Raw genomic sequence first — 285,767 nt, 5'->3', positions numbered from 1 at the left:
GCTGCACAGAAAAACCTTGTCTCAAAAAACAAAAAGACATTCTTAGGATATATGTGCTGCTCATTGGTAGAATGTTTGCCAAGCATTGTGCAAGGTCCTGGCTTTGATCCCCATCACTGGTTGGGGGGGGGGGGGTGTCAACAAAGTAAAATAATAAATACAATACAAAAAATATTTGAATATTATAATTGGACATTTCCAACCCCAACCCCCTGTTCCCAAATACCCAGCAGCTGCTTCCCAAATTACTGTACAGAGGCTTATATTAATTATAAATGTTCAGCCAGTAGCTCAGGCTTATTACTAATTAGCTCTCACACTTAAATTAACTCCACAATTCTTTTTTTTTTTTTTTTTTTTTTTGGGGGTTTTTCGAGACAGGGTTTCTCTGTGTAGCTTTGCGCCTTTCCTGGAACTCACTTGGTAGCCCAGGCTGGCCTTGAACTCACAGAGATCTGCCTGCCTCTGCCTCCCAAGTGCTGAGATTAAAGGCGTGTGCCACCACTGCCCAGCCATAATTCTTGTATATGTTTAGACATGTGGCTTGGTACCTTTTCTCAGTATGGCATTCTCATCTTGCTTTTCTGTGTTTGCCAGGGACTCTCTGACTCTGCCTTTACTCTTCCCAAAATTCTCCTAGTCTGGCTCTGCTGCTCAATCTCTCCCTGCCCAGCTATCAGCCAATCAGCTTTTTATTAGCAAATGAGAGTAATACATATTCATAGTGTAGAAAAGGATTGTTCCACAGCAGAAAATCACATATGTATTTGATAAAGGATTAATATCCAAAATATATAAAGAACTAATTAAGGGGCTGGAGAGATGGCTCAGCTCTTCCAGAGGGCCTGAGTTCAATTCCCAGCAACCCTATGATGCTGCACAACCATCCATAAGTGGGATCGGATGCCCTCTTCTGGAATAAAGGCATACATACATACATACATAAAATAAATAAATAAACCTTTTTTAAAAAACTAATTAAAAATAACGAACCAAAAGCTATGCAACCCAGTTCAAAAGGGGGGGGGGGCAAAGAAGACTAGAGGTGTTATCCAACAGCAGAGCACTTGCCTAGCTTGTGCCAAGCTCTGGGTTTTAATTTTCAGCTCCACAAAAAAAACAAAACTACAACAACAACAAAAGATACATAACCATGAAAAATGGGTGAAGAGCTGAATGAAGATGTTTCCAAAGACGATACATGGATGGCCAATAAGCTCATGAAAAGATGCACAGCGTCACTAGGCCCCAGGGAACTGTGACGAAGCGCCACCTTGAACACTTCAAAACGTTATCAACGAGTCCACTTGAGGCCCTGAAGACGGGAACCCTGCAGCAGCTATGGAAAGCAGCGTAGCCGTGCCGCAAAACCCAACACAAAACAAAAACAATGCATGACCCAGGAATTCTACTTCTGGATGTACGTTCAAGCTAGCGGAGGAAGATGCTGTAGAAATGTCTGTGCACCTGGGTAAATATCAGCATCATTCACAAGGGGGGGGGGGGGGGAAACGAAGCAAACGCAAGTGTCCATCAACAATAAAAATAAGATGGTAAATACTACTTGTGTATCTTACCACGAATTTTTTAGATGGAAGGAAAATAAAAGTAGGACAGCTAAATTAACTAGTGCCAGTAGAGGACGTCACAATGTATTCTTAACTAGAAAAAGCTTCCAATATTATTAAAAAGGGGGCGTGCAGTGCAAATCAGCAGCGGAAGCCGGAGGAAAAGCTTCTGCAGGTAAGGGTAGCTTCCAGACCCAGAACCCTTCGGTTCCCGGAATTCCTTCCGTCACCGGATGGCAGAGGGGTTTAACAGGGTGACTTCTACCACCCCTTTCCTGACAGTGTGCCCATTTGCTAACAGAAGAGCTTTTTCGCCAAGAATTGTGTGTTTGTCATATCCCACAGTGACCAGAAGGGGGCGCAGCGACTCAATAATTAGGTAGAAATCACAGCCCGGTGGCATAAGCCGCGAGAGGAAGATGATGCCTGATGCCGGAGCTGGCTAAGTTTGTCCCACAGCTCCCCGTTCCAATCGGTTTCTTAATCAGTTAGCTGGCATCTGTCAAAATAGAATTAAAGCCTTCTGAAAGAGGGGGGTATTTTATAGGTCACAAATGAACTGGCTTGTTCTCTTCCGGTAAATGCCCACTGGCACCCTGGCTTTGCGTGATACAGGAGTGAACTCGAACACATTTTTTTTTCCTGCCCACAGGGAGCTTCCGGGCTGGTAGCATACAGAGGGAGGATCCTGAGACTATCAGAGAGGGAGGAAAGCCGGGGGCGGCTGGTTTATAGGGACTAGCCTGGACCGCCTCGCTAAGGAAGTGAACTTTGGGCTTGAGGACTGAGGGATACCTAGGGGTTGGGCTGGGAGAACAGTTGGCGTTCCTGGCAGGGGAACAGAATGTGCAAAGTTCACACGGCAGGGAGGAGCAGGATGCACTCAAGGAACGGAAAGATAGGCAGGATGTGAGCCAGAGGCGGCCAAGAGGAAACAGAACGCAACAGGCTCCAGAGTCAGGGGTCAGACGGACAGGCTCCGACCTGGGGAGGCGACCTCTCCGGGCCTCAAATCACTGTATTTGACTCTGTTTACCGGGAGTCCCGCTCCCAGTGACTGATGTGGATGCATTTCCCAGAGTCTGCTAAGTTTTCATCTCCCTGGCAGCCTGTCCATTCTCTACTCCTTCCCTCCCTGGGTCACCTTGCTTTCCACTCACCTGAATCCTCTTCTCTTGATTCCACCTGTTGAAGCTTCACATACTCTTAGCACTGAGACAAAGGTTAGCTTGACTCCAGTGCAGAGATGACCCACAAATTTATGAAGCATTCTGTGTTTATTAAAGATTTGTTTTAAGTTATATGTGTGTGCTTATATGTCCAGATAGCTTCCCACCCTGAAAAAAACAAAACAAAACAAAACAAAAAAACAAAAAACGAAAAACAAACCAGACAAGCTAGAAATTGGAAGCCATTTCCAAGCACATGCTGTGCCAAGTGCCTGCTTTATAAAAAAAAAAAAAAAAATTCGGCAGATCCTCAAAACAATTGTATTAGAGCCAGGCATGATATCACAGATCTGTATTCCCAGCATGCCAGAGGCAGGAGGATCACCACAAATTCAAAGCCCGCCTGATCTTCACTGTGTTACCTTATCTCAAAAACAAAACAAAAAGCATTGGAAATGTAGTTCAAACCTTGGCATAGTGGCACAAGTCTTGAATCCCAGGACTGGTAAGCAGAAACAGGCGGATCTTTACGAGGCCAGGGCTACGCAGAGAAACCCTGTCTCGAGAAGAAGAAAAAGGAACTCTAGCTCAATAGTAGACTGCTTCCCTTGAATGTGTGAGGCCATAAATTCAATTCCTACTGTCACAAACCAAAGAAGGAAAGAAAGAGACATATCAACAAAACCCCTGTATTCTATAGCTGCTAGCAATTACAATTTTATAATTGAGGGAATGAGAACTCTTCTCAAACGTAAAAGGGTTTAGACGGTGGGTATCGGTGCATGCCTTTAAACCCAGCACTTGGGAGGCAGAGGTAGGCGGATCTTTGTGAGTTCGAGGCCAGCCTGGTCTCCAAAGCGAGTTCCAGGGAAGGCACACAGCTACACAGAGAACCCCTGTCTCGAAAAAAAAAAAAAAAAATGCTGCTCTACTGAGAACATTTTAAAATATCTCCTTTTTACAAAAGCAGTATGTGCTCACAAGAAACAAAGAAAAAAACAGTCCTAAAGTGCAGACAAGCAGAGTTCCACCTCCCCAGGCACAACCAGTATCTGCTCCCTCATGACTTTGCAAGCTGGGTTGGTTTTTGTTTGGTTTGGTTTGGTTTTTGTTTTTTATTTGCATTTGTATGTGTGCGCGTGTGCGTGCGCGTGCGTGCGTGTGTGTGTGTGTGTGTGTGTGTGTGTGTGTGTGTTTTGGATGGTTCCCACAGAGCTGCTGTGGGGCCTGCTCACCAGGGCCTACCCTGTCTGTCACTAGCAATTGGAAGGAGGTTTCTCATTTCCTCTGTGCTCCCAAACAGCAGCTCCAAAGATGAGTGTGCTTAGCTTCAAACTGTGTTCGGGATCCCCAAAGAATAGTTTACATCATGGGAGACCCCAGGGCCACACAAGACACCTGGTGTGGTACAGGGGACGGGAGCAGTCAAGTGTGGGGTCCGTATTGAGATTCCCAACGCACTGAGATTGCAACACTCTAACACTGTACGATTTTGCAACCCGCTTCCTTCTTCAAAAAGAATGAAAGAAAGAACGACCATTTGTGTAGCCCGGTCAGTACTTTTCCACACGTGGAGCTGAAGGGAATTGAGATGAGTGTAGCTCCCACATCCCTCCTTCCCCCTCCTCTCCCATAATCGCTGGCAATCAGTCCCAGGATGTCTTCAGTTAGGGCTTGAGATTGCAGCTCCAAGGAGCTGTGCAGGCAGGTTCTTCGCTTACTAGGCCCAAGAGTCCATGTCCTGGGCCAAGATGTCCCTGGGCCATTCCCACACACAAGCAACAACAAAAGTTTGCCAAGGCCCACCCAGAACACGCCCTCAGATGCTGAAGCCCCCCCCCCCCTGGAAAGAGGGCAGGAGAAGCTACAGGCCCTGGCATCCAGCCCCACTGGGTCCACACCCTCAGCATAGCCGTGGGGAAGAACCCTTCCTAGAATGAAGAGGTGAACACCTCACATCTCGTGAGGCCAGATCATTCCTGGTTGCTTCACGAGTGATAGATGTTCGTGGCCCAGCCCCAGCCTCTCCCCTGCAAGCTGGCAAGCTGGTGTCATTCTGAACCCATGAAATCTGTCTTTCTTCAAACTTCGAGGATTTTTGGAACCCCGTTCTACTCTACAGTGCCCCCCTCTCATTCCTAATAATAAGAACTCCTGCCTTTAAGCTCCTTTTGTACCAGGCAGTTTCTAACCCTACGGCAGCAGTCTCTGGAAGCAGAGGTAATTATGCCCACCGCATACAGGAGAAATCTAAAAGTCCAGGACATGAAGAGATCTGCTCAAGTCAACTGCAGACAGACAGGAGTCAGTCTAGACCTGAGGGACCCCCAAAAGGAGGGTGTTGACGGGATACCAGAAAGCTGGGGACCTCACTCATAGTCACACTCTCTACTTGCCTGGTTCATTTATAAACGGCAACTCGGCTCACATACTTGCACTGGGAGCTGGGCACGTGTTTATGTAGAAGAAATCCGGGACAGCAGTGAAAACCGCCGGCAACGCAGTCTTGACTTGAGGCTTGCTCTAGAGCCTGCGCTGTCTCTCCAGGACCCCTCTCTTTGTTCTTCCTCCTTTCCTGGTTACCCTCCTCCTTCTCCTCCTCTTCATTCTTCTGAATCTATTGCAAACTTCCAACTTCCTCATCTCACTCCGGGTGGTGGTGTTTCTCTTGTGAAACTATGTATTGTGCAAGGCCACCTTTGATTAGATCACCCCCTACACCCCACCACCACCAAGAGCTAAGAGTTCTAGAAGGCTTATCTGTGCAAAGGTCCAGAGTGTGTCTGTAGAAATGACCAGTTAGTAAGCAAGGACTCACTGAAAGCCATATTTGTCTCTAGTCCTACGGAGGGCCCTATGGGGGGGGGGGTGTCTACAAACACCAAAGACAACATGTGACCCCCACCTCCAAAGAAATAGTGAAGAAGCCAGCATATAGGCTCCACGTGGGTGGTACATACCCCTACTCCCTGCACTCAGGAGACTGATGCAGGAGGATCGGGGGTTTAAAACCAGTGTGGACTACATAGCCAGACTCGGTCTCCAAAAAGAAAAAAAAAAAGAAAGAATGAATTAAAAGGATGAAAAAAGAAACGGGGGCTGGCCCAATGGATCAACAGCTAGAGGTAGATGCTGCACAAGCCTGATGACCTGAATTCCATCCCCAGAGCCTTCATAGAGATGGAAGGAGAGAACCAACTCCACAAAGCTGCCCTTTGACCTCCACATGCACACCATAGCACATCGAGCCACACACACAGACACACACGCACACATCATGCACGTGTACGCCATAACAGCAAATTCAGGTTTTCTAAAGGAGAAGGGGTGACAACCCATAATTACATGGTGTCCCTCTGAGTGCAGCTACGTTTCAAAAGGCTCATGAGTGAGCAGAGTCTGGAAACTTATTTCGAAGATGGGACTTGAAATAAAGTTGGGAAGGGAAGCGGGGTAGGTTTGGAAAAGCAGTCCTGGCAAGACAATTACAAAAATGTTTCCCTACAGCCACACGGAACAAGTCTTCAGAAATAATCCAGAGAGAAAACAGCTAGACTGGTTAGGTATTTTATTTGGGTTTTGGTTTCATCTGCCAGGTTGGCTCTTCCCATCAGAGTGGGTGCAATACATGGCTCAGCAGGTAAAGGCGCTTGCTGCCAAGCGCGACAACCTGAGGTTGACCCCAGAACTGACTCCAGAACTCACGGGGCGGGGGCGCAAGGAGAGAAACATGTTTGTCCCCTGGCCTCCTCACAACAACCTCCTGGGACCTGGGACCTGGAGGAGGGCACACTTGGCTCCCACAACCACCAGGTGGCAGAGCGGAGGCTCCAGCTCCAGGTACAGTCAGTGGGAAGACGATGGGTCCCAGACCACTCCCCAAATCAGCTGGTGAGAGGGTGGGGAGGAGACGCCAGTCTTCTCGGCGTGAGCGGTCTTCAAAGTCAGCCTGCCGAGAGGAATCTGGGTGCAGCTGAAAGGGGATTTTGAAAGGCACCTCCCTGCAGCCAGACCCCTAAGAACCAAGAAACCTTCCACGCAGCAGGATGGATCGATAGGGTTGGTCCTGCAGCCTATTCACCAGCTGCAGCCCCAGCACTCTGCCTATGGCTTCGGTATGAATAGGAAATACAGGCGAGTCTAAGGCAGGTTTCCGCACAGCGGATTGCAGTTCGAACCCTTCTCCAGACAAAGATCCCACCGTGGTAAAGAGAAATGCTCGTGGGTTTCAGGAGAAAACGCCTCATGACAACCGTCGCAGTCTGTTGTTGAGCTGTGACAGTGGGCATCCTTAGGTACCCTAAATGTAATGTTTGGCCTAATTGTACATCAGCTAAGACAAGTAATAGGGTCCTACAGTCACCTAAGCTCAGGTTGGGACATACCTCAACACCCATTAATGAGAGGGAAGAACACAGTTTAAAGCCAGGGAACCGACCTTTATGTTTCTAGCTATCTGTTCAAGCTTGATTAGGTGAACCAACTTCTATGAGCTTTAGTGTCCCTGTCTACGAAATAAGTTTAATCTCTGAAGTCCCTTCCAGCTTTGAAATTCTGGAAAACACCCACTCCTATGGCCAGAAGGTCTGGGAGGCGTAGGCGACCAGGGCAGGGCAGGGCAGGGCAGGGGGTGTGTCGGCGTTGGGGGGAGATAGGTCTCCTGAAGAATTAGCCCTACACAACCTCGTTAATTGCCACGGAGCACCCAGCCGTAGCCACTGCGGCACTGCCCGCCCCACCCCCGCCTCCACGGCCCTGCCGCACACACCCACGGCTCTTCAGAGACTTCTGGAATCTCGATGGATTCCTTTACATCCGCATGTTTATTGCCCTTTACATCCGCAAATCGCTTTACATCAGCAGCCCTGCCGCGCGACTATTAATCATCTCAATATTCCCTCCGCCTGTAAAAGGAATTGCGGGGTCCGGACTTATGAAGAAGGTGAAACCTGCCTGGAATCCATTCAGTTATCAGTCACTAGAGTAAATTAAGCGTCTAATATGAGCAAGTCCCAGGAGACACACAGATGATACAACTAGTGCAGGCATTAAAAACTGCAGGGGTCTCCGAGAACTTCACCCACTTTGCAATTATGTCACCAGGAGGGCGGGGGGTCGGTTAGAAGGTGATGGAAGACCTCGCCAGCTCGCTGACGGGGCTGCAAAAACGGACGGCCCCGGCCCCGAGCCAGAAGAAAGTGGCCTTCCCAAGGTCACTTAGGTTCCAAGGGAAAACACACCGACCCCAGAACGTCCGCCTTAGAGCTTTCCACTGCACCACGGACGAGACTCTGAGATCCAAGTGTATCAAAGAGAGCGAGGGTTAGACCACGACTGCTTCCAGGATTTCCGGGCACAGAAGGAGAAAATCGTGATCCCGGATCACCCACCCGAAACAGATGAGCCAGGCCCTAAGCTTCGACTGCAGCCTCCACGAGCAGAGCCCGGGGGGGGAGGCTGACGACCCGAGGCCCCGCCCGCCTCCGCCGGGTCCGGGTCGGAGGAGGGGTGCGCATCCCAGGGCACCGCGGGCCCGCGCGGGGGCGGAGCCGGGCAGAGGGCGGGGCGCCGCGGGAGTCCGGCTCCCAGCCCTTCCCCACCCGCCGCGCCTTTCCGAATATGGGCAGAGCGGAAGCGGCGGGCAGACGTCACGGCGCCGGGTGGGAGCCGCTGACGGGAGGCTCTGACGGCGCCTACGTGTCACCGTGGAAACCAAACAGTAAATAGAGGACTGGCGGGCTCCTGGCGCTGCCTGCCGGAGCGAGCTGACCTGGAGCAAAGGGCCGGAAGCTGGGAAGGGCTAGGAGACACCTTGGCCTTGGCAGAGCAGGGCGCCGGCGGCAGGAGGGTGCGGAGAGGGAGGGTGTAGGGACGCCGAGACCCGCGGGAGGTGCCTGGGATGCCCGCAGAGAGGAGCCCTCCCACTGCTGTCCCGCGTTTCATCGGCCTGCAAGGTTATTGCAGATTTGGTTTTTCCTTACCAGCCACTGAGCACCCAGGCCTTGGGGACACTCGGCCTGGGGCTCAGATTCCAGCGCTGCCACTCCAGGTGGATGATAAAGTGCAGGCCACAGTCTTTCTGTGCCCTAGACGGTCATTATCTATAAAGTAAGCGTAATATCAAGACCTATCTTAGAGGGTACGTGTGACTGTTTAGTGTATTTGTAAGTCTCGCGTGCCCCATATTGACCTGGACTTCACTGTGTAGCTGTGAAATGACCTTGAACTTCTGGTCTTTTTGCCTTCACTTCCAAAAAAAGGTGAGAAAGCAGGTACGAGCCCGGGTACCCTGTTCACACCATTCTGGGGCTCAAACCCAGAGCTTCTTTCATGCTAGGCAAGCACTCTAGCAACTAAAGCACAACCCCAGCCCTGTGAATATTTTAAATAAACATTTCTTTAGTATTTTTATTTATGTGTAGTGCACACGTGTACAGGTGTGCCGGGTGGATGTGTGTGCTGAGAACCAGATTCAGGTCCTCGGCAAGAGTGCTCTCTTCACCGCTGAGCCATCTCTCCAGTCCCACCCCCCTTTTAAAAAGAAAAAAAAAAAGTTACATAGTGTTTAGAGCAGTGTTTAGCAAACACACTGTGAGCCCACATTAGTGCTGGCTGCCTTGTCCCTCAGAAGCAAGAGGGAAGCTTAACTGTGCCACCACCACATCATACAGCCGGGGTGGAGTTTTCCTGATTGTCCTTTAGTTTCAAAGCAAACAATATTAAAGACATCTTCCATTTGAAAGTGCACACTAAGAAGATAACATCTAATAAAACTATTAAATGTGTTCACTACAATGAACATTTGCCAATAGCATGACAAAATATGACAATATTACATGCACTGCTCTACAGTGACCCTTTCTCAAAAAAAAAAAAAAAAATCGGTTTAAGGGGCCAGCAAGATAGCTCAGCTGGTGAAGCTCTTGCAGAGCAAGCCTGGTGACTTGAGTTTAATCCCTGGAAGCCAGGTGGAGATGGAAGGAGAGAACTGACTCCCAAAAGTTGCCTTCTGACCTCCACACCCACCTTGACACAAGTGCACACCCATACACAAACAAATGGACAAACCGGAGGTCTCCCTGCCTCAGCCCCCAGGGTGCATTTATTTATTTGTCCTGTGTGTATGTGAAGGTTGGAGGACAATGTGTAGAGCTGCTTCTGTCTTTCCCTTGTGTGGGTCCTTGGGATTGAACTCAGGTTGTCAGGCTTGGCAGCAAGCACTCTACTTGCTGAGTCCCTTTCCAGCCAGTTCCACCCCTGAGATCTAATCTCAGAAGAGTAGATCGTATAACTAGAGTCAAATCCTAATGGTCTAATAATGTGGTTAAGCAGTTTGGGCTTTCGGAGTCACCAAGTGTATATTCAAATCTCTGACTTGCTACTTTCCAGTTGTGGCCCTTGGCCAATGTGCTGACTGTTTCCTGGATCACATTCCACACCTGTGAAATGAAGAGACTAACATCTGTCTCACTGGACTGTTCTGTTGTGAGGATCAAATGAGACACCCATTTGACGAGAGAATGATTCTGTGCCTATCAAGTACCAGTTGCTAAAGGCACACTGATTAGCAGAGCCAACAGGGTCTCTGGCCTAGAACTGCGCCTGTACAAAGCAGAGCCTGGCACATAACAGGCTCATGTGAAACTTTACCCCAGGGCCACAGGTTCGATGCCAACTCTGTGCTCTGAATAAACCCCATCAACTCATTTTCTGTTCGGTTATTGTGACTACCTCCATCTCCCCCTGGATGGATCCTACAGGCATTGCAAACCTAGTGTGTTCCACATGCAACTTAACTTTCATGTCCCATGGTTCTTTCTATGCACAGAAAGTCACTGGGGGAACCATAAGCCTACTCGTGTGTCAAGCTTGGTAAACCTAGAACTGAACTTAGATCCCTCCTGCTCCCTCACCACCCACACCCACTCCATCACCAAGCCTAGGCAGTCCTTCCTCTTAATTACCATTTGTGCCCTCTTCATTCCCTCCCCACTTCTTTCACTAAGCCTTCAAACAACTGAACTAACTAAATACCAGGCTCATAGTAATATGGCCACAGTTATCTCTTCTTGACCCACCTTTAGCCTCCTCCACGCTGAGGCTGCGATATTGATATAAATGGTAGATCCCCACCCTCCCTCCACTGAGCTCCAACCCATGCATTTTATAGCTTTAGCCTAGCAAAACCAAATTCATTGTCTTATGAGTCTGTGTCTTTGAAGTGGTTCAATACCTTGAATATCTCTAACTCATCCACCTCCGAAGCCCAACTCAGAGGCCACCTAGAAACTCTCCCTAGTACAGTACCTCACTCCTTTCGTCCTTACATCCCTCAAACCTGATATTTCTGGTGTTACCGTGTGTTATAATGTATGTGTTTATATGTCTTTCACCCTTACTGAGTTACAAAATCTTTGAAAATGCAACTGTGTCTTGCTCACTTCTGAATCCAATGCAAGATATCCAGTAGGCACCCAGAACCTTGTTATTCTATGAAATAAAGCCCCTATTTGTTTCTCCGACCAACTGCCATCTCCTGAAAATCATAAAAACAACCAACCCTTCTATCATATTTCTGCGTGCCTCGGAGCTGTAATGAGCCCTCTCTACATGCCAGTTTGCTTTGCTGAATGCTCATAACAGCCTCAATAGACAGGCACAATTACATCTCCATTTTGCCGCTGGGGAAACTGAGTGCAGAGTGCTTAATTTGCCTAAGATCAAGGAGCCAGGATGCAGAACTAAGTCTATATTCTGGAACACTTTACCATATTGGATACAGTTCCTCAGTTCCAGATTAACTTATCACATTGTCCTGATAAATTTACCTGTGATGCTAGTCATATGATTGGGTAAAAAGCTCCCAAATAGATCATGGCTTTTTTGGAACTGATCGTAATTGCTCCTCAAAATAAACATGGCAACCAGAGTCCAGGCCATTTACACTCAGGATAAAGGTGCTGCTTTCCCAGGCCTTTGAAACTGGACGGTTTCCACCCAGACTTGCTAATGTTTGTTTATCTTGCAGTGCCGGGAAGCCAACCCAGGGCCTCACACAAGCTCGCAAGGCCTGTACCACTACATCCTGAGCCTCTGGGCTTGTTTCTAGAACGAAATGTTTCTAACGTAACCAACAATTAGACACCTGTGAGTCCCCCAGGCTTCTAATCAGCTGCTTTAATCAAACCCATGCACCAGGGGTGAAAGTTAGAAAGGGCTTATGAAGCAGAACTGGTAACCAGACCAGCAAGCCTCCTCAGGACAATAACCAGAACCTTTCTGCTCTGTCTTCTCCAGTAACAGGACAGTGCTTTTTGGACAAAGAAAAGGTAGTTTAGCTTAGTCCATAAGTGGGTATGTGGAACCATGAAAATGGATTGTGTCGCAACTAAGCTGGTTTAGATTTCTGTTGATTTTTCCTGTGTGCAAAGACAATGGGACTCCATCCAACTGGCCCCTTCCAGAGACAGAAGTCATTCACCAGCATCTAGTGCATCTTATCCACCTGTTTCTTGTCAGGTCTGGACCTTTTCTTGGCTAATGATAGTGCTATTGATAACGGGAATGGCTAACTCTTACTCTCCCATGCTAATGCAGACTAAATTATAGGTTGCATCCTCCAGCACACCAAATGAACTCAAATGGGCTTGTAGCACACTCTGAAAGTTTTATACCAAAGTGACACATTTTGGTTTTTCTTTAAGGAGGATTGGATTGGTTTGTCTCCATTCAGCAGGTGACGTGTTTGTTAAAACAAACGAAGAGGGGTTGGGGATATAGCTCAGTGGTGGAGCATTTGCCTAGCAAGCGCAAGGCCCTGGGTTCGATCCTCAGCTCTAGAAAAAAAAAAAGAAAGAGAGAGAGGGGGGGGGGAGAAGAAACAAAAGACCAGACAGGGTCTTACTCTGCAGCCCAGGCTGGCCTGGCCATGTAGCTGTGCTATGCTCCTGCTTCAGCCTCTCCAGTGCTGGAGTTAGAAATGAGAACCTCCATTCTTAAAGCAAGTTTTTTAATGAGTGTGGGTGGACAAATGTCGGGGTCAGGGGACAACTTAGTGGTATTGCTTCTCTCCTACCTTTATTTGGGTTCCAGGGTGGAACTTGGGTCACCAGGCTCTTTTATCCGCTAAGCCATCTGGGCAGTGTGCAATTTATTGTTGCTTAAATTTTATTTACTCTACTTTTGATTCCTTCCAATTTTTTGTTTGGTTTTTTTTTTTTTTTTTTCATTTCTTTAAGGAAATTTTTTATTTCCTCTTTAAGGGAGTTTTTCATTTCCTCCTTAAGGGCCTCTACCATCTTCTTAAAGTCATTTTTAGGACTGATTTCTTCTGTTTCTTCTGCCTTGGTATGTTCAGGTCTTGCAGGTGTAGAGTCACTAGGTTGTGATGGTGTCATATAGGTCCTCACGTTGTTGCCTGTGTTTTTGCACTGGCGTCTACTCATCTCTTCCTCTGTTCAGTGCAGGCAGTGTCTGTATCTGAAGGTGCCTCTCTTGTTCTAATTGTTAGTCTTGGTCCACTAGGAGTTCTTGGTTAAATTGGTGCTGTTGGCTCTGTCTCTTCGGGAGCAGCTTAGTCCAATCAGTGTTAGTGGGTTCTGTCTCAGGGAGCGGTTGTTCCCAGTTGGTGCAGGATTTGCTTATGGTTTCAGTGGTTGTTAGGTTTATAGGAGTTGTTTTTTTGGGGTGGTGTTTTGTTTGTTTGTTTGTTTTGTGGGTTTTTTGTTTTGTTTTGTTTGTTTTTTGTTTTTGTTGTTGTTGTTGTTGTTGTTGTTGTTGTTTTGGTGGGGGAGCAGGGGAGGGTAGCTGCCTGGTCCCTGGGACTACAATGGGTAGGGCCTAGGGGCTAGAGATCTGATCTGCCGGTGTGGAGATGGGGGCTTACCTGTTCCCAGTCGGTGTAGTGTAGGCTTATGATTCTGGTGATCTGGTTTGGTGGCTGGGTGGCACCTTCTTTTGTGTTCTCAGATCACATTTTGCTCATTTGTCAACTCCTCAACTGATCTTGTTTCCTCAGACTGCAGGATTCTGAATCCTCTCCCAAATGGATCTCAGCTGAGCAGGTTGTTTAGTAGGGTAATCCCGCCAACACCTCCAAGTTGTTGAGTTTCGCAGGTTCGGCAGCTGGGCCCTGGGTTGGCCTCAGACTGGGTGTTTTTATCTGTTCTGGTCTCAGAGATGGCTCCTTCCCCCAGGTGCTGGGGTTAAAGGCATCCCTGCTCCAGGTTCTTATTCTCCTTGTTTTCACTAACTCCTCAGCGTGCAATAGCTCAGTTTCTGGTCTTTATTACGACCACGTTTCTGCCACCGCTCCTCTCCCTGCCTCTGCCGCCTCCTTTTAATGTGTGTGTGTGTGTGTGTGTGTGTGTGTGTGTGTGTGTGTGTGTATGCTCATATGTATATATGAGTGCTAGTGCCCACCAAAACCAGAGGTGTTGGATCCCCCCTGGAGCAGGAGTTATAGGCAGCTGTGAGCCACCCATTGTGGCTTCTGGGAATTGAACCTGGGTCCTCTGGAAGAGAAGCAAGTGCTAACAGCTGAGCTTTCTCTCCAGCCTGGGAATTTGTATTTAATAATGGGACATGCTCTTCTACTCTGGAAGAAGTCTATAAAGTTAATCTTCACTCCTAAGTTCCAACAATACTCCGACATTTTATAATGTTCATCTGCGTTCATTCATCTATTTTCATTCATCCACTAACCCTAAGAGACACTGGGGCCATGGCTGTGATCAAGATACAAAAGACCCCTGCTCTCATGGGAGTTCAGTAGCAAGAGGCGAGGCATTATTTTTTCAAGTAGAAGAAAACTTAGACTGGATGTTGCAGCTAAGGAAAACTGCCGTGGAAACCCACGTCAGGATGGTGAGAAAGTCACGTGGACAGAGTATGTGTAGAAGACAGCCTAGACAGAATGGTCAAGGAAGGCATCTAGAAGGAGACTTGCTTTGAGCTGAGCCCTGAATGTCAATAAGTATCCAATCTGGGCAAAGAGAGCTAGGTAGAGGCCCAGCAGCACCAAAAATACCCTGTTGAAAGAATGAGTGTGTCCTAGATGTGTCCAGAATGGAAAGAAGTGCCATGAGCTGTGTGTTCATAGGGTATGGGGACTGAGAGGAGCTGAAGACGTGTCAAGGGTCAGCTCATTGTTGTTAATAGCAAACTCAGCACCATTTAAAGAGCCTGCTACTCAGCAGTCAGATGTCACCCCATCCCTTACCCTTTGAAGAATTGCTGGCGAGGAATCTTGTACCTGGTTTAAAGGTTGCTTTTGCTTCTGTTTCTTTTAGAGATTCAGAGACATTGAAACTTCAGATCACTTCATTAGACTTTTCCTTAATTAAACATAGCAAGACTGATTTATTTTCACTCACATATGGGAATTGCTGTTGATAAAAAAGAACTGTTATTAGGACAAAAAGTGTTCCCCTTTAATTTTGATAATTGCATGAGATGTAGGGGTATGCAAAGACTGTGTGGAGCCTGGTGTCTAATATTCTACAAAGATGAATATTTTTCTTCTACCATCTAAAATTAATTTCAGTCAGCACACGGTTGCAAATTCACTTTGCCAAAATGGCAGAAGGAATCTAGGGAGGCAATGAAGGAATTCCAGAAATGAAGGATAGAAGTGGGGTGTGTGTTTGCAGCCAAATTTAAAGATGTAACACTCCTATTGCCTAACATCCCGGAGGGGGTAAAGGGACGCAGGACTGGAGCAGAAGTCACAGAGCATGCACAGACTACCTTTCTGGTTGTGGAAAGAATGTAGGATTTGCTCATTCACCCACTGAGCAAAACGTATGTGCACCCTGTACTATAACCCTGAACTAGGTCTTAGAATCCATTGGTAGGTCACACTAGACATGGTCCCCAAAAGGAAATGCCCCCTTTCTGTTGTGTGCACAGGTCTGTATCAATGTTAGTGGTGATGGAGACGTGCAGGTGGCTAGTTCATTGAAATCAGCTTGAGACCACATCTTCTGAGCAGTCATGGAAGTGTTTCCCAAAAGAGAACTGGTGTTCTCAGTCTCAATCATCCTCAGGAGTTATTGAGGAAGGATTTGGAAGGAGTGTTTCACTAAACAGGGAAGGCATTCCTTTCTTCCCTCTAGACCATGGAAGTAGCTGGCAGGGAGCTTGGAAGGTGACAGTCTTATGGGGGGGGGGGGATTCCATGAACTCTGAGAAGCCTTTTAGAGATAGTGTCTTCCTAGAGTTTCAGTGCTCTCCTGAGGACGGGGTGTGGCCTGGGCTGTGGTGAACTGGAGGAACCTTTGTGTCGAGGCTGTCAAAAGAAAAGTGATGCTCTTCTTCCATAGCCAGTTTGGGGCTGCCAGGACCATTAGAAAGGCCCCCAGGGCGAGCTACTTTCCTATGCTGCCCTTCCCTATCTGGGAAATCTCTCTCAGGTTATTATCACCACACATTTAAAGAAGTTCACTGGGTCTTTATAAGCCTTACATTAATTCTCAAGTTAGAGATCACATTTAAAGTGTATTTTCCCTTTAAGCAGCAATAATGAACCTAAACCATTTTTTTTACATTACATTTTGTTTATATAGGATCTCACAGTGTAACCCAGCACTCAAGGTGAGCCTTTCACCACCTCAGCTCTGGGATTATTGGTGTACCAACAAGGCCACTCTCAATTCAAGACTGCCCAAAGCAGTGTGCAAATGGTGTGTGCTGTAAGGAATATTCTAGAGAGACTTGAGTTGCTTTGGTGTGTTGATTTTGCGGTAAGAACAGCTCGAGCAAGTGTAGTGAGATCGTCATTTGAAAAGAAAACGTAACTTGACAGAGAGAGAGGCCCACCATGACCACTAAGTGATTTTCATTCACCCATGAGCCTGAAGCTCCCCTCCCACCCAGCCCAGGGAGCAGAGGGTGGGGCTCAGTCTCCTTTCCTGGTGGTTTGTGCGCAGCATCACCAGAGGCTTCCCAGATAAAGGTCAAGTTCTTCTCTGAGACGATAAACCGATTCGGAGTCCACTGACTTCTCCCTCCTGAGCTGTTATGTAACCTTTACTCACAGAATGACCAGCCATTATTTGTGCTGTTCGAGATCTTTGAATTGTCAGCTCCTCCCCCCCAACTGTAATCTGAATTATACATGGTGTTAAAGTAACTCCAGAAATTAGAATTTATGTTTCACTGTGCCAGAGGACAATACCCTCCCCTCTTTTCCTTCTAAGAATAAAAAAGTTGGGCTTGGGGATTTAGCTGAGTGGTGGAGCGCTTGCCTAGCAAGTGCAAGGCCCTGGGTTCGATCCTCAGCTCCACATACAAAAAAAAAAAAAAAGAATAAAAAAGTTAAAAAAAAAAAAGTTGGACTAACTGAACGTATGTTAGAAAGAGGAACTCAAGCCAAGTATGATGGTGCCCACCTGGATTCCAAGCACTTGGAAGATATAAACAGAAAGATCAGGAGTTCGGGGCCAGCTTTACCTATGTAGCAAGCCTGAGGTCAGGCTAGACTACATTAGACCTATCTCAAAAAACAAACAAACAATTGAAAAATTGTTGTTGTTGTTGTTGTTGTTGTTAACCAAGGGAAAACTTTTTTTTGGTTTTTCATGACAGGGTTTCTATGTGTAGCCCCGGCTGTGCTGGAACTCACAGAGATCTACCTGCCTCTGCCTCCCAAGGCAGTATTAAAGCCAAGTATTAAGAGGCAGTTCAAGAGGGCTGGAGAGGTGGTAGAAGCCCTGGGATCAGGTTCCCAGCACCAGCATGAAGGCTAAAACAATTGTCTCTTAACTCCAGTTCCAAGGAATCCAGCGCCCTCTTCTGGTCCCTGTGGGCACTGTATGCATATGGTACACAGACATACATGCCAGCAAAACACTAACACATAAAATAAAAATAAATACACCTTTAAAAAAAAGAGAGAGAGGCAGAGGCAGCTCAGGGCTGGCAAGATTGGCTCCATGGGTAAAGATGCTTGTCACCATGCCTGAAAACCTGAGTTCAATCCCCAGAACCCATAGCTTCTGGAAGTTGTCCTGTGACCTCCAGTGCCATGGTACATGAAACCCTTCCACACACAAATAAATAAACATAATTTTAAAGCTTAATTTTTAAAAAGAGGCAGGTCAGCCTAATAGACTGGACAAGAGTGGAAGCGGCGGCTGGGTTTCCAGAGTGGAAGGTCATTTGTTTTAACCGTTCTTCACCTCACCTGCTTTTTAGCTAAGAGGCAATCTCCATGTGATTTTTGTAGGAATAAAAAGCTAAACTTGCTGGTTGTCTGTAATAACCAGCAGTGACAAGCCTGACTGAGGCAAGAAGATTATTGTGAGTTCCAAGCCACCCTGGGCTACCTAGCAAGATCCTATTTCAAACAATGCATACATAAATAAATAAATTAATTAAAATAGTTTTTTTTTATCGAACTGGGCTCTGTTCAAAGGATGCCTTTCCCATGGAAACTGCTAAGTGTAAGATGAGCACAAAGATTTAAGAATGCTCCCTCCAAAAGGCAGAAAAGAGAAGCAGGAAGGCATGTCCTTGCTCAAGCTGTTACACGCAGCTTTGGGCCCCCAGGGCAGGTAGGTAGAAAACCTTAGCAATGCAATATGAACACACATATCTGTGAAATATCCCCAACTAGCGTTTCCCTCTGTGTGATAAGGGAACAGACAGAGGTGTGTCTCCCTCCAAGACCTACCCATCTTGACAAACTGGTTCCCACGAATGCCTTCTGGAAACCACACATAACTCTTAGGACAAAAAGTGCAACAAGGTGGTCGCATTCAACTTAAATGCTTTTATTGACAATGTCTTGGAACAATAAGCAAACAATGCTTAAAATTTTCATTCATATTCACTTTCCACATGTCGAAAGACCTCAGGGTAGAAAAAAATAAAATAAAAATATAAATATCTGAGAATCCATCTTAATAAATAAATTGAAAACACAATAAAACGTTTTCATGGAAAACTGTTAATGTCAGAACATTCAGATCACCTCAACAATGCATGATCAGTAACATCACGATGAACATTGACGTTGACGAGAAACTACAGTACATGGATATAGCTATTTCATTCTATCTACTGGAAAATAAAGTTCTATTCTTTTTCTTAGTTTAATATTGGTCATTTCTAATTGGAACACGCTATTGCCAGGAACACAGTAGGTATTGTTAAAATCAGCTGCACTAGTTACAATCCGAAAATGTCCAGCACCAGGTTAATTCCAATAATGAACCCAACAGATTAGTTAATGCTATGAGAAGACTAAGGAGAAAGAGAACAGAGACACAGACCCAGGCCTGGCTCACATGCTACTAACTACCAGCTCTCAGGTGTCACTAGGAACGATACACTCCATGCGGTTTTTTGTGGTTTGTTTTGTTTTTTGTTTTTTGTTTTTGCTACATCTCCGGAAGAGGTGAGGACTTGAGTCCAGATGTGGATGCTTTCAAGTCCATGAGGCCCACAGCCTGGTGTGTTTCACGCACAGATAAGGTCCTCCCTAGGTCTACGGGAACCCTCGAGGGAAGACGAGTTTCTCCTCTCTGAAATGCACCAGCTCAGGCAGTGGCACTTGTGAATGCCGGCTGCCTCCCCTTCCCTGACTGCTCACAGGGCCAGCAGTGTAGGTGAGCTGAGGGAGTCAGAGGAGGGCTCATTGCTGCTGCTGCCCTTTCGGTGGGCAGCTGCACAGCTGGGGAAGGAGTCGGCCTCAGGGTAGGTGAAGACAAAGGAAGACGTGTAAGTAGTGCAGCTGGGAGTACAGGTGACCACCGGGGTGCACAGGGGCTCCAGCTCCGTGACCATGGGCCCCATCCCCAGGGAGCTGCTGTGCAAGGGTTCCCAGTCTGCGGCATAGAAGGAACCGGACAGGTCCATGTCTGGCACAGATCGGGCGGTCTCAGAGACACTGGGCCTGGAGGAAGCTGGGAACAAGAAGTCATCAAAAGGCTCAGCCTTCAGCTCCATATTGCTGATGCTCTTGACTGGCTCCAACGACGACTTGGGCGGCTCAGGGTCATTGAGAAGAGGCAGCGAGAAGGCCTCCTCAGACTCTGGGGTGGCAGCCTCAGGCAGACCCCCAGTCAAATCCAGGGAAGCCACAGACATCTCTTCTGGGAAGCCCAGGTCATCGGGGATCTTGCAGGCGGGGCGGTGGGCTGCCAAAATGAACTCCAGTTTTTCCTTCTCCTTCAGCAGATTGGCAATCTCAGTCTGCAGCGCAGACTTCTCGTCTTCAAGTTGGTCTGTCTCCTGCACAGGGAGGGAGAGATGAAGGAAAGCATAAGACACAGTCTTGCTCAAGGACCTTGATCCCTTAGTCCCAGCCTCCAACTTGGAAGTTGCAGAAGTCCAGCAGCTCTACCTACCGCTTGGAGAGTATCGGTCAGCTCCCTCCTCCGATTCCGACATTTGGCTGCGGCCATTTTATTCCTCTCTCTTCGGATTCTCCGTTTCTCTTCCTCTTCCGGAGATAACTAGAATAACAATTAAAAGAAGACCAACGTTCATTAAGATTGTCTGGCGTCACCTCCATGCAGCTACCCCAGTGAAACTGACTCGTACAGCACTCTTGGGGAAGCACTTTTTCTAACCTGCAGTTGGCAGGCTGAGTGTGATTTTGCCTATAAAGTAAGATCTTTAGCAAAGGAACAAAGGAGCGCCCGGGCTCAAGAACGACGTGGGAAGTTGTCTGGGAAACTGTCTAGAGTACTTATTGGGGCCAACCATCAGAATCTGACAAGGAAGGGAAGGGGCTTGGAGCCCTGGCTCCAGGTCCGGAAGTGCAGTCAGTTGCATCAGGGTTTACCCTCTCTATTTTGTCCTGACACACACACACTCCGCGACCCCCCCTCGTGACCCCCCCCCCCACACGCGCAACCCCAGGTCCAGAATCGCTGCTCACCTGCTCAACTTTGCCTCTTCTGCCAATGCTCTGCGCTCTGCCGCCTGACATGGTCTTCACCAATCCCGCCCTGGGGGAGTAAGCCCCAGTCGACGGGGTGGGGACTCCGTAGGGATGGGGAGCTCTGGTCTGCGATGGGGCCACGGAGGAGACCAGGGTGGGTTGCACCAGCCACTGCAGGTCTGGGCTGGTGGAGATGGCTGTCACCGTGGGGATAAAGTTGGCACTGGAAACGGACAGATCTGCGCAGAAGTCCTGAAACAAAACAAAAAGAGGAAAGTGGAGGTGAGCGAGTAGGTTCCAGATACAGGTGGAGCTAAAATAGCCTTCGTGTCGCATGCAGCAGGGAGAGGGAAGGAGAAGCATTCGGGTCACAGACTGCTTGTGTCTTCCTGTATGTATCTCATCCGAGATAAAAGCTCTCCCAGTTTCCTCCCATGAATTCTGCAGCGCAGCTTTTCTCCTCCATCCTACTGCTGCGTTCCCGTTATCCCTTCAGCATCACCCGCTTGAAAGGGGGTTTGTTATAAATATCCCTGACGTCTGCGCTGACGCAGGCGCCGCTCCGGAGTCTCCAGAATGAACTCGCTTTTTATCAATGAAACTGCCTTACACACCCGCCCGCAGCACCCTCCTCCCTCCTCCCTGCTCCAGGCTGCCCCGGGAGGGGGTATTGCCACTGTTTGCCGCCTCTCAGGCTCTAGTTAGCCGAGTCTTAGCTCCGAGACTCTTTGGCCCCGGCTGATCTCAGAGACAAGTCACCAAGGGAAGAGCGCAGGCCAGTCAAAATAAACCCGCCGCGCGGGAAGGGGGCACTAAGTCGTACTATGACAAGCGTGCATGCGCTCAGACAAGTCCTGGATCCCCAGGCTAGGGCTGCACTGACCTCCCCAGTTTCCCTCTGGAGCCCCAAAAGAGAGAGCCCCCCTCCAACTGACATCCCTGAGTGTCCCACCCGGGTGCCCCCCTCTTCCGCGACCCTCAGCGCGGACTTGGCGGCTGCAGGAACGCAAACTCACCTGTGCGTTGACAGGGGAGCCCATGCTGGAGAAGGAGTCGGCTGGGGAATGGTAGTAGGAAAGGTTGTCCCCGGCCGGGGAGGCGCTGCTGCAGCGGGAAGATGACGCCTCGTAGTCGGCGTTGAAACCGGAGAACATCATGGTCGAGGTTTAGGGAAATCCCGGCGAGGGGTCCGGGGGTTGACACTGGTGCGAGCTGCCGAGCAGAGCTGGGTGGGAGCGCGGTCACTGCTCGTTCGCCGCGCCGCCGGCTCTCTCCAGTCTTCTCGGTTGCTAGCTGCAGTCGCGGTTGGAGTAGTAGGCGCCTCCGCCGGTGCCCTTATAAAAGCGCTGTGAATGAACTTAATACGTCACTGGGCGGAACTGAGGCGAAGGAGGGGCGGAACTGAGGCGAAGGAGGGGAGACGCGCGCCCCAAGGCCCTCGGCGGCCGCCCTGTCGTCAGCTCCGCGCCCCAGGTCGCCGGCCCCCGTCTCGGCATGGCATGTTCACCTAGGGGTGTTCACAATAGGGGTCTTAGGGGGTCTCCTGGACTCCCCGCGTGTAGGATTTCGGGGACAGTGCCCCGCCCCCCCAGGACTACAGGGGCGGGCCGTGGAAACCTGCTGACGCAGATGTCCTAATATGGACATCCTGTGTAAAGAGGGAGGGATTGACGGGAACTGCTCGCAGGCTGCAGCCAACTCCGAGGGTGCAGCGCGGAGGGGGGAGCCGGGGCCGCGGCCGGGGGAGGGGAGGCGGGAAAGGCAGGGAAGGCGAGCGAACATTCTCACCTGATTCCATGTGGACCCTGTTCCCAGGGTCAGGGCATGAGACGGGGGGGGGGGGGGGGGGGGTCGCCTCCTTTCCCTTATCCAGAATCTGGTATTAGGAGAAACAGGGACGCAGTCCTAAAGACTTAAAGCCTCTGCTCCTAAAGGAAAGCTTGCCCACCGCAAATCAGTGTGTGTGTGTGTGGGGGGGGGGGGTATCAATTTCTCAGCCCCTCGCTCCAGCCCCTGGCCTAGGACTGAGGTTGGAAGCAGCAAGTAAAGGATTCTAAATAAGTGTACAATAGCCTACTTCGCCTATGATACTGAGTTCCATTCATTCATTCATTCATGCATTCGTGTTTTTAAAGGAAGAAAGCACCCCCATCCCCCGGCCCTTAGCCACTCTGAGCTATCTGGGTGATTGTCAGTCCCCTTAGCCACCCTGAGCTATCTGGGTGATTGTCAGTCCCCGGAGACACTAGCGGGTAAACATTATGCAAAATCTCCCCATAAAGATGCCTGAAGGGGTCGTTTGCTTGGTTTTGAGCTGGGGCTAGAGGGAGGGGGTGGGGGCGGTTGTCAGTGGGCAGGGGGCTGCTCCGAATTACAAAGTGAGGTGAGCTCTGGGAGAGAACGCAAGTCGGTGCTGGGAAGGCGCGGGGTGGGGGGGGGGGGGCTGAATCCAAGCATGAAACCTCGCTTACAGGGAGCCGGCAGCGGGTGATTTTCCAGTTGGGACTTGGCGGGGGAGGGGGACCCGAGGAGACTGGAAGCACCGTGCCCAACTGTGCGTAGGGGAGATTTGGGCATCTGGGATCTGAGCACCGCTCTGAGTCTTGGAAGATGGAACTTGGGGGCAGGGGAGGGGGCAGGTGCTTCAGTGTGGAACACACCCCTACATGCCCTCAGCCTCCCGTCCTTCTGCAAAGGACAAGCCGGGTTAGACTGACTGGGCTCGTCCCCAGAGCGCCGGTCACCCCTGGGGTAGGAAACCGCAGGTCCTCAGGTCCTCGCAGAACTCAAGTGTCCATTGCTCTCCATTCTATGGGTTCCGGGGGGTCGAGCCCACCGGTGGGCGTTCCAAGAAAGGCTAGCGAGGAGTAGGGCCGCGGATGGATCTTTAGGGGCGCAAGGGGCGCAGAACCGCAAACCTGCTTCGGGCTGCCGCACCCGGGAGCTAGGCGATCTTGCTATAGATAGTAACAGCGAAGCGGCTGTTTACAGCAACACAGCGCCGCCGGGGCCGTCTCCAGGCGACGCGGCGCGGCCGGGTGCACGGTCCGCCCATCGAGGCCACCCGCCCTCCCTGCTCCCCAAGGGCCGCGGCCTTTCTGGCCGGGCTGCGGCCGCTCCCGCCGCCTGACATCACCCTCGGGTCCGGGGGCTGATCCCGGCTGGCTCCTGGCTGTGCGCTAGACTCCATTCTTAGAGATCCAAAACCCGGCGGGCGCGGGGAGGGCAGGGAGGCGGGGATTCGTGGAAATAGGCCACTTGCTATTTTTGCATTCCCTGTCACAGGCAGAGGTGAAAACAGGATTTCATCATTGTATGTCATTGGTTTATGTTGGTGGGAATTTAGGCACCTATTTTTTTTCTCACTCGAAAGAGGGGGGAGGGGAAAGAGAACAACGCGATACACAAACACGGGCTTCTTGTAGCTGCTCAATCCTGAAGTGATTCGGAATTCTAACGTCTGTCATGTGCTTCCACTATCCTTTACTATGAAAGAGAGAGGCAGGTAAAGAGAGGCAGTAGGACACACACACACACACACACACACACACACACACACACAGAGGGATTATGCAAACATCTTTCTCTTATTAGTTTCGACAAAGTAGGTCAAGCTTTGAATTCCTGGGTCTGGCTGGCCTTGCCTTCCACTCATAACTGCATCTCGGGGGCTCTCCGAGAAAACCTAGAGGGATTTGATTTACTTCCTCTTCAGGTTTGCAGTAGCTTGGGCCAACACCTCAAGGATATGTCAAGATTTTATATCCAGGATTTATTTCCTACATCACTTACTCCTCCTTTGGCAATTAAAAAAAAAAGTCTTTGAGTTAGCCTTCCTCCTTCGAATAGCTTAGCTCCCCCCCCCCCCCACCATTATGGCCAGAGTGTTGGACACCTAATACATCTGACCTCTGAAAAGGACAAGCTAGGGACTGGAGAGATGGCTCCACGGTTAAGAGCACTGGCTGTTTTTTCAGAGGCCCTGGGTTCAATTCCAAAGCCCTCTTCTGGTCTCCCTGGGCATCAGGCACATATGTTGCACATACATACATGCAGACAAAATGCTTACACATAATTTTAAAGGACATACCATCTATTAATATCTGCTCTCATTCTTTTAACAAAGACTACTGAGGGACTGGGGTAGAGGATGAAGCTAACTGTAATAAATGGGGTGAACCAGGCCTGGCGTGGTGGCACAAGCCTTTAATCCCAGCACTCAGGAGGCAGAGGTAGGAAGATCTCTGAGTTCGAGGCCAGCCTGGTCTGCAGAGTGCATTCCAGGAAAGCCAGGGCTACACAAAGAAACTTTGTCTTAAAAAAAAACCTATGTGTGTGTGTGTGTGTGTGTGTGTGTTTTTATATATACACATATGCTGATATATGTGTGTGTGTGTGTGTGTGTGTGTGTGTGTGTGTATATATATATATATATATATATATATATATATATATATATATACTGATAAATGGGGTGGACCTAGCCTTCCTTCATACAGACCAAGGCTCCCAGTGAAAACACGTAAGTCAATAGAATATTATAGGGCTGCAGTAAGCAGCTTGACTGCCTGGTGTACACAAGACCCTGAGTTTAATCCCATCATCGCAAAACCCAAAAGCAAGCAGAAAAAGGAATCCTGCTAGGTGTGTTGGCACAGGTGTTTACAGCAGCATCATGGTAGCCAGAACATAGAAACAGCTGTGTCCATCAACAGAGAAACCAATTTTTAAAATATAGTATATGTACATGTACAGAGAAATAGTGCTTTCACTTTTTTTTTTTTTTTTTTTTTAAACTGAGGATCGAACCCAGGGCCTTGCGCTTGCTAAGCAAGCGCTCTACCAGTGAGCTAAATCCCCAACCCCGTCACTCTTTTAAAAAGTAGAGGAAATCTGTCGTTTGCAATAGTATGGAGGAACCTGCAGGGCATCATGCCAGGTGAGGTAAACTAGACACCAAGAGACAAATACCACATGATCTCACTTACATTTGAAATCTCAGAGTGTGAAACTCTTGGAAGTAGAAAGAAGAAAACAGGTTATCAGGAGCTGGAAGGACAGGGAAAGTTGGCCAAGAAGTACAAAGATACAGGAAGAATAGGTTGTGGTTTTCTATGAAATAGATCACACACACACACACACACACACACACACACACACACACACACACACATTTTCGTGTTTTGAGACAGGGCCTCAAAGCTGGCTGAAATTCACTATGTAGCTGAGGATGACCTTGAACTCCTGACCTCCTGCCTTCACCTCCTAAGGGCCAGGATTACACAGGTGCATGCCACTAAACCTGGCTAATAACATATATTTCAAAATATCTATAAAAACAAGAGAGGATTTTTAGATGCTTTTATCCACAAAGGAATTATAAACGTTTGAGGAGATAGACATACTAGTTACTCTGGTTCAAGCGTTACAAAACATATACATGTATTAAAATATCCCCCACAAATCTATACAATGACCTGCCAATTAAAAATAAAGTTTTTTTTTAAAAAAGTGGAGCTCACACATTGTAGCCTAAAAATAAAGACAACACATTGTAGCTTAAAAATAAAGACAACTCGGTGCCTGCATGTGAACTTATCCTTGCCATTTGCAAAGGTCAGAGCATCTTTGAGACAAGTGTGTGCTCCAGAGCTCCCAGTGCTGTCTCCCAGTAGGGCAGGGATTGTGAGCTCTGGACAAGTCTGAGCAGGAAGCACCAGAACCTTGGCAGTGAATGATTATCTGTGTGCTGTGTTCCTCTCTCTGGAAATCAAAAGCCAAAAGGCTACCGAATCTCTGGTCTGGTTTTAACCCAAAGTAAAAACGAATTCAAAGAGGGGATTGCAGCCCCTGCCTGTCATCCTAGCCCTCAGCATGCCGAGGAAGGAGGATGGCTTTGAGTCTGGGCTACACCAGGAGATCCAGGCCACCCTTGGATACAAAATGAGACTGGCCTTGTCTTGTAAAAACAAACAACCAAACCCAAAAGAGGAGCTGGGGAGCCAGGATGGTAGCACATGCCTGCCAGACTTGTAGTTTAGGCGGTAAATGTAGGAGGTTCAGAAATTCAGGCTCATCCTTGGCTCTGCAGGGAATTTGGCGCTATCTTATTTGGGGCTATCTTGAGCTAAAGGAAAAGATGAAAGAAAGGAAGGAAGAGAGGGAGGAGGAAAGGAGGAAGGAAGGAAAACTCTGTTTTGTTTTTTCTCAGCAGATGTTTCTTAGGCCATGCAGGCCTTTCTGATTTTGCTCTGTTGCGTGGTGGGACAGTAGAGAAACCTGACCAGCGTCAAGACATTCGGTAACTTTTTGAAGTTGGGTGTGCATGGTTTGGCCTGTGTTATTGCAACATTAAGTGAAAGGCTGCTGTCTGCGCCGCCTACGTACGTAAGTGCTGCCGCACATGCCCCATCCCCAGCATGCAGAAGTAGTTATTTATTTAGGGAAGTGTGGTCTAGTGGTGAACGGTTGTGGTCAGAGCACGAGACTAGTAGTCAGGAAGAGGTACACACCAGAATCAACTCTTTTGGGGACCTAGGAAAGCTATTTCTTAGACTTCTTTGGCCATTTTTCTGTATTTATTTTTCTCCTTTTTTTGAGACAAGGCTACACAGTAAGTTCGAGGCCGGATTGGATTACATGAGACCCTGCCTCAAAAAGCCAAATTGGGGAGGGGGAAGGACCAGACTGTCATTCTTGGGTAAAAATAGTTAAAAACCGGGAGAGGAGAGAGAGAATAAATAGCATGTGCGAGCTATCTTCGGCTGATGCAGATTATGTGTAACATGCCAAGGGTTCATGGTGGGAGAAAGATCAGAGAGTCAGACTCAGCCCGCCACACCACCCTGTGAGAAGGGCTACAGTGCTCATACATAGACACCACATTGTCCCCAATGACAAGAACTCTTCAAAGAACTCTGAATGTGTTCGTTCTGAATGTCTGGCTCCAACAAGAAGGGTCTCGCAATCCCTGCAAGACTCACATGCATGTGAGCCCAGCGTGGGGTCTCAGGGATCAAGGCCACTGGTGGGATGCCTCTGCTTGTGAACAAAGCCCTTGTCCTTATTTAGAAGAGCACAGGCACAGCTTTGCCACCAGTACCACCCCCACGCACCCGCCACCACTGGCACCCGCCACCACTGAGACTAATTACTGCGAGTGATTTAGCCTCTTTGGGAAGAATTCTGTTTTCATTCTGAACAAGCCTTGGCTTTCTGACAAGAGATGATGCTTCAGTGGGAACCTCATCCTGCTGCTAATGGGAGCACTTAAGCAAGGCTGTGTAAGCCCAGAACACCATCCATCTGGAGCCGAGGAAACAGAACCTAGGGTGCCGAAGCCTAAGCCTGCTGCATCTTTCACCAGCACGCCCGTCTGTCTGCCGTGCTGAGCCTCGCTTCGGAAACAAGAACACACTATCAGACAACAAGGGAGGTCTTCTTCAGGCTCTCAGCTGCTCGAGTGTCCTGAGCTGACCTTCTGTGGCTCTGGTGAGCTTAGCTCCTGGGATTCCAAAGGAACCTCACATAATACGTCACTAAAACTATAGGACAGCAGCACACCCCGAGAAACCCTCAACTTCTGGGCTCCCATCCAATGAGAAAATCTCACCATCAACCGAGGGCAGGGCCGAGGGTGGCTAGAAAGGGCTGGCACATGACGCGCTTCAAGGCGTTGAGACATCGTACCCATCGTCTTACTTAACCGGACCTGTAAGAAGCATTGATTATTGTCATGCCAAAGAAATCCTCCTTTCCCAACTTGGAAAAATCCAAACCGGTATAAGGAATACAGAGTGAGGCTGCCCCCTGTCACGTGCATCAGAGTTTCAGCTTAGATGTGGGAGCTTTCTTTCTGTCTTGGTGTTTGGTTCTGTCTTGTGAGAAAAGTTCCAGCTGCAGTTGACTGTCGGCTGGGGTCCGATCTTCCTTTCCAGTCCTCTTACCTGCAGGGTTCGCCTTAGAGCATAGCTGGTGAAATTCCGAAAGTGACTCACCTGAGAATTTCACCTCCGAGGCAGGGGGCCTCACTTGCCTAGCATGCAGAAGGTCATGGGTTCAAGACCTAACACCAGAACACATTTTTACCTGTTGACTCTGGGCTACCCTGGATTGTGAAGTCACCAGTTAAGACAAGGGCAGATGAAGACAGATCAGTCCCTGGCAGTTTTTACTTCCTCATTTCAGGGTTCCGAATTAAATCAGGACTCCAAACAGATCCGCTTTGTGACACCCACCCTGCTTAAAAGTCCTTTTTTTTTTTTTTTTTTAATCAAACATACAAGCAAAATGACACACTCCCTTCTGGTGTGTCTCTACATCCCCTTGGTCCAGCCCTTTGCCTAGCCTTCTGCCCTCAGCGTGGACCACTTGCCCTGTGTCCCCTCCAGCCACGACGCTGCGTTTTTCTCTTCCCTGGATGTGCCCAGTTGGGTCTGTTGCTGGACCATCATGCTCCTTGTTTTCTCTGGCCCCCCAGACACTGACCCGTGACTCTTGCTTGTGGCAAATGTCACCTTCTCCAGAAAACCTACCATGCCCCTCCCCCGATGTGCAGGCTTCTGGCCTTCAGTCGCCTTCTGTCAGGTCCCTGGGTTTCCCTTTTACTGAGCACTCATCACTGCGATGCTGATACTGTCTGTTTGTCCATGCACTTTTTCATTGTCTTCCCCCAACTAGACCCTAAGCCCCTCAAGACTGGGGAGCTTATCTGATTTAGTGAGTACCGATCTTTACTGGGTACCTACTTTTCTGACATGAGCAAGCATTCAGTAAATGCTTGTGGAATGAACGTATGTTAAACAGAAGGCTTGTGAGCCTGGTAGCTAAGAAAACAGCATGGATTTCCTTATTTGAATAAGAAATTGCTGTTTGTTTGTTTGTTTTTTGATTGCTTGTTTTGAGACAGGGTTTCTCTGTGTAGCTTTGCACCTTTCCTGGATTTCGATCTGTAGGCCAGGCTGGCCTTGAACTCACAGAGATCTGCCTGCCTCTGCCTCCTGAGTGCTGGGATTAAAGGCATGCGCCACCATCGCCCGGCGCTGGTTAGCATTTTCATGATCAGTGTAATTCAAAGACTTTTCAACCCATGGTGTGCAGCTGTTCTGAGGACCATACAGACCCATTTTCCCGGCTCGCTCTATGTCTCTAGCACCTAGAACACTGGAAGGAAGATCTGAGGTACCTTAATTTTAAATCTATAACCACTCCACGCACAAATGATCAGCAAGACCTAGCATATATGAGAAACAAACGCACATACACACACGCACGCACGCACGCACTTTACAATACCCCGGAATCATGCCGGGACATTGAGTTCCACAGAGGAAGGAGGAGAGTTGCTTCCCCAGTACCAGAAACAACACCTCACAAACAGGATAAGGAATGTATGTAGGTTTCTTGCTTCTTGAATAGCCTTCATCTCTGCTCCAGCTACTGGCTTCTGGAACAATCTGGCTGTGACTGAACACACGGGGTGGGGGGTGGGGGGGTGGGGGCAGTGTACACTGACTTGCTTGAACTGCACAGAACAGAGTGCCTGGCTACCCCATACACAGGATGGCCGAGGGGCTCAGATGCAGCGCTTCTGTTAGCCTCGGGGGGCAGGCCTGATCTCTGCCCTGTCTGTAAATACTCCTTGTGCTCCAGCCTGGTTCACACGCATGCGCATGAAGGCATGGCCCTTCTAGCCCTCTGTGCAGACTCCTCGGTGGCTCGGACTAAGTCCTGGGTTCCTGGCCCAGGCTTACTCTGTATGTGGGTTAACAGTCTCTGCTTTTGCCTGGACTCTGCCTGCTGCAAATTGCAAATGTGTGTGCTTTCGACTAGTCCTTTGGCATCCAAGTCAAGTTCATTTGAACTCAGAGCTTCGGCTAGCAGATGTTTGTCTGAATTTGGAACTTGGAAAAGAGAGAAACAAGGGGTTATGAAATAGTCTGGAGAAATAGAAAAAAAATAACAACAACAACAAAAAAAAACCCCTCAGATTTCACCTCATAGTTTCATTGAAACAGCTCACCAAATGGCAACTCGAAGCCATGGGAGCTAGTAATTCTCACAGTTCCAAGGCATTTCTTGGAACAATTCCTTGGTCTCTTCCTCCTCTTCCTCCTCCCACCCCCCTCTTCCTGTTTGGTTCTGCTTTCTGTTTTTTAAAGGCAGAGCCTCACCACATCTCCCTGGTTAGCCTCTTCTCACTCATGTAGCCTGAGAAAGTCTTGAACTCCTGGAAATCCTCCTGCCTCAGCTCTCTGAGTGCTGGAACTATAGGCATGTGCCACGGCTCCTGGCTGTTCCTAACCCATTTATGACCCATACAGTAAAGCAGCCATATGAAGAGAGTGGAGAGTTCCACATTGAGTGTCTTAGTCTGTGTGTTTAGATAAGAGCAGCTCTGAGGTGTTTATACCATACATCTAGTTTGAGGTTAATTTAATTGTGTTTTTATCAGATGACTCTATTTTGCTTCCTATTTCTCAATGGTTTCAGAATTCCCTTCAGGGAAGAAAGGGGTTTTCACACACTTCAGCACACCATTTCCTTGTGTAAGTCAGAAAGCACTGAGATAGGGCCTCTGCAGGCTGTCCTTCCTTAATTAAAAATGTGCAGAATCTAGTATCCTGTTCTTTACATTCACTCAACACCTTTGGTGAGCACCTACTATGTGCAGATCACTGGAATCCATAGTAAATAGGCAAGCTTCCTAAGACAAGGCTTATTGTCTGGTAATGAATGAACAAGAAAACAAACAAAAATATCAGATAAAAGTAACGGCTAAGGTGCTGGTGTGATGGGTAAAGGTGCTTGTCACTCAAGTCGGCCAACCTGAGTTTGATTTCTGGGACCTACATGGTGGAAGAGAACCAGCTCCTCTCTCTCTCTCTCTCTCTCTCTCTCTCTCTCTCTCTCTCTCACACACACACACACACACACACACACACACACACACACACACACACGAGGGAGACCACGGGAACTAGCCACCAGGTACGGTGCGGTGGTGCGTACATGCAATGCCAGCGCTCAGGATACTGAAGCAGAAGGATTGCTGTGAATTTGAGGTCAGCCGCGGGCCTTAGAAAGATTCTGCCAAAAGAAAGAAAAAAAAAAAATAGAGGGAAACAAGCAGGGAGGGAGACAGATCTGCTGGCCCTTTCGCCCCCACCCTTACCAAGCTGTGAAGGGTTATCCCCACCCCTACTGTCGGGGTGAATGACTCTCCCTTTCCTAGACCTTAAATGCCAACTTTTGGATCAGTGCTACCAAATTTGGAAAATTCCCAGCTCCTTCCTCGCTTCATTTCCTCCCTAGCTACCCAAACAGGATATAGACAGTTCTATTTCCTTCTCATGCAACTTCGAGCCCTCCAGAACCTTCTAATAGATGCCACCACGCTCCTAAGGTGGTCAGGAGATCCTTCTCCGTAGCTGAGAGTGTCTCCAAAACAAGGAAGTCGGTCAGTCACTCCACCTCAGGCTTTGAGGTCTCCCAGGACCCTTTTTACAGGAATGTGAAAACAGGCACATTCCATTTCGCCCTTTGTTGGAAAGCTATTGACAACAGACAGAGTTCAGCTTAGAATCTGAGCTGTAAAATAGCAGAACATCGAGCAAATCAAGTTTTCTCACCCAGGACACCACTCCCCTGAACGCTTACCCAAGGTTTGGTTGAGTGTGTTGGGGGCGGGGTGGGGAAGGGGTTGGGGGTGAGAGGGTGGCATGCGCGTGGGGGGAGGTTCTTGGGAAATCGTTGCAAAAGCATCTGTTTCTTGAATCCTTTGTTGTTTTGACAGCACTGGAGGCTTTTCCACAAGCCACTATCGAATCCACCCATCTTCAGTTCCTGTAAATATTATGTCTGCACTGAACTATGTGAACTATTTCATAGCTGGAATATGAGCCTGACTAGGGAAGCTCGCTAATGGAAACGACCTTAGCAAAGCACTAAAAGCGAAATGAGAGAAAATTCAGTAGCAGAGGGTGAGGGGATGCGTGCCGAGGGAAGAGGGTAGCTCAGGCCTCCGATGGATTATACAAACCACACTTCATTATTTAAATCCAGCCGCAAATGTAGGCTGACACATTCCTGGGGGCATCCGGGTGACTTCCATTACAGCAAGGACAAGAAGTCGCTCAGTTCCCAGAGAGGTCATTTCTATCATAGTTAGTACTGATGGTTCCAGGCAGTGGAGACCCAGGGAAGCAGAGGCAGCCTCTGCCTGCTGCCAGCGAGTCCTGAGAAATGGGAAGGTGAGGCCAGGCAGCTGCTTCTGTGCAGGGAGCTGAGGCCTGAATGTAAAGAGCAGCCCTTGTCTTTGTGAGGAGAGTTGGGAAACGGCCTGAAGAATGAATGTACGTCACTAGTGTTGTGCATACATCTCTTCCCCACCCCTTACTCTTAAATCAGTTCATCCCACTCCTTGTCTAGATCTCAAACTTAAAATGTTGTCTTCACATGTACTCCATTAGTGCCCAAGCTGAGTAAGGAACCTCTTAAAATTCCTCATTCTATCCGAGGTTTTCTACTGACTGCACTTACACACCATTTCTAATAACACTTACTTATGAAGTGATCAGCCTAAAATCTAAAACATGAACTCCATGAAGAGATCTTTGTAGAGGTTAGGTAGTTCTTTTTTCTTTTCTTTTTTCTTTTTCTTTGTCATACCAGCAATTGAATCCAGGGCCTTGTACAGGCTGGGCAAGTGCTCTACCCAGCCTTGTTTTGACTTTTTATCTTGAGACAAGGTCTCATTAAGTTGCCCAGATTAGCCTTGAAATCACTTTGTAGCCTAAGATGAATTTGGAGTCCTCCTGCCTCAGCCTCCCAAGTAGATGAGATCATAGGTTTGAACAAGCAGGCCTAGCTGATGATTGTTTTTGTTTACTGAGGCCAGGTTCCAGTGGCTTTTAACTGTTGGGTACATGTGTTTGGTGTCTACTGCCCAAGTCCAGAAAAGCAGACACTTCATTTACGTTTTACTCATCACAGACTCTCTAGAGCCTAATACAGCAGCTACCACATAACAGCTACTCAGAAATACTTTTTCGGGGGTGGGAGAGATGGCGCAATATTTAAGAGTACTTGCAGCTTCTTCACAGTATATAAGTTTGGCTCCCAACATCACATTGGCTGGCTCATATCAGCCTGTAACCCCAGCTCCAGGGGATTCAACACTCTCTTCTGGCCTCCTTGGGCACCTATATACACATGACGCACACACAGCTACATAAATACAAATTTTAGAAACCTTTTGAATCAGTGGAAATACTATTAACAGCTTGTACTCACTGAGTGCTTGCTCTAGAATGACAGTGAGATACATCGCTGAGGTCATTTAGTTCTTACTCAGTTCCCTGGTGGGCTTTCTTCATGTGCTGTTTGGGCTGCTGAATAAGTTCAATTATTTTGTCTGTTGAGACAAAATCGATGTGAAATCTAGTACGGCTCAAACTCAAGCATCCTGCCTCAGCCTCCAGAGTCCTGGCAACAAAGACATATAACATCATCCTTGACTTAGGGTCAACCTTTTATTTATTTATTTATTTATTTTAAATACTGATGTTACCATTGCCAAACCCACAGGGGATAATTGGTTTAAATATCCTCCCTTTCTCTCCAACATAGTGGAAGAAGTACCCTGGTGACCTCAGTGGATTTTGTTTCCCTAGGTACCTACCAGGGAGTGTCTGATAAGAGAAACTCAGGCTCGTGGCCCTTAATTATATTTATATTACAGAGCGCCAAATTACAGCTTCATCTTCTATATACACTTAACAACACTTATAATAACACATATTTATAATTATACGTGTATATTTACAAAGAAATTAGTCTAATATAAAAAAAAATGAAGCTCCTCCAAGAGATGTTTATAGAGTTTAGTTTGCTTGTTTGTTTTAGGGTACCTGGGATTGAATCCAGAGCCTCTTGCATGCTAGACTAGACAAGCACTCCACTGAGTTACATCTATCCTCGTACATGCATGCGTGCATGCGTGCATGCATGCCTGTGTGTGTGTGTGTGTGTGTGTGTGTGTGTGTGTGTGTGTGTGCATAGGGGGGACTTGGGAGGCATTTTTTCTGGTTTCAATGAGTTCATATGTAATCACAGAACATGTAAACACTTCCACTTCTAAGAAAGAAAACTAGCAGCAAGGAAAGCGGGCTGGGCTTTCTCAAGGTGCTGGCTAGACCTGCTCTGCCGGTATCTGTGCTCTGAGACACTGGGCAGAAGACAGGCTTGTTCCCGACTCCGGGAACTCTGCCAGCCCCTGTTATTCAGCTCTATCAGATCTGGCTGGACCACGAAGGGTGCAATCAGCAGTTTTATCTCCTGGGGTGAGACCCTTAGTGTTTAGGTAGGGGGACACAGCCCAAGCAAGGACTGGACTCAGCAAAAGCAAATCAGTCTGCCCCCAAAGTGGAAATAATTCCAACGTTGTGTTCCTGTGTCATGTGACAAAACTTTTCATGGGGAGATGCAACACACATCTACTCACCCCAACTAGGGAACTCACAACAGATCATAAGTACGGAGACCACCAAAGTCCAACTTGTTGAACCAATGAATCTTATTGGGGTTACTTAGGAGTATGGGTGAAGGGTTCCTTATAGGGGCAAGAATGACTCAAAGATAGCTGGATCACTTAAAACCCACCCCAGCATGTGACAGCTCACAAAAGCTGGGAAACATGGAGCACACTGTACAGCCTGCAGGCACCTCAGAAGGTTGGAGGGTGTCCTTTGCAAGTGACTCTGGTCTTAGTATCTCCCAGGCAGCTCAGTTGGTTTCTGTTTCTTCCAGGTCTGGTCTCAGAGTCTTCATGGCAGCTCATCTTGTCTATGAGTCTTCTTGAACCTTCTCTCCCAGTAATCTCAGAGGGACTCTCGCCTCTATTTCTTACTCAGGCAGGGAGGGGTCTGGTGAATCTGGTCAGTTTCAGGGACTTCCTGAAGCTCTTTTGAGTTGTTAACCTTCCTGCTTAAGGAGCTTCTCTGCAGGACAGGATGGAAGTTTCAATGTAGGAGGAAACTATATCCTCATACTGAAAAACCATCCCAAAAGGATTAGTGACTCTCTTTTATTGGTATTCGGAAGATGCTAGCCCAAGACATGGATTGGTTTTGTTTTTGAGATAGAATCTCTGTAGCCCAGGCTGGGCTCCAACTTACAGAGATCCAATTGTCTCACCTTCCTAGTGCTGAGATTAAAGGCACACCCCTCAAAGAAGCTTGGGTTATTTGTTTATTTTGGGAGGAGGGGGCAAGGTCTCACTCTATGGCCCAGAGTCCCCTGGAATTCACGGCAGTCCCTTAGCCTCCCAGTTCTGGGACTCCAGGTGTGCACCACCTTGCAAGCCCATCCACAATTCTTGAGTTAAAATGTTCACTTCTCTTTGTCTGCTTCCCACCATTGTAAGCCTGCGGACGCCAAAGTGGAACCGTCGGGAGAAAGACAGGAAAAGTGCAGACAAAGTGGAGTGGTCACCCAGCTGCAGACTATTTGACTTTGAAGAGCTGTTGTTTAACATTAGGTTCTGACCTGATTGGTTTCGTTTTTGAGACAGGGGCTCATGTATCCAAGAAGGGCCTCAAACTCACCATGTAACTGAGGATGACCTTGAATTTCTGATCTTACTGCCTTCATCTCTTGAATGCTGGGATTATAGGTGTGCACCACCACACCCAGTTTATGCACTATTGGGGACAGAACCCATGCTCCCCAAGCATTCTACCAACTGAGTTACATGCCCAGACCCTGGCCTTGAACTCTTACAAAATATTATTAAACTTGAAAATCATTCTGCTTTCTAGTTTCAACAACCTCTGTAAGAATTACTAGTGTGGCCGGGCGGTGGTGGCACACACCTTTAAACCCAGCACTCCGGAGGCAGAGGTAGGCGGATCTCTGTGAGTTCAAGGCCAGCCTGGTCTCCAAAGCGAGTTCCAGGAAAGGAGCAAAGCTACACAGAGAAACCCTGTCTCGAAAAACAAAACAAAACAAAAAAAAAAAAAAAATTACTAGTGTGAACTCATATCAGGTCTGAGGGGCTGACTGCAACATGTCCACTTTTATATCTGAGAAAAGACCAACGTGAGAAACATGAGCAGAGGGGTCACCTTCTACCCTGTCCCCCCGAATGTGAAAGAGGTTCAGGATGCACGTAAGTTTTAGGTGAAGCAGGTCACTCTTCATACACAGCCTGGCTTTGGACAGAGCCTTTGCCCTGGAAATCTGGTGGGTAGAGGCTCGTCCACTCAGCACTGGGACAGAGAGGTGTTGGGGGAGAGTGCCCGATCATAAGAAACAGCAGTTGGTATATCCACAGTGCCCACACAAGAATCATCCTATCCATTTAGCCCTCTTCAGTCAAAGCAAACACAGGGAGTGTCCAGGTCCCAAGTTACAGACCAGGAAATACACTGGGAAATTAATTGCCCTGTGGTTTAAAAAGTCAGCAACATGGAAGGTCATCATGGTCCTTTCGTTGAATTGGATAAGAAAAAAGAAAGAAAGAAGGGAGGGAGGGAGGGAGGAAGGAAAGACAGAAAGAAAGGAAGGAAGGAAGGAAGGAAGAAAGAAAGAAAGAAAGAAAGAAAGAAAGAAAGAAAGAAAGAAAGAGAAAGAGAAAGAGAAGGAGAAAAAATCAGCTGGGGGTTAGAGAGATGGCTCAGTAGTTAAGAGTGAGGGGACCCCAGTGCAGGGGTTCCCCAGTTCGACCTCTGCAGTCACCTGTACCCATCTGTACATACCCACACACAGACACACAACACAAGGTAAAAAAAAAATTTTTTTTAAAGTGGTGTAACCAAAATACAGGGTAGGAAGAGAGTCTCTCTCTCTCTCTCTCTCTCTCTCTCTCTCTCTCTCTCTCTCTGTGTGTGTGTGTGTGTGTGTGTGTGTGTGTTCCTCATAATATCACTAAACTGTGATCAGTTTAGGATTTCCAGAAGTGAAGACTCTTTGAGCCACATACCATGGCCTGGTTTGGGTGCAACCGAACGGGAACTAAAACGTGGACACTTTATTGTAATGGATGGATGACCTTGGACAGGGTCATAAACCTGGTTCTTATGCTAGAGTGAAATCCATCCCGGCACTTAGAGACTCTGCCCTACCCCTCTCTTTCTCATCCAACACTGAGAATGCCCTGTCGCCACGTCCATCTCTTCAGGGCATCTTCAGCGTGCAATATAAACAGCACCCCTTTACTCCTCTTTGGTATAACCCAGATATGTTGTCTCTTAGAAACCAAGACACTCTGTGTTCCTGGAAATGTAGAAAGAAACAATAGCATTAGAAAGCAATGTATGATGGTCCAGGGATGATCTTATATCAGACTTTCAAATACCCGCTGGCAATGTCAAGTCGGAAGGGAGACTTGCTGGTACTTTAATACATTTCCTGGGTAAACAGCAAAAGCCTGCAGTTCCTGACTTAATGAATGAAGTTCCTTATGATAAAGAGTTGTGCCCTTTGGTCCTATTTGCATTAAGCAAGCTCCTAATTTCATTTAATTTCACTCACATCTCTGAAGGGAATTATAGGCTGTGAGGCAGGCCAAGAAGAGGGCAAAGGAAATTAGCAAAGATATTCAGCAGCGCAGATAAGAGAGAAAGGAGGTAGTGGGCTAAGATTAAAGTAGGAAGGCACTGGTCCTTTTCTTATCAACCCAAGACGAGGACAGCCATTTTAGTTTCTGGTTTTTAACTTGAGGTTTGTGTCAGTCTCTCTCCCTGGGGTTTGAAAGCATGTTATCAGGTCATCGAAGCATTGTATGAAACATCTCAGGCTTGTGTGTGCATGAGTTGGTGAAGGTGTATTCTATTTGACTCTGGAACTAAAGATTTCAAGGCATTCTTTTCAGCCGGACTTGACTGAAAGCCCTGAGGAGAGATTGTTATCTCTAGACAGATGCTAACTTGGTTTCACTGACAGGAGTCCAGGGTAAGGTTAAAACTGTTTCTGGGGCTGGAAATGTGTGGCTCTGGTAGAGAGCTTACCTAGCACGTGCAAGGCCCTGGGCCTTGGCTTCATTCCTCAAAGACGGAGGCAGGCCGAAAAGTTTCAGTAGATATTATTTATGCCTTGGAATGTTAACTCCACCAGTATGGTAGTACTATTTATCAAAAAAAAAAAAAAAAGTATGGCATTTTAATATGTAAAAAGTGACTCCGTGTACCTCTTCCTTCAGTTTGGTTTTAGTTCATTTGGAGGAATCAAGTGTAACATAATCCCCCCATTACCCCCCTCCCCATCCCTGTCGCTTCTGGCTTCAACCGGACCGAGAGAAAATAATCATAGTCCTTAACCAGAAGTACCCACCCAAGGTCATTTGGGATTCTTTGATGTACGCTGGCTACAAGAAATCTGGGCATCTCTTGGTGGGAATGTGGATAAATGATGTCATTGCACAGAATTAGGACCAGACGGGGGAATGGAGCCAGATCCTGCAGGGGGTAGCACCGAATCCAGGAACTGGGTATGAAAGGCCCCTCGACCGCTCTTGAGAGCGTGAAAAGCGTTAACTGGGAAGCCAATCCATTTCTGGGACTTGGCTGAAAAGGAAATGGCATTGCTGAGCGGCGAGGCCGGCGGGCGGGCGGGGAGCCGACGTTCTGACAGTAAAATACTGAGCCGTAGCAGACGCTGGGCACGCGGAGCAAGACGCCCACGAGCGATTTGGTGACTATGGAGCAATGTTGTCTGTGGGGCTGTAATCACTAGGAGCGAAGCTGCACGTTGAGCACGTTTTCTCCTGGATCTCATCCTTGGCGACAGATCCAGACCGCAGCCTCCAAGATCTGTTACAGAAATAAACAGCTGGGAGACAACAACCAAAACAGCAACACGGCCGAGCGGGCGGGAGCCGAAGCTCCACCCCACAAGCCTCGGGCCAATCAGAAGCCTGTTGCCGGGGTCCTGTGTTGGGCCGCCTGACGTTCCCATGGAGACCGAAGAACATTACACACTAAACACTGGCGGCGTTGACGTCTATGCATTATATCCATGGAGACCACAGAGCAAACGTCATCCCTCCCTCCTCTCCGCCTCCCCGCCCTCCCTCTGCGCGAGGGAGCGTCGCCGTCACGTGTTGCCAGCCCGGCGGCAGGCCTGGTGGGAGGGGCCTGTTGCCATGACTTCAGAGGCTGCTGTTGTTGTTTGGAGCTGTAATTAGAAAGTGCTGAGGAGGCAGTGGAGCCAGAACAGATTCTGGAACAGCGTCTACCGCCCCCGGGCCAGCGAGGGTTCCCCAGCCCTGGGAAAGCCAAGACACCCCCTAGGCTGTCCCAGCACGCCTCAGCCTCAGGTCCTGAGCCAAGATTTGTCTATGAGCCTGCGACTCCAGACTGAGGCCAAACCTAGATCACTCCCTCCACCCTCAGTGGGCCATAATTTTGTCTGGGTGACCTTCTTAACCACTTCTCCTCAGACAGTAGACCACAGACCAGCCACTAACCAAACTACCTTGCCCAGGAGACTGGACTCAGATCGCACTGTTGGAGTCAACCCCAGAGCCAAGGAAAAATCAGAAGAGGAAAGGTTTAAATTTCGTCTTTTAGGCAGCAGAAAGGCAAAAAGCCGAAAGAACTCGAGGCGTTCATTCCACAGAACTTTGGGGAAGGCTTGAGGGAACGGATGCCTAAATGACCCCACTCAAAGAGGAGGCGGGGGGGGGGGACTCAGAAGTCCCTGAGGACTGTGATTTGCAAACACGAGAAAGTCCTGAAACACTAAGGTCAACAACTGAAGTTTAGTTCTGTCTTAATTCTTTTTCCCCCCATGTTATACTTCATTGGACATTTTATTTTTTTTTAAATATTTTTATTTTATAATTAACTTAATTTCACATAACAGCCACGGATTCCCCAGGCCCCCTCCACTGTCTTAATTCTTAAGACAAGGCAGCCAAACATGAGGAATGTTTGTGTGCTGCCTCTTTCTCTTTTTTTTCCCCTTTTGGCCGGGCTCTGGAAACAGTTACAGGGAGGTTGGAGCAACAAAGAAACAAAGAAAAGAAAACGAAACAAACAACAACAACAAAAAAAAAAAAAAAAAAAAACCAAAACAGAGCAAGGGGTTGAGACGACCACCCTACATAGAATGTGAGTTCTGGGTGATAAGACACAGCTGAAAGGCTCAGGATTCCAAATAATCACCATCTGGATTTAAAGTTGTGCCTGGTGGGAGTGTGGGAGCCAAAAGAGAGATTACTCCGTGGAATGGAAACAATCATTGTAGGGCATGGGGTGCATTCCTGTAATCGCAGCACACAAGGACTGTAGCCGGAGCATTTCCAGTTCATAGGAGCCCTGACAATATAGCGAGACTCCAACGCAACAAAAAAATTTGAGCCATTGGGTGAGCGAGCGCCGTTTAGTGAGTCTGCGGTACAGGCAGAGACATCTAGGAGGAGTTCCTGGAGATGAATGGTATTTGGGATTGGCCTGGTAGCCTTCCATTCCTTCTCCAACACAGTTCCCACCCCATTTTCCAGCACTGACCAATCAGCACCTCAGGGTTTCCTAGACGTTTTACCACCTGTCTGTCCGCAAAGGGTATCCCCTTGCTCCATCCTCCGACCCACTCGCTACTCACTTCCTTGGCACCCTTCTCTAAACAGCTTTCTTCTCTCCTTCTGACGCTATTGCCCCTCTTCAGGTCTCTACTCACCACCAGCACTCTCTGAACTCTAGTCCTATCTGTCCATCTCCATCAACTAAAAACCAAAAACCAAAAACAAAACTTTGCTTTAATAGGCCATGGCAGCAGTTTGGAACTCCTGCCCGGTTCCAAACAGAGAAGGACTATGTCGAGTGGAACAAACCTATCTTTGCACTTAAAACCCCTTGATAATAGTTACGATATAGCCACGTGGGTACTGTTTATTATAGGACCCCAGGCAAGGCAGCAACTGCCCATTCTGCCAATTTTTTAGAGACACAATAGTCTTTTCTCCTTCATCTGGTCAACCGGTGATCAGGCTAGATCTCCTTGGGCATCATTTACCACTTTCTCTCCAATACTCCACCAGGAACATAAGGCAGAGGCAAGACAGACCCTCAGGTTCAGGTCTGTGGAAAGGCCTGCCTTGTCGGTAGATTAGACTGAGTCAATTCTGGGCTTGGAAATGAAGTGTTTGTGCTTTATTTCAGGTGGGAGAGAGCTGATGAGACTCCCCCGCAGGTGACAAAATAACCCATCTTGCCACCTACAACGAAATGGAGAAGCAATCCTTATTATCAGCCCCAGAAACTCATGGCTCAGTTAGAATGACATTTTCCTCTGCTGAATGATTTTCTCTCCAAAGCTCTCTTCTAATTCTTCATGCCAATCAAGGACGGAGCAAATCCCTGACAGAAAGTGAGGAGGGGGGAAGAAAGGAAGGATGCCACTATACCTACTGTTTTTCATGTGATAGAACAGTATACTCTCCTGTTGTCTCTTTTATCCTTCTAACATCCCTGAGAAGTAGACTCTGCTGTCCCCTTTGACAGCTGAAGAAACTGAGGTTCAGGTAGTTAACCAACATGCCAAGGATGAAGTGACTACAAAGCATCGGGCTCCCCAGCCAAATGTTCCTTTTCAGACCTTTTGCCCATCCTCCGTCCTCACCATGAGGTGGAAGACCACGAAAACTTCCTTCTGGATCATTCTATATGAGTGCCTTTCCACAGAGAAGCTCTAATCACTTCCCCAAAGTTACTAAAATGAAATGACTGGTCGAGAGCCCGAGAGGTGGGGTGAGGGGTTTGTAGGGGTGGGGGTGGGGGGTGTTGAAGATGTTTGTGTGAGATTTGCTAGCCTATCTGGAAAAGCTGCTGACATCAGGAAGTAAGCAGGGGGCTCCATCTCTGCCTCTTAGGGACTAACCTACATTTCCTCCTTGGCTCCGGATCCAAGAAGGCAAAGAGAGACATGCCCCAGAGCACACAGCAGAAAGGTTTGGGCGGTTGGAGGAGTCTGACCTGCTTTGGGCTAGGGAGGGCACTACTTGAGTTCAGGGTTACCTGGAGCATTCTACGCTCATTTATCTGAAGCCGTCATTTAGGACGGGCGCCTCCTTCTTCTCCCCATGCCTGACCCTGCCAAGAAGCACGTCCACCACGAATGCCTCCCAACCTCAAATGCCTTTAGGATGTGAAAGCTTTTGAAGAGTTCTCTCCCAACAAGCTGTGTTTGTCAAGTGGGTCTGGTGCAAAGGGCATTTCCAAGCGATCCAGGGCTTGGGGGAATGGGAGCCCCTTCTCCCTCACTGCTTTGGCAAGCCGCTCCTTGAGGAAGGCATGTAGGTGGCAATAAGTACAGACAAGCTGCAGGGTTTCTTGCTGGGCAGGAATGCCCAAGGGCCCCACCTTCTTCGGCCCTCCGAGCGCTGCTCACGTCTGGACCTGCGAAGGGGGTGCCCGTGCCAGGGAGTGGGTTGTCCGGTGTCTGGCTCCAACAACCGGTTTATTGTGATGATTCTATTTGTGTTCCCCGGTGTTCTGTTTGACTTGGCAGCGGGGGAGGGAGAGGGCAGCAGGTTCACTAGTTTGTACTGGGTGGTTTCTGCAGCCACACCCAGGCATTGAAGCAGGTCCAGGCGCTAGTGCTGGGGATGCCTTTCCTGGGGGCCCTCCTGTGCAAAGGCAAGGTGTGGAAAGGACTTCCTTTTTCTAGGCAGCTAGGCGTGTCTGGCATTTCACCTATTCCTGTATTACTAACATCACCCAGATTCAGGTCAAAGGGCAGGCCTGCCAGATTCCCGACACTGCAAGATCCGGGATTAGGGGATGGGTAGTCAAATCTATTTGGGCTAGTTTATCCTATTTTATTACCTAGGGGCACCTTAGTTCTTGCTTCAAAAATAACAAAAAAAACAAAAAAAAAAAAAAAAAAAAAAAGCCAGGGCGGTGGTGCTGCATGCCTGTAATCCCAGCACTCAGGAGGCAGAGGCAGGTGGATCTCTGTGAGTTCGAGCCCAGCCTGGTCTCCAAAGTGAGTTCCAGGAAAGGTACAAAGCTACACAGAGAAACCCTGTCTCAAAAAAGAAAGAAAGAAAAGAAATAAAGCAAAAAAACTGACATCTGACATTTGTGCTCTGTTTTGGGAGACTGCTGTCCCCAAGAGTGAAATATGGGCTTAATATATATATTTTTTAAGATTTACTTTTTTATTTTATGTGTATAAGTGTTTTTGTCTTTGTGTATGTCCATGTGAGGATTCCAGATTCACCGGAACTGGCGTTACAGAGAGTTATGAGCTGCCATGTGGGTGCTGGGAATTGAACCTTGGTTCTCTGGAAGAGCAGCCAGTGCTCTTAACTGCTGAGCCATCTCTCCAGCCCTGGCATATATTCTTTTCAGACGATGTAATAACACTCACAGAGAGCAATCTTCAAGGTCAATCAGACTGAAGGTTTAACCTCCTTATTTATTGGAGGCCCTATCCAGAATGGAGATCTCTGGCTTAGCGAGGGAAACAACAGCTCATGTTTATTATACAACTGTATTTCAGGTACTGTTCTTTTGTTTGTTGCTGTTGTTTGTGTGTGCGCACACTTTGGATTTTAGATAGGAGGTTTCTAGACCAGGACGGCCTCTAACTCCCTGTGTAGCCAAAGATGTTGACATCTTGATGCTCCTGTCTCTGTCTCCCAAATGCGTCTTCCAGACTCGGACCACTATACCAAACTAACCAGTCAGGATTCTAAACATTTTTATAAAAACTCATTGGCATCCCAAAACAACCTAAAGAGGTGAGTATTTGAATACTGTTGTCCTGTTCATGGTCACATTGTACAGATGAGAAATGGAGACAGAGAAGTCAAGGGAATGGCCGGCCATACATTGTGAGGTCTCTATGGGACCACAGGAGCCTTGGACAGAAGGTGTCAGTCCTAGGATCCACGGCTCAATTGTTGGTGTTCCTGCAGGGCCATGTTATGCGAGGATAGATACACAGACATACCCATTATGTCCCCACTCTGTACCCACAATTCATTTCTCAGGCTTCTTGGTCAATTGTGGAAGCTTCTTGCTGTGAGCCCTGGGTTAACCTTTCTGGAATTCAAGGATTTCCCAGCTGAAGATGATAGTTATGGTCACCAGGTAGACAAAAAGGACCTTCAGAAGGGCACCGGCTTAAATGAGCTGTTCACCCGGGTCAGGCCAGAACAAAGCCAAGACAATGACGCTCAGGCCTGTCATGGATGAGCATCCTGCCCAAGAGGTGGGTGTGTAACTCTCAGGGGCTCCTTGACACGCCAGGGACTGGCAGAGCCAGGTTGGTGGTGCCTGGTGTAACCCAGCATGTTGAGCTGTCTAGGTTGCTGAGAGCCCTTCCCTGAAGAAAGTGCCCTGACTTAGACAGCTAGGTGATGAAACCATTTCCTTTCCAAGAGCAGTCTGGCAGGGCTACAGCCTTTGTTCCTGAGGCCACTCCTACCCGGATGTGATAATATGTGTTGTGGGCTTGAGACAGTTAGAATCTCCTCAAAGAGAGACAAGAGGTAGATGATTATGTCATCTACATTAATTGAGTTGAAGTCCTTAAGGTGGCTGATGTAGATTCTTAATAATTAATTAAACTTAATTCTTAAATAATCTATGTGGTGTGTTTGATTATAATTCCTTTTACTGGTGATGACATAGAGACAGAGAATTTAACCTTCAAGATCAGCACAAGCAAGGCTGAGGTCCAAACTCCCTTTGACTTGCCGGAGTGTGCTCAACTTCCTTCAGAGTTAGGGAAGATGATGTGGGACCGAGGGAGAATCTGCCAACATTTCCATACCAACTTAAGGATTCAAGGCCTTCAAGTTCGGTTACCTGGAGATCCTTGGGACCCAAACTCCCAATGGTCACTTTAGAAGTTCCTGGGTTACAGAGAAGGCTCCAGCAACTCCGCAGTCTGCTACAAGTCTCAGAATGGACCCAACAGAACGAAAAAGGACCCCACAGGGCCCCAAGCCCAGGGGTTGGTCTCATCTACAATTAAAGTGAGTCTTCCTACATTAATCAAGATAGTCTTCCACAGATTCTTGCTTTAGTGTGAGTCTAGACTCTATCGAGTTGACAACGCTAACCATTATGCCACAGTACCTTCTTTTTAAGATGAATAGGTATATAGTGAGTTGGGGGCTCAAATACTCCACCAGAGGTCAGGCATCAGTACTGTGGTGGTGGCTTGTTCCATCTTTGGTTCTTTCTGGATTATGTGAAAATGGGTTTTCACATACTAGGCTAGTGTTTATAGTCACTATTCCATATCCTGCCTTTATCTCTTGAGTTAGCCCTTTCCAAAGAGACCTAGCAACAAGTGCTCTTAGAATCGGACAGTGGACTCATCCCATTAGGTGTGTGGGGGGGGGTATGGGGGGTCTTGGGGAGTTCCTCAAGGCCAGTTCTCCCGATAATTTGAATTTGTAACAGCTCCTGAGAAATCATGTCAACACCTCAGGATAGATTCTTTCTGTTGGGCACAGAGGTTAGGTTGGAAGTCATAAGACCGAAAATAAGTATTGGGCAACAGCGTGGTAGGGGATAACAGGCACAAGATAAATAACCTTTTAAAAGTCCACATGCCTTGGCTGGCTTCCCCCAGCGATCCTCACCTCCTTTTCTTAGTCTGCCATCTCAGCCTGAGCACATCTTCGTAGATTTAACATCCACGGCTTGTCGCAGAAGGGCAATTCAAATCCACATGCCTACTAAATCTGAGTTGATGATGAGCCAGCCTAGGATAGAAAAGTGAGCGGCTTTGTGGACGAGTTCCTGCCACCAAGGAGAGTCAAGGTGAAAGGCTGTTTTATCTCAAATCTGAACAGAGGAATAGATTTCCTGTGAAGTCTGATGAGAAAAAAAAAATGTGGTTTGACTCTGTCGCATGAAGTAATTTACAGTGGGTCCTGCCCTGTCGGAGAACTTCAAAGACCAAAGCAGCATATTTGTGGTTTGCCTGTGTTATCCGACTCTGGGGCTGACACATGCTGCTTTTAGTTCAGGGCTGTAGTTTCCAGTCCTCTGGGCTCTTACGTTATGGTTTCAGTGCAGCCGCACACATCTCTCCACTGATCTGGTGGAACAGCAGCTACTTACTTCAGGGATACCCCCATAAACAGACCACAGTCCTGGCAGTAGCTGCCAAGGAGGAGAGAGCCAGCTTTGTATCATTTTGTTGATCCCGCCCACTCCGCAGGTTGGGAAACTAAGGCTGAGTACAAGTGAAATAAGTGACCCAGGTCACCCCACTAGGAAGGCGCAGAGCTCGGCTTCTCACGTGGTTGCTGCAGCCAAGGGCTGCTGCCAAAGTTTGCTTTACTGCACATACCGCCTTCATTTTACATTGTCTTTCTGCTGTGATTGGCCCCTTTCCTGCTGGATGCCTACCTCAGATACTATCCCTGCCCATCCCTTACACACACACACACACACACACACACACACACACACACACACACCCTTCATTGTTTTTCTGTTCCAACTATTCCAGCTAGATCAGTCAGTCTATCACCCTTCTGAAAAAAGAGATTATTTTTTAAGGCAAGGTCTCAAGTGCCCTTAGGCCGACCTCAGTCTTACCAGGTAACTTAGGATGGCCTTGAATTCCCAATCCTCTTGCCCCATCTCCAAAATGCAGGGGCTACAGTCACACGCCACCATGCCTGGTAAAGCCACTCTGAATTTAGTCTAGACCTTGGTCCTATTACTAGGCAGCATCTTATACTGTGTTCAAATGCTTTGCCATCTAGAATTCCTTCCTTCCTAACTAAACAAGCTCTAGGAGTCAAGGGCAGCTCCTCAACCCTCTTTGTATCCCCCACTAGCCTCAGCCTAAAGTTATGCACACTGTAGGTGTTCATTAAGAGTCTGCATAGGGCAAGAGAGATAGCTCAGCCTTCTGCACTTGCAGAGGACTCAGGTTCTGTTCCCAGAACTCATATAGAGCAGCTCACCACCAGCTGTAATTCCAGCTCCAGGGGATCAGACCCCTCTTTGGCCTCCAAGGGCTCTGCATGCATGTAGTGCATACATGAGTACTCAGGTGCATACAAGTGCACATAAAGTAAGTACATAAACAAACTTAAAAAGAACCTGGATAGGGGGCTGGAGAGATGGCTCAGTGGTTAAGAGCACAGGCTGTTCTTCCAAAGGACCCAAGTTCAATTCCCAGCCCCCATGTGGTAGCTCACAACTATCTGTAAATCCAGTTTCGGGGGATCTGACACCCTCACACAGACATATATGCAGACAAAACATCAATGCACATAATATAAGAGGGAAAAAAAAAGAACCTGGATAAATGAAACTCCAGACAAATATGGACTCCAGACAAACATGGACTCTACCCAGGTGGTTTTCAGCAAACAGGGTTCATCCTGAGCACAGGTGTCCTCACTTGTAACCTATTTTTTTTTTTTCAAGACAGAGTTTCTCTTCATGGCCCTGGCTGTCCTGGAACTATGTAGACCAGACTGACCTCCAGCTCAGAGATCCTCCTGCCTCTGCCTCCCGAGTGCTGGGAATGAAGTCTTGAGTCACCATCCTCTGCTAAAAATCTCATTTTTGCCTTTTTTAAAAAAAACCTTAAGTGCATTGATGTTTTGCCTGAATATATGTCTGTGTGAGGGTGTCGGATCACCTGGAGGTGGAGTTATAGAGAGTGGTAAGCTGCCATGTGGGTGCTGGGAATTGAATCCAGGTCCTCTGGAAGAACAGCCAATGCTCTTAACATACACACACACACACACACTTTAAAAGAATTCTTTTCTTTCTGAGACAGTTTTTCTGAGTAGCCCTGGCTGTAACCTTTTTTTGTAATGCCCCCCTCCCCCCAACAAACAGATGACCAACAACAAAAATCCAGTGAGTGAAGAAAAGAATGAAAATCCACCTCCATTCTTTGAGAGTGGGTTGGTGCTCTAGGGTGCTCTCTGTTGTTCTGATCAAACACTCTAACAGAAAGCAACTTGTCAACGAAAAGGTTTATTTCATCTAACACTTCCAGTCCATCACTGAGGGAACTCCAGGCGGGAACCTGGAGGCAAGAACCAAAGAGAAATAGTGCTTACTGGTTGAATCATACACAGCTGGCTTCATTATACAGCCCAGGAGCACACGCACAGGAAAATGGTATTGCCCACAGTGAGCTGGACCCCCTTGCACCAGGTAACAATCAAGATAGTCCCCCACAGATATAGCCACAAGCCAATCTGATCTAGCCGGTTGCTCAATTGAGGCTCTCCTGTCAAGGACTGTACACTGTGTCAAGCTGATAGTTAAAGCTAAGAGGACAGTTGGGCAAATTATCAAAGCACCTCCATGCCCCTTGTTCCCTCACGTATAAAGCAGAAGTGCCACGTGGAGTGCCGGGCAGTGGTGACGCACGCCTTTAATCCCAGCACTCGGGAGACAGAGCCAGTTCGAGGCCAGGCTGGTCTACAGAGCAAGTTCCCGGACAGGCATCAAAACTACACAGAGAAACCCTGTCTCAAAAAACAAAACAAAACAAAACACAAAAAAACAAAAAGAAAAAAGAAATGAGCGGCATGGAGGGATTGTGCTAGAATTCTAGACAGTCCCTGCAACAGGACCCCTACTGCAACTACCGTTGTCCCCCTTAGCACGTTACAGAGAGATGGACACAAGTCTGGTGGGCGTAGGGTGGAACATTGCTGCTGCCCAAGCTGGTGAAAACAGAGACAGGCAACCCTGTGGCCCTCGGGTCTTCCGTGGACTGCTATTTGCTGGGTTTCGGGTTTTGTTTTGTGTTTGCTTGTGGCCAGCTCGGAACCCCGTGGTGTCTTCCTATGGAACTCTAAGTACAGTTGCTGCGGGGGCCTGCTTTTCCTTTCTTTATTAAGAAAAGGAAACAGGAAATTGAATGTAAAAACCCTCCGACGGTTAGAGTCACACCGAAGTTGTGAATTGAACCACACCCCCGCCAGGAAATGAAAGCAGGGTTCTCCCCATAATGTTCCTTGCCTTTCATGGCCCACTCAATGTTTTTCAGATTTGAAAGAGATAGTGGAGATTAAAGAACTGAACTTTGGGCAGGGGGCTATCACCGGGGCAATTGTTGACTGAGCACAGACTTAGTTCTCTATAAAAGGAGAAGGGCTTTTCCTTTGCGCTATGTCAATATAGTTCTTTCAGATGTCACCTACTGGAGGGAAGGGGTACACAGCAGATTCGGACTCATTGACGTGTGTGTTTGTTTTGGCTCGTGGAGTGTGGTGGGTTTTTTTTTTGTTGTTGTTGTTTGTTTGTTTGTTTGTTTGAGACAGGGTTTCTCTGTGTAGTTTTGCACCTTTCCTGGAACTCGCTTTGTAGACCAGGTTGGCCTTGAACTCACAGAGATCCACCTGCCTCTGCCTCCCGAGTGCTAGGATTACAGGTGTGCGCCACCACCGCCCAGCTCGTGGAGTGTGTTTTAAAATCCTTTGGTGTTTTAAAAAACAGAGATTGTATGCAGATGCATGCAAACACTTGGAGTCTGGATTCGTGGATGTTGGGAGGGAAAAACAGCTGCCTAGCAGTCATGCATGCCGGCTTGGTGCAGGAATCTAACTGTATTCCTTTGTGTTACCTGCCTGAACTCAAGGCTATTTGAGATTTAAGGCTTTTATCTTTTGTAAGTGGAAGGCAGACACAAAGCTGCCACTCCCCAGGACATAGGTAGGGAGAGGCCCTTGACACCCCGAGTCTGTGTACTCCATCCTTCATTTTGACTTCAACTCTGAGTCCTCAGTGATTTCCTGATTCCAAGTCATTAGCCTGCTAACCTAAAGACAACTGTGTGTGCATTTTCCCAGCCTGGGCATAAGGGAAACCATGTTATTTCCTTTGTTTTTGCTTTAAATTATATTTATTTATTCATTTTGTGTGTGTGTGTGTGTGTGTGTGTGTGTGTGTGTGTGTGTGTGTGTGTATGTGTGTGTGATGCATGTGAAGGTCAAAGGACAACTTGTAGGAGTTTGTTCTCTCCTCCCACCGTGTGGGTTTGGGTATTAAACCCAAATGTCAGGCTTGGTAACAGTGACAGGCATCTTTACTTGCTGAGCCATATTGCTGGCCCTTGTTTGGTTATTTCATTTTAGTTTATGTGTATGAGTATTCAGCCTATATGTGTATACACACACACACACACACACACACACACACACACACACACACATGAATACAAACCACATGTGTGGTTGATGTCCACAGATATTAGAAGAGGGCTTTGAATCCCCTGGAAGTGGGGTTACAGTCCATTGTAAGCCTTCAGGTGGGTGGTGAGAATTGAACTCGGGTCCTCTGCAAGAACAAGCGCTCTCAACCACTGAGCCATCTCTCCAGAGGCTCACTTGGTTATGTTGATAAAAGTCTTCCTATGTAGCCCAGGCTGACCTCGAACTCTCCGTCCCCCTAGGTGCTAGTACTAAGAGTACTTGCCAGCGTGTCTGGCTGTATTGGACCTCATGTTTGGCACCTAAAACATTCATGCTTCCTTTGCAACTGGACCCCCGTTCTCCTTCAGGGAATCACCCATTTTCTCCTTAGTCTCGGCATTCCGTCGAAGTGACTCTATGGGTCACCTCCTCAGTAGATGTCAGTTTTCCAACTGTAGTGATTGGTCTCGATGTGGTCACATGACCCTGGGGTAATCACTGGTACCATGGAAATGAGTGCTGAGCGAGGAGCTGGTGCTGTCCTTCCTCTAGTCTTGAACCTGGAGCACAGAGCCCGAGGGCTGCAGGCAGTCACTAACAGGAGGATGCTGAGAATCGGGAGACCTGCTGAGAGATAAGGAGAGACAGGTGCTGCCTGGATCCGCTTGATGCAGCCTGGTGCGACGCAGGCTTCCCTGGACTATTCAGTTCCACGGGGTGCTTCTTAGAGAAACTGACCCTCTTCGGATCTCCTACCTGAAGTCATCCCATGCAACAAACCTAGATGGGAGCAGATGGACGGGATACACTTATGTGCCTCCCAGATGACCTATGTAATTTCAACCAAGGCCTCCGAAGAGCCCAAAGACAGGTGTGGTGTTTTTTTCTTCCTTTTCTAATTATAAAATTCATTCCTATTTTAATTGCAATAATTAAAAAAAATCAAATCATACAAATAAAAAAGGGGAAGTCCTCCCCTCTCTCCCCACTCTCTAAAGGTAATAAAGTAACCATGGCTACTAATAATATTGTTTTCAAAAATTACCACTTCTGGAAAAAGAAAAACTTGCCACTTGCAGAAGGCTTACTGTGTCCCAACACCATCCTGAGCACCTGTCTGTGTCAGCTCACTTAGGCTTTGCTAGGGCCTGCACTGAGTAGTCATGATCTATACAGAAAGGATGTATGGTACAGAAAGAGTCAAACTGCAGTACTAACAGTTATTAAAATAGTCTGACTTCAGAGCCCAGAATCCAAGTCACTGAGTGACGGTGAATGGTTAGGTGTTTAGCCATAGATGCACACTTGTAGATAGTCAACTAAACCACTGTGTTACACATTCTCTTCACAGATATCTCTCATCTGACCAGCATCTTTGACATCACTCCATATCACTTTCTAGATAAGACCGTCAAGCTCTTGCTGGGTGAAGTGGTACCTGCCTGTAGTCAGATATGCAGAAGGTGAAGGTGGGAAGACCAGGAGTTCTTGGGCTAGCCTTAGCTACATAGCAAGTCTGAGGTTGGTCTGGGCTACATGAGACCCTCTCTTAGTACTTCTTCTCCATCCCACCCACTGAAAAACAAAAACAAACAAACAAAAAATAACTTCAAACTCTTGTCTGAGAAACATTTGTAGATACGGGTGACTTACAGGAATGACAACCCACTCACCTGGTGACCAAGCCACCCCCAGACTTCTAGAAAACGATAGTGATCCTCAGAGGATGCATAGACAATGGATGACATCAGCGTTAGGGTATCGCTCAGCTTTCAGCCCATGGGTCATTGGCTGAGGGTGTCCACCTATCATCTTTCCTGATACATAGGGGAGGCACTATGTATCAGGCCAATTTTTATTTCCAGAGCTTAGTATGGCTTCCCTGGCTCAGACTAGGTGTTCCAGAACATTCACTGAGGGAGCACATAAAGGGAGTGCTTGTTGGATGCTTCAGGGTGGGGCCTCTAGGAGTGAAACTCACCCTGAGTGCTGTGTGGAGATGCTGGGGAGCCTTGAGGATGACACAGCTGACCTGGATTCATAAGCGTTCACTCTCAGTGACGTCATGCCGACGTCCATAGAGGATTTCCACACAGCTGCCCTCACTCTGCCACAGTGAGGTAGATCCCACATCGTGCATACCAACAGCTAGTTTGTTTTGTTTTGTTTGTTTGTTTGTTTGTTTTTCAAGACAGGGTTTCTGTGTGTAGTTTTGGAGCCTGTCTTGGATCTCGCTCTGTAGACCAGGCTGGCCTCAAACTCACAGAGATCTGCCTGGCTCTGCCTCCCGAGTGCTGGGATTAAAGGCATGCGACACTGCCTCCCTGAAGTTTTTGTTTGTTTGTTTGTTTTTTGGGTGTTTTTTGTTTTGTTTTGGTTTTGGTTTGGTTTTTTTAGGCATGTTGACTACTGCAAAGGCATTATAGAGTGGTAGTTGTTAATTTGGGATCTGAAGTCAGACTGCCTTCGTTCAAATCTTGGCTTTGCCATTCACTAACTCTGTGGCCTTAGGCATGCTGTTTAACCTCACAGTGGCTTCATTTGCCCGCCAGTAAAATGGGTATACTTGCCCAGCAAAGGGAAGCCGTGAGGTTTTGTCTGAAATGATGGGTATAGAACATTCAAAAGAATAGTTAACATGCCAGCAGATATCCTTACTGTAAAGAGCCAAATTAGTTGTTTTCTTCCTTCCTTCCTTCCTTCCCTCCCTCCCTCCCTTCCTTCCTTCCTTCCTTCCTTCCTTCCTTCCTTTCTTTCTTTCTTTTTTCCTGAGACAGGGTCTCTCTATATAGCCTTGGCTATCCTGGAAAGGACCAGATAGCAAGATGTGGTAGTTTACACCTTTAATCCCAGCACTCCAGAAGCAGAGGCAAACAGATTTTGTGAGTTTGAGCCAGCCTAGTCTACATAGCAGATTCTGGGCCAGCTGAGTCTACATAGTAAGACCCCGTCTTTAAAAAAAAAACAAAACAAAACAAAAAAATTTGGCTTTGTGCTCCTCCCTGTTCCAGAGACAGCCACATCTTTTCGTACAGTGCCAGCCACCAGCCATGTTCCTGAGGCACGATGGTGAAGGTCGGAGTGAACAGATTTGGCGGAATGGACTCCTGGTTGGTTACCAGGGCTGCCTTCTAGTCTGGCAAAGTGTACATTGTTGCCATCAATGACCCCTTCATTGACTTCAACTACATGGTCTACATGTTCTAGTATGACTCCACCCACGGCAAGTTCAACAGCACAGTCAAGGCTGAGAACAGGAAGCTTGTCATCAATGGGAAGGCCATCACGATCTTCCAGGATCGAGATCCCGCCAACATCAAGTGGGGTGAGGCTGGTGCCGAGTACGTTGTGGAGTCCACTGGTGTCTTCATCACCATGGAGAAGGCTGGGGCCCACTTGAAGGGTGGGGCCTAAAGGGTCATCAAGTCCACCCCTTCTGCTGATGCCCCCATGTTTGTGATGGGTGTGAACCATGAGAAGTACGACAACTCACTCAAGATTGTCAGCAATGCTTCCTGCACCACCAACTGCTTAGAACCCCTGGCCAAGGTCATCCATGACAACTTTGGCATTGTGGAAGGACTCATGTCCATAGACCATGCCATCACTGCCACCCAGAAGACTGTGGATGGCCCCTCTGGGAAGCTGTGGCATGATGGCCATGGGGCTGCCCAGAACATCATCCCTGTATCCACTGGTGCTGCCAAGGCTGTGGGCAAGGTCATTCCAGAGCTGAATGGACAACTCATGGGCATGGCTTTTGGTGTTCCTACCCCCAGTGTGTCCGTCGTGGATCTGACATGCTGCCTGGACAAAGTTTCCAAGTGTGATGACATCAAGAAGGTGGTGAAGCAGGCATCAGCCCACTAAAGGGCATCCTGGACTATGCTGAGGACCAGGTTGTCTCCTGCGACTTTAACAGCGACCCCCCCACACACACACACACACCACACTCTTCTGCCTTCGATGCTGGGGCTGGCATTGCTCTCAATGACAACTTTGTGAAGCTCATTTCCTGGTACGACAATGAATATGGCTACAGTAACAGGGTGGTGGACCTCGTGGTCTCCATGGCCTCCAAAGAGGAAGAAGCCCGCCCTGGACTACCCACCCCAGCAAGGACAGAGCAGGAGAGAGAGAGACCCTTGGTGACTGAGCAGTTCCTGTCCCAATGCAGCCCCCGACACTGAGCATCTCCCCCAGTCCCATCCCAGATCCCCAGAGTATCAGGAGGGGCTTGGGGAGCCCTACTCTCTTGAAAACCATCAATAAAGTTCACTGCATGCCCCCAAAAGATCAGATTACCCATTGTGCAAGTACATACCTTAAAAATCCCAGAACTCAGAGGAGTTCAAAGCCAGTGTTGGATATATAGCAAGTTCAAAGCCAGCAACTTGAGACCCTGCCCCTGGAAAACAGAGTGAACACATAAATCTAAAAAAAAATTCATGAAATGACAACATATGATCCTGTACTGGCTTTCATCTGCCGTGTCCTACAAAATCAGTACACTGCTGGGTTTTGAAATAGCACAGCACACAGGTTGAGCACAGAATGTATTGTTTTAACTTGCTCTCACAGTTGCTCTGGACAGAGTTCCAATTCATTATTAGTTTCTTGGCAGTTGATGTGCATGCCTTTCTGGGTGATGGTAACACTGTCTAACACACATAATCCTTTAATACCCTCCTGCTGTGTGTCCCCAGTCCTCTCTCTGCCTTGTGGTCCATGTCATCTGAGGGATAGTCTCTTTCCCCTAAGTGGCCCGGTGTCAGCGTCATCCCATTCAAGCAGAGCTGTCCCAGCCACTGCAGCCGTGGTAGCATCATTGACTAGGATAACACACCTCTTCCGCCTTCTCTCCCGAAGGCTCTCAATCACACAGGCTGTTCTCTTTCCCTCTCTGTTGAGGCAAGATGCCTGTCAAGATTCATATGCCTAAAAAGGAACTGTTTAAATTTTTGAAAATTTCCCCCAAATGCCAATTATATGCCTACCCTTCTCATAGCCAGTTTCCTTCTAGGTACTGTCACTGTGACTCCATTATCTGAGTGCAAGAGCAAAGGATTCGGGATAATATTTATGTGCATGCACACACATACACAAATAGGTGAAAAGCCATCCCCAAATTATTTCCAGGGCTGTTTCAGAGGTGAAATTAAATGGCCTAAATTAAATAGTGCATTTAAACCTGACTTGTAGTTGGGGGCTTCCTCTGGTCTTTTCTCAATTTTTTTTTTTTTTTTTAAATCAGAAGTACATGTCAGCTGCCCCTAGAATTGCTGAGATCCCTGACCCCGGGTTTGGGGCAATTGGGCCAGGGATTGCGTGCTCCACACTTTCTTCTGTGCCTCAGTCCCTGAGGCCAACCTCACTAGGGTGTGACCTGGGCAGAGATGGCAGCCAGTGAGTGGAGATATGACGTTCTCACCACCCCCACCTACCCACATAATGGGGTTTAAACCCAGAACTTCACTCATGCTAGGCAAGTTCTACCACTGAGTTTCATCCCTACCCCCCCCCCCAATACACCTTTACTTTTTATTTTGAGACAAGACAGTCTTGCTAAGCCACTCAGGTGGGCCTTATGTTCGCAATGCTCCTGCTTCAGCTCCCTGAGTGATCCCTAGGATCACAGACATGTATCACCAGGTTCCACTGGCTGTAAGTTCTGATGGTCATGGTAGAGTCACGGCTGGTTTGGCAGATCCTTGGCAAGACTGAAGTGTGGCATGGCAGGGGTGGGGCGGGGGGTGTCTGGGTCTGGCATTCTCTGGGAAGGACACTATGGTCCATGTGCAAGTTGTGTACTCTACTTCCATAAATGGGTTGGCATGGGGTCCAGAAAAGGCAGATACTGGCTGGTGTAAGTATCTTACACCATCCTACTCAGCATCTCAGCAGCAATGGGTCAGATCTGTTGTGTCCTTCTGTTTAGGTTTTGGAGGCAGATAACTCAGGACGACTACTCCTGTTCTTAGTCAGATTCTTCAGGACTTGGCCTTTCCTCTTCAGCCACACTGACATTGCCCACAAGCTCCACCTCCAACCCCTGTGACATGGAGGAAGCTGTAGTGTCGAAATGTGGCTTCTGCCCCAATGCGGTCACTCATTCAACAGATACTTGCTGGGCAGCCTGAGTGCTGGGCCACGGACATGGTTCCTGTCTTTAGATGCCCGTGGTCTAGGTGGGCTCAGAGTCCATGGTCTAGGTGAGCTCAGAGTGGTTAAGCACTGGAGCAAAGGTGAACAGATATGCCAGGGGAGAGACCCCCTGATCCAGGGCAGGAGGAGTCAAAACAACTTGTTTGAGTCAATGTCTGGAGGAAAAAAATAGGAATTTTCCAGGGAAAAAAATTAGAACTCATACCTTAGTCCTAATATCTTGGAGGCTGAGTCAGAGAATGACAAGTTTGAGGCTAGCCTAGGCTACATGTTGCACAAACACAATTAACAACAACAGGAAGAACATTGCAGATAGAAAAGTCCATAAAAATGCACAGAAGACAAGAGAGCTGAGAACATTCAGCTTTAGATGGCAAGAAGAGGCATGGAGAAAGGAGGTAATTCTACAGAGAAGAGTTGGAAGGTGGACACACAAATTAAGCCAGAGCCAGGTATGGTGCATGCATGCTTTAATCCCGGCACTCAGGAGGCAAAGGCAGGTAGAGCTCTGTGAGTTTGAAACCAGCCTTGCCTACATAGCATTTCCAGGTCAGCCAGGGATACATAGAGTGAAACTTTGTCTCAAAAACAAACAAACAAACAAACAAACAAACAAAACCAGAAACAAACAAATAAAACAACAAAAAACAAAACCCAAAACTTAAACCAGAGACTTAGGCTGCAAGCCTCAGAGGGCCATGTCTGACTGTCAATCAATAAGCTCAGGCCTTCTCCTGGGAAAGAAATGGAATATTAAGGAGACCACTTCGGTGAAACAACTAGACCTATGTTTTAGAAATGATATTCTGACCCAGCAATCAAGAAGATGAGGCAGAGACAGGGAAGGAGGGAGGAAGGGAGGGAGGGAGGGAGAGACAGAGAGAGAGATACACACACACACAGAGACAGAGAGACCGAGACTGACAAACTGGCAGGGGCCCTGGGGTAGACCCAAAGGCATCAAGTAGACCACCGAGGAACCAGGATGGTGAGCTGCTGCCTCCCAGCCTGGAAGAAGGAGGCGGGGAGGGTACAGGTGTCAAAATCCCATCCAATTCCATTAATAATAAGCCACACCATGATTCATCTGGACCTTCCCCATCCCTGGCTTCATTTCCCCACCCGGCCCCTTCATACCCTGTCTTTGCTTGGCGTTTCTCTTTCCTCTTTCTCTTAGCGGCTCCCTTCACTAGACTTCTCTAAGGGCCCCGTCTCCTCTCTGTCCTCTGTAGCGAACTGCCAGGCTCCCCTGGCTTTCTTTGTGGAAAGTTTCAGGTTTTTCATTCCAAAAAACCCCAGAAGTGCTTTGGCCAGCAGGAGCGGACGATCGGCTCTTTTAAAAGGCAGCTGAGAAACAGTGCACCTACCGGTCAAGTTACAGCTTATAGGAAGGAACCCAATGGCCACCACTGCTGCAAATGACGGGAACCAGATCAACTGCAGGAGCCCTGGCAGGGCCTCCCGGTCTGGCAGTTCCCACAGCCAAGGTTCAGACCTGCTAAGTCTGCATCCCCCCAGGCAATACCTTATGGGTTCCATCTTATCACCCAGAATGTACCGATGGGGATTATATATGGGAAACATGTGGCTCACTGAGAACAGGACGTCTCCCCACCCTGCTAGAAAGGAGGAGCAGGGACAGATGCCCGGGGCATAAACTCCTTGAGCCTGTCACTCCTGTTCTGTGTGAATGACACACACTTTGAGAGACCCAGTACTTTCAAGGGTGTTCTAGTAAGAGTCTGTTGTACGTTCATCTATCAAAATGTATGTATCTAAAAAGAAAAGATCCAATCTCGGAGAAAGTCCAAAGACAAATCATATGTGGAATATGATTAAATCAAGCCAGTGGGGATCTTTAACAAGGTGGTCATGTTATATTCCCTGCAGTGTAAGGGGTGTTTTGACCTATAAGGAAAAACTGCCCAGATAAGATTGTCTTCATGGGTGCGAGCAATGCCATCTTCTGTCACGGCCCATCTCTAAACAGGACGATCACGTTTGCTCACGCAGCAGCTGCTGCTGCTAATGTCAGATAAAGATTCCTGACATTCCAAAGCAGAACCATTTGTGTATAATTCACGAACCCCTTAGGTTCCTTTAAAATGAAAAGAGTTACCAAAATAGAAATTGTTCTTATCACCATGCCAACAGCAGATCCACAACATCGGCTCACAAACTCTCTGTCCTAAAGCTCAAAGCACAGACCCTCACGTTTCTTCATCATAACAAGCTTCCTTCACTTACAATGCCCTCACCCAATAGTATATGCAAGCTGGCAGGAACACACACACACACACACACACACACACACACACACACACACACTCCTCAGCACACACCTCCCTTCTCATTCCCCAAGAACCGTGTGTGTGTGTGTGTGTGTGTGTGTGTGTGTGTGTGTGTGTGTGAATGTCTGAACTGATGACATATTGTGACAGAATGCACATAGAGTGAGGCTCAGCCTCAAAGCAATGCAGGTCACGGCAATAGGCTTTATATAACCCAGAGCTGCAGAGAGACCCAAAATAGCATCTTTCCTGCTGCTCAGTTAGTCTCCTCCATCAGCCAGGGATAAAATTAGAGCAGGCACTGACGTGCACCTGCGTGTGCAGAGGGACTCCAGGGAGACAGAACAGACTCAACATTCTGCCGTCAGCCACACAGGCTGCCAGATTTTTCAGACCCCAATCTGTCACCAGACGGAGCGTGTGTGTGTGTGTGTGTGTGTGTGTGTGTGTGTATGTGTGTGTGTGTGTGTGTTTCCATCAGTGTAAATGCATACCATGTAGAAGCCTGCTCTGAGGACAGCTTGTTAAAGGACTGACCTAGGAACCTGTGGCAAGGAGTTTTTGCAAAAGATGTTTTAGGCTAATTGGAAGGAAGTCAGTTCCCACGCCAGTCCCAAGTCTACTTTGCAGGTCCTTTTCACTGACCGCCCCCCCCACACACACATACACACACTACTTCTCTCTGAGCCAGGTAGGGTGAAGACTGGCCCCTTTGAAACCTCATTCTGCCAAACAGATACGCAAAGGCAAAGTACGACTGTGTTTTGTTTTGTTTTCAGCTGGACCAAACACTTGCAATCTGGAGGCTAAGAGACTGTGCCAAGAAGAAGTGGAGGGAGAGACGCGGCTGGGAGATGCAGCCTGACTGCTCTGTAGGCTTTGCAGCTTTGACCTTGTCTGGAAGCCGTAAACACTGCTCACAGGTGTGATGGGCAGAAATGCTGTCCAGCTCCAGCAGTGACTTTTGTGCCGCTTGAGAAAAGGCAGCACAGAGCCTTTGTGCTAAAAAACAAATATGAGGTTTGTTACTTCCATCACTGAGTACCGGGTATCACCTCCAGGGAGGGCACGTGGCTGACCCCAGAGACCAGGAAAACAGTATGGACTACACAGGATGAGTTGGGGGTTTCTTATTCGTTGTTGTTTGGCTCTGTCTTGGCTGCTGGGGTTTGAAGCACAGGCTTGGTACAGGGGAAGCGTGTGCCATTTCCCCCCCCATTTATAGTCTCTGAAAGTCTACTATTATGCATGTATTTGGGGGAGCTTTCTGGCTTTGGGCCTCTTTTAAACATATTTAACTATTGAACATGATTTATTGATCTATGCCCATAACCACAATAAATTATGGGCATATTTCTGTGGATTCCAAGGACTGTTTAATATCAACTTTCAAAATCAAAACAATATACATATCATCAATGATATATACTTTTTTTTTTTTTTTTTTTTTTTGAGACAAGGTTTCTGTTTGTAGTTCTGGCTGTCACAGAACTCAGTCTGTAGACCAGGCTGGCTTTGAACTCAGAGAACTGCCTGCCTCCTGAGTGCTGGGATTAAAGGCCTGTGCCACCACACCTGGTGGTCACTTTTTATTTTTTTGAGGTGGTAGACTTACTACATATATGAGCTGATATCCATGATCCTCCTTCCTCTGACTCTGCAGTGCTGATCAGATTACAGGTGTGTACCACTACATCCAGCTTGATCAACTTTTACATAAGAATTCCTTTTAATAATTATTTACAGTGTGTGTGTGTGTGTGTGTGTGTGTGTGTGTGTGTGTGTGTGTGTGTGTGTGTGTGTAGGTCAGAGGTCAACTGTGGGAGTTGATTCTTTTCTTACACCATGTGGGATCTGGGAATCAAACTTAGATCATCAGGCTTGGTGGAGGTGCCTATCTATAGCCCAGATTTCCCTGTTGTGGTTTTTGTTTGTTTGTTTTTGTTTTTTGGAGACAGGGTTTCTCTATGTAACAGCTCTGACTGTCCTGGAACTGTCTTTATAGACCAGGCTGGCCTCAAACTCACAGAGATCTGCCTGCCTCTTCCTCCCAAGTGCTGGGAATAAAGGCATGAGCCATCACTATCCAGCTCAGATTTCCCATTTTAAATTAGTAATTTAGCAGTAAAAATGATCTGATTAAGCTACATAGTGACTTTCAGGCCTGGGATATAGAATTCGATCACAACCATCTGTAACTCCAGTTCCAGGGGTTCAAATGCCCTTTGGCCCCACAGGGCATCAGGCACACACATAGTACACATATATACATGTAGGCAAATACTCTTACACAGTGGTTCTCAACCTTTCTCCTGCTTGACCCCTTAATACAGTTAGTTCCTCATGTTGTGGTGACCCCCAACCATAAAATTATTCTTGTTGCTACTCCATAACTGTAATTTTGCTGCTGTTTATGAATCGTAATGTAAATATCTGATAGGCAGGGTATCTGATGTGTGACCCCTGTGAAAGGGTCATTTGAGACACACACCCCAACCCCCGGGGTCGCAACTCACAGATTGAGAACCACTACTCTTACACATGAAATAAAAACAAACTTTAAAAATATTTTTAAAATTTTATTCTATGTTGTGCATCAAAAAGCTGACTTCTCTCGACAGGTGTCTTCCCTCCCAGTCCTAGGGAATAGGACTCTCAGGTGGCCCCCGAGATCTCTGCCTCTGGTGAACACATTTAATCTCTTCCCCTTGAGCATAGTTTAATCGGGAACCACACTCTGGATTATGGCAAGGGAGCTTTGGTGATATAATGAAGGCCCCTAATCAGCTGATTTGGTGTTAATTGAAGAGGAGGTTATCTGGATCTCAGCTAATTAGGTGAGGCACTGGGACTCTTCTTGAAGTAGGAACGAATTTCCTGGTGGCCTTGAGGAAGTCAGCCCCCCAAACTGTGAGGGGGCACATAGAGCAGCTACAGCACAAGGACTCAGAGGGCAACTCTAGGTGCTAAGTGTGGTCCCTATTGACACCTAACAAAACAAGGACCCAGCCACGCAGGGCAGTGCACATGGGTAACTCTGCAGTGGGGAAGCTGAGTCAGAAGAATCGTGAGTGGAAGCCAGCCTGAGTTGCAGGGTGAGGTCCTGTTTCAACAATCAAAACAAACAAGCAAAACCCCCACAGAATCCAGGAGTATTGGTGCATGCCCGTAATCCTAACATTCGGAACTGAAGGCTGGAGAATTAGATGTTCAGTGTCATCTAGACCAGTCTAGCTATATGAGACTCTGTCTCAGGAAAAAAAAAAAAAAGGCCAACTGAACAAATGAATGAATAAATAAAATAAACCGGGGACCTGATGATTGATCTGGAAGAAACTGAATTCGCCCAAATGTTATATGAGCCTGGAAGAGAGCCCCAAACTCCAGACATGAATGCAGCCCACAGGCACTTAGTGAGACCCCTAGCATGGACTCCTGGCACATAGAAGAAACTAAGAGTATTATTGTTCTCTTAAGTGGCTAAACTAGACTGCTTGGTTCTACAGTAACAGAAAAGTAAAACCAGCTTTCCCCACCCCCCCCCCCCCCTGGCCCCGGTTAACCATCCTCCGGACCATAACTTACCTCTTTTCAGCTGGCCACGAGCCCCACCCTCTCACAGCCCACAGCTGCTGAATATATCATGCATCCTTCATCTCTTTTGAAAAACCTCGGCTCCCATCTTCTCCTCCAATCCTCCCCACTCCGACCCTGACTGCCTTTCCTTGGCAGCCTAGGGAATTTAAATTATTCTTCAGGTGCTGGAGGAACATGGTTCCTCAGTGGTTAAAGCCATAACTTACCTCTGGACCACAGGAGCTTATGGGTCCCACAACCCTCCTTATGCTGTGTCATCTGCACACTTGTGGCCCATGCACTGTCTCCCCTTCCTAACTTCTTCTTCTCCTCCTCCTCCTCCTCCTCCTCCTCCTCCTCCTTCTTCTGGAGCTGAGGATCGAACCCCAGGCCTTTCGCTTGCTAGGCAAGCGCTCTACCACTGAGCTAAATCCCCAACCCCTCCCCTTCCTAACTTCTGTCCCCACAACCGGTGACTGGAAACTCCTGGGTAGCGAGGAACGACGCTGAATTAATGTGGAACGATGCTGAATTAATGTCGCTTAAATCCACAGCTTCTTTTATCTCCATCCTTTTAAGTATTTTAAGAAGTAATGTTTTTACTTGGAGGGGGGGGCGGTACCTAGAATTAAACCTAGGGCCTCAAGTTTGTTAGGGCCACCAAACTGCATCCCCATCTGGTCCAATTACCACGTAATACACTCCACAGTAGCCCCTAAAACGAGATGTCATTTCAGGTCTCTCCCCGCCCCTTCAAGAATGTTCGTATGTAGCACAGACTGGCCTGTCCTTGAGCCTTCTGTCCTGACTCAACCTCCTGAGTATGAGGATTATAAGCCTGCATCACCACAACTGACTTGGACACTAACTGCCTTTCCTTTCATGTTGCGGAATACCAGATCATCCACGAGAACAGGTTGAAAAGCAAGTGTGCTAACACACATCCTTAATCAGTGTGGGTGGCTGGGAAGTCTGGGCTTCCATATCCAGGCCCAAACACTTGACAAAACATTCTCTGTCAGAGGACTTGAGCATGTCCCCAAAGCATATCTGTCCGACTGTTAGGGAGCAGCCTCTGTGTCTCTTGTGGCGGCATCAGTTTCGTTATTGGTAAGCTATTCCCTCGAAGACATCGCACTAGGTGATATGTGTGTCCTCACTTTTGATTGGGTGATGTGGTCACTGCAGCTATGTGTGACACTAGACAACAGGAACAAGAGGTCTACTTGCCAGCTACCCAGGCCACTCCTGGCTATGTGTAAGCGTTCATTCATGCAGACACACACACACACATACACACACACACACACACACACACACACACACACACACATACATATGCGCGCGTGCGCGCGCCTCTGCCTTCTTTGTTGGCTCCATTGATAGTATAAAATAGTTGGAACAGGGACAGGACTCTATTCATCTCTGTGTAAAAAAGTTTATGGAGCAGAAGGTTCTGAATGGGACCCCAGGAATGCCCAAGGCCCACGTTGCCTTTGCTACCATTTTGTACCTCTCTGGTCAATCTTCTCTTTAGCTTTGTCAAGAGGAGGAGGGACTAAGGATGTAGCTCAGTCAGTAGAGTACTTGTCTAGCCTGTACAAGGTCCTGAGTTCAAACTCCAGTTGCATACATTCCTATGGTGACCACTGAGTTCTCCTAGCCTGAAAATGTACGAGTCCATTTTCTATTGTTCTAGCAGACCCCCCGAGACTGAGTCATTTACAAAGGAAAGAAGTTTACGTGGTTCTCGATCCTGGAGGCTAGGAAGGCCAAGACCTCAACTTGGCAACTTCTGGAGAGGGACAATCACTACTTTCGTTTGTGGCGGGAAAGCAAGAGGGCATACAGACACTTGCAGAAGTATAAAGCAAGGGGCACTAGCTCTACTTCTAGCAACCTCCCATGAAAAATACACTCATTCCTCTAACGACCTAGTCACTTCTCGGAAGCCCTGCCTTGGACTCCAGCATAGTAGCAATCGACCAAAAATACGAAAATGACAAATTGTTGTTTTTTTTGGTTGTTGTTGATTTATTTGGTTTTTTGTTCTTGTATTTGTTTTGAGATAGGATTTCTCCATGTAGCCTGGTTGTCCTGAAACTCACTCTGTAGACCAGGCTGGCCTCGAACTCACAGAGATCCATCTGCCTCTGCCTCCTGAGTGCTGGGAGCAATGGGATCAAAGGCATGTGCCACCACCACCCAGCTCATTTGTGGTTTTTTATTTATTTTTATTTACTTGTTTGTTTGTTTGTTTGTTCAGTTTTGAGGCAAGGTCTCATGTTGCCCAAGCTGAGCTCAAACTCACTATGCGTCTGAGGATGGCTTTGAACCCCTGACCCTCCTGCCTCTCTATTCCAAGATGCTAAGATTACAGTTGTACATCGTGGTTGCTCTCTCAGCATGAGTTTTGGAGGGTACAAACCTTATACAAAGCACAACAAAAGACTACACCCAGACTCCGGTCAGCTGAGGCTCCGCTATCACTGAGGGCCCAGGAGTTCTTTTTATTCAGTTGATAGGGAGTAAAAATGGGAGAAAATGATGCTAGAGAGATGGCTTCATGGTTAAGAGTACTAGCTGCTCTTCCAGAGGACCCAGGTTCAATTCCCAGCACCCACATGACAGCTCACTCCAGTTCCAGGGGATCCAGTACCCTTACACAGACATACATGCAGACAAAACACCAATGCACATAAATAAATAAATAATGTTTTTTTAAAATGAGAGTAAGTAAGAGCTGTGTCTGTAGCTCAGTGGAAAGTACTTGCATAGGCAAGGCCCTCAGAATAATCCCCAACACCACACCAGACAAGCATGATCTCATTGCCCCATCATCCAGAGATTATGCTTTACATTCCTCCAGCTGTGTACAGACGTATAATCCCAAGACTCAAGAGCCTGAGGCAGGAGGATCACTGCCTCTGGCTCAGGGCCAGCATGGACTATGTAGTGAGCTCCTGTCCAAGAAAACCAAAGAGAGAGCATGATGAGTACCTCCCTGCCAGGCAGTGACACACATCATTTTCACTGACACCCCCTTGGTAAAAGCTATTTATAAATCCCCACCAGAATGCAAGGGACAGGAAGTATAGTCTGTGGTGAGGCCTCTAGTGACATGGCCCATCATGGAAGGGTCTGGGTTTTGAGTGGGCAGCACTCTGTCCAAGCAGAGGTACCTAGCAGGCTCTCTGGCTGGTGCTAGTTCTCATTAGGAGTGGAAAGGAAATGGTATGTTTTTTCCCCAGCAATAGAAGTAGTCAAAACTCCATAGCAACTGGCAGACATTTAGATCAGCCACAGGGGAAAAAGAGAGGTGGGGGACCTTGTCGGCTGTCACAACTGGAAGTTCAGATGGCCTCAAGAATAATTGGATCCGGCACCCAGCATGAGTGCCAGGTCTCTCTCTTTCTCTGTCTTTGCAGGGCCCAGGCTCTCTCCTGCTGCGGATTTTCTCCACATAACAGGGAAGATGGTTGACAGCTATCCTGAGTTGCCATGTTCCAATGCCATGCTGTTCTAACAACTAAAGTTCCTCCTCCTTCAGCTCCGAGTTGAAATTCTTTTTAATAAATTTTTGTCATTAGCACGTATGTGTGAGTATGTTACACATAGTATGTGTGTAGAGGTCAGAGGACAACATTTTAGAGTTGGCTCTCTCCTTCTGCTTTCATATATGTTCCAGCAAGCACCCTTGTCCTCTGCACCATCTCACTGAGGCTAGCACCGAGTTTTAAAAACCACCTGACAGGGATCATACACCTACCCAGGATCGAGGAAGCAGATGAAGTGTGAGTTCCTTCCCTTTCCCCCTCACACTGAAGGGCAGGCCAGATAAAACATTAGACACCTGGCACATGATGCAGACATTCCCTGACAACCCAGTCACTGCCCAGCCCAGAACCCAGTCCTCACTGCTGGTCCTAAGAACAAGCTCTGATACTGGTAACAGTCACTGTGCATGATCTTAGTTACAGCTGCAGTTTCTAGGAAAGTGTGGTAGCCACCTTCAGTCACTGTTACAAAATAGCTGAGATGACCCTTACAGAAGGGAAGGTCCATTTGAGGTCACAGTCTCCCTGAGGGTTCAGTCCATGTCACTCGGCTCCGCGTAGCACAGGCTGGCCTATGCTGAGGTGGAATGGATAAGTGATATGACAAAGCAAAGCAGCTCACCTCACAGCATCCAGAAGCTCTGAGAGCCAGCCAACCAGGAGCTGGGACAAGACAGATCCTTCAAAGTCACACTCCACACCTCTGGGCATTTCTACTACTTTCCAATAACAGCTTTGGCTAGGGAGCAAGCCTCCAACACATGACTCTGACCATTCCAGATCCAAACTGTAACAAAGACTTAGTAAGACCTTCATGACTTCCTGAGGCCTCACCAGAACTGAGCAAGGCCTATTGATAAGAAAAAATTCCACCAAATGGGTATCAGTTCCATAATGAAATATCATGAGGAAATCATGGTTTTCAGGCAGGAGTTTACTTCAAATCCAGCCAGCAAATAGTTATTAAGCACCTATGATGTGTCCAGTTGGTAGTCAGGTGTTACACCTGCAACAATGGCTAAATTCAAGATCTCTGTAAATTCAGACTTACAGACTTTCCATATAAAGAAACATAGTCAAGCAGGGTGGGGGTGGTGCCTTTAATCCCAGCACTCGGGAGGCAGAGGCAGGCGGATCTCTGTGAGTTCGAGGCCAGCCTGGTCTACAGAGCAGTTTCCAGGACAGGCTCCAAAGCTACACAGAGAAACCCTGTCTGGGGGCGGGCGTGGGGGAGGAGGGGACAGGAGAGAAAGAAAGAACATAGTCTCAGGCTGGAGAGATGGCTCAGTGGTTTAGAGCTCTGGCTGCTCTTCCAGAGGACCTGGGTTCAATTCCCAGCAACCACAGGGCAGCTCAAGACTGTTGCTCCAGGGGTTTTCCTACACCCTCACACAGACACACATGCAGGCAAAACACCGATGCACACGAAACAAAGATACATAGATTATTTTTTAAAGAAAAAAGAAGAGAAACATAGTTGCAGCTAGATACCAAGACCAGGCATTTAAAGTAGTGTGATGACAGGCATGATTGCCCACATCTATAACTCCAGACTCAGGAGGCAGAGACAAAAGTACTTACAGAAAGTTCCAGGCCATCCTGGACTATCTGTTTGCAAAAAAAAAAAAAAAAAAAAAAAGTACAAAAATAAATGAATAAATAAATGAATTTGTTCTATATAAGAGGAGAGGAAATCTGAGATATTATGCTTCATCTCATTACGTGACACCCAGCACCATCTTAGTACTGCGGAATCCCCACCAACAAGAAGGTTGTTTTACTCACTGTTCTGTTGAACAGACACCATGACCAAGGTAGCCTTTATAAGAGATTTAGCTGGGGGCTGGCTTACAGTTTCAGAGGCTTAGTTATAATCATGGCAGGGAGCATGATGATATACAGACAGGCGCTGGAACAGTATCTGAGACCTTTACATCCTGAACTGTAGGCAGAGTAGGGGGAAACTGGACCTGGCATGGGCTTTTGAAACCTCAAAGCCCGCCCTGAGTGACACACTTCCTCCAACAAGGCCACACCCCCTAAATCTTCTAATCCTTTCAAATAGTTCCACTCCCTGGTGACTGAGCATCAAGTGTATGAGCCACAGGAGCCATTCTTAAAAAACAAAGGCCCTAGGCCAAGCGGTGGTGGCACACACCTTTAATCCCAGCACTCGGGAGGCAGAGGCAGGGGGATCTCTGTGAGTTCGAGGCCAGCCTGTTCTACAGTGTGAGTTCCAGGAAAGGAGCAAAACTACACAGAGAAACCCTGTGTCGAAAAAAAGGGGGGTGGGAGAGGGCTGTTACCAGATCCGGCTGCTCTATCTTACATCTCCAGAAGTGTGACCTGAGTAACCCTTTATTCTTTGCAAATTAGTCTGTAGTATTTAATTATAGCAACAAAAAACAGACCAAGGCAGGAAGAATGAGAGGAATCTCTGGCATGCCTAAGAAAGGATGATAGGAATCAGCAGCTTATGGTAGCCAGGACATCTTAGAAGTCTTGACCAAGTACTTCTCGAGCGTAGGTACCAATGGTGTGAGACCTTACTGGGTGTACTGTAGGCCCTAGCAACCCTCTAACATTTTCAATTGCTACTCAGGCTCTATTAGAGAATTTTTTCCATCAACGCTTATCTCCAGTATTTTTTCTTAAGTAACAGCAATTGTTTCATACTTACAGAAACTTGCTTTACATTTACAAATGACACTGTGCAAAGCAAGGAAATTTGTACAGTCTAGCTTCTGGTGTTTTACATAAGCTGTTTGGTTCATTTTAGTTTCTTGAGATGGTCACCCCATGTAGCTCAGCTTTAACACCTTCCCACCTCTGCCTCCTGAATGCCGGGATCACCGGCATGTCCAGCAGTAAAGTTTTTATTTGGGAATTTTATTTACAGAAGAGTTGGAAAGATCATAGAGAGTTCCCAAATACCCTTCCCCCAAATTCTGCTAATGTTAGCATTTTTACATCATCATGCTACTGTTTCTGTCAAAACAAAGAAACTAACACATTACCATTCACTCATTAATTTACTCTGATTTCACTTGTTCATCTCCTAAAGGCGTGTGTGTGTGTGTGTGTGTGTGTGTGTGTGTGTGTGTGTGCATCTAATACCACCTTCCTTCTATTTATGGCCTTTTTTTTTTTTTTTTTTTTTGTATTTTGAGACAGGGTTTCTCTGTATAGTTTTGGTGCCTGTCCTGGAACTCACTCTGTAGCCCAGGCTGGCCTGGAACTCACAGAGATCCGCCTGGCTCTGCCTCCTGAGTGCTGGGATTACAGGCGTGCGCCACCGCTGCCTGGCGTATTTATGGCTTTTTATTTTTAAAGATGAGCAATCACCAGGCATGGGTCAGCTCGGCTTTTCTCCTCCCTGTCAGTGTTCTAGACATTTCACGGTTCATTAGCACTCCCTCTAGAGTGTGAGCAAAGAAAGGAAACCATTTTAAAATGCAAATGAGCCAAATGTTGTCATGTATTCATTTGCAGCAGACAGCTCGGTTGCTAATAAGGCCAAGGTTATTGGTTTTGAAAGAGGCAGCAGCTTAGCAATGTCAAGGGAAAATTTTGTCCCGAGGCCATTATTTGCACCTCCAATTCTGTACAGATTCTGTGCAAACCTTTTGGCACAGTGAGATGATAGTAAAGCATCATCTTCCCTGTTACCTGGCTACTCAGGGTGTGGGTTGATAGGAATGAACAATACGAGCCTGAAAATGTAGACTTTCAGGACCTGGCCTGGCTGGAAGCTGGACTTTAGCAAGAGTCTCAGATGTTTAAGAATGACAGCTAAGATGTTTATCATCTTGACTGAGAACCAGCCCTCAGTAGAGACTAGTGACATTTCAAAAGTCAAAATTAATTAATTAATTAATTAGTTAGTTAGTTAGTTAACTAATTACTTGTAATTAATTAGTTGTAACTGGGGTTGTAACTCAGAGATAAAGGGATAGAAAGCTTGCCTAGCATACTCAAGCCCCCAGATTCTAACCTCAACACCTCCTTCCTCTTCCCATCCAAAAACAGATTTAAAAACAGAAATTCTACCTAGAACCGCCATAGGACGTGCGACAAAACATCGACAATTGTCTCAGTCAAACTGTTGATGTTGTGACAAATGCCTGAAAACAGAGCTTCAGGGACAAAGGGTTCATTTTGACTCACTGTCGGGAGGTCTCAGTCCCCCAGAGTAGAGGGAATCAGAATAGAGTACAGTGGAATCGAGGGTCCCACATCATGACAGCCCTGAAGCCTTTGAGGGGGTGGGAAGGAAAGACAGAGCTCACCCAGGACAGGAAACAGCCTCCTGAAATGTGTCCAAAACTTCCCAAGATAGTTCTACCTACTGGGGACCAATGCTTTAGTTTGTAAGCCTTCGTGGGGACATTTCATGTCCAAACCAAAACAACAATGATCTCAAGGACAATTGTGATGATGGGATACCACTGGGAAACAAAAAGAGTGCTAATCTTTTTTTTTTTTTTTAAGATTTATTTCATTTTTAATTTTGTGTGTGTGTGTGTGTGTGTGTGTGTGTGTGTGTGTGTGTGTGTGTACATGAGCACATGAATGCAGGTCCCACAGAGGTCAAAGAGGAAGTCAGATTCCATAGACCTTGAGTTGCAGGCAGTTGTGAGTTACCCAACATGGGGGGCTGAACACCAAACTCAAGTCTTTCAGAAGTGCAGTTGGTGCTCTTAACCACTGAACCATCTCTCCAGCCCCAGAGAGGCTGATCTTGACCCTAGGCCTTCTACAGAATGGCATATTTGGGCTGAAGAATAGTAAGACTTAATCAGCCGAAAGAAAAATGGTTTATGGGATGAGGATAGAGAAATACAAGTACAACACCGAGGGACAGGGTTCTACATCCTGGCATCTGCACAGACTCCAATACAGCCACAGCATCAAGGACCAACCCTGAAGGGTTTGAGGAGGGCTGTGTGCAGCCCTCTGTCTGCCAGCTTCAACATATATCACTGAGTAACAAGTAGAAGCTGGGTACTATGCTAGGTGTTGGAGACATGGGAAATAAATATCATAGTTCACTAGAGATGTGACTCCAGTCTAGGTCTCTTAGATACTGTAATTTTTTATTTTTTATTTTTATTTATTTATTTTTGGTTTTTTGATACAAGGTTTCTCTGTGCAGCTTTGCGCCTTTCCTAGAACTTGCTCTGTAGACCAGGCTGGCCTCGAACTCACAGAGATCCGCCTGGCTCTGCCTCCCGAGTGCTGGGTTTAAAGGCGTGCGCCACCACCGCCTGGCTAGATACTGTAATTTTCCAAAGAACAGGAGGGAAGAGGCCATTGTGGGTGTCTCAGACACTGGACACAGAGCTACGGGATTGAGCATTTGCCCTGCTGGGTTTGAGTTTTGCTTTGATTCAGTTGCCCCTTAGTTTTCTGCTCTCTGCTTTTGAAGACTTATATTTATATTTTTAATTATGTGTATTTATGTGTAAGTATGCACATGTGAGTGCAAGTACCCTCAGAGGCCAGAAGAAGTAGTTGGATCCTCTGGAGCTGGAGTCACACACAGCTCTGAGTGTGAACCATCAGACATGTGCTTGGAACCGAACTCAGGTCCTCTGCAAAAGCAGTTTGTGGTCTTCATCACTGAACCATCCCTCCACTCCACTCCCTAGTCTACAATTTTGAAATCAGACTGTTTATTTACCACTATATGTCAGAACGGTGTAACTTGTTCTCTTTATTTTTATCCCTGAGGGGGAGTTTGGGACGTGCATGTGTGTGTGTGTGTGTGTGTACATGCTGTGCATGGACATATGTACCCAGGCATGTGTATACATATATGTGCTTGTGGAGGTCAGAGATCAACCCTGAAAATTGTTCCTCAGAAGCTCTCCGGGTCAGTTTTTGTTGTTGTTGTTTTGTCTATTATTATTGTATATATGTACATGGTGTGTGTGTGTGTGTGTGTGTGTGTGTGTGTGTGTGTGTGTACATGCTGTGCATGGACATATGTACCCAGGCATGTGTATACATATATGTGCTTGTGGAGGTCAGAGATCAACCCTGAAAATTGTTCCTCAGAAGCTCTCCGGGTCAGTTTTTGTTGTTGTTGTTTTGTCTATTATTATTGTATATATGTACATGGTGTGTGTGTATGGGTGTGTGTGTGTGTGTGTGTGTGTGTGTGTACATGGTGTGCATGGACATATGTACCCAGGCATGTGTATACATATATGTGCTTGTGGAGGTCAGAGATCAACCCTGAAAATTGTTCCTCAGAAGCTCTCCAGGTCAGTTTTTGTTGTTGTTGTTTTGTCTATTATTATTGTATATATGTACATGGTGTGTGTGTGTGTGTGTGTGTGTGTGTGTGTGTGCGCGCGCGCGCGCATATGTGGAGGAGAACAGCTTTTGGGGGTTAGTCCTCTCCTTCCACCTTTATGTGGAGTCTAGGGATTAAACTCAGGTTGCCAGGTTTGCCCAGCAAGTACCTCTTTAACCACTGAGCCACTTCACTGGTCTTCCTTCTTGTTTTTGAGAGAGGATCTCTCATTTGCCTGGAGCTTTCTGATTAGGCTAGGCTGGCCAGCCAGCAATCTGTTTATTGCTGCCTTCCCAGTTCAGAGATTATGTTCTTCTGCCATCCATTCCCACCATGTCATACCATCTCCACAGAAGCCCAAAGCCACATAACCAACCAACCATAGATTGAAACTATGCTTGTGAGAATAAGCTTTTCCCCCTAATATCTCTAGTGTTTTGTCACTGTGTTGGAAAGGTAACATGAGAGGTCAGATAGGGTCAATCTAATGTGCCAAATGTCGAGGGATTATGAAAGGGGGTCCCAGCTATAGCATTCCATAATAAAGGGGCACACAAGGCAGAAAGTGCTGCTGAGGTCCACACTGGACAGGTCATAGGAGGCATGAGTAGCCAAGCACGGTAATGCAGGACTGCAATCCCAGCACTTGAGAGGTTGAAGCATGAGGACTGCCTTGAGCTAGAGGCCAGCTTGGGTTGTATAGCAAGATCCTGTCAAAGAACTAAAACCAAAACCAAGGCCATTACTTCAGTAGCACTCTCCTGTAGTTGGAATTTTCTTTGGGCTGCCAACCAACTCCAAAATAAAGACACAGAGACGTTTTGTTTTTGTTTTTTTGCCAGAACTGAGGACCGAACCCAGGGCTTTGCACTTGCTAGGCAAGCGCTCTACCACTGAGCTAAATCCCCAACCCTCAGTTTTTTATTAGACCAATCAGGTACCTTAGCAGGCAAGGTAAAACAGCAACACATCTTTATATAATTAAACAAATGCAACACATCTTTGCATAGTTAAACAAATATTCCCCAACATAAACAAATGCAACACATCTTTGCATCGTTAAACAAATATTCTGTAATATTCATTTACTCAGTTTGAGAAAGGCAGGTCAGTTTGTACTACCAAGATCACTCTTACTGACTTTGCTTGTGTGTTGGCAAGTATGTAACTTCAGATTATTCAGATTATTAATTCTCTCTCTCTCTCTCTCTCTCTCTCTCTCTCTCTCTCTCTCTCTCTCACACACACACACACACACACACACACACACACACACACACACAGCAGTAGTGTTCCAGTGTGCTGTTTCCATATTCACGTGTGTTAGGTAGAGATGTGGCTGAGGAGGTAGAGGTGAGACTTGCTTCATCGTCACCATCCTACTAACACCTAGGTTTTCTTAGGCTAATTTCTCCAAAATGTAATGCACAGACCTAGTGGCACATAAGAGGATTGTAGGTAATACACAATGTCAATAAATATATATATTAATTTTAATGTGAACTGGAAAAATTAGATCTGATTTCATGAAATGGTAACTTCATGAATATTTTTGTTTATAGCAAGGCTAGAAGGGGTAGTGGTTACTATGGCAAAGCAGAGTAATTAATTTAATGAAAATACAAAATAAATAACAGATGGATAGCACACAGATTTGGCAAAAATCATGAGGATGATATTCAAATGACTAAATATTAGAAACCTTTTCTTAGTTACCAATTCTGAGCTCCCTTGTTGTAGGAATGGGGAGGGGCAAGCTGAGATCACATGATACATCTACGTCTACACCAGATCTCCATGTCCAGAGACACCATCCTTCTGAACTCCTGCCATTAATGGAAAGCGAACAGTGTTGTAACATCCTAGAGAGAACACCCAGAACCTGTGGCTTGTCATGTGTCAAGACTCAGAGGAGCTCATTGACAGGACCAAGCTGTGGAGGGAGAGGAGATGTTGAAGAATGGACCTGGGTCTGAGAACAGCATGTCTTCAGCACACAGCTATCGACTCAGAAATACCAGACGTAGGTGTGTTTGCTGTGGAGGCTTAGCCAGAGCGAGAGGAAGGGTGTGACCTGGGATCATTGTCCTCAAAGGAAGAGCTGACAATGCCATCTCCCTGGAGCCCCCGTTTAAGAGCCACAAGTCCCAGACACACTTAACAAAATAAATGGAGGGCTTGGAGCCATTGAGCCTCTCTGTCCTTGGTTTTGTCCTAAAGACTTCGGAAGAGATCCTGCAGATAGCTGACTCTAATATAATAGTACAAATTGCAAGTACTCAAAAGCCATGCCTTGATAATACTTAATTGCAACAGCAAGAGATAAGATGAGAGACTGGACTAAAGGACATCTAGAAAAAAAATGTCTAATTGGTCAGTGACTCCCAAGGGCCAATTTACAGACAGATGTCCAGCTAACTACAGAATACTCTCCACTATGCCGCCTGACTCAGGAGATATATATATCATTTTTAATCATTAAAATTAGTAATTCCAGGCCAGGTATGAGTCCATAGTCTCCACTACTCAGGTGGCTGAGACAGCAGGATTGCTGGGGGAACAGCGGCATAACACCATGAGAGTCCTTCTCAGAACAAGGTAACATTTCTAACATAACTACCATAACATTGGTGGGCAACACCCAGAAAGTATTCTAGTTCAGGATGGGGAGGAGTTTCTGGGGTTCACCTTTTGTAACAGCTGCTCAAATGTCCAATCAAGTTTGCAAACTCCAGGTGGAGCCTTGAGCCCTGGTCTCTAGCAGCCTTCTACATACATACTCCGTCAGCTCAGCCTTGTCCGTTCCTCGGCGAGTGTCAGCGCTAACAGCGGCTCAGCTTCGCTCCCTCCTTCCCTCTCGCTCCTGTTTTTGAGTCATATGTCTGTTGCTCAGGAACTCACCGCAGAGTACAAGCTGGACTCAAACTTCTGGTAATTCTCCTGCCTCCGCTTCCTGAGGTGCTTACTACCACATTCATCAAGTTTCTCTTTGAACACTACAGCCAAATCAGTGATGCTAACGGACAAGGAAATCACGTAGTGAAACCAAAACCAGATCGGAGAGATGACTCAGCAGGAAAAGATACCTACCGCCAACCCTGAGGACCAGAGTTCAATTCCCAGGACCTACAGGTTGCCCTATGACTTCCATACGCGCACGCACACACACTGCACGCATGCATGCACGCATATACACAGGCTGAATAAATATGCCTACACTGTTGCAATCAACCAAGTAGGACAAGTAGCATCACCTCTACTCTCAGAAATGACCGGTACCTAGTAGTGCATACGTTTCTTTCAATGTGGCCTGCATCTGTTCTTTGGAAAACTACCTTTCTTCTCCTAATCTACAGATTCCTAGAGGCCAGTCCATCCCAGACCCTATGGGACATGCATATGGCCCAACATGAGTTGGTCAGACTCTTGCCTGGGAATAGGATTTTAGCAAGGATTTAGAAATGGGGGTGGGTACTAGTAATTCCAAGCCGGGTTTGGTGGCTCTTGACAATACAGACTCTCCAGATTGTCCTCACATGGTATTTAATGGCTTTGCCTGGACTAAGAACTAATTTGAGCCCATGTATAACAGTCTCCTGCAAGATGGCTAGTGAATGGCTTGGCTTTTATAGGTAAATAAGAAGTCTAACTTATCTCTGTAAGTGCCCACACTATGTGGATTGATATAATTTGAAAGTTTAAGATAGGAGGCCTAAACTAATGAGTGCACTGCCTGTTTGTTTTAGAGGCAGGATCTCATGTCTTATGTAGCCAAGGCTGGCCCCAAATTCTTGATTCTCATCTCCACCTCCCGACTGCTGGGATTACAGGTCTATGTCAGCTAGCCAGCTGACTCTTCTGAAAACTACGGGCTCTAACTAGTACAGGTCCCCACTGAAGCCAGACTCCTCTGGGTTACACAGTTTGATATTCAGAAAAGGTTAGTAGTGTCCTCGGGACATCTGTTTGTTTGTTTGTTTGTTTGTTTGTTTGTTTGTTTTTCGAGACAGGGTTTCTCTGTGTAGCTTTGCGCCTGTCCTAGTACTCACTCTGTAGCCCAGGCTGGCCTCGAACTCACAAAGATCCGCCGGCCTCTGCCTCCCGAGTGCTGGGGTTAAAGGCGTGTGCCACCACCGCCCGACTAGGACATCTTGATAACTCAGGAAGTCTTCCTCATAGCTAAGACATTCTGAAACTTTAAGTTAGCATTCTATCTTCAGGTATACATTTTATTTTAAAAAGCAACACAAACTCAACAGTGTATAAATAAAATGAAGACAGTCTTGATTCTAGACTGAGCTGATGGTGAGATTATTAGAAAATGTCTCTCTTTGGCCTCCCCGTCCCGCTACCAATGTTATTAGCTCCAGCTGCCCACCTGGCCACTGCTTTCTAGGGCCACCTTCCCCAGAGCTTTCTCTTTTGTTCCCCAACAATGAAGGAAGATAATGAGTAACAAGACTACCCTGCAGTCTGAAAACCTTGGCTTCATAGCCTGCTCTAGCCTTGTTAATAGCTTACCTTCAGGCAAGTCATTTCTTCTCTCTAAGACTAGGTTTCTTTATCTAGACAAAACGGACAATAAAGCCAGATCCCACCCCTAAGGCCCTGATCCTGTAAAGGCTTGGATCCTTGGAACTTTCTTCACGGTGCCCAGTGGGTTATTGTAAGGACTGAATGCACTAAAAGCCATGGAATAGTACGCAGCACCAAGGTGAAGTTCAGTGTAAGTCTTTTCTCCTTCTCCTTCAATGCCCTCTTGCTGTGGATATCGCTCTGTGTAAATAAAGTTCTGATTGGCCAGTGGCCAGGCAGGAAGTATAGGCGGGACAAGAGAGTAGAGAATTCTGGGAAGTAGAAGACTGGAGAGAGACACCGCCAGCCGCCGCCATGAAAAGCAACATGTAAAGACACTGGTAAGCCACAAGCCATGTGGCAAAGTATAGACTAACAAAAATGGGTTAATTTAAGAGAAAAGAAGTAGATAACAAGCAGCCTGCCATGGCCATACAGTTTCTAAACAATGTAAGTTTCTGTGTGCTTTCTTGGTTGGGTCTGAGCGACTGTGGGACTGGCGGGTAAGAGAGATTTGTCCTGACTGGGCCAGGCAGGAAAACTCTAACTACAAATGGCGCCCAACGTGGGGCAAGAATTTCCACCTAAAACCTGAAAAAAAAGATTCTAAAACAGAGCTAAAAAGAACTTCCTAGTTGTCTCTCTCAAGTTAGCGGCAGCCTGCCGGTTTGAGCTACTGTGGCAGGTTTCTGGCGTGTGTGTCTGACCTGCAGTGTGGCAGAAATGAGGAGTCTACAAGTGACACTTTACCCTGCTGTGTGGTGGATTTAGCCTTTGCTAGTTAAAAAAAAAAATAAGTTTCTGGGCTATGCACTGCTTTGATAGAACTGCTTCTGATAGTTGATGGTATACATGGCTCCAGACCCAGAGCTGGCAGTAAACTGTACCACCGCCATGTTGGGAAGCTGAGGTGGGCAGAGCCAGCAGCCACAGCAACACTTCAGTCTTACAAAGATGGATATTACACAGAGAATCTGGTTTGTCTTGTCTTTGGGGTTTTTAACTACAAAAAACTATTTGATCATAAAAGCTGTTGAGTTAAACAAATATGTAAATTTTAAAGGTACCTTGACTTCAAAATTTGGATATCAGGATATGTTGCTTTGGAAAAGAGTCTCTGCTTTTGTTTCCACAGAAAGCCAGAGGCTGTGGATTTGTTCCAGATTAAGATACATCAGGTTTGATCAGCCAAGACCACCTGAAAGGTCTCCGATGACACAATGGCCCAGATGATCCGACATCCAAAATGGTTTCAAGGCAACTGGCTCAGAGGTTCACCCTAATAGACTACTCCATAATCCTAAAATTTTCTTTGTGTCCCCATAAGATACAGCGCCCCCCTCCAGCAGGAAGTAGTAAGAAAAACTACGCCCACATTCCCAAAATTATCAAGCTGGCTTTGGAGATGGAATTGGCTCACTCCTTCTCTAAACCCAAACATATTGCTAAAAGAAAAGGTTAAGAGATACTTGTGTCCCAAATCAAAAGAGCCCTCTGGTGTGGGACAAAAAAAAACCCAATATTTTTCTTTAAAGCAGGTTGATTATAAATGCGATCTCTTTCTAAAGAAGAAAAGGGGATATGATATAGATATAATAGAATGAAAGGGTAGATTAAGGAAGGAACTTACTTCTAAAGAGCAACAACTTGTTTAAAATGTTTTACATTGGTATAGATTTTAGTCTATTGATACAAACTTAAAGTTAATTGTGTTATACTGTGTGTATATTTCTACTCTTGTTTAAGGTATTATGTTTGTACAGCTCATTTAAAATTATAATGGATAATTAAAAATAGATTAATAATTAGTCATCTATGATAATCATACTTGTAGCCATGTTAGTTAAGTCTTCTAGGTATACACAGAGGTATTTCAGATAGATAGGTAATCTTCAAATACTTCAAAGACCTACAGAATATGGCATTTAAAATACTTTTAAAATTTAGACTTTCTGGACAGTGAGACATGTCTGCTCCTGGCAGCACCGTTTTACTTTAGAGAGGAGGATGGGCATTAAAGACACTTCATATGGAGTTTATCTTCACCTTGGCAAAAATAGCCATTTGGGCAAGAAACTGTTCTTGCCTGGACTGCTTGACCGACTGGACATGCAGGAGCCATAGAAAGGTGACCACTAAACTTTGCTTGACAGAATGGTCCTTCAGGTTCCTGCTTCACAGAGAAAACTGCCAGACATTCTACAGGACACTAAAAAAAGTGACCAAGAGACTCTAGCCCTGTGGGCTGAAGACAAATGCCCCAACTTTACAAAGGAATATTAGTTGACTGTCCAGGCTGCCAGCTGTCTCTGTCTACCCTGCAAGACTCCCGAAAAGTTGCTTGCATCCTTCTCCCGGTTCTCAGGTAATATTATATCCTTCTGAGGTCTTTGATGTGGTTAAAGGCTAGATAGTTACAATTTCCTCAGTTATGATAAAAGATAAGTTAGATATAAAACCTTAGACTCATAAATATAAGATAGATAGGATATCTTCTTTAATATTATAACTGTAATTCTTGCTTGATAATTGTTTTGTTATATGTAATTGTACTATGTAAAAGTTAAAACCTTCCTTAAAAAAAAAAAAGAAAAGGGGAAGTGCTGTGGATATCGCTCTGTGTGGCGGCCAGGCAGGAAGTATAGGCGGGACAAGAGAGAAGAGAATTCTGGGAAGTAGAAGACTGGAGAGAGACACCGCCAGCCGCCGCCATGAAAAGCAACATGTAAAGACACTGGTAAGCCACAAGCCATGTGGCAAAGTATAGACTAACAAAAATGGGTTAATTTAAGATAGAAAAGGTAGATAACAAGAAGCCTGCCACAGCCATACAGTTTCTAAACAATGTAAGTTTCTGTGTGCTTTCTTGGTTGGGACTGGCGGGTAAGAGAGATTTGTCCTGACTGGCCCAGGCAGGACAACTCTAACTACACCCTCTTCCCTAGTACCTTTGTCCATTCCCACTCCAGATCTCACACCATGTGCAAGTGTACGCATGTGTCTGTGGACACAAGAACACAGACTCTTCCACAGCAACGTTTTCTGTTTTCTTATTTGCTCATTTGTCTGGCCAGTAGTTACAGAGAACCCTTTTGTGCCAGGCACTATGACAATGTTCCCTGTTCTCGTGGACTTACTCTCTTAGAAGGGGGCATTTTCAGCGACGACACAAGGAAAGCCAGGGAAGATGTAGAGAATGAGTGTCAGGTGGACCCACTAGGTGAGAGAAAGTTTCTCTGAAAAGGCTGCCTCTGTGGTCTGGAGAAAGATGAGGAGCCATACTCAGCCCAAACTGGGAAGGAGTGGGAGTCTCTGCACAGTCCTAGGCAAGGCTTAGGCAAGTGCTCTCCCACTCACTGAGCTGCATACCCAGCTGTAGGGCAAAGTTCAGGATCAGAGTCTGGGGAAGGGGTGTTGAGTGCCGTGTTGGGCCCGGAAGGTAGCAAGATGCCCCCGAAAAGCCCAAGAAGCAGGCTGGAGAGATGTGATGAAGGCAGTTTTCAAACAGAACATCAACTAGAGCAGAAGAGACACGAGGCGCTAAAAGCAAAGGCCGCAGAGAAGGTCCTTCAGACCCCAGGTGGACCCAAGAAATGTGGCAAAAAGCAAGCTGTTCCTTACACCAGAGATGCTAATGGCCCTTGGTTCTATTCCTGTTTAAACATCTGGATTCTCTGCCACGGCTTCTTTAGCACCTACGTAGTGAAGCGTCGTCTTGAAGTCTGTTGTACGTTATGCTCGATTTTTATTTGAGGAAGAACCAAAGCCGTGGGGCAAGAGCAGCTCGGTGTGAGGACCCCAAAGTTCCCCATGTAAAGAAGAGTGCAGGTGAGAGGGGATGAGAAAGGAAAGGTCAGACTCCACAGCCTGTAGCCCACGGTGAAGAGATTGGAATGTGGCACCCCGAGGAAGGGATGGGATGCAGTTTCTATATAAGGACATCACTCAGGTTTCTATGGTTTAAATAGGTCAGGCTGGAAGCAAGACTGTGTGGCTTCACACACACACACACACACACACACACACACACACACACACATACACACACACGTAATAAAAATAGTTTCAAGATTCGGCTTCTCAACACTGTCGCCTTAGGGGCCTTACGTTTCCAGCACACACTCCTTCCTCAGGAAGGAGCATCATTCAGAGGAACAGGTAGGCCTACGTCACCTGCCTCAGAATCAACCGTCTTCATCCTTGGCTACACAGTGCAGCTACCCTGGACACTGCTGACAAAATGCCACAGATCCACAGCCTCTACAGACCAGCCCAACCTCATCAATGGAAGCCTTGTTGTTTCTGTACATTACATTCAGAGTGGGCAATGTCTAGTAATCTATTGAAAGCCCTGGCCCTTGGACCTCCCAAGCCAGTTAAACTAGTTACCTTCCTGAACAGTCAGCTCTGGGAGGTCAGCGAGCCCCTCATTCTTCTCTATCGAAGTCACCTGTCGCTCCACCCCATCCCCACATTTACCATCACCAAAGGAAAAGGAGTGATGGAGGGAACCCGGATCTAAGCATCCCGGGCAGGGAAAGAAGGATTCTTGGCCTCCCTCACTTCTCCGAATATTGGTGTAACAGGTTTTTGTGCCCAGAGCCACTGAGTAGAGCCTTCCAAAAGCCGTGACAGTGAACTGGAATGCTGTCTATCTACCCACCAAGTCCACTTGCATTTACCAGAGAAACTTAGAATTTTAAGCATAGATAGCTTCATTCCAATTTAACCATAGGTTGGCGGGGAAGGAGCTAGACACTAAATAGAGTTAATTCTGTATTTCTCAGGCAGTCCTAGAAGTTCAAGAGGGAAGAAGAGAACTCCATCTCTGTGTTGTGTGGTGCAATTAATAGTCTTTACAAATTCTAAGAAATGTAGCCTCATTTGGACAATAAGAAACTGAGGGTCAAGAGGATTAAAGGACAAACATTCTGGAAGTAACCAACCACTTTCTGATTGGATTTAAGGTCCACTCCATGAGATGGAGCCCAACACTGCTAAAATGGCCAAGAATCTGAGACTAGATAGGTACTCAACCTAGGGGAAAACCTAATTCTATTATTCTGCTAAAGGAACATAGTGATAAAAGGATTCCTAATGACATTCTGCTCCACACACAGAACAGAGCATCACACAGCCCTCACCAAAGGAGCTGCTTCTTGTGGTAGATGGACATTGACACAGAGACCCACAGTTGGACAACGCACAGAGCATGATACTTTGAAGCAGTCCCTGTCCTAAATGGGGTGTTGCTGTGGATGTCTTTCTGTATGCTGTGCATGTGTTGCTCTGATTGGTTGATAAATAAAGCTGTTTGGCCTATAGCAAGGCAGGCAGGAAATCCAAACAGATAGGCAGGAAGAGAAAGGAGAGGCAAGGCAGATGCTGCTAGCCCCCGCCAGGAGAAGCAAGATGTAAAAGTACCGGTAAGCCACGAGCCAGGTATAGATTTATAGACGTGGGTTAATTTAAGATCTAAGAGCTAGCTAGCAAGAGGCCTGCCATGGCCATAATTTGAAAATAATATAAGCCTCTGTGTGTTTATTTGGGTCTGAGTGGCTGTGGGACCGGGCAGACATAGCAAAACTTCCAACTACAGTGTTTCTTCATCAAACCCCTCTTCCCATAACTCAGGGATCTATTTAGAAGAGGAGGCAGCAAAGTCATGAGAGCCAGAGGTGGCAATGACCCTAAGGAAAAATTGTCTTCCAGACACGACAGGGCTGATACACATATGAATTCACAGAAATTTGCAGTATGCATGAGACCTGCATGTGTTAAACCAGACATAATCTCAACCCTGGGAAGAGGAAGTGGATATAAAGTTCCCTAACCAAGAAGCTATTTGCAATTGAGGCCTACTGGGTATGGAAAAAAACAGTTTTTTCCAATGGAGTATCACTGGGTATATGAACCACACTCCAGAGCAGGCCTCATTTCCAGAGTAGTTGGCCAGCTCAAAACAGACTCCATGTTTCTTGTGTGCTTTGTGTTTCGTTGTGGCATTTTTGTGTCTTATTTTTTGTTTGTTTTGAGTTTCCTCTTTCTATCTTTCTTTCTTCCTTCCTTCTTTCCTTCCTTCCTTCCTTCCTTCATTCATTCCTTCCTTCCTTCCTTCCTTTTCTTTTTTCTGAGACAAGAGAGAGAAAAACATAAATTTGGATGGGTAGGGAGGTAGGGAGGATCTGGAAGGAGTAAGGGGACGGGATGGGGGGGGGATATGATCAAAATAGATTGTATGAAAAAATTTAATAATAAAAAATTTTTTAAAGATAAAATAACTTCACCAAGACCACAGGGCTAGCCTGTCCTGAGGGCCTGATGAGAATCAAGGTAGGGCACACACCAGTGCTAATGCTCATGGCCATACCTTGTGCCTTTTTGGTGTCCTTCTCTAGAATATTCCTCCCATAGAGGGATAGTTAGCATCCTTTCCCATGTGAGGTCAAAGGGCAGCTGGCATAGCTCCAATTCCTGTCTCTCCTTGTCCATCACTTAGTGCCCCCCTCCTGCCTCTTCTCCCCATGGTACTGAGGCTTGAAACCTGGAGCAACTTAAGTGCTCTACCACTACATCACATCCACAGCCATCTCTCATACTTTAAAAAAGTTTTTACTGGCATATATTAATTACACATAACAGCAGGTTTACTTACCAAGTTTTTATGCATGTACATATTTTGATCGTATTCACACACACAATGTGACCTCTCTCGTTCCCGATAACACTCTTCCCATGTAATTCCTCTTTTGTCTTCGTATCTGTTTTCTTGGTGGTGTCTTGAGTATTGTTTTGTTTTGTTTGTTTGTTGGTGATTAGCGAGCTTCATTAGGGTCGTTTACAGAATCATGGGCAGAACCCTACCTAGGGTTGTTTATAGCTTAGCCAGAACCCTAACTAGGGTAGCTGCATAGTAAATTTTTACAGATGTGTGGCCAAACACACACACACACACACACACACACACACACACACACACACACACACCTGCCACCTCCACCAAGAACTTTATAAAAATTCCCAAGGAGGACTGTGTAACAAGCTTTCTTGTTGGACTACCTTTGGACTGTCAGCCTGCAAATAATGACTTAGAGACTTATCATTAATTATAAAAGCTTGGCCTTACCTTAGGCTTTTCCCCAACTAGCTGTTATAACTTAATTAATCCGTATTTTTTTTAAATCTATGTTCTGCCACATGGCTCGGTTACCTCTTCCTAGTACAACACATATGACTTGCTCCGAGTCTGCTGGTGAAATCATGAGCCTAGATTCCTCTTCCCAGTTTCTTTTTCTCTGCCCGGAAGTCCCGCCTATTCTCTCCTGCCTAACTATTGGCCATTTAGCTCTTTATTAAGCCAATCAGAAGGTGCCTTAGGCAGAGACACATCTTTATAGTGTAAACAAATATTCCGCAACAGAGGTGGGCACTCATGAGCTCCTTCCTCTTACTTTTTATTTCAGGATAAGGTCTCACTGACAAGGACAAGTTCAAGCTGAACTTGAGCTTTCTCTGGAGCCCAGGCAGGACTTGAACTTGTGTCCCTGCTGCCTCAGCTTGCAGAGAAACTGGGATTACAGAACTGTGCCAGCGGGCTTAACCATCCAGACTTTGCTAGCCTCATCTCTCCTCTTCCTTCCCATGCTCCCTGTAAATCCAGGCCGGAGAATTAAGGAAGACTCAAACATGGATGCTTAGAGGTTGGCATCTTGGTTACTTATTGTCCCGGGGAGATGGACGGGGAAAAAAAAAATTGTTTTCGCTTTGTGTTTTGAGTGTTGATGATTGCTTTGCCTGGGGTGCTGTGATTTTGCATGCTGACTCCTCAACAGGGAGAAAATTCCCAGCTACTCCAGGCCTGCAGTGATCTCTCCTTGATACCCACAGAATTAGCATTGACCGGAGAAACAGTCTTATCCTGAAACGCTTTCTTGTCAAGTACAGCTACATTTCAGCTAATCACGCCACCACCCGTTCACACCCAGTTAACTAAGGGAGAATTATGTTTTATTGCCTCACTCGTGGTCTCCACCTTACTCCAAACACAGACAAACACATTGCTTTTTAACACATTCTTATTGACTGCCTGGTTGGCTGACCCTGCAGCAGGTGGAAGCCTCTTGGTTTATATCTAAATGGTGGCACCAGTTCTTGGCTCCTGGAGCCAGTGTTCCTATCTTGGGTGCCCTACCACACCCTCCACGCACCTTATCTTTGTTAATTCTCATCAACAAACGTACACAGTCTTATTCCCATGCACAGCTAAGGAAATTCCGGATATGAAAGGGTAACCAGCACTAATATAAGAAAGTGAGCAAGGAGCAGAAACAAGATTAGGGGGAAGGACCTCAGGAGGACCACCTCAAAGCATCCAACACACATCCACATCGTGCTTCCTCTCTACCTGAATGAGACGCCTCAGGGCATAGACCAAGTTTGGTCTCTTTATAGGCCTAGCCAGAACCCTACCTAGAGCAGTTACACAGTAAATGTTTGTTCAGTAAATTGTCAAAGGAAGTTTGCCCTGATTACTGATTGGGTGAGAACGAGGTCCTGGAGAAAAAGGACGTATTTGCACAGAGATAAGGCCTGTGTGCCTGGTTGTAAGCCCTATGCCCTGAGCCAGTGAGAAAAGGTGAGTGGTGAGCAACAGAGGGGGCCTGTGTGAGAAACTGTATCCTGACTGGGAGGAAGGACAGAGCAGAGGTGGTCAAGAGACCTTGGATGTAGCAGATGACCGGCAGTTTGGCTACTGTTGGCATCTAGGGCTGTGGGTTCTTCCCATCAGAGGAGCTACAGAGAGGGAAGACGAAGAGACAGCTTCCCACAGGCCACGAGTGTACCGGGGGTATGGGAGAGACTGGCAAGAATGCTGGTGTAAGGGGCCTCTGGACAGAGATGTTGAGGGTGGACATTGAATCTGGAGGATCCTGAAGGTACACGGAGGACCTGAAGGAGTGTCTCAGGAAAACGGAGAAGCATGCTCAGCTTCAACACCTCAGAAAAGAGGACTTTTTTGTAGTTAGAGTTTTCCTGCCTGGCCCAGTCAGGACAAATCTCTCTTACCCGCCAGTCCCACAGCCGCTCAGACCCAACCAAGAAAGTACACAGAAACTTACATTGTTTAGAAACTGTATGGCCGTGGCAGGCTTCTTGTTATCTACTTCTTCTATCTTAAATTAACCCATTTTTGTTAGTCTATACTTTGCCACATGGCTTGTGGCTTACCGGTGTCTTTACATGTTGCTTTTCATGGTGGCGGCTGGCGGTGTCTCCCCCCAGCCTTCTACTAGTTAGATATAAAACCTTAGACTCACAAATATAAGATAGATAGGATATCTTCTTTAATATTGTAAATGTAATTCTTGCTTGATAATTATTTTGTTATATGTAATTGTACTATGTAAAAGTTAAAACCTTCCTTAAAAAAAATAGAAAAGGGGAAGTGCTGTGGATATCACTCTGTGTAAATAAAATTCTGATTGGCCAGTGGCCAGGCAGGAAGTATAGGCAGGACAAGAGAGAAGAGAATTCTGGGAAGTAGAAGGCTGTGGGGAGACACCGCCAGCCGCCACCATGAAAAGCAACATGTAAAGACACCGGTAAGCCACAAGCCATGTGGCAAAGTATAGACTAACAAAAATGGGTTAATTTAAGATAGAAGAAACAGATAACAAGAAGCCTGCCACAGCCATACAGTTTGTAAATCATATAAGTCTCTGTGTGCTTTCTTGGTTGGGTCTGAGCGACTGTGGGACTGGCGGGTAAGAGAGATTTGTCCTGACTGGGCCAGGCAGGAAAACTCTAACTATACTTTTCACCTGGAGAGAGCAGCCAAGAGGGTGATGGAAAAGCATGGCATGGGGGAAGCAAAGGAGAGGAACTGTTGTTAGAAAACAGTGTGGCAGTGTGAGGTGTAGGAAGCAGAGCTGGCTGGGCCAGAAGGAGGAGGCAAAGAAAGCCTTTGGGGTGACAGAGAAGAAGAGGGAAGTGCCGGAGGTGGGACCCAAACAGATACTTTTCTCACGTCCAGGTCCCCTGGCTGTAGACTTTGAGCAGGGTGTTCAACCCATCTGTTCTAGTTCCTGTTCATTTTCTGTTGGTGTGATAAACCCCATGACAAAAAGCAAATTCAGGGAAGAAAAGGGTTTATTTCAGCTTACAGTGTGCAGTCCATCCAGAAGACAGGAACTCAAGGTTGGAGCTTCAAGCAGAAGCCACAAAGGATGGCTACTTACTGGCTTGCTCCCAGGCTCAAGGCCAGCTGCCTTTCAGGCCCTCCTGCCCGGGGATGACACTTCCCACAGTGGGATGGATCCTCCTACATCAATTAGCAATGTAGAGAAACGCCCCACAGATTTGCCCGCAGGCCAGTTTGATGGAGACAATTCTTTCCAGGTATATCAAGTTGACAACCAAGATTAGCCATCTCACGTCTGACCCTTCCTTTCCTTATCCATTAGGTGAAATGTAAGCATGAAATGAGTCATTACTAAGACTCTATCAGCTATCAAAATTGAAGATGGCCAAGCCCATTACCTAAGATGAGATAGTATTTGCACAGAACAAAATGCATCTTCCTATATAATTTAGATCTTCCTTAGATTAGTTATGCTACTTGATAGAATACAATGTTTCATAAATACTTGTTATACTGCATTAGAGAATGACCAGGAAAAAGGACAGATGCACTTGCTCTTGTATTTACACATTGACTTACCATCCGTGGTTGACTGAGTTCGCAGGTATGGAACCGAGAGTATGCAGGGCCAGCAGTACAGCATGTAGCCAGCCCAGCGTGTGGAAAGAAAAAGGTGGTATCAACATTAACCACCACTGATGGCAGAAAGGTCAGAGTGAGCTCCTGGGAGGGATGGGGCTAGGAATACAGTGAGAAAATCAGCCACCTCCAACCTCTCCTGTTTCATGACAGCTTAAAATTTGGGGGCCTGTACCATGAGCCAGATGCTCTTCTAAGCCATTTCAATGTTTTATTTCATTTATTTCTCAGCACAGCCTTGGGAGGTGGGTAGTCCAGTTATCCCTGTTACATGAGGGAGAAAATAGAGTGAATTCAGGAAAGCTAAAGTCACACTGCAGGTGCACGACAGGATAGACTTAGCAGGCAGCAGACTTCCGGTATTCTTACTCTCTGGCCCTCATACTTAAACCCTGCCTCCCATCAGCTGAATCCAAGTTAAAATGTTAGGGATATAGAAAGGATGGGTGGCAGAGGGTCAGGTGGCCCCTCAAATCCTTCAGAATCTCCCAGAAAGATATCTCAGCAATCAAGAGCACAAATTTTTTAAAAAAAAAATTTAACAAGGTTTTATTAAAACCCTGTACCCCACTTTTCTAGGCATGATCCCAGAAAGCCTGATTTGTTGGTAGCAGTGACAGTGGGGGCTGACAGAATGGACAGAAATTAATATTCTTTTTTCTTAGCTATCTCCATAAGTAAAATCATTATTAGGGATTTCCTTTTTTTCAAATTTATTTATTTATTATGCATATAGTGTTCTGCCTGCGTGTATGTCTGCAGGCCAGAAGAGGGCACCAGATCATATTACAGATGTTTGTGAGCCACCATGTGGTTGCTGGGAATTGAACTCAGGACCTCTGGAAGAATAGGCTAACCTCTGAGCCATCTCCCCAGATCCCTGTTAGGGATTTGGTGTGTGTGTGTGTGTGTGTGTGTGTGTGTGTGTGTGTGTGTGTGTGTACATGTGTATACCTGTATGGAGGTCAGAGGACAATTCCTGGGGGTCAGTTCTTCCCTGTCTCCTATGGAATCCTGGGATTGAATTCAGGTCTCTGGCCTGAGTGTGGGCCCCTCTGCCTGCTAACCCACCTTGCTGACCCTCCTTAGGTAGTCTAGTGCAGGCGATGCAGACATGAGGAGAGAGGAAAGCATGACAGAAGAGGAGAGACAGAAGGCCTAGTGGAGGAGGTGAGTGCTGTGGCCAGAGGCAACACCCCCGGCACCTGGACTTTAGAGACAGGTAGAATTTTGTACACCCCCCCCTTCTCTATTTGGAGGGTGTGTGGAGTTAATTGTGTTCATTGTGGAGGTGCTGGTTTCTAGAGTCTGTGAAGATGGCCTTATTGGAAATAAAGGTATTTGGAGATGTGAACAGTGCAGAATCTTGGGACCACTCTGGATTATCTGTTGAGTCCTAAATCAGTGACACATGTCCTCAATACACAAAGAACAGGTACAAAGGGAAGAGAAAGGCTCCGTGAAGTTTGAATCAGAGATCAGAGTGATGGAGCCATGGGCCAAGAACTGTCTGGAGCCACCAGAAGAAGGAAGAGGCTGGAAGTAGTCTCCCTTCGGTCCTCAGAGGGAGAGCATCCCACTCACTCCGAGAGGATGCATTTCTAGTATTTTAAGTCATACACTTTGCAGCTATTTGTTAAGACTGGCCTAGAAAACCAGGACAGAGGCTTGCGTCCTGGGTACACGTTTCTCTATAGAGGTCACTGAAGTTAGACTGAGCACTGGAAGTCACTGCCTGCAGGCAGATGGGACTCCGGGTCCCAAAGGAGGGTGACAAAACACAGTGTGGTAGTGCCTAGGCAGGTCTGTTATTGCTCTTCTCTTGGGATGCAGAGACTTGTTTTGCTTTGGATATTATTTTATTTTATATTACACATACTCATCTATTTTATTATTAAGATGATTATAACAAAACAGCAAACATTTATGGACTGATTGATTGATTGGGCATTAAATGGGTGATTGAAGTTTTTTTTTTTTCTCTTTTGGAGGCAAGGATTTACACAGTAGCTCAGGTTGGCTTTGAGCTCTTTATGTGTCCCAGGCTGACCCTGAACTCCTGCCTCAGCTTCCTGAATGCTAGGACTACAGGTTTATTAAGCCAGCACTCCTGGTTTAGAAACAGATTTGTTAGACGTCCAAAGCTTGCTCCTACCTCCAGCTTCACAAGTTACAAAGAAGGAAGTCAACACCACCTAGAACACATAAATATATCAGTCCAAAGTCTCTGGCTGAGTGGAAGAGCTATGGCCAGTCCGAACCACTAAGGCCCCATTTTGGATGACACTGTGATGTTACTTTAGTTTCGCTCCAAAGGAGGTCACCACCCCCAATGACTTTTTTTTTTTTTTTTGGTCTCTGACTAATATGTAGGCAGTAGCTTTTGACCTCTACCCTAGAGACTTGAATGATTTCTTCCCTCTCTCTAACTGGGGGCTTCTGCTTTAGGGATGAGAACTGTATCAGCTTCAAAAGCTGTCATTCAAAAGCAGAAGCTGGCCATCTGTAGAACAGACAACGCTGGCTGTGGTTCACGAAGCTTCATAAAGCATGTCTTCACAGAGATTATTAATACTTCCTTTGCCCACGTGCCACGGTGACTTTCTGCAAGCTGGGAGAAAAAGGTTTCCTTGGGGGGCCGTGGAGAACGCTTCCTCCTGCCTTGAAGGCCTGCTTCCCACTCCTTGCTCTTCACAAGCACTTAAGCTGGGGGCAAGTGGCCTGCAGCAGCGGGAAATGAACCTTGGCCTCAAGCTCCTATTGCAGACACTCTCCTTTCCAGAGGACAGATTTTGCATTGCATTCTAGGTGAAAGGGTGGCAGGGCTTCGTTGGGAGAAACAGGATATAAACCAAATGGAAATACTGAGAGAGGCATGGAGATTTTAGGGATGAAAACAGAAACAGGCCAGGGTTAGTTAGCTAGTCGGATTTATTTTCGATCCTGGATACAAACTGGATCGTGGCAATTTGGGCTTTTTGAGTCCTGATGCTCAAGGTTGTACCCTCTACCAGTCGCATCCAAAAGTCTGGGAGTGGAAGCCAGGCATCAACCTCCATCTGTCTGTCTGTCTGTCTGTCTGTCATCTATCTATCTTCCCACCTGCCTTAATATACTAGAGATTGAACCTCGGGCCTGCGGCATGTGTTATGCAAGCACTCTATCGATGAGATGTACTCTACCTCTTTTTCCACTTTTTATTTTGAGAAAGAGTCTCAAAATAAGTCCAAACGACTCTGTAGCCCAGGCAAAACTTGAAATTATATATATTTTCCCCTTTGGGGTCTTGTGATATAGTTAAGGCTAGCTTCAAATTTACAGAAGTCCCCCTACAGCCGCTGCCTAAGATCTGGGATTACAGATGTGTATCAATCTGCCTGGCAGACCCCATTACCCCTTTGATCCTCCTGTTTCAGACTCTCAGTAGCTGCAATTTAGGCCTATCCCAATAGGGCCTTTTTCCCCCCCAATTACTAAGTACTAGTATTATTATGGTGTGTGTGTGTGTGTAAGTCAGAAGACAACAGGAACTAATTTTCTCCTTCTACCATGTGGGTGGGTCCCAGGGATCGAACTTAGGTTGGCAGCCTTGGCAGCAGGCACCTTTACCCACTGAGCCATCTCACTGGCTCTGGCTGGGGTTTTTCAGACAAGGTATCAATTTGTAGCTCAGGTTAGCTTCAAACTTGCAATCTTCTTGTTTCTGCCCCTCCTGTGCTGGAATGGAAGTAGTACACCCTCCCCCCACCCCAACCCCTGCCTGCACTAGCACCCAGTTGTTTTCCAGATGATTCCAGTGTGCAACAAACGGGGTTAGGGTATGACGAAAACATGCCCATACACTCTGTTTTTGTTCTTTAGAGTTAGGTTTTAGGCTGCCCGGGTGGTTCTGGTATGCAGAGGCCAGACTAATAGATAACAGACTGGACAACAGTGCTACAGACATCATCAAGGTTCCTGACACTGTTTTTCTTTTCAACCTGTGTGGTTCTTGTTTCTCATGGGACTGAGCTTCCATTCAAAATGAGTCTTAGCAGGCTTCAAGATAGTTCAAAGCCAGGTGAGGTAGTACACCCCTGCGATGCCAGCACTCAGGGGGCTGTGGCAGGAGAACCGACAAAAATCCAAGTCCATCCGTGGCTACGTGGCAGGGTAGTTCACTGAGTAAAAGAACTTGTCCTCTGACCTCCACACACACACCATGGTGTGTGCCCGCACAATGTGTTGTTTTGTGTTTCGGGACAGGGTTTCTCTGTGTAGCCCTGGCTGTCCTGGAACTTGCTCTGTCGACCAGGCTGGCCTCGAACTCACTGAGATCCCCCTGCCTCTGCCTCCTCAGTGCTGGGACTAAAGGCATGGGTCACAACACCCAGCGAAGAAAACGTAACTTTTAAAGTCAAATAAATGATGAATACTTCACCAGTTACAGCCGACACCAGATGCTGACTACTCATCAGCCGGGAAAGGAAAATGCATCGGAGGAAATCCCCGACTTCCTTGGAGCCAGGAATGAAGGCCTGTTATCAGTGTGGTTTTCCACTCCAGGCCACCAAGTCTTCTGGTCCCAGGGCTTCCAGCAGTCATCTAGGGTCATCTGGGGATCTACACATATGCCCGCTTCAGGCCTGGCTGTGTCCAGGTGGAGAGAGTTGCTGATGTTGGGAGCAGATACCCTTTGACTCTGTCTGAATTCTCCTTGGAGGCCTTTGGGGAACTCCGGGCTACTTCTCAAGGCAATTTTCCCATTTCTCTTTCTCAGTATTTTTATTATTCCTTCTCTGTAGCACGAGTGGCTGTCCACACAAGTAAAGGGGGCCTCTGCAGTTCTCACCTTAGGCTGCTCATCCTACTTCCTTGTCCCCTAGAACTCAGTCTTGACAATTCTCTCTTTTGTCCCTAGTTACTTTACTTGTGTTGGCCCAGTGAACTCCTTTTTACCTCAGGCCCAACACAGGATTTCTCCTCCCCGGTTTCCAGGACTCCAGATCTCTATGTGGCTCTAGGAACAGTGTCCATAGCAAACAGAGCTTATGAGGGAGGGAGGGAGGGAGAGAGGGAGGGAGGGAGGGAGGGAGGGAGACAGAGAAAGAAAGGGAAGGAGGGAAGACCCTTCTAGATTCATGCTTTCAACTCACAGGATTGTTTTCTGAAACTTGTGTTTTGAGGCATATTTTGCATCTTTTTCTTAAATCATCTCTAAAATTCTTCTGAATTAAGAAACTGGCATCCAATAATCATATTTGTGAAGGATGGTGTGATATTTTCACACACAGTACAATCTATAGTGATTATATAAGCACACTCACCATATCCACTGATTTGTGTTGTTTTCGGAGTTAAATCTAGATGTCTTATAACCTCACTTCACAGATACAACTTTGGTCTTGGTTGAGCGGTGGTGGCGCACACTTTAAATTCCAGCACTTGGAGGCAGAGGCAAGTGGATCTCCAAGTTCGAGGCCAGCCTGCTCTACAGAGCTATGCAGAGAAACCCTGTCTTGAAAAAAACAAACAAAAACAAAAACAAAAAAACAAAAAAAGAAACCAAACTTTGATCTTGGCCATAAGTCATGTATGGGTTGTAGCACACAGTGGGTCCTGATTTTTAAGTGTTCTACAGTCAACATTGAGGAAGGGCACTGATCACCATGGATAGCTGGTGAGGGCTTACTTAGCAAATGTGAGGAACTGGCTTCAACTCCTAGCACCACAAGAATGAAATTTATTACCATAGACATCTGAAGAGGAATATTAATCTAGTGTTTTTTTTTTTTTTCAAGCAAAATGAATTAAAGGGAGATGCTGTAAGTCTAAATAAACTATTAACATCATCATGGATGTTCTGGAAGACTTTAAATTTACATGTGAACCATAAACGTTGTATTGGGAACGTTAGTTTGGGCAGGGCAAGACTACCCATGAGTACAAAACTTCTCAGCAGACTGGGAACTAAGTACGGAATATAGAGTTTTCTCTGGTGTGGTGACAGTCCTATCTGAAAACTGGCCACTTCTATTCTCAGCTCGAACACTGACTCACTGTATGGTTTCAGACAAGCCACCTCACAGCTTTGGACCTCAGCTTCTCCATATGAAAAATGGTCATTAAAATACTGCTAGATAGAGGAACTAGCGTTTATTGAGCAACTGTTCTCTGCCCACCATGTCCTGGGCACTCTGTAGTATGCAGTAGCAGTTCATTCATTCACAAGGCAAATATTTGTTGAACACTTATCTACGGGAGACTATGCCTGGCCTCAGAAATCTAGCAGGCCCCTAACAAAACCCTTGCTCTTCTGGAGTTTAAACACCAGAGAAGTGGGAGTGAACACACATGAAGAGAAACACACAAGTGAGTGACAACTTCTGAGCATGCAGGTAATGAAACAAGATAGCGCGCCAGTGGGTAAACTAAGGGAGGGTTACATGTAAGGGGGGGCCCTCCGGGAGGTGGGGTAGGAACTGAGACCTAAAGATTGAGGGCACTGCAGAGTCCAGAGTCTCCAAGACCCGAGGAGGAAAACTGCGGGGAGGCCTCCGTGTTGGAGGAGAAGCTGTGTGCAAGGCTGGATGACTACAGAGGCTGACCAAGAGGCTGCAGTAGCCTTGTGAGCTGTGATAAACTGCGGAGCTTCGATTCTAGTTTGCCTGGTTTACTTTTTTTTTTTTTTTTTTTAATCTCTTTGGGGGCTGGAGATGGCTCAGCAGTTAAGAACACTGGCTGTTCTTCCACAAGACTCTGCTTTGAAACCCAGACCCCACAAAGTGGCTCACAACTGTCTGTAACTCCAGTTTCAGGAGATCTGATGCCCTCTTCTGTCCTCTATGGGCACCAGGCACACACGTGGTGCACAGCCATACATGCAGGCAGGCAAAATACACAGAGCAAATAATTAAAACTTGGAAAAATTCCTTGGAGTGTAGTAATGAATATGGCTGGAGGTCAAGAAGAATGGAAGGTGATAACGGTAAGGAGGATGTTGCTAGGTGAGAAAAGCAAAATACTTCTCATAAAGATCAGATAGTAACTATTTCAGGTTTAGGGGTCGCAGAAGTTCTTGGTCAAACATTCTGTTCTTCCTCCTCCTTTTTTTTTTTTTTTAATAACCCTCTAAAAATGTAAGAGAGAGAGAGAGAAAGAAAAAGAAAAAAGAAAAAAAAAAACAACCACATTCTTAGCTCTTAGGCAATACAGGTCCTCTGCCTGATTGGATCTGCGTATCTGAGCAGTAGTTTGCAGCCTCTGGCTCAGAGAGGAGAAACCGATTCTTATCGAGTGAGGACACAGAACAGACAGGATTTGCTGATGAACGGCCTGTGTACCAGAGACCGGGCAAAAGAGGAAGCAGAGATGGTTTCAGGCACTGGGTGGAAGGTGGTGCTATTCACCGGGGAGATGAGGAAGAAGCAGATTTGAGAGGCAAAGGAGAGGGGAAACCAGGGATTACTCATCGTGGGGGAGCTCTTGGGGCAGGCGCTGGATGTAGATTCTGCAGCAGAGGGCAGAGGGCAGAGGGCAGAGGGCAGAGGGCAGAGGGCAGATCCATGGCTGGAAGTTCTCAGTCTGCAGATGCATTTAAAGTCATGGGATTGAATGACATCACCTAGAGAGTACCAGATTGGAGGGCTCCGTCCTTAAGAAGACCCACTGATGGGCTCCTTGGGATTGGTCTCCACGTCAGAGAATAGGATACATGGCAGATACTGCCACACTGCTTTCCCAAGGGGCCGTTTGTGTCTTCACAGGAATGAGCTGGTGTCACCTGTGTAAACACACATTGTGTGTAGGACTTTACCCATGAATGGAAAGGGATGTGGGAGCCGAGGACCCTTAGAGATTGGTGCCCACAAAACTCAAGCCACACTGAAACGTCAGCTGGTTGAAGTGGGTAGCCTTCGAGGCCCAAACTACAGAACCACCCAGCAAACTTATGACAGTGCCTTTTTTCCCCTCCTCAAATATAATCCTGCCTGGCCTGGAACTTAACCATGTAGACCAAGCTGGCCTCAAAGTCACAGAGATCCACCTGCCTCTGCCTCCCCAGTGCTTGGAGTAAAGGCATGCGCCGCCGTGCCCGGCCCCCAAGTGCCAATTTTTAATAAGGGCTTCCGACTCACTGTCTGAGCAAGGTGTGTTTTAAGTACGCTCCTTTTTACACAAAAGAAAAGTTGAAAACCCTATGGCTGAGGAATAGACTAGATGTTTCTTTTTTTCTTTTTCTTTTTTTGGTTTTTCAAGACTGGATTTCTCTGTGTAGCTTTGCTCCTTTCCTGGATCTCGCTCGGTAGACCATGCTGGCCTCGAATTCACAAAGATCCGCCTGGCTCTGCCTCCCAAGCGCTAGGATTAAAGGTGTGCGCCACCACTGCCTAGCAGACTAGATGTTTCTTAACCCCCAAAGGCGTCTGTGGCTAAGGGATTTTAGGTTATCTGGCTGGGTATGTTTCAGGCTGGCAGACATGACAGGCCAGGACTGCTAGTCAGGAAGAAGCATTACTCTATTGTGGCACCGTTTCTGGTCCATCACCAGTTCCAAATGAGGCCCTTCCCTCATGCAGATGGCAGATGATACCTTCTTCAATACAGTGCAGAGTTTCTAACTATTGTTCCCTAGAGTTCTGTCTCCAAAGCACAGGGGCAAGATTTTGTTATTGTCGTTACTCTGTGTCCTTCTGTGAGCTCATTTTCTAATAAGGAGGGAGTAGCCAGGTGTGGTAGAACAGGCCTGCAATTCCACCACTTAGAAAGCTCAAGTGGGATTGAGAGTTCACCATCTGGGCTATATATGGAGACCCTGCCCCCCAAAAAAACAAAACAAAACAAAACAAAAAAACAAAATCAAAAGGATTTCCTAATGGTGGTGAAACTGAAGTCAGGATTACAGTTTAGAGACATCATATAGTCAACACATTTGTGTGAAATAGCCAAAGAACCAAGGAGGGAATTTGCTGTTACGCCCTCTGCCAGAAGCCAACAACCAGTCTTGTCTTGCCTTCATGGGGCCAGTGTTTACTCTGCCTGAGTGGCCAGCACTACTTTGGTTAAGAAGAAAAAGCCGGGTTGAGGATTTAGCTCAGTGGTAGAGCACTTGCCTAGCAAACGCAAGGCCCTGGGTTCGATCCTCAGCTTAAAAAAAAAAAAAGAAGAAGAAGAGAGAGCCATGAACAAACTGAACAAACTAGACAAAAATTCTTGCCCTTACAAAAAGGATACTGTGCTAGGGAGGCAGACATGCAAATACAGTGAGTGAGGGAAATGGAGGCTGCATTAATGGTGAGAGCTAATGGGGGAATCAATGATAGAAGGCAGAGACAGAAAGTGTTGGGGGCTGGGAATAAGTGAGATTACAGGACAAGAAAGGGTTCAAGAGCTGTGTGTGACACAGGAAGTAATTCAACTTTTCAGCCCCCGTTTCTCCAAACTGCAGACTATTATAGTGTTTTCCTGAGAAGGCTCTGATCCTTGTAACATGTTTTGCTTTTTGCTTTTTGTTTTTTTTCCCCTGACACAGGGTCTTCACGTGGCCATCTGACTGTCCTGGAATTTAACAGGCAGACCAGGCTAGTCTTGAACCCTCAAAGATCTGCCTGCCTCTGGGAGTGTTGGGATCAAAGGTGCTCATCTCCACAACTGGTCCTTTGTTACTTTTAAGCTATGGGACTGTGTTGTTGTTTTCCATCTATCCATCCATCCATCCATCCATCCATCCATGTGGAAGGATAGAAGTCAAAGAACAACTTTTGAGGGTTGGTTTTCTCCTTCTACCATGTGGGTCCCAGGAATCCTACTCGGGTTTTCAAGCTGGGCAACAGGTGTCACGTTAACCTGCAGCTCTCTCACTGGGCCCTGGGATTCTGAAGATTGACAGTCTAAATTTAGGCTATCCTGAACTATCTATCAACTAGGTCCTTTTGGAATTTTATGCCCAGGCATTGTTCACTTATAGCAAGATGCTAAGCCAGTTTGACCAGAAATTCCCCTTACTCCAGATATTCCCTTAGGAGTTGAGATGGACTTCTCTCCCCTCCCATACAATCTCACTAAAGCACTGTGATGTACATCTGGCTCCACAATGTCCTTGAATAAAGCATTACCGTTCTCCAAGGTAAGCGTCACCAACACTTTTTCAAATGCTACCCGAGTTTCTTATAATCTCATATCCTCAGTTTCCTTATCTGAAAACTGAAAATGTTTGCCTAAATTATTTTACAGAGTTTTGGAAAATATCAGATGAGATCATGAAGATATGTGAAAACAGGCTGTGTCTGGTGGTGAATTCCTGCACGTAGAGGGCAGATAGGAGAACCACTGCAAGTTCCAGGCCAGCCTGGGTCAAATGATCCTGTCTCAAAAGAAAAAATAAAGATATGTAAAAATGTATAGTCTATTATGTAAAAGTTAAGATGAGTTCAAGGCCAGCCTGGTCTACAGAGCGAGTTCCAGAACAGTCACCAAAGCTACACAGAGAAACCCTGTCTTGAAAAACAAAAACAAAAAAGTCAAAACAAAACAACAACAACAAAAAAGAGTAAAGAAAGCATGCACAGGTATTTTTCAGGCTGCAAATCTTGTGCTAATGGTTAGAAGACCCCTAGGACTTGAGTGAACAATGAATTAGAGTAACTGTTCATGTTGGTTCCCCTGCATTGGCAGGGAAAAGGCCTATGCAAATTATCAGGATGTACTCAGTAGACAGTCTTATCTGAGATCAGGGATAAAACAATCAAACTTTCAAATGTTCCTAAGTGGACACCTCATAAAATATTATATGGCATTTGCCAGATCTTTAAATGTTTAACAACTCTATTATGTTTGTGTTTGTTTTGTTTTCAGACTTCTGTTCCGGGAAAAGACTAGGTAGACAGAAAGGAGTTATTAAAAAGAAGGAGGAGGAGGAGGAGGAGGAGGAGGAGGAGGAGGAGGAAAGGAAGGAAGGAGAGAGAGAGAAAGAAAGAAAGAAAGAAAGGAAGGAAGAAAGGAAGGAAAGAAAGAGAACCACCATTGAAATCACTAAGGGCAGACAGTTCATCTTCTGGCTATTTTTTCTAATGTTCAAGAAACATTAATTAAAGTGGGTAATGGTTACACACATAGGCTACTGTGTATTCTTAGGTGTTGAAGGATCTGTTTTTTGAGACATTGTACCCCAGGCTAGCTTGAAACTCACTGTATGTTCAAGCTGGCCTCAATTTTAAGTCCATCCTCCTTCCTCAGCCTCCCAAACTCTGGGATTACAAGTATGTTATACTCAGTGTGGCTCTTGGTATATTTTTCAGCTCTAAATATTTGATTGTAGTATAAAGATGTTAAACTTTTGGGGTTTTTTGTTTTTTTTTTTTTCAAGGCAGGATCTCACTATGTAGCTTTGGCTGTTCTGGAACACACTATGTAGAACAGGCTGGCCTTAAAACTCATGGAGATATGCCTGCATCTACCGCCCAGTCCTGGGATTAAAGATGAGTACACTATGCCAAGCATTAAATATTTTTTTTAATTGACAAACAGTAAGTACATAGTAATTATTGGTTAAGGAACACTTTGCTTGTTTCATCACTGTTCATTCATTCATTCATTATTTATTCATTCATTCATTCATTCATTTATTTGAGACAAGGCTTCTCTGAGAAATAGCCCTGGCTGACCTGGAACTTGATCTGTAGACCAGGCTGGCCTTGAACTCACAGAGATCTGCGGGCCTCTGACTCTGAGTGCTGGGGTTAAAGGTGTGAGCCACCACCGCCCGGCTGTTTCATCACTGGTTTAAATTAAGACTGCTAGGTCTGTTGAGTATATCAGGATGTACATCAACAAACACATTATACATGCCTAGTGCAGTGTCTAGCACACAGTAGGTAGCGAATGAATGAATGATTCCTATGTGAATCAGCTTACTACGAACGAGCCACTTGGATGTACAGAAGATGCTTTGGAAACGTGCAGTTTCCTCTCTTGACAATGCTCATCTGGTAAGTAATATTTTATGCTCGTCTCTGACTGGACCAAGACATAAATTTAAATGTTTGGTTAGAGTATAGCTTATCACAGCAGACTACTGATGTTTCTCAAATAAATAAGACGTACATTGTGAGTACCAAAGGTACACCAGGGCGGATACTAGGTTAGAGGCAGTCACTGGATACCTGTTAATTCACATCCCCTGTTGCTCTCTATCTCTACACAGTCTTCTCTGAGTTAGTGGCCCACACTCACTAGAAGCCAAATTTAAACAACTTCCCTTTGTATTTCTCCTCTTCAGTACTTCACTGTCCCAGATCTCGTGTGTGTTCCCAGATCTCTCTCTCGTGTGTGTGTGTGTGTGTGTGTGTGTGTGTGTGTGTGTGTGTGTGTGTGTGTGTGTGTGTGTGTGTGTGTGTGTGTGTGTGTGTGTGTGTGTGTGTGTGTGTGTGTGTGTGCAGCCGGTGGGCGGGCCCAGGGAAAAGGCCTTGTGGCCGTTCCTTATTGGGGGCTGGTTGCCATGGTGTCACCGACTTTAAAGTTCGCATGAACCACTTCCGGGACGATAAACTTGAATTACTTCCAGGGCTGCCCATACTTACTATGGCTCACTCAGCGGTCTTTCGGTTCCGCAGAAAATAAATCTTGTAAGGAAAAAAAAACCAACACCCTGGAAACTCTTCTCTAGCCCCTTCAGCCCGTGGTTATGGCATACTACCGTATCTTGCCTCGATTTTAAAAACGTATTTATCACACAGTCTTCCTCGGTTTAGCCCATCTCCAAAATGGCACCGGCGGCCTCGCTAGGTCAGAGGCGAGTCACGTGGGCGCCCCCGGTTCCGGCGCGCTAGAGGCCCCGGGTGGTGAACGAGGCTCCGGCACCATGTCTGGTTTGTCTGGCCCACTCTCCCGGCCTGGCCCTCGCCCGTCTGCGCTGCTCTTTCTCTTCCTGCTGGGCCCCAGCACGGTCCTCGCCATCTCCTTCCATCTGCCCGTGAACTCTCGCAAGTGTCTCCGCGAGGAGATCCACAAGGACCTGCTGGTGACGGGCGCCTACGAGATCACCGACCAGTCTGGGGGCGCCGGCGGCCTGCGCACCCACCTTAAGGTGCGGCCCGGGGCGGCGCGGGGGCGGGCGCCGCGAGATGGCCGGCCTGGTCCGGGGGAGGCCGAGGTCCGGGGAGGCCGGCCGGCGGGCGGGCGGGCGGAGGCCGGGGGTTGGCTTGGTCTCCCCCACCCCCGTGAGCGGTGAGGACGTGCGGTGGGGACCGCCCCTTCACCCCGCGCGCTGGGGTTCGCGGGGCGGGGCTGCGCGCCAGAAGTCTGGGCCCTTGGCAGGGCTGCGAGGCGTTGGCGGCCCCGGAGTCCCGGGAGCTCGGACTGTTTCGTCAGGGTCCTGTCTCTGCGAGGGCTCGGCGATCTTGAGCAATCACGTGGTTTTCCTGAGACATCCTGTAGAGGATCGGTGGGGACTGACATCATAAGACACCTCAAACACCTACAGGGTAGTGGAGACAATAAGATTGACTGTGACTAATAACAGTTTGTGATTTATTAAGTATCTGCCGTGTCATTTCCTGTGCCTCGTAAAGGTGGTACACTTAGTTCAGACACCACCCTATGGAGCAGATGGGTACCGTTGGCCTTACTGTAGGAACAAGGGTTCCAAATGGAACTGGCCCATTAGGTGTATTTAGACAGAATGGTGCTGCAGTCTTCCTTGGCTTTTCATTTGTAATTTCTGGGATTTATTAGAGTCTGTTATTGGACACAAGATGGTCATCGTCGCTAGTGGTTTCCCTTCCCTACAAGGGTCAGCTGGTGGATGGTGACAGTTTACATGAGGCCATTTGGTCCCAGTTTTCAGTGGCGTTCTGCTTGGCCAGGTTTGTGAGTTGTTAATAGTCAAGAGTCGATTGTGTTCTGAGTAACTGTATCCATTCATAATAAACACTGGTAATTTTTTGTTTCTTTTTAACAGAGTGAAAATTTCACATTCTTAAGCTAAATAGAAGAAACAATTTACTTTTTTTTTTTTTTTTAGATTTATTTTACTTTATACATGAGTGTTCTACCTACATGTATGTATGTGTACCCTGTGGGTGCCTAGGGCTGGTGGAGGGCATCAGATTTCCTAAAACTGGAGTTATAGGCGGTTGTAAGCCACCACATGGATGCTAGGAGCCCAGCCTGGGTCTTCTGAAAGAGTAACAAGCGATCTAAACCTCTGAGCCATCTCTCCAGCCTGAAACAGTTTGCTTTTAACTAGCTTCGGATATACTGTTTATACTTAAGGTGTTGGACCACAGTGGTGGATGATGAAACATCCTTTATTTGAGAGAGAGAGAGAGACTATTTTCAGGGCTGTTGTTTGGTGACCCAGCACTTATTATCCTCTTTAAATATTGAACTGTCTACCCAAGAAAGTGGTGATGGTACATTTTAAAGACGTAGATCCAATGTTTGGGGTTTAGTAGCTTCTGGCTCTTCATAGTAGAAGTAGTCCCCAGAAAGTCCCCTCAAAGACTTGGATGGAGCAGTCAGAGAGGTCTTGCAAGCTCTGTGGTGTTGCTGTTTCCTGGAGTCCTGTGCTTGAAAGCCATTCAGTGGCTCACTGTTGCTTGTCTTCAGATAATTTACATTTGCCATCGTGCTCTGTAGTGCTCCTCACAAGACCTGTCTTGAAGCCTCATATATTGTTAGTTCCCAGTTTGGGTTCTAACTGGGCCTTTCTGGACAGAGCTCATCGTAACTACTGTTTGCCCTCTGTCTCCCTTAGTAGGCCAGCAGTAGTGTCCTAAGGGTGGACTTGTTTTCCTGTTTGTATTTTCTGGAGTGTTAAGTGTGTTGCCTTGCTTCTAGTAGCATCTGGTGACGACAGGACCCGTGGTCAAACCTAGAGTAATGAATGTCTGGGGATGGATGCTCTAGGCTGGTGAAGGGACATCACCAGCAGGAATCTGTGCTTCTGCTCACTAGTATTTCACCAACGCTCAGTTACTCTCGCTTTGTCTGCCGGGTTCTTAGTGCTCGCCAGCTTAATTGGACTACGGGAATCCTAAATGCCAAGTAGATAGGACACAGGAACGAATTGGGCCAGGTGTTAAAAAGGAGAGGAAAGCCGAGAAACGGCCATGAGGGAAGGAGAGAGAGGATTTGGAGTGGCCAGCACTCCCCTTTGTTTGGTTGTAGGCCTCACTGGAAGCCCAGGTTGGCCTGGAACCCTCCGTCCTCCTGCCTCAGCCTTGCAAGTGCAGGGACCATAGCAGTGCCAGTATGCCCAGCAGTACCCAGTTGTTGATGAGACTTGCCTTGCAAACATGTGGGCCCCTTTGTTCCATCTGGTTTTAAAAAGGGAAATTTTAAAAATTACAGATTTTGATATCAAAGTCCTGAGTTTTGTTGCCAACCCAAGTTGTTTTTAGCAGTGTTTCATTTTCATCATTGTAGAGAATTTACATCTACTGCCCAGAGTCTGCAACTCTTCAGGACCCATACTTGTTTAATCTTCAGTCTTCAAAGGGAAAAGAGTATTTTATGTTAAATTCTTGCACGCCCAGGACACCCTACATAATAGTATTTCAGCCCAGCTGACGTCAGCGTGAGTCTCTTAAAAGATAGGAACATGACTATCATGTTTTATGGCCATACGACACCCTTTCAAAATTAACAGTGAGCTAGGTGCAGTTGCATGTGTCTGTAGTCCTAGCTTCTAAGGAGACTGAGGCAGGAGGATTAGCTGAGTCCCAAGAATTTAGAACCAGGATGAGCAACACAGTAAAAAAAGGCTGAGGTGAGGTCACTTGAGCCCGTGAGCTTGAGACCTGTGTGGTTTAACATATTCAGACCCCTTTCTTAAAGCAACACATTAAAATCCCATAATGTTTCCCTAATAGCATGTAATACCCAGAATGTACTAAGATTTCATCACTTGTGGACTGGTGAGGTGGTTCAGTAGGCAAAGACTCTAGTCACTAAGCCAGAGTTCAACGCCTGGAACCCACATGGTGGGTGGAGAGAATCAACTCCCAAAAGTTGTCCTCTGACTTCCACATGTACACGTGTGGGGGCTCTGAGACCAGGTTTCTCTGTGTAGCACTGCCTGTGCTGGAACTCACTCTGTAGACTAGGCTGGCTTCGAACTCAGGATCTGCCTGCCTCTGCCTTCCTAGTACAGGGATTAAAGGTGTGTGCCACCACCGCCTGGGAATCGACATTTTAATCAAAAGTTCTCAGAGTACTGAATTTTTTTAAACATTTATTTTTATGTAATATATGTATTTCATATTTACTCATAAGCCCCTCGGCAGCTTGCAACTATACTATCTATCACTTAGTTCTACTTCTTAAAATTGTGATCCTCAAGGATCCCTACAGTGCATCAATCATTTCAGCTTCAAAAGTGTACCTCGCCAGCACATAGCTCCTGCTTACATGTCATGCCACAGTACAGGTCTTTGATCAGCCTATGGGTCGGCTCTTAAGTCATATACCCTTCATCTGGCTCAGGTTCAGTTTGAGTTGAGGTAGGAGAAATGAGGACTTTGTGTAGTACAGTTGGACCATGAAACACAGTGCGTGGCGATTGCCCTGAAGAATCTTTGTGAATATATAGTGCTTGCTTTTGTTGGTTTGGTTTGAAATAGGGTTTCATGTGTCCCAGATTGCCCTCCAGCTGGCTTTGTAGCTGTGTACCGCCATGACTGTTTTATGTGGTGCCTGGGATCGAACCCAAGGCCTTGTACATGCCAGGCAAGCACTCTACATCTATATCCCCATCACTTTTTGGAACACTTTTTGGAGCGGGATAAGAGATAGAACTGAGGATTGAATCTAGTAGACAAGCATTTTACCATTGAGCTATGTTCCCAGTTCTTCTTCGGGCTTTTTACTCAGGATCTGTCTGCCTCAGCCTCCCAAGTGGTAGCAGGCCTGTGCCACCAGATTAAGCTAGTGCTTGGGTGAACCTCAGGGACCCATCCTCCTGTCTGAGGACATCTTACTGTCCAATAATGTACCTAGTGCCTGTGCTACAGATCCCTGTTTCTCCTGCATTGACCCGTCTCTTAAGATAGGCTGTAAGTTCTTTGAGTAGCGGGTGTGTCCTATTGCAGTGCTTATGTCTAATATGATGCCTAGCACATGGCAGAATTTAACAAAAGAAGTGAGTGAACAGATGAGTGGTTACCACGCTTTCCTCATCTGTGATTCCTCCCTTCACTTCCATTCTCTCACCTTTACTTTAGTCATACTGAATATCTTCTGTATATAATGCTGTTTTAAGTTGGTCCATTCGCAGCTTGGGCACCTCCTATGTGCTTTCAGTATACTCTGCTTGACAGGACAGCCTTCTTAGTGTCTATCCAAGTGTCTATCCACCTCTCTCTCTCTCTCTCTCTCTCTCTCTCTCTCTCTCTCTCTCTGTCTGTGTGTGTGTGTGTGTGTGTGTACACATGTATATATGTGCTCACCAGAAGTCAGCATCAGGTATCTTCCTTTATCACTATCTACCTTATTTCTTTCTTTTAAATACTAAATACAAAATCCCTTGCTAAACCTGGATCTCCCCAACACTAGCTAGAAAGCAAACTCTAGGGAGCCTCCTGTTCCAGCCTCCCCAGAGCTGGGATTGTAGGTTCTCATTGCTGCACTTGACTTTTTAAGTGGTGCTGGGGATCCAAACTCAGGTGAGGTCCCCATTTTCCTGTTGCCTGAGCCGCTACCCCAGCCCCTCTATTTTTTGCTTGCTTGTTTGAAAACAGGGGCTCTGCATAGCCCAGGCTGATCTTGAGTTTGCTACAGCCCCCTGCCTGCTGAGGTTAAAGGCGCTGACCACCCTGCTCACCTCTCTTGTTTTTCTTTTGCAGAGTTGGGGGGAAAGGCTTGAGATGGGGTTTCATGTAGCACAGGATAGCAGAGGATGACTTTGAATTCCTGACCCTTCTGCCTCCACCTCCCAAGTGCTGGGATGCAGGGAGCATCACCACCCCTCCCTGTGGAATAGTGAGTGAAGACAGCCCAGATCTCCACGCAGAGATTTGGATTCAGGTGCTAGCAACTGCAGTAATTATGGAGGGTGAGCTCTAATTACTGAAGGCATCTCCTCTCATGTAGTGATGGTAGAGCTCATGGGGCTAAAAGAACTGAGTTAAGTGGTTCTGTAGTCAGGGAACCAGTTTTGCTCTGTTCACAGGTGTTGACACTCTATCATCTCCACTGAACAAAAACTTAATTGTTCTCTGGCCTCATATAGGATTGAAGTGACCAGATATGGAATGTGGGTTTTGGTGGTGGTGGGTTTTTGTTTTTTATTATTTATTTATTTTTTTGTGGAGTATCAGTTTATGAAACAGGGTTTCTCTGTGTAGCCCTGACCACCCTGGATCTCTGTCTGTAGACCAGGCTGGCCTCAAACTCAGAGATCTGCCTGCCTCTGCCTCCCTGAGTGCTGGGATTAAAGAGTACGCCACCACGGCCTGGCGATATGGAATGTTTTAATGAGAGGGGTTCTGAGCATTCTGTTTGTGAGTCCCCTATTAATTCAAAAATAGTTGTTTACTATTTTTGAATGTTAATGGTTTATGAGTTAAAGTCCATGAACTGTAGTGAGGAACAACAAAGATAAAACATAAAGGAAGATGAAGAAGCCTGATTTCCTCCGGTTGTGAGTTGTGTTGTGAAAAGTCAGACAGTGGGGAGGAAGTGATTGGTGGAGAAGGCTAGTGAAGGGTCAGGGACTTCCTCCGGACAGCTAGCCATACAGTGTGGGTGGTGGTGGTGGGGGGATTCTCATGCTGTTTCAGACGCACTTGGTGTTGAAGATTCCCTGTTGTCTGCCTTATCACTCTCTTCCCCACTCATTGCACAGAATGAGGCTAAGCCATCCTCGGTAGTAGATTATAAAGACTTTGCTACCCAGATTTGAAGCTGGGCGTCCCCTCATCATCCGTGGTTAATATAGATGTTACACTCTTATTCCAGGCCCGATGAAGCCTGTTGTAGGAGCTGATGGTTCTAAGTGTAGGGACTGCAGACGTGAACACGCATGCTGGACAGTGTGAAGACACATTGTGTGTAATACAGTTTCCAGGTTTTGTTTTTTTTTTTAAGGGAATGATTATATTTCTGGTGCCTATACTAAGACATCTCTGTGTTACAGAGGCAAGTTATAGAGGGAAAACAATTGAATACTTGTTGCTTATTTCTCAAAAGAAGCTTCTCTTTTTACCAGTAACTACTATGTGAATCCTTACTTTTCATGAAAATATGGCCCTTTTAAATAGATATTTAATGTTATTGTTATCAGTAGGTTAAAACCAGACCAGTAACCAGATGGTTTACTCCAGAAGGCCAGTTGGCATGTTAACACTGATTGCATGGCAGTTGAGTTTCTTATGTATTATACAAGTCTTGTTGTTACTGAGGCCCTGACCTTGCAGTTTCTTCCTAAAAGTTAAAGAAAGGATAGTGTTTCTTCATTGAACTTACTCAGTGACCAGTTGTCTACAGCTTTGCATCTTCTGAACTACTCTAGAAAGGGGGACTGCTTAGATTTTGAAACCAGTGATAACTTCTGAAGACAGTCCAGTTTTTAAGAAGTGGAGCAGGTTATTTATAAAGGTGACTTGGAGGGGTGCAGTGACTTTGACTTGTCAGTTGCTGACTGGATGGTGCTAAGCCACCACCCCCATATTCATATCAGCCTGGCAGTGTGGACAGTAGGGCCCTCTGTGAAATCATCCAGCTGGCCACAGACCAGAATTTGGGCTCCCAAACAAGCCTCAGACTTGAGGGAGGTTGATGTCATCTGCTTTATCCTGCGCCCCAACTTCATTGTTCAACATAATGTGTGGGAAATCAAGAGACTAGTTGTTAAAAGAGAACAAGGCTTTGTTTGTGCTAAGAGGGTCATGCTGGAGGTTTTTACCGTAAATAACCCTGGAACAGTATGAAAAAAAACATTTGATCTGGCTTCACCCCCGCAGTAGTGTTGTTAGGGCAGCAGCTGGTCTTTCATTCCCATCCCCCCCCCTTCCTCTCCTTCTTCCTCTTCTGCCCGTGTCTACCCCTGCAGTTGAGCATGACTGTTGCCTATGTTAGGTCAGTGCAGCAAATGCTGAGAGACGCAGGAAGAGAGCACCACCACCACCACCACCACCACCACCACCACCACCACCACCGCTCGCCAGTTTCCACTTCCGAGTCTCAGCAGTGCTTCAGAAGCCCCCTTCGCTGATCGTATTTGAGCTTGAACACCATGGGTGTGTGTCAGCACTGAATTGGGTGGGAAATTTGAAGGAATTTAGTGTTGAAGCTGTTTCAGTTTGGCTTTGTTTGAAGTATCGTCTGTGTGTTCTTCTGACTTCCAGAAGTACAGCTGATAGACTTTGTATTTGCTTTGTATTTGTGAAATCAGGAGGGGCTAGAGAGATGGCTAAGTGGGTTTGAATTAGCAGGTACTGCTCTTGCAGAGGACTTGAGTTTGGTTCCTAGCACCCCACTGAGTGACTTACAATCACCTATAATTCCAGCTCCAGGGCCACCTGCACCTCTCTACATAGACAGACATAATTAAAAATAAAAATAAATCTTGGCCAGGCATTGGTGGCGCACGCCTTTAATCCCAGCACTCAGGAGGCAGAGGCAGGCGGATCTCTGTGAGTTCAAGGCCAGCCTGGGCTACCAAGTGAGTTCCAGGAAAGGTGCTAAGCTACACAGAGAAACCCTGTCTTGAAAAAAACAAAAAATAAAAATAAATAAATCTTACCCAAAAAATGAAGAAGAAAAATCAGTAAATTCTGTGTTCTTCATTTTTGAGATACAGTGGCAACTTGTGGTTTGCATATTTCTTTGTGCAGGAAGTTGAACTCAGAACTTCTAGAATACTCACTTTACTTAACACCTGCCCTGAGGTAGTCTGTCTTTCCTTTCCCTCATCTTAAGACATGGTCTCATGTAGCCTAGGCTAGGCTCAAGCTTGCTATGTAGCTGAGTTCTTCCTCTCCCTATTTCCCAAATGTTGAAATTGTAGGTATGGATTACTGGCCCTGGCTTCGCACTTGTGTGTGTGTGTACACATGTAAGAATCCCATGTGAGCATGTGGAAGTCAGGGCGACATGCAGGACAAGTTGATTTTCTGTTTCTACTGTGGTTCCAGGGATAGGACTCAATCACCAGACTGTCATCAACCCCCTACCGGCTGACCCGGCTTGCCAGCCATAGCCTTTTGGAACTGCTCGCCAGTCTTTCCCCATCCTAGAACACCTGGGTTTGTTTGTTTTGGTTTGGTTGTTTGAGATAGGGTCTTCCCTGGAAGCCCAGGTACTCACTGTAGTGGGCCTCAAAGTTGATCCTCCTCTGCCCCACAAGTCCTGGGATTACAGGTATGAGTAGCTGACCCGGCTTCCTGTTAGATTATTCCTGTAGTTTACTCCTTATCAGATTATAAGCCACATTCTGGAGTTACCCTTGGATCTCTCACTGTTAGTTAGGGTTTCTGTTGCTGTGATAAAACACTGTGACCAAAAGCAACTTGATAATCCAGCGTGTATTCCGGGAAGTCGGGGCAGGAACCTGGAGGCAGAAACTGAAACAGAGGCCTTGGTGGAATGGGGTTTTACTGGCATGTTCCTCGAGGCTTGCTCAATTTGTTTTCTTATATTATCCAGGACCACCTGCCCAGGGTGGCACTGCTCCCAGTGAGCTGGGCTCTCCCACATCAGTCATTAATCAAGAAAACATCCCATAAATATCCCACTGTTTCCTTGAAGATGGACCCGGTTGTTTCCCTGTTCCCATGCAGTGACCATCTGGGTCCCAGGCGTCCCTGAGTCTCGTTAACACAGCACACTGCTCTGCCATCTCTTAGTACAGTTCGGTGGGAAGAGTGGGGATACCTGGTGGTTTCGGGAGTTCTGAGTTAGGACTAACAGACAGTTGTGATCAGTGCTGCTAGTCCTTCAAACAGTAACATTGCACTGAGTGCTTGTGTGACAGGCACTGTTCTAGGTCTTGACCCTCTTCACTCATCTTATGAAGTCTGCACAAGTGTGTTAAAGGCTTCACAGCCAGTAAGTGATGTAACTGTGCTTTAAACATGGACCAAGAGTCAGGCTCTAGAACCTTCCATCATTTTTCTTCCCTTTGTTTTTTGTTGTTGTTTGTTTGCTTGAGACCAGGTCTTGCCTAGCCCAGCTGGCTTTGAACTCTGGACTTCTTGACCCTCTACCTCTGCCCAAGTGCTGTGACTCTTGGCATGCACTACCATGCCCAGCTTAGGACCTCCAGCTTTTTAATTATTTTCTCTTACATGGATGGGTGTTTTGCTTGCATATGTACCTGTGTACCACATTTGTGCCTGGTCCTGAAGGAGTCCAGAAGAAGACCTTGGATCCCCTGAGACTGGAGTCACTGATGCTTGTGAGCCATCATGGGGGTCTTGGGGATTGAACTGGTTGCTCTGTAAGATCAATAAGTACTCCTACCTGCTGAGCCATCTCTCCAGCCCAGAACCTTTCATCTTAACTGCATCGTGTGTTGTCTCTAAAGGAGAAAGTAGGTTCTCTGTTGAGGGTGTTTTTCTGTACTAGAGCTTCTAGGCAGGCCCTTCGAGGTTGGTGGTAGTCCTTGAAATCCTTTACTCGATATTATATCAGACTGGCCGTAACCTAAGAAGAGTGTAGATAAGGGCCAACCTGAAGGGAGTTTCATCTTCACATTGCTTTTTTGGTTTTGTTTTGTTTTGCTTTGCTTTGTTTTGTTTTGTTGGGGGGCAGGCCTTCAAGACAGGGTTTCTCTGTGTAGTTTTGGTGGCTGTCCTGGATCTCACTCTGTAGACCAGGCTGGCCTCACACTCACAGAGATCCGCCTGCCTCTGCCTCCAGGGTGCTGGGATTAAAGGCATGTGCCACCACCACCCGGCCTTATTTTCACATTTCTATTAAATTTATTTAAAAAAAAATTTAACAGCACTCGGGAGGCAGAGGCAGGTGGATCTCTCTGAGTTCAAGGCCAGGCTGGTCTACAAAGCGAGTTCTAGGACAGCCAGAGCTGTTACACAGAGAAACAAAACCAAAACCAGGAGAGAGGGCAATAAAAATGTAAGATTATTTTATGTGTATAAGTGTTGCTTGTATTTGTATGTCTGTGCACCATGTGTGAGCCTGTTGCCTACAGAGACCAGAAGAGGTTTGAGGTGGTTGTTAGCTACTGTGTGGGTACTGAGAATCAAACCTGGGTCCTCTGGAAGAGCAACCAGTGCTTTTAACCATCTTTCCAGCCCCCTGGGATGGCTCTTTTGTCTCATAGAACTGGGTGTGGGAGTGTGGGTGGGGGCTACAGAGGTCAAATGTCCCTCTTACCACATACCACATGACTGTCGCAGATCATCTGGCTGAGTTCGTGTTTGTCAGGCTTCTCCACTGTAGCCTTTTTTTATACTGTGCTCTTTGGGGTGAAGTCATTTAGTGCAGCCAGCCCACACTTAAGGAGAGGAGAGTTAGATTCCCTCCGTAAGGGTGTGGTCTCAGTCTTTTGAAAGAGACTTGTCTCTCCTCCGTCAGTTGTTGGATTCATAGATAGTGGATACTTCAGATCACAATCCATTTCTACTTTATATGGAGATCCAGTTGTTTCCAGCTTTGGCTGCTCAGAGCAGTTTCCTTGGGCTTGTCCCACCCTTTCACATGCTCCCACCCTTGGGGTTTTGTTTTTGAGGGCTTCCTCACTTCCTGACATTATAAGATATTATGATCATGTATATTTTCCAATTGGTCCTAGAATCCAGGATCCCCATTTCTCCAGGGAGCCCTGGTTTTGTTTATTGGATTGTCTGTTGTTAGAATAGATAGTGTTCTTAATAAGTTTTTTTTTTTTTTTTTTCCGATGCCTTCCCCCAACAATTGTAGCAACAGGTGGCCCAATAGTCCCATCCTTGCAATTTTGGAGCAAGACTGGTATCTGTGAGCAACAGGAGTGGGCTGTGATGGAGAAGAGAGTCGTGGTCAGGGGGCCAGGCAGAGAGCCAGGGTGTAGGAACATTCAGGTTCCTCTAGGTCCTGAGGAAGTACTGTATGAGATCAGGCCATCATCAGTACAGAAGGTCAGGTCACTAAGAGCACCCATATCAACTCACTCCATTTGTGTCTTTGGCAGGCTGTGGTTGAAAATGACAGAAACTTTCCTGATAAATTGTTAATGTTTAGTTCCAGGAAAATTGTCCCTGGGATGAATCTGTGGGCTTTCATCACTAAACAAATTATATATAACTCAGTTTGTTTCTCTCCCAGTCTTTGAATCTTCATTTCAAGCAGACTTAAGGCCAAAGGTACCATACAGACCCAGGCTCTTGAAACACTTGTTCCTTCCTCCACGTGAACCATTTTATCCCTAAGTGCTTTCTTGGCCTCAGCTACCTACAGCCCCTTCTACGTTGGGGCAGGATGTTACCTTGTTTAGTAACAGAATTGGTCAGCAGGCAGGCCTCAGGACCAACTCAAGAACCTGCTCCTAACCACTGCTTAGACTAGTCCAAGAAGATAGAATTCTAGATGACTGTTTCCCCAGTGAGCCATTTTCTCACTCCGTTGACGGTTTCAGTGTGACTATTCACATAGTCTTGACATCACATTCTCTGCTTATATAATTAACACCTTCTCCTCTTTTTTCAAGTTGTGAATTTTGGTTTGCTTTTCATTAGAAACTGTTACCTAGAAACTAAATTTTATTACTTTATATTCCATGATGTCATTTGTGGACAAATTTTAATATTAGCTTTGTTTAATTAGAGAATCCTATGGTAATCACCACAAGTATTTTAGCCGGGCATGGCAGTGCAGGGTGACTTGTGGCTGTAACCCTGTCATAGGAGTTAGGCTTCAGGAGTAGGACCCTATAGTAAGATTACCCAGGTTTGATACCTGTTGAGTTCCAGCCCAGCTGTAATAAAAATTCCGTAATTAAAGAAAAGTTAAAAACATCATTTGTGCCTGGTGTGGTGGTGCACGACTTTCAGTCCAGCACTAGGGAGGTAGAGGCAGGCAGATTTCTAAGTTCAAGGCCAGTCTGGTCTCTGGAGGGAGTTCCAGGACAGCCAGGCCTATGTAGAGAAACCCTGTCTTGAAAAACCAGAACAGTAACAAACAAAACAAAAGCAACATCATTCGCTTGCATTGCAATCCTAGCACTCGGGGACTGATGCAGGAGAGTTACCATGAATTCCAGGCTACCCATTACTACAAGGCAAAACCCTACCTGGAAAACCAATAAATAGATTTCATTTCAGCCCATAGACTGTAGGCTGTGATCAATCACTGAGTTTGGCCCAGTTTCCTATTCTTTAGTTTTATCACCTGCTGGTTTATATAATGGTGTTGGGGTGAGCGGATGCGATTTTTTTTTTTTTCTTTGTGAGACTAATAGCTTTGCTATTAAGTAATTGTAGTTATTTGTACTTGGTAGAGAACTTACTGGTTTTTAGGAAAATATTAAGACCTGTTAGAATACCCAGCAAATTCGTATGAGTTAGTCCAACCTGAAAGCTCAGTTGCTTAGATTTCTAAGTATCCAAATCTTACATGTTTGGGTTAACCTAAGTGATAAGGAAATAATTTTTCCTTCTTTTTTTGTTTTTTTCCCGGACAGTGTTTCTCTGTGTAGTTTTGGTGCCTGTCCTGGATCTCACTCTGTGGACCAGGCTGGCCTCGAACTCACAGAGATCCGCCTGGCTCTGCCTCCTGAGTGCTGGGATTAAAGGCGCGCCACCACCGCCCGACAAGGATAGAATTGTGATGGCCAAAGGAACACTAAGCGTTATTACACATTATTTCTGGAAGGCAGACTTCAGGCTGACGAAAGGCAGTGGTTGGAGTTGGTGTGGGCCCTGCAAGCGTCACAGCTGCCAGAGAAATGATCCTCCTGAGGTAAAAATGAAACCCTGGTCAGCATGACTGCTGGGGCTGGGTCAGCTGCTTCTAGAGTCTGACCGAGCCGTTTCTTTCCCCACATTTAAACATGGTAAAACTGTGGGGACCAGTTTCCAGTTTCCATGTGACAAGTTGTTGTCACATCACAACAAAGCATTGGGCATGGCTACAGCTCTCCAGCCAAGCACATGTGACCTTAGCCATAAGAATGAATTGTATTGATTGATAAAGGTGTTGGTAAGGGCCTAGGGAGGAAGGGCTTGTAACCAGCAGAGAGGTGTGTGCTATTGACTGAGAGGATTGCTCAGGATGGGGATTCAGGTGAAGGCCGGCACTGTAGATTAGCAAACGATCACCAGGTTGTTAGACAACATCCACTGCGGCCTTCCAGGTGAGCAGGCACCGGTCCTCCCTAGGAAAAGGGGCTATGTGTTTAACAGTTCTGGTCTCTAGTGCTTTCTGTAAGCTGAGACCTCTACAGGTTGGGGCTGGAGAGACGGCTCCTTTGTTTCTCTTGCAGAGGACTTGGGTTCAGTCCCAGCAGCCTCATGGTTCCTCACAACCAACTGTAACTCCAGTTTCAGAGTATATAATGCCGTCTTTTGACCTCTAGGCACACGTGTTACATGTACATACATGCAGGCAAAATACTCACACACATAAAATTAAATCTAAAAAAAGTGGGTCTTTCATTCAGCCCTCTAGTAATGCAGTTGAGTCTTTGCCCTAGAATGAACTTAACCTCCAGTGGGTTTTCAGGTGTCATGGAATGATTAGTTCTTCCATGATTGTAGTTTCTCAGCACAATGTCGGGGACATTGAGAAGTACCAGTTGGAGGTATGAATTGTTGTGGAGTCCTTCAGAGGAATACAGCTGAGTTCTTGATTTATTTTTATTTTTTATTTTTATTTTTTGGTTTTTCGAGACAGGGTTTCTCTGTAGCTTTGGAGCCTGTCCTGGACTAGCTCTGTAGACCAGGCTGGCCTCGAACTCATAGAGATCCACCTGCCTTTGCCTCCTGAGTGCTGGGATTACAGGCGTGCGCTGCTACCACCGCCCAGCTGAGTTCATGATTTATGTTCACATCATGCAACATTGTTACCAATGCTTTAACAAGAGTTTTAGGACCTGCGTTTAAGTACTTTTGTAATCTGAAATGGCTCCTTTCATTAAATTAAAAAAAAATCATTGAAGGATACTTTTTATATTTTAGGAGAAAATTAAAAGTGATCATAATCTCTCTTCTAGGAAATAAGATGATTGGGCAAATGTGTGCCAGCTCTTATAAATGCTGTTAAATTGAGTAGTCGTCTAGGCCAGTGGCCTGGTCCTGCCGGAGTGTGGAGAAGATGGAGTCTCTGCTGGTTCACTGCTGTAAGCTCCCTGCTTACTCCCTGTTGGTCTCTAAGGCTGTCTTCCGATTAAAGGAATCTTAACAACCACACTTCTGCTCCCTGTGGAACTAGACTAATGGCGCAAGCAGTGTTGAAATCTCTTTCACCCAGACTCTCTCTAGAAGAGTTCTGTGTTGTCTGAGACACTGTTCATAGGACTTTAACCAAACTGGCTTTGTTCCTACAGTCCACCTTTTTCATTTTTCATATTTATTTTATATGTATGAATATTTTGCCTGCTTGTATGTATGTATATCACATGTGTGCCTGGTAACTGAGGAGGTCAGAGGAGTGTGTCATATCCTCGAACTGGAGTTATGGATGGTTGGGAGGTCACATTTGGATGCTAGGAATCAGTCCCAGGTCCTCTGCAAAAACAAGTGCTCTTGACCACTGACTTCAGTCTGCCTTTTTGAACCATCCTTAAGAGTTGTCAGTGTGCTCACGGGAGGCTGGAGGTGAATGTTTAAGGGGAACTGATTCTGAAGAAGGAAGTGTGGCACCACGCTGCCTACATTAGTTTGGGATTTGATTCGTTTCCAGACCTTTTTGCCTTACAGTATGTATATAGTCAGGGTTATCAAGCCGTTTGTTTGCTTACTTTTTTTCCTTAATTGATTACCCAGAAGTATACCATGAAGAGAGGCTTAAACGAATCTTCAGGGCCAAATGTTCCTTTGCTGAGGTCATAACGACCCTGTGGCTGCCCGCTGGTCTCTGAGGTGTGAATGCAGACAGCAGTGCTGGGTACATCTGAGAGGACTGTCAGCTGCTGCAAGCTCTCTATTCTTGTCTTCTCCCCTTGGTTGATGTTCTTCCAGAAGTTTCAGCTTATTCCCCCAAATCCACCATGGTGCTCCGGAGTCCTGTGCACCTGTACCACGGGTCCTTTGCACTGCATTCTTCCAGAGTCCTGTGCACTGCACTCTTCTGGAGTCCTGTGCACTTGTAGCACGGGTTCTTTGCACTGCATTCTTCTGTGGTCCTGTGCACCTCTAGCACAGGTTCTTTGCACTGCATTCTTCTGTGGTCCTGTGCACCTGTAGCACGGGTTCTTTGCACTGCATTCTTCCGGAATCCAGTGCACCTGTAGCACGGGTTCTTTGCACTGCATTATTCTGTGGTCCTGTGCACCTGTACCATGGGTCCTTTGCACTGCATTCTTCTGTGGTCCTGTGCACCTGTACCATGGGTCCTTTGCACTGCATTCTTCTGTGGTCCTGTGCACCTGTACCATGGGTCCTTTGCATTGCATTCTTCTGTGGTCCTGTGTACCTGTAGCACAGGTTCTTTGCACTGCATTCTTCTGTGGTCCTGTGCACCTGTAGCACAGGTTCTTTGCACTGCATTCTTCTGTGGTCCTGTGCACCTCTAGCACGGGTCCTTTGCACTGCATTCTTCTGTGGTCCTGTGCACCCGTAGCACGGGTTCTTTGCACTGCATTCTTCCGGAATCCAGTGCACCTGTAGCACGGGTTCTTTGCACTGCATTCTTCTGTGGTCCTGTGCACCTGTAGCACGGGTTCTTTGCACTGCATTCTTCTGTGGTCCTGTGCACCTGTAGCACGGGTTCTTTGCACTGCATTCTTCTGTGGTCCTGTGCACCTGTAGCACGGGTTCTTTGCACTGCATTCTTCTGTGGTCCTGTGCACCTGTAGCACGGGTTCTTTGCACTGCATTCTTCTGTGGTCCTGTGTACCTGTAGCACAGGTTCTTTGCACTGCATTCTTCTGTGGTTCTGTGCACCTGTAGCACGGGTTCTTTGCACTGCATTCTTCTGTGGTCCTGTGCACCTCTAGCACAGGTTCTTTGCACTGCATTCTTCTGTGGTCCTGTGCACCTGTAGCACGGGTTCTTTGCACTGCATTCTTCCGGAATCCAGTGCACCTGTAGCACGGGTTCTTTGCACTGCATTCTTCTGTGGTCCTGTGCACCTGTAGCACGGGTTCTTTGCACTGCATTCTTCCGGAATCCAGTGCACCTGTAGCACGGGTTCTTTGCACTGCATTCTTCTGTGGTCCTGTGCACCTCTAGCACGGGTTCTTTGCACTGCATTCTTCTGTGGTTCTGTGCACCTGTAGCACGGGTTCTTTGCACTGCATTCTTCTGTGGTCCTGTGCACCTGTAGCACGGGTTCTTTGCACTGCATTCTTCTGTGGTCCTGTGCACCTGTACCATGGGTCCTTTGCACTGCATTCTTCTGTGGTCCTGTGCACCCGTAGCACGGGTTCTTTGCACTGCATTATTCCGGAATCCAGTGCACCTGTAGCACGGGTCCTTTGCACTGCATTCTTCTGTGGTCCTGTGCACCTGTAGCACGGGTTCTTTGCACTGCATTCTTCCGGAATCCAGTGCACCTGTAGCACGGGTTCTTTGCACTGCATTCTTCTGTGGTCCTGTGCACCTGTACCATGGGTCCTTTGCACTGCATTCTTCTGTGGTCCTGTGTACCTGTAGCATGGGTTCTTTGCACTGCATTCTTCTGTGGTCCTGTGCACCTGTACCATGGGTCCTTTGCATTGCATTCTTCTGTGGTCCTGTGTACCTGTAGCACAGGTTCTTTGCACTGCATTCTTCTGTGGTCCTGTGCACCTCTAGCACGGGTCCTTTGCACTGCATTCTTCTGTGGTTCTGTGCACCTGTAGCACGGGTCCTTTGCACTGCATTCTTCTGTGGTCCTGTGCACCTGTAGCACGGGTCCTTTGCACTGCATTCTTCTGTGGTCCTGTGCACCTCTAGCATGGGTTCTTTGCACTGCATTCTTCTGTGGTCCTGTGTACCTGTAGCACGGGTTCTTTGCACTGCATTCTTCTGTGGTCCTGTGCACCTGTAGCACGGGTCCTTTGCACTGCATTCTTCTGTGGTCCTGTGCACCTCTAGCATGGGTTCTTTGCACTGCATTCTTCTGTGGTCCTGTGCACCTCTAGCATGGGTTCTTTGCACTGCATTTTTCTGTGGTCCTGTGCACCTGTAGCACGGGTCCTTTGCACTGCATTCTTCTGTGGTCCTGTGCACCTTTAGCATGGGTTCTTTGCACTGCATTCTTCTGTGGTCCTGTGCACTTCTAGCATGGGTCCTTTGCACTGCATTCTTCTGTGGTCCTGTGCACCTGTACCATGGGTCCTTTGCACTGCATTCTTCTGTGGTCCTGTGCACCTCTAGCACGGGTCCTTTGCACTGCATTCTTCTGTGGTCCTGTGCACCTGTAGCACAGGTTCTTTGCACTGCATTCTTCTATCTTTCCTCTTTCCATGTCTTGTTTGCAGCTTCATTTTTGGTAAAATTGGTAACTAGAAGTTGTATGTACAATGTTGATGCTTTGATAAACCAAGTTAATTAGATTATTCCATCACTTCATACCAAGAGCCAACAGATACACAAAAAGGTGTCCATCATCATTAATCATCAAGGAAATGTAAAACAACACTAAAATGGCAAAAAGTAAATAAAATAAATAAGTGAAACTTTCTTAACCTTTCTTTCACTTACCCAGTGACCACAGATCTCAGTATCTTCAATGTTTCACAAGTTAATGGATGATGTGAATGGCATAAACACTGAACTAATATTAACTAGTGCTATTAGAGAATTTGGGAGTTTTATTAACACATCCTTTAAAATTTGTCTAATAAGTTACCTTTAATTAATTATTATTCTCCCAAAATGAAATAGCTTTTTAAAAAATGCTAAGTAACATATGCCTTTGTAGAAAATTAAGGAAATAGAAGGGTGAGTAAAAAAGGCTGATTTGATTTCAATTCCCAGAATCCCCATGGTAGGAGACAGGCAACTTTCTTAAGTTGTCTTACTTCCACATGAGGGGTATGGCCCCTGCCCTTATCAAAATAAATAAGTAGATGTAACCAAAAACAGAGAGAGAGAGAGAGAGAGTGTGTGTGTGTGTGTGTGTGTGTGTGTGTGTGTGTGTGTGTGTGTAGGTAGGTAGGTAGGTAGAGGAAGTCCTACCATTCAGAATTAACTTAAAATGTACTTCTACTTAGCCAGTGGTACATGCCTGTGAGTTTGAGGCCAGCCTGGTCCACATAGTGAGTTCCAGGATGGCCAAGACCATGTAATAGGGAGATACTGTCTGAAAAAAAACAACAAAACAAAAAGTGCTTCTCCCTCCATGTATGGTGGAGCTGAAGAAAATAGCATTTGTGTGTGTGTGTGTTTATTTGCAAATATTTATATAGGCATTTCAGTCTTTGCACACATTCCTTGCTGTCTTGGCGCCCTTTTGGAGCTTCAGCAGTCGCACATTGGAGCAGAGCATCCGGAAGGTCTCAGTCCCTAGGAGCTGCCAGGGCTGCTGTGGGAAAGGCCTGAGAAGACCTGACACTCTTCAGAAGAGAGCTCTGGTGGCTGCTGGACAGGTGGACGTGTACCTGGATCTGCATTTACTATGCTTTTCTGCTTAGGAAATAAGGTGGTTGGGGCTAGAGAGTCATCTCAGCAGTTAAGAGCCTTGCTGCTCTTCCAGACCACCTGTGTTCCATTCCCAGCACCAAATTCACAGTTCACATATGTCTGTAACTCTAGTTCCAGGGGATCTGACACTGTCTTCTGGCTTCTTTAGGCACCAGGCATGCACATGTTACAAGATATACATGTAGGCAAAGCACCTATCACATTAAAAAATAAATAATTATCTTTTTCTTTCTTTGTTTTTGAGACAGGGTCTCTCTACAGCCCTGACTGACCTAGAACTCACTATGTAGACCAGGTTGATCTTGAACTCACAGAGATCTGCCTGCCTCTCCCATTGCTGGGATTTTGGGCATACGTCACCACATCCAGCTTAATAATTAAGGTGTTTTAATTTAACCATTTTACAAATATGAAGAATGTGTTGGGCCAGGTGTTATTATAGCACACACCTTTAATCCCCATTCTCTGGAGACAGAGGCAGGTGGATCTCTGTGAGTTCAAGACCTCCCTGATCTATATAGCCAGTTAAGTAAATGGCATGAGTGCTTGTATTTATATGTGCATAAATAGGCTGTGTGCCTGACTAAATGCCTCTAGTGTCAGTGCTTGCTGGAGTGAAGAGGCAGAAGGATAGAGAATTGAAAGTGATTGTCTGCTACATGTCAGATTCAGGGACAACCTACGCTACATGAACCCTGTCTTAAAACAAAAAACAAAAACAAAAATGTGTGCTACTCAGTTTTACTTTTAAAATTTCACTTCTAGGCTGGCCATGGCAGTACATGACTTTAATTTCAGAATGCAGAGACTGGCAGATCTTTGTGAGTTCAAGGCCAGCCTCATTTATATAGTGAGTTCCAGGGTTATGTGGGGAGACTTTATCTTAATCTTAACATTTTTTTCCGTCTATCAAAGAATTCTGTTTTAACAAATGACATTAGCACATCAAATTAATGTAAGGAAGCCACTACTTTTCGTGTTTCACACTGCAGAGGAGCTTCCTCTTGTAAGTGGTGAGTGAATATGTGCTGTTAGCCTAGGATCATATCCCTTAAATCACTGCGCCATCCCTTGCTTTGCATGTGGTCCCTTACCAAGGTGTGCCCTTTATCTGTTCTTGTTGGTTATGGTCTAAAAATGGGGAGGACCGCTATGACCCTCTAATAAACAAATCATCATTTGTGAGTGATAGAGGCGTCTTTTGTTTTGTTTTTGAGACAGGGTTTCTTTGTATAGTTTTGGAGCCTGTCCTGGATCTCGCTCTATAGACCAGGCTGGCCTTGAATTTACAGAGATCCACCTGCCTCTGCCTCCCGAGTGCTGGGATTAAAGGTGTGAGCCACTGCTGCCCAGCAAAGGCGTCTTTTTTAAGAGAAAGTTAGGCTTATCTTCTGGGTCTAAGATTCATTTTGTGTGTGTGTGTGTGTGTGTGTGTGTGTGTGTGTGTGTGTGAGTGAGAGAGAGAGAGAGAGAGAGAGAGAGAGAGAGAGAGAGAGATTGAGATTGATTGGTTGATTGAGAGATTGATTAACCTATTTGAATGGACAAACTTTTACTGTTGTCTGGGGTGTTTTATCTTTTAGTCCAGTCCTTGTGTCTTTTAAAGAGCTTTATTAATTTTAGTTATGTGTATGTGTGTGGGTATGTGCACATGAGTGCAGGGACCCCAGAAGGCTGGAGGGAGCAGATGCCCTGGACTGAAGTTACAGGTGGCTGTTAGCCACTGGACATAGGTGCAGAAAGAGCAGTACATGCCATCTTTCCAGCTCCCCATGATCTTTTTATTTTGTTTGGTTTTCATAGACAAGATCTCATAAACTTGACTGATCTTGAAGTCTCTATGTAGTTGAAGATGACCTTGAATTTCTGACTTTCCTTCCCTTGTTCAGTATTAGGATTGCTGGTATGTGCTGCCACACTCAGTTTTTGGTTTTTTTTTTCTCTTTGGGGTTGTTTGTTTGTTTGTTTGTTTGTTTGTTTTTCGAGACAGGGTTGCTCTGTGTAGCTTTGTGCCTTTCCTGGAACTCACTCTGTAGCCCAGGCTGGCCTCGAACTCACAGAGATCCGCCTAGCTCTGACTCCTGAGTGCTGGGATTAAAGGCGTGCACCACCGCCGCCCTGCTCCCGCTCAGTTTTTGTATGGTGCTGGGGAATAAGCCCAGGGCTGTCTTTATGTGTGTCCTCTTCAGCTGAGCAGCACCCCAGCCCCTGGCTGTCTTTGTTATGTTATCTGTCTCCCCAGCTTCTATAATTGCTCTTCTCGGAGTTCTTTACTAAGTGACTCTGTTTTCTTCTTCAGATCACAGATTCTGCTGGCCATATTCTATATGCCAAAGAGGATGCAACTAAGGGGAAGTTTGCCTTTACCACGGAAGATTATGACATGTTTGAAGTGTGTTTTGAGAGCAAGGGTAAGTAATGACAGTGTTTCCCTGCATCGGGCCTCCACCAGCTCTGCAGAGCTGCCTGCCAGAGTCAGCACTTGACCCAGCTTCATTCGCCTCTTGTTCGTTCTGACACGGAGACCCAGTGCCTTGTAGCTTTTGAGGCGTCGTTTTCAAGAGTGTCTGGGTGGAATGAAAGTTGAGGAAGTATAGCACAGAGGATTTGTAGGGCAGTGGAGCCTCCTGTCTGGTACTGTATGATGTGTGTGTTGGGACATGTAGTCCATCTCCTCATGTGCTGTGGATGATAATGTATCATCAGTGCAGGTTCTCATCTACAGATCACTCCCATAGCAGAAGTTGGTAATGGAGAGGCTGGCCTGTGTAATGGTAAAGTCCTCTGGAGCTGGAGGGGACTCAAATAGTTTCCACTTAGTTTTGCTTTGAGCCTAAATCTTCTGTCCTAAAATCTGGAAGAAGAAAAAGTCGATTATCTATTTGCCAGGCAAATGCAGAAAGCCGAATAACTAGAAAGGTCTTTCTTTCTCCCCTTCCTTCCTTCCTTCCTTCCTTCCTTCCTTCCTTCCTTCCTTCCTTCCTTCCTCTCTCTTTCTTTCTTCACTTTAAAGATCCTTTAAGGCCTTCAAATTAGCCAAGGAAATAAGATAACTATTCTAACAAGAAATTATAGTTTATCCTCAGATCAGCCAGAGGCCTATGTTTTTGTGGTTTTAATTGGGATGGAAAAATGCTAATGCTATGTGCTGTGACACACAGAAATGGGAGACTTTGAGAGACAGAGAATACTCAAGAAGCAGGTATAGAAACTTGCACCTACAATCCCAGCACTCGGGACACTGAGGCCACAGGATTACTATGAAATTGAGGCTATCCTGGGCTACAGTGTGAGAATATCTTTAAAAATATTTTTTTTTAAATGAAAGAGATAGGAGTGAAAAGGTGGGGTTGTGTAGTTTGTTTTTTTGCCATGGTGGAGATTGCACATGGGGCTTGCATTTGCTGGGTGATACTGTCACAGAAATGTATTCCTATACCCAGAAGGAGCGGATCTGATCACTTAGACAAGCAAGCCTGAGAACTATTTAAGTTTACTTCACTATGTGGCTCAGGCTGGTCTTGAACTCCCAGTGAGCCTTCTGCCTTAGCCTCCTGAGTGCTGGCATGATAAGTGTGTACGACCATTCCTGCCACCGCGGCCTCCAATGTTAGGATGCTCCCCCACATCAGTCATTAATGAAGAAAATGCTCTACAGGCTTACCTAAAGGCAATCTGATGAAGGCAGTTTCTCAGTTGAGGTTTCTCTTCCCAAACGAATCTAGATTGTGTGAAGTTGACAAAACACTAACCAGGACATCCCCTCTCAGGATGGTTTGTTTATTTATAGACTTTGTTTTATGTGTATGTGCACAGAAGAGGTCATAGGATTTTCTGGAATTTTGAGTTAAAGATGGTTGTGAAATACCATGTGGATGCTGGGAACCAAACGCAGGTCCTGTGTAAGAGCAACAAGTCTTAACTACTGACCCATCATTCTTGCCTGCCTCTTCTAAATGAGGAGCTAAAGCAAATTTGTACCACAGATTTCAGTGTCACTCTCATGAGTACACATAGGATTTGCCCGGGCAAAGAGGCTACTCTGGCTGCCTTGATTGTAGGCTTGGTTTAATATTCAGAAAACACCCCTGGTTGTCTTAGTCTGTTTTGAGTTTGCGGGCTTTGGGTTTGGTTTTTCTTTTTCTTTTTTCTTTTCTTTCTTTTTTTTTTTTTTTTTATGCTTAAAAAAATTTGTGTGTGTGTGTGTGTGTGTGTGTGTGTGTGTGTGTGTGTGCGCGCGCGCGCGCACGCTTGCACGTGTGTGTCTTCGGGCACGCCTCTGAGTGTTTGTATGTGTGAGTGTAGGCTCTTGCATACCAAAGCACATGTGTGGTCAGAGGACTCCCCACTTCAGGGCTTGGTCCTCGCCATCCACCTTGTTTGTTGCTGAGGATAGCAGGCTAGTGACCTGGGAGCTCCTACGGGTTCTCTTGTCTCATGCCATAGGAGCACTAGAATTGCAGACATGCACTACCGTGTCTGGAGTTGACATGGTTCTGGGGGCCAGACTCAGGCCTTGTGTTTGCACAGCATCTCTTCCTCTGCTCTTCCTCTCACCTCCATAGTCTTTCTTTTGCTTGCAGGCTGATCCTTCTTCTCTGTCCTGAGGTTGTTTTTCAGTGTCTGGTAAACATACTCAGCTGTGCATGTTTGGCTTGTGTCTGTAAACCCAGCACTTGGGAACTGAAGACCGGAGAATCACAGTCAGACTTAGTACTATGTTGTGAGTGCTAGACTAGCCTGGGCTACATGAGACCTGTGTTAAAAGAGGGGAGGGTGTTGGAGAAATAGCTTAGTGGATGAAAGTGTTTGCCACTCTGCCAGAGGAACTTAGTTTAGTTCCTAGCACCCAGATTGGGTGGCTCAGGACCACTTGTAACTCCAGCTCCAGAGGATCTGACACCCTCTTCTGGCTTCTACAGATATCTGCACATCACTCACACACACACCCTGTGGTTAAAATGCACAACACTGTAAATCCAAATCCTTAGCTCAGATAACCCTAGCTGTGGACTAAAGGTAATAGGAGAGGAGAGGTGAGCTCTAGGCTGACCTTGTTAAGCAACTAGCAAGCATCTGAGGGTGAGCCTGGAGCAAAGCATTCTAGACAAAGGGAAAGCCTGGGCACAGCTTCAGATATGGAGTGTGTGTGTGTGTGTGTGTGTGTGTGTGTGTGTGTGTGTGTGTAAATAGCTTCACTTTTTAAAATTTATGTGAGTCTGTCTGTCCTCCATTATCATCAGACCAGTTGAAAGCAGAGCTTATACCTTTGGAAAGTCTCACTAGTGCAGTTCTAGCTCCTAGTGAGCATTCATCAGTACCATTTGAGTTGACTTCAGCCAGTTTTCAGAAAATGTCTGTCTCTCAGGCAGCAAAGAATATAGGAACATTCTCTGTGGCTAATGACATCAAGAAACCCATTGCTTAAATGGCATTAGATGTGCCTAAGGCTTCTAATTTCATGCAGACAACAGTTTTTCTTTTGTTGTTTTTGGTTTTTTGAGACAGGGTTTCTCTGTGTAGCCCTGGCTATCTTAGATCTTGCTCTGTAGACCAAGCTGGCCTCGAACTCACAGAGATCCGCCTGCCTCTTCCTCCTGAGTGCTGGGATTACAGGCGTGCGCCACCACTCCTGGCTTCATGCGGGCAGTTTTTAATTCTATAAATAGGAAAAATCCAGGAATTTGTGGACTATTTTCTGGGGTTTTGGCATCTTTCCCCTTCTGCTTAGTGTCTTAAGATCGGCTAAATCAGATGAATTTTCTCCTGCAATTGCCGCATTGCTTGGGTCTGTTCTCCCACATGGCCTTTTCCTTCTAAGAAACATCCCGAGGGTTATACTCAGACTGTAAGTTTGGCTTTTTTTTTTTTTTTTCCTTTTTCTTTTTTGAGCTTTTCTAACTCTCAAAGGCTTAATGGGGATATCCCTAAAACTTTTTATTCACCTATTAAAATAGGCCCTACTTTGGTCAAAATGTTGGAATCAAAGAGAGAAGTATTAGGTAAGACCTTCATTGTCAACGCTGTGGTTTGTTTTGAGTAATCTAAACTTAGCATACCCTGTAATCCTAAGAGATCCTGACTGTCTCAGAATGTGACAGAGTTGTTTCTGATGTAGAAATGGTGCCCACTCCTTGTTGACCCGCATGCCACTCGGGTTCATGCTGCTGTGACCTGAGGATTAGTCCAGGAAGGCTGTTTTCTTTCTTCTAATCTGCCCTCCTCACCAGTTGCAGTCCCCGGTGTCCTGCTCAAGCCAGCAGCACGCTCTGCTTGTCCCCGGCACCCTGCACAGACCTTTGTCTGCCGTGGTGGAGACTGAAGTCCAGGCCAGGACTTTGCTGCTGCAGAGTGGCCGGAGCGGCTCTGACTGTTTCCTTCTATTGAGAAGATGGGCTTAGGGAGAGAGAGGGTGGCTGGGTGATTTCCCGGAATTTTAAGTATTCTGCACAATGAGTCCTTTGATTTCTTTCTCAGGAACAGGGCGGATACCTGACCAACTCGTGATTCTAGACATGAAGCATGGAGTAGAGGCGAAAAATTATGAAGAGGTATGTACTGCTCTGGCAGACAGAAGAGGGAGTAGACTTGGGCCTGCGAGGTTTGTGTGACCTAATCAGGCCAGTGGGCTACACTTTGCCCAGAAGCTGTGGTTTTCTCAGCAGTCATGTGACAACCAGCTACTGTCCCAGTGACAGAAAAGGTTGTAGTAACAGACTTGAACAGGAATCTGGCTGTGATTATAGCCAGTGGACTGAACCAGCTGGCTGTGCAGCTGTGTGTTGGTATGGTAAAGAGCTCAGTCATGCCATTAGCATTCTAGAGGCAGAAGACGCACAAACAATTTTTTAAAACTAGAATTCAATCAAAAATTTAAAAAAATCTTAAATTCCTTTCCCCCCATACACACCGTAGGTAGGTATCGATCTTGGGGCACAGATTCAGTGCTGTTTAGTCCCCAGTAGCTGTGCTGGTTTTGAGAGCCAGTACTCAGTCAAAAAATAACTTCCAGTTAAAGTCATCCCAGACTCAAGGAAGAAGGCAAGGTGAACAAAAAGCTGCAAAGGACAAAAGGCTCTGGTGATGAGTAGAGATCTGAAGGAGGCCCTGGTGGTGCACACCTGTGGTCCTAGCACTTGGGAGGCAGTAGTATGAGGATCACCACAGTTCGAGGCCAGCCTTGGCTACCTGGCAAGTTCTAGATCAGCTGGGTTATATAGCAAGACCCTGTCTCAAAAGAAAGACAGATTTTGTTCTGGCAGGAAATAGAATAGAACAATAGAAATGGATGTTTTTAGGTATCCTAAAGAAAAGTTGCTTAAAGTGATTTCAAAGAATTTTTAGGAATGATCAACAGATATTGCTCTGGCAAAACTTTGGAAGGAAATTGTCCTAAAATGGAAGCAGATAGGAAGTGATTGGCCATTTATGCATCAGGAAGTGGTAGCATAATGATGGTAAGTCCATGGAGTTTTCCTCTTGCTTCTGTTCATGTGTTCAATTGAGTGAAACCAGGGTTTCTAGAAGCAGTAGATAGAGCAAGCAAGTGATACTACAGTAATGAACAGAAGACAGTTCCCAGTAGAGACTAAATTGCTTGTATCTCCAGGCTTGTTTAATTAAAAGAAAGTAGGAGAGCCTCTTTATTTGATGAGTTTAAAAGTGAAATCTTAAGTCTTCAAGATTCTGAAAGAAAATAACACATTTAAACTGCTATTGTGAGATATTAAACAGTAAGAAAATTGTGGCATTTTGTTTTGTTTTTGAGACAGGGCTTCTCTGTGTAGCCCTGCCTGTCCTGGAATTTACTCTGTAGACCAGGCTAGCCTCAAACTCAGAGATCTACCTGCCTCTGCTTTCTGAGTACTAGGATTAAAGGCATGCACCACCACCAAACTGTGGCTATTTTTGCATAATATTTTTTATTCTTTGGGAAATTCATATATGTACATGATGTATTTGGGCCATATCCATCCTTACATGTCTTTTGTTTTGTTTTGTTTTGTTTGTTTTTCCCTGTTTCTATGTGCACTGGTGTTTTGCCTGCATGTATGTCTGTGTGAGGGTGTTGGGTCCCCTGGAACTGGAGTTATAGACAGTTGTGAGCTGCCATGTGGGTGCTGGGAATTGAACCCAAGTCCTCTGGAAGAGCAGTCAATACTCTTAACCGCTGAGCCATCTCTCCAGCCTCCCTGCCTCCCAAATTTCTTCGTTCTTCATGTCTTTGTTGTTGTTGTTGTTTTGGTTTTTCGAGACAAAGTTCCACTGAGTCTAGTCAGTGTTGTCCAAATGCACATGGGTGTGGGGCATGGGCAGCCTGACAGTGGCAACACTCCCAAAGACAGTGACTCTCTCCTAGCAGCCAGTAACAGCCCACAGCTCCTCAGCTAGGTTGAGGGCTCTTGAGCCCCAGGCTGGATCTTATTCAGATCTTGTTCAGCTCTGTGAGCTCTTCACGTGCGTAAGGGCCACGTCATGTGTAGAAGCCAGCATTTGGCAGCACTCCTCCCTTTCCTGTCCCCAGAGCTTACATTCTTTCTGCCCCCTCTTCCACGATGTTCCCTGAGCCTTGCAGGGGTTGAAATTACAGCTCTTTTGAATCACAAGAGTAAGTACAGTGTTTCCAGTGCATCCTTCCTGCTGCTGTTTCCACCCATAGCTCATCCTCTGAAACAGACTTTCACCACTTCCTACTCTATAACCTGTTGTAACTTTGTCTTATTCTTAAGACGCATATGTATTCAATAACAGGGCACCAAAAGCCCCATTAAACTGGAGACATATCATATTGCCCCCAAAACAGCTAGCATTACTGTGCCTTTATAAAAAGAATGGTATGGTTGCTACTATCATACTACAGGAATTATGCCTATAATTCCTGACATTTCCAGTATCTTTAAATGTTACTAACACTGGAAAAGGAGTTTTATGTATTTATTTATTTTTGACCCTCTGCTTAATATAAGAGGGGAATCCCTAGCGGAAAGGAACTACATCGCTTCCTTTGCCTGCTTCCTGCTTTGGATGTCTGGCATGTCCTAAGCTTTTTACGCACATGATTACCACATAGCTCTAAGGTTCTGCTTCCTAACCACAAAATCTTGCCCACCACTGTCTTTAATGACTTCCCCCTCCCAGCTCCCAACAGCAGAGTAGATTGAGGCAGAGGCAGAGTAGCTGTGACAGGCCACAGTCAGTCCTTTTGAGTCTGTGGCTAGGCTTCTAGACTTGGACCTTGCTTACAATAGCTGTGACTTGTCTTGGGCTAATAATACCTGTAATGAGATAAAGATAACAGAAGCATTTTGTTTCCTAGTTAATTGCTGGAAAGCACTGAGCATATTTAGAGGTTTTGAGACATTTAATTGTAAGCCCTGGAGATAATGGAGACCCTTTATCCCAAAAGGATTTAGGCCATTTGGCATCAGGAAGGCTGCATATTTCCTTTTCTTCACATCCAGCATCTCAAGAATGTGGACTCAGTTCCAAAATCCTGTATTATCCTGTAAAATTCAGTAATGCCTTACTGTTTGAGACAGAGCCTCACCGGGCGGTGGTGGCTTGCGCCTTTAATCCCAGCACTCGGGAGGCAGAGGCAGGTGGATCTCTGTGAGTTCGAGGCTAGCCTGGTCTACAAAGCGAGTTCCAGGACAGCCTCCAAAGCTACAGAGAAACCCTGTCTCGAAAAACCAAAAGAGAGTGAGAGCGAGCACCAGCGCCTCACCACGTAGCCCAGGCTGGCCTGGAACTCACTATGCAGCCCCAGGCTGAGCTCAAACTGTCAATCCCTTTAATCTCAGCCTCTTCAATACTAGGAATGCAGACCTGTATCACCACAGCCAGCTTAATCAGTGTCCTAATAGTGGGACAGAGTAGCACATTAACCTATTTGAAATGTTATGAGGGACTTAATTAGTAAAATTCCTAGATAGCCTTAATACAAATGTAGTGTTTGAAAGACAGAATACTTGTAAACAAGCCTAAAATCTTGCATTTTGAATTCACAAAAGGAGGAGTGCTTTGTACACAGAAACAGATGTTTGGTGGTGATATTGTGTTCCCAAAAATATTGTGCAGGCTAATAAACTTATCTGGAGTCAGAGAACAGGACGGCCACAATATTAAACATAAGGATAGGCAGTGGTAGCTCACGCCTTTAATCCCAGAAATCCAGCCTTTAATCCCAGGGAGTGACCGCAGAAAGTAGAAAGATTATATAAGGCGTGAGGACCAGAAAGTAGAGGCATTTGGCTGGTTTAGCATTTGGTTGGTTAAGCTTTTAGGCTTTGGAGCAGCACAGTTGAGCTGAGATTCATTTGGATGAGGACTCAGAAGCTTGCAGTCTGAGGAAACAAGACCAGTTGAGGAACTGGTGAGGTGAGGAAGCTGTGGCTTGTTCTGTGTCTCTGATCTTCCAGCATTCACTCCAATAACTGGCCTCAGGTTTGATTTTATTAATAAGTACCATTAAGTATTCCTGCTACATTTAGTCCCTTGTGTTTAAGGACTTCTGCAACTGTCTTGCCCCGCCACTTAGATGGTAACATCTCTTAGATTCAGTATGTGAATCTAGCCTTTTTGTTTTCTAATTTTTAAGCAGCTTGTGCTCTGTGAACTGGAGTAGCTGTTTGCAGGGATAGACTCCCTGGTTGTGTAACTGGGGAGACTATCAGGTTTCAAACCTGGAACACATGGCTGGGGTGCCTATTTAACATATCAGAGCAGACCAGGTTCTCCCCAATTTCTCAGTCCTTACCTGTTCTAGGGTCCTCCTGGCTGGCATACCCTGCTCTCCACCCTGAATTCTCCAGCCCAGGGGCTGGACTGCCCTTCCCCCAGCTGCTCTTCTCTATATAATCCAATCATTTTGGGTAACTGGTCCGTTTGTATACCCTGTGCATCCTGGCTACTGCACCTTCCCCCACCCCCCAGGGCCCAGCTCAGCCTGGTCATGTCCACCTCTGGACTTTCCCAGATGTCTCTGCCTCTGGCTATGCTTTTCCACAGATCTGTAGTAAACTTTCTCCCCCTCATACCTAGGAGCAGTCATGTCCTTGCCCTCCTTTTTATTCATCTGGTGCCGAAGGCAGATTTTCATGAAGAAGGAGCCGTGGTAATAACCTGCTAACTCCTGAGCTGTGTGTGACCGTTCTTACTGTAGGTGTCCACGATTTCAACACGAGGAAGTCCTGTTTCAGCTAGAGTCTCGTAGTCACTTGCCAGTCTATCAGGAGACGCTCCGAAACAGAGCTGAGACTTCCCAAGGGTTCTGGTTCTCTGAATGCTGCCAGGAAAGAGGAATTCTGCTTCCATACCCCAGTTCCACAGTTAAACGACAGGCATGAGGAAGGCCCCTGAAATGTGATTGGTTGGTGTGCGAGTCTTACCTCCTTTCCCTACCCATCCTGGAGACTGTCAGCTGATCAGAACAGAAATAAATGAGAGCTTTCACATTTTCCTGCCTGCAGTTGAACTTGACTTTGACAGCCTCTGGCCTTGTGAGCTGCTGTGAACAGGAGTATGGGCCTCCCCTGGTGCCAGGAGGTTGGTGCTTGGATCTTGGTCTTTACCTTTACTTTTTGTTAGCCCCCACATTTATTGCTTTGCCTTTGGAACATAGGGGAGCTGATATGGGTTTTGTTTGTTTGTTTTGTTTTTGTGAGGTGGGGCATGAAGGTAGCAAATTAAGTTGACTGAATTTGGTTTGTAACAAGAAACTTTTTACATGGGTCTTGAAGTGGTTCAGCTTATTTGTTCTGCTTAGTTTTGCTTCAGTGATAATGGTGTTTCTCAGTGCCATTGTAGATGCACAAGTCTTTGAACTCTTTGGACTCATCATGTCTTCATCAGAGTGGCGGACATGGATGCAGTTCAGGAAGAGCTTAATTTATTGATGCTCTGAAGGTCATAAACGGGAAAGGCCACATGGCTTTATTTTTTTCTAAGCCATATAGACTAGTCATGTTATGGTAAAGTAGTAGATATTGTGGGATGAAAGGTTTTTTCTGGGTAAGTGGGCTTTATGGAAAAAAGATTCAGAGTGATCTTCACACACAGAGCACTTGCTTAAGGGGCACAGTACTTGAGAAAGCTGGCTCCTTTGAGGCCATTGCTGTGTGTGAGGTAATTTCCTTGAGTTCAGGCTTGACATACAAGTCAAAACAACAATGTGTGGATGTGTCATGTATGAGAGTTAATTGTGCCAACCATAGCTTTAGTGTTAGGGGAAAGAAGTTGTCATGGACAGGAGTGACTGAAGGAGTCCTCATAATTAACACTTGCAGATAACTAGGATTGGGTAGCATGAGAGTGTATGCTTCTGAACTACAGGATTCATACAGTATTCTTGGATTTTAGGGCCGAGCTTTGCAGTTTTGATGCCCAAGCTGGGTGAAAAGTCAAGAGACCATGATGATGCTAATTGTAGTCTGCACCAAAAGTACTGACTATGGAATGTTTAGTTTCCTCCTCTGTAAAATGAGGGACTCATAAAATGAATGCCTTGTTCCTCTAACAGTCTTTGATTAGTTAGTTAATGGCTACATGCAACATATCGGGAAAGTGGCACCCCCTAGTGGAAGATTTGTGTTACACGTTGTCATGGCCTGCCTTTATCAAGCTCTGGGTAAAATACCTTATTTTCAGCCTTAGGAGAAAAAAGTAGCTAGAGTATGAGTCTGTGTTCATGAAACATACAACCTGGTGTTCTTCGGGAAGCCTGAAGCATTAAACCAGACATTTAGATGAGCAGAACAGCAGTTGCGGGTGGTGGTGAGTTTTGCTTTCAAACAAGTATTAATTTGACTTGCAGTGCTGGGGATCGAACCCAAGGCTTCACGCATGCTAGTCAAGCACTCCGCCTGTCAAGCACATCTCAGCCTTGAGATGTCTCTTTAGATTTGTACTGACTGGTTTATAAAGTCCTGATGTATTCGTTGAATGCTTAGTCCTGGGCAAGTGAAGAGGGTATATGAGTGTTCTGCATGTATACCTGCATGCTAGAAGAGGGTATCAGGTCCTATTACAGATGGTTGTGAGCCACGGGTGCCAGGAATTGAACTCGGGTCCTCTGGAAGAGCAGCCAGTGCTCTTAACTGCTGAGCTATCTCTCCAGCCCTAGTCTGAAAAAACTTAACCAGACCCCTCTGACCTTTTTTGGGGGAATATAATTGTTCACCTTTTGGAGGGAGAGCACTTTATTTATTTATTTATTTTAGGTAGGGTCTCAGCCTGGGCTCATCTCCAACTTATTGTATGGTAGGCAAGGCTGCCTAGAGCCTATGATCCTCCTGCTTTCCCTCCCAAGTGCTGGGGTCACGAGTGTGTATCACCACACCTAGATGTGTGTACGCGCGTGCGTGCGTGCGTGCGTGTGTGGGTGTGGATGTGGGTGTAGGGTCAGCGTCTCACTCTGTCACCCAGGTTGGTCTCATTCACAGCAGTCCTCCAGCCTTGGCATCCTGAGCACAAGGATGATAGGCTCTCCACCCTGCTCGTTCTTCCCTTTTGATTCAGGAGCATCCTAGTGTGGCCACCGCTTTCCTTCATGGAATTTCTAGAACATACAGAACGAATAGCGCACTCTCATAGACTGGGTCTCATCTCACTTCCACCAACTGTGAGACCTTGAGAAATGACTTAATGTCTCTGCGTCTTCGTTTGTTTGCTAAAGACATAAGGATGGTAATACCTTCCATGGCAAATGGTAAGATATAAACACTCCATTCTGAGCATGTGTTAAGGGCTAATTAGTCATGCTGCTTAAGCCTTCCTCTGTTCTGCCTTCCTTTCCTCCCTCCCTCCCTCTCCCTCTCTAGCACTTTTTTCTTCCTCTCTTCCCTTTTTCTGGTACTGAGGACTGAACCTGGGGCCTCGTGCATGTTAGACAAGTGCTCTACCACTGAGCTAGATCCTTAGCCCCCTTCTTACTTTGCTGTTTTGAAATAGGAACTCACCACATTGCCTAGGCTGGCTTTGAACTCACTCTGTAGTCCAGGAAGGCTCCTGTGTCCGTTTCCCGAGTAGCTCTCACCAAGGCCAGCTCTCGGCCTTACTTGTGAGCCTTTCGTTTGCTGGTATCTGATCACCCCTCCAAGCATGCATATGCTGGTTTGTGCTGTTGTAGTCTATCCGACTGCTTCGGTGTCGAGTGTCTCCTGAACATAACCTGCACCTTGCCGTCCCCACTGTTTCGTTATTAAGTTGTATACAAGGCTGTACTTTGTTATGACATTGATACGCATATACCATTGTCCTTGGCTCATATCCATTCTCCCCGTCCTTTCCTTTTCCGTTCCTTAATGGCCCGTCCCAACAGATGGTTCCTCATGGGGTTTCTTTTAGTTTTCTGAGTTTTATTTTAATTTTATTTGTTTGCTTGTTTTTTTTAGCCAACTCAGCAGGTCTTATTTATATATTTGTTCATACACATATGTACTTACATGTGTTTTCTCAGTTTTAAATTAAGAGCAAAGTTGTTATTCAGCAAAAATGAGGCTTTCTTTCTCTCTCTCTCTCTTTCTTTCTTCTTTTTAATTTCAATGAAATCTTTATCTCACTAATAGTAGCCTGAAAACCATTTTCTGAAAAAAAGGATGGGGGATCAGTATGGATTTCAGAGGAAATAAAATTAAATTGGAAAATCATAATTGAACTACTTAGTTCTGGATAGTCATAAATATGAGTTCTAAGTAGCCCAGTCAGTGCTAGAGAAGGGGCTGCAGATTTGAATGGATGAATAGGCTCTCTGGAATACCGTGTGGTCGTTAGGAAGAATGGAATGAAGCCAAAGCGCTGATGCTTTTGAAAAGACCTTTTAGGTTAGAAACAATGAGCCACAGAACACTGTATAGTATGGAGCACTAGCAAATACATTTTATTTTGTATTTTCAGGTATACTTGCATACACACAAAAGTGTAAACATCATATATATATTCTAACAGGGTCTGGAAACCTGTATGCTAAGTTTATAATGATAGCTGCCTCTGAAAGGGAATGTGGGCACTGAAAGAACGGAAGAGCCGTCAGGGGAGACTTTGGGTTTAGTCTGTTTCTGAGTAGTTACAGTGTTTTAGCTGGGAGCATTTATGTATGCTTATACAGTTGAGAAATAAACACTGCCAAGATGGGGGATAGATATAATTTACATAGGCCATCCCTGACACTGGTGCTTTTTTTAGCTATTGTCATCTATCATATCATACCGTATCTTATCTATCATACACACACACACACACACACACACACACACACACATACACACACACACACACGCGCGCGCACGCGCGCGCACATTTTCTAGCTGGCAGAAGCACAGCCACAGTTTCGGTTCCAGTTCCTTTTTGCAAGTTTCTATTTGGGGACCCTTAAATAATTGATGTCTAAGAAGTTTCATGCCATTGCCGTCTCTGTCTCATTCAGGAAGCTTTGGATGGGGAAGCACAGAGCAGCGAAGGGTATTAAACAGTCTAAGTTAGGTTTGTTATAGATCTCATTGGTACCTTTTCCCTGGGGAGTTTGTTTGTTTGTTGTTGTTTTGAGATAGTAGCATGTGCCACTATACCCAGCTTTCCTTAGGGGATTCTGTGCTCTGTGACTTTGTGTGAAATCAAACAGCAGATACATACTGTAGGTTAATGGCAACCCTGGACCCTCAGCTAGAAAAGTGTAAACACTATCTCTTGTAACAGGGTCTGGAAACCTGTATGCTAAGTTTATAACGATAGCTGCCTCTGAAAGGGAATGTGGGCACTGAAAGAACGGAAGAGCCGTCAGGGGAGACTTTGGGTTTAGTCTGTTTCTGAGTAGTTACAGTGTTTTAGCTGGGAGCATTTAACTTTATGAAGCAGCCAGCATTTTCCAGTGTGAAGAGACAGTCATCCAGTGAGGACCCGGGTATCTGTCATCATCATCAGCTCAGCAGCACATTTTAAATGTATTTACACTAAACTCAGCTTTTCTGTCCCTGCCTTAACAGACGGTTTCTGTTAAAAAAAAAAAACAAAAAAAAAACTTTGAATGACTATATTTTTATATCTAATAATCCTTATCTTGTTCTGTACTCACCCAATGAAGAGTAGATAAGTGAGCTGGGTGGATTGGTGCACACATGTAATCCTAGACATTAGAGGTTGAGATAGGAGGGTAATAAGTTAAGTCAGCATAGGCTTCATAGTAAGATCTTGTGCCAGGAAAAAAATATATATAGAGATTAGAAAAGAGAACATGGAGATCGCCTTTAAAAGAAAGCACTCCAGAAGCTAGGGCAGGAAGCTGGCTTTGAGTTCAAGTTCAGTCTGTGCTGTAGAGTGAGATTCGGACTCCTAATAGAAAATAAATAAATAAGAAGTAAATAGCAAACGTAGAAAGAGCATTATTGAAAAATTCTTTGTTTAGGAAAACTTAAGAGCAACCTGTTTGCATAAGATCTGGAAAGCTCCAGAATTTTATTCCTTTATTTATTTTTGAGTCTTCTTGCATAGCCCAGGCTAGTCTTGAACTCATGATCCTTTTGCCTCAGCCTCCTGAGAGCTGAGATTACAGGCCTGACAGTTTTGTCGTTTTGAAAGTAAACTGAGCCAGACATGGTGGGTGCCTAATTCTCAGCCACTTGAAACTGTGGTGGAAGGAACCAGCTGGGCAAAACGGCCATAGTGAGACCTCCTTTTAGGGAAGTTGTTGGTTTGTATGGGCTGGTTGTCACAAATATATGCCTATGTTTCTAACAGGCTTTCATGTAGCCCAGGCTGACTTCCAACCCACTGTGTAGTTAGCCTAGGATTACCTAAGTCTCCTGCCTCCACTTCTGGAGTGTACAGATTACAGGAGTATGCTACCATGCCTGTTCCCCCCCCCCCAAGTTAATGAAAAATAACAAATAAAAGAAATAATAGCTGATAAGAAACAAACATAAAGCAACTACATTTTTACTTGTGTGGTATGTGCCTCTACTTACTAGTTTTCTGTAGCAGGAGTCTTAATGGTCTTAGTAATAAGATCAAACCTGAGGCCAGTTATGAGGGTGACTGCTGGAAGATCAGAGAGACAGAACAAGCCACAGTTTCCTCACCTTCCAGTTCCTCAGCTGGTCTTGCTTCCTCAGACTGCAAGCTTCCGTGTCCTTATCCCAATGGCTCTCAGCTGAACTGCTGCTCAAAAGCCTGAATGCTTAACCAGCCAAATGCTTAACTAGCCAAATGCTTAACTAGCCAAATGCTTAACTAGCCAAACAACAACCATGCCTGGCTGTTTCTAATGTGGCCTTGAACTCAGAGATCCAGAGGTATTTCTGTCTCTGGAATGCTAGGATTAAAGGCATGTGCTACCATTGCCTATCCTCATGTTTAATATTGTGGCCGTCCTGCTCTCTGACTCCAGATAAGTTTATTAGCCTGCACATTATTTTTGGGAACACAACAGTTTTACATCCTCCATTCCTCAGCCTACAGGAGGCCTTGGTGATTTCTTTTGATAATTGGCTGTCATTTTAGGAAGGAAGGAGAAAAAATTTCGGGTGTTTTTGTTGTTGTTTTTGAGCAAACATAGGATTTCTCTTGGCTTTGAACTGTAATCAAGCCTAGTGGTGTATGACTTATATGTGCAAAACAGGATCCTCTTGTTTTGTGTGTTTGGGGGTTGTGTTACTCCGTGATGCTGTGCGTGAGGCTGTAAGAACACGTGCTTTCTTCTTCTGTGTCTGTTTGACCTGGTACAACTCTCACAGCTACCATACCATGATCGTGTCTACTACCTATCAGTGAATGAAAGGCAGCGTAAAGCACTTTATTGCAGTTGGAAATCTCGGGAAACAGCATCTTGCTCTTCAGCCTTCCACTCTCCAGTGCCTCTGGGTTGTTTTGTTTTGATGTGTAAGTTGTGCACATGAAAAGACATTGGACAACAGTTTGTAGAGAAAGGTAGAAAGCCAAATTTTAATGTCTCTTAGGATGGCTGACAGAAGAACATTCGAATGTGGTAAACTTCTAAACAGACTTGAGCGTTTCTTCCATGTGTATAATGCATTCTGATTGCATTCCCCTCTTCTCTTGGCCTCCTTCCAACAATGGCTGACCCTGCCTACAAACCCTCCCACTTTGAGGTCTTGTTGGTTTTGTGCTTGGTGTTCGTGACTTGAGCGGCTTTCTTGGGGAGTAGAGTCCTAACTCTGATCTTTTCCAGATTGCAAAAGTTGAGAAACTGAAGCCATTGGAGGTGGAGCTGCGACGCCTAGAGGACCTTTCCGAGTCGATTGTTAATGACTTTGCCTACATGAAGAAGCGGGAAGAGGAGATGCGGGACACCAATGGTGAGGGAGGGTGCCTTTCCTTTCTTAGTGAGTGAACTATGTGGGGGCAGATCCTGAGCTTGAATTCTAGAGCACTCTCCTCAGTTTGGGAAAAGTGGAGCATAACTTAGAGAAAGGAAATTGCTTCTTTGGGGCTATTGCTACTAAAAGGTCAATCAGCTGGCTAGATTTTCAGAAGAATGAATTGTCTTCTGTGATATGTAATGACCATATTGTCAGTTGGCTTGTAGCAAAGGATACCAAGTTGTAATTTTTAACATTTTCAATGGGATTAGAGGCAGAACAGCCCTGGAGATAGGACTTAGAGCCTTGTGCATGCTAAGAAGGTGGAGTGCCACTGAGCTACCTCCCCAGCCAATGCCCTTTAACAGGGTCTTGCTGTGTAGCCCTGGCTGTCCTGGAACTCTCCTGTCTTACCCTCACAAGTGCTGAGTTCACAGGTGTAGAACCACACCCATCTTCTTGCTTTCTTTCTCTCTCTTTTTTTTTAAATTGTTTGAACTCTTAGACTTAGGGACAGAATGAGGTCAATTCATTGTCTTCCTCCGGCCATTGTTTAGCCAACTGAAACAACTCCTTCGTTCCACTTAGAGCGCGTTCTCTTTTTTCTCAGAGTCCACGAACACCCGCGTCCTGTACTTCAGCATCTTCTCCATGTTCTGCCTCATCGGACTAGCCACCTGGCAGGTCTTCTACCTACGTCGCTTCTTCAAGGCCAAGAAGTTGATAGAGTAACGAGGCTCGGTCTCCTGCCCCTGGCATCGGCCAGCAGAACATCGCTGGGACGTGCCTGGCCTGGCTCGAGGCCATCCTACTAACAGTACCATCAAGGCACAGTGGAGTTTTCTTGCCAGAACTGCTTTCTTTTGGTGTGGGAGAACATGGGGCACCACCTACACCCAACAAGTCAATGAGGACTTCTTTTGAATGCGGTAGGATTTGGACTGGTTTTTCGACAAGATTATTAAAGTCACCTACGGAAAAACAAAACAAAAACAGGGGTTACCTAGCTAATGCCAAAGCCAGCACTGCCCTGGGTTTCCTCACTTGGTCCGTTGGAGCTGTTGGCTTTTCCCCCCCGCCTCGCTCATCACCTTGGTCCTTCATCGAGTTCTTCCCCAGTATTTCTGTGACCATGCTCAGCTTGTTTCACGCCAGGTGTCCTCTTCAGTTTCCCTGTGAAAACACCCTGAACTTTCTCTTGGCCCTTAGATGAAATGTTTACGTAGCTTCTGGTGATAGCCTTCATAATTTTATGTTTCCTAAAAGGGTCATGGATGGGACACATAAAAAAGTGAGCTTTGAACTGTAGATAATCTCCTTAAAGAAAATCTTGTTTTAGACAATTAAAATGTTTGTGTTCAACTGCTTGAACTCCTTGTGTATGTGTTTAGTTCTGTCTGTCTGTCGCATGTGAACCCAGTGATCTTTTCAAGGTGGAGTAGTCCAGACGAGGTCTTCCACTGCCCTATCTCTCTATCTCAGCCACTCCCTTCTCAGCTTCGGGCTCCCTCCTCTGCTGCCATGGCTGTGACTTTGTTCCTTCATATGGAAGTGGCATGCATCATCAAGAGTGACCTTTGGAGGCTGACTTTCCACTCAGTGTCATCCTGGTGAAATGCCCCTCCAGGTCGTTGCATGTATGCTAGTTTGCTAGTTGTTACTCTTCCTTGCTAGTACTCCCCCAGGCTATGGGGTACTGCAGTGTGCTTAAAGGTCACATGGGTGGGTTTGGGCCTTTGGCCCTTAACCCGTGAGGTTCTTTGTGAATGTAAGTTTTCATCACTCTGCGATGATGCCTAAGAGGGCAGTTGCTATGCTCTGTGGGAAGTAGTTCTTAGACTCCCTGCTCTGGTCTAGAGTGCTATAGCATGTTACATTTCCACCTTCTCATTAGTATTTATCCTTGTTGTTTTAACTTAGCCCCTTGAGTAGGTGCCCCTAATATCTCATTATGGTTTTAATTTGCATTTTCCTAATGGCAGATGGTGTTGACCAATCTTTCATGTACTGGTCATTTACCATCGGTATGTCCTTGTCAATGAGACGTCTGTTCATGGCTTTTGCCCAGTTTCTGTTTGGGTCACTGTAGAGTTTTGTGTAGGCCTTCTATCAGACATGTGGTTGCTTACATTTTTCACGTAACTTCTGCCAGGGAAAAAATAAGTACATTTTACCAGCCCTTCATGCATGGTCAATCAACTGTCCTTATTCTTGTCCTTATATGTCCTTAATTCCTGTCCTAATCTCTAGAAAATTAGACATAAGGAGTTTAAACAGACATCTAGAAAAGTCATAGAAAGGTAAATACTTGAAAATATTTGTGTTGTAAAAGCAAAGCCAGGGTTCAGGCCGAGTCTAATGTACAGAAGGGATGTGGGGCTGGGAGTGTACCTCGTGGTGGAGCTTACCTAAGGTATGGAAGGCTCTAGGGAAGGCTCTGGTCCCCAGCACTAGGGGAAAGCAGGTACAAATGTTTGTAAACAGGAAAAATACTCATTTCTCGTCTGATATCTTTCCCTCTTCTCCCAGGAAAGCAGGTAGGAGTTCATCCTCTCTGTAATCCGTCAACCCTGCTGACCTGTTACAGGGCTTGTCTTAATTGCTGTGCTTTCATACAGGACTTAGAAACATGTTGTTTGCAGTAAAGAAGTAGAATATTGAAATGATCAGAGAATACTGTTAGTTGACCTGGATGAAGTATGAAGGTGAAAGGGAGTGATTTATGCTGTTAAAGTCTCAGGCTATCCTTCCTGTTAAGGTTCCAGTTACTGTAAACTCAGAAGCCTTCTTTGTCTTAGGACTCCCATAAATTCCTCTTGCGGGGCATAGTGTTCTCTGGTACAACACTGCCATCTGCTGCTGAGAAGTGGTAGGTCTCGCTTCTGAGAACTTAGCGGTTGAGTCTTCACCATAGCAACAGCAGATGTTCAGGAATCTGTAACATTCATATATCAAGTGATAGAGGAACAATTCAAGTAGGAAAAAAAAATAGAGTTTTGGGTCGAAATCCATTAGTAGACTTTTAAATGCCTAACAAGAGACTCCCATTTCTGACTTGTGCCTTCCCCCCTCTTAAGGAGCAGTGAAAGCCACTCTGTGGTCATGGTTTTCTGTTATGAAGTGTGTCACAGAAGGTAGGCAAAAAGAGAATAAGCATTCTTGTCCATATTTTTTGTTTCCAAGTAGAGCTCTAAACTTAGCTTTGTAGAACTGAAATTCCTTGAGTCCTTTTTTTTTTTGTTTTGATTCATGCCAAAAACAACCAACTTCGACATCGTAATTTCAGTTCAAAAGTGAATTGAGGAGTGTTTGCCTTTGACAGCAGGCTCACAGGAAAGCACGTCAACTTGATAAACAGGGACGTTACTGCTTCCCTCCAACATTCTCAAAATAACCTGAGATTAATGCAGTTTCAGCAGACCTCACTAGCTACCATTTTCATGACCCCATCGGCGCCATTCTTGTGTTGTTAATGGAAGAGGCATGTGGGATCCAGACACGCTCACCTGTTGGAGATCTTGGTGTAAACTTTGACAAATAAAGGCTAGCAGAAACCATTGGAGGTCTACCTTGCTGTTACTCTTTAGTGCTTTTTGGTCTGGGTTGGCAGTGATTCCTCTACATTGCTGCTTTTTTAAAGTACAGTAAATGAGCTAGGTGGTGGTGGTGGCACACGACTTTAACCCCAGCACTCGGGAGGCAGAGGCGGGCGATCTCTGTGAGTTCGAGGCCAGCCTGAGCTACAGAGCGAGTTCCAGGAAAGGCGCAAAGCTACACAGAGAAACCCTGTCTCGGAAAACCATTTTTAAAAAAAGTACAGTAAATGAAACATGATGGATTAAAGAAGGAAATGTCCTAATGTTACTCCAATGGATGATGCTGATATGTGTACTAGTAAACCCTTACATACGTGTGTTTCTTATGTCACTGCTCATTCCTTGTGTGTCGTCAGAGGGGACAGGCCAGCTCTGTAAACTGCTCTCTAGTGTCTTTTCTTGGCAGCTACCACTGGAATTGTTTCTCCAGAGTTTCCCCTTGCTTCCGTTCCAGAAGTACCTGTCTCCTCTTAGAACCCTGGAGTGTCCTGTTTGCACACTTTTGGCCTATCTGAGTAAACTGCACCCCAGACAACTACGAGCAACTTCTCCCTTTCACTTTTAACAGTTTCCACAAATATTCCTTTTCATTATTTATTTATTTATTCTTATATGTGTGGGTGTTTTGCCTGCATGTATATCTGTGCACACCTGGGGCACCTGAGAGCCAGAAGAGGGTGTCAGGTCCCCTGGGTCTGGAATTAGAGACAGTTGTGAGCTGCCATGGGAATCAAGCCTGGGTCCTCTGGAAAGACCACAAGTACTCTTAACTTCTGAGCCATCTCTCCATCTCCCCGTGAACCTTCTTTATAAACCCAACATGAAGTGTTCTGTAAATCACTAGCTGGCACACACACACACATAACAATTAATTAGTAAGTCCACAGTCTACTGTGAGTCCATTTTAAATAGAGGTTCCCATTTTTTTTTTCTTTCTTTTTTCAAAACAGAATCTCTGTGTGGGTCAGACTGGCCACATACTCGTAGCAGTCCGTTGCCTCAGTCTTCCAAGTACTGTGATTGCAAGGATGAACCACCTTGCCCGGTCAAGTTTATTTTCACATCGAAAGGTGTGGGAGATGCGGAGATACCTCAGTCAGTAAAGGGCATGACACAGAAACGTGAACACCTGAGTTTGATTCCTGGCACTCATGTAAGAGGCTGGGCATGTGCCTGTAAGAGCTGGCCAGTACTGGGAAGGTGGAGACATTGGCCTGCCATCATAGCCTAATCATTGGGCTTTAGGTCCTGATGAGAGACCGTGTCTCAAAAACAAGATAGACGGCTCCCAAGGAATGGACATAAGGCTGACCTCTAGCCTGTATACGCATACACTCACATATACACACACACACACCAAAGTGTTTTCTCACTGATGCTTTAGAGAGCATATTGAATTCAGCAAAACTTATAAATGGGGGGCTGCAAAGATGGCTTAGTGGTAAAGTGCACTTCCTACTCTTGCAGAAGACCCTGGTTTGGTTCCTAGCATCCACATAGTAATTCTAGTTCCAGGAGTACCCTCTTCTGACCTTTGTGGGCACCAGATATACACATACTGCATACTGCACATACATGCAATGAGGCAAAACACTCATACACGTGAAATAAAATCTTTAAAAAAACCTTAGACATGAACTTGTTTCAATAAAATCACTGCATATCTGTTATACTTAATACACTTTATAAATTATTATATATTATATATTATTACTATGTTTGGTGATATCCCACATATGAGCCACACACATAATTTAAATTTTTATAGCTAGGTGGTGGTGGGCAGGTCGATCTCTGAGTTTGAGGCCAGCCTGGTGTATAAAGAGAGTTCCAGGCCAGCCAGGGCTATTACACAGAGAAACCCTCCCTTCAAAAACAAACAAAAAATTGTAGATGGTTTGTATTAATCAAAGGTCTTTAAAATAAATGTTGAGCATTTAGGAATATTCACAGGTAATTAGTTTTAGGCTGGGCATGTGACTAGCATGCGCTTGTGAGGCTGAAGTGGGAAGCATGCTGTGAATTTGAGGCTAGCCTGTGCTACATAGTTCTAGGCCAGCTTGGACTACAGCATGAAAGCTTTGTCTCAAAAACATTAAAATTTGTTTCAGTTCAATCCACTATAATGAATTCAGCATGGACTTCCTGTACACTCTTAAGATGCAAAAGGACATTTTGTTAATTAAACTTAAGATATGTAGGCATTATAACTAAAGCCATTCAGTTTGAGGCAGTCAAGTTAAAGAAAGCTAGATAGTTCTTCACTACAAAGGGACCAGGAAAACAAATTGTTAGGCTTCAGCAAGACTTAATTTCTTGGAATGAAAGTCAACACTTCTGTTTTAAGTAATCTGACTGCCCCCCCCCCCATTGTTTCAGCTCAAATATATACCAACTTCCTACTCTGTTAAATAGGGTTACTTTAGCTAAAATCTACTGTACGCAGATAAACAAGAGGCACTATTAATTCTCAAAGTGCCTTCTAGTCACTAGTAACACTTTCCTTTGGATATGCCTCTGAGAACCCTTTACACACCCAGCAAGTTCGGCTTAGATCCTTGTCTCCTAAATTACCTGGAACCGTGGACTTTTAAAAGCGCTTACACAAAATTGTTACTGCCTGTTTGTTTGTTTGTGTTTGTTTTTTTTTTCTTGGGTTGTGTGGAAGACTCTGAACTCCATGAGGGTAGGAATCATGTTTATTCTGTGTTATAATCCAGTATCTGGCACATGAAGGTACTTGATCTTCGATAAATGATATAGTTTGAAATTCAAAACTCGTATAATCTAGAGCACTTCAAAAGCAACCTAAGTAAACAGGAGTTCTCAGTCAGGCAATATGACATACCCATGGGATAATAATCTGCTATTCATTCAACCTCTATGTTTCTGGGTACTGACGTTATATAGCAATACAAAAAGCAAGGCCCAAGTTCTCACGAAGCTTACATTCTAGCAAATGGAGATAGTAATAAATCAGTAAACATCAGAATGTGAGAGGTGAGCATCTTTAAAGCCAACAACATTAATAGACTTGGAGGCCTGTGTTAGTTTGGACTGGATGTGAAAAGGAGCTAGATTTAGTTCATTGCAAGCATCAAACAAGCAGACTATCATTACAGAGATCCGTGCAGTAATATAAATTCAGACAACAGAATCCCTTGTGGTCTACTATCCAGATGCAGTGTGAAATGTTACCATTTATTAAATGGAACACCAAGGAAGTGTTCTAGAGAAATGTGAACTCAACCCTCACACCATTACCAATTCTAATCTTCCTCCTATGTGTGCCCTAGACTGAACTTCCTGAACATCTATCTACCTTACCATATCCCAACTGATCACCAAGTCCTAAGTGTCTCCCATGGATTTCTGAAAGTGGAACCTCTTCACTCAGTGATACTGCCCTAGCACCTCTTGGAATAGAAATTGCCCCCGACCCGACCACCTTTCCGCCAGTCCTGTTCTCCACATTGCTTTCAGAGTTCTTTGGAAAATGAAAAAGTAGTTCCTACGCTAAGGGGATCAAAGTAATAACTGAGCTCAGCACTTAAGCAAAAGAATGTTTAGTCACTGTGTTAGCAGAAAAAAGCATAAACAGATTTCCTCAAAAGAAGATTGGAGCATCAAGAGCCTGTAAGACAGCTCTCTGGGTAAAGGAGCTTGCCATGCAAATCTGGCAACTTGAATTTGATCGCCAGAATCCGTGTATATGTGGAAGAAAAGACTCCACAAAGTTGTCCTCTTGCGAAGACTTTTCCCTCCACTCTGACCACCACATATGTGCCATGGAAACACCACCCCCATCATGTGTGTACACACACAATGGTATTAAAAAAATAAAACAGCATTTGGGACATAGAGTCCTAATCATACAGTCCTTTGCTTAAAAGTCTCCAACAATTCCCCATCATCCACAGGAAACACCAAACTACACAACACATAAAGCTGTACTTTCTGCTTCTACCCAACATGCACAGTGGCTCCAGCTCCATAACCTCTTAGTCACATCCTGCCCTTTCCCAGTTCTGGGGCCAGATTGCTGGGTTTGACGCTCAAGCGCCTCTTAACTAGCTGTATCATGATAAACAAGTTACCCCCCACCCCTGCAAACACATACACCTTGTTCCACCATACTGTGAGATTGAGGGCCATAATACAAATAAAAAACCTTTAGCATAGTGCCCTCTCAGGCAACCCTGTGGTGTAGGTAATAGTCCTGCAACTTTATAGGGGGGAAAAAGTGTTAAAGTTCATAGTAGTTATGAAGTTACTTAAGGAAACAATAATGAAACTACATTGACTGTATTGCAGTTCCGTTGGTGACTTTTGGGTAGGGAGCATCCAGTTTCTGTTCCCAAATACGGTGAATGTCTGGCCCTGGTGCTTCAGGAATGCTTCATAAGATCAGACTGTCAAAGATCTGCAAAAAAAAAAAAACGCATCCGATTATGTTGACTTTGGAAGATGAGAAGGGAGGAAAGAATAGTGTAAGCAGAGTTAAGATATTTTATGAGTTGTGAAGAGGGGAAAAGAGCTGGACCTGCTGATTGAGATGCCAGAAGTAGAGTGTTTCAGCTTGCTACAGTATCTTTACTGTAGTATGTCTTCAAACAAGAGTCCTGTCCAACAAGTCAAGTGACTGCAAACCCAGCCACAGCTCTAGGGACAAACGACACCAAGGTGTCAGTGGACCACCGTGGAAGTCTGACGCAGTCCGGAGAGCTGGTAGGAGATGCAGGGAAGCGGTCTGCAGGCCCAGAGGACACGCGTGGTAGCCCTTCGGCTCCCACGCCTCCCACAGATGCCAAGCCCAGTGTCGCCCGAGGTGTGCGGGACTCGCCGGCAACAAGCGGGCACGCGAAGGCGGAGGAAAACCTCGGCGAGCCGGAAACAGCGAGAACTGCTTCCGGGTCAGGGGCAGCAGGAGCCACCATGGAAGCTCCCGGGGCCGCGGGGCCGCCTGAGCCGCTGGCGGGCTTCTGAGGCTAGGGAGACGGTGCACGGCCGGCGCTGCCCGCCGTGGATACGCAGGCCTCCGCCATGTCGGTGCTGGGCGAGTACGAGCGACATTGCGATTCCCTCAACTCGGACTTCGGAAGCGAGTCCGGGGGTGGCGGGGACTCGGGCCCGGGGCCCAGCGCCGGCCCGGGGCCGCGAGCCGGCGGCGCGGCGGAGCAGGAGGAGCTGCACTACATCCCCATCCGCGTCCTGGGCCGCGGCGCCTTCGGGGAGGCCACGCTGTACCGCCGCACCGAGGTAGCGGCCCTCGGCTCCGGCCAGTGCCGGGCCGCCCCGCGCCCTCCTTCCCGGCCCCGCTTTCCAGCCCGGCTTGCCCCGAGTCCTGTGGTGTTGAGGCGTCCAGTGGGTTTATGTCTCGGGGGGCTCCACCGCGCTTTCGGTTCACCCGGCACTAGGAGATTGGGTCGATCACTCTGTCACTTTTATTTCACCGGGCGAACTGAGCGAGTCACTGAGCAGTCTTTTGAATTTTCGTTTTCCCGTTTGTATTTGGACTTAGCAATAACTACCCTAAAAAAAAAAAAAAAAAGTTACCTTTACTTTTTTTTAAAGGTTACTTTGGGATCCAATGTACTTTGCACAGTGTGAACATTCTGTTGCTAAAGCTTACTTACTTTCAAGGTCGAGATGGGGAGTTGGAATGGGCTTCTGAATACCCCCATTGACGCCAAGTCTGCCAGTAGTGTGGTTATTTTTAAGTGCATAAATGATCACCCAGTTGGAGGATTTTTTGATCACCGGGAAAATCATGGTGTCTTGTTTTCTCTGTACTTATCCTTCAGTGCTAGTATAAGACCAAGTTTATTGATGTAGCTAGCTCCTAGCTATTGGGGCAATAAGGACCACTTTCTTTGAGAACCCGGGAAAGCCAAGTCATCTCTCTCACCTTCTTGCCTAAGTTCACATCCTTTGGAGAGACCGTGGATTACTGACTCCCAAATTAAGAATGTATACTGATTTAAAACCCTGTAGTGATGATCATACTCCCCAGAACTAACCATAAACTGGGTTTAATCACTACAGCCTTAAAGCTCTAGCTTTAGGGTAAACATTTAATGAGAACTTGCTGAGGTTGCAGAAGGTGATTCATCCACCTGCAATTCTAGTGTCTGCTCCCAGCCAGCATTTTTTTGTGCTGGGGATGAAACAGGCTTTGCCATCGTTAGGAAGGCGCTCTACCACTGCGCCACACCTCCAGCCCCCAGCATATGGCTAAGGCTGAAAGGCCAAAGAAAAGTGGTCACAAAAAACAGAAAAACTTCGTATGCTTTTTTAGTCCAGAACCCCATTAATGAACAGTGTTAGAATTAGTGTCATCTGTAACAGTCTGTATTCTTATTTGTGCTCAAAATGAGCGTCGCTGTTGTTTTCTAGAATTTCAAGCCAAGTATATTTAAGTGGCTCACTCACTCAAGATGTGGACTGAATCTTAGACGGTAGCTCCAGCTTCACATCTCTTTATTATCATGTTGAACTTGAATACGAGCTTTGAGTTCGTTTTTTTTTTCACACTTCTCAGAACTGTGTGGCATCATCTGTGTCACCCACTATTTATTAGCTCTGCATTTACAAAGCTTGTTGGAAGCGGCCCTTTTCCTCTAGGTTAGAGTTCAGTTAGAGGAACAATCAGCCATGTCAGTAAACAGGGTTTCAGGTATGGCTGTGTATCAGGGGGGAAAGAATGAAGGATCTCAGTGTGCAGGCCTGAAAAGAAGAGAATGACTCGGATTTACATGTACGGTAGAAGGTGCAGAGTTTTCCAAAAGGAAGTTTTAAAGGCCTTGCGGAGGTACTCTGCAGGAATGTTAATGGGGTGAGGGTGCTGGTAGGCTAGGAAGCACTAGCTAAAGAATTAGAAGTAGGGGTTGGGGATTAGCTCAGTGGTAGAGCGCTTGCCTAGCAAGGGCAAGGCCCTGGGTTCTGTCCTCAGCTCCAGAAAAAAAAAAAGTATCCCAAAGTGGAGTTAGGTCAGTTTGCATGAAAGTGCCTGCAGGTTAAGATTTTAAAAAAAAGGGGGGGGGGTCTGATCCTGAAAGAATAAACAAAAATCACAACGTTTACAGTTATGAAATCAGGCAGACGTACTCTGATTTTACAAGGCCCTGTTGTCAGCAGCAGATGCTGCACACTTTTCTCCCCCAGATTCTAGCTCTCCTGCAAACCCGGTCTGACTAGGGACCAACAGCACCCTCAATAGAACCCTTGAGATCCGGTCTCATCTAATACTTCTACCTGGCACTGATACTCTGCAAATTAAGGGGAGCAACAAAATAATGTTTTAACATTTTTCTATGTTAATTTATTTGTGCATGTGTGTGTGTGGGTGTGTCAGAGGACAACTTACAGGAGTCATTTTCCTCCACCATGCAGACTCGGGCTTGAATTCCAGTCATTAGGTTTGCTAGTAAGCACCTTTACCCACTGAACCACCTTACCAGCCCCAGAATAACTTTTGTGTTTTAAAGATTTAGTTTTACTTTTAATTCACTGTCTATACGTGAGTATATGCAAGTGAGTGCAGGTCCCCTCAGAGGTCAAGGGCATTGGATGCCACTTAGTTCCTCTCAAGAGCTAAAATTACATGCATTTGTGAGCTGCCCAAGGTAGACGCCGGTAATCAAACTCTGGTCCTCTGCAAAAACAGGACACCCTCTTGAACACTGAACCATCTCTCTAGGCTGGGAAAATTACACCTCAGTGCTCTGTTCGCTAGTTCTTCGGTAAATTATAATGATGGTGTGCAGAGCCTTCAAAGTCCTAACGGGAAAATGTAGAGTCACTCCTTACCCTCTAGGAGGTCTTCCTTCTAGGCTCACTGGTTGGGTATGGGTCTGGGCACTGCCAGGCAAGAGGAAAACAGTGCTCCTGCCCCGTGTTGTAGGATGACTCCCTGGTGGTGTGGAAGGAAGTCGATTTGACCCGACTCTCTGAGAAGGAGCGCCGTGACGCCTTGAATGAGATTGTCATCCTGGCGCTGCTGCAGCATGACAACATCATCGCCTACTACAATCACTTCATGGACAACACCACCCTGCTCATCGAGCTGGAGTACTGTAACGGTGAGGTGGAGTTCAGTGGAGGCAGTCACATGACCGCGTTACCGTGAGAAGACTGTAAGAAAAGATGTACAGGGATAGACCTTGAAAGGGACTCTGGAGTTAAAGAGAAATAGTGGGGGTCCTGGAGCGTTTTAAGGTGCTGTTCAGAGTATGGAAGGGGGTTTCCTCCGTCATCACTTGTAGGTGTATTTCTGGCCATCTTCAGCTTAGTGAGTTTTGAGGTTCTTTCTGGTTTGTTGTTGTTTGGTTTTGGGAGTCTCGCTGTATTGCAGGCGGGAGGACTCAATATATAACCCAGACTGGCCTAGATCTGACAGAGGTCCTCTGCTTCTGCCTCCCCAGTGCCAATATTGGGAGCCACCACTCCCAGCTCTTCAAATTACTTTTTTCAGTTGTATTTTGTATGGAGTTTTTTCAGGGTTTTTCCTCATAGAATGACATTAGTTCAACATTTTAGACATAATTTAACATAGTACCAAACAATATGTTTTAGGGTTGGGGATTTAGCTCAGTGGTAGAGCACTTGCCTAGCAAGTGCAAGGCCCTGGGTTCGATCCTCAGCTCCAAAAACAAAAACAAAAAACACCAAACAATATGTTTAATGAAATCTTATAGGGATATTTATTTACATTAACTTCAGTTAATGCTAACCTACTGATAAATGGTCTAAAGATCATAAGTGAATGAGAACAATAATATGATGTGGCCTTATTTTTCTGGTTTCTGATTTCATGGATGAATTTTCTTATAGATAGCAACTCTGCCTAGTTGTTTAAGAAACAAAATACCAGGGCTGGAGACTACCCTTCCAGAAGTCCTGAGTTCAATTCCCAGCAACCACTTGGTGGCTCACAACCATCTGTAATAGGATCTGGTGGCCTCTACTGGCCTGCAGGCAGACATGCAGGCAGAACACTGTGTACATAATAAATCTTAAAAAAAACCAAACAACTGACTCACATCCTAAGTTCCATTGCTCTTTAACCTTGGGCAAAATAACAACATTATTTCCTCATCTTAAATATGTTTGTTGATCTAAAGATATATTAAGTGAGTTCTTGGTTCATAGCAAGTGTTTGATAAGGCCTTATTATCTATTGGCCTTATTACACAAAGTCCTTTTCTGAGCTGCACACAAAGGAGGCCCCAGCATAGTCATCTGCACTGTTGTTTGGAGATTGTTTCTGGTTCTGAACAACCCTAAATGTACAAGTAATTTTTGAAATAGCACAAGCCTTACATAATTCACTTCCTTTGTGGTTAAGAGGAACTAGAACAAATGATTTTTTTTTTCACTCTGCATTACTGAATTGTAGGGGAGGAGAATTGTAAACATTTCATCATAAACTGGAGCTGTGGGTAGGAAATAAGATGAAATTTACACTTATTCCATAGGCAGAAAAAAAATAACTTAAAAATGATCTAGGGGTAGACCCTAAATTTTAGGAAACTTTTCAGTGCAAAGCAAAAGTTGTTGATGAACACTATTTTTAAATCCATGCAGCAGAGGTGTGATCCCCGGGTTCTAGTAACATTGCTGGCAAGATTGCTACAGACATTGCAAATTCCTTAGAGGGGAGTCTGGGAAACAGATGCTCTGACTTTGAAGCTGTTTTCCTAGAGGCACATGAGTGGTCTTTACTAAGCTTTCCTAAAGCTGATAGTTCCCATGCTTGTACTGAGCCTCGTGTGCTGGGGGAGGAGACTTCTGACAGCTATTTCTGACTCGGAGATGGACCTATGTGAAGAACCAAGAGGGAAGAAGTAATTTCCTTTGGAGAGGAAGCAGAACCCTTCATTTCCTGATGTCAGCTGTTAAAACCCTGTTAACACAGAATCTCCATTGAGCCACTCAACTGTGTGTTGTTTCATTGCAGGAGGGAACCTGTATGACAAAATCCTTCGTCAGAAGGACAAGTTGTTCGAGGAAGAGGTAATTCATATGTGCGGAAGGAAGCTAGAATTAGGTTGAATTCTTGCATTCTGGTTCTGCATTTCCTCTTTCAACAATGAAGAGTGTTCTTTTCCTTTTGTTCAGACTCCTTCCAGGCTGAGTGATATTCATGAGAAAGGAAACCTCTAACAAGGAAGCTGTCTATAGTTGCTTCCTAACGGTTTACCTCCACACCATGATTCACTATGGGCTTTCTTTCCTGGTTCTATTACTGCACACTGGTATGCCCAGTTTTCTGTACCTTTGCATTCTTCCTGGGTTCTTTCCACAAGTGTGCCTTATCATACTGTATGTCCTGACCTTGGAACTGTTTTAGATGACCTGCCTTTTCTTTTCACCCTTACTCCTGTTCTTCGCCTGCTCAACCTACCAGCAAGGGCTGTCAGGTCATGTTGGGTTGTGACCTCTGGTTCCACCTTTGTGTGTGTGTGTGTGTGTGTGTGTGTGTGTGTCTTTATTTATGGAGTTTTTGTTTCTGATCCAAATGCAACTTCTTTTGAATCTGCAGATGGTGGTGTGGTACCTTTTTCAGATTGTTTCAGCAGTGAGCTGTATCCATAAAGCTGGAATCCTCCATAGGTAATGACTGAGAAGAAACTTATAGGTTGTAATCTTCACTACCAATCCAGTGTCTACCCTAAGTGCCTCCCATTAGCATGTTCTTGTCAAGGTTTCTCCATTGATGATTCGGGGAAGGAGTAAATAAAAATGTTGTCTTCAATCTCTGAGGCTAGAGCAGGGTTGTGAGTTGAGAAGAATCTCCTCAGCTGCCAAGTCACTAAGTTCTTAGTCATTTCTTTTAGCTGTACTGTAGAGTTGAGTTCATTGATTTACCTCCTAGAAAGTGCTGGAGAGGGAATTCACAGTGTATGTTTTCTCTGAGGAAGAGTAGCTGACAATTGTTACTACTGTAATTTTATTTTGATTTAAATAAAAGCCTGTTCATTTCATATGATTTTCCCAAGTCTTTATTTGATAAAAGCTTGGGGAGAAAAGGTTACCATTCAGTTCTTGCAATAGAAGAAAGCCATTATAAGAACATTTCTACGTTATTATATCCTTCCTAAGAGAGAGACCATTGCTGGTATTGATTATAATATACCAGAGTTTCTTTTAGTAGTTAATCCATTTAGTTAATATATATATATTCTATTTTCTTTTTTTTTCTTTAATTTTCCAGAGCTGAGGCTTTGTGCTTGCTAGGCAAGCACTCTACCACTAAGCTAAATCCCCAACCCCTAGATTATATTTCTTTAAAACTACCGAATGTCTACATTACATGGTTGTTACTTTCTTTTTAAAAGTAAAGAGCTATATTGTTCTGTTCCCGTTTACTCACATTTTGCATAAAAGAAGCCAGAATGTGAGCCCGACAGATTGTGTTATATGATCAGTTCATCTTTAGAAAAGTGGCTAGTAGCTTTATCTAGATGACTGAAACAGCCTAGTATGTTGTTTCTGAGACATGCTGTCTCTTGAGCCCTAACAGATTATTTGAAACGTTGACACCATCTGTCTGTTAGCATATATAATTCAAGGCCTAACTGGTAGCTGAGAAGGCAGTGTACGTCATAGGCATATGGAGCACTGGGAGGCCATCTGACTCTTCTCCCAATGTCATCCACCACTCATCTGTGAGACACTCCTTTGTTATGAAGAGAATTCTTTATGTCCTAAGCTCCTTCTTCACTAGTAAACTGGTGGTGACTACTGTATAAGGCATTTCAAACCTGTGACAGAACCCAAGTGGTGGTGATGCTCATTCTTATTCTGTATGGATCTCAGGAAAAGGGAAGACGGGAAGTTAGGTCACTGTTACAGGGATTTAATATATTACACCTTCTTTTTCAGAGATATAAAGACATTAAATATTTTTCTGACCAAGGCAAACCTGATAAAGCTTGGAGACTATGGCCTAGCAAAGAAACTTAATTCCGAATATTCCATGGCTGAGACAGTGAGTATAACTTTTAACTTTTTTCAAAGTTTTTTTTAAATGTGTGTGTGTGTGTGTGTGTGTGTGTGTGTGTGTGTGTGTGTGTGCCTGCCTGAGTTTATATACACCATATCAGTGTAGATCAGAGGAGGGTATTGGCGTCACAGGAAATTATGAGCCACCTCATGTGGATTCTGGGAAGCACCCCTGGGTCCCCTTCAGGAGCTCTAAGTACTCTTAACCCCAGAGCCCTCTCCAGAGCCCTCTCACTGATTTTTGTGCCATTTGCTTTATTTGTGTGAGCTCACGTGCACACATGCACGTGGAGGTTATGGGAGAACTTGTGGGAGTCACTTCACTCCCCCTATGTGGGTCCTGAGGACCAGACTCAGACGTCAGGCTGGGCAGCAGGTACCATTTGCAGCCCAGCCAGCTGACCTAATATTTTCCTTTTTCTGTTTTGTTCTGTTTTTTCAAGACAGTTGTCTAACAGTCCTGGCTGTCCTGGAACTCACTCTGTAGCCCAGGCTGGCCTCAAACTCACAGAGATCCGCCTGCCTCTAACTCCCGAGTGCTGGAAATAAAGGTGTGCACCACCACCGCCCGGCTCCTACCTAGTTTTAAAAAGGTCATTAGTTAAAAAGCAGGCATAATCTGGCCTTTAGGACAGGATCTTATCCTTTTGGCTTTAAAACCCAAGTATTGCTCTTGTGATTTTACAGTGCTCCAAAAAGAACTTGGAATTAGAAGTTAATAGAGGGCTGGAGAGATGGCTCGGCCATCAAAGGCTAGCTCACAACCAAAAAATAAGAAGTTAATAGAATTAACTTTGTCCTGGTGTTTTCTAATAATGTCAAGACATGTCTGCAAACAGACATCCAGGGTTGAGTCTCTGTTTCAGAGGTATCTACATGATAGTGGCCAATTCAACTTCTTTTGTTGTTTGTCTGTTTGTTTGAGACAGAGTTTCTCATGTAGCCCTAGCTGTCCTGGATCTCGCTCTTTAGACCAGGCTGGCCTCGAACTCACAGAGATTCACCTGCCTCTGTCTCCCCAGTGCTGGGATTAAAGGTGTGAGCCATCACTGCCCAGCCAAATTGAACTTCTAAAGAAGCTATTCTTTCTGGGGCTGGAGAGATGGCTCAGAGATTAAGAGCACTGACTGTTCTTCCAGAGGTCCTGAGTTTGATTCCTAGCAACCACATGATGGCTCACAACCATCTGCAATGAGATCTGGTGTCCTCTTCTGGTCTGCAGTCATACGTGATGTGTACATAATAAATAAATAATTAAAAAGAAGAAGAAGCTATTCTTTATGGATTTTTTCTCATCCAGTTCAATCTGATAAAACCAAGATTTAGCTCTTACTTTTAGCTAGTTAAATGCAATAAAGAAATGATACAAAAAAATGTATAAATGCCATGTAAGCCTTTTGAAATTTTTGATTTGCTAATTAAAAATGCCTGTGTTCTTGGAAGTGGTGTAGTTAACATACATAATATTTTTATTTTCAGAACTTTGTGTTCTTTTTTGAGGTAGTGACTGCTGTGTAGCCCAGGTAAACCTTGATCTAGAGATCCTCTTGTGTCAGTGTTAGGATTACAGGTGTATGCCACTGTGCCCAACTTTCAAGACCAATCTTTTAGTTTTGTTGTTGTTGTTGTCGTTGTTGTTTAAACCAGGGTCTCATGTACCCTACATTTGCCTCAGATCCCTACAAAGCCAAGGCTGGCCCTCGCCTACTTATCTTCTCCTTTTATCTCCCCAGTTCTGGGCTACAGACATGTACCACTCTGCCCAGTTCTGAGCCCGTTATTTTTGGTGTTTTAGATGTTGTTCATGTGTTTGGGTGTTTTGCCAGAAGAAGGTGTCAGATCCCCCAGGACTGGAGTTACAAACAATTGTAATTTGTGCCATGTGAGTGCTAGGAATTGAACCAGGCCCCCTGGAAGAGCAGTCAGTGCATGTAACCACTGAACCATCTCTCCAGGCCCATTCTTAATATGCTGGTTCACAAATGTCAGATCAAACCTTTAACTCCTTTATTCAGTTGCTGTCTCTTTTCTCACTTAGTCTTTTCCACAGGGGTGTGTGTGTGTGTGTGTGTGTGTGTGTGTGTGTGTGTGTGTGTGTGTGTACACCCCTGGAGGCCAGAAAGAGGCATTGGATCCCATGGAACTGGAGGCACAGGCATTTGTGAGCTGCTGGAGTGGGTGCTGGGTTCCAAACTCCAGTCCTCTCTGATAAAGAATTTAAGCACTGAGTTCTCCTTACCCCCTAGTCGATAAACTTTTAAGTGTGCCTCTGTATTAGTCAGGGTTCTCTAGAGGAACAGAACTGATAGTATGGTTTTCTATTAGAAAGAGACTTGTTAGAATGACTTAAAGGCTTGCCGAAGGAAAGGCCGAGAATCAAGTGGTTATCCAGTCCACAAGACGAGGTGGGTTCTTCCACCAGTGAAGGGATGCCTCAGCAGTAAGGTAGATGGTGACCTGCCCGTAAGAGGAGTGCAAACAGGCAAAAGGCAAAAGCTTCCTTTTGTAACCCTCTATGTGGATGCCACCAGATGGTGTGGCCAGATTCAGGTAGCTCTTCAGATCTCAACTGACCCCTTGCAGGTGTGCTCCACTGCTTTTTGTTTTTGTTTTTGTTTTATTTTGTTTTGTTTTGTTTTTTAGATTAATTTATTTTTCTTTTATCAGCCTGATACAGTATAAATTCTTATCTTAATAGTGAAATGTTTCATTGAGGGTTGCTCAGTAATTGAGTAAAACCAAATCTTATAAGCCACAGTCAGCCTAGGGTCCCCCCTGCTATATATATAGCCTCCATGGTTCTGTGGGTTGCAGTCTGATTGTTCTTTGCTTTACATCTAGAATCCACTTATGAGTGAGTACATACCATGTTTGTCCTTCTGGGTTTGGATTACCTCACTCAGGATGGTTTTTTCTAGTTCCATCCATTTGCTTGTAAATTTTATGCTGTCATTGTTTTTCTCTGCTGAGTAGTACTCCGTTGTGTATATGTACCACATTTTCTTAATCCATTCTTCAGTTGAGCCATCAGTCTCTTACCTGTTTGAAGTTTGGAGTGGACCTTGAATGTGTAAAGCCTGTGTGAGGCATGAACTACTGAGCTTTAGTCTTCCAAGTTAGCCATAGTGCTTTACCACAAATTGCCCTGTGGTAAGTGGCTCAAGAGATTTGCTCTGAATACTGTTTCTCCTGCTATGCTGGGCCAGTCTTCCTACTGAGCTGAATCCCCAACACCACCTTTCTTACTATTTGAGTTAGCATCATCTCATGAAAACCTTTCTGCAGCCTGCTAATGGACACTTTGTGATTGTTATCACTAATCCCTGTAACTCTTAATTTAGCTATTGAAATGTTTATATAGTAACCTGAGAAGAGAAGTTAATTCTGTGGTTTTTGTTGTTTAGCTCGTGGGCACTCCATATTACATGTCTCCAGAGCTTTGCCAAGGAGTAAAGTACAATTTCAAGTCTGATATCTGGGCAGTTGGCTGTGTCATTTTTGAACTACTTACTCTAAAGAGAACATTTGATGCTACAGTAAGTTGGTATATGGCCCCCATAATGTCTTTGCAATGTAATACATGTTGAAGTGAGTCAACTACATTTTTCCCAGAATTTCTGATTTCCTGAACTGAAAATCACCTAGAGTAAAACAAACAAACATGTAGTTAGAGTCTGGGTTATAGTATGTTATTAAAATGCCATGGATCAGGCTTATCTTCAACTTGAATTCCTCTATTGAAACGACCTTAAGCAAGCAGTTGGGGCACTGAACTTGAATTTGTTGACTATATTTTAAAACAGTCTCTTAGAGTCACCTGTGTGATGCTACAGTTTGGAAAAACTATTTCATTTCTTATACTTTAGCTACATCGGTTTTGCTTTATTTTCAAGCCAAGACATACTATGTGTAATATTTTGAAGTATCATACATTCTCTAAGTAAAGATCACCTTTGTTTCTGTGGACAGCAAATCTCTTTAAATTGTTTTCCTTCTCTCATCTTTAAAGCCTAACAAACAAAACAGAAAAAACTGTTTCTCAAACTTTAATACACATTGGGAATCTCCTGGACATCTTGTTACAATGTAGACTGTTTGACCAGGTCGGGGTGGGATGGGCAGAGTTCTGTGTTTCTAACAAGTTCCCAGATGCCACTGTTGGCTCTACTCCATGGACCACACTTGGGAGTAGCTGAAGTGGATTCTAACCACCCACTTTGCTACAACCAGTGTGAGAATGTAGACAAATCCTATCTGTGGTCCTGTTTCATCACTCTAACATGGACATGAAGTGTGTGTCCCCTTGGAGATTTTCTGATACTGCATATGAAAAAAAGCAATGTAAGGTAATGCAGACTCACTGGTCTGTTATTAAGAGACCTGTTTCTTACCACAATTGGTATACCCTCTAATTCTCCCAAATAGTAGAGAGGAAGAGAGACAACTTATGGAATACATAGACTTTGGATGGTATGATGCCTCGCTTTGTACTGTCTGATTTGGGGCAAGTTATTTTATATTTCTGAGCTCCATTTTTCTCATGTACAAATTAATGATGCCAATAATTTCCTTACATTGTATTTATAAAGACAAAAAAGATGTATGTAATATGCTTGTCCTGTATGTAGTGGTTCCTCAGTCAGGTTACACTGCTCACTGTTAACTACTGTCTCGTCTTAAGATACTTTGTGAATGTTTTCCTGGAGGCAAATTAGTTAGCAAGGGAATTCCAGGAAACCAAGAAGCATGCTTAATCATGCTTCTTTTATGTGTGTAGGGGGTAAGGTCTCATGTAGAGCATGCTGGCCTCACTCACTATCCACCCAGGGAAGTCCCTGTCTCCCTATGCTCCTACACCTGGTTATGTTTCCCTTTTTCTTGAGATTCAGCTGAAGGGTGAGAAGAACATACTGTTAGCTACACATTCCTGGTTTGGATCTCTGTGCTAGAATTTGCTTCATTCCATCTGATAGCAGCAACACATCTCCCCTTCTTCTTGATGCATAATAATAGTTCTAAGATGGAGTCAGCTAATACAGAACTGTTGCCACCTCTCTGTAGAGTCAGATGCCTCTGGCACCTGTTTGATAGAGATACTACTATCTTTATGTTTTCTTTTTTATTTTAATTATTTTATTCATATGGGTATTTTGCCTGCATGTATGACTGTGCACCACGTGAGTGCCTGATGTCTGCAGAGGTCAGAGGAGTGTATTGGATCCTCTGGAATAGGAGTAACACATAGTTGTGAGCCACCATGTGGGTGCTGGGGATTGAACCTGGGTTCTTTGGAAGAGCACCCAGTGCTTGGAACTGCTGAACCATCCCTGAAGCCCCAATAATGCTATCTTTATATAACCAGGAACAATGCAGTCATCCATTTCTTCTAGAACCCACTCAACCTGTGTGTGAAGATTGTGCAGGGAATCCGGGCCATGGAAGTTGACTCTAGTCAGTATTCTTTGGAACTGATCCAGTTGGTCCACGCATGCCTCGACCAGGTAGGCTTGATGTATTTATTTCATGTAGCCTCCATGTTTGGGGTATGATGAAGATATGAAGCACACAAACCCCCCTCTCCCTCCTCAAACTTGTCTCAGGATAAGCAAGCATTGGTAATTCACGCTGTCTGTGTGCTTTAGCAAACAAAGCCTTGCTTTATTCTGTTTTTGTAAACATTTTTAAATTATTTATTTTTATTTTATGTCATTGGTGTTTTGCCTGCATGTATGTCGGTGTGAGGGTGTCAAATCCCCTGGATCTAAAGTTACAGACAGTTGTGAGCTGCCATGTGAGTGCTGGGAATTGAACCCAGGACCCCTGGAAGTACAGCTAGTGCTCTTAATGGATGAGCGGTCCTCCAGCCCTTACTTGTCTCTATTTTGGAAATATATAATTGTAAGATGATTTTAACATCTAAATTGTGTTCCATTTTTTATGGTCAAGTTTTATTTTTGTTTTTTTGTTTGTTTGTTTGTTTTTTTGAGCTGAGGATTGAACCCAGGGCCTTGCACTTGCTAGGCAAGCGCTCTACCACTGAGCTAAATCCCCAACCTATTTTTTGTTTTTTTAAACAAAGTCTGTCATTGCATAGTTCAAGCTGGCCTTGAACTTGCTGTGGTCCTCCAGTCTCAGCCTGCTGAGTGCTGACACTGTAAGTATACACCATCACACCTCGTAGGAAGATTAGTTTGATTTTTATAAAACTACAGTCATGCTGGGGGTGGTGGTGACACATGCCTTTGATGCCAGCACTCGGGAGGCAGAGGCAGGAGGATCTCTCTATGTTTGAGGCCAGCCTGGGCTACAGAGAAAATTCCAGGACAGCCAGGGCTACACAGAGAGAAACCCTGTTTAAGGGGAAAAAACAAAACAAACAAACAAAAACCCTGCAGTCAGATATAATTTTAAATTGTTAACATAAAGAATATATATAGTTACATTAAAGTCTTTTATTGTGTGTTGAGTTCTAGTGTTACTGACTGTGGGCAGGAAGCTGCTAGCATCAGAATCCCCCAGTTGGAGAGTTTTATATGGGTAAAGAAGATTGCTGGGCCTTTCCTCAGACAGCAGAGCCTCTAATAAAGCCCAGAAATCTCTTTGCAAGGGCCCAAAGGGCCTCAGTGCATATGTGTTAGGCTTGGAGAACAGATGAGGAGGGCACATTATACAAATCCTCACTCATGTACAGAGCTTGTCATAGCTAGAAATCGATAAGCATTGAACATGGGAATGTGACATAAGAAAAAAATCATTTTTGTGAAACAAAGTCTGATTATGTAGCCTTGGCTGGCCAGGAACTTACTATGTAGACTAGGCTGGCCTTGAATCACAAAGATTTACCTGCCTCTGCATCCTGAGTGCTGGGATTAAAAGTGTACTCCACCACACCTGGCAAGAAATTATAATTTTTATTATAGTTTTGTTGTTGTTGTTGTTTTAAAGATTTATTTATTCATATATTTTATGTATATGAGTGCTTTGTCCTTGTGCACACCAGAAGAGGGAATCAGATCTCATTATAGATGGTTGTAAGCCACTTTGTAGTTGCTGGGAATTGAACTCAGGACCTCTGGAAGAGCAGTCAAGTGCTCTTCACTGCTGAGCCATCTCTAGCCCCCCCCCCCTTTTTTTTTTGAGAACTTCATACATGGGCGCTAGCTACATTGCCCCTGCTCCCTCTCTCCCCCTCTAACTCCCCTCATGTCTCTCCTCCCAAATTCTTGGTTTCTTCTTTAATTATTATTGTTACATGTAAATATATGCATGCATATATAGGTACACGTGTATATAACCTATGAAGTCCAGATTCAAGAAGAAGTGGATGACTGCATTGTTCCTGGTTATATAAAGATAGCATTATTGGGACTTCAGGGATGGTTCAGCAGTTCCGAGCACTGGGTGCTCTTCCAAAGAACCCAGGTTCAATCCCCAGCACCCACATGGTGGCTCACAATTACGTGTTACTCCTACTCCAGAGGATCCAGCACTTTTTTCTTGTAGGTACATATGTCTAGCTCTGACTACTTAGGTTTAGACAATCTATGTGGGAGCTCATTTGTGGTGGAGACTGATTCTTCCTTGGTCAGCAGCCATGAGTACCTGTAGCTCTTGATCTAGGGCTGGGACCATGTGGAATTCTGGGCCTCTCATTCTTGGAAATTGTAATTTTTAAAATAAAATTATATGCATATTGGTCTTCTGAGCAAAAATAAAATTCTTCATTAGATCCCATATTGTCCATTCACTTTAAAAGAAAACTAGCCTTTTTTTCTGTTCAGGATCCTGAGCAGAGACCCACTGCAGATGAACTTCTGGACCTTCCCCTTCTCAGGAAACGCAGGAGGTAATCTACAAAGAAATCACTTCATCCACAAGGAAGGGTGCTCTTTCCTTCCCCAACACCTGCTCTCATTGCTTAAGGGTACCTCCTTGCTTTTACTTCTTGAACTCTTTTATTCTGAACTTGTCCTCATAGGCCCCAAGAGCTCTCTGTTCTCCATATCTTTTTATTCTACAGTTGAGGCATTAGTATCCTAAGATTTGCATTTAGGAGCTTGGGGTGGGGGTTTGTTTGGAGACAGGACTTTGCTCTGTAACCCAGGCTGACATCAAGCATGCCATCTTTCTGCCTCACTGTCCCAGGCACTGAGATTATAGGCATCCATCAGCCTATTTTTTTTTTTTTTTTTTTTAGTTTTTTTTGAAGAACCTTCATATCATTTTCCATAGCATACTAATTTGTATTACCACCAACAGTGTTCCTGTCTCCACATTCTTGCCAGTATTTGTTACTTTTTAACTTTTTTGAGGATAGTCTTCTAATTGGGGCAAGATCTCCACAGGTTTTCATTTGCTCTTGGTGATGGTGATGGTGATGGTGAATATTTCTTCTATAACTTCAGTGCAGTCCTGAGTGCAACAGCCATGCCTGTCCAGAAGACAGCATCTCATAGCTTTCTTCCTATCATCTAGCTCCACACCTCCTCTCCAGGGTAGCCTGAGCCTTGTTGTTTTATAATCAATGTTTCAATATCTAGATTGTGTGTTATACCCAGATACAGCCTGTGAGCTTCTATTTATGTTCTGTGCGTATTCAAGCACTATTATCATTTGGGACTCATTAAGCATATTTAAATTTTTATCTAGCTTATTTCTCAACAACAAAACCATGGCTTTAATTTCTTAACTGAAAATTTTCAACTAGTTTTTAATTAAGTTTTTTATTTTGCACTTTGTTCTTTGTAAAATGTAAGATGCCACATTCTAGGCAGAGAAAAATAATAGAATGAAAAGCATAAATACAGAAAATTGTGTAAAATACTCTGGAAAAACAAGTTTTATTTGGCTAGACTAATGGTTCTAGACCTAGCCAAGTTCTCTGAAGAGCTTTAAAAAGTTATTCATGCCTGAGAGATACTGTAGTAATTGATAAATGTGTGCAGAATGGTGAGCCTGGCTAGAATATAGGTTATGAGTAAAGGGAAGAAGGACTGGGACTCTGGAAGGTCAAGGTTAGTTTACAAGAAAGTGCACAGGCTGGAGAGATGGCGGATGGATTAAGCACTTGCTGCTTTTGCAACAGATCTGAGCTTACTTCCGGCACTCACTTGCAGCTTACAGCCACTTGTAACTCCACCTCCAAGTAATCTGACTCTTCTGGCCTTCTCTAGCACCTGCACCCCCCACACACACACACATAAAAATAAAATCTTAAAAAGAGAGTACACAAGAACTAGGTGTTTGAATTAGAAGACAGTTTATACGATGAGAAGGGTGCCCCAAGAAGTTATATCCAGTAGAACTTGTATCTGTTGTTAGGTTAGTTTAGGACATAAAGACTGATTGGGATTCTCCCAAGCAAGGCTGGCGGGAGGCACTACTGTGTTTGCGAGTCAGATGGGAAGCGAAGCTGCCTAGAACCAAGGCAGTGAGATTGGGCAGGGAGAGTAGCAGAAAGGGGACAGTAGTTGAGTATAATTGTGTATAACATGGAAGGCCAAGGCAGGAGATCACAAGTTCAAGGCCAGTCTAAACTATATAGGAAGACCCATCTCAGAGATAGAGTGGGGGACTGGGGAGGGGGGTGGCTTAAAAGGTGCTGTGTTAGTCGACTGTAGAAGTGGTAAAGTAGGGAGAGAAGAGTCAGAGTTGACTAGAGTTGACTAGGAGAGAAGGAAGGAGGATTGTCAGTTACAAAAATAGGGAACTCAGAAAGAAAAGCTGGCTTGGCAGAAAGGTAACAAGCCCGGGACTGGAGATGTTGTGTTTGTGAGTCCGTGGGCAGACCAGAGGGAGAGGCTCTCAGAGCTCCCTATTCCAGTCTGGACCATTTCTCACACATACAAAGCAAAGGCCTCAAATGCTGCCCCTTGTATTTAACAAGTCGTACAATGTCAGGCCTGTGTAACTCAGTTGAAGGATGCATGCATATGCTTATAGATTTAGTCCATGGAATGTATTAAATGTATAAAATGTAGACATGATTGCAATGTACCTGGTTTTTCACTCACATAACCTTATTTTGCTTTTGGTAGAGAGATGGAAGAAAAAGTCACTCTGCTTAATGCACCTACAAAGAGGCCAAGGTAATGCTCCAGAGGCTCTGTGGGAATAGTATGTATCCTCAGTTCCTGATACGGGAGGCTTGCTTGAGCCTAAGTGTCAGATAGTTGTTTCTTTTCTTTGTTTCTTATTTTTAAGATTTGTGTGTGTGTGTGTGTGTGTGTGTGTGTGTGTGTGTGTGTGTCTGTCTGTCTGTCTGTCTGTCTGTCTGTCTGTCTGCAGGTGCCTTCAAAGTCCAGAGCAGGGCATTGGATCCTCTGGAGCTAGAAAGAGCATAGTCTGAACTGCTAAGCCATCTCTCCAGCCCCTACTGAGTGTTTTTGTTGTTTTGTTTTTCAATGTGTATGGCCGTTTTACCTGCATGTATGTCTGTGGACATGCATGCCAGGTCACAAGGTATCAGATCCCTGGGAATCAAACCCTGGTCCTCTGGAAGAGCAACCAGTTCTCTTAGTCACTAAGCCATCTCTCCAGCTCCCAGGTATTCTTTTCTGAAGAGAAAAGGAAAGCCATAATTTCCCCTCACAATAAAGTGGGTGCTGTTACCATGATGAATGTTAAGAAGTGGAGCTGTTAGGGACTGGCTGGAATCTGGTCTGGCTAAGCTGTGATGAAACCCATTATGGAAAAGGTTGAAAGAACATACTTTCTCATGCCCAAATTGGCAGCTTTTTTGAGGGAATAGACTTCTTTTATTATTATTATTATTACTTATTTCTATTTTTATGTGCATTGGTATTTTGCCAGCATGTGTGTCTGTGTGAGGGTATTGGACCCTGGAGTTACAGACATGTGAGCTGCCATGTGGGTACTGGGAATTGAACCTGGGTCCTCTGGAAGAGCAGTCAGTGCTCTTAACCACTGAGCCATCTCTCCAAGCCCCCCCCCCTTTTTTTTCTTAAAGAAGCATGCAACCCACACTGCTTTTATTATGTGGCTCTAGGGATCAAACCCAAGGCTTCATGCTCACTAGGCAAGCACTGAGCTATATCCCCAGTCTTCTTTGAAACCATTTTTATGTTAAATATGCCTTTGTTTGGGGATTGCTGGCAGGTCAAGCACTGTGACTGAAGCACCCATTGCTGTGGTAACATCACGAACCAGTGAAGTCTATGTTTGGGGTGGCGGAAAATCTACACCCCAGAAGCTGGACGTCATCAAGAGTGGTTGTAGCGCCCGACAGGTGTGCGCAGGGAATACCCACTTTGCTGTGGTCACGGTGGAGAAGGAACTGTACACGTGGGTGGTAAGTGAGTGGGCCCCATTGCTTGTGGGCCCACTTGTGTAGGCATTCTGTTAGCTGTCTTTGTGCTGAGGAATGAGGTCGGTGGTGGACCAGGAGCTCCTGTGAGAGCAGCTGTGGGCTCTGTAGTCACTCATGTAGCTCCCTTCCTGGGGCCTAGTGGTCACCTGTGCATGGTTTCTGGGTGAATGTGTGAGAGGGAAAAGGCAGTTGAGAGAGCCTTGGGTTTGGGTTCAGCAGACTGGGCTGTCTGTCATGGACAACTAGATGATTTCAGGTATTTCAGGGACTTGTCTTCTGTTAGCCCGAGGTTAGAGCAGCTAGTGCCTGTGAAATAGCTTTATAAATGAACGGAACACATGCATGTCAGGAGCCCTCCCAGCCCCGTCTGTGAAGAGAAGGAGCCAAGAGTCCCCTTTGTTGTTCTGTGAGCTCAGCCGTGTCACTCACCTGCAGCTGTTGCTGAATACTGCTGCATTTGTGTCATCTTCTGTCTTAACTCTGTAGTCAGGGCTGGTCTGCAGTTTGCAGCCTCCCAAGTGCTGGGGTTAGAGGTGTGCACCGCCCATGTGTTTTCTGCCTTCCCAGATCTCCCACTCTCCTCACCTACAGTGTGGCTTTCATCCTTGCCGCTCAGTTGACATGAGTCTTGACCAAACAATCATGAACTGCTAAAACAAACCCCTTTGGTCCTGACCTGGGGTGACCTCTTAGTGACACCTCGCACACTTGACTGCTTCCTCCCTGAGGTTCTGTTGGTACTTGGCTTTCTGTTTCATTGCTCTGCCTTCTGTAGGTGCATTTCAGGCTACATGCTACATCATTTCTGTTTTTCAGTGGCCTCAGCTTTCTTCAGAGGTGCATGGACTGTATTTGTCTATTTATTATGTATACAGTGTCCTGCCTGCATGTATGCCTGCAGGCCAGAAGAGGGCACCAGATCTCATTAAGATTGTGAGCCACCACCTGGTTGCTGGGAATTGAACTCAGGACCTCTGGAAGAGCAGTCAGTGCTCTTAACCTCTGAGCCATCTCTCCAGCCCGACTGTATTTGTCTTCTGCGGTGCTTTATCTCCATTGTGTGCGAGTAATTGAGAAATGTTAAAAGAATGAGTACTTTGGCCTCGGTAACAGAGGGATGACCTGCTGTTATTTCCCAAAGCCTTATCGCTTAAAGAATTAGCTTGAGGTAGCTGCCTGCAGTGGAAAGAAAGCAATGCCTTACAACTGTGTAGTAAAGGGTTTATATTTGAGTCAGTGCATGGAAAGAACTGCTGTCTGAAACTGCTGCAAAGCTGTGAGGACCGTTCTTACTACTGTATGGCACCTTCCTTCATGGAACCAAATCTCTCTCTTTATTATTTTTGCTTTCTTTTTAACTGTTCTGTTCTAAGGAAGATGATCAAAATTTATAAAACTTGTAGTCTGGGTAGTTTTCAAGAGGTTATACTCACTAGAGTACTCTGGGGGTTGGGGATTTAGCTCAGTGGTAGAGCGCTTGCCTAGCAAGCACAAGGCCCTAGGTTCAATCCTCAGCTCAAAAAAAAGAAAAGAAAAAGAAAGTGTTCTGATTAGCTTTTGTCAACTTGACACAAACTAGTCACCTGGAAAAGGGAACCTCAGTTGAGGAATTGCCTTCATCAGACTGGCATGTTGTGGGGCATTTTCTTGATTGATGATTGATGGGGGAGGGCCCAGCTCACTGTGGGTGGTACCACTCCTGGGCAGGTGTCCTGGGTGCTATAAAGAAGCAGACTAAGCCAGCCTTGGGGAGTGAGCCAGGAAATAGTGGTGTTCTGCTTCAGTTCCTGACTTGAGCTCCTGCCCTGGCTCCCCTTGGTGATAGACTGTAAACTGTAAGCCCTTTCCTCCCCAAGTCACGCTAAGTCACAGTATTTATCACAGCAGCAGAAATCAAATTAGAGGAGAAAGCAATCAAATTATACTCTATAATGAACTCTTCATCATCACCCATAGTTAAACATGTAGTTCACCTTACACTAAAATAAAGACAGAATTTGGAATATGTTCCTGATGCCTGATGGATATATGTAGCCGGAAGTTTCCTGGTCCCATCTGACCCCATTGTCCGAACAAATCTCTCCCACCCAAGGTCCTGCAGCTGCTTACAAAATAATTCCACAGAGGCTTACATTAATTACAAACTGTATGGCCTATGGCTCAGGCTTCTTGCTAACTAGATGTGTTTTAAGAATCTTCTTTACCTGTATGTAAGGTTTTATATTAACAATTAAAATGTTTTATCCTAGCAAGGCATAGCAGTGAACACGTTTAATCCCAGCACTCGAGGCAGAGGTAGGCATATTGTCCAGCCTGGTCTACACAGAGTTAGTTTGAGGATAGCCATTGCTATATAGTGAGACTCTGTCTCAAAAAAAATCCCCTTCCCCACTTTTGTCTTTAAATTTTCAGCTTTTTTTTCTTACTATTTTTCTTCAGAAGTGATATTAAAGACTAGCTTTTATTGTTAAAGTTAATACTTCACAAGACCTCTTTTTTAACAGAACATGCAAGGGGGCACTAAACTCCACGGTCAGCTAGGACACGGAGACAAAGCTTCCTACCGACAGCCAAAGCATGTGGAAAAGCTGCAAGGCAAAGCAATCCACCAAGTGTCATGTGGTGACGATTTCACTGTTTGTGTGACAGGTAAGCCACTGACAAACCACCGTGAGTCCATTTAACATGGGACATTGTGCTAATGCTGTGCAGTGTTAGTTGAAACTTTATGGCAAAAGACTACCAAAAAACAAAAAAGCATTAGGCAAGTATATTCATTAATAACAACATTCCCAAGCTTGGAGAGAATAGCTCAATGGTACAGCGCTCGTATAACATAGACAAGGCCATAAGTTCAGTTCCCAACACTAAGACAAAGAAGGGGTTGGGGATTTAGCTCAGTGGTAGAGTGCTTGCCTAGGAAGTGCAAGGCCCTGGGTTCAATCCTCAGCTACACACACACACACACACACACACACACATACACACACACACACACACAAAGACAAAGAAAAGACACTTCCCAGTTTGCTCGGAAGTGGAAAGAGTGGTGAGCAAGGAGCAGAAGGCAGATAATGGAGACTGCGAGAAAGGAGAGTTCTGCTGTGTGTCCTACTTTAGGCTCTGCATGACACTCAGTCAGGATCTAAAGTTACATTTAGTTTTGAGTTTCATTACTTAATAAGTCCTTGGTATTATTTTTTTCATTTTATGTCTATGTGTGTATCTGAGTGTGGGTTTATGCACATGACTGTGATACTTACTGTGGAGGTCAGAAAAGGGCCTCAGATTCCCTTGAAACTGGCGTGGTTACTAGATATTCAATTTGGGCCCTTTGGAAGAGCCGTACATATTCTTAACTGCTGAGCTATCTCTCCAGTCCCATCCCTGGTATTTCTTACTGTCTACAAAACAGTTAGTATGGTAACTCTGGACTCTCCATTACAATAATAATAATACGTGCTTCCCTAACTACAGACAGCTCTGCTTGTTTGTATGGTCTACCTTTCTGACTTCTGAAGCCATCATATCTCATGTGAGACCATTGGCTAAGGTAGTCCTCATTCTAGCTCTGCCCAGCTTTCTGATTGGATACAATAATTCCTTTCTGTGATGCCTTTTCTCTCCTTTTGCAGATGAGGGTCAGCTCTATGCCTTTGGGTCAGATTATTATGGCTGCATGGGGGTTGACAAGGTCTCTGGCCCTGAAGTGCTGGAGCCCATGCAGCTGAACTTCTTCCTCAGCAATCCAGTGGAGCAGGTCTCCTGTGGGGATAACCATGTGCTGGTTCTGACTCGAAACAAGGAAGTCTATTCTTGGGGCTGTGGGGAATATGGTAGGTGAAGCCTGTTTCCCTTCACTGCTTCCAGGTGCTCACCAGGATTTCAGTCTTTGAGTACCTAAACACATCAAATAGCCTTTGTTCAAGGCATGGTAATTCTGAAAGAGTTACAGAACATCTTCCTGGGTAGGAATGCCCTTGGTATAATGACTGTCATTCTTGTATGTGTTTCAGGACGGCTGGGTTTGGATTCAGAAGAGGATTACTATACACCCCAGAGGGTAAACTGAGAAACGGCTTTTCCCACAGCCTGTCTAAAACACAGACTCCAAAAGGACATCCTCCCTCCTGACTCCTCCTATCAGAGTGTTTATTTCTGAAGGCTTTCCTGTCTAGGAGACTGACAGTCTAGGGTTCCAGATTTAGCATTGTGTGGTCTTGTCATCTGACTAAATCACAGAAAACTGAGAAAGTTTATACAGCTATTAGGGACACTGGAGTCACATCTACTCAGAGGTGAAATTAAAATCAGCACATAAAACAGACAGTGTCACAGACAGCTAAATCTCCTTAAGAAGATGGTGGGAAGTGACATGTTATCTCTTACCCCAGCCTTCCATTACTACCGTTGAACACGGAGGCTGTGCGGTAGGAGACATCATATCTGATTACTGTCAGGACTGCCAGGGCTGGCACTGTAAGAGGCTCCCAGGACCTGAGTCAGCTGAGGGACAAGCACAGTCACTCCCACATGCCTCGGGGCCCAGGCTTACCTGACACCAGGAGGTTAGCCACCACCAACTCCAGTGCTATACTGTTTACAGTTGTCCATTTTTATTCTATCCTAAGGGTTAAATGACGCGTATAGAGACTCTTTAGAGCCACAGCCATTCCTCTTGTGAAGAGAAACTGAGGCTCAAGGTGTTGGACATATCCATGGCCCCATCTGACACCTTCATTCTCTACCTATCTTACAAGCTGGAGAAGGATATGGAGGTCCTAGCTGCTGCCTCTGTACACTGTCTAAATGACTGAGATGTCCAGGCTGCCATGTTCCTTCTAAAACTGTCAGGGAGCCCTCATGTCAGAAGACCAAGTCAGCTAGAGATTGGAGCTACCCCTTTCCCAGCTTGTCTGCATAGTCTCCCCTCTACAGAAGCCTTCTCCAAAGAAGTAGCAGCCATTCCTAATACAGACTGACCGGGAGCATCTGCTCATTCCAACTGCAGCCTTTTCCTCTGCTGTAAAACTTGAGCTCCATGTTAGGAAGAAGGATCTCCAAGCTGTTGGGCAGCATGCTGATGGAACTTGAGGGTTATTTTCTAATATGAATTACGTACTTGGGCTTTTTCTCCAACGTTTTCCTTGCAGGTAGATGTTCCAAAGGCCTTAATCATTGTTGCAGTTCAGTGTGGCTGTGATGGGACCTTCCTGCTCACCCAGTCAGGCAAAGTGCTGGCCTGTGGACTCAATGAGTTCAACAAACTGGGCCTGAATCAGTGCATGTCTGGAATCATCAACCATGAAGTGAGTGGCCCTTAAGAGTTTAACCACATCAACAGTAGTCTGGGTTGGGATTTCTTTGATATTATAGGTGAATGACTGAGGAATTTGGCTTAAGAATAAAGTGATCTCACATACATTATGTTCAGCAAAAGTAGCCAGCCACAAAAGAGTTCACAGTGTATGATTAGGTTATGTGAGGTTCAGTACAGGTTCAATGATCATGATGGCGGTAGTCAGGTAGAAGCTACCTCAGTGGGGAGAGGTGCAAGTCTTTGTGGGGGTTTTGTTTATCTTACTGTATTTCTTTTCTTTGTTCGGGGACAGGAGTCTTAATCAAAAAGAAGGGGATTCACCTAAGTGATCTCTGTCTTGATCAGGGTGGTGGTTTTACACATGTGTTGGTACAGAGGCTAAGCATTATGATGCATGCCTTCAATTTTAGCACTCAGGAAGCTGAGGCAGAAGGATCTTTAGTTTGAGGCAAACCTAGGATGTGTGACAAGATCCCTTTAAAAACCAAAGGCAAAAATCCCACAAGTGTGTATGTGCATATGTTTTACAGTTACAGCTCAGCGGATTGACTGCAAAGGGTAATGAGATAGTTCAGGGTTTACCCTGTCACCGTCGGAACAGACAAGAATTTTTTTTTTGGGGGGGTGGTTTCGAGACAGGGTTTCTCTGTGTAGCCTTGGCTGTTCTGGAACTCACTTTGTAGACCAGGCTGGCCTCAAACTCACAGAGATCCACCTGCTTCTGCCTCCCGAGTGCTGGGATTAAAGGTGCGTGCCACCACTGCCCAGCTGTGACAAGAATATTGTGCCAATGAAAAGAAGCATTTCTATGTCTCTGTAGATTCCTGACACACTGCTTCCAAAACACTGACCCCACACTTACTTACCAAGGGTAATTACCATTCTACATCTTCAGGGTGTGCTAGTATCAAGAGTTTTTGTCATTTCTAAAGATGAGGTCTGTTCCCAGTCCTCACCTTCAAATGCAAAAAGAAAAAATTAAAAAGAAAGTATGAAAGAAAAATCAAGTAAATTTACAGTTCCCTAACGTGATGAAAGATGAGTTCATTTGTATGTAGTGTCCACAGTCCAATCTTAGGAGAGCACAAACTCAAGGTAAAGGCTGGAAAGTGGATAGTTTGAAAGGCACCTTCAAAATTATCACTTGATTTTGTGCTTTGTTAAAATGCAGGTTCATTGTGAACTTCGTTTACATGGGTTTTTTGTTTGTTGGTTTGGTTTGGTTTTTTGTTTGTTTGGTTTGGTTTGGTTTGGTTTGGTTTGGTTTGGTTTGGTTTTTTGAGACAGGGTTTCTCCATGTAGTTTTGGTGCCTGTCCTGGAACTCACTCTGTAGACAGGGCTGGCTTCAAACTCACAGAAATCTGCCTGGCTCTGCCTCCCAAGTGCTGGGATTAAAGGTGTGCACCACCACCTCCCGGACAGATTTTTGGTTTTTTGTTTGTTTGTTTGTTTGTTTTGTTTTGTTTTGTTGTTGATTTTTCTCTGTGTAGCCCTTGTTGTCCTGCAACTCTGTAGACCAGGCTGGCCTCAAACTCAGAGATTCATCTGCCTCTGCCTCCTGAGTGCTGGGATTCAAGACATAACACCACCACTTCCCTGCTATGTATATCGGTTAAAAGGAATATGTGTAGTAAAACTTTGTGAAATACTACCTTGTGGGTAACATTAGATCACAATGACCAATTTCTTTGTAAGCTTAAGAGCGAGTTTGCCTTGCCCTATCTTGTGAGCTAGGCAGAGTGTACAAGCACCACAGGTTCAGTTATTCCGTCCTTAGATCATTGTCTTCTGAGATGAAGAGCTCTTGTGTTGCCTGCTTTAATTCAGAATGTAGATTTTATAGTCAGATCCCTGCTCCTTCCATCCCATTCTGATTCTGTGTTGAGCTTGTTTATGTCCTGTTGAAGATGGGAAGCTGCGGCACCTCTCTTAGTAGCAGGATTTGTTTGGAAGGCCTTTTCCGTCCTCAGCCTGCCCACGCCTGCACCACCACCATTGTTGGCTTCACGAGGCTGTTCTGTTTTAATGTCCCAGGCATACCATGAAGTTCCCTACACGACCTCCTTCACCTTGGCCAAACAGTTGTCCTTTTACAAAATCCGTACCATTGCCCCAGGCAAGACTCATACAGCTGCTATTGATGGTAAGTTGTTGAACTGTATCATATGCCTTCCAAGCTCAGGTTCTTTTGTGCTGTGAACTGTTAACTTTCTTAATGATATATGCATCCTCTGACTTCTCCCTAGTACTCAGTATTACCTTATTAACAAATTAGGCATTCAAGCATAGATTATTTTTTTAATGATCTTTATAAACACAAAACAAATGTGTACTTTAATAAGAACACCGCACTTCCGGCTGGAGAGATGGCTCAGTGGTTAACAGTGCTTACTTGCTGATCTTCTAGAGGACTTGAGTTTCATGTCCAGCACCCAATTTGAACTATTCATAGGTGACTATAACTTCAGCTTCAGGGGATCTGATGCCCTCTTCTTACCTCTGAGGGGACCCATACAGGGTGGCATACACACAGAGAAACACATAACATAAAGTTAATAAGTAAATAATCACTTGTTTGTTTTCTGAGGCAGGGTTTCTCTGTGTAGCCCTGGCTGTCTTAGGACTTGATCTTTAGACCAGACTGGTCTCAGACTTGGGGATCCTCTTGCATCTGCCTCCTGAGTGGTGGAATTAAAGACATGCACCATACCCAGCTATAAATACTCTTAAAAATAAAAGCCATATTTATAATTGGGACTTACTATAAGTATTCTAAATTAAGGTAGTACCCTTTTTCTGCTTTAAAAATTTTATATTAGGCTAGCCATCCACACCTCAGTTTGATCCCAGGAACCTACATGGTGAAAGAGTTTTGTTCCCTGACCTCAGCTATGACATGTGCACAATAAATAAATCTCTTTTGTGTGTGTGGTTGTTTTGTTTTAATATTGTTTGAAATATTGGAAAGAAAATGCTTTGGTCAGTTAGAAGTTCTAATTGGTCACCCTGCCTAGGTACCCTCACCTCAAGATCATGTGGATAGCTTCATATTTCTGTCTTCTAGTGCATGGAGCCTGCATTGCTGTATCGTCTCCTTCATGACCCGTTTGTGATTGGCTGTTTATTTTTGCTTCTCTCTCAGAACGAGGCCGGTTGCTGACTTTTGGCTGTAATAAGTGTGGGCAGCTGGGTGTTGGGAATTATAAGAAGCGCCTGGGAATCAACCTGTTGGGCGGACCCCTTGGTGGGAAGCAGGTGATCAGGGTCTCCTGTGGCGATGAGTTCACCATTGCTGCCACTGATGGTGAGTCGGCCTATGTATTTTCAAGCTTCCCAGACAGGTGGCTATTTTAATTCTTGATTAGGAAAGAGAAGTTTTTATCTAACTGGCATATGTTTTTATGTCCAATATAGTACATTTTTTTTACAGGACACATTTCTAGATAATGGCAGGTTTGTATTCTAAGTTCACCCGACTTTGTTTTGGTAACATTTTGGTAAAATATCTCCAGAACCATTGAGTACTTCTGTTTGTCTTGTACAGTACCATGTTGGTCCCGATCAGCATTGGCTGGCTATGTGAGATGAAGCACATAGGCAGTCTTCCAGGTGCTGTGCAGAAACATCCACCTCTTCCCAGGACTCTGTCCTCTTCTCCACCATGAGCCCATTCCTTTAAATTCCTCTCTGGACCTTGCAGCTTGTACTACCATCTCTGACCTAAAGACCTTTAGTCAACACCCCTCAGCTTGGATCACTAAAGCTACAGTGGCAATATAACCCCTGGAGTCTAGATGAGTCCTGCTATATATCTGGTGTCCTGTCGGGGTCATCAATCAGTCACCCTTTCAGTTAGGAGGGAGCAAGGGAGGGGGAGGGAGGTCACCAGCCTCAATTGGACAAGAATCAGATTTCTAGTGTTGGCACATTGTGAGTCTGCCCAGGCCTGTTCCTCTGCGGACTCCTTAGCTCAGTTAGCTCCATCCTGCACTCTCCGTGCTATCTATCCATCAGCAGATCCTATGGGCTAGCTCCAGAATGTACCCAACAACTTCTCGCTAGTACCAGACCCTCAGCTGGTCTCTGCTTCCGCCTTTGCTCTTTTGCTGTTGCTTCTCATCCTAGCCTCCGAGTTTCTCTTGAATGCCTCCTGCCCAGAGGCTCTCATGGCTTGGCACATCAGTCAGCCTTCATGGCCCCATATGACCAGGACTTCTCCTGCCACGTGTCCCTCTCTCTTACTTTGCTCCTGGGGACCTTCTTCCTCCCTGTCTGTGCAACCTTGCTGTTATGTCTGCCTGGAAACTCGCTGAGTTCAGCTAGATCTCTGCTCAGGTGTCACAGAGTACTGCTTCTCTGACCACTTTGTCTAAAGGGATGGCACGCCATCCCACTGTTCCTCATAGCCCTCATTTCCTCACCACTCCCTTCCTTCACAGCACTTACCACGATCTGAGAGGAGATGGCTGTTTGTGTCTGTGTGGTCGTTCTCGCCCGAATTCACTGGAGCAAGGACTTGGCTCTGTGTCCTGCCTCAGACCCCTTGAGTAGATTCTCTTACCTGTGTGAGTGAATGAGTGAATGAATGAATGAATGAATGAATGGCAGACATAGGAGCAGTAGTCATTTTTCCCCGGGTGGAATCAGAAAGAGTTTTTAGGCTCTTTTTAGAGAAATAGCTTTCCTCATTTGGTACATAGTAGGACATCTTTCTAGGTCCAGGGTGTAACAGTGGGATACCCACAGAATTGGGCAAATAGTGTCCTATTAATCTGCTGTTTAATTTTTTTCTAGATAATCACATTTTTGCCTGGGGAAATGGAGGCAATGGCCGCCTGGCAATGACCCCCACCGAAAGACCACATGGCTCTGATATCTGTACCTCTTGGCCTCGACCTATTTTTGGATCTCTGCATCATGTCCCAGACCTTTCCTGCCGTGGCTGGCACACCATTCTTATTGTTGGTAAGGATTTCATATATATGGAGTTGGGGTGGCTTGGACAGGATTGACCCTTACCTAAGGTACCTGTGGTGACGCTGTTGGAAACACAAGTCTCCTGAAGCAGAGCCTTTGCGGGTCTTGTGCTGGATAGAGATGCCATCAGAGTGGTGGGAACCAAGCATTTCATTTCCCACGTTAGTCATCTGCCGTTTCTTCTCTACTGAACTGTTGTTCAGGGTTGTGTAGTTCAGTGTAGCCTCAAACTCAGTACTTAGTAGCAAAGAAAAACCTTGAGTTTCTGATCCTTCTGCCTCCACCTCCTGAGCTCAGGAATTACAGGCCTATTCCACCACAATCAGTTTGGACTTTTTTTTTCTTTTGTTTCTTGAGACAGGGTTTCACTTTGTAGTCTTGGCTGACCTGGAACTCACCAGGTTGGCCTCAAACTCACAGAGATCCATCTGCCTCTGCCTCCAAGTGCTGGGATTTAATCCCCAGCTCAATAATTCTTTTAAAAGAAAATTTCCAAATGCTTTTTGCAGAAACATTATGTTGAACTCCATGATAAAAAGTCTTGGCTTTTATAAAAGCCCCACCCTTGACCAATTGAATCAGTATCTCTAGGGTGGGATTTAGGTATTGTTACTTTGTAAAGCTACCATGATACTTCCAGTGAACAGCAGAGTAGAAAACTCCCACTGCCTCATTGCCTATATAGTAGCTCAGTAAGTGTTTCACTTGTGAGACTAACTTGTAAAAAGTAAACAGTAAGTTACTGGGAGTCAGAAATGGTAGTGACTGTTTCCTGCCTGCCCTGCCTCCCTTCACTCTTCCTGCCAGTGTCTGTGTATATGTCTTACCTAGTATGTATTTCTCCCCAGAGAAAGTATTGAATTCTAAGACCATCCGTTCTAATAGCAGCGGCCTGTCCATCGGAACTGGTAAGTGATGGTGGCCCAGGTGCCAGTTTGGTCTTTGGGTTAAGAAGCTGTAATTAAGAGGGAAGGCTGTATTTTGGTGAGTGTTGCTGCTCTGACATTATCAGGGTGATATGCCTGCATCACATGTGGAAGCCGTTAAGAGGCTTGCTCCACATAGTGATGTGACATTTATATTCCTTACTATCCCATGAGCCTTTTACTTCGATGGCATTCCAGGTAGTCTAGTCTTTAAAAGCTTACAGCACTGGGTGGCAGAGGCAGGTGGATCCCTGTGAGTTTGAGGCCAGCCTGGGCTACAGAGTGAGTTCCAGGACAGCCAAGGCTGACTCACAAGATGACTGGAGTAAAGTCTCCTGTTGCCGTCCTGACAGCCTGTGTTCAGTCCTGAGAGCCACATGGTAGAAGGAGAGATCTAACCTCAGCAGGTTGTCTTCTGACCTCTACACATGCACTGTGGACACACATGCACACACAGCATAAGTTAATGCATTTGTTGGGGGGCTCTGGCACTGGGACCTGGACTTATCCCGGGTGCATGAAATGGCCTTTTGGAACACACTCCCTAAGGTGGGAAACCTTGTTCAGCCTTGACACAGGGAGGAGGGGCTTGGTCCTGCCTCAATTTAGGATGCCAGACTTTGTTGACTCCCCAAGGGAGGCCCTACCCACTCTGAGGGGTAGGATAGGGGGAGGTGAGGGGCAGGAGAAGGGGAGGGCGGGGGAACTGGGATTGGAATACAAAATAAAATTTAAAAAACTATTTAAAATAAACTTAAAAATAATGTAATAACTTTTCAAAATAATGAGCTGGAGAGATGGTTCATCAGTTAAGAGCACCTATTGATTTTACAAACAACTGGGGGTTTGGGTCTCAGCACTCAAATGGCAGCTAGCAGCCATCTGTAACTCCAGTTGCAGAGGATCTGACGCCCTCTTCTGGCCTCCGAGGGCAGTGTGTGCACATGGTACATACACATGAACACAAAATAAAACAAATCTTTTTTTTAATGATTTTTAAAAATTTAAACCCTATGTAAAAACTGTTTAGTCTCAAGTATTTGTGTAAACATTCCAGTTTGTGCAACTCTGGGAACTTTGGTAGGGTGAGTGAGTCTGTCAGATGCTCAGTCTCTCTGTGGCATAGAAAAGCTCTCTCCTTCTGTACCACACATCTACCAGTGGTTCAGAGCTCCAGCCCGGGAGGCGGTGGCGGTGGTGGTGAAGAGGAAGACAGTCAACAGGAATCTGAAACTCCAGATCCAAGCGGAGGCTTCCGAGGAACAATGGAAGCAGACCGTGGAATGGAAGGTTTAATCAGTCCCACAGAGGCTGTGGGGAACAGTTGTGGGGCTAGCAGCTCCTGTCCTGGCTGGCTTCGAAGGGTAAGTCCCTTGGAACAGATACTTCAGATAAGTCTGTAGAAGGAGCCAGTAAGGGTCGCCAAGGTCTCCGTCTCTTGTGCCCTACTAATTTAGACAGGAGATGAGGCTTCAGATTCCCATCTGGAAAGAAGGCACCACAAAGCTAATCCTATTTTCATTTCTAAGTAGAAAGGGTACAGCATGTTTAAGACAGGGTCTCATTTTGTAGCCCAGGCCAGCCTGCTTCCCAAGTGCTGGGATTAAAGGTATGAGCCACCAGTGGACCCAACTCCTCTATTCCTGTATTATTAAAGTGAACGGGGGTTGGGGATTTAGCTCAGTGGTAGAGCGCTTGCCTAGCAAGCACAAGGCCCTGGGTTCAGTCCTCAGCTTTGGGGGGGGGGGACCAAAGTGAACATAATAATTTTATATAACTACCTTTTTAAAAAATTTTTGTAACCTGTCTTAAAGATAGTTTTCATTTTTATTAGTTCTTTGAAAATTTTATGCATTCTATTTTGATCATTATTTTATTCATCCCTCTCCCCCAACTCTTCCCAGGTCTATTCCCCCTTGCTATGGGCTCACTTTGTCCCCCATTTGTTTTTCTAAGCCCATCAGGTACAGTGTGCTGCCCATATGCTCTTTTTTTTTTTTTTTTTTTTTTTTTGGTTTTCGAGACAGGGTTTCTCTGTGTAGTTTTGGTGCCTGTTCTGGATCTCACTCTGTAGACCAGGCTGGCCTCGAACTCACAGAGATCTGCCTGGCTCTGCCTCCCGAGTGCTGGGATTAAAGGCGTGTGCCACCATCACCCGGCCCCATATACCCTTGGGTGTGTGTCCCTCCACTAGAGTACTACCGGAGCTACCCCTTTAAGAAGACTGACCCTTCCTCTCCTGGCTGCTTGCAGTTGCCAGTAGGTCTTCAGCTAGGGTTAGGACTCCATCCCCACCTCTTCGTGCTGGGCTGGGATTTGGTCTGGCTTGAGCTTGCACAGGTCTTAGGCATACTGTCACAACTGCTGTGAACTTCTATGTGCAACTGCCCTGCTGTGTCCAGGGAGCAGTTTTCTTACAGTCACCCACAGCCTATGGCTCTTACAGTCTTTCTACTTCCACTATGATCCCCGAGCCTTTGGGAGGAGAGGGTATGATACAGAGGTCCTGTTAAGAGCTGAGAATTCCTCAGTCTCATTCTCTGCACCATTACCAACTGTGTGGGTCTCTGTGTTAATCACTATCTACTGCCAGAAGCAGCTCTGTGAAAGAAATGCTGGTCTCTGAATAGAAGAGTAAGTCATTAGGAGTCATTTAATACTGTATCCATTTAACAGAGTAATGGTAGTAGGGTCTCCCCTGGGGCCTGGGACCTATCCGTGCTACATTTTTGGCCCCAGTAACAGTGCCAGGTATGGGCTTCAACTTGTGGAGCAGGCCTTATATTCCGTCAGAAAGTGGTCAGTTCCTCCAGGGATGTTCATGCCCCTAGGCCCCAGTGAGCGTGTCCTGCCAGTTGTTCTAGTTTGAAGGGCTCACAGCTAGCTGATTACTTTTCCTCTCTGGTAGTGTACAGAGTAACTTGCAGCAATATAAACATTCGCCAGTAGGGATAAGACTTCTAGGGGAGCACCAACTTGGTTTCTCTGTGTTCTAGAACTTAACTATGTGATGTCTTCAGCAATAGAGTCTTTTTGTTTTCTTTTGTTTTGTTGTTGTTTTAAGCTAAATACAAGGTCTTACTTGTTTCCTCCCAGTTGTCCTAGAATTCACTGTGTAGATCCTGCTGGCCTTGAACTCACAGAACCTCCTGCCTCTGCCTCCCAAGTGAGCAATAGGATCCTACTGTCAAGTTCTGGAGGGTAACCAGGAACACTGGCTATTGCCTGTTTGTGGGTACATGGGCTCTCACTTGCCAGCATCTCCAAAAAAGGTAACCCTAGCCCTGGACCTCTTGTTAGCCTGTGGTATCTAGTAGGGCATCATTGCCCCATTAGAGGGCAACTCTCTCTATACAGGGAGGGATAGCAAACACTACAAAGAATTTTTTAAAAATCATAAGGAAACTTACTATTGTATAAGCTCCCTAAAGTATACACATAGAAAGAGTTTACTTGAAGTGTACCTGTGCAAAAATTAAGCTCAAAGATTATATACTGTCTATAGAAATGAAATATTGGTCAGTTGAAATGCCTTACTATAGAAATACAGTTTATTAAAAATAAGGTACAGTAAAAATGTGAACTATTTTACATGAAAAGATGGGATTTCTATCAGTAAGACCTTATTCTTTCAGAAACTACATTGCACAGAAGAATGTGAACTAGACTATCTAGTGATCCCTGGATTGGCGGTTATTTCTCAGAGGGATAAAATTGCTGGGTTTTATTGGTGTCCTTAACCCACCTCTTGCTTTATTCTTCTTGACTCAATCAATCACTAGTATGTGCAGCATGGCCAGCAAACATTTACAATTTATGGGTTATTTTTTTCCTGGCTGGCCTGGAACTCACTATGTAGACCAGTCTGGCTTCAAACTCATAGCCTCTGCCACCTGAATGCTGGGGTTAAAGGCATGCGCCACCACACATGGTGGAATTTTTAATTTTTTATGAAAGGGGAGGTGTGTTGGTCTTCCACTAGAACTTAACTGGTCAGCTGAGGGTAGAGAGCAGAAGCAGCAGCATGCCTCCAGCCTCAGCCTCCTGACCAGCGAAACAGTGTGTGCTGGGGAAATGAGCCAGGTACCGCTGGTCTTCAACTGAGTCTGAATCTCCATCACTGAAGAAAGGATGGCAGTGTGTTTCCGGGTTAGACAGTCTGTGTTGTTAGCCACCACTGTTGTGTCCCACTAGAGGGTGCTGATGTTACAACAGAATGACCGGAAAAGCTACAGGGGAACTTGGGAGAGTGTAGATGGCTGCAAACGAACTGATGAGATTCTTCCTTGTGGACCTAGGAGCTGGAAAACGCAGAGTTCATCCCCATGCCTGACAGCCCAACTCCCCTAAGTGCAGCGTTTTCAGAGTCTGAGAAGGACACCCTGCCCTATGAAGAGCTACAAGGACTCAAAGTGGCATCTGAGCTTCCTCCAGAACACCAGCCCCCAGCAGGAGCCTGGGTAACTGAGTTTTCTGTCTTTAGCGTCAACTAGGTAGACTGGGATTGTGAGTTCCTAGGTCCCTGGTTTCCCGGGTCCTCTATCTCCCTGGACCACTGCTACCCTGCCTCAAGTGGTTCTGAGAGCTGCTCTGTGCCTTTTAGCACCAGAGACCTGTTTCCCCCTTCCTCAGAAGTACCAAAATGGAACTGTACATTTCCAAATTAGTCTTTGTGTTGTGGTAGTTTGTTTCTTTGTGAAACAAGTTCTGTAGCCCAGCCAAGGATGAAGGATGACCGTGAACATCTCTGCTACTCCTGCCTACACCTCCCAAATGATATCACAGGCATGTGTCACACATCCAGTTATGCAGTGCTGGAGATCCAACCAGGGAGCGTGCTAAGCAAGTGCTCCACAAACAACCACAATCCTAGCCCCCAAACTCAGTTTTCATGGCACCGTGAGAGTGAGTTGAACTATGTATAAGAAGTAATGCCAGCCAGGCAGTGGTGGCGCACGCCTTTAATCCCAGCACTCGGGAGGCAGAGCCAGGCGGATCTCAGTGAGTTTGAGGCCAGCCTGGGCTACAGAGCGAGATCCAGGAAAGGCGCAAAGCTACACAGAGAAACCCTGTCTCGAAAAACAAAGGGGGTGGGGTGGGGTGAGGGGTAATGCCTGGGCCTGACATGAAAAAAGGAGAAAGAAAGAATGCCTGTAGTACTGAAGGAACAGTGCATATATATCCAACCTGGGTGGAAGTGAAATTGTGGGAAACCAACAACTCTAAACCAGGGGACATCAAGCTTCTTGTTGAGAAACCACACAGTTATCACTTGACTTTACAAGTCTACTTTGCATGGGTAACTAACATTGTAGCACAAATGCAGTCACAGATGCAGGCTGATTATCTCTTATCCAAATGCTTGGGACCCAGAAGGCTTCTAAATCTCATATTTTACTAGGTTTTGGAATATTTGCATATATAAAATGAGATATTTTAGGGCTAGGACCCAAGGCTAAACATTAATTCCTTTATGTTTCATAGAATCCTTGTAAACTTAGCATGGAGATCATTTCGTGCCTTATTTTAATGTACCTATTCTGAACTGAGTCCATCTCAGGAGCTTAAGTGTAGCATTTTCCACTCGTGATATCATATCCAGTGCTCCGACAGTTTGGGATTTAGGAACATTTAGGATTTTCATGTTAGGGATGCTCAACCTGTAATACATAATGAATGAGTGTGCCTATGTTTCAATAAAGATTTATTTACAAATTAGGTCAGAATTGACCTGTAGGCTGTTATTTGCTGATCTGATTTTTTAAATTTTTATTGATTTATTTGTTTGGTTTTTTTGTTTTGTTTTGTTTTGTTTTGTTTTTAAGCAGGGTTTCTTTGTGCAGCCCTGGCTATTCTAGAACTTGCTCTGTAGACCAGGCTGGCCTTGAACTCAGAAATCCACCTGCCTCCAAGTGCTGGGATTTTGGCTCAGACCTGCTAGTTTTTAAAAAAGTATATAAGGAAGAAAAATCCAGGCTAGAATAATTGAAAGCCTTCCCAGGACGGTGGTGACAAACCTTTAACCCTTGAAGGTGAACATTCCCCTTCCGGTGTTGGCCTTCTTAAATTGTGTTGGCAGTTTTCCTCACCCAGCTCTTCCCAAACCTCTTCTACAATATAACCACTATTTTACCAACCATGTCCTCCTCACTGTGACCACAACTTGTTCCAGAGAAATTCGTGCTTTTTCTCACTTCAGCATTTTAAAAGAGAACATATAAAAAATATTTTTGCAAAACCCTCCCAAATAGATGATTCTTATTGTAACCTAATGAGTCCTAAGCACTGAGAGTTCCCTTGTCCTCTTAGTACTAAGTGCAATTGAAATCCAGGCATCTTTCTGTTTCCCTTGCACCTCTTCTTGGGTATATTTGTCTTACTGTGTTGGTTAAAATTGGGGACCCATGGCGGATCCTGCTGCATTATCTCCTTCTTGTCCATAGCCTCCGCGGCTGAACCCTGCAGTACCGTGTACTGGGAAAGCATCGCCCTCTCCCACCTGTGCGTGCAGCACTCTGCAGGCCGAGGTCGAGAGGTTGCAAGCTCTGGTGTTCAAGTGTCTGGCTGAACAACAGAAGCTACAACAAGAAAACCTCCAGATTTTTACCCAACTACAGAAGCTGAACAAGAAATTGGAAGGAGGCCCGCAGGTAAGAGCATTCATGAGAAGAGTAATTGAATTTCTAAATCTGCTTTGAAAGTTCACAGAAACAAAATGTAAGGTGCTGAGTAGACTTGGCCCTTTGTAATTCCCTGTCTCTTAATGATGTGACTTTTATACTTGTATCCAGGAGCCTTGGACCTACCTAGTTTGGGTACCTGGATTTTATCTTTTTTAACAGCTAACTTTCATTGTTTTCTATTATTAGTTGTTTGGCTTTTATTATGAAAATGTCTAAACACTGTAATGAATGTCCTTATGCCTACCATATAGGTTCAGTAATTACTAACATCTCTCTCTTTGGCGTATACATACTTACTGTAACCATTTTATTTGTTTATTTATTTGTGCAATAATGGGGATTGAACCCAGTGTCTTGCACATGGTAGGCAAATGTTCTACTGCTGAACTACATCCCTAGCCCTTGATGAACCATCTTGAAGTAGCTTCTAGAAATGATGTACGGCTGCGAATGGCTCAGCTGAGTAAAGCATTCGCCACCTAGACCTGAGATCTAAGTTCAACCCCCGAACCCACAGCGGTGGGAGAGAGTCAGCTGCCAAGCAAGGGTGTCCTCTTCCTACACACTCAGAGTGGCATGAGCACACCCATGCTCTCTTCTGGAAACTGAAGTTAGAATTATGGCTTTACTGTGTTCGTGTTAAATAGTTTGGGAAACGCATTTTGCATATGCTGCTTCTTGGTATCACTCCATCTTGACTCAGCTCTGAGTGAGGGAAGAGTCATTCCTTGGCTTGTCTTATGTGAGTTTGGACTTGTAACTTTGTGAACAACCCACTCTATATGGTTGTTTTAAAGATTAAGGGAAACGCCGGGCAGTGGTGGCACATGCCTTAAATCTCAGCACTCGGGAGGCAGAGCCAGGTGGATCTTTGTGAGTTCAATTAAGGGAAACAATGTCTATGAAATACTTCAGAAGGTAATGTACATTCTTGAGATAAGATTGGCAGTGGTAGCAGGCACAAAGATTGATTTATCCAGGACTGTTGAGGGTTTTTTGTTTATTTTTGCTTTTTAAGACAGGATCTCACTATGTAGCCCTGGCTGGTCTGGAACTCACTATGTAGACCAGGGTGGCTTCAAACTCATGGAGACAGATCCTCCTGCTTCTGCCTCCTGAGTGCTGGGATTAAAGGCATGCACTACCACCACCAGCCATTTCACTTTTCACACTGCATACCCCAAACCCCGTGGCCCTGGGCAAACCAGAGCTAGTTAATCTACCTGCATAAATGTAAAGATGGAGACTGTTTCCAAGAGTGCCACCTGAGCCTTCCACAAGACCGGGACAGCAAATCCTGAGAGACTGTACTATATTGAAAACACGGGCTGGAGAGATGGCTCAGAGGTTAAGAGCACTGGCTGCTCTTCCAGAGGACCTGAGTTCAATTCCCAGCAACCACATGGTGCCTCACAACCATCTGTAATGAGATCTGGTGCCCTCTTCTGGCCTGCAGACATACATGCAGACAGAACACTGTATACATAATAAATAAATAAATCTTTTTAAAAAGAAAAAAGAAAAAAAAGCACAGTCCTGAAGTGCCATGACCAGTAGCATCATTACTAATGTGGAACTGCTTTGTCTGGACAGGTGGGGACGCATTCCAGAGGAATTCAGACAGCAAAGGAAGAAATGGAAATGGATCCAAAGCCTGACTTAGATTCAGATTCCTGGTGCCTCCTTGGGACAGACTCTTGTCGGCCCAGCCTCTAGTCTCCTGAGCCCAGACAGCCCTCAGGAAACTGGGACCCAAGAACTTCACCGCACACTTCCCGAGTGCAGAGGGCAGCTTCCCTGGCTTTCTTCACTTGCAGACACGAGCGAGCGAGCGAGCGCAGGGCAGAGGGAGGCTCCAAAGCACTCTCCTTGTGCTCTTGGAGAGTGGTGTTGCCTTTTAGATAGGATCTAGGAGTGACGTTATTGTTTTGGAGAATGGAAGGGTCCTGTGGCCCAGCTTTGTCGTCAGTGACTGCCGTAGCAGCAGCAGCAGCAGCAGTAGCAGCTCTGTACCTCATCTTTTGATCCCGAAACTCTGAAGAGGAGACACAGTACTCACCTGAATTGTGCTGGGAGCAGCTCGTATCCCATTTATCACTTTCATCATTAATTGGAAGTTGCCTTGGGAATTTAGCACCAGGCATTGCACCTCTGGATGGAGGAAGGAAAATGTAAAATCGGAGTGGGCTGTGACCAGGCCTGGCCTGCCCTGGGTCCTCCAGAGAGTGGTAAAGTACCCAGGAAATGTACTGGCAGAGTCAGTGTAGAGTTGTTTCAGGAAGTCCAGTTACTTCATGCAGCTGAGTGCTTTATGAGGAAAGCTTAGTTCGCTTTCACTGTGGAGGTTGCTTGAAACATCATCATCGAGGAGCAGAGAAAGGGCTGGTCCCTTGTCACAGCCACCAAGCTTTCAGGCTCCGCTTAGTACAAGGTGGGATTTCCCAGCTCTGGAGGATTCCTCCAAGAGAGGAGGTATCTAAGGGAATTACGCCAGCAGGTAATAGGTGAGCTGTGGGAGAGAGGCAGGAGGGAAGGAAGTCTTCTGCCCCTGTGAAGGCTTCTTTGTACCTCTAGTGTCAAGACTTAGGGTCTGACTGGGATAAGTAGCCCCAGGCACCCCTTTCTATGTCTAGTCAGTATTTTTCCTCGTTGGTGTGTTTTGAAGCCATATCATACCCAGTAAGTCAGTATCATCTTCCATACTTGAGTGGCCCAAAGCCAGCACCCAATCCTTGGGGTCCCAAAGCCTGACAGGTAGACCCTGCCAAGTGAGAGGAAAATGACTGCAAGCCCACTTCTGCTGTGTTCTTGTGGAGAGGAGCCAGCTACCTTCCCCAAAGACAGGACGTGTCCTAGAAGAGCCAGCCTTCTAGGCAAGCATCTGACGGTTTCCCTTAAATGTGAGCCTGTGCTTCCACCAAGTCTAATGAATTGCTTGTGTTTGGGGCCACAGCAGCTGCTTTGCTAAGTAGTGCCACATCCTCCATGCTGCATACAGCTAAATTAACATTGATTCATTTAACCAAAGCCAAAAAAAAAAAAAAGGTTTGCTGTCTGTGTTAATATTGCAGGAGGACTTACCTGTGCGGGAGACATTTTGCCATCCCCTAAACCGGTGTTGTAGAGGTTGGTGCTGGGAGGAACCATCTCTGGGGCTAGGCAACTGTCCAATGGGATCATTGCTGCCCCATTGTTTTCTCAATTCTGAGAAGTCTAGTACAATAGTACTGATGTAATTGCTGAAGCCTTTTCCAGAATAAGGGAAGGCCCAATCCTGATGTAAGGTCACAAGTTAGGGGTCTGGCCATTGGCTGTAAACCCTGTCAGAGAGTTTTGGTTCATCATGTCAATGCAACTTTGGTTTTCTTCAGGACTGGCTGGCCTTTCAAGGTCCTGTATCCTTATGCTTACCATCTCAGCAGGCCTGAGAGGCGGGGTTTAAGCTCTTCATTATGAGCATTGCTTCTGCTTGGGAGCTGAGGGGCATGGGCATGTTGCTGACTGTGGAGAGACAGTGAGTGTTGAGGTGGGCAGGAGCCCAGGGGAGTCAGTCTCTAGCAGAGCATGGTGGTCGTTTTTTCTAGTATGTTGCCATGGAAAGTCCAGGTTTGCTATTAATCCAGCTGAGAATCTAAGTTCTGTGCCTTAGAGATAATTTGCACTTTCCAGAATTGTGCCTAAGACAGCCATAAGATTTTTTTTTTTTTTTTTTTTTTTTTTTTTTTCCCACCAAACAGCTATGCAAACAGAAAACAGTTCCAAAGTGGCAGCTGTGCACTGGGTTAGGAAGACACAAGACAGCAGAAATGTCTTCAGTGGTTTCCTCCAACTAAACCTTGGTCAGCTGTCCTGCTTGTCCTCTCTGCAGTGTCTGCCGCTTTCCAGTACTGTTGCTCTGAGTTACAGTGTAGCCTGCGCTGAGCCTCTGTGCCAACACTTGCTGAAAACCCAGCTTATTGTTAGCCAGATGCTGGAAAGGGGAGGGTGGAGTGGTGTGGCATTTCTGTTTCCAATAAACATTTAAACTCTCAGCTAGTGCTGTGCTTCAGTAAGCCTGTATACCGCCTCCGTCACTGGAGACAAACACCCACTGTTCTAGGCTTGGGAAACCTTGGATTCTGTGAGTCTTCTATAAATAAATAGTAATAATGAAAAAAAAAGGTTCTTTTAACAGAAACAATGCAAGAGATGTTACACAGGAATTACCTCTGCTGTTTTCCAGTCTCATTCTTGACAGAAAAATCATTTTTGCTGCTACAGCTCCCCCTCCCCCACCCCAAAAAAGTGTGAAAATGCAGAAAGTAGAGAGGGAGGAAAGAGACAGGAGAAGAAGGGCCTGGGCTAGCAGGGTAGCTCAGCAGCAGGTCAGAGGGGCTCGCTGGGCAAGCCTCTGACCTGAGTTCCAGCTACGGGATCCACAGAGCTGCCTCTGACCTCACACGCTGGCGTGTGCGCGCCTGCGCTCATGCACAGCAAGCACATGCGCAGCAGGGAGAGGAATCACCTTCTTATCTCCTTGGTCCTGATGGGAAGACTTCTCCAAGTGAGCATGCCAGCCTGGAAAACTCCCTCAAGGAAACGGAGTTGCATTTGGTTCTCCTTGGCATAACAGCTGTTACTTTTCTTGGCTGAGCATTGCACTACAGTTTAAGGTGAAGAGCTCCTAATGCTCAAATTTCATCTGGTTGTTATCTATTCAGGAACGGTCACGATAGGAAGAGCAGCCCGGAGAAAACCGGGTATTTTAGAGAAAGTCCTTCACACGAGATTCCCCAGGCCTCAGAGGAAGTACCTGTCAGAATAGCAGGAAGGTGGGGTGGCCTCTAGTGAAGACTGTGAGAGTGATTAACTGCCGACATAAACATTGCTGATCATTAAACCTCACAGGCCCTGGGCTGTGGGGAGGAAAATCTGTCCCAGCCCTGCTTGCCATCTGTGTAGCTGTGAAGGGTGATCAACTGAATGAAAGCCACTGTTGACCAGGGGACTGTGCTGTGTGGACTAGGGAATCTTGCTCAGCATGTCAGCACACATTTCTAAATGAAAAGAGCTACCTTGTGAGTTTCCCACAGCTTTTTGAACTTTAAAATGTATGTTTACAACATGTGCTTAAAGTAACAGAACATGGACCTTTACAAGCAGCATCTATGTGACCTCTAGCCAGGAAGAGGTTCGAGGTTGTTAAAACAGCTCTTACCTCCCTGAGCCAAAGCTAGCTAAATTCAGGACTGATAAAGACTGAGGTCGAGGCAACACAAAGACATGGGGTCTTGTTTTCTTTCTTTGGCGACTTAAGAATGAATGACTGCTCATGTCTGTAGAAAGACCTGCACACCATTGTTTCCCCTTGAGGACTCTGAGCTGGGACCCCAATAACATTGTGGGATCCCAAATCCATCATTCTCAACTGAGGGAGTGGCAGCAGGTGAGCCCCTGCCAGTGTGTCCTGTGTAGGTTACTGCCCAGGGTTTCCAGTCTTCCAGTTTGTCAAGACGGACTCCTAATCTCAAGTTCTTAAAGTCGAACATATTTTTGAATGCTTCCTAACAAAGCATCTGGGGTGGGGTGGGGTGGGGAGCTGAAGAGATGGTTCTGGGGTTAAAGAACTTGGGTGGTACACACCTTTAACCCCAGCACTCAGGGGGCAGAGGTAGGTGAATCTCTTGAGTCTGAGGCCAGCCTGGTCTATAGGGTGAGTTCCAGGACAGCCAGGGCTACACAAAGAAACCCTGTCTCAAAAAAAAGAACCTGGGTTCCCAGCACACACCTGGTGGCTCACAACCATCTGTAACTCCAGTTCCAAGGTGTCTGACACTCTCCTGACTTCTGCAGGCACCAGGTGGACAGTCAAAACACTCATAAGATAACCTTTAAAATTTCTGAACATCTATGGGGATGTAACTTAGTGACTTTAGCCATGGCTTAATGTCTGTTGCTTTTAACATGGAGCAAGGAACCTCGTATACTCCTCAGTAAACTGGCCTGGGGGAGAGGCATGTCAGGCTAAATATCCAGTGGTCCTAGGAGCTTAAGCACTCTTCCTAAGCTGCCCAAGCCCACTAGTTGAAGGCTAATGTGAAGCAGGCGCTGTCCTCACCGTTAAGGAGACCTGATCCTTTCAGAGTTTAAAATACAGCTGTGACTCTAATCGCAGGGCTATGAAACTGCGTATTATCCACGCTTGCCTAAATGGGATCTGCTGCCTCAACGTACCCTGACAACCTAGTGTCTAGGCAGCTTCTTTCTTTAACATATGAGATGCCTTTAAAAAGAACAAGTACAGAGAAGAAAAATTGTGTTTTCTCTTCGTCTCTACCTTGTAAAGTGCAAAAGATGTTTCATTATACAGTGCACCACAGGGAAGCTTTAGGATACACTGGGCCCCTAATGTTACATACTTTTGTTGGCTTTCGGCCAGGAGCATGGGCCATGGAGGCCAAGGATAGATTTCCATTAATAATGCCTCACAGCACAGTCTTACTATCTTCTATAAGAGTTACCATCTGTATGACAGTGACCCTCTGACTTCAACTCACTCCTCTTTATACCCCTACTTTGAAGAGTAGGAAGGGCTAACAGCAGAAACCCTGGACACATGCCATGGCCAGAAAACAGCTGAGCACAGGCACAAACCGTGGTCGGGCTCAGGAGAAGAAAGCTTTAATGCAGCCTCACTGGCCAGTGTCCTCACCCACCAATTCTCCAGGCAAGAACATAAACACACAGCCATGGTTAGGATCCAGGGAGAAGAAGCTGGGGCTCCCACCTGCCTCCTTTTGCTCGGCAGGCGGGTCCTGCCGTCTGGAAATGTTCTCTTTTCTCCCTGCTTCCTGGCACTTGTCCTCTGGTTGACTGCTGAAGGGAAGCACGGCCTTCTGACTAAGCAAGGCCCTCTCGGCTGGCACGCCTCCTTGGAGGCGGAGGACGGTTCTTGAGGGTCTTACACTTAGGTATGTGTCGTTCAGCCACCGTGGGAGCAAAATGGCGGCTGCAGTGAGGACACTGGACATAGTCTGGGTTTTCTGCAGGCAGGACGGGAGGCAAGTCTGAGGGATTCCCACCTCTGGCAATGACCTGCTGGACCTGTCGAGCATGGCGGAGGGTCCGGATAAAAGATTCATGCTTCTGTCTCCAGGTGCTCTTCCGAGGAGGTTCAGTCTGTAAGGGGAAAGGAACATGGAGCCTTCAGCCGCCTGGATCTCTCCTTTGCTGGGGCTCCATGAGAACAATAGGGGTGTGAAAAGGTCCTCAAGATCGAAGAGCAGAAAAGGAGAGGAGTCATGACTGACCCGACGGCACCCAGGCCCAGCCCAAGAGCCTCCGAGGGGGTCCTACCTGGAGGCCCAGCATCCTGCCACATCCCCTAGAGGGTTGGGTGAGGTAGAAAGGAGGAAAGTGTGGAGATGAAAGCAAGCAGAATTTAAGGGCTTCTCTCCTACCCTATGGATCCAGGTGCCCAGCACCCCAACTACCCTCCCATGAAAAGAGAGGCTTGTTCCCTGGAAAAATTGAACTAGATAATTTTGGGGGGTATTTTTGTTTTGTTTTGTTTAAGATTTATTTATTGTGTATACAGTATTCTGTCTGCATGTATACCTGCACACCAAAAGAGGGCAGCAGATCTCATCATAGATGGTTGTGAGCCACCACGTGGTTGCTGGGAATTGAACTGAAGATCAGCCACTGCTCTTAACTCTGAGCTATCTCTCCAGCCAGAACTAGATAGGTTTTAAAGATACCTATTTATTTATTTTTATTTTATTTGCATTGGTGTTGTGCCTGCATGAGGGCATCGGATCCCCTGGAACTAGAGTTACAGACAGTTGTGAGCTGCCATGTGGGTGCTGGGAATTGAACCTGGGTCCTTTGGAAGAGCAATCAGTGCTCTTAACCACTGAGCCATCTCTCCAGCTCCTTAAAGACATTTTTTTTTTTTAACTTCAATTTGAGTCTCCCTCTGTGTGTATGCCATATGTGTGTAAGTGCCCGTGAATGAAGGCCTGGAGAGGGTGTCCGATCTCTTAGAGTTACAGGTGGTTGTAAGCCATCTGAAGTGAGTGTTGGAAATTGAACTTAGATCCTCTGAAAAGCAGTAAGCACTCTTAACGATGGAGGCAGCTCTCCAACTCCTAGATGGGTTTTAGTTCAGAAAATCCATCCCAGGATAAGGAACAGGGTTCGTCTCGGCACTGATGGTGGGGAAGCCTGAGCAAGAGAACCCAGCAAACATGCAACTGTCAGGCTGCTTTCCAAGATTAGCTCCCAGAGTCCCAGGAACTGGTATCTTCTTGGGAGGGACAACAGTTCTCTGAATTCACACAGTAGCCAGAAATGAACCTTCCGACACTGGCTTTGGGGGCTCACAATTACAGGGCTCACTTGATAAGTATGAAGCCATTTAGTGAATAAACCCACTAAGGCTTAAATGAACAGCAGGGCGTAGTGGCGAATGCTTTTAAATCCATTACTCAGCAGGCAGAGACAGGAGGATCTCTGTGAATTCAAAACCAGCAGGACTAAATAGTGAGATCCTGTCTCAAATCAAAAACAAAAAGAAAAACACCAAATGAACAGGCAAGGATTATCAGAGCTTTGATAAGAGCTTAACTAAGAGCTGGGCGGTGGTGGCGCACACCTTTAATCCCAGCACTCGGGAGGCAGAGCCAGGCGGATCTCTGTGAGTTCTAGGCCAGCCTGGGCTACCAAGCGAGTTCCAGGAAAGGCGCAAAGCTACACAGAGAAACCCTGTCTGGTGGCGGGAAGGGGGAACTTAACTAAAGAGAAAAGGTCCCCAAAACACAAAAACAAAAATTCAGGAAACTGAAACACACACACAAACACACACACAAAAAAACCATTTTAACAGAAAAATACAGTAATCAATAAAGCATTAAAAGATATTCTGTCCAGAGTATAGAAATAACTCAGCAGTTAACAGCACTGGCTGTTTTTACAGAGGACCCACATTTGATCTCCAGGGCCCAAGTGGATCCCATGCCTCCTCCTGGCCTCCTTGGGCAATGCATACACATGGTGCAGACATACACACACGCAAAACACCCATATACATAAAACAAAAAGAAATACTTTAAAAAATAAAAGTTTTGTCCATAAAAGGAGTGTATTATGAAAGATGAACAATCAGAGAAACAAACTAACAATAACTATAACTCAAAAGTCTGTAGTCAAAACTCAGAAGTACTACAAAATAATAAAGAAAACCTCTCCACATGGAAAGAAGAGAGCAGATGGAAAGTAGAAATGATTGGGAAACGAGTCCAGAGAGTTCAACATGTGAGCAAACTTGTTCCAAAAAGGACAGAAAGTCGGAGAGGAAGTTATTAAATAATATAATTAATATTTGTAGAATCAAAGATCACAAATCTTGAAACTGAAGTGGCTTACCAAAACTCCAACATGATCACTGTGAAATCTTTTAATTTTGGAGTAAAGAAAACCCTGTCAGCTTTTGGGAATGAAACAAAGTAGGTTTCATAAAATGCATCAGGAATCAAAACATTAGATTTCTCAACAATAAACACTGGATGCTAAAAGCTAGAAAGAAGTAACATCTGAAAAGCTCTAATAAAGCAAGGAATCATGAAATGTTTCTTTTCTTTTTTCATAACTTTTATTACATTTGTTTTTTGACAATTAAAAAAAAAGAGTTCTAATAAAGGGCCAGGCATGAAGGCGGAGGCAGGCTGATCTCTGTGAGTTCCAGGCCAGCTAAGGTTACATAGTGAGGCAATGTCTCAAAAAAAACGAAGTTCTGGTAAAATCATTTCCTGCCTAGATTTCTATACCCAGCCAAATCATCAAATAGGAAGCATTTATGTAGATGTTTTCTTAATTCCATGAATAAGAATACACCACCTATGCATGTCTCTGGGTAAGCTTCAGCAAAACAAGCAGGCAGACAAGAAAAAGACAGGACCAACACAGAAGAGAAGCAGAGGGAAGTTCCAAAGCCACAGAAGAACCAGGCCAGCTGGAACAGGAGGAGAACGAGAAGTTTCCAGAACGGGTCGAGGGCACCTCAAACTGATGTGTTATCAAAAGAGTCTGGCACTTAGAAAAAAACCAATTCCTAACATCCAGTAGATCAGTTAGGGGAAGTTTATAAGTATAGATTCACAGCAAATGAAGGAGATGGAAAGTAAGTCATAGATTAACCCCGAGAACATGTGGGCAGGAGCAGAATTTGTTCACCAGTGAAGAGATGTAGACTGGTACAAGGATCCTGTAAAATCCCACTGTTTTAAATCAGAAGTGTGATCAACTAGAGTGGAAAGAAAAATAATAATGGAGAAGGCAAGGGGGAGAGGGATTTGAAACAGAGCTTCTTCACCTGTGAGGATAAGCAGCCATCCGAGAACATGGAAGGTTGGCAAATTAAGAAAATAAGCATATTATTTAGAAACATGGAAACGCATGCCAGAAGACGTCTCACACAACTGAGACTCAAGTAGAGACCAGAGAAGGATGAAGTAAGGCTGAATTATAGCTGGGCAGCGGTGGCACATGCCTTTAATCTCAGCACTCGGGAGGCAAAGCCAGGCGGATCTCTATGAGTTCGAGGCCAGGCTGGTCTACAGAGCCAGATCCAGCACAGGCACCAAAAACTACACAGAGAAACACTGTCTCAAAAAACAAACAAACAAACAAACAAGACTGCATTATAGATCATTTAGTACCACACAGTTTTAAAAATGTGTATAATTAAGTATCTAAAATAAAATTGGGGCCAGCAAGATGGCTCAGTGGGTGAGGGTGCCTGTCATGGAGCCTAATGACCAGAGTTTAATTGCCAAGACACACACACACACATACACACACACACACACACACACACACACACACACACACACACACACGGGGGGGGGGGGGGGGACCAACTCCCACAAGACCTCTGATCAACAGGCATGCGTGCACACCCACAAACACAAAATAAATAATAATAGTCTTCCAGAGAATATAGAGGACAAACACCTCTTGGTGAGAGGTGATAACAAGGAATTGCTATCAAAGGAAAAGCACGCTCTCCCAGGCGTATCTTACTGATCCAGAAGACAAAAGAACGGGTGTTGAAAGATGGCCCCAGGAACCTTCAAAGAATTCATCCAGAAGGACCTTCTTGGGTACAGTAGCTGTGTTTTCATCCTGTATCATACTGAAATGTTCCTTAATGCCTTAGGCTCAATGACATGTGTGGGCTCCCGCCTCACATGCTGACAGTCTGGTAGATATGGTTTATGTCTGCTGGACGTTATATGAATATTAAATGACTTAGAGAAAGCCCAGATTTCAGAGTAGATGGGGGGGGGGAATGGCAAGAAGCTGCAGCCACTTAGCTCAAAAATGGCACAGAGCTCTGGAGTGAGGCTTGAGACACTCCCAGGGTAGGGTGCAGCTCAACTCAAGTCCTTTCTGCCTTGTGTCCCAGTGCGGCCCACGACCTCCAACCAGTCCGCTCAGAGCCGGGGTGTGTTCTTTAGCTTGAGTGCTACTATATTTAGGACTTACAAAGCAGAAGGTTCTTTTCCACGATGGCCCCAAATAAGTTATGATAGGCCACAGGGAATCCCCAGTGAATTACTGGGTTGACCAAAGAGGAAAGGATAGTAACTGGTCACCCTGTCATTAGCTGTCAGAGAAAAATGCTGACTTCTTGTTGGAAGCTGGATTTTAGGAACATTATCTCTGGATACTCAAAAAACATTCTTGTGGTGATCTCTCTAATTGTACTGAGAGAAAACACTATAATTACAAGTTATCTTCGAACATCCATCACATCAGTGGGTGTTTTTAAAGGCTCCAGCAAGGGGACATTTTAAACTGTAAAGTCCTGATAAGAGAGAATTGGGAGCTGGGTGTGGTGACCCACGTGTCTAATCCCAGCACTTGAAAAGCAGACGGGTGAGTTTGAGTCCAGTCTGTGAGTTTGAGGCCAGTCTAGTCTACATAGGGAGTTCTAGGCCAGCCTGCAAGGAAGGGGAGGAAGGGAAGGGGAGAGAGAGGAGGAGGAGGAGGAAGAGAGAGGAGGAGGAAGAGAGAGAGCCCATGAGGGCACACATGCTCTGGGAAGAAAGGAAACCAAAATATGTTCTATTTTTTCCCAGACTGTTAAGAGTTATAGGGGGGCCTTTGAGATCATCTAACATGGGTTTTTCCCACCTCCGATCATCTTATTCTTTAATATTTTTCTTTAAATTCATGACCCCACAGAAATTACAGGCTTAATATGATTTTCTAAAGTAAACATTGTGGAGAAACTCTTATTTCACAAACCAAGTAGCATACCCTTGAAGGCTGGCTATGGGGCAACCGTCTCCAGGTGGGTCTAAATTAGCCTGTAAAGTCCTCAGTCCTATCAGCGAGGTGGCATCAATCTCTAATGGTTTCCACTAGGGTTTTTCTAAAACGAAGGGTGTTTGGGAGAGAGAGCTTTTTTTAAAAAGAAGGACTTTATCCCTATGGTGTTAATACTCTAACTGGAGGAAGGGTACAAACTTACATGTGTTTCTTGAATTTACTAAGAAAGTACACTGAAACTGAGCTCACCTTTAAAGAGTAGGTACAACTGAGCATGGTAACAAGTGAGAGAATGCAAGGAATTCTCATAAGTCAAGAAAATATGTGTCTTGTAGTTGTTTTAACATAAAATGCGAGTTTTAAAAATTTTGTTTCTATGATTTTTTTCCTTCAGCAAACATGAATTCGTTTTACAATAATCAAAAGGACATATATTTTAAAGTCTAGATTATGGAGTCAATTCTAGTAAGATTTAAATACTGACCCCCACCTCATAAAGGTGTAAAGATAGGAACCAACTCAAGAGCAGGGGCTATTGATCAGCAATAGACCGTTTATCTGGTACCCACAGGTCCCCGAGGACAACACGAAAAGATAGAAATCTACTTGAACTGTTAAAGCCGTGTGTGTGTGTGTGTGTGTGTGTGTGTGTGTGTGTGTGTGTGTGTGTGTGTGTGTGTTTAGGGGATGTCTGAGCCTTGAGTTTTGAAACAATGAGAGGCAACAAGATTCTCACAGAATTGTGGGGCTCCTGTGAAAAGCTCTGATCACGGAGACTAGCAAAGGGAAGCTGCGATTCTCCCCTCCGTCCCAGTTCCCAGATGAGAACCGGTGGGGACATAGCAGGCCGTTACAGGACCCACCCCCTAAAATCACATCTAGGAGACTTCCATTACCTTGGCTGGGTCCGGCCCCTTCCAGTTCAAGTACTGCTCTAGTTCTGTGCCCTTAGCCCGGGCCCTGGAGGAGTCGAACACTTTCCTCTTGGCCCCTTGCGCCCTGCCACAGACGGTGGAGTGTCTCTGCAGCCGGAGTAAAAGGAACGAGCGACCACAGTGGCCGCACTTGCCCAGCTCTGGCTCTTCTGTGGAGGCGCTGGACCCTGACGAGTCTGGCCTTCCGGGCGGGCACGATGCCCGCAACGCGCTGCCCGGCTCTTCCGAAGGCTGAGAGATTTCGTCTGCCGACGGCCCTGCGTCTGGGATTCTGTTGTTGCTCGCCATCAGCCTGTCCCTTTTGAACCTCTGGACTTCATAACCAGAGACCGGACGTGGACTTGAGTTTGCCTGAGCCCGTTCACGAGGCTGATCCTCTCTGCTGCTTGAGCAGACAGCCTCAGAACTGACCTCAGGGGAGAAGCTGGGTGTGTGTGTGGCCTTGCTGCTACCGTCCCTGACTCTCCCCCCAGGTCCTGTGGTTCTTCGTAGCCCTGTCTCTTCATTTCCCGGGGCCTGTTTCTGTTCCTTCCGAATCCTTCGGAGACCCTCTTCGGTCTTCTTCAGCTTCTCTCTCAGGAGGATCTCCTTCCTTCGGATTTCCTTCCGTAAAGTCTCCCCGGCAGCTTCTAGTCTTTGGATCTGTGTCCACTCGGTCCTGTGGAGCTCTGCCATGACCTTCTCTGCCCGCACAGAGGCACACATAGACGGATTCACCCAGCTCCTCAAACCAAAGTCGCTGTCTGAAAACTCAGGGAGTCTTGGGTAGACGTTCTGGTCCCCATCCGTGCCTGCCTCTCCTGTATGGGACTTCCGGTGGACCATGGGCTTCAGTGGGTATGCCCGATCCACTCCAACTCGTTTCTTCCTAAAGGGAATGAAGTCCTGGTTGTTTGCTTTGGGATACCGGGGTTGAGGGCTTGACAAGGAACACAAACCCTTTCCTTGGCCCTGGGGATTGCTTCCTGAGCTTTGCTGGCTGGCACTGGCTCTGTGGGGAGGACAGGAGTGCCTCCGGGCTTTTGTGCGGACCTTCCTTTTGGGGTGAGTGGAGACATCCTCCCCTTGCCCCAGGTCTGTGCCGCTCCAAAGCTTCTGCTGGAAACTGTTCCTCAAGTGTCCCATCGAGGATCGCTGGGAAGAGTCACCTTGTTCACAAGGGTCGTGCTTAGCTGAGTGGAGCCCTGGCGCTTCTGTTTTATTATGTGGGAACATAACGCCCACAGGCAGATGGGGAGCCAACTGGAGACCAGCCATTCAGGGCCTGGACCGAAGCCTAGGGGAGATTCAAAACAGATCCATGTGAAGAATGTGTCTGAGGCTCACTCCCGGCTGCTAGAGTAAACTGTGTGTACATTTGCCCTACCCACGTTCCCTTTAAACGTTTCTCGGGACTGTAGTGCAGGGCCCAGCCACGACTTTCCTTCAAGAAGCATTGAGTGAGTGATGACGGCGTACCAAACATTGTTAAGTCCCGGGACCAAAACATGGACGGGACCCAGGTGCTCTGCCACTGGCTTTCCTCCACACTGGTATCGGATCTGCCATGCACTCTTACGGAATGGGTGGAAAGAGCCTTAGATCATCGGTGACAAAACAAAACAAAAACAAAACAAAACCCAGGCAACCTGCTCTTCCTTGCCCCGGTTCTTGTAAACTACAGAGTCCGCTCTGAATCCAGTCCCACATTTTTACAGGGGGAGGAGAAGAGTGGCCTGGAGACAGGGCCTGGCACCGAGCTCTCCCAGGGCTTTCCCTCTGCTGGGGACTGCCAAGAACTCGGGGCCGCCCCGACTTGAAGCAGGTGCTTGGATGGCAAACCCTGATTCAAAGGCGCCCTCTGGCACACACTGCACCCGGCACCGGTGTGTAGAGGGAGGGTGGGGTGGGGTGACACCTGACCGCCCCAGCCCGCTTTAGATCCGGAACTCGGAAGTCACGTTCTGTCCCAGAGGGTCAAACCGTAACCCTCACTGGGGACTCGGCCTCTAGCGATAAACTCTCGCTCTCCAGTCCCCGGGGAGGTCGTGGTATCGATTCCGTGTCTCCCTCTCCTTTTCGCGTACCTGAGGCGCTTGGGGGCCGCTCCTGCTCGGGATAAATCCCCAAGATCTAGTTTCCCACACCTGACTAAACCCAACCGCCGTCCGCGCAGGCGCTGTCTGTCCACCTCCGTTATCCCCGTTGCCTGGAGACCAGAGCGCCGCCTCTGGTTGCCACCTTCCAGCCCCAGACACGCGCAGGCGCAGTACACACGCGTCCGGAGCTGCCCCGGCGGGTTTGGGATGGAGGAAGGTGGGGTGGGAATGCAGGACGGGTCACTTGACGCAGGGTGCAGCCAACTCTGCGGCTCTGCTCGGCGCTGCCCCTGGGAACAGGGGGAGGGGTAGGAGAGGCTTTTCTGGGGCTACATTAAAGGAGAACTTGCATTTCCCTAAGAATGATGCGGGTGGGCCCTTATCTGGAGAAGAGTGGAGCCCCTAGATGGGCTGCGAAGTCACCCCGCCACAGGATTCGGGGGTCCGCCCAGCTAGTGGGACTGCTGATCGCCCTCCTGAGCGCACTTGGCTGCTGCGCCCAGGCCCCAGGTAGGGCTACAAAGCTCGTATGTGCTCCTGGGCTGTCTTCCCTTGCAATGCTTTGGCGCTTGCTATTAGATTTATTTTATTTCGTCACGTATTATTGTTCCAGAGTAGTGTCTAAGGCCAATCTAATCATTTTACTATTATAATGTTTTTGCTCTCATGTGGTAAATCTGACCGTTTCTACTTAGGGCCCAGGAATGACTCAGCCTAGTGTAATGATAATAAAGTTAACTACCAGATGGACAGTCATGAACATAACTTGATTTCCACATGAAATGATCCCCTGTAACTTCTTGACATCAGAAAAGAGTTTATTTATCTTCTTTGTGCTTCAGTTCATGTGGATAAGCTTTTTGGAACAGACAGCACAGTTTTTCCTGTAACTAAAGCAGAAGATTCGTGCACGTGGGAAATAAAGTAGATGGCAGTCTCGTTAATACTTCAACATATCAGATGTCGGCTTTTATGTGCTACAAAGAGATTCCTTGGTGGGCTCTCTAGGGCAGATTGTCAGTCCTTGTTTTCATTCTCTTTTGCCTCTCCACATTGCAGACTTTCCCCGCTGACTCGCCTCGGTAAACCTCAGCTCCGGCGGCTTCAGTCAGTCTTCTATGGCTTGCCCCTATGCATCCTGCTTAACTAGTTTCCAAACTCTCCGTCTAAATCTCTGGTTTTAAAATACGCATAACTCCCTTGTACAAAACAAGTTTCTCTTTGCTGGACCTGTCTCCCCTATGTTAGGACCCCACTTATCTCTCTTCTGTTTTATTTTGGTTGTGTTTGAGTCAGGCTCCATATTTAGCCAACTGTTACCATTGTTTAACCCTCCTGCCTATTTAATCCTTTGCCTCAGATTCCCCCAGGCTGGGAATGCGCGCGCGCGCACACACACACACACACACACACACACACACACACACACACACACAGAATATCTGTGTGAGTGTATGCCACGTGTGTGAAGTGCATAGGAAAGCCAGAAGATGGCATTGGAACCCCTGGACCTGAAGTGATGGCAATTGTGAACTATGTAACATGACATCTCAATCTCTTTCTATCTTTTGCTTTGCTTTGTTTTGTTTTTTGAGGCAAGGACTCAAAACGTAGCCTTGGTTGGCCTGGAACTTGCTGTGTATTCCAGGCTAGCTTTGAACTCATAGAGATCCACTTGCCTCTGCCTCCCAAGTGCTGGAATTAGAGGTGTGCACCATGACCCCCCAGCACACCACAATCTCTTGATAACAAACCCTAAGCACACACACACACACTTTTCTTGATCCCTGCTCCTTGATCCCTGTGGTCTGGCTACACAGCTATCCATGTCTTCCCACGAGTAAAGACAAGAAGGCAAGCTTCTATTTCTGCAGCCTATTCACTTGACAATCGTGATCATTCGCTCCCTGAAGACTCACTTCTCACTGCTCCTGCATCCTCTTGTTTTCTTCTTTCTCAGCCTTGCACCATCCGTTTCTAGTTAAGGTTACTGGCATTTATACCTTTCCCCTTGCTGGCCTCCTAAGTTTAGGTGTTCCCGAGAACTCTTAGTTTTCATGTATACATGGGTAGAGGCATTATCTTCCTTATGACTTCTACCAGAGGCTGACATTTAGAATTTCACCTATGTTTAAAATATTCCTTGGGGGGCTGGAGAGAAGGCTCAGTGGTTAAGAGCACTGACTGTTCTTCCAGAGGGCCCAGGTTCAATTCCCAGCACCCACATGGTGGCTCACAACTGTCTGTAACTCCAGTTCCAGAGGATCTGACACTCTCACACAGACATACATGCAGGCAAAACACCAGCGCAAGTGAAATAAAAATAAATAAATATTTTATAAATATTCCCTGCTTAGCAATAGTCTCCCTGCTTATAAATTTCCAACTACCCACCTGGTACAGTTCCTCATGACGGTTTCTCAGGAGCTCCAAACACAGTGTGACAGAACACTGATTGTCTTCTCATTCCCTGTCTGCTGTCCCCCCATGTCTCATGTCCTCTCACCCTCAAAGCATCCACCATCTTCCTCCTGTCATAAGAAAAAAATGGGTTGTACCTGGAGAATGACACTCCACGTGTGTCCACATACACACATGAACAAAAAGATAAACAAAATCATATATATATATATATATATATATATATATATACATATATATATATAAATGTAAATGTGTTTGATACAAGCATGCATTGTAAAATTATTCAATTGAGCTATCTAGTAAATCTTTCTGAACTTATAGTGTCTCTTCCACAGTGACTTGTTGTAAAAATTGAGATAGATGATTTAGCCAATTTTGCTCCCCCACATTAGATGTAGAATTTCTGTATAGTCCTGTCTCTCCTTAATAAACTGAATCAATCTCAGCAGGTCTCAACAACCATGGTTGTGCAGTAGGAAGCAATATCTTGGGGATAAAATGTGGGCATATATTCAGAAGGATCCCCAGAGGTCCAAATGTGCACATGGCGTTGAGAGCCTCTGGCTCATCACAACTACTGTTACCTTCTTGCCTGTGGGTACCACCTTACCCACAAGCTGGGGAGTGATAGAAGGCAGTATTTTGGGAGTGGACTTTGGACTGGCCGCCTGAAATGAAATCCTGGCTACATCACTTTCTGGTTGTGGTCCTGTAACTTTGAGAACAGGCTGTCTTCTCCACAAGCCCTTTCTCAGTCTTCCCAGTCAGAATTAATCTCTGCTTCTTCATAACACTTTCTGTCTCTGTGATAATGCTGGGCTGGTTCATGACAATCTCTCAAAGAATGTTTATGAAGTGCATTATTACCATGTTGCACATTGTCTTGCCATTCTGTGCGTGCACATTTATCTATGACAAGAAACTCTTTGAGGGCAAAGATATGGTATTATTCGTTTTTGTACACCATATGGTGTTCTGTCCATTTAAATACTCAGTGGGTTTGGAATCTATAGGGAAACTTATTTTAAATGAATGTTAGAGAAGTTACATCAATCAGATACACTGTTTAGTGTTGTTTTCAAATATTGCCAAGGACACCATTCAATCCAGCTCCTTCACCTCCCAGCAGGAAGGCTTTATGACTGAAATGGGGAACAGTGTGATGGTGGGTTACCATAGCTACCACTGCAAACTGTCTATCTCATCCTGCCAAATCTGCCAACCAACATAGTAACAAATGGGGCCCAGTGTCATGAAATGATATGATATATACAAGCAATCCAAGAAAGAACAGTAAACACCACACACGACGTGTTTCGTACACATTCTTGATCCTAAGGGTAGCTGAATTCCAATCCATAAAGTCAATTCTCATTTTAGCAACCCTCACCTAAAAACCCCTTAATAATAATTCTCTTTTTTCTAAAAGTAAATGAGTGCCATTTGGTCACTTTGCTTAGAATTATTGATTCAGTTGAGATTCTGGAGCCACGAATTACCTGCCTGTGCTTTGTTATTTGTTTATTATTTTATTTAAGTATGACTTCAGTGAGGTAGACTCAAGGCTTCCAAAAACCAAGATAGAATAACTTCACTGTGATGTCCTGTGCATTTACTGTCTCTTGCTACCAAGTCCAAATTATTCATGACCCCAAATTGGAAGAGAATTGAAAGAAAAGAAAAAAGCAGGCCAGAAAGGTGGGTATGGATCCTATTCTATTGATTTAAATATGATGTTTAATGTTTATTGTCTGTCTCCCATCTCAAGAATGGATAAGTTACTCCAGCGCAGGATTCTGCTATGACAGTCACTGACATATGCCAGTACCCCTTGGCACGTAGTAGGCCGTCGGGTTACTGTTGAGTTTATGAGTGGTCATATTCTAAGTGTTGTGTCTGTGCCTTTTTATACCCACTGGAAAATGAGAAGAGAGGCACGTTTAGTGGCAGAAGTGGGTGCAGGCTGGGTCAGCGTGTGCAAAGCCTGACTCTGCTCTGAAGATCAATCACTCCACCTGTGGTCTGACTGGTCCCGAAGCCCCGCCCTTGGGCGGGCTCTTGGCCGAAAACCTACCTGTGATTGGCTGTACCGCGTTGATGGGCGTGCAGGGCCGCATTGGAGGAGCCGCGCTCTAAACTTCCGGGAGCGGCGGTTAGCATAGCCCGGGCGGTTGATCTGGAGGTCTCTCGGGCGGTTTGGAGGCTGGTTGGGAAGCCCAGGAAACCTGAGTGTCCGCCGCTCGGATCATCCAAGTGTCAGTGGAGGGGATTGCGGGCCCCGTGGGCAGAGGATGCATGGCGGCCGCAGGGCTGCGAGGGTAGTGGGGTGAGCAGGCGAAGGCCCTCGAGCAGGGCCTTGCGTTTACACCCACCCAGCCACTTACTCCTGCAGTTCCGGGACCCCGAGGTTCCGGAGAGGTCCCAGTGGTGATGGAATATGGGTGTAGCCCCTTCTTAGGATGGGGTCCTGGCATAGTACCTCACCTTGCTGCTTTCCTGGTTTCTGACAGATTTGAGTATGGCAGAAGGGGACACCTTGGTCTCAGTGGATTACGAAATTTTTGGGAAGGTTCAAGGGGTGTTTTTCCGCAAGTACACTCAGGTATGTGACTCGAAGAGGTGTTGGGGCGCATAATTAGGTGATGGACATGAGGCCTAGTTCTGGGAAATGGGAATTTGGAGAGGCTGGCTTTTGGGTAGCTTCAAGGGGATAGCTGTGACTCGAGATGCACGATGGATTGAGACTGTTCTGCAGTCTGTAAAACACATGCATATGCAAGTGGCTCCTGAGCGGTCTCTTTCTGGGAGTGGTAAGTGAGCACCTAGACACTCCTCCGAAGGAGAGTATCCCTAAGCACCCTGCTTAGCCAAGTCACTTTTATAGGAAAGCTACCGAAAAGTTATGTAATCACCCTTCATACCCACTGCAAGTTTATTCCTCCAACTTCCTCTCAATACCTCAGTTTCTCTCTTTTCACCCTGGAACTCAAACCCAGGGACTTTGTGCAGGCTAAGCAAGCATTACCAGCTAACCTATCCCCCCCCCCCCCAGCCCATCAATTAATTCCTTTCTTTTTATCTTTGAACGAGAACAAGAACATCCACCTTTTCTAATGTAAGCTTTCCTGATTAAAATACCGTATCAGGCTGTGTGTGGTGACACACGACTTTAATCCCAGCACTGAGGAGGTAGAGGCAGGTGGATCTCTGTGAGTTTGAGACTAGCCTGATCTACATAGGGAGTTCAGTACATCAAGGACTACACAGAGAAACCCTGTCTCAAAAACAAACAAACAAAAAAGTTTTGCCTTCCAGCATAGGTGTTAACATGGAAGGTGAGTCTGGTATTCCCCTTATAGTAATGGGGAATGTTTGAGGAAAAGAACAGGCTTGGCAGCCTGGGCCTCTGTTTCCCTGTCTCTCATCTCACAATGTACAAGGGCAATCTCAATTTTCCTTCTGCCTTCAGCAGAGGGAGATGAGGCCGTTGCCTGCCCAATGCCTGTGCAACGCTACGGATTAAGATACAGGTCTACGGAACTTCCCTCGAGTGTCCTATTGCCAGGACTGCAATGCTAAAACTTCAAACCTGAATCTTTGAAAGAGGGATGTCAGTTGTCAGTCCCTCTTATTAATTCGCAAATCCGTTTTCCTGTCTGCATTCCTTTGTGAAGCACCCGTTAGCTGCTGCAAGTCATAACGATGTTTGGGTTAGCTTTACCGCTGGTTATTCAGTGCAGGTTCCTGTGGCTTAGTAAACGGCGGTGACATGCTCAAAGAGGAATCTTAAGTTGTCAAGGAAAAGAGAACAGATATTATAGGGCATCTTTCTCTCTCTGCCCCCACCCTCACCCCCAGTTTGTAGACAGTTTAGAATACAGAAAAGCAGGGGCTGGAGAGATGGCTCAGCAGTTTAGAGCACTGGCTGCTCTTCCAGAGGGCCCGGGGTCAATTCCCAGTGCCCACGTGGCAGCTCACAACTGTCTGTAACTCCAGTTCCAGGGGATCTGACACCTTCACACCAATGCACATAAAATAAAGTTAAAAAATATTTTTAAAAAAATATAGAAAAGCGCCGGATGGTGGTGGCGCATACCTTTTATCCCAGCACTCGGGAGGCAGAACCAGGTGGATCTCTGTGAGTTCAAGGCCAGCCTGGTCTACAGAGCAAGATCCAGGATAGGCATCAAAACTACACAGAGAAAACAAAACAAAACAAAAATACAGAAAAGCAAACACTGATTTAAAAAAATGCTGTTTGTGGACTCTTCCTTTCCTTCTCTTTTGCAAGACAGGATTTCTCTGTGCAACCCTGGCTGTCCTGGAACTGGGTCTGTAGACCAGGCTGGCCTAAAACTCAGAAATCTGCCTGCCTCTGCCTCTGCCTTAAGAAGTGAGATCAAAGGCGTGCGCCGCCACGGGCCAGCTCTTGGGACTTTTCTTTCTTTAGATTTGTAAGCATTTCTTTTCTTTTCTTTCTGTTTTCTTTTTCTTTCTTTTTTGTTTTTGTTTTTGTTTGTTTGTTTGGTTTTTGGTTTTTTGAGACAGGGTTTCTCTGTGTGTATGTCTGCATGAAAGTGTCAGATCCCCTGCAACTGGAGTTACAGACAGTGGTGAGCTGTCATGTGGATGCTGGGAATTGAACTCAGGACCTCCTGAAGAGCAGCCAGTGCTCTTAACCACTGAGCCATCTCTCCAGCCCCCCATCGTTCACCTTTAAAGACACTGTAATTACTTCCTAGACAGAAGAAAAGAAACATTAGGAAAAGGAGCAGCAGAATTGGAAAGGGGATTGGCATGAGACTTCCCCCTTCAGAAATGAGCTTTACTGGGCGAGCCTTGTTCCTGGGGGGCAGGTCTATGGCCAGGCCTTGAGGGAGGAGAGCAGTATGAGAGACAGTCATCAGATGGAGCAGCATGGCAGGGCTTGCAGGCTTTCTGGTAAGGTGGCTCCGTGGGTAAAGGCTCTTGCCACCGAGACTGGTGGACTGAGTTCAATCCCCAGGACCCACAAGGTAGAAGGAGGGAATGGACCTCTGCAAGCAGTCCTCTGCCCTCCACACTTGTGCTACGGTATGTATGCCTCACCCTCGTAAATAAGTAAATGTGATTAAAAAGTACATTTTTGTAATGGAGAGGGGCATCGTTAAGAAAGATAACTTAGGAGCCTGGGGAGATGGCTCAGCAGCCCATACTGTTTTTCCAAAGGACTCAGTTCAGTTGCCAGAACACACATAGGGTGGTTCATAACCACCTCTAATTCTAGCCCCAGGGGACCTGGCACCACCCGCTTCTGGACTCTATGGGAACCAGCACTCAACCCATTCCCATCCAGCACATGAAGAGCCACCACAGATGGTACCTTCAAAGAAACCCCCCAGACAAGGAAAATACCTGACTTTTATGTTCTTTCAGTTTTAGAGTTTGTCAGTAAGTTCTTTTTAGTGATTTAGTATAGGATAGCCTACCGAATAAAGAGCATGGAGGAACCGGGTACCAGATAGGACCATATATTAGGGGCTCTGAGCTGTGAGGCTGTAACACAGCATGGCTCCTCAAACTCTTGGTCCAGAGAGAGCTGCAGCAGGGATATGCTGTGATTTCTCCAGGCTGCCTGTCTGGTCTCTTAGAGCAGACAGCGTCTTCACCGGGCGGGCCCATGACCTGACAAACAGAAACCTGATAGCTGCGGGGCCTGGTGAACCCCTTCATGCTGAGAGCCCTTCACAGCTGCTTCACTTCTCTAGCAAGTGTGACAGAAAGTGGGCTGTGGGTGCAATGTAAACAGGTTAGGTTAGGGAGTCCTCCGCAGTAAAAACAGTGGTGGTGCCGCCCAGGAAATTGTGGAATACTGTGTAATGACCTTTAAAGATACAATGGGTCACTTCATCTGGATTCATTTAGGTGTGGTCCTGGCTAAGGGCAAAGGCAAGGATCACATAACCTCAAGCTTTTTCTGTTTAATACACCCAGTAGATTGCTGATTAAGAGAAGAGAAAGAGCGTCAGGGGTATAGCTTTGAGCTATTGTGCTTGCCTAGGTAGCATGCAAAGGCTCCAGGTGAATTCCCAGTGCTGTAAAACACGAACACTCAGGGTCTCTCCCACTTTGATTTGGCTGGGCGTGATGGTGGGCACTTATAATCCCAGCACTCAGAAGGCAGAGGCAGGAGGATGGCAGAAAGACTACCTGATGAGTTAGATCTACATCAGCCAAAGCTACATAATGAGAGTGTCTCAAAGAAAAGACAAGAAAGAAAAGACAAGAAATGAACAAGCTGCAAGCCAAGGACCCTAGACCAGTCAGCCTTAGGAAATCGTTTTAAAGGCGTTTTTGGGGCTTACTCTTCAGTACTTAACCACATTCATTACTATATAATGGAAATTTCAAAGAAGCCAGCGCTGAGTTTTGTAGAATAAAAAAGGAGGAATGGAATTGAGTGGCTAACACTTGATGTTAAAATCAGCTATGGGATCCTCCTTGGTGTCTGTTTTGATTTTTCTGGGCAATGTCAAATTAGTTTCAGTGGTTTGATTCTAGGCCAAGATTCCGTCCACAGATTCTAGTCTCTCTTTGGTGCAAACTAACTGGATCGCTCTTTCTCTTTTCTCCCCCTTAGGCTGAGGGTAAAAAGCTGGGTCTGGTAGGCTGGGTCCAGAACACCGATCGGGGCACAGTGCAGGGACAACTACAAGGTCCCATCTCCAAGGTGCGGCCCATGCAGGAATGGCTGGAGAAAAGAGGAAGTCCTAAGTCGCACATTGACAGAGCGAACTTCAACAACGAGAAAGTCATCACAAAGCTAGATTATTCAGACTTCCAAATTGTAAAATAATGACCTGAAGTTTTTCCAAATAACCTCACTCCTTTTTTATGGATATAGAACGAACGATTCTATGCTCAGTATTAGAATTTCTCAGTAAGTTATTTTAGCTGTGTTTTTGAAAGTTACCGTGTGTTACATGTATGATGGAATACAATTGTGTATAATTTTAACCAATAAAAACACATTAGAACCTTATGCTTACTGTGCTTTTTAAATCTTCAGTGAACTTTTGGGCAACATGATATATTCAATCTGTTGTGAGAGGAAGATTTTGAGGTAGTTTAGAGAGGTCTGGGAGAGAAGTGACTTTGAATTGTTTCTTTAAATTGTTACACAGTTTCTTCAGGGAGATTCAATGTGTGGTAAGGTCAGGTTAGAAGTGTTGAGATGTGTTGGACTGGTTACTTTCGGTTTTCAGGTTCTTGGGATATCTATGGTCATTCCTTTCCATGGGTTAGAAAGTCACAGGCTGTAGTTACTGGCTGGATTGCGCCCCTCCCCTCATTTGAACGCTCAGACTCTAAACCAAGTCCCAATCCTCCACGACCGCAGACACACAAGTGTGTGTGCACAAAAGATGTGAAGACAGCCAGCTACACCCCAAGAAGAGGCCTCAGAAGAAATCCTGGCTGACACCTTACTCTCTGACTTGTCCCAGATCTGGGGAAAAACAAACCAAATCAAACAAAAAACTCCTGGCTACTTAAGCCACCCAGCCTGTGGCCTTTTGTCATGGAGTCCTGGCCAAAGGAGCAATAATCAGGATCTTGCTTCATCGGCCCTAGAAGTCTGATTTGATTTGCTTAGTAATTAAATAAATAGATACTTAATTTAAAATTTGTCATAAGTTCCATTAAAGGGAGGAGGGGTGGCCTGGAGCGATGGCTCAGCAGTTAAGAGCACTGGTAGCTCTCCCAGAGGTCCTGAGTTCAGTTCCCAGCTCACAACTGTCTACAGCTGTAGTCCCACCGATCGGATGCCCTCTGGTGGGATGCAGATGTAATGCAGACAAAAATGCACATATGTAAATACATAAATTAAAAAAAAAAAAGGTTTTAGGGCCCAGGGGAGGAGGTTTCAATGAAACTGAGACAGAGGCAAAAAACTGATAGGCTAATAATTCCCAAAATATTCTCTATGTGCTGTTTAGAGCTCTGTTCTCTGTTCTCCTTCAGTTAGGAAAAAGCAGTAGTGGTATTGGGAAGATTAAAAAAATAATAAAAAGTAAATCAAGGAATGGATCCTGGCGTCATGATTTGTAAATTAAGAGAGTTGTAGGAGGCAGAGGCAGGCGGGTTCAAGGCCAGCCTGGTCTACAAAGTGAGTTTCAGGACAGCCAGGGTTGTTACACACAGAAATCCTGACCTGAAAAATCAAGAGGGAGAAGAAAGGTCTGGCTTCTTAGCATTTATTCTAAGAGAGCTCTGCATTCTCTGAATGTCTTCTTGACACCAGGACACGGCAGTAAACAAAACCAAAACCCACCTTCACATAGTCTACAATATAGCGAACAAAAGCCAAGGAAACAAAAGATTAATCCAGCCGGTCGGTGGTGGCACACGACTTCAATGCCAACAACACTCGGGAGGCAGAGGCAGGTGAATCTCAGTGAGTTCGAGGCCAGCCTGGTCTACAGAGTGAGTTCCAGGACAGGTTCCAAGGGCTACACAGAGACACCCTGTCTCGAAAATCCAAAAACAAAAGAAACAACCCAAAATATAAATCGGGGCCAAATATGAGTACATGCAAAGGGGAAGAGAGCGAGGAAAAGAACAAAGCAAAACTTATTGGAAACAGCCGATCACCCAGTCACCAAAAGACAATTAGGCACGAGCTCTAATTGGAACCAGCCAGGTGAAAAGGGGCACGTTCCCAGCAGGGCCACCTTGGCGCCTGCGCACTAGACGAGCAGCAGCGGGCCCGCGGCGTCTCGGAAGCGCATGCTCTAGAGCGCGCGCCCGGCGTCGGAGGCGGTTGTTCCGTGAGAGTTGATGGAGGACATTCGAGGTGAAGGGGGGGAAGCACGTGTTGAAAGATGGTCCCGAGAGCTCGTCTAACACCAGGAGAGCTGTGGTGACGGCCGCGGGCCTGCCCGGAGGTGCCCGGGGCCCCCGGGAGGCGGGGCCTCGGGAGCGGCGGGGCGGGTGGAGTGCGCAGGCGCGGGCTTCCTGGCCGGGACGCTGCACTGGCTGCACCCTAGGACTGCGGTGTCACCGGAATGCTTGTTACACCTTCTCCCCGTTTGCCAACGGCCGCCGTGTTCTTTGTCTTAGACAGCAAGCGTAGCCCCCGTTTCCCCAGGCTTTACAAAAACCCGCCCTGTCACCAGCCGTGCTGGTATCGCTTATGAAGAAGGGAGTGAGACCTTTAATGACCTGGACTCTCAGGGTTTATTTGTACCTGCAAGGAAACTTGAAATCAGGTTCAAACAACCCTTACTGTTGCCAAGTTGTGTTCTGGGGGGGAGGGGGAGGTCTATAAAGACCGAGAGTATCAATACAAAAGAATATGAGTAATAAGGGCTTTTCAGCAAACTGTCCAGCAACACACGAGCAGGATTTAAATAGCAAATGGTAAAAAACTTACAGGCAAAGGAATTTCCATGATTTATTCTCCCCCCCAAGAAGTAATTGTGACTGTAGTAATCGCTTAATATCTATCTTTTCCTTGATATATTTGACTTTTTTTTTTCTTTTTGAGACAGGGTTTCTCTGTGTAGCTTTGTGCCTTTCCTGGATCTCACTCTGTAGACCAGGCTGGCCTCGCACTCACAGAAATCCGCCTGCCTCTCCCTCCCAAGTGCTGGGATTAAAAGCGTGAGCCGCCACCGCCCAGCTGTATATTTGACTTTTTAATTCCTATTGTTTTACTTTCTTACTTAAAGTGTCTTAGCACATCAAAGTTTTTCTAAAAGTCATGGTTATTGTGTAATGTATAAATGTTATGAAACTAACTTGGACTTTTTTCACGAATAATTTCTAGTTTAATGTTTCTTAGCTGAATTTAATTTAGGCATCTGTTTTTAGTGAAGTGCTTAGAATTTTGCATAGTGTCCTTTATGGGTCAACATCAAGTATAATTAGGATTTCACTTTAGGGCATTCACTTTAGGAACAGGGAGAATTATGAAATTATGAATGCTTCTTTGGAATTGAAGTCCATTATACCAGGCATGAGTTTTGTGTGCCGTTTGAAAATTAGGAGTGTACTTCTGTTTCGTATTTTGGTTTAATATTTTATTTTCCTCAAACTGTTCTTCATAATACTTGAGATAATTGAGTATTGCTGTATAACTGAGGATATGTGTTTGGTTTTTTTTCCCCATAGGTGGTTATTTCTAGTCAGAGAAGAAAGCCAGTTTCTGGGATTCTCTCCACATGTCTACCTGCCATGATCAAGTGTTTGTCAGAGGAAGTACAAGCCAAATTTCGTTCCGGTTTGGCCATAATCTCCTTAGGCCAGTGTGTTGAGGAACTTATCCTCAACAGTATTGATGCTGAAGCAAAATGTGTGGCCATCAGAGTGAATATGGAAACCTTCCAGGTTCAAGTGATAGACAATGGATTTGGGATGGCGGGGGATGATGTGGAGAAGGTGGGAAACCGGTATTTTACCAGTAAATGCAACTCAATACAGGATTTGGGGAACCCAAAGTTTTATGGTTTCCGAGGAGAGGCCTTGGCAAGTATAGCTGACATGGCTAGTGCTGTGGAAATTTTATCCAAGAAAAACACGACTATGAAAACCTTTGTGAAAATGTTTCAGAATGGGAAAGCCCTAAGTGTGTGCGAAGCTGATTTGACTAGACCAAGTGTGGGGACAACAGTGACAGTGTATAACCTGTTTTCCCAGGTGCCTGTGAGGAGGAAAAGCATGGATCCTAGACTAGAGTTTGAGAAGGTTAGGCAGAGGGTAGAAGCCCTGTCCCTGATGCACCCTTCCATCTCTTTCTCTTTGAGGAATGATGTTTCTGGTGCCATGGTTCTCCAACTCCCCAAAACCAAAGACATGTGTTCTCGATTTTGTCAAATTTATGGACTAGGCAAGTCCCAAAAGTTAAGAGAAATACATTTTAGATACAAGGAGTTTGAGTTTAGTGGCTACATTAGCTCCGAAGCACACTACAATAAGAATATGCAGTTTTTGTTTGTGAACAGAAGACTGGTTTTAAGGACAAAGTTGCATAAACTCATTGACTTTTTATTAAGAAGAGAAAGTATTATATGTAGGCCGAAGACTGGCTCTGCCAATAGGCAGATGAATTCAAGTCCTCGGCGTCGTTCTGGCCCAGAACTCCATGGGATATATGTGATCAATGTGCAGAGCCAGCTCTGTGAATATGACGTGTGCCTGGAGCCAGCCAAAACACTGATTGAGTTTCAGAACTGGGATACCCTGCTGGTTTGTATTCAGGAAGGCGTGAAAAGGTTTTTAAAGCAAGAAAAACTATTTGTAGAATTATCAGGTGAAGACATTAAGGAATTTAATGAAGAGAATGATTTCCGTTTGTTTGGTACGACTCTTCAAACACATGCACCCACTCGGGAGAAGTGTGACCAGAGCAGTTTCCAGGAAGCGTGCAATAATATTTTGGATTCCTATGAAATGTTTAATTTGCAGTCGAAAGCTGTGAAAAGGAGAGCTACTGCAGAAAATACAAACACACAGGATTCTGGGGATTCAGAAGCGAGCAGAAATAAGACAACAGAGGACTCACTGTGCAGCTGTGACGCCGATGGCCTGGGCCGCAGTCAAATGACAGAGTCATCATTACACGGCAAAGACAGCGCTCACGTAGAATCAAGGGTGTTGGAAGAAGAGGTAGTTGAAGAATCACGATCTGGAGAAAATGAGGAACATCAGAAATCTTTCTTGGAACATAAGATTTCAGAAAGTCCACATGGAACTCGCCCCAAACTGTTTTCAAGTCCTATCTGGACACATCGTGTCTTCGAGGAGAGTGAGGCAGATCTAGAGACACAGAAAATAAGTACTGCTGTTAATGTCATGGCTGCCAACATTCCCCAGGATAGTGGGATTCAGAGTCTCCTAGAAAAACACAAAGATGCTACTGAAGTGGGGTACCAACCTCTGCCTTTTGAGACAGCAGTATTTAGAGTACAAGGTACACAGAGAAAGAAGGAAAAAAGAAAAAAAGAGCCTCGTAGGCATGAAAGAGTAAATGTTTTTAGTTATGGACAAGTTAAATTACGCTCCACTGGCTTTATCACTCATGTGGTACAAAATGAGTACACCAAGTCAACTGAAACAGAACATTCACTTAAAAATTATGTTCGCCCCGGTCCTGTAAGTGCCCAGGAAGCATTTGGAAATAGAGCATACCACGCACTTGAGACTCCAGACATGGATTTAACAAGCACTGTAAGTAAAGAATCTGCTCAGCTGCCCCACAAAAAGTTCTGCAGGACAAATACAGGTTATGGGACAGAGAAGAACCCAGTAGCAGCGGATGAGAGCTTGGCTCTTTTTCAGGAAGGTGGTGCAGGATCACACACGGATTGTTTTTTGCCTGCTACATCCTCCTTCCTGTGGGGTAGATCTGCTTCAGACAGTAGTAAGAGAACAGATAAGACTATGCGTTCCTCCAGACACATGGTCCGTAGGAAGCTAAGCCTGCATTCACAAATAGGATCTTTAGAGAAGTTTAAGAGGCAGTATGGGAAGGTTAACAGTTCTCTAGATGCAGAAAGGGAAAATCACACCGAAGTCAGGAACCACTACGACCCTCAGGTCGAACCTGACATTCTCCTGGAAAACAATAGTCAGGTTGATATGTCTGGTGGTGTTAAGATCACTACTGTGGAGCACAGTGATTCTTACAGTACTTGTCAACCAGTAAGTCATATCCTGTACTCAGAGAAATGTCCATTTTCCAAAGAGGATTGCTTAGAACAGATGCCTCATTTCAGAGAAAGTCCTATTACTCTGGCAGAATTATCTCACGGTAACAGAAAACCTTCCAATGTTGAGAAGACCAATCAATCACTGGCTTCTAAATTATCCAGACTGAAAGGTTCTGAAAAAGAGATGCAAACAGGCCATAGTGAACTTCCAGACAGTAGCCAGGGCACTAGTAAGTTAGACTTACATTTTTGTGAATTATTTAAAAATACACATGAAAAAACAGAGAGTGGCATGCTCCTAATACCAGACTCTGCCACACAGGCTAGTTCCAGCAGTAACAGTGCAATACATTCTAACAATATTGTGGGTGACACAGAAAAACCAGAAACTCCTTTGCTGTTACCCTGTGATGATTCTAAAATCAGTAAAGATTCAGATGTTTGCATCAAATCTTCAGAGCAACATATAGGAAATGCTGATTCTCCCAGTAGAATGATCGTGAGTCAGGTCAAAGATGCCACTGCCGGCCAAGATGGAATTTGTTCCCAGAATGATGAATCTAAAGCACAATCTCGTTCTGAAAACGAAGACTCAGATGCACACTGTATGGGCTGGCAACAGCACTTTGATGTAAGCCTAGGAAGAATGGTTTACATCAACAGAACTACAGGACTGAGCACATTCATTGCTCCCACTGAAGATGTTCAGACCGCTTGTACTAAAGACCTCACAACTGTGGCTGTGGATGTCCTATGTGGGAATGGTAAGTATGTGGTAGTCACTGGCGTGAAATGTTTTTGAAAAGGAATAGTGAACGAAGAGCAATGTAATTGTTCACAGAGGTGGCAGCCTTAGCAGATAGCAATGGAAAGCTGTTTTTTATTGTTTTATTGTTTGAAGTTGGGAATATTGAGACAGGGTCTTGCTATGTAGCCCAGGCTGGCCTCAAACTCTCTCTGTAGCCAGGTTGGTCTTGAACTCATGATAGCTCCTGTTATCCAAGTGCTAGAATTAAAAGTATGTACCACAACACCCATTTTCTGAAGGCCAAAGGTATTTACATGTGTCTAAGACATATGTGTGTATGTGGGGTGGGACTTCATTTTAATAAAATTCTGCTGTTAATGGCTAAAAAGACCCACAGTACTTATTTATCCTGTTTTCCCATTCTCCCCAAATATACTTCTGAAAGTTTGTCTTTAGAGACATGACTGCTTTCGTCTGTGGCTACCAGCCTAGGGTTGGGAAGATTCTTTACTTATTATAAGTTTCCAGGAAGATATATAGGTCATTGCAGTGGGATTTTGTGAGTTTCCCCTAGAAAGTAAGATTTGGCCAAACAGTTTCCAAGATATAGGCTAGATAGGTGCCTTCATAACTATATTTTTCAAATGTACTTTATTATAATGTATATATCAATCCACTTGGTACATTTCTGATATAAGAAGTATGTAATGATGTGGCTTTCAGATCACACCATAAAGCAACACCAGAGCCTGGTCTAGGACTCTGGGTTCTCAGGTTTCGGGCAACATTAAAAGTGACATTGTTTTGGCAGTGTGTTGAGAGCCAGATGTTGGGAGACGTAAAGCTGATTTCCATCTGGCTATAATCTCAGCTTTCACTAGTAAGATAAACACTAAATATGCATCCCTGTTAAGTCTCGCATGCTGTAAAAGAATGTAAATTGTATGAATATAATTGCATATTATAATGTCTCCTTAAGATAAATATTTCTAGTTGGAGGCTCTGTTGTTAAATAAATCCTTTAGTTTTAAATGTTTTTCAAATTTCCTTTCTTATGGGAAAAAGGAATTACTGTTGTAACTTCTAGAGAATTTCATAGGAGGAGAAAACCCTTTGTTTTCAGTATTGCTCTGAGACTCTCCAGTTGCTCCTAAGGCGTCTTTATGGCTTTTCAGTCCAGGTCCTGTGTACTGGTTTGCATGTGCTGAGTCTTATCAGAGAGGAACATCTAAGGCCCTGACACCTCATCTTCCTGAAATGTAACTGCTTCTGATACAGGGCCAAAAAATAACTGGAGTACGTTGTTCAACTGTTGGGTGGTTGTCACCAAAGCAAAGGAGGGGTCTTAGCTGCTGGGCTCAGCATAAGCATCTGCTCCTGTTAAGTGGATGGAGATGTTGGGACTGCCTCAGTGCACTCAGCCATCTGGATGACCAGTCAAGCTCCAAATGAACAACAACTTTGCTAGCCAAACCAGTTCACTGAAAAGATGGCATCTCACACCCTCCATTCACATGGAGTTGGCTATTCACAGGGGGACGCTAGGACACCATCGACCCACACATGGAAATGTAAACATGCAATAAATTACTAAGAGAGACAGTGAAGCTGCACAATTTTAGCACTTGGGAGATGGAGGCAGGAAGATCAGGAATTGAAGGTCATCCTCGGGGACATCTTGAGGCCAGTTGGGCTACATGAAACCAGAATTTTATTATGTAAAGGTAAATTTAGAGTAAGGTCATATCCCTAACCTATGGGGGTTTTTCCTTTAAAAATATCTTCTTTTTCCAGTGCAAGGCTTATATGTTAGTTAAACATTTTACCACTGAGCTACAGTCCCAGTTCACTCAATCAGTCTCTCTCTCTCTCTCTCTCTCTCTCTCTCTTACTCAGTCTCTCACACTCTCTCACTCGCATTTTATCTATTATCTATCTATCTATCTATCTATCTATCTATCTATTTATCTATCTATTTTCAAGACAGGGTTTCTCTTTGTAGCCCTGGCTGTCCTGGAACTTGATCTGTATACCTGGCTGCCTTTGAACTTAGAGATCCACCTGCCTCTGCCTCCCGAGTGCTGGGATTAAAGGTGTGTGCCATCACTGCCCAGCCTCAATTTCTTTTATTCTGAATTGTACATTTTAGCTAATCTCTTGCTTTAGTTTTTGTTTGTTAGGCTTGTCTTTCAGTAGTTCTCTTATGTGTTCCCCATCCTTTTAAATTTTTTTTATTATATGCATTTGAATGTTTTTGCCTGTATTTATTCTGTGTATCATGTTCATGCCTCATGCCCATTGGGGCCAGAAGAGGGCATCAAATCCCATGGAATTAGAGTTACAGATGGTTGTGAGCCACCCTGTGGATGCTGGGAATTGAACTCAGATCCTCTGGAAGTATAACTGGTGCTCTAGGTCCCATGGTCCCCCTTTTCAAAACTGTCTTCACAGTTGTTTCTAAAACTCAGATCTGCCCTTCCTTCAGATGGTTAGAATTTAGACTGCATCTTCCCAGACTTTGGTGTTTGAATAGAGTACCTTTCACCCACTAATTCATCCTTTTTTTAAAAAATTGACTTATTTATATATCTGTCTGCATGTATGCCTGCAAGCAGGAAGAGGACATTAGGTCCTATTATAGATGGTTGTGAGCCACCATGTAGTGGGGTGCTGGGAATTGAACTCAGGACCTCTAGAAGAACAGCCGGTGTTCTTAACTGCTGAGCTATCTCTCCAGCCCTGCTACTCATTCATCTTTGCACTTATTCATTCAGGATTTGTTGTTTGTTACACTGTGGTGGGTGTTGTTATATTGAGGCTTATCTGACTTCTCAGCATTTCAGCCTATTAGGGATAGCTACGTAATACAATGAAATCAGGGTTACATAGGGACAGAGGTTGTGGATAAGAGATAATTTGTGAAGGCTGCACCAGGCTGTGGATGATCATAAAATACAACTGTGTGTCAGACGAGGCTTTCCTGACTAACTATGCCTTGTAGGGTATTTAGCAACACCCCAAACTTTGTCTGCTGGATTCTAGTAGCTGCATCATTTACCCAAGATATAACCATGAAAAATGTCTGAAGACATTGCCTAATATGTCCCTGCAACCTGCACATTGTGCCGTTGAAAATCACATATATGGACAAAGAGATGTGTTCATGTAAATAAGTTACCAGATAATTTCATTGAAAATTCTGATATTTCCATGTAGTATTTAGTAGTGTGCCTATGTCTTCGTTTAGTTTGTAGAGAAAGATATTTGATATTTAATAGTTTCTTTGTATGTTGAGTTCAAATGTGTAGGTTTTTCTTTTTTGTTTAGGGGTTCAGTACAGGTGCCATCCCTTTAGAAGTGATCTTATTCTTCCTTTCCTTCCAAGAGCTGAGGAAGAGAGGCCTACACTGAGGCAAAGCAGCAGAGGTGAGAGCAACACCAGAGGATGTGTGAAGCCACCTGGTGCGCCCTGTCCACTTACTGCAGAGGCTAAGCAGGATGAGCTCTGAAGCGTGGTCAGCACCAGCTGTGCCGCAGGGACCGGGAATTCCCCACTGCTCTGTCGACCAGCAGAACTAAGCCACTCAGTACATGCATTTCGATCAGAAATGGCTTTTCCAGACTAGAAGTTAGTGCTGGGTGATTATGCATAGGCTGTGGTGTCTGTGACTGGGGAAATGTTTCTTATTTTAAAAGATTGAATTTCTCCATATTACAGTAAAATTCTTTAAAAAAAAAAAAAGCTAAAGAAACCTATTATTTTTGGTTTTGTTGTTTTTAAAAATAGATTAAGTATATTTTTATCAAAAGGCAACAAAATTTGAACTATAATTTTTTTCTGTACACACACTTTGAAATATTCTTTTGTTTTAAGACTTACTTAGTTTTATTTTTTGTATGGATGTTTTTGTCTGCATGCATGTCTGTGAACCATGTGCATGCAGTGCCTTTGGCCAGGGAGGGCATCAGAGTCTTTGGAACTGGAGTTACAGATGGTTGTGAACCACCTTGTGGATGGCAGAAACCAGATTTGGGTCCTCTGCAAGAGCAGCAGGCCCTCTCAACCTCTGAGCCATCTCTCCAGGCCCCTGAAACATTGTTGTAGACCAGTGGTTCTCAACCTGTGGGTGGCATTGCAATCAGATGTTTAGATTACATACATAACAGTAGGAAAATTACAGTTACAAAGTAGCAAGGAATAATTTTGTGATTGGGGTCACAGCATGAGGAACTGTATTAAAGGGTCACAGCGTTAGGAAGGGTGAGAACCCCTCCTCTGGTGGAGAAGAGCTATCTCAGAAAGTCCAGTCATAATACTAGTTTAGAGAATAGCATCAAGCTGGGCAGTGGTGGCACACTCCTTTAATCTCAGCACTCAGGAGGCAAAGGCAAGTGAGTCTTTGTAAGTTTGAGGCCAGCCTGGTCTGCATAGTGAGTTCTAGGCCAGCCAGAGTTACATAGTAAGACCCTGTCTCCAAAACCAAAGGAGTAACATCAGAACAAATGTAGGCATGAAGTACAGGCTCTGACCATTTGTAGACTGTAGAGACAGTGTGTCCAAGCGTTGGTCCCGAGGCTGTAGCTGAATAGGAGGGACACGCTCCTCTGGGATCTTGATGGCAGCTGTCCCACTTTGTCCTAGATGCGGTGGATGCTGCTGTTGTCAGTGGCTCACTTCAGTCGTTGCTTTCAGAATGGAACAATCCAGTGTTTGCCCGGTACCCAGAGGTGGGTCTGCAGTCCTTTTTCTTTGCTTGTTTATAAATTTGAACTTGATTTAAGCTGGGTAATGGGCATGCATGAGTATATGGATTTGTAGTTATGAATGGAAAGTAGGCAGATTTCTAGAAGATTTACTTGGAAATTAGTGTTTAATGTGGAAAGGATAAGTCAGCATTTTGGAAAGTTCAAGAATTTTGTATTAGACATGTGTATTCGGTGTGAAGAGTGAATGTGTTTGTCCTGTCTTACAGGGAAGTAATAGTAAGCGCTAACCATTCCAGAAAGAGTCATTTCATCTGCAGGAACAGTTCCGGATGTCCTGGCAGTGTTCTCTACTTTGATGCATTATCACAGCGTGTACTGAGTGTGTTAATGAGCGTGGGTAACAGACAAGCACCTGACTGCTGATTCTTCACTTAAGATGCCTTTAAGGACTTAGTCATGAAGCATAGACAAATTGTTCTGAAATAATGCTGGGTTTGTCAGTGTTTATAAAAAATTTGTTCATTTAGACAGCTTACTCTCAGAGCCTTTTGGGTCTCTAGGTTCCTACATTCATCCTGTTTCCAGTAGGATCTATGAAAACACTTGTTTGGTTGTGGTTTTATTTTTTTGCAGTGCTGGGAATTGAAACTAGGGCCTTGCATATGCTGGGCAGTACTCTACCATGGACCTATATATTCCAAACCCTCCTCCCTCCCCCCAAAATGAGTATTTTAAAAGACTTTGAAATCATTGATAAAACAGTTCCACAGACATTAAAAATTAAATTATGCTTTTCCTGGGTCTTTCTAGGTTGCTGTTGATGTCAGCAGTGGCCAGGCTGAGAGCTTAGCAGTTAAGATTCACAACGTACTATATCCCTATCGCTTCACCAAAGAAATGATTCATTCAATGCAGGTAAAAGCAACATTGAAATCCATGTAATGTTTAAACTAGACTAACTTTTGTGAAATTGGATTTTTTTTTTTTAATGAGAGAGACTGTATTAGTCGAGGCATGTTGTATCAGGCTTCTCTGGAGGAACAGATTGATTGAATGATAGATTTATTGGAATGGCGTACAGGCTGTGGTCCAGCTAGTCCAACAATGGCTGTCTCCCAACGGAAGGTCCAAGGAGCCAATAGTTGTCCAGTCCACAAGGCTGGATGTCTCGGCTGGTCTTCAGTTTGCACAGGAATCCCGAAGAAGTAGGCTCTAATGCCAGGGAAGGAGTGGACTTGCCAGCAAGAGTGGGGGTGAGCTGGAAAAGAGAGCAAGCTTCCTTTTTCCATGTCCTTTATGTAGGCTGCCAGCAGGAGCTGGGGCCCAGACTAAAGGTAGATCTTCCCGCCTCAAAAGATCTGGATTAAAGGTGTATCTTCTCACCTCAAAAAGTCTAAATTAAAACTGGGTCTTCCCACTTTAAATAATTTAATTAAGAAAAAAATCCCTCACAGGTATATGAGCCTCTTGGGTTTTAGTTAATTCCAGATATAGTCAAGTTGACAACCAAAAATAGCCATTATACATGTGTTTCTTTGTTTTTAATCTGACTGGAATCTTAAAATAATAATAATATTGTTATTATTATTATCATTATTATTATTGGTTTTGTTTGTTTGTTTTTTGTTTTTGAGATGGGGTTTCTCTATGTAGCCCTGGCTGTCCTGGAACTTGCTCTGTAGGCCAGGCTGGCCTCGAACTCACAGAGATCTGCCTGCCTCTGCCTCTCGAGTGCTGATATTAAAAGTGTGCGCCACCACTGCACTGCTGGAAACTTGATCATCAGGAAAAAAATGCAGATTAATTTCAATAGCAAAGAAAAATACCCTTAATTGTGTGTGTGAGCAGGTTTTCAGGGAATGAATTATGGTTCAAGCTGATAATGCCACGGACTTTCAACATTTCTGCAGAGAATTATATTTGGATTTTATATTTTATAACTATATAACAACTGCCAACAAATTACTTATAAATCAGCATTGTCTTTAACTGTGCAAAAATACTCGTTTCAGTTGGCCCCCTGTGTGTGAGGCTGCAAAGGTTAAGGAAGCTGTAGACTGGGGAGTTCGTTAACAGAAAGGACAGCCCTGTCCCCTGTACTTTTCTGCTGTGCCCTCTGTACACTGCTTTGGCTGTCTTAGGCGCCTTGCCTGCAGCTTTGGAAACAGACTCGGCCATAAGGCAATGCTAAGTAGACACCTGCCAGGTGTTGACCTGGGCTTAGAGCGGGAAGGGTTATCCAGAAAGAGACCTCTGGGCGCTGAGCCTGCAGAGAGAGGAGCCTCCACAGTCTGAGCTGTTGGTGGCCTCCGCTGCTGCCCTTAGACTAGCTCTTCCAAAAGGCTTTCCTTGCTTCTCACGGTTGAGAATTTGTACTGTAGTTGATGCATGATGGCACACACCTTTAATCCCAGTACTTGGAGGCAGAGACAGGAGGATCTCTGTGTGATGGAGGCCAGCCTGGTCTACATAGAGTTCCAGGTCAAGCAGGGCTACACATTGAGACCATGTCTTTAAAAAGGTAAGTTGTTTTAGTTGCATTCATTAGCAGTCTCTGGTCATATGTGTTGCCGAGAGTCTCTGCTGGAAGCATTGCAGAAGTGCTCTGATGTCGCCAGCTCGCTTCCCTGCCTGCCCTCAACCTGGCCTCCTTACCTGTCCTTCTACCTGCCTCAGAACTGCCTCACAGCCAGCAGCGCCTTCCTGTGTTGTAAAACACGTCGTGCTGGTGTTGATTGGGGGTGAGCTCACATCTGTGCCGGAGAGCCCACGTGAAGTCAGTTCTCTCTCCATGTGAATCCCAGAGGTGAAACTCGGGATCAGGTGACAAGCACCTTCACCTGTGGAGCCATCCAGCTGGCTCCTCGCCTGGGTCTTGGCTGTGGTGTTAGCATGTAAAGTGTTCTCCTAGCTCTTCATGCAGATAAGCCTTTGCTAATTTTTGTTAGTCTCATGTTATTTATCTAAATGAATGGCAGGTTCTCCAGCAAGTGGATAACAAGTTTATCGCCTGTTTAATGAGCACGAAAGCGGAAGAGAGCGGCGCAGGTAAGCGTCAGGTCTTGCTTGAGTCAGTAAGCCCTCTGGGGCTCCACTAACTGCCTTTTACAGTGTTTGGACGATGGCAACTTGTGTGGGATCGACAACTTGAAATTGTTGTGATTTCAGTGATTTCAAGACTCTGAAACAAGTCTTAAAGCCCATGAACTTTAAGTGTGTGGACACACATACACATAAATAAGATGCATAGTAGATTTTGGTCTTTGGAGATGTAGCCCAGGATTGCCTCATACTCAGGGTATCCTAATGCCTCAGCCTGACTGCTGGGATTACAGGCCTACACTACACCACACCCGGTTCATTAAACTGTTAACAGTAGTCACCTCAGAATGAGGATGAAGGTGGCTTTTTCTCCTTAAAAGATCTTACATTGTAGACTTTTTAATGGTGTGTGTGTGTGTGTGTGTGTGTGTGTGTGTGTGTGTGTGACAGACAGACACGTGGAGGCCAGAGGTAACTTGAGGTGCCTTCCTCTAGTACTTCCCACTCTACTTTTTTTTTTAGTTAAATTTTTTTTAATTAGTGTTTTGCCATGAGTGTTGTGTTCCCTGGAACTGGAGTTACAGACAGTGGTGAGCTGTCATGTGGGTGCTGGGAATTGAACCCGAGTCCTCTGAAAGAGCAGTTAGTGCTCTTAACCTCTAAGCTATCTCTCCACCCCACCCCACCCACCCTAATTTTTGAGACAAGGTTTCTTATAAACCTGGGGCCCACTGTTTCTGCTAGACTGGCTGTCCAGCAACACCCTTGCCTTACCTGCCTGTCTTACCTTCCCCATTGTTGCAGCTACAGGTGCGGGCTGCCACACTCAGGGTTTTATGTCAGGACCTCACATCTTCATGCTTGCACAGCAGGCATTTATTTTACCCTGAGCTCCCCAACCTCCTCCTTCAGTGACTGTATGTATCCCCAGGTGCTCACCTGTACATATGGAAATTACAGGATATCCTTGGGTGTCATGTTCAGGAATGCCACCCATCTCCTTTTTTGGGGAGGCAGGTGGTTTCAAGACAGGGTTTCTCTGTGTAGTTTTGGTATCTGTCCTGGATCTCGCTCTGTAGACCAGGCTGATCTCGAACTCACAGAGATCCGCCTGGCTCTGCCTCCCGAGTGCTGGGATTAAAGGCGTGCACCACCACGGCCCAGCCATCCATCTCTTTGAGACAGGAGGTCACCAGTTAGGCTAGACTGGCTGGCCAGTGAGCCCCAGGGATCTTCTGGTCTCTGCCTCTCCAGTTTTGAGATCACAAGTGTGTACCAGGTATTTTGACTTGGATTCCAAGGATCTAACTCAAGTCCTTATGTTTGCATGGCACGTGCGGTACCCATTGACCCATCCCTCCAGCTCCTTTTACATCAGTAGTAAGTTTATGGACATTTATACAATGTGTTCTGCTAGGTTTGTCAAGAGTTACTCAGAATCAGGAGCTGGAGAGATGGCTCAGTGGTTAAGAGCACTGGCTGCTCTTCCAGAGGACCTGGGTTAGATTCTCAGCACCTACATGGTGGCTTACAGCTGCCTGTAACTCAAGTCCTAGGGGATCTGACTCCCTCTCCTGGCTTCCTCAAGCACCAAGCATGCGTATGGTGCACAGATGTATAGTCAGGCAAAACACTCATACACATACAATTTTTAAAAAATTATACAGAATCAGGTGGTGACTTGCTTTAATAAGACAATAGTTCCTACATAAATCACTCAATAAATTTTGTTTGAATGCTTATTGTTTGCTAGGGACTGTACCAGGCCCTCAGGGTCCAATGATAGGAAAAAGCAGATATGTTAGAGAAATAGATCATCATACAAACACACAAAATTTTAATGTAGCTCTTATGGAGAAGTAGAAGATGGTGCAAGAAGTGGTCCTGGGAGATTTGATTTTGTCAGGGAGGTCGGCAGACAGTTCTTGGTAAAATGTCTGAAGTCTGAACATGTCAAATAAGACAGTGAAGAAGTAACTTATCATTTCCTCTGTCAGGTGGCAGCAGGCTTAGGAAGCGTGGAGACAGCTGGGAAGGAAGTAGTAGCCAGGTGTTACATGTCTGCTTGGAGCTTTGCTCTGTCCCAATACTGGCTGGAAACAATTGGATATTTCCTATTCCTTGTCTTTGGGATGCTATGTGTCATGCCATGTTGTGTTTTCGAAGGACTTCTCTAGTTGCAGTTTGGAGAATGGACTGAGTTGGGCTGGAGTGCTGGGAACTCCACGAGAGAGTTAAGAAGATTGCAGCACCTGAGAAAGAATGGTTACCTAGGAGCTGGTAGACTAAGGAGTGTGAAAGCGTTGGGGCGGGGTGTGACGTCCTGTGCACATAACCCAGTACTCCACTGGTGCAAGGCTAGATAGTGTAGCCTGGGCTACCTCAACTAAACAAACAGAACAATGTGGAGACAAAGTCGACAGGGCCTGGTGATGGATTGTTTGGGGAGAGGTGTATCAAAGGTGACTCCCTAGTTTTCTGACCTCCATGTCCAAGTGGATGATGTTGCAAGACCAGATTAGAGGTGGAGCAGGTTGGGAGGCTAAAAAACACAAGTTTAATCTAAATCCTCTTTGAAATGTTCAAGAAGAGACGGCAGGAATGTGTTTGGCTGGTGCAGGTGTGGACTAGAGTGTTCTGACCTGGTGATGATAAATTTGAGTTGTCAGCATAAAGGTGGTTTGGGGTGGTGTAAGTTTATCACCTAGAAATGTGAAGAGTGAGGAGAAGCCTGAATCTAGAATAATTCCACCATGTAACAGCTGAGTAGAAAGGCAGACCTGCAGAAGAGGCGAAGGACTGGCCAGAGGAATGGAGAAAATGGAAGGTGGTTGTAGCCAGGACGTCACGCCAGCTGCTGCTCTGTTGTTTGCTAAGGGGAGGCCTGTTCAGTGTTGTGACAGGGGAGTCTTTGGCACCAAGAGCTGTCTGGAAGAGCTGGGGCACAAGCCATTGCTGCTCATGGGAACTGTAAGCAAAGACTCAGAAATCTGAGACCTGGGAGGGTACAACCAGCAGAAAGTGAAGAGACTTTTTTTGATGAGAATTTTGAGCATAGTTACAGTTGTCTGCCTGTGTCTGTGGCCTTGTGTCACTCAGTTTGAGTTACCCACAGTCAACTAAGGTCAGAACATTATGTGGAAAATTCCAGAAATAAGCAACTGGTAAATCTTAAGTTTCACATTGCTCTATGAGTAGTATGATGCAATCTTGTATCATGTCACTGTGGTCCATCCAAGCTGCAAATTACTCCAGTCTATCCATGCTGTATACCTTAGCTGCGTATTGCTCAGTAGCTTCATACATTACCAAATTAACTGTACAGTATTACATTGTTTATGTCAAAGAAACCTTATTATATTTAACAATGGTACCAAGTACGATAGAAGTGATGTTAGCAGTTTTAGTTCAGAACATTGTTATAAGTGTGTTTATCTATTATTTATTTTTACGGTGCTGGGCATGCTACACAAGTACTTTATCACGGAGCCATAACCCCCAGCCCTGTTCTATTTTAGTATTAGTTATTGTGAATTTCCTACTGTACCTAACTCATAGTTCAACTTCATCATATGTTTATAGATTTAGAGAAAAACAGGCTTCATTCACGGTTTGGTACAGGAGTTGGTTATCTCCTTCTACCAGGTGGGTCCTGGGGATTGAACTCAGGTCTTCAGGCTTGCAACAAGTGCCTGTGCCCAGTGAGCCTTCTCTCCAGCCCTGAAGTTTTGCTTACTTGAAATTATTATTTCTGAGATACCAGAATCTCAACCTGTGGTACCCAAAATGGGTGTAAGCAAAAAGTCAGTCTATCTTATATTTATTTTAGATTTGCTACCAAAGAGTATTGTTCATATTCTTTGCAGATGCAAAACCAGAGCCAGGTATGGTGGCACACACCTTTAACCCCAGCACTTGAAAGGCAGAGGCAGGCAGATCTCTGAGTTTGAAGTCATCCTGGTCTACAGAGGTCCAGGACATCCAGGGCTGCTCTGAGAAACCCTGTCTCAAAAAAAAAAAAAAAAAAACCAAACAAAAACAGAAGCAAACCAGAACGCAGGAGTGCTCTTGAGGCTGAGGATGTAGCTTGGTTGGTAGAGCACTCTCCATGAATGAAACCCCGGGTTCAGTCCCCCAGCACTGCATAAAACTGAGCATAGTGATTCCTCAGCTAAATAGTATGTTCAAGGCCAGTCTGGGCTACATGAGTCCTTGTCAAAAACACAGTTCAATCCATTTCTCTGAACAAAATGTGAGTATTTTTATTACTATTCATAAATACATAACCTATTCCTAAATTGACTTATTTTTATTTTGATATTTGCTTGCTTGTTTTTTTGTTTTGTTTTTCTTGTTTTTTGTTTGTTTGTTTTGGTTTTTGGAGACAGGGTTTTTCTGTTTAGCCCTGGTTGTCATGGAACTCACTCTGTAGCCCAGGCTGGCCTTGAACTAAGGTACACAGAGATCCACCTGCTTCTGCCTTCCTAGTGCTGGGATTAAAGGCGTGCGCCACCACCGCCCAGCTGTTTTTGTTTTTAAGGCAGGCTCTTATACTGCCCTGGTTGGCTTGGAACTCTCTCTATAGACTAGGCTGTATTTGAACTCACAGAGAAACTTGTTTCTCCTGAATGCCAGGGTGAAAGACGTGTGCCACGACAGCTTGATACTGACACAGTGTTATTGGACACATACAGTATTGTTTTAAATGATAGTGAAATTAATGTCATGTGTTGGCATTTTAGGTTGTGTATTTCTGTCTACCCTAGGATACATTTGTTCAGTTATGATATTCTAAAGAATAAATTTATTCTATAAATATCAAGTACCTATTATGTAAAATTCTATTTTGTGTGCTAAGAATATAACATGAAAATATCTGTTCTCACAGAACTTCTATTCTGTCCTGTTGGGATCTCAAAACATGGCTTTCATGTGAATAAATTGTCTTCTGTATTCTGCTTCCTTAAAGAAACAAGAAGTTCATAAGCATCATATAGACAAGGGAAAGATCAGCCCTTCTTCCAGTCAGTACAGGTTGGATTTCCTAGTGCTCCTGAATTCAGTGATTTGTGTTGGTCATTAAAGCCACTCCCTTGCAGGGGATGGTTTATTCCATTGTTTTGCCTAGTGCCAGATGTTCAGTGTTCATCAGAAACAGCTGCCACTCTTCCTAGCCTCAAAGAAAGCTGGTAGTCAAGCTGGAGGATACTCCTGTGTTATTCTTGCTGTCAAAAGTCTGCTTGGGGCCTGGGGGGCTCAGTAAAGTGTTTGCCTCACAAGCTACAGAACCCGAGGTCAAGGCCAGAAAAGCTCTGGGGTGTGTGTGCACAATCAAAATACATTGTATAAGTACATGAAATTCTCAAAGAATGATAAAAACTTTGAAGATATATGTTAGAATACAGGTAAGGAAACAAGGAAACAAAAATCCCAAATCCACATCCTTTGTCTATTCTTCAATTTTAAATAATTCTAATATGTGTCACAAAAAATTTTAAAACGTATTTAAAGAGAACAAATTAAAACAAAGTATATGACATATTTTTATGTAGATGCCATGATAAAATACTTTCCTTTGTTTCTAACCTAAAAATAATTAGTATAGTAAATTAATTAATTAAAAAAGCAGGGTGTGCTGGCTTGCACATAAACTCCCGGTGCTGGAGAGGCATAAAGACAGATGGGTCCCCGGGGCACACAGCCAGCAGGACTAGTCCTTAGTGAACTCCAAGCTGGGACAGACCCTCCTCAGAAAGGAACACCTGAGATTGCCCTCAGCTTGTACACACCCAGGAAAAAAAGAAAGTCTGTTGGGGGTGTGGGGGGGTATTGCTTAATTGGCAGAATGCTTACACATCAGACAGGAGGCTGAGAAGTTCAATGTTACCTTCAACTACATAGGAAGTCTGCAGCCAACTTGCACTACCATGAACCTTGTCTCAAAAATAGTGAATTGTCTGTTTCTTTTTCTTTAAATCTTAGGCTTTCATGCTGAGTCTGATAGTATCTCCTAGTTTCATTTCTGTAGTCTGATAAAATACCCCGACAAAAAGTGGTTTAGGGAAGGAAGAGTTTAATTCAGCTCAGGTCTCCAGACCGCATTCTGTGTCTGAGGACAGGCGGGAATGAAGGAGCTGGTCACTTCACACACAGTCCAGGGAAGAGAGACAGTGCAGGCTTGCCGTCTCTTGGCCTGCTCTGTGTGCTCTTTCCGGCAGGCCACAAACCCGGGCGGGCTTGGTGCCTCGGACTTTTAGGCCACTTAATGGAAACTGTCATCTGTATACGTGCCCCCAGGCCAGCCTGTTCTGATAGTGTTCTCTGTGATTTCCATTGTGTCAGGTTGGCAGTAAAACTGTCACTGTATCATAGAAAAATGTTTCATCTTTTAGTAGAAATAGGAAAAAGACATCTTCTATTTCGATCAAATTCAAGAGAAGAGCTTTTGTTTCAATATGATTAATGACAGTAAGCTTCAATCTATTGGTAAAAAATAATGCAAATGCAGCTTTTCAAAGGTATAATAATGTCATGGAGAATTGTCCTGTTCCTGAGATTTCCCTGTAGGTTTGACTTCCAAACCCTTTGCTCCCCTGCTTGTACTTGAAAGTCTGAAGCCCTGCTCTTAAAAGTGAGGCCTGTAGAGGGTGAGAGATGGCTCAGTGGTTAACAGCCACACAGCTTCTCAAGAATTCTGTCTCCAACACCCTCGTTAGGTGGCTCACAGTTACCCGTAGCTCCACCTCCAAGGGAATCCAACGCATGTGGTTTCTGTGAGCACCACCACGCATGTGCACAAATGTGTACCTGCACTCACACGCACACAACTACACATAATTAAAAATATTTTTAATTAAAATTTTTATTTTATTTTACTTAAAAGTTTTTATATGTATGAATGTCTTCCCTCCATGTATGCATGTGCATTATGTGTGTGCAGTACATGTGGATACCAAGGAAGAAGGCCTGAATTGCTGGAACTGGTTATGAGCAATTATAGTTATGAGCTCCCATGGAAGTGCTGGAAACCAAACCCAGGTCTTCTGGACAAGAAACAAGTGTTCCTAACTGCTGAGACATCTTTCCAGCGCCCATAAAAATTTGTCTTAAAGTGGGGCCAGTACGCAGGATCATCTAGGAATTAGTTAGAATCGCAGAAGCCTGTGCCCCATTGTTGACCTCTTGACCAGATTCTTCATCTGAATATGTTCCCAGGTGACGGATTCACCCAGGATAGCTTGGGAAGCCAAGCTATAATTGCAGCCTGTGAGTAGACCCAGTGAGGGTCTGTTTTTCTGCAGCCAGGGAGGTAATGGTCTTTACATCCTTACATGGTTAAGAAAAAGCAAAAGAGGGCTGGAGAGATGGCTCAGCCGTTAAAGGCTAGGCTCACAACCAAAAATACAAGAAAAAGCAAAAGAAGGCTTCTTGACATAGCCACAGCATATGCAGTCGTCAGTGTTTATAAATAAAGTTTTATTGGAACGTAGCTATAGTGGCACAGATTGTGGCTGCTTTGGCTTAAAACGAATAGATGCGCAGTCATGACAGAATCCATGTGGCCTAAAAAGCATAAAATATTTCCTTTCTGCCTCTTGGTTAAAAAAAACAAAAACAAAAACATCCTGGCCTCTGATCAAGTGTTTAAGCATGCTCTTCTTGAGTTAGGAATGGCTGGCAAGATCCATTGAGTATAATGTTTACAGTGAATTATCTAATAATTCTTCATTATAGTAAAGTTGAATTAATAAAGCCAAGCCTGTATTGAATAATTTAAAATTTTTAACCTTCTTTTCTAAATGAAATATTGATGAGTAAAGTGTTTTTCACCAGGGATGGATTTGTTAATTTGTTGATAATTTCAAGTTTTTTTAAAAAAAATATAAATTATAATTGAGTTGGGTGTGGTGGAGCATAACTTTAGTTCCAGTTCTTGGGAAGTAGAGGCAGGTGGATCTCTGTGAATTCAAGGCCTGATCTATAGAGCAAATTCCAGACCAGTTAGGGCTATATAACAAGACCCTGTCTCAAAAAATAAAAAAGTACAATTGTATCTACTCAGTATATCTTATATTTATGTCATTAAATGGGTTGAATAAACCTTACTCTCCCTCCATATTTAATGATTCTTTGAATCTCGAGATTGGAAATTCCAGTAATTGTGGATGGTTTTGCAGGTGGAAACCTTCTAGTCTTGGTGGATCAGCACGCTGCCCATGAGCGAGTTCGTTTGGAGCAGCTTATTACTGGTAAGCCTTGTCTGCAACTGGAGATTCCAGACTCCCAGTGCAGTTAATACACCTAGATTTCCTTGCTGTGCTTGTGAGGAAGGATGCATTGTGTGTTTGAGAAATTAGGCTGACATCATCCAGTCTGAAAACCAATGAAAGACTGCAATAGTTTGCTTTGCCAATTCAAACATGTGGATCTGATCGACTTGGTCAAAGGTATATTTCCTATATATTTATTCTCCACCCAGACCTACAGAAGGACTGGGCTAATTTAGTATGACACCCAGCACAGAGGTATGCTCTCCAATGCCTGTTCACTCTCACTGAGTCTTCCCCACAATTCAGAAAGTTCTTTAATACTTTTTTTTTGAGCTGAGAATCAAACCCAGGGCCTTGTGCTTGCTAGGCAAGCGCTCTACCACTGAGCTAAATCCCCAATCCTACTTTTACTTTAAAATCTTGTTTATTTGGGTACAGGTAATGTGATCAAATGGACCAAATTCTAAAAGGTGCAAAAGGAAATAAATATAACAAAGCATCCTTTATGCCCTGGTTTTTCATTTCATCTTATTTCTTTTCTCATGGGTAGCTAGTATCAGTACTATTTAAATGTATCTTTCCAAAGTGACTGTGCTGTTTGATTTGTTTTGTTTGGTTTTGGTTTTGGAGATAGGGTTTCTCCAGGTCGATGTTTCATGAACTGGAATGGCAATAATGTCACTGCCATTTTCTTTGCCCTTATAAAATGAAGACACCACCACCATCACACCCCCCAAAACCCCCAAACCCCCCCCCCCAAAAAAAACCCTAGGTGTATTTTGTCAGGTGATGCTGGTGTATGCCTTTAATCCCAGCACTCAGGAAACAGAGGCAGGTGGATCTCTGTGAGTTCAAGGCCAGCCTGGGCTACAGAGTGAGTTCAGGACATCCAGACCTGTTACACAGAGGAACCCTGTCTCGAAAAACAAACAAATGAAGGCCTAAGAATTTAGAAAGATACAGTCAAAACAATGGTAGAAACATTACTTACTTTGAGTAAGGATTTAAATTTTGAGCTCCCCTTACTCATTTGGCGGTGAAACACAGTGGTTTGAGAAGCGTGTAGGTTGGGCTCTGGTCAGGAATTTCGCAGCAGCAGCAGCAGCAGCAGGAGGAGGAGGTAGTTGCTGGGTCTCGCTTGTCAGCTAGCAAACAAGTATTATGTTCAGTTCTCTAGATAGCAAGCCGCCGTTTGCTGCTGGAGTGTCTAGATTTTGTGGTAATTTTGCACAAACCTATCTTCATGGTGGAGACCCTTTACACTGAGCTCTCAACTTTAGATTTTGGAGTTACAGACAGTTGTGAGCTGCCATGTGGGTTCTGGGAATTGAACCTGGGTCCTCTGGAAGTGCTCTTAACCACTGAGCCATCTTTCCAGCCTCAAGCTCTTGGCTTTAAGAAGGCTGATGACCACAAGAAATGAACTGGCTGTGCAAAATCGTGAAATTTTACATAAAAAAATTGTCAGAAGAAAGGGAGATCAAGAGGCTTGCTCTTTCCATGGCTTACCCAAGACCATAACAATTACTAAAGTTGCTGGCTGTGGTGTGTAACAGTTAAGGATTGTGGCAGAGAATCCTAGGCTAAGGATGTCATCAAAGAAAACTTGAAATGCAAGAAGTGAACAAATAAAGACGTGGGCTCATTAAAAATGAACTTGTGGGTCACTGAGATAGCTTAGCTGGCAACACTTGCCCTGCAAGCCTGAGAACCCGAGTTCAGTCCTGTCACCCACATAAAAGTACAAGGAGAGAAGTGACTCTCCAGAATTGTCCTCTAGTGTCCATGTGTGGGCCATGGCTTGTGTGTAGCCCCCTGCCGTTCACCACATCACACACCACCCGCACACACAATAATAAGTCATATGGGACTGAAGAGATGGCTCAGTGGTTAAGAGCACTGGCTGCTCTAACAGGATCCAGGTTTAATCCCTAGCACCAACATGGCAGCTCACAACTGTCTGTAACTCCAGTTCCACAGGTCCTGATGCCCTCTCCTGGCCTCTGTAGGCACCAGGCACACATGTGGTGCATAGACATACATGTGGGCAAAACACCCATACACATAAAAAATTTTTAATTAAATAATGATATATTTTTTAAATTTCCACCTAAACTAGTTTGCTGTATAGGGCCTGCACCGTTTGAGTATAATACTGGCATATTCTTTTCAAAGACTGAAAAACCTTTCTGAAGGAACCAAGAAACCCTCTTGACTTAACTTATACACCTTATGCCACATTATATATCTCTGTGTTGATACCACACATTAACTATAGGAACACTGCTTTGTTCGTTGGGATGTAAGAGTTTAGTCTTCTATTTCTTATTTTGAAAAACGGCTAAAATGTCTGGCTATGCCTTGGTTTACTATTAGAATGCAGATTGTAGGCATGAACACTGAACACACTTAGCTCGAGAGAACTTTTACCGTGGCCATGCCTCACCAAGCATCTTTAACTGAACGTAACAGTCTTCCTTTCTTATTCTTTCCGTGTTCTCTCTGCCAATAGATTCCTATGAGAAGCAGCCTCCACAAAGCTCTGGTCGGAAAAAACTACTGTCTTCCACGATAATCCCTCCACTAGCCATCACGGTGTCAGAGGAGCAGAGGCGGCTCTTACGGTCAGTAACACCTCGAGGGCATGATGCAGGTAGTGGACAATAACGTCCTGAGGTGTCTGCATAAATGGTCCATGCTTTTCAGAAAAGGAAACCAAGACAGAAGTGGTGCATGGCTTACCCAAAGTCCTAACAGTTAGCTGTGGAGCAAGCACTCACAGCCTGTCTTCTGACCCCAAATGCCATGCTTCCCACTATAACATAGCTCTTGAGTATAGGGTAGAATTTCCCTGATAATTTTTTCCAGCAGTTAGCTTAGAACACTCTTCTCATTTCTTGGAACAGCCAAGTGTTTATGCTGTACTGTTTCTGAGAGCAACGTTAGGGAAGTAATTGCTTCCATTCTTGGGTCTTGGTCCATTCTAGATTCTTCATTACCAAAATCTTATTAGGAAGAAGCCAAGCACCACAATGCCAGGGTGGGGCAAGCCCTGGGGCACGTCACAAGCTAGGTCATTTTCCCACTTGTGGGCAGTGTCAGTTACTGAAAACGAAAAGACTGTCCATGCACTTCAGGTTTGGATGCTCACTGCTGCCAATACAGCCTTTTCCCTGGAGCACACTTGACTTACTCACTGCCCCCAGCCCCCAGTCAGGACATCTCAGTTCTTGGGGCTGTTAATATTCCCTCCCTCTCTCTCTCTCTCTCTCTCTCTCTCTCTCTCTCTCTCTCTCTCTTGGTTTTTTCGAGACAGGGTTTCTCTCTGTAGCTTTTTGCGCCTTTCCTGGAACTCACTTGGTAGCCCAGGCTGGCCTCGAACTCACAGAGATCCACTTGCCTCTGCCTCCCAAGTGCTGGGATTAAAGGCGTGCGCCACCACCGCCTGGCTTACCTCTCTCTCTCTTTTATGATTCAGAACATTTGAGAGCTTTTCTTTGAGCCAGATTTCTTGAAATGCATTCAGTTAGTTAGTTCTTTCATGGAGAATGAAAATTTAGGAATAAGATTTGGAGCAAATTGATTATCTCAATAGAAAACAGAAGGAAAAAGGTTACTGTACAGTAGTTCCCCCTTACATGTGATGATGGATTTATTCCAGGACCTCAGCAGATGCTGAGTATATTGTTTTCCCTGTAGACGCCCACCTTATACCACGCTGTCTACATGGCCTGTACCATGATCAGTCTGTCCCCCTTATTTTATACTTGGTGCTGCCTTTGCATCACTGCGAATGTGTTTGGGGGACATGATGAAATAAAATAAGGGTTGAGCATAAAAGCTGCAGTACTCGGCTGGATTCAATGCTTAAGACACTTGCTGCTTTTGCAGAGGACCCAAGTTTGGGTCCTAGAAACCACATGAAGTTTCACAACCGACTGTAACTCCAGTTCCGGAGGATCCGATGCCCTTTTCTGGACTCCACAGGTGCCAGGCAAGCATGTGGTCCACATATATATAGGCTAATAGTCATGCACATGAGATACAAATATAATAAATAAATCTTTTTTTAAAAGCACTGATGCTGGAGCAGTCATCTGATAACTAAGTGATTAACGGGTATGTGGCATATACAGTGTGGATATGCTGGACAGCAAGCCGCTTCAGTGGGACAGCTGGAGATTTGATAAGACTTCACAGCAGCAGGCAGTTTAAACTTTATGGCTGGAGATGCATAGCCTTAGCATGTGCAAGGCCCCAGTTCAGTCCCCAGAATAAAGAAAGAAAAAAGTTTGCTTCTGGAATTTTCCATGTATTTTTTTGGATCACAGTCAGCCACAAGTAACTGAATTCTTAGAAAGCGTAACTGTGAATGAGAATTACTGTAATTGAAAAGGAAATTTGATAATAAAATCCTAAACACATATAAGGATAAGGAAAACAATGCAGCTTCCAAAGGTCATGGAAGCTTTTGAAAAGGACCAGGTTTCTGGCTCTCGCACTGAAGCGAGTGAAGTCATGCTTTTACATCTGGGCTGTCTCCTTAGGTCTTACCACAAACATCTAGAAGATCTGGGGCTTGGATTGATTTTCCCGGATGCTAGTGATTCTTTGATCCTTGTGGGAAAAGTGCCACTCTGCTTCGTGGAAAGAGAAGCCAGTGAACTTCGAAGAGGAAGATGCACCGTGACCAAGAGTATCGTGGAGGTGAGATACATCTTCCAGTGCCAGGGAAGCAGCCGAATGTCACTGACCTCAATGTTCATCTTCAGCCAGCACACAGCTGTGGCCCGTGCAGTGTGCCAGGCACTAGAGATGTAAAGATGCATTAGCCCACAGTAAGGAGGAAGGACACTTAGTCACACTGCAGTGGAGTGTGGAGAGTAGAGATGTAAAGATGCATTAGCCCGCAGTAAGGAGGAAGGACACTTAGTCACACTGCAGTGGAGTGTGGAGAGTAGAGATGTAAAGATGCATTAGCCCGCAGTAAGGAGGAAGGACACTTAGTCACACTGCAGTGGAGTAGAGAACTGTACACTGGCACCTGCAGGTCAGCCCAGCGCTCAGAGGCTAAGGAGTAAGCAGGGTTCACAGTGGGACTCTGTCTCATGGGGGTGGGGTGGAGAGATAAGAGTTATGAGGACTTGCTGCTCTTGCAGAGGACTCAGGTTCTGTTCCCGGCACCTGTATGTGTTGGCTCGCAACCATCTGTAACTCGGTTCCAGGGGCTCCAGTACCCTGTTCTGGCTTTCATGGGCATTGGGCACACATGTGAAGCAGTTACGTACATTTTGGCAAAACACTCAGAGGCAGCCAGATGGCTCAGCAGGTAAAGGTGCTGCAGCCACGTCTGACCTGAGTTCGATCCTCAGGACCTACATGGTAAAAGGAGAAAGCCAACTCCCTCAGTCTGTCCACTGACCTCCAGGGACACACCACGGCACACGTACATGCACGCATGAAGGCACACATGTGCATATACATATGAATAATGTAATAAAATAATGCACAGACATTAGAAGATAGACTTAGGGCTGTTGTTTGGGAGAGGCTGGAAGCAGGCTGAGAAGTGAAAGCCATATGATCTGACGAAGTCAGTGGTGGTGGGGATGGAAAGTGGGGCAGACTGGACACCTAGACGAGAGGGAAACGCCAGAGGATTTGATGCGAGGACACGGGAATAGAGGGAAAAGATCATTACAGTGACCCTGAGCGTTCTAGTTGGATGAGGCCAGTGGCGCTTCTGAAGAGGAAGGCAGGAACAGAGGAGCACCTGCTGGGGTGACTGTGACCTCAGCGCAGAGGCGGTGCCTTCGGGTACAGGTGGCTGGGGCCTGGCAGACTGCGTTCTTGCATCTAAAGAAGCGCTCTGGGTTGTGCATATCTGTTGGTGATACCACCATGCACATGTGGTGATGTCGGCAGGTAAAGGAGGAGACAGTGAGACGGAGCGGGGAGGGGCAAAGGCAGAGCCCGTGGAACGCTCTGGGGGGGTGTGAGGACAGGGATTGACGCTGCAGGAGAGCTGTAAGATGACTAAAGGAAGAGCCCTGGAAAGGGAGTATCGCCTAGCCAAGTGGAGCCAAGTGGAGCCGTAAACAAGAGGAAGTAGTTAGCAGTGGCCAGACAGTAAAACATGCGCAGTTGGGGTTGGGGATGACTCAGTTGATCTGGAATCATGCCATTGGGATGAAATCTGACAGATGAGTGAGCATGGTGGTCAGCAGTGAAGCCTGATAACTCACCCAAGAACCCTGGCCAACCTGCTGTCATACACCTCATTCCAGCACGTAGGAGGCAGAGGCAGGGGGATTACAAGCATGAAGCTAGCCTGAACTACATAATTCTACGCCAACTAGCCTGGGTTACATAGGACAGCCCTCTCTCCCTCCCTCCCTCCCCCCTCCCCCCCCTCTGTCTCTCTCAAACAAACAGACAAACAAAAACAAAAGGCTGGGGATGTAGGTCAGTGGTAGAGTGCTTGCCTAACACATACAAAGCCCTAGATTTCTGTCAGTAGCACTGAGGCAAACAGACACCAAAACCTCTAGCTGCGTACAGAGGGAGATGGGGTGGTGACTGGAGGGTAGAAGTGGTTGAGTTGGCATGTCAGGGGCAGGGCTGCGGACATTCTGTTCTAAGATGGAAGGAAGACACTGAAGACCGAGAGGGGCCGCCAGTGCCAGCCCTTGTGTCATCCTCCTTTCCAGTGGCCTGTTGGTGACGGCCTCAGCTCTGCGTTCAGCGGAGCTCTTTTCTGCCCACACAGCTCATTTCTTCTCAGGCTCATTCTAGGTTTGGATTCAAATTGTGTCAAATCCAAAAGATGGGATCTGTGAGAATCTTACTGTAATTCAATACCTAAAGTTTTAACCAGGAAATTATAATAAAAATCCCTGAAGTTACTTCAAAGACTACTCTTAAAGAGTTTACTTCAAAGGAAAACAAAGCTTATGGTTTCAGAAACTCTGATTACGTTAAATCAGGCTAATGGGAAGATTTGTTGATTTTTTGGGAGAAGTTGGAGCAGTTCAGTGTCAAGGGAGGTAACTAACTTTGTGAATCCTAGCAACCACAGCTGTTGATACATTTTTTTTTTTTTTTTTTTTGAGACAGGGTCTCACTATGTAGGACTGGCTGACCTAGAACTCACTCTGTAGACCAGGCTGGCCTCAAACTCAGAGATCCACCTGCCTCTGCCTCCTGAGTGCTGGTGCTGGGATGAAAGGCGTGCGCCACCATGGTCCAGCTCACTGATACATTCTTTTTTTTTTTTTTTTTTTTTTTTTTGGTTTTTGGGTTTTGGTTTTTTGGAGCCTGTCCTGGACTAGCTTTGTGGACTAGGCTGGCCTTGAACTCACAGAGATCCACCTACCTCTGTCTCCCGAGTGCTGGGATTACAGGCATGCACCACCACCGCCCAGCCACTGATACATTCTTAATGGTCTGTGTTCCAGCTTGATGTCTGAGCACTTTTTTTTTTTTTTTTGGAGACAGGGTCTCATTCTGTAGCTCTGGCCTTGAACTCACAGATCCGCTGGGACTTAAGGCATGTACCACTGTGCTTGGCATGATTGAGCCTTTTTAACATTATTTAAATTGTCAACATTAACTGAAATAAGAAATGAACTGAAAATGCGACCATTCTTCCCCTCTTCAGGCTTACAAAGGTGTTTTACAGCCCCACTCACATAGACATCAGAGAAAATAGCAGAGGTTAGGCCTGATTTCCGTTGTGCTCAGCTTTGCAGCAAGTTAGTGTTGTTAAACAATCAGTAGACATACCATAGCTCGAGACAGTGTTTGCCTCCAGAGGTAAACAAATTGGCACATTTCATAGTATCAGCTTTAGTTAAAAATTTTTCATTTTATTGTGTGTGCGTTTGCATGTGTTTGAATGTGCACTTGTGTGTGCATGTGTGCGTGTGTGTGTGTGTGCATGTGTGCGTGTGCGTGTGCGTGTGTGTGTGTGTGTGTGTGTGTGTGTGTGTGTGTGTGTGTGTGAAGGTCAGAGGACAGTTCTTTCGTTCCACGGTAGGAATCCTGGGGTTGGTATCTCTCCCTGCTGAACCAGGTCTAACTTAATTTGGAAATGAAGGTTGCAGGCAGACTGAGGCAGGAAGGGTGTAAGTTCAAGACCAGACGGGACTTCACAGCAAGTCTGTATTGAAGGGAAAGCATCTCCACAAGGACAGGGCTATACAAGGGAGGAGAGACTGGTCAGGTGTGCTTGGAAAAGAAGTCTTTCCATTTGAAGTGGTGCTCAGACATGCATGGAGGCAAACCCTGTACACATAACATTAAAATCAAATAGAATTGAATCTTAAAACTGAGATTACAAAATAACAGGTTTCCTTTGGGCATTTTCATCAATTCTTTCTTCTGGTTGATTTCCTCTCCCACTTCCTTCCAACCTCCCTCCCTCCCCTTCCCCCACTGTCCCCTCATCGGTACCCCTCTTCCGCCTTACCTTCCTGGGCTGCTTTGCCCTTCCCCCCCTTCCCTCAAAGCCACTCTGTCCTGTCTCGGCAGCGCTTTTCTAGTTGCTAGCCTCTGCCCACATCCACTCACCTGGATACACACCATTAACAATCAGAAGCTAGATCTGCCTATGGGAGAGAACACATGGTTTGTCTTTCTCGGCCCCTCACTTGGATGTTTCTACGTTTGGATTATCTAGTCATCTGTGGATGGATGTCCGTTTTCTTTCTGTTGTGAAGGGCAGCAGTGGACATGGATGTGCACTCCCTCCGTGGTAGTACCTCCACGGTAGGGGATGGGTCCTTTGGATGCATGTCCGTGAGTGGGATGCTGGATCATACGGTAGTTCTGTGTTAGCTTTCTGAGACGGCGTCACACTGATTTTCATAGTGGCTGCTGTAGTTCACATTCCCACCAACTGAGGTTTCCTCTTACCTACATCCTTGCCAGGACTGGATTCCTTCTTTCCTTCCTTCCTTCCTTCCTTCCTTCCTTCCTTCCTTCCCTCCCTCCCTCCTTTCTTCCCTCCCTCCCTCCCTCCCTTCCTTCCTTCCTTTCTTTCTCTTTTTGTTTTTTTCCGAGGCAGAGTTTCTGTGTATAGCCCTTGCTGCCCTGAAACTTGTTCTGTAGATCACACTGGCTTTGAACTTAAAAGATTCTCCTGCCTCTGCTTCCCAAGTGCTGGAATTAAAGGTATATACCACTACCACCTGGCTTCATTTGTTTTTTTAATTTGTTTTTTCAGATTTTATTTAATTTTATTTTATGTGCATTGGTGTTTTGCCTGTATTCATGTCTGTGTGAGAGTGTTGGGTCCCCTGGAACTGTAGTTACAGATAGTTGTGAGCTTCCATGTGGGTGCTGGGAATTGAACCCAGGTCCTCTGGAAGAGTAGCCAGTGCCCTCAACCCCAAGCCATTTCTCCAGCCCCCATTTGTTTTCTTAATGACAGTTATTTTGACTAGAATGAGATGGAATCTCAAAGAAGACTTGATTTTCATTTTCTGATGGCTAGGGTTGTTGAACATTAAAAAGGTATTTATTGACCATTTATATTTCTTTTGAGAATTGTCTGTTCTGTTCATTAGCCCATCTATTGATTAAGAGTTTTGTCTTTGTGCACACACACACACACACACACACACACACACACACACACACGCTCGTGTGTGTGCGTGCGCGCGCGCTGCTCTTTATATATTCTAAGTGTTAACTCTTGCATTAGAGACAGAGATCTCCCCCCCCCCCACTGTAGGTTCTCAGTCCCCTGTGTCGTGCAGACTCTTTGATTTCATGTCAGCATATTTCCTAATTCTGGGGACTGTTCCTGTGTCGTTTTGAGGATGATTTTAAATGCTAAAGGGCATGTACAATGGGACAGTGGATTCATACCTGTTTTCCTTTTGGCTTTGTAGGAATTTATCCGAGAACAAGTGGAGGTAAGCGTCTCTCTTATTGGAGGGTCACACTGAAGTTGTGCACACAAGAGGCTTCATTATCTCACTTCCCTTTTATTAATAATGTAGCTGCTCCAGACCACAGGAGGCATCCAAGGGACATTGCCGCTGACCGTCCAGAAGGTGCTGGCCTCCCAGGCCTGCCATGGTAAGAGCCTGTGCATCAGTTAGAATCCTGGGTGTGCTGAGCACTGGCAGAGGTACAGGGATTGTAGAGAAGACAAAATGCACATTTCTGCTCACCTTTTACAGACTGTGATTTAGGTCAAGAAACAATCTGCATTAAAAATTACTTCTTAAAAGTAAACCACCAATCCGGGTGCAGACTGACTTCCACAGCAGAGGAGTGGGCCCTGAGGGAAGTACTCGGGAGTGGGGCCCAGAGTGAGCCTGGGGCTCATCACAGCGTGAGGAAACAGCTTTGGCAGAGCCACAAAGGCCAGGAGTAAATTCCTCTCATGAGGAGCAGCCAAGAGTACCAAGAAATTAGGCTGGAAATAAAGACCAGACGCTTAGAAGGTTCCAGAGAAACCTTTAGAGCTGGTCCAGGACGCATCAGGTCTGGTGGGGGGTCTTGAGTAGAGGACGTGGCGTTGCAACCTCATGTTTGGAAGTAAGAGCTGTGGGGTCCCCTGCAACTGTTACCTGGCCCACTGACACCCCATTTATTCCTGTCCCTTCAGTCTTCTCGCCTCTGCCCTCCCAACTTAGTCTGCTCCCACAAACACCTAATGCACCTGACTGCCTCCATTGCCCATCTCCACGGCCCCCTTCCCGCCCCCACAGACCCCCTTCCCGCCCCACAGCCCCTCCACTTGGTCCTCACCTCCCTGAGTAATTGTTGTCTTAGTGCCCACAAGGACCTCTGCCATTGTTTTGTTTCCGTCAGGGTCTTGCTTTGGACTCTAGGCTGTCCTAGAACTACTTATGGAGAGTATGCCATCCTCTAACTTGTAGCAATCCTCCTGCCTCAGCCCCCCCAATGCTGGAATTACAGATGTGTGCTACCACGCCCAGCCAGGCAAATCTTTCTGAAACAGGCCTTTAAGCATGTCATTCTATATGAAATATACATTGATGTTTACTAATACTCTTGGTATAAAAGTATTTTATGTATGTATTTATTTATTTCTTGACTTTTGTATGTATATTCATTTATTTACTTATTTATTTTTGGCTTTTTGAGACAAGATTTCTCTGTGTAAAAGCTCTGGCTGTCTTGGAACTCACTCTAGACCAGGCTGGCCTCGAACTCACAGAGCTCCTGCCTGCCTCTGTGTCCTGAGTGCTGAGATTAAAGGTGTGCACCACCACCACCCAGCTATGTGTTTATTTGTTTTTTTTATTTTTGTCTATTTGTTTGAGATAAAGTTTCTTATAGCCCAGGATGGTCTCTTAACTAAATATATAGCTGAAGATAATCTTAAATTCTGGATCCTCCTGTCTCTATCTCTAAAATGCTGGGATCACTGGTGTCTCCTAGCATACTTGGCAAAAGCCGTAGCCCACAGCTTACAAGGGTCTCCCTGCTTTGGCTCCCGCTTACCACTTGAGTTTCAGCACATATCACATTCTCCATTGTGTTCCTTACATCTCTAACCTCTTCTTCGATCTTGTTCCTCGTGTGTCCTGACACCCTTGCATTGGCCTTTCCTGAGCCTGAAATACCTTTCTGTTCCTTCTCTGTCTTCTTAACCCAACATCTCAGCTGAATTATTTTACCAAGAGAGCATTCCCTGGCCTCCCAAACTGGGTTGACCTTGTGCTGCATGTTCTTAACCTGTGTTTCATGGCACCGATCATTTAAATTACTTTGTAATGGCTTGCCTCATTATGTCTTACCTCTTACGGCACAAGAGCCATGAACAGGCAGAGGCATCTGTTAATTCACTGTCTAAAGGGCTTCTAATACAAAGTAGACATTTCCTTAACCATTATTCATCTTAGAAGAAAGACAAGTTCTAACACGTAAAGGGTTCGATTGGGAAGAGTGTTCTGGAAATCAAGAAAAAGGGAAGTAAAATAGACACTATAAGAAAACAGAGTTTGCTTTTGAACCTTCATGGACAGAAGGAAACCAGAACTTCACAAACTCACTACTCTCCTATGTCTTTGAGGAAAAAAAAAAAAAAATGAAGATCTTAACAGGTTAAGGATGTCTCCCAAGAGATCAGAGGGCCAAACTCTATACAGAACTGAGAAAGGAGGGCACTCCTGAAGCCTCAGCCTATTCCTTGACCTCAGGTGCCAGTTTCGAGGTCAGACTAAGAAATACGTTACTCTGTCCAGGTGCTTAGTTCTGACCCTGGTTGACGCTGGTTCTCACCATGCACACTATGACATTTGGTGTCTCTTCCATTTAGGGGCCGTTAAGTTTAATGACCCCCTGAGCCTAGAGGAGAGTTATCGCCTTATCGAAGCCCTGTCCCTGTGCCAGCTGCCATTCCAGTGTGCCCATGGGAGACCTTCAATGCTGCCCTTAGCTGACCTGGACCACCTGGAGCAGGAAAAGCAGGTACAGTAATGACCTTGTCCTGGTTTGCCTTCTGTTGCTGTGATAAAACCAACCAGAACATTCTTGGTGGAAGAAAGAGTTTATGTGGCTTGTACATCCTAATTATAGTTCAGGAACTCAAGCAGATAGGAACCTGGAGGCAGGAACTGAGGCAGAGACCCAAGAGGGGTGCTGCTTACAGGCTTGCTCTCCATGGCTCATTCAGCCAGCTTTCTCACAGTACCCAGGACCATCTGCCCACGGTGGCACCACCTACAATGAGCTAGACACCCCCCCACATCAATTATTAATCAAGAAATGCCCTACAGCCTCACCAGCAGGTCAGTCTGCTGGAGACATTTTCTCAAATGAGGTTTCTCCTCAGGCGACTCTAGCTTGTGTAAAGTCGACAAAAACCAACCAGCACAGGCCTGTAGAATCAAGAAGGAGCAGAGATTATCTTTTCTTTCTCTTCCAGTCTCTGTTCTCTAATTTTAATCTTTCTTTATCCTCCCCCAAACAGGAGCGCGTTAAAAACATGTGTTGGAAGTTTTATCTAAGGCCACACACTTGGTCTTTCAGTTCACATTTGAAATGGAGCTTAGACTACAGTGCCAGATTGTCTCCATGATGGCCTCCTGGTTTTTAAACTTAACATTGCACATATATCCTGAATATCATATATCCTGAACATCAGTTACCTGCCGGCTCCAGGTTTGATTATTCCTAGAGGCAGAAATGCTTTGAACTCACAGCTGTCAGAACATAGCCGAGCCATCCAGTCCCTTACAAGTGTGGCTGCGGTGGAGACCGGCAGTTGGAGCTAGCTGTCTCAGAGGATCTCTTGTGTTGCATCATGGGACAGGGAGCCAGACTTTGGGGATCTCTACTATGCTGTGGCTCTGATCTGTGGTGTGAGCAGCATGTGAACAATGACGTAGATACTGCAGTAGGTGCCCGAGGTGCTTCAACTGAGGACACTTCCTATTCTTGTTTTAATCTATTTTTCTTTTCTCTCTGTGTGTGGGTGGTTTGCCTGCATGTATGCGTATGTACCATGTGTGTACGTGGTGCCCATGGGGGCCAGAAGAGGGTGTCAGATGTGCTGGAACTGGAGTTACAGATAATTGTGAACCACCATATGGCTGTTGGTAATTAAACCCACATGCTCTGGAAGAGCAGTCAGTTTTCTTAACCAAGGAGCCATGGCTCCAGCCTCCTGTTACAATCTGAAATGAAACAGGAGTGTGTCCACGGAGACTGTGCCGCTGCTTTCCAGAATCCTCTCTTTTGCTTCTCTTCTTGCTGATGGCTGTAAAGTCTTTTCTTGCGTGGAGATTTTGTGTACTATTCCCTGACTTATCCAATTGATTTTTCTCCACTGAAACCCTTTATGTTAGGGGATTGGAAAGATGGCTCAGTGATTAAGAGCACTGGCTGCACTTCCAGAGGACCCAGGTTGGATCCCCAGCATCCACATGGCAGCTCTCAACTGTCTGTAACTCCAGTTTCAAGAGACCTGACACCTTCTGGATACTTCAGGCACAAGGCATGCATATATGTGTTGCACAGACATCATACAGGCAAAACAGCCCCACTACCCCTCCATAAAACCCTTCCTCTTTGAGAAATCTCTATCCCATTACTGAGGAGGTAAGAATCCAGACTTACAGCTTAATTCTGAGGAACACTATCTATCATCATTTCGGAGTCCAGAAAGGAGAAATCTAAACACATTTGGGGAGCCATACTTTGAAATATTAAAAATAAATAAACTTTTATGCCACCAGCTTTTCCTATTGTTAATTTTAGTTATTCTTTTTCTTCTCATAGGTTAAACCCAATATTGCTAAACTTCGCAAAATGGCCCGTGCCTGGCATCTCTTTGGAAAAGCAGAAGGCTGTGATACAAGGCAGAGCCTGCAACAGTCCATACCTCCTGTGAACCACCATGAAAACAGACTCACGGATCTGTAAGGAGTTAAGAGGACTGGCGTGCCCTTGAGCAGAGAGCATGCACAGCGCAGAACAATACAGCTGTGAGCAGGTCAGCCTGTTCACTGTCTGGCACATCTGTCTTCTGGAGCAGATGCTCTCAAGCCAAAGAACAGTTCATTCCTTTGCATCCATGGATTTATATAATACCTTCCTTTCGTAAAATTGATAAAAATACCACTTTTGTAAAGTGGTAACATGGTGATGATTTTCTCATTGGTAGATTGGCTTATGTTTGAGGGGTGTGGCTATTGTTTTTGAGCAGTTTTCCAGCCTCTCAATTTACATTGTGTAAGAGGATGCTCACCGCTAAGGGCTGGTCTGCTTTCCTCCAAGCCCCTGGCCAGCGCCCTCCTCCCTGTCCATCCCTTCCCCTGCTTTACATTCTATGCTAGATTCATGGTGCTTCTCCGCTCTCTATAAAAATATTGTCTGACATCTTCCAGCAAGCCTTTAGCTAAATTATTCTAGGGCTTAAAAATCATTAATAGCTGGGTGTGGTGACATGCACCTGTAACCCCAGTACTCGGAAGGCTGAGGCAGAAGGTTGGCAAGGTCAATACTAGTCCAGATTATATAGCAAGACCCTGTCTTAGACTAAATAAACAATTGATAAAGAGAAAGACAAAGGTATAATAGAGAAAGTTTAAAATCTTTTCTCTTGTTTAATTCTCCGAGCAACCCTCTATTCTGGAACTCACTCTGTAGACCAGACTGGCCTCAAATTCAGAGAAATCCACCTGCCTCTGTCTCCTGAGTGCTGGGATTAAAGGCGTCGCCACCACCGCCCGGCTAGAAGATTTGCAGGTGTATCCCTGGTTGTTTCTGTTTTGTTTTTTGTTTTTAATAAGTCTCACTGCTTTTTAAAACCAGAAGTGACTGTTCATATCCTGAACCAGTGAAATGTAAAAACAAAAATACTGAGTTTGTTTTTGAAAATGAATTTTGTACCCGTTGTTTGCTAGCTTTATTACATTATGCCTGATAGCCTTAGAATTTCACTTGGGACCAGGACTGATCTTCTGAAAATGCTTGATATCCTTTTAATTTGTGTTTTCCCTGTTCTTCAAATTCTTTATGGTTAATGAGACTCAGTTGACTCAACGATAGTGGGGAGTGTGTGCACAGTAAATCCAGCTGGTAATGTCTGCTGCAAGTGTTGCACTAGATGCTGCGTAATCAGCAAGACGTCTCCAGGAGGCTGTCCACGGAAGAACTCCATGGCTTCACTTCCTGAGCATCCTGCTCACTCTGCCTTGCTATCAATGAATAATTCTCTATCTTGTTAATGAAGAAAACAAATGTGTACTCATGGGAGAAAGTGTGTTTGCCAGCGAGCAGCCGAGGAGTGGATCTTAGGGATGAAAGTAGTGCCTTCATGAGCATGGGCCTCAGGGCAGGTTCAAGGGCAGCCAGCACTCACTTTCCTGCCACTCCTAATAGCCTCATCATTGCAACCGTGAAGAATAGGCACTACTGTCTGAGACAGCCTTCCTCCCCAGAGCGGCACAAATGGGTGTTTCATGTACTTGGAGCATCTTGCCTATGTTCACTGGGGAGGTGGGGGTTTGGGCCTCTGTGGCACTCTCCCAGAACAGCTGTTCCAGAATGTTCTGCTGGGGAGGAAAAGGGGTAGGGAACAGAGGACCCCGTAGCCCAGGCTGTCTAGTAACTCAGATGTAGCTGAGGATGACCTTTGAACTCCTGCCTTTGTCTTTACCTCTCAAGGTATGAATCACCATGCCTGCTCTTCCAAAAATTTGAAAAAAATCCTTTTATGTCAGAGCAGTTCACAGGATTTCAAGAGAGCAATAGTGCTTGTGAACAGAAACATGGGGAGCTTTCAGAGGTTACGTCTATGTGACTGCCAACTCCTCCTTTCCAGAGAGTGTGGAGAATCAGAAAAGGGTTTCTGTGAATTATGTCTTCCTGACTAGACTGATTCAGGCAAGGAAATAATTATATTCTGTTAATAATTTGTAAACTTATTTGCTTGCATCAGCATAACACTTATTAGCCAAAAAAAAATCTAGTAGACTACTTTTATTGCCTATTAAGGTTTCATTTTGTCCTTTTAAACTCAAGGACCATAAGAACAAAGATACACTTGATTTTCTGATATATGTGACTAATTTTTTAAACATTTATAGGGGTGTTTCTGTGTTTGTGCACACATGGGCCCTGGTGTGTACATGGAGGTCAGAGAGTGACCTGAGGGAGTCAGTTCCCTCTTTCACTGGTCCAGGCTTGGAAACAAGTCCTTACCCACTCCAGCCATCTTACCAGCCCTATGGTAATAATAGCTAACACTAAAATGGTGCTTTAACACTGAACTAGAATAAATAAATAAACAAACAAACAAAGTAAGTAAGTAAAATAATAAAAAAAAGGGGGGGAGGGACTTTAAGATTTTGGGTTTGTTTTTTAGACTGGATCTCTAGTCCCAGCTGCCCTAGAACTCACTATGGAGACCAGGCTGGCCTCGAACTCACAGAGATCCTCTTGCCTCTGCCTTTGGAATGCTGGGATTAAAGGTGTGTGCCACCACACCCAGTATTTCAAAGCTTATGGGCTGCCCCATGGGATGTATTTTTTTTTAAAGATTTATTATTAGTATGTGTGTCCTTGTGTGAGCTTATGTGCACCATATGTGTGCAGATGCTTGCAGAGGCCACAAGAAGGCATCAGGTCCTTGGAACTGAAGTTGTGGGTGGTTGTGAACCTCCATGTGGGTGCTGGGAACAGAACCTGGGTCCTCTGCAAGAGCAGTAGGCGATCTTAACTGCTGAGCCATCTCTTCAGCCCCATGTAATATATTTCTAACTTAGTTTGTCAACGTAGTGGTTCACCTTTATGATATTTTGTTGGTAACTTGAGAGTAAAACGTATGAGATGTAAAATGTAACCATTCTCGAGAGTTCCATTTCAGCAATGTTCATCAGTGTTTACTGAGAAATAAAGGTACATACAGCTGCCCCGAACTTCAAGACCTAACGTTAACCAGGGGAGGGCTAAGGCAGCTGAGGGCAGATGGGGATCACTGACTGTCAGCCAGTGCTCTGTTGCTGGGCTGAGAGGAGATGGCAGGCCTACTGTGAGAATTAAGACTATAGGTAGCGGGAGCTGGAGAGACAGCTCAGCATTAAGAACACCTGTTCTTGCAGAGCACCTCAAGATGGCTCACAACCCACTGTGACTGCAGTTCCAGAGTGCCAGACTCCATATCTGACCTCCCTGGGCACCAGGCACACACATGGACACAGACATACATACAGGCAAAACACTCACACACACAAAGAAATCTTAAACAAAACGCTCTGGTTAATAACGGGAGGTAGCACCAGCAAAACCAGAGCCAAAGCCAAGAGTAAGGTAAATGTGGAGGACGGGAGCAGCTCCACCAGGACCTCTGGGAGCGGGTAGACAGGGCAAGTGAAGAGCTTCCATGGGGCAGGGGTGGGGCAACACAGACAGTGAGGAAGTCGAGGCAGAGCAGGAGGGTGCCCAAGGCCAAAATTCTAGAATCTGGGCCCGAGGAAGCCATGCCAGGTGAGAGGCCCTGGCCCGGCAGCCCAGCCCAGAGAGGGAGCCCGGCACGCTCGTCTGGAGAGGGGCTGCTCGGACAGAAACTGAGGCTGCCTTCTCTCCATCCCAGGAGAACCCAGGATGGGGCTGGGGAGAAGGCTGTGTGTAAAAGCATTTATTGCGCAGGCCTGACAACAAGTCCGAATCCCACACGGAAGCCTGACACTGTGTGTGTGTGTAATCCACCCGCTAAACTGAGTTGGGAGGCGGGGACGGGAAAACTCCCCAAAAGCTTGCAGGCCACCTACCCCAGAGTTTACAGCTCAGGAACAAACGAGCTATTTCCTCTCTCAAGAGGGAATAAAAGGCAGACACCAGAGGTGGTCCCCTGACAGCCAGCTATACATTCACCAGGGCACAAAGGTGCCCTCACAATCACGTCACACATACATATACATATGCACAATACTTTTTTTTTTTTTTCCCAGAGCTGAGGATTGAACCCAGGGCCTTGCGCTTGCTAGGCAAGTGCTCTACCACTGAGCTAAATCCCCAACTCCCATATGCAAAATACTTTTGAAAGAGATGGTGGTACACCCCTGTAATCTCAATACTTGGCAGACCGAGGCAGGAGGATCACGTATTACAAAGAAACCATCAAACTAAGACGGCACATTAAAAGGCTTACAGAGAGAACTGACAGGCACATTTGCCACTGTACTTTGCCAACTGTGAGACGGCCTAAAGGTAGGGATAGAATGCAGGAGAAATGGGGTCTAAAGGACCTAAAATTGTGGCTGTTCTGCACCAGATACCCCTTTATCCTTATTCCCTCTACCCTGTCCGTTGAGTGTCGGTTAGAAAATGAGTAAGCATTGCCTCAGTGTGGGTTAGAGGTCAGCATATGCTCCCGCCCCCACCCCCTAGTTTTCTTAAATCCTCAGGGGACTTTTACCCTGTGCCCCTGCTTTAGAGTCCCCCCTCATCCATCACCTCTGATGAAGACACCTTACCCCACCAGTTGGAATGCCCTCAGAGGTCAGTGCATGCCTGTTGGCTGAGGAGGTCAAAAGAAGGCATCAGGTCCCTTGGGACTGGAGTTAGAGACAGTTGGGGGCCACCATATGGTGCTGAGAATCGAACCCAGGTCCTCTGCAAGAGCAACACGTGCTCTTAACCACTGAGCACCTCTCCAGCCCCGGGTTTGCATTTTTGTTGTTTTGAGACAAGGTTTCTCCTTGCAGTCCTGGGTGTCCTGGAGCTCACTACAGACCAGGCTGGCCTCAAACTCACAGAGGTCCACCCGTCTCTGTTTCCTGAGAGCTGAGACTGATTGACTGTCATCTCACCTGGCCTGGTGTGCAGTTTTGAGACAAGGCTTAATTCTGTTCCTGGCCCAGACTGCCTCAAATTCACAACCTTCCTGCCTCAGCCTCCTGAGTTTGGGACTACAGGAGGGAGCCACTGTCCTGCTTAGTTCTTGTTATTCAACTTTGTGTTCTTTCCTTAACCCGCAGACTTCTGTATGTTAGCAGTTGTAGGGAACTGGTCAGGTATTCACTTGGTCACTGCACCCCAGCTGCTTTTCTAGGCAGCACTTAATTCTAAATGTGTGTGTACATGCACACACATGTAGAAGAGTGTGGGAGTCAGTTCCATCTTTCCACCAGACTTGTGCCGTTATCCAACTGAGTCACCGAGCCATAAGGAGTTTCTGAGAGTCAGATAAACAGAATAGGGCCTTTTGGCATTCCTAGCTAAGCGGGTCTGACTAAGAAGTTGTACATATGGAAAGTTAACAGCGCTGTGGAGCTCAGTCATTTGACAGGCAGCCTTTGTAATCCAAGTACTAATGCAAGTTTTTGTTTTTTCAAATAGTCTTGAGGCATATTTGTGAAATTTATGGCCCTACAAGTACCAGCATTTCTTTGAGGGTCAAATTATACTGAAGTTTGTCTTGGTGAGAGTATTTTTTGAGACTTCTGAGGCTAAGCTGAGAGTTTCTGTTCCTTCTTCAAGTTCCAAGAATTATGCTTTTCCTGCCCTCTGCCCAACTTGGAAGACAGAAACCGTGGGAATAAGTGTCTTTAGGAACTGCCTTCGTTATCTGGCGGTTTATTTGGTGTATTCGGGAAGACATCTGCATCTGTGGGATCTCGTTTCCACAATTCTCTCCAAGCTACAAGTTTTTTTCTGGGTCCTGTCTGCAGGACAGGGCTGTGAGGTCGGTCCGGCCAGCCTGGAAGTAGTGAGTCTCTGGACCCCTCAGTGAGTGCAGATTCTCATCCCAGGGTTGGCCTCTCCTTGAATGGGAGAAAAGGAAGAGAAGGGAGTCGGAAATGAGGCTTGGTGGAGTTGACTTAATTGAGGTCGTGGAGCCTAAAGCAGCATCCTGCAGCTCTCTTCTGGGCTCAAAGACAGCTTTGTCCCATCTGAGTCCATCTCTGTCCTGCCTGGAAGGACCCTGGTGCTAATTTTAGACACAGAGACTGGAATGCAGAAAAAGTGTCACCAAGCACTGGAAGCCGAAAGCATTTAAAGTCCTTGACTCGCTGCTGTTCTTACTCCAAACCACACAATTGTACCCAAGTGAATTGCTGTTAAAATCGGTGCTTTCAGAGGAGACAATGGCTTATGATTGGCAGACACAAGCCACTTCCTAAGAAAGCACGGGCTCTTCTCTGTTTAAGAAATAATTGACAGAAGTCTGAGTGAGTGAGTCAGGCTCTTCTTAGGACTTTGAGGCTGGCCCTCTTTGAACTTATGACCCTTCCCCACCAAAGCCCAAAGCAGAGACCTCTTAAATTGATGTCAGCCCCAAGGCCTTTCCCTTATAAAACTTGCTTCCAACCAACTTACTGAAGTGTGGGTATCGAACTAGCCCTCCAAATCACTCAGGGTTGTAGGTTAAACATTCAGATTCCTAAGCTCTTTCCCTCCATCCGGGCACTTCCACAAGAGCCTTTGTGACAAGATCTCATGTCTTTAGACCAATGGGTGCTAACGGAGTCGCATGGTTCACCTGCAGGGCCTTTCCACATTGTAAAGTACCACACCCAAGACTGGAATCTACATCAAGTAAAATTAGTTTGCTGTCACTGGTGATCTTCCAGCTTTTGATTCCACATGCATGTGCCATGGTTTAGGGTCACATTACATACTGCCTCTCACCCTAGTAGAATACAAAGTGGACTTCCTTACAGCTATCTCCCACTCCAAAGGGTAACTAACGTGAGGACCTCTGACTGGTGGTCCGTCATTTCCAACCTAATGGAATCATGTTAGATAGCTACAACCTTTGGAAGGCTGCTGTGCTTGTGCTCACCACTGGGCCACCTACACACTTGGGAAGCCACACACCTGTCATTTGGGAATGGCCAGATTTGAGTGTTCAGAAAAGCAAGAAATTGGGATTTGTTAAATGTGTTGCTCCTTAGGTTTTTTTTTTTTTTGGGGGGGGGGGCTTTTTAAGATAGGGTTTCTCTGTGTAGCCCTGGCTGACCTGGAACTCACTCTGTAGACCAGGCTGGCCTCAAACTCAGAGATCCACCTGCTTCTGCCTTCCAAGTGCTGGGATTAAGGGCATGTGCCACCACCACCTGGCCTCTGTAGATGTTGTTAAGGTTTATTTACATAAATATATCTGCATGCATGTCTGCACACCAGTAAACACCATCAGATCCCATTATAGATGGTTGTGAGCCACCATGTGGGTACTAGGAATTGAACTCAGAACCTCTGGAAGAGCAGCCAGTTCTCTCTCTCTTTTTTTTTTCCAAGACAGGGTTTCTCCGTGTAGTTTTGGTGCCTGTCCTGGATCTCGCCCTGTAGACCAGGCTGGCCTCGAACTCACAGACATCCACCTGGCTCTCCTCCCGAGTGCTGGGATTAAAGGCATGTGCCACCACCGCCCGGTGCAGCCCGTTCTCTTAACCACTGAGCTGTCTCTCAACCTCTCTCTAGACTTTAATATTGGGCACTTAGGCAAATGAAAGGCTGGGAAACCCAGGCTTCTGAAATGCTTTCAGTCCAGACACTGCTGTCCAGCTGCTTCAGAAGGGAGCCTCACCTGCAGTTCACTTAAGTGTTACAGTGTAAACACCTACTGACCTTACCTTCCTGCATTGCTGGACTCAGGCTGACATCACTGCGCTACACCGATCGTTCCTGAGTCCCCGTGTTTCTTCAAGTAATTCTGCAAGTGTAGGCTCCAGACTGCCTCCCAGACCTCCCAAACTAAGGGGCCCTCGTCCTCTTCTAAAAGGGCAGCTTTGAACCACTTCCCCTCTTCTCAAGATCTGATGCAGCTGTCTGGAAGTGGACCCCACCATGGTGTAGTTTAAGCTCTGCGATGCTCAAGTCTTGAAGCCATTACTGCAGATTACTGAAAAGCTGGAGCCCTTTCCAGTGAGCTGGAAGAGGAACTGAGTGCTTTTCTTTATACTTCTGTTTTAGCTTTCCCTCTAATCACAGCCTCTATGCACAACAGAAAGGGCTGTGCGGCTGCTGTTCCAGCTCATTCGGAGCTCTGCACAATAATAAACCAACTCCAGGGAGTTTCCAGTAGCTTTTATTGGCACAGCCTAGGAAAAGGTCGGAAGCCATTTCTGAGCAAACACCAACCCAGTGAAGAGTCATGGTATGTGTAACACACCACAGAGCCAGAAGGTTGAAGTTCCTGAAACAACACAGCCTGGTCACAAAGTGGCCCCAAATCAACAGATAAGACCCGGAGGGTAAGAACAGTCCTGGACTGGTGCCTCACTGGGGATGATTAGGAAGGCAGGGACACTGAGGTTTCCAGGCTGACTCTACTCCCCACTGTAGCAGCAACACTGTATCTCCACTCCCATCTGGGTCCAAGCTGGTTCCATTTAGGACAGGTGGTGTCAGAGGACGTGGTCATCAGGATGGTAGAGCTCGCTCATCAGGCGGTAGATGTAGGATGGTGCATTCCCACCAATGTTGGAGATAAAGAGGGTAATGAGATCAGGGGGCACGTAGTCGAACACAGGACAGTGAACACTGACCTTCTCCAGAATGTCCCCTGCAAGACAATCACATGCTAGAGATGAAACTGAGGCTCCAACTCTAATACGTGGCATAGAGAGTCTGAGTTCAATAATATAGGCATGCTAGAAAGCTGTGGCAAAGCTCAAACTGGGTGACTCCCACCCATGATTCTCATGTTTAACGTTTTCCAATGGCTGAGTCAGGTAGACTGCAAAGTGTGAGGACAGTCAGAGCCGCTGTCCAAAACAAAACAAACGCCAACAACGGTAAAACCAAGCTCTCTGCTGACTTCCATAGCACCTAAAATAAAATTCAAGCTTGGGACTGGAGCGATGGCTCACTGGTTAAGGGTACTAGCTGCTCTTCCAGAGGACCTGGGTTTGATTTCTACCATCACATGGAAGCTCACAACCATTTGTAACTCCAGTTCCAAGGGAGCCAATGTCCTTTTCCGGCTTTAAGGGCACCAGACTTCATGCGGTGCACAGACATACATGCAGGCAAAACACCCATATATAAATTTTTTTTTTTAATTCAAGCTTGCAACCTTAAAGGCCCAGTCCTTCTCCATCAACCACACTAACTATAACCTGAACCACTCTCCCCTTGCTCACAGCAGTCCAGCTATCTCCAGCTGGCTAAACAGGAACAAATCTCATGCCTTGTACCATCTGGAAAGCTTTCCCAAATCTTCACATGGCGGAGGCCATTCATTCATTAAGACTCCAGCAACGCCATCTCCTTAAGACCCTTCCAGTCTTAGGTACAGTCCCATCACCATTAGGTTTTCTTCCTAAAACCTCCTGGGACCCAGCATTTCCTTACCTGTCATCTACAGTGGGACAGAAGTCTGTGGAAACAGGGCTCTAAGGTCTCATTATTTCCTGTACCAAGATATAGTGAGCGTGTAACAGGCATTTCCTTTTTCTTTAGTTTTTTGAGATAGGATCTCATCATGAGTCTCCAGTTGGCCCAGAACTCACTATATAGATAGAGTAGGATTGTCTTGAATTTGTGATCATCCTCCTGCCTCAGCACCCTGCCCCCCAAGTGCTGAGATTATAACTGCCACCACATTTGTTTAAATAAAAGGATGAAATTATTCAACTTCCAAGAAGGATCAGGACAACAGGTAGTGCTCTGCTCTCAAAGGGTGTGTACCACCAGCTGGCCTGCAGACAAGGCTGAGGGCTCACTGAGCAGAGCTGCGGCCGGCCTTCAGGACAGGCCAGAGAAGCAGACCCCAAACATGGGGCATCCAGGCTACAGGTGAGTTGGCAAGTACAAATATTTCAGATCTTGCTGCTTTGAGCAGCCAATTCATCAAAATGATTACTTACAACAACTGAAAATGGGCAGACACGGACACACACACACACACACCCCGACTGTACCTTCTGTGAAAGGAAGGACTTCTTCAGGAGCCACAAACTTGTGAAATGAATCTTCTTCACTGGGGAACTAGAAAAAAAATAAATTTTAGGTTCTTGTTTTGTTTTGTTTTTCAAGACAGGGTTTCTCTGTTTCTCAAAACAGTTCTGGCTATCCTGGCACTTGCTTTGTAGACCAGGCTGGCCTTGAACTCACAGAGATCCACCTGCCTCTGCCTCCTGAGTGCCAGAATTACAAGTATATGCCACCACTGCCCAGCTATAAAAATAGTTTTTAGCCGGGCAGTGGTGACGCATGTCTTTAATACTAGCACTCAGGAGGCTGGTATTAAATTAAATTAATTAATACCAGCTCTCAGGAGGCTGGTATCTACAGAGCAAGATCTAGGACAGACACCAAAACTACACAGAGAAACCCTGTCTCAAGAAAAAAAAAAATTTTAAGGGATTCAGTAATTCCACTCATAGACATATAGACAAGACATACAGAGATGCATGCCTACAGGTTATATATAATTGATTAAAGCAGCAGCATTCTCGTGGAAGCTAAAACGTGGAACTAACACAAATGCCTATCAATAAATACATGGTCAGTTAGGGCTCTAGAGAGGGCTCAGTGGCTAAGAGTGCTTATTGCTCTGGCAGAGGACCTGGGTTTGATCCCCAGCACCTCACAACCATCCATAACTCACATTCCAGGGAATCCAAGGCCTTCTTCTGACCTCCTTGGGCACTAGACATGTATGTGGTACACAGATACACATGCATGCAAAAACCTCATACTCGTAAAAATGTTTTAAATCTAAATGTAAATAAGTGGTTAATTAAACTGTGGTCTGTCCATGCAGACCTCCAAGCAGGTTGTTCCCATGCAAACAGTTTCTGACACTGTCCAGTGACTCTTCATTTAACAGCTGCTGATATTCAGGCTGCAGAGGACAGGCCCTGAATGGAGTCTATGATCCTAGTTTCAACCTGCCTGGCATTTTCACAAGTGGTTGGAGGCAATGGCAACTGGACACACAGGTCTTTTTCTGTCCCATGTTATCCTGACATTACTGATGTTGGATTATAACTATCAATTCTGTTCTTGGCTCAAAACATCTATGGCTCTTTTTAACCTGTGGTAGATCAAACCCATTAGGCAAGGAACTGATCAAAAAGAGAATCTAGAGTAAGCTGAGGGCCAGAGTTAAGCCTACACATCGGCTTCCTTCTCTGTCAGTTACCAGCTGGAGACAAACTGGCGTACCTGTGGAGAAAGCTTGAACATGGGTGCACAGACGATGAGTGGGGTGGAGTGGTGTTTTGCTGCTAGCGCCAGAGTGTGAGTTCCTGCCACAGCCCTCAGGGAACCATTGGCCAGGATAGTCTTCGTACCAATGATCACCTTTGGAAGGAGAAGAAACATGAGGCACCCTGGGGTGGAGCCCTGACAGGCTGCATGTTCAGGCCTCTGCCTTAGCATCTGGAGGACTTGCAGGCAGCAGAGGGGAAGGGAGCCTCCTAGGCTTGAGACAAGACTACAAAGTTCTAGTTTTGCCAATCACGGCATGAGATGGGAAGCTGCAACACCTGCTGTTCTTTTCCCGTCCTTCCTGGAAATCTGTGTGCAGCACCTCCCAGGAAACCAAGAGCCTGGTCATTCACCACCCACCCTTGACACATTCTGAACACAAGTGGGAACCCAGAGCGAACCCCCCAGCTAGCACTCCTAGCTCACTTCTTCCTCATTCTTCTCAACGCTGCAGCCATATTTAGAGGCTCTTCTAATCGAGGACCGGTGATGTGGCTGAGAGAACAAATCCAGCTAACAGATTACAACCCCCAAGTGCACACTTTCAAAGAACACTAGAAACCTCTCACCAAGAACCGCCCAAGACAAAAAGAAATCAGTAGTCCAGAGACGTAACTTCCTGAATTCACCTTGTTGACTCTTGACATGACAGCAAAAATGGCAGCGTCGGTCATGACGGTTGTCTCGATGTTTGCTTTGGACAAATGGACAGCCATTTCATGACCCTGAAACAGGAGGGAAAGGCTGATGCTAGGAGAGAGAGACAGTGAGAAGATCCCTCAAATGTAACTGGATCTGGAGGGTTCTGTAACCTAGTTTCCTGGATAACCCGTCGTCTATCTGTGGGGCACACAGTCTGGTGAGCCACAGGGACGCTAATAAAGGGTACTCCAGAGTAGCCACAGAACTGGAAATACAACTGCTTACACAACCAAGCCAGCCGGCAAGAGAGCTCCCGGCTTGTTGTTCGACAACATCTGACAGCCTTGTGTGTTTCTTTTTTGAGACCTATTATTTAGTTAAGGATTGAGTGAGATCAAACACCAGCCACCCTCAAGGTAATATGCCCTACTGACTCCTTTCGTAAACTAATGCTTAAAAGTATCTATAGGAACTTGAAAATCCTTAACAATCTTGTCTTTTGTTTTTTGGTGGTTTTTGTTTGTTTAGAGACAGGTTCTCATTATGTAACCCTTGCTGCCCTGGAATTCATTAATAGGACCAGAGTAAGATGGTGTCACACTCAGAGATCCACCTGCCTCTGCTTCCCCAGTGCTGAGACTAAGGACCTTGCCACTATGCCTTTTTTTTTTTTTACACTTCTTCTTTTCTCTCCTCCTCCTCCTCTTCTTCCTCTTCCTTCTTCTTTTTCCTCCTCCTCCTTCTCCTCCTCCTCCTCCTCCTCCTCCTCCCTCCTCCTCCTCCTCCTCCTCCTCTTCTTCTTCTTCTTCTTCTTCTTCTTCTTCTTCTTCTTCTTCTTCTTCGCCCTGGCTATCCTGGAACTCAGCCTGTAGACCAGGCTGTCCTCGAACTCACAGAGATCCATTTGCCTCTGCCTCCTGAGGGCTGGGATTAAGGGTGTGCACCACTGAACCTGGCATGTTAATCACTTCACAGTTGGCTCAGACTCACCCCACCCTCTTTTATTCCCTCTTCACTTTTCCTTAGCGACTCTAGCAGACCCCTCTTACCTGGCAGAAAGGGGCACACTCTGCGACAATGACGTGGAACTTCCTCTTCCGGGCTGCCTCTTTAAGGAAGGCCTCCACTGTTCTAGAGAAGCCAATGGTCATGATCACCTCGTTGGAGTGGATGTGCTCCAGAGCCTGGGCTGCAATGTTCTCCGTTGTACCTTCTGTAGGAACAGTTTTGCACGGGAATGTGAAACTGCCATGCCTCACCCAGATAGGCATGGCAAAGGTTCAGAAAGGGAAGCCCACCCTCCTTACACACTGCCCACCTGGCAGACCAGCTATCACCAGGGTTAACGGGCTCCAAGTGGAACACCCCAACCTCTTAGAAGCCTCACTCCTTCGGGGTCCTCTGCCCCATCTCCCAGCAGCGCTCACCAGTCACCTTACTGCCATTGCACTAGTCTTTACAACTGCTCTCGATGACTTAAGGCCAGAATGGCCACCGGGCAAATCCTGAAGTGCTACCTGTAAACAGATGTCCCTAGACAGAACTCTTCCTCCAAAGGGTGGCCACAACACCTCCATTGGGAGGTGCAGGGGGTGACGGTGTTAAAGAAAACAGAAGAGTTTGAAAGTGGCAGTGTGGGGCACAGATGATACCTAGTTTGTTTTGTTTGTAAATCTCCCTTTTTAAAATAATTTATATCTTTATTTATTTTTATTGTATGAATGTTTTGCCTGCATGTATGTCTGTTTGCCTTGTGTGTGTGTGGTTCTGGTGGAGGTCAGAAGAGGGCATTACAGCCTCTGGAATAGGAATTACAGGTGCCTGTTAGCCACTGTGTGGATGCTGGGAATTGAACCTGGGGACTCTACATGAGCCATCTTTCCAGCCCCGGTACCTAGTTTTTTGATCTCTGAAGAACTGATTATAACAAGAATCTGCAAGTGAGGATGAAGGTGTGTGTATGTGTGTGTGTGTGTGTGTGTGTGTGTGTGTAAACCACGAAGGGGTTGGTAAGAGGGCTCGGTGGGTATATGTGCTTCCTGGTCAAACCTGGAAACCTGAGCTCCATCCCTAGAATGCACATAAAGGCGGGTGGAGAGAACGCCACAAAGTTGTCCTCTGACCTCCACACATGAGCCAGGGCTCACACGCTCTCCCCACAGCTATGCACACAGACACAATAATAACGACTTTTTGTCATCCGTCCACTTTATTCCTTGGAGATTCAATTCCACCAACACAGCTTCAACTCTGTACTCACCCTTATCTCCTCTCTGTCCCCGCTCCTCCTGTCCTATCCTAGTTCTAACTAAGCTTTTTGCCTCGTCTTCATCTTCATCTTGGTTCCTCTCCCTTCCTCTCCTGGAGCTGGTCTTTGGGGAATTTCTTCTGTTTTTGAAACGCTGGGAATTAAACCCAGGGCCTCAGGTAAAGTACTCTTCCATTGAGCTATATCCCCAGTAAGTTTATTTACTTTAAACTTTAAAAAGACCAGCCCTAATAGAAATCCCCATCACAACAGACTTTTAAAGAGCGGGCCTGTCCTGGAAGACGGAGTTACTATGTCTTGCTGTTCTCCACCCATTCCTACCAGATGGAGAACCAACTCTGGCAAACAGAGGACTGGTAATCTCGTCCATCCCTGTCAATGAACGCTTTCTGGGGGCTTGTTCCTCATCTGCCTGCGACCTATCTTGTCCACTTGGTGATCAGACCTCTTACCCAGCTCCACTAGCAGCTCATTAATCGCCTCAATGATGTTGGACTTTAGTGGGGCATAATGAAAGCTGAAATCCTCGCTCAGGCCTCCGGATGTCAAGAGTTTGTGCAGGGACTCCTGCTGATCGCTCTCGTCACTGCGCCCGTGCAGTCTAAGGAGGCAACAAGACCCCAAGGGGGAGGTGGGGAAGGGTGATCAGGGGGCAACCGGAGCAACACAGCCACATCAGAAGCTCCAAGCACTGAGAGGGGACAGCCTGTTTAAACAAACAAACAAAAAAACCGCCCTTGTCCCACCCAGACCCCAGGCCGTGAACCTGACCTGCCATACTCCTCCCGGATGATCTTGAGGACTCTCCTCACCATGTTGCCCACGGTGGTCTCGGAGGGCTGCGCGGCCGTCATCCTCCTGCCTTCCGTGCGGATCAGCTCCATCAGCTCCCCTGCAACCCAAGAGGGACGCGATGGGCGGGGCAGGCGCGCGGGGAGGCCTGGCTGAGTCTCAGCTTCAGGGACGGAAAGGGGCAGAGAAGAGTGGGGATGGGTCTGCCGCACCCGCGTTGCTCCAGGGGTGGTCGGTGATGAACCGGCGCAGCAGCCCCAGGGTCTCCCGAGCCATGTCCTCCGAGCTGCGCTGCCCGCCACCTCGCTTCAGAGTCTCCACGAAGCCCTCTATCCTCCCGGACAACTCCGAGCCCTTTGCCGCGGCACCCGGCATCTCCACCACGGTACCCCAACTTGCCAAAACCTCGACTGCCAAACCACAGAGTTTCTCTTCCGGGGCGAGCGAGGTCGACTTCCGCTCGGTGAGGCACGCGTGCGTTAGGGACCCTGTAAGCCCGCCCCTCCCTCTGCTGGGGCCAATCAGAAACGTGATACCGCCGAGCTGGGCGGGCCGCCGGGAAGTGACGGCTGGAAGTGGCCTCTTGGGAGTCTGCGCGCCCATCCCGGTAGCCCTTCAAACGCTGGCCGATCTGGTTGCTATGGGAATAGCAAGCGGTCCTCCCGCCCTGAGACCAGGGGGAGTTGCCTTACTCTTTCCTGGCCAGGTGGACGCCTTGAGTGCGCTTCCAGGGCTCCGGACGCCCAGAAAAATGTTGTCACGGAGCGTGATGTAGTGTGCATCTTTCAGAGAGGTTCCGTTCCCCACCGACATTGCCTTTCTTTTCCCCCCATCGGTGCATGAAATTGAATTTAGGAACTTGCAGGTGCTAGGCAAGCGGCCCACCAGTATCTATTGCTAGTCCTTTTGTTGCTGTTTGCCTTTATATATATATAGATAGATAGATATATATATAGATAGATATAGATATAGATATAGATAGATATATTTATATTTATATATACACACACATACATACATATACATATATACATACATATACATATATATATACATATATACATATATATATACATATATATATATATATACACATACATACACACACACACACACATATATATATATCCTCGGCCTAGGGAAGGAGTCACTAACCAAAGAGATTCAAAGCAGTAGATTCAAAATCGGTGTCTCCCAATTTGGAGGCCTGGGAGTCCATACAATGTAATAAGCGCTCCCATTGACCCGAAGCTGACTAGGTATGGAGTGCTATGTGTAAATTGTCTTACTCTTACACAGCTCTGTAAGGGAGGCTCTCTTACACTCAGTCCTACAAACTGAGAAAGAGAATCACAATATCTAAGCAGTTAGGGAGGAGCAAAGGCTGTGCTTGAAATCCAGGGTCGTCTGAACCCAAAGCCTGTGTGTAAGTAGAATCTCTTATTTAAGGTACACTTCTCAAAGGTGAATCTTCAAGCTTCTAAGACTTTCCTTACAGCTGACAAATTGTTTTCCAGAGAGATTATATCAGTATCAAAATCATGCAAAGATAGTACAAGAAAACTGTACCTGTCATTAGCTAAAGTTCTAGGAAAGGCTCCAAAGCTACACAGAGAAACCCTACCTCAAAAAAAAATTATTTCATGAGTATGGGTGTTTTGTCTGTGTGTGTTTGTAGAGCATAAGGAGTCGCTGTGACAGATGTGTAGCGTTTCTTAGTTTAAGGAAGGGAATATGGGGGCCTGATGCCCCTGATGGTTATGAGCTGCCATGTGGGTGCTGGGAATAGAACCCCAGTCCTCTGAAAGAGTAACCAGTGGTCTTTAACTGAGACCCAGCTACATATCTGTCCCAGTGGCTCACCACGCTAGGCATGGGATTAAAGACATATACCACAACTCCAGGCTCCGTGTCTGATTTTTGAATGGAGTTTTGCGTCATTTCCAGCCCAGATCCTGATAGTAGGTATTTATCTTTTTCTAGGGGATCTGTGGGATGTATTTATGTTGAGGACACCAACTGCTTTACTAACACAAGTGTCACAGAGCTGTGTGGAAACGTGGCCTCTATTTCTATGCTCTTCAGAGAGTACTAGACACACCTTTCAATAGGATACCTTTAAAAGACATCAAAGGGGTTTCCAATGTTCATTCTTCCCCTCTGACCCTCATGGCCATATTGACAAACTCTTCCATTTACGTGTGTGTGTGTGTGTGTGTGTGTGTGTGTGTGTGTGTGTGTGTGTGTGTTGTGTTTGTGAATGTGCATGTGTATACTGGGTGCACTTGCACAAATGTGTGTGTACCTGTAGAAGCCAGAGGCTGACAATGTGTATCTTCCTCAGTTACTCATCACCTTATTTTTGAGACCCGTTCTCTCGTTGATTTGGTCGCTAGCTGGCCAATGAGCTCCAGGGATCCACCTGATCCTCCTTATTGCCCGCCCCAGCACTGGGATTACATGGATGCGCCATGGTGCCTGGCTTTTATATGAGTGCTGGTGATCCAAACTCCAGTCCTCATGCTTGCAAGGCAAGCATTTTACCAAATGAGGTATTTCCTCAGCCCTAGAAATTTATCTCAAACAAATAATCAGAAATATCACAATAATTCACAATGATCTTTCCGCTATCATTTATAACCCAAAGAAACAAAACTGGAGGGTGAGTTAGTTCGGTGGATAAAGGCACTTCCCACACAAGCCTAATGACCTGAGTTTGGTTACTGGAACACGTAAAAGTGGAAGGAGAGAAGTGATTCCATAAAGTTACCATCTGATATCCACATGCATGTGCATTCCCCCATGTACTGCGCACGCACGCGCGCATACACACACACACACACACACACACACACACACACACACACACACACACACACACACACACACACACACACACACAATTGAAACCCTAAATATGAACAATTAAGAGGTTAGTTGAGATCATTATTGTATAGCCATTCAATCGAGTATTGTGTTTTAATAATGGGGCCAGGGAGAGTCAGTGGGTAGGGCATGTGACACAGAGACTGCTCCCTCTCCCCCGTTTGGATTTCCAGAGCCTCCGTGAAAGCTCATTTGGTGGCAAGGCGTCTGTAATCTCAGTGCACCTACAGGGCCTGGGAGGGAGAGTCAGGAACCTCCAGACTCACAGGCCAGCTAGCCTGAGTGATGAGGGTAAAGAGATCCTGTCTCAAAAAAAAAAAAAAAAAAAAAAAAAGGTGGAAATTCAAAGATGGATACCCAAAGGTTGTCCCCTATTTTCACGCAGACATGCCTCTTTCTCATACACAAACACAGAGTATACTTAGTAAGAACTGTTGGCAACACATGAGTTTTAAATGCAGGCTGCATACATGCACTCTTTTTTGGTTTGTTTTGGTTTTGAGATGGCATCTCGTGTATATCACACTGACCTCAAACTCACTATGTAGCTGGTGCTGGCCTCGAACTCCTTATCCTCTGCCTTCCCTTTATGAGTGTTGGGATTACAGGCATGCACTAGCCTGGCCATCGCTGCACCTACACACTCTTGAAAATAGTTTGAAATCTCTTTAAAAACTAAAATGGGATCCAGGCAGTGGTGGCGCACACCTTTAATCCCAGCACTCGGGAGGCAGAGGCAGGTGGATCTCTGTGAGTTCGAGGCCAGCCTGGGCTACAGAGTGAGAACCAGGACAACGAGGTAGATGTACCCGTCTTGTTAAATAAGAAACAAAGAGCCAATTGCAGTGTTAAAAGCCAAGAGGTCAGAGCCATAGCTGAGAGCTGAAAACCTTACCCTTCACTGCTGCTCTGTCAGAACCTGCAGCACCTTAGGGGAGCCTGAGGAAGTACCCTGTGGGTCAGAAAGATGACTCAGTCATCAAGGTTGGAAGTGTGAGGGCCTGAGTTTGATACCAGGACGCATGTAATTACAGCATGTGCCTGTAATCCTGGTGCCTAGGAGGAAGAGACAGAGGCCCCCTGGGACTTGCTGTCAGCCCGCTAGTGTAGCTGGTGAGCTCCAGGCCAGTTATAAACCGTGACTCAAAGGAAGTGGATGCATTCCTGTGGATAACACCCAAGGTTGTCTTCTGGTCTTCACGTGTACCTGCGCGCGCGCAGGTACACACACACACACACACACACACACACACACACACACACGCGCGCGCGCGCGCGCGCACATTCATATATGCATGGCTATGCACGTGCTCACAGATTCACATACAATTCTCAAAAATGTACATACTGGAAAATTACACTTATGTTATAATTGTGAAAAAATATAATTCTAGCAATAAATAACTGATAATGGTTACCAAGAGTTGGAGGTGTGTGTGTGTGTGTGTGTGTGTGTGTGTGTGTGTGTATGTGAGAGAGAGAGAGAGAGAGAGAGAGAGAGAGAGAGAGATCTTGTGGTAATGCTTCCAGACTTCTCATTGTGAAGCTGATGCCCGGTGTAATTACAGCTCATGTATGACCCATAGTAAGCTGAGTAAGCTCTAGGGATTGTGCCAATATTTCTTGGTTTCAACATTGTGTTGTTCCTTTGTTTTGTTTTTTGTTTTTTCGAGACAGGGTTTCTCTGTGTAGCTTTGGAGCCTGTCCTGGATCTCACTCTGTAGACCAGGCTGGCCTTGAACTCACAGAGATCCTCCTACCTCTGCCTCCCTAGTGCTGGGATTAAAGGCGTGTGCCACCACTGCCCGGCTTCAACATTGTGTTGTAGCTGTATAAGATGCCACTGTCGGAGGAGGCTGAGTAGGGTTAGAGAGAAGAGTGAGTGTCCATAGGGACCTCCTGAAAACTACAATTAATTTGACGATAAATAGTCTTTTTTGTGGGGGTAGAGGTTTCGAGACAGGGTTTCACTGTGTAGTCCTGGCTGTCCTGGAACTCTCTCTGTAGACCAGGTCGGCCTCCATCCGCCTGCCTCCACCTCCTGAGTGCTGGGATAAAGGGCATGCACCTCCGCTGCCCCACAACAATACATAGTTTTGTTTGTTTGTTTGTTTGTTTGTTTTTTGTGGGTTTTCGAGACAAGGTTTCTCTGTAGCTTTGGATCCTGTCCTGGACCAGCTCTGTAGACCAGGCTGGCCTCAAACTCACAGAGATCCACCTGCCTCTGCCTCCTGAGTGCTGGGATTACAGACGTGCGCCACCACTGCCCGGCCATAGTTTTTATTTATTTATTCCCTCCCATCCCCCCTCCCCGCCCTGCCCCACCCGCAGTGGTAGAAATCATCCAGGGCCTCACCGGGTGGTGTGGCCAGCTCACTGGTGTGGTAGTTAGGTTTGGCTTTGTTTTAGTTTACCTGTAATTGCTAACTGGTGCTAAGTTAACATGATCTTTGATGTATATGTGTTCATGCTTGTGCATGTGCCTGTGAACATGCATGTGAAGGCCAGAGCCAAAATTAGGTGTCCTGTCAATCATTCTGGGTAGACTGACTAGCCAGCAAGTCCCAGGGAGTCTCCTGTCCCCACCTCCCCAGTGCTGGGATTACAGACATGTGCCAACTTTTCAGTGGACGCTGGTGACTGAACAACAGGATTTGTTTTAAAAAGCAGGATACAGAAATAGTATATTTGGTAGGACCTCAGTTTCACACACACAGATGAATGTGTTTACCAATGTGTACATAGATGGATGTGCTGGCTCTTTTTAATGTCAACTTGACACAGGCTAGAGTCATCCGAGAGGAGAGGCCCAATTGAGAAAAGGCCTTCTTGTCAGCTGGTGGAGTGTCCACAGAGTTGTCCTCTGACCTCCACATATGGACTAAAGCATGTGTCTGCCTCCCACACCATACACATATACACAATAATAATAAGTAAAAATAATAATTTCCGGCTGGGCAGTGGTGGAGTGTGCCTTTAATCTCAGCACTTGGGAGGCAGAGGCAGGTGGATCTCTGAGTTTGAGAGGGAGTTCCAGGACACCTGCCTCAGGAAAAAAAAAAAAGACACAGAGAGAGAGACACACACAGAGACAGACAGACAGACAGACAGACAGACAGACAGAGACAGAGAGGAGAATGTCTTTGTAAGATAAGGCTGTATGAAAGCCTGTAGATTATTTTCTTAATTAGTGATTGATGGGGAGCATCCAGCCCATTGTGGGTGGTTCTCAGTTCTATAAGAAAGCAGGCTGAGCAAGCCATGGGGAGCAAGCCAGTCAGCAGCACCCCTCCATGGCTTCTGCATCAGCTCCTGCCTCCAGGTTCCTGGCCTGTTTGAGTTCCTGTCCTGACTTCCTCCAGTGATGGACAATGATGTGGAAGTGTAAGGCAAATAAACCCTTCTCCCCTCAAGATGCTTTGGTCATAGTGTTTCATCACAGCAATAGAAACCCTGACTAAGACAATGGACATGATGTGTCTATAGATGTAGATATTAAGTGATGGTCTGGCTAGTATGATTATAAGCTTATCAGACCCTTAGCTGCCCCAAACCATGCTTTCCCTTTTCTTCAAAATATTGTGATAGAATTTTAGCTGGGCAAAATGACCCCCTGGGAAAAAGACTGTGTTTCCTAATCTATAGCAGGTAGATGTGGCCATGTGACTGTGTTCTTGCCAGTGGGAAGGCAATGTGTTGCTACTTCTGGAACCTTCCCTAGGAGAGTGCTAGGAAGTGTCGCTTTCTCTTCCTTGCTCCATTTCCGCTGTGCTAGCTGAGATGATGCAGAGATGCAGATGCAGGACACGGTAGGGAGCTGGTGATGAGTGACAGCAGCCACGTGGGGACCCTGAGGCCTCTGGGGAGGAGAGTTCCCATACCGGTCTGGACTGAGTCTTTGGACTTGATGTAGCAGAGAACAAATCCAATGTGGGTTTTGTTCAAGTCATTGCTGTTCTCAGTGTTCTCATGACTTGCAGTTACCCCCAATCTGAATACCTGCAAGAGTGTTTGTTTTTCTTTGAAGTTTGTGAACTATTCTGCATTTCCCAAAACAGAAACAATGAACACAGCCCACTTACAACCAAAAGTAGATGTTTTTGGTAAGGAATAAAGAAGAAGGAGGAATCCTTCATCAGGCTCCTTCTCTCTGCCGGGAGTCCCATGATTCTGAGAGGCTCTTCCAGCTGTTCCTCAGGCATCCCCATCTCAGACATTCCTGGCAGCTCTTCCTCTCAGGTGAGTTTCCTGTGCTCCATCTGGAGATTAGACACTGTCATGATAACTTTCAACTGGAGGCTCATTCCAAACATTTGCGTTTTTCTCCTCCTGAGCTAAAGATTCGCTTTTAGGCCACAGATCACTTCCTTTTCCTGAAAGGCTTTGACTCAACACTTGGGCATGTGAATGCACCACTGTTTTTATCCTCCTCGGTTGTTTGGCTGAGCAAGTCATGTCTCCACGCAACCTGAGAACAAGTGCTATTGTCATAGACACCTGTTGTTTTTGTCTGCCTTGCACCCCCTTTCCGCTGGGAATTGCCCCTCCAGGTCCCATGTGACATGGGTGGAACTGTCAACCCAGCACCTCCTGGTGCCTCCAGCGGCCCCTCACCACAGGCACAGCACACTGCCCAGGTCCTCTCTGTCATCCAACTCCCACGCTGATTGGTGTGCAAAGCTTCTTCCCTGTGGTTTGCCAGATCGACCTTGGGAGAAAGGGGGTTTCTTTACCCTTTTTTTTCATTTTTATTTATTTGTTTATTTTTCTGTTATCAGCTTGATATAGTAAAAATTCTTATCCTAATGGTGAGATGTTTCATTGAGGCTTGCCCAGTGATTGAGTAAAACCAAAACTTATTATAAGCCACAGTCATCTTAGGGTCCCCCCTGCTATGTAGCCTCCATGGTTCTGTGGGTTATAGTCTGATTGTTCTTTGCTTTATATCTAGAATCCACTTATGAGTGAGTACATACCATGTTTGTCCTTCTGGGTTTGGATTACCTCACTCAGGATGATATTTTCTAGTTCCATCCATTTGCCTGCAAATTTCATGCTGTCATTGTTTTTCTCTGCTGAGTAGTACTCCATTGTGTATATGTACCACATTTTCTTAATCCATTCTTCAGTTGAGGGCCATCTGGGTTGTTTCCAGGTTCTGGCTATTACAAATAGTGCTGCTGTGAACATAGTTGAGCCTGTATCTTTGTGGTATTGGTTGAGCATTCCTTGGGTATTTGCCCAAGAGTGGTATGGCTGGGTCTTGAGGTAGATCGATTCTCAATTTTCCAAGAAACCACAATACTGATTTCCACAGTGGTTGTACAAGTTTGCACTCCCACCAACAGTGGAGGAGTGTTCCCTTTGCTCCACATCCTCTCCAACATTGACTGCCATTAGTATTTTTGATCATAGCCATTCTGACAGGTGTAAGGTGGTATCTCAGAGTCGTTTTGATTTGCATTTCTCTGATGATTAAGGATGTTGAGCATTTCTTTAAATGTCTTTTAGCCATTTGTGATTCTTCTTTCGAGAATTCTCTGTTTAGCTCTTTAGCCCATTTTTTAACTGGATTGTTCAGTATTTTGATGTCTAGTTTCTTGAGTTCTTCATATTCTTTGGAGATCAGTCCTCTGTCAGATGTGGGGTTGGTGAAGGTCTTTTCCCATTCTGTAGGCTGTCTTTTTGTCTTATTGACCATATCTTTTGCCCTACAAAAGCTTCTCAGTTTCAAGAGGTCCCATTTATTAATTGTTGTGCTCAGTGTTTGTGCTATTGGTGTTATATTTAGGAAGTGATCTCTGGTGCCAATGCGTTCAAGAGTACTTCCTACTTTCTCTTCTATTAAGTTTAGTGTAACAGGATTTATGTTGAGGTCTTTGATCCACTTGGACTTAAATTTTGTGCATGGTGACAGATATAGATCTATTTGTAATCTTTTACATATTGACATCCAGTAATGCCAGCACCATTTGTTGAAGATACTTTATTTTTTCTATTGTATAGTTTTGGCTTCTTTGTCAAAAATCAAGTGTTCATATGTACGTGGATTAATGTCAGGGTCTTCAATTCGATTCCATTGGTCTGTATGTCAGTTTTTATACCAGTACCAAGCTGTTTTTTATTACTATAACTCTATAGTGATGCCTCCAGAGGTTGCTTTATCATCCAGGATTCTTTTAGCTATCCTGGGTCTTTTGTTTTTCCATACGAAGCTGAGTATTGTTCTTTCCAAGTCTGTGAAGAATCTGGGATTTTGATGGGGATTGCATTGAATCTGTAGATTGCTTTTGGTAAGATTGCCATTTTTACTATGTATTAACATAGGTAGGATTACCTACCTATCCATGAGCATGGGAGATCCTTCCATTTTCTGATATCTTCTTCAATTTCTTTCTTTAGAGATTTAAAGTTCTTATCAAAAGGCCCTTCACTTGTTTAGTTAGTGTTACCCCAAGGCATTTTATATTATTTGTGGCTATTGTAAAGGGTGATATTTCTCTGACTTCTTTCTCAGCCCTTTCATCATTTGTATATGAAAGGGGGTTTCTTTCCTTCACATTATCTCCTGTAAAGAAGTTGGCTTTGGATTGTCAGGCACCACATTTCTGGCCGCAAGAAGAGAGCTTGCTCTGCTTTAGGAGAAAGTCAGGTAACTGCCCAGAAGAAAACCTGGCATTTGCTTCAGGAGAAGTGTGCAGAGCCAAGTCCTAGAGTGATGAATTGCAAATGAGCTGATGATTTGAAACAGGCTGACTTGGGCTTTTAGATCCAGCCAGGCCTGAAGGTAGAGCCCTGTAGACTGCACACCAACACCCCCCCCCCCCCGTCTTCACTCTGCTGCTGGAGTCTGGGCTAAGCTTCCCCTTGTCCTCCTGAGCCCAACACTGTGCTCAGCCAAGGGGGGGTCCATTCTTCCATGGCTTTTGCTGAGCTAGACGCTTCTCTTGGTCTAAATGTAGATTTATATTCTGTAGAATCTGGCACTGTCCCCTTGAACACGGTCAAGTGATAAGAATTTGGAGAGAAATTCAAATGACAGACTCAGGGCTTGTGGTTAGAAAAGTCTGCTCCCCTGTTCAATTCCCAATTGCATGTTAGCAGCCTACTTCACAGATCGACACACTCACTATGCGACACGTGCTTTTTGAGTTCCTTCATCCCAGCCTTCACAGAGAATGCAGAAGAGCACCAGCCATCATGCTTCTTCTTCCTCCTCTTTCCTTTGGTAACCTCGGCAGCCCTGGAGGAGGGCTGGCTCAGAGCAGAACAGCTAGCCCAAATGACAGGTCTGTTCTGCTATGTGAAGATGCTCCAAGCACCCAGGTAGACAAACACAAATGCCATCTGTGATTCTGAAGAGGACAACAAAGAGTGAAGGCCAGGGTCCACTAACCAGTTGTTCTTTCAGCTGTGGTGGCAATGACATTGACTGGTTAGCCACGTAAAAGCTTGGGTTTAGAAGACACACAGGCAGCCTCAAGCTCACCCCTTATTAACTAAGTGGCTGACCTCATTTGTTGGCAGAGATTGATACACGGTAATAGTGGTTCATGGGTAGTAGTGACATTGGTAGATGACAGTCTGGTGATTTTGAAACATTGTGATGGACTGTAGAAGTATTGAACATTGTACAATAGTTCAGCATTATTAGTAGGTCTAGAGTCCATAGCCTAGATGAATTTTTAAAAATCTCTATAAAATTGTATTCTAGTGTGCTTAATGAGGACCCAGTTGTTAGTTCAAAGACCAGATAAGCAAGACAAAAATAATGGCCCCTTTCTTCTTTCAAGGGCTCATCACTACACCTAGCCAAGAACACAGCGGCACAGCAGCTTGCGTGATCGTGCCCTCCAGCCAGGATCCTGTGTCCCAGGTCCCTGAAGCTTCACCATGGCTGACTTGTAGATATAACCTGTTGGTTGTTCCCAGAGGCCCAAGGCTCACCAGCTCCCCTCTGAGCCCCTTACCACCACCACCATCACCAGGAATGGTTTCTGTCCCTGGGATGATGCATGTGGCCAGAAACATCCCAACAACAGGCAGTCACTGTCTGACTTGAGAGTGGAGTCTGACTGACTGGTTCTTGCCCTGAGCAGGGGGAGGGGGAGGGGGTTCTCAAGCTGCTCCCTGCATTGAGCAGAATGGGAGGGTGGGCATAACCAAGTGTAGAGTTGGGGGCTGAGTTCATTTCTTGGGGCTGGCATGTAGGGACACTGACTCCTACATCCATGTACTTCCATGTTTACTGCTTCTCTGCTCACAACAAGGAAACAAGCATTCTAGATGCCCATCAACACATGTGTGGTTAATGAAAATGAAATTACAAAATTTGTAGGGAAATATTAAGTCAGATAACCCAGGCTCAGAAAAACAAATATGTGTGTTCTCATACTGATACTGACTTCTGTGTGTGTATTTATATGGGAGTGTGAATAGAGGCCAGCAAGGCCAGGAAACTGGAAGGGGCCTATGGTGGAGAGAGCTTAGAGGGAAGGGCTGGGGAGGGAACAGAGCCTGCCATGTGAAAGTAAAAAGAGGGATGAAGAGGCAGTCTTTCAGAGCAGCAGCTGCTCCTTTGCAGATGGCTGGAGTTCAATTCTAGCTGCATTTTGGATGCAGGTTGAGACCTGAGGCCTTCTTCTAGACACACACACACACACACACACACACACACACACACACACACACAGAAGGGGGAACATCTGGGATGGAAGGGCATAAGCAGGAGTGGGTACAGAGAAGTGGGGAAGGGAGGAATGAGGGAAGACCAGCCAAGGCTAAGGATGGAAGGTGCCGTGTTGTGACCTGCTGCTTTGTAAGTGAATTAAAAAAGTGAAATCTCAAATCAAAAAAAGTCACATTGGAGCACTCATGTGTGTGAAGACCTGTGTTGTACCAGACACTGCATATGCTCAGAGCCTTCTAGGGATCCGCAAGGTAAACGTTATCTCAGTGTCTTCCACTTTGGGAAGGTTATGGGGATAGCGGTGGAAGGGAGTGAGCAGACAGGGATCTTAATATGTAGCCCAGGCTGTCCTGTCTTGAGATCTTCTTCCCTCTGCATCCCAAGTGCCAGGATGATGGACAAGTATCACCATGTCTGGCTTAACATCTGTTCATAGTAGAGGAAACTGAGGCTCAGAGCCATTATTATGGTCCCACAGCTAGTGGGGGGCAGGGTATAGATACCTTTTAATGCAGGTTTCTCTCTCTCTGGAAGACTCCCCTAGTTCTTCCCAGAAGAATATACTAGAGTGTTAAGAAGAGCCTTTCGCCGTCCAATAGGGGACAGGGTTTTACCTGGACCCAGTCCTTTGGAGTGTTGGCAAGGCCTCTGGGTATCTATCCCTGTCACATGATTAGGGAGCCAGTGGATGAGACCAGTGGGAGCTAAGACCGCTGAAGAGCAGCCGACTTGCTTCACTAGCCTACTAGGGTGCCCACAGACAGCAGAGACGGAAGGGGCCCGGGAAAGCCCTGGCTGCCAGTTGCTGCCCTTGAAGAGGGGAAGCAGAGGCATCTCTCTGAGCTCATGACCAGCTTGGGGTGTACACTCCTCAGAGCACAGTGGCCAGTTGTACCCCGTGGGAAAGCATTGCCCCTGGCCAGCCCAGGAGCCACGATGGTGCCGCCTCCTACCCACGGCTTGGCTCAGCCAGTTCCCAAGTGGCTTGACTTCCTTCTCCACCCCCACCTCCTTTTGTCCCCAGGGAGTCAGGGAGGCCACTGGCAAAGTTGTCCTTCAATCCTTAAGTCCCACAGGCTTTCCCCCAATCCCTTCCCCTCACACCTCAGAGCCAGGTTTCTCCAGGGGGTGGCAAAAAGGGAGCCTCCAGCACCCCTGCCCCTGGGTCAGTTCAGACCCCATCTCCTCTCCTTGAGTTGTACACCAGGCTTCACTCTCCCTGCAACAACAGGGCTTTGGGTATGGGATGTTGTTTTTGCAGCTGGACTGGGGTGGAGCCGCATGGGAAGGCGTCTTGGGTACTGACTGTCTGAGAAAGCCCCGAACCCACATTCCCACTAGAGCACGGGCAGCGCCTTTGGGCTAGTGACTGGGCTTTCCTGGGAAGAGAGGATCCTGGGCAAAGCACAGACTCAGAGTGTCTAGGGCCAGCGAAGGAGGCGGGCCAGCAGGGCAGGGTGGGGAAAGGGTGGGCTAGAAGTCTCTATGAGCCACCCTCTCCACCAAGACGGCTGGCTGTGGTTCTCTGTTACCAACTGTAGCTGGAAGCCCCATCAACCTCTACACATCTGGGAGACTTTGGGATCAAGCTTCCTTTAAACAACAACAAGCAAAATATCTCATTTATTGGGCTGGGAGAGACATTGTTAGAAACTAAAAAGAATAAGAGAAAAGTCACTCGTAACCCAATGCACACAAATCATCTTTATGAACATTTTGATATATTTTCCCATAACTTACCCTTTTAAACTGTCTTAAAATATACATTACATAAAGTTCACCATTTTTACGGGTGTTTAAGCACGTACTTAAGCACATCCTCATTGCTGTGTGCTATCGTTTTTTTTTTTAACAGGACATGTTCCCTGCAGGCCCACATGTTGAACACTTGGTTCCCGGGTGGTGGCGCTATTTGGGGACATTTTGGAAACTGAGAGGTGGGGCCGAGCTGAAGGAAGTGGCCCACCTTTGAAGGTTCTACCTGGTCCCTGGTCCCTTCCTCTCTCTCCCTCTGCTTCCCACCCCCCGCTTCCTCCTCTGCCACACACTCTTATCTCCAGTATGTTCTGCCCCGTTGAATGGGGCCAAGTACCCAGCGATGTTGCCCTGGAAACAGCGAAGCCAAATGAAATCTCCTTTACAGGGCTCTCCTAGGCCTTTCAGTCACCACTACCACGCTAACGAATACACCGCTGTGTGTGCGACCTTCGCCACCGTCTATCTCCAGAACATTCTGTCATCTGCAGCAGCAACTGTGCACCCATACTTTATGCATGAAGTCACATCTGTCTGGCTTACTTCACTGAGCACAGCTCCAAAGTTCATCTTTGTTTCAGCATGTGTCAGAATTTCCTTCCTTTTTAAGGTCAAATAATATTCCGTGGTGTGTCACATTTTGTTTACTCATTCATAGTCTATTTTCAACACAGTAAAGATTACACATACCGAACAGACCCCTGCCTCTTTTACTCAGGTGTTGCTGCGTCATTGTTTTTCCCAAACACACGGTTTAGAGTTTGATCTTTAATCCCCTGTACAGCTGTAACTAGGGCAATATATTGCACTAAACTTCTACCACGCATAACTAAGTATGTTCTTTGTTGTGTTTCTATGCTAATATAAGTGACACTGAGAAGTACATCTCTCTAAGCATCTTTTATGGGTCCCTGCCTGACTTCTAGAATTCCAGAGTATTTCTCAAGGAATAGTACTACCTGAAATGGCCATGACAGTGACCAATACTCTTGGTCTCTTGAAGAATATCACTCACACAGTTACGCATTCTGCTCCTCCCATATGCAGTGCAGGGAACCTCTCACCTTTCCTCCCTTCCACCATGCTCAGCCACGCTACACTTTCATTGCCTGGGCACAAGTTAGGAATCCCCACAAGCAGCGCTGCAGGAGACCCAGCCACCTTCTTCTAGCACCCGCTGACACTGCTCTACAGGAGCAGGCGGCCCAGCCTAGTGGAGGAGCCACATTTTGATGATCACGAGGCAGAATGAATCAGAAGAGCTAGTCTCCGGCCTGGAGCCCACTTGGAGATGGCAGGATAGAGCCAAACTCAGGGTAAATGAGCAGCTAGTAAGGTGGGAATGGGGTCCCTCCTAGATATGGTCCAGGACCACTCTGGAGACACCTTAGGGATTGCCCAGCCATCCCCTATCTGGAGGCAGCTGTATAAACAGTGCCACCTTTTTATAAATATTATTTTATTATTTTTGCATGTATGGGTGTTTTGCATGCATGTCTGTGCACTATGTGCATGCAGGGTGCTCAGAGGCCAGAAGAGGGCATCAGATCCCCTGGGACTGGAGTTACAGACTGTTGTGAACTGCCATGTGTGTGCTGGGGATTGATCCAGCCCTGAAGGTGCCATTTTTAATGGATTACTCTTTTGAGTACTGCACAGACCCTATACCATAGGTGCTTCCATTGTACCCATTTTGCTGACAACACTACCAAGTTCCACAGCCACTTGGTGCCTTGTTGAAAAATGAGGTTGGAGTGTAGCAGAGCTGATTTCCTAGCGAATCTCTCTGACTCGCAAGCTTGTCCTACGTGCTGCTTTTCCCGGGGGCTCTGACAGCACCTCGTGTCTAGCAGGGGAGGAGGGGAGAGCTGCGTGGACTAATAACAGTCTCTGGGGTGGGATTTGGCTTTGCCTTCTCTGCCCAGTCCTGTCCCATCCTAGGCCAGAGACCTCCAGTGATAGAGAATGAAGAGTGTTTCAAGCCCCAAGGGACCTGGATGGAGTAGGAAAGGCCCAACGAGGGTGGGAGGGGGCTGGGGGGGGTGGCCTGGGACCGCACTACACACAAAGGGCCTGATTGTGTTACAGATTTTGCTCTTTGGGAAAATAAGTATCATGAAGTCGTCTTATTTTGGACAATCTTGTGTCCCAGTGACCCTGTGCCAAAGAAAACACAGATTGAGGAAACAGCCAGCAATGCCGAGGCCTGCAGGTGAATCAGCCCCTCTGGACTGGGTGGAGTAGGGGCTTCCGCTGGGTCCCGAGCTAGAGCCCAGGTGCCAAGAGCTCCCAGATGCAGTCTCAGGACGGACCTTAGGAAATCGTTCCATAGACCCATGGGAGTCTCCAGGCCAAGCCTAGTGGTAGTAGCCTTGAACGTGCAGAGGGGCCTCGCCCTGAAAGTCTTGGAGGTCTGCAGTCCACTACCATTCCTGAGCCGGGAGGGTGGGGCTCTGGGACAGACTAACTGGGGACTGGCCAGGCGTGAGTTGTTGTAGTACCCTACAAGGGAGAGGATAGCTACTCAGTATGAACCATGGCAGGGAAGGGTGACTTTTTTTTTTTTTTTTTCTGGAACATGATTCCCTGTGGGCACAGGGCAGAAGTCAGTGGGCTCAAGACTCTGGGACGTGCCTGTTTGGCTCTGCTCAGGTCAAGAGGGCAGCCCACTGGTCTGGCCCCATCAGCCAAAGCCAACACAGGAAATGCCAACAGACCTCAACATCCGGGCACCTAATTTGCTCTGGCTGGCAGGGAGTACCCGCCTTCCTGAGCTCAGCAGTTGGCAGTGCTGGCTGGAGGGAACAATGACATTAGTGCTCAGAGGATGCCCAGTGCCTGTCCTCAGCCCCGTGGCCAGAGGAGCCGGGCAAACATGCAAAAGACCAGCAGGCAGCGAGGGAGCCAGGCGTTGCCCTGGATGGCGGCCACTGCGCTGTTGTTGGGATACAATTTCATGCTCCTTCGAGGAGAACTGTGAGGGGTCATCCCCTCCTCTACGCCCCAGGAAGGAGCCGGGTGGGCAGACAGTTGTTAACGCCGCCGAGCAGCCGCCGCCGTGATGATTAAGGCTGCAGTAATTGGTCTCACAGCCAGGCAGAAGCCTGACAGCGGGCAGCCGCTGGGGTCTGCAGGGCAGGGGAGGGGCCTTCGCAGGAACAGCCCGTGCTGGGCCTGTGTGCATTGAGCGAATTAGTTCGGGAATTGACACTCAATCCTTCTTAGTGATTTCCTTCCTGGGGCCCTGGCCAGGACCAGCAATGTGAGGGTGGGAGTCGGGGTTGTGGGCAGAGAGGAGACCTCAACCCTGTCAGGCTCCTTTTAAGTGGGTGGTAGCTGGGTTTGGATGTAGGGGGGTCTCCACTTTTAGCTGGGCCACCACCACTCTGCAGATCCCTCGGTGACTTCCAACCAGCTCCCATGGCTGAATAAGCCTTCCTGACTATTGGTGCTGTCTGGGCCTCACAAGTAGACTCCATATGCACCCCCAGCTTGGCAGCTGGCTCAGCATATCTTTGTCAAAGATACTGAGAAAATGAGTGAATAGGGTCTCCTTCCTTGACTAGCCCAAGTGTGCTGTGGGAGGGTCTCTGTGATGCCCTCCAAGGCATGGGTAGTACCGTTGGCAGGCATTTTTCCAGATGATCTCAATACTGGAGCTCTCCAAAGACCACCCATCTGTGTCCTTGCCCTGAGGGAATCATCCCCTGCTGTCTCCGCTGGCAACTGCGTTCCTGTGGACTTCTCCCTTGTGAGTCAGTGTGGTGCACACGAGTGTGTGTGTGTGTGTGTGTGTGTGTGTGTGTGTGTGTGTGTGTGTGTGTATGTCCATCCATCCAGTGGGGACACTGACATTTTCTTCCTTGTGCTTCCTGTTTCTCTCTGCATCTGCTTCCAGGACTCCCTGTCCTTGGAGGTTCTAAACAGGGAAGAAAGCTGGTAGTCTGGGGTGGAGGTCTGGGTCACAACCTTTCCAAAGCTTGCCTTGTAACATTTCAGGCCAAAGCCCAGGTTCAGTCTGAGCTGTCAATGGAGAGTTCCTTTCCATCCCTTCCAGAGAGGGTACTCCAAGCCCTCCATGGAGGGGAGCTGGTTCCTGGCTGCTCTGGGCCTTGGTTGGCATGAGAGATGTCTTTCACTGCTCCTGGACAAGTGGATGCAAAGTGTCTAGAGGTAACAGGAGGGTGGAGGAGGATAGTCCTGGGGAGAGGACAGCCTATCAGTCAGCACTCTAGTGGGGGCAGTGGCCTGCACCCACCTACCAATGGGCATTAGGCAAGAGATGCTGGAGAGGGGATGAAGATGTGTGTCTGCCGCACCCCAACACTGAAAAGCAAGCCTCCCTGTTCGCTTACCAGGTAGGGCTTGAAAATCCCTCTACTGCCCAACTGCTTGTCCCTGCTCTGCTCAGGCCTGCAGGGCCCCAGGCTCTATGTCTGAGAACAGGATGGGTCCGGGGCCGTTGGAGAAGAACATCAATGCCTTCCAAGCAGGCCTGCCACCCCTTCCTGCTCACTGCTCCAACCTCACTCTTTCCTGTCCCTATCTTCTATATGGGGGTTCTAGACCTTCTGCCCCTCAAACCAGCCCTCCCCCAGGGAAGGAGCTGGAGGCTATGGCAGGCTGAAAGCAGGGACTGCCACTGAATCTTTAAGAACCTCAGTTTTGCTGGGGGTGGGAGTGGGGGTGGTGGTGGTGCACGCCTTTAATGCCAGCACTCAGGGGGCAGAGGCGGGCGGATCTCTGTGAGTTCGAGGCAGCCTGGTTTACAGAGCGAGTTCCAAGACAGCCAGAGCTACATAAAGAAACCCTGTCTCCAAAAAAAATAAAGTGCGCACTCTACTTACCAACATTAATGTGCTGCATGGCGTGAAAACAAGCTGTAGCAGCAAATGCGCTGAAGCCATTCTGGAAGGATGCTCTATCAATCATCGGTTGCCCGGCAGTGGTAGTATATACCTTTAATCCCAGCACTCGGGAGGCAGAGGCAGGCGGATCTCTGTGAGTTCAAGGCCAGCCTGGTCTACGGAGTGAGTTCCAGGACAGCCAGGGCTACCCAGAGAAACCCTGTCTCAAAAAGCCAAAAATTAATTAATTAATTAATTAAAAGATAAATCATGGGCAAAGGTTACCCCAGAGGATAGGTGTAGTGGGGGAGGGGCAGGGTGATGAGGTATGCTGGGGAATGCATACCTTTCACTTTTTTCTTATTATGCCTTGATCTCAGTAGACTTTGAATATTCAGCAACTACATACCTTATTTTGTAATTAAAGACAGCAAGGAAGGGCCTGGAGAGATGGCTCAGTGGCTAAAAGCAGCTGTCATTCTTGCTGAGACCTGGGTTTAATTCCCTGCACCCACATGGTGGCCCCCAAACATCTGTAAGTCCAGATGCAGGGAATCTGACTCCCTCTTCTGACTTTTGCAGGCATGAGGCATGCATGTGGTAGGAATACATACCTGCAGGCAAAACCCTCATACATGCAACATAAGATAAAGAAATCTAATTTAAAAACCAGTATTTCATTGAATAGAAACATTGCAACTTTAAATGTTACTGTGTAATTTGTTAGACAGATAAGCAGATAGATGGATAGGTGGGTAGGCTGGCTAGACAGGTGGATGAGCTGGCGGGCTGGCTGGCCAGATAGATGGGTGGGGATGAATGAGTGGATAGATAGTTAGGTGCATGGAACAGATGAATGGACAGATGAATGTATGGGTGGATGGGTGGGTGATGGATGGATGGATAGATGGATGGGTTCCAGCCTAGTGCATGTTTGGTTTGAGCCCTGAAGCCCTGGCAGGCTGACCCATTCAGATCCACTCTGCCATGTGTCCACCTTTTTTCCTTGAATAGGGTAAAGCAGCAAAGTAACCCACAGCCATGCTGCGGGTGGGTGGCATAGAGACAGCCATGCTGCGGGTGGGTGGCATAGAGATGGCCTCCCTGGCCCGCCTCAGTCCCCACTCATCTCCTGGACGAAGTGGCTGCCAGCAGGCCAGTAGGGCCGCCCACTCTGCTCAGCTCAGGACCTGCTTCCAATTATCCATGAAATTTGAGCTGGAAGAGACCTATTAAAGTCCCATTTAGTTTGATTCCCCTGGGGTCCAGGGATCTTTTCCGGCGACATCCCCCTCCTTGTCTGACTGGGACTTTAAGCTCTTTGGATGTTATCTCCTCCTGGGTCAATATTGTGACAACTCCAGCTGTGACCCAGGCCACCCTGGAGCCAGAACTAGTCTAAGTTTGGTATGGAGTAGCAAGGATCCTTCCCACCCCAGGGCTCCCCAAAATAATGTGCTACAATCTCACTGGCCACTTTCCTCCTTTGCCAGCCATACAGTCAGCCTGAACCCTACTCTCCATACTGGTCTGGTGGCCCACCTGCCTACCCATGGGAAGCTCTTACCATTAGGGTCCTCTTTGCTATATTCCCAATAGTGCCTGGTACAGGTTTTATATTTCATAACGTCCTTATGTAAGAAATAATAAATAATGACCTCCTCCCCGTGTCCCTGGGTTTGCCTGGGTCAGACCTCCCAGGGAGGGCATGGGAGCTGGAGAGGGGATCCAGAGAGCACAGGGAGTGGAGTGCCATTTCCCTTCCAAGCACCTCTCCGTGGCCTCACCCACAAACCACTCTCTAGGGAGTAAAAAGGGAGATAACCAGGCAAGGCAAGAAGAGGCCCCTACAGACCTGGTGGAAAGAGGGGCCTCAGTGAGAAGTGGGGCTCCCCTTGCTCTTCTGATCTTGCCCTCGATCAGTTGCCCTCATCTCATCAGAACCACCAGGGGAGAAGGATGGTGCCCACTGAGCTACCTGCCCCGGCTGAGGCCTCTAAGTACAAGTGGGTGGAAGGCTATACTCCAGGGACCTGGCCGGATGCAGCCAGGCCTTTGGAGGTGGTCTGCTGGGAAGATCTATGACTTCTTTCCTGAACCCTGAGACAGCAGAGCAGGAGGGAAGTAGCACCTTGGGGGCATGGCTGGGGCAGCCACTAGGTGGGGAAACCCACAGAAGTGAGAGCTGGAAGTTCCTGAGGGAGAGGTAAGATGTCCTCAGACTGCACAGATGTGTGCCTGTTGTCTGTACCTGTCAGCCGCCCCCTTCCAGACTCCCCTCTGGGCCCTGCAGAGCTACAAGACCAAGGGATAGAGTCAGGAGTTGGGGTCAGGGTCGGGGTTGGGGTCTCGGTCGGAGTCGGGGGAGAGGTGCTTCAGAAATCATCGGGGCCAGTCTCCTGGCTGCTCTGGGTGGAGACAGATCTGGTCTTGGATCTCTGTAGTTGCAGATCTGTGGCCTTGGTCAGTGGAGGATCTCTTCCTTAGATCTAAGTTACTAAAATTAACCTACCAGGTCCAGGCTCTCACTATAGGGTCCCCACGGGCCTCGAACTCTTGCTCTTCTTGCCTCAGCCTCCCGCGTGCTGACTTTACAGACATGTGCCACCCCAGTCCTGACTCCTTACCATCCTTTTAAACTTCATTTCGCGTTTTTGTCTAAGATGGTTTGGCACAGGTCTCTCACCGGCATTAACTCACTGCTTCGTTCTTCTAAAGCTCACTCTCCAGAGTGGACATCCCAAATCTTGGGTACTCTGACCTGTCAACATCCACTGACAAACGCAACCTCATAATTCCTCACAGGTTATGATGGGGATCCTGCTGCCCCGGGGACCAGGGAAGTGCTGTCATCTCCTGCTGGACCCATCCCATGTGCACCTAGTCTTCATTACCAACTCAGTAAGGGGAGGGATGCTGAGGGCTGGAAGCCAGGGACCAGGACACTGTGGGGACCACACCTCTGTCATTCCTAAACTGCTCATGGTTGCAGCCTTGCAACCTAACAGGAATGCTGTATTTCTCTATGTCAAAGGGCAGGACATATTGCACATACCTTCTCCCTCTCCTGGAGGGTGGAATGTAGAGAGCAGACTAGCTGTCCTCTTTTTTCCAGGGGCTGGGCTGAAAGAAGTACATCGGTATGCATACCCCACAGGCATGGAGCGTCTCCTCTCCACACACAATCACCTTCCCTCGATGCACATAAACACATGCACAGTCTATGGCATGTGTGCCCAGTTCATGCTGACCTGTACCTACATGTTTACATGTACATGTACACACCCACTGTCACACAGGCTCCTTATTGTCACACATTTCCAAACACACCATGTAGGGCATGTCTCCGTGCACATGCTTGCTCATAGCATATGTTCATCTCAACACAGTGGCACATCACACACACACACACACACACACACACACACACACACACACTCACAGGCAAGAGCTAGATAGATGATAGATAGATGATAGATGATAGATGGATGGATAGATAGATAGATAGATAGATGTGTGTGTGTGTGTGTGTGTGTGTGTGTGTGTGTGTGAGAGAGAGAGAGAGAGAGAGAGAGAGAGAGAGAGAGAGAGAGAGATTAATGATGGGCCATTAGCTACGATCAAGATTCTGGAAAATGCAGTAGGAGTTGTTCAAAACCCATTGACCTTTGGGAGCCATTAGCTTCCTTGGACCAGGAGACCTCAGGTCTTGCGGCAGAGAGAGTTTTAATAGGTGAAGCATGGTAACAGCTGTTCCAAGAGTAGGAGCCGTGACGCGCACCAGGAGGCCAAGGTCAGTGGAGACTTGATTGGAATAGCAGGTTCCACAGGGTGACCGAGCTGAAGAGCATGCAAGGGCTTTTTGCAGCCTGGGGCATTCTGGAGTAGTTGTGTCAGGATCCAAACGGCTCTTTGGGAGGCTTCAGTCCCACAGTGCCTGCCCTGTGCTTTGGACCAAGGGATCCCAGATTGGGCAGCAGGGAGGAGGGGTAGCAAGGGGAGACTTAAGAGGCTGAGCCTGGAGCAATACAGAGGAACAGACAGCTTTCCACTTGACATAGCCTCAGGGATTGAACAGAGGTGTCCAGACAAGAAAGGACGGGAAGGGTGACCCAAACTGAACCTGGCAGCTGCAAGACTTGGGGGGGGTGGGGCAGCGACAATGTTACTCATTTGAACATGCCCCGTAGAGCCAAGCACAGGTTGTCCTGAAGAGCTGAACACAGTGTGTGCGCCAGAATCGTGGAGTCCAGGCAGCTATGACAAAATCCCCAGGGACAAATGAGACAGAGGCTCCAAACAGTGCCTGATCCTACCCCAGGCCCTACTGGCCTGGTCACAGGGAGAAAAGATCCCATCTTCCTGAGTGAGGATGACCAGGAGACACAGGATTGAGGAGGGTTCCAAGGCCTGTTGGCTGACCATGAAACCCACTCAGGTCTCAGATCCAGACAGAGAACACCTAGAGGTGCCCGGGTCAACCTGGCTCTGACCCTTTGACACCCCCTCCCCAGGAAACTTTCACCAAAGCCAGTCCAACCCCATTCCTGACCTCATCATCCGGCTGAGATGGAGCAGCCCTGTTATGACCCCATCTCCAGCCTCCATCTCTTTGGAGCGGGAAACACCACATCCCAGCTGTCTGTCCCGAATCCACCTGGAGGCCAGCCAGTTTGGCTAGAATCCAACTTAGTTAGGCCAGACCCAGGAGACTCTGCCGGGAAGAGGCAAGAGTTGGAAGAAAGCACTGGGCCAAGCAGGGCCCCCTTTCTGAGGCCTAGACTGTGAGATTGGCCCTGGCACACCCATGGATTTATCCATCACTACACAGTTCTGAGATCCTGGCACTCTGGGCTGTGTCTCCCTGCTTTTTCTGGGATGCGCTAAAGAGATGCATGTTGCCATGACAGCTGGTGGCTGATTCCATCCTGATTGCAAAAGGCCTTGGAGGCCTGGATTGGAGCCCCACTAGGGACAGAAGTCAATCTGGTTGGGACCCAGAGAATGAATGGTCATGCAGGCTGGAGATGCAGGGTGCCCCCACTCTGCTCTCTCGGGAAGCGGACTGCTTGCCTCATGAGCAGCTGCTGTTACAACCCTGGGGGCAGCCTGGGGCCACCAAGGGCTGTGAAAGGCAAAGAAGGGCCCAGGGCTCCCTCATTCTCCATAGGCAGGCCCCTGTCCTCCTTCAGGCCCATGCTCCAGCCACCAGCCCTAAGAAAGTACATCCTTCCTTTTCACTCAGCTTCACCTTCACCCTCTTTGGCTCACAGCCCAGAGATGCTATCCTGCGTTCTGGGGCAACTGGGTGCCCCCAGAAACCCCACTTCCACTTCATACACATGTCCTCTTGGTCCCTAAGGGAACCTGAAATGCACACCAAATGAAACCAGGCTCGGGGTGGCAAAGAGCCAGGCGGAGACACCCATCTTCGGGATTGTCCCTGAGGATTCCGGACCACACAGAAAAGGATGTGGGACAGTGGCTCATGGTCAGGGACTTCTGCTGGACAGCACACAGGCAGCTTGGAGTCTGAAGTTGATGATGGGTGGCTAGAGCTGAGAGAGTCTACAGAGGATACTGGGCCCTTCTCTCTTGCCCGCTGAGCTTTGAAAGGGTCACCGGGTGGAGGGAGGGAAAAAATGTGAGCATTGGCATCAACCACTGAGGTTGCCCCTCACAGATGGCATAACTTAGAGCAAGCACTTTCTTCCACCTTTCTAGGCCTTGTTTTCTCATCTGGTAAATGGGCCACTATTGTGCGTACTAATCTCCCTGCAAGCGTGTGTGTGTGTGTGTGTGTGTGTGTGTGTGTGTGTGTGTGTGTGTTTGCGAGAGCACACTTGTGCACACATGTCAGCAGGTGGAGGTGCCACATAACACTTGCATGTGGTATAACTATGTGAGTGAATGCCATGCATTATACGCATGCCCGAGGAGGCAAGAAGAGGGCATCAGATCCTTCGGAGATAGGGTTACAGGCAGTTGTGAGCTTCTCAGTGTGGGTGCTGGGAACTGACCTCAGGTCCTCTGGAAGAGCAGCAAGTGCTCCTAACTGCTAAGACATCTCTTCAACCATTGCATCTTATTTTTTGAGACGAGGTCTTACACCGAGGCTGGAGCTCACCAGTACGGCTAGACTGTCTGGCCAGCAAACCCTGGGTTTCTCCTGTCTCTACTTGCCCAGAGCTGGGATTACAGGCAGGCACTACCATGTCCTGTTTGTTTTTCGTTTTTTTGTTTATTTGTTTTTCTTAACATGGGTTCAGAGGATGCAACTCCATGCTTGTGGCAAGGGCAAGCACTTTGCTCACTGAACCATCTCCCCAGCCCTGTACCCACTGTGTAAAGGACTCTAGTAGAGGTCCTGGCATCTCTAGGTTGCCATTTCCAGGTTGGCATCATTATCACTAATATTCTCTAAGCTATTATTTTCTTGTTCGCCAAAGAGAGTAAGCAATACACAGAGTTCTAGTGGTCAGGGATTCGGTAATGGGAGACCAATGAGGTGGGACCCTTAGTAGATGTCAGGCCTGCCCACCCCACCCCACCCCCATCCCTCCCAGCCTCTTTTGACTCTGACTCTGCTGGAGACCCAGCTCATGCTCAGCTGGGCAACAGGTGGTAGGGTCGGTGGGGCACAGGTGCAACTTTGCAGGGGATGTGGGGGGTGTGACCCCTTCTGTTTCCTCCCCACACTGCTTCCCCAGTCGGGAGGCTGCAAACACAGCCACGTGCAGTTGGAGGGCTGAGTAAGCGCCTCACTTCCTCCTGTTCCCTGCTTCCCCCGCGACCCCCCCTCCGCAACTGTGACCAGTGGGTAATTCACAATGCTTGCTGGGGCAGGCACTCTGAAACGAAAAGGGGTCACTTCCCTGAATTGTCCGGGCTGCCTGCTCCCCCCGGCACACCTGGTTGGCCCGCTTGCTGGCCTGAGGAACCACGGGGTGCCCTGCCTGGGTGGCAGCAGGAACCCAGGCTTTGTCAAACCAGGAGGTGTGGCTTTGGCTGGGCACTTGAGCTGAAGCCGGGACTCGGCATGAGGCTCAATCTGAGTTTTGGCTTTAGGTCCTGGTGCTTCAGCCAGACGGCCACATGAATGTCCGCGTACTGCCAGACACAGTACCAAGGCTGGGCGTGGCTCCCCTCCCTGGCAGCACCTCTCACTCTCTTGGTGGGCTTGCAGTGGACGCACAGCCGGGAATAATGAAATGGCTAGTCTTCGCCCGGAGAAATGTCAGCCTGACGAGTGGAGAGCCGCGAAGGTGGCCTAGGACCAGCCCTGAGGTCTGGCTTTTGTGCATCTGCTGGGTAAAGATGTGAGAATACCAGGCATAGTGTGGAAAGCTGCAGGAGAAGTGAGACTCTTTCCCCCAGCAGCACTGGGGATTCCCTGGGGCCCCTGCATGTGCCAGGCAAGCACTCTACCACCCGAAATATATCTGTGTCTGTACCTATATCTGTATCTAATCTATATCTATATCTATTAGCAAAACCTTTTGCAGGGCAATATTAAGACCCTTTTACTCAAAAATTCTACTTTTAAGAATGTGAGGGGCAGGGGCTGGGATGTTTACCTAACATGCATAAGACATAGGTTCAAGTAAGAAACTGACTGTGGTTCTACTTGATTGCAACGACAGCGCTTGGGACGTAGAAGCAGCAGGAACAGGAATTCAGAGCTAGCCTGGGCTACCTGAGCCCTTGTCCTGAAAAGTAAAGAAAACAAACGAACAGAATTTAAGGGACACAGGCCACAAAACTGCATAAAGACATTCAACACGGCACTGGCTAGAAAAGAGAGAACATTGGACTCGACACCCCAAATGCCCAGCTGTGGGAGAGACTTGAAAAGATACATTTTAATCATGTAGTATACACCATCCCTGGGTGTGTAACCACAAAAAAACTGACTTCAAATAGTGACACACTTTAACGTTAATGTGCACAAGAATTGTCCAAAATCTTATTAAAATGCGGATTCTGCTCCAACAGGCCTGTGATGTATGTGTGTGTGTGTGTGTGTGTGTGTGTGTGTGTGTGTGTGTGTGTTATATGCCTGTCTTGCCTTATCATTCTCTGCCATATTCCTTTGGGATAGGGTTTCTCACAAACCTGGAGCAAGGCTGGCAGCTGGGAGGTCCCAATGACGCTCCTGTT

At 46.0% G+C, this 285,767-nt stretch overlaps 7 protein-coding genes, 1 long non-coding RNA gene and 1 pseudogene across 14 annotated transcripts; 5 read left to right on the top strand and 4 right to left on the bottom strand.

Annotated features, from left to right (window-relative positions):
* Positions 1-18,489: 18,489 nt before the first annotated feature.
* Positions 18,490-22,009, bottom strand: Fos (Fos proto-oncogene, AP-1 transcription factor subunit). Its single transcript, XM_036206045.1, has 4 exons — positions 21,644-22,009; positions 20,625-20,879; positions 20,089-20,196; positions 18,490-19,972 (listed from the first exon to the last, which is right to left on the bottom strand). Exons 1-4 carry the CDS (start codon positions 21,782-21,784, stop codon positions 19,328-19,330), a joined length of 1,149 nt encoding a protein of 382 aa, XP_036061938.1. The 5' UTR covers positions 21,785-22,009; the 3' UTR covers positions 18,490-19,327.
* A 31,829-nt stretch (positions 22,010-53,838) lies between these two features.
* LOC118595269 lies at positions 53,839-54,962 on the top strand (annotated as a pseudogene).
* A 45,835-nt stretch (positions 54,963-100,797) lies between these two features.
* On the top strand, positions 100,798-141,585 carry Tmed10 (transmembrane p24 trafficking protein 10). The gene is made up of 5 exons (XM_036206044.1): positions 100,798-101,080; positions 122,020-122,131; positions 126,198-126,271; positions 137,899-138,025; positions 138,639-141,585. Exons 1-5 carry the CDS (start codon positions 100,856-100,858, stop codon positions 138,758-138,760), a joined length of 660 nt encoding a protein of 219 aa, XP_036061937.1. The 5' UTR covers positions 100,798-100,855; the 3' UTR covers positions 138,761-141,585.
* A 3,841-nt stretch (positions 141,586-145,426) lies between these two features.
* Positions 145,427-174,840, bottom strand: LOC118595379. The gene is made up of 3 exons (XR_004946520.1): positions 174,727-174,840; positions 146,168-147,156; positions 145,427-146,047 (listed from the first exon to the last, which is right to left on the bottom strand). It is a non-coding gene; the product is annotated as an uncharacterized LOC118595379 (long non-coding RNA).
* On the top strand, positions 146,527-186,575 carry Nek9 (NIMA related kinase 9). Its single transcript, XM_036205828.1, has 22 exons — positions 146,527-146,883; positions 149,528-149,705; positions 151,583-151,638; positions 152,168-152,238; positions 153,511-153,616; positions 157,035-157,166; positions 159,021-159,131; positions 161,412-161,476; positions 163,668-163,718; positions 164,749-164,941; positions 167,464-167,608; positions 168,595-168,795; positions 168,976-169,022; positions 170,113-170,268; positions 172,315-172,423; positions 173,423-173,584; positions 175,075-175,245; positions 176,106-176,165; positions 177,345-177,547; positions 180,482-180,643; positions 182,627-182,833; positions 184,460-186,575. The coding sequence occupies exons 1-22, from the start codon at positions 146,668-146,670 to the stop codon at positions 184,580-184,582; spliced, it is 2,925 nt and encodes a 974-aa protein (XP_036061721.1). The 5' UTR covers positions 146,527-146,667; the 3' UTR covers positions 184,583-186,575.
* A 2,935-nt stretch (positions 186,576-189,510) lies between these two features.
* Positions 189,511-198,273, bottom strand: Zc2hc1c (zinc finger C2HC-type containing 1C). Its single transcript, XM_036205457.1, has 3 exons — positions 198,183-198,273; positions 196,078-197,392; positions 189,511-190,024 (listed from the first exon to the last, which is right to left on the bottom strand). The coding sequence occupies exons 2-3, from the start codon at positions 197,371-197,373 to the stop codon at positions 189,746-189,748; spliced, it is 1,575 nt and encodes a 524-aa protein (XP_036061350.1). The 5' UTR covers positions 197,374-197,392; positions 198,183-198,273; the 3' UTR covers positions 189,511-189,745.
* A 130-nt stretch (positions 198,274-198,403) lies between these two features.
* On the top strand, positions 198,404-207,639 carry Acyp1 (acylphosphatase 1). Of its 3 annotated transcripts, XM_036206448.1 has the most exons (4): positions 198,656-198,704; positions 202,157-202,316; positions 203,129-203,220; positions 207,238-207,639. In XM_036206448.1, exons 3-4 carry the CDS (start codon positions 203,137-203,139, stop codon positions 207,451-207,453), a joined length of 300 nt encoding a protein of 99 aa, XP_036062341.1. In that variant the 5' UTR covers positions 198,656-198,704; positions 202,157-202,316; positions 203,129-203,136; the 3' UTR covers positions 207,454-207,639. The 3 variants fall into 3 exon arrangements, with proteins under 3 accessions (XP_036062340.1, XP_036062341.1, XP_036062342.1); XM_036206447.1 differs by lacking the exon at positions 202,157-202,316 and having other exon boundaries at positions 198,404-198,704; XM_036206449.1 differs by lacking the exons at positions 198,656-198,704; positions 202,157-202,316 and adding an exon at positions 202,733-202,873.
* Positions 207,640-209,403: 1,764 nt separating this feature from the next.
* On the top strand, positions 209,404-245,235 carry Mlh3 (mutL homolog 3). Of its 5 annotated transcripts, none has more exons than XM_036206437.1 (13): positions 209,404-209,451; positions 210,771-214,071; positions 217,443-217,481; positions 218,698-218,783; positions 219,573-219,677; positions 221,741-221,810; positions 229,982-230,053; positions 232,587-232,698; positions 234,622-234,781; positions 239,971-239,994; positions 240,082-240,160; positions 242,376-242,527; positions 244,340-245,235. In XM_036206437.1, the coding sequence occupies exons 2-13, from the start codon at positions 210,834-210,836 to the stop codon at positions 244,481-244,483; spliced, it is 4,281 nt and encodes a 1,426-aa protein (XP_036062330.1). In that variant the 5' UTR covers positions 209,404-209,451; positions 210,771-210,833; the 3' UTR covers positions 244,484-245,235. The 5 variants fall into 5 exon arrangements, with proteins under 5 accessions (XP_036062330.1, XP_036062328.1, XP_036062331.1 ...); XM_036206435.1 differs by having other exon boundaries at positions 217,383-217,481; XM_036206436.1 differs by having other exon boundaries at positions 209,424-209,542; positions 217,383-217,481.
* A 7,343-nt stretch (positions 245,236-252,578) lies between these two features.
* Positions 252,579-259,878, bottom strand: Eif2b2 (eukaryotic translation initiation factor 2B subunit beta). The gene is made up of 8 exons (XM_036206633.1): positions 259,643-259,878; positions 259,410-259,530; positions 259,091-259,239; positions 257,419-257,582; positions 256,357-256,452; positions 255,683-255,820; positions 254,434-254,500; positions 252,579-253,073 (listed from the first exon to the last, which is right to left on the bottom strand). The coding sequence occupies exons 1-8, from the start codon at positions 259,803-259,805 to the stop codon at positions 252,916-252,918; spliced, it is 1,056 nt and encodes a 351-aa protein (XP_036062526.1). The 5' UTR covers positions 259,806-259,878; the 3' UTR covers positions 252,579-252,915.
* Between the last annotated feature and the right edge of the window lie 25,889 nt (positions 259,879-285,767).

This window comes from Onychomys torridus, chromosome 14 (assembly GCF_903995425.1).
Source record: "Onychomys torridus chromosome 14, mOncTor1.1, whole genome shotgun sequence".
Classification (NCBI taxonomy): Eukaryota; Metazoa; Chordata; class Mammalia; order Rodentia; family Cricetidae; genus Onychomys; species Onychomys torridus.
The sequence above is the reverse complement of the archived record's forward strand: the minus strand, read 5'-3'. Positions and strand labels throughout refer to the sequence as shown.

Coding starts and splice junctions, on each gene's coding strand:
- Tmed10 (XM_036206044.1), top strand. CDS start 100,856: ATGTCTGGTTTGTCTGGCCCACTCTCCCGGCCTGGCCCTCGCCCGTCT. Junction 122,132..126,197: donor AGTGTGTTTTGAGAGCAAGG/GTAAGTAATGAC, acceptor TTTCTTTCTCAG/GAACAGGGCGGATACCTGAC. Junction 138,026..138,638: donor GGAGATGCGGGACACCAATG/GTGAGGGAGGGT, acceptor CTTTTTTCTCAG/AGTCCACGAACACCCGCGTC.
- Eif2b2 (XM_036206633.1), bottom strand. CDS start 259,805: ATGCCGGGTGCCGCGGCAAAGGGCTCGGAGTTGTCCGGGAGGATAGAG. Junction 259,531..259,642: donor CCACCCCTGGAGCAACGCGG/GTGCGGCAGACC, acceptor CTTGGGTTGCAG/GGGAGCTGATGGAGCTGATC. Junction 259,240..259,409: donor ATCCGGGAGGAGTATGGCAG/GTCAGGTTCACG, acceptor TTGCCTCCTTAG/ACTGCACGGGCGCAGTGACG.
- Fos (XM_036206045.1), bottom strand. CDS start 21,784: ATGATGTTCTCCGGTTTCAACGCCGACTACGAGGCGTCATCTTCCCGC. Junction 20,880..21,643: donor GCTCCCCTGTCAACGCACAG/GTGAGTTTGCGT, acceptor GTTTTGTTTCAG/GACTTCTGCGCAGATCTGTC. Junction 20,197..20,624: donor GAAGAGGCAAAGTTGAGCAG/GTGAGCAGCGAT, acceptor TTGTTATTCTAG/TTATCTCCGGAAGAGGAAGA.
- Acyp1 (XM_036206447.1), top strand. CDS start 198,557: ATGATGCGGGTGGGCCCTTATCTGGAGAAGAGTGGAGCCCCTAGATGG. Junction 198,705..203,128: donor CTGCTGCGCCCAGGCCCCAG/GTAGGGCTACAA, acceptor GGTTTCTGACAG/ATTTGAGTATGGCAGAAGGG. Junction 203,221..207,237: donor TTTTCCGCAAGTACACTCAG/GTATGTGACTCG, acceptor TCTCCCCCTTAG/GCTGAGGGTAAAAAGCTGGG.
- Nek9 (XM_036205828.1), top strand. CDS start 146,668: ATGTCGGTGCTGGGCGAGTACGAGCGACATTGCGATTCCCTCAACTCG. Junction 152,239..153,510: donor AAAGCTGGAATCCTCCATAG/GTAATGACTGAG, acceptor CTTCTTTTTCAG/AGATATAAAGACATTAAATA. Junction 153,617..157,034: donor AATATTCCATGGCTGAGACA/GTGAGTATAACT, acceptor TTTGTTGTTTAG/CTCGTGGGCACTCCATATTA.
- Zc2hc1c (XM_036205457.1), bottom strand. CDS start 197,373: ATGGCTGGTCTCCAGTTGGCTCCCCATCTGCCTGTGGGCGTTATGTTC. Junction 190,025..196,077: donor AGGGGCCGGACCCAGCCAAG/GTAATGGAAGTC, acceptor TTCCCCTTACAG/ACTGAACCTCCTCGGAAGAG.
- Mlh3 (XM_036206435.1), top strand. CDS start 210,834: ATGATCAAGTGTTTGTCAGAGGAAGTACAAGCCAAATTTCGTTCCGGT. Junction 218,784..219,572: donor TGTTTGCCCGGTACCCAGAG/GTGGGTCTGCAG, acceptor GGGTCTTTCTAG/GTTGCTGTTGATGTCAGCAG. Junction 240,161..242,375: donor GGCCTCCCAGGCCTGCCATG/GTAAGAGCCTGT, acceptor TCTTCCATTTAG/GGGCCGTTAAGTTTAATGAC.